We start from the raw sequence: 267,821 nt of genomic DNA, 5'->3' as shown, positions 1-267,821 counted from the left end.
CATCGAAATAAGTCCCTCCAAACATTTATTCAGCATATGTGTGAATAATCTGTGTGAAATTGCTCCCGGTGATAGTTAGAGATATATAGGCAATTACAGGGTAATAGATTCAATCTCAGGCCATGAGAAACATAATTGGTTAGGGAGATACTGCCAGCGGCACTGAATACAGTAAAACGCTGCCATGATTAGAGATGCTTGGGAATAGACGTCAGTTGGAAACATCATTTCAAAAGAGGATATCTCAACGAGAAGCTTGTTTGTCATCTGATGAAGGATATGGAGAACATGAGCTTGGGGCGTCGGACCACACCCTCAGCAGCTTGTGACCACACCCTCAGCAGCTTGTGACCACACCCTCGTGACCACACCCTCAGCAGCTTGTGACCACACCCTCGTGACCACACCCTCAGCAGCTTGTGACCACACCCTCGTGACCACACCCTCAGCAGCTTGTGACCACACCCTCAGCAGCTTGTGACCACACCCTCGTGACCACACCCTCAGCAGCTTGTGACCACACCCTCGTGACCACACCCTCAGCAGCTTGTGACCACACCCTCGTGACCACACCTTCAGCAGCTTGTGACCACACCCTCATGACCACACCCTCAGGAGCTTGTGACCACAGGGGACCATCACCTTCTGACTCGACTTCCTCTCAGGTCAGCTGAAGAGTGTGTGTGTGAGAAGGTGTGTGAGGTGTGTGTGCGTGCGACAAGGTGTGAGGTGTGTGTGTGCGAGGATTTGTGTGAGGTGTGCGTGTGGTGTCAGTAGAGGCACTGTAGTTGAGATATTATGATTACACTGCCTGGCGGACTGTTTTCTGACTCTGAGCACTGAAACACTATTCGAACGGTGCACTTCTGATCCTTGATTCTTTGCACTCCAGCGTTATTTATGCATTATTTGGATGTCACTTTGGATAAAAGCGCCTGCTAAATTCGCACAATAAAAAATAAAACGGGAAGTGTGCTGGATAGCTCCGTGCCAGGACCTGACAGGAAGCAGTTGTGTGACATTTAATGAGCAAGGTGTGAACCACAGGCCGTATGTGTGCGAAGACGTCCACCATCGGACTGTGTGTGTGGAAGAATTCCTCTCACAGTGTGTACGTGTGGACATAGCCCCTTAGAGTGTGTGTGTGTGGGGGGGGTACATTCTTCTCAGTGTGTGTGTGTGTGTTTGTGTCCTCTGAGTGTGCGTGCGTGTGTGTGTTTGGTGTGGGAGCAGAGACAGTGAGCAGAGCAGGGGACAGATGGATGTGGCGTGTGCTTGTGTTTTGATGTGATGTCTTTCCTCATGGCTATGCAATTTATTCTGACGCACGGCTGCGCACACACTCTTTAATACGCACGGGCGCACACACGCACTCTCAGCGACGCACACATCGCCAGCAGTACACACACTCTGACAGGACACGCACCCATTGAGGCACACGACACCCACACACACCCACACACACATCACACAAGCAACTTAACAAGACCCATTAACCTGGATAACAAACTTCCTCTCTTTACAGGGAGAAGGTATCTAGGCTGATTCCCAGGTACAAATATAGAATATAGTCTCTGAACACATTAGGCGCGTTCAAATCTGTTCACAAGTCTCTTTATATGTCATAATTCATGTGTGTGCTCGTCAGGGGCGTAGCCAGAATAAACGTTTTGGGTAGGCCTAGAAAAGAAATATGAATAGGCATCTTTTCCGTTTTTTAACTCATTTGCTTTGCAATGTGCAGTTGGTGCTGAATTTTTCGGAGATGTTTTCGTTTTTTGGGTAGGCCTTATAACAAATTGGGTAGGCCTGTGCCTACCCAGGCCTACCCGTGGCTACGCCCATGGTGCGCGCGTCTTCATGACTTGAAGTGTGTGGCCATGTGTGTGACCATGTGTCAGGTGAGGTCTTCATGTTTTCATGTGTGGTCACCTGTGTGGTCGCATTTGTGTGTGGTTATTTTTGTGGTCCCTGATTGAAGTAACGACCCAGATACTGGAGAAAAAGGCAAGAGGAGAGAGGCAGGAGGAGAGAGGCAGGAGTGGTGAGGCCGGTGGAGTAGAGAGGCAGGAGTAGAAAGACAGGAGGAGAGAGGAAGGAGTAGCGAGGCAGGCCACAGGAAGATAAAGCAGTGTTTGGGGCGACATACTGCTGTTAGTGTTTACTGTAATTGTCCGGTGATCAGCGTGTTTCTTGGGTGAGTGGGGGCTGTTGAGCTGCACCTGGGAAACATGTGGATTCATTATGGCCCCCCCCCCCCTCTCCCTCCTGAGAGTACAGCACAGTATAGTGACCCTGAGGACAGAAGGGAGGTGGGGGGCAGAGAGAGAGGAGAAAGGGAGAGAAACAGAGGAGGAAGAGGGAGGGAGGGAGGGAGGGAGGGAGGGAGGGAGGGAGGGAGGGAGGGAGGGAGGGAGGGAGGGAGGGAGGGAGGGAGGGAGGGAGGGAGGGAGGGAGGGAGGGAGGGAGGGAGGGAGGGAGGGAGGGAGGGAGGGAGGGAGGGAGGGAGGGAGGGAGGGAGGGAGGAGGCAGTGGGGGGAGGGGAGCGGAAATGAGAGGACAATAAAAGGAATATGTTGACACCGAAGGGGCGGTGGGGGATGCTTTTAATTCCAGAACACACGTCTTATCTTGTTATTGTATTTGATATGATGGATGTTGTTGTCATTTCAGAAATGAACAGTAAACTATGAGAGGGAAGGTAACTGTTTACGTGCAACAATTCATTTTTGACAGGCAGTATTTCCTCTCAGCTGTTAGACACGATGTTGACCCTTGTGCCACAGGAAACTAAATAAGACCTAATTACAGAGTGAAATGGAGGCTAATTTCTCCTGATAAGGATCTTCACCTCCAGGCTGCATTCGTATTTCAGCAGAAGAGGGACCATTATCCGTGACATCAGTTAAAGCGCTGAAACTTCATTTAATCAGCCTCCTCTCAATATCCTGTAAGTGCACTCTCAAGAGATTGACTCGCAGTGTCCTTTACGGAGGAAGGGAAGGGCTTTAGTTGAAGCTGGGAAGCATATAATTGCCTCAGAGAGAGAGAGAAAGAAAGAGTGAAAGCAAGAGAGAGCGACCCGAGACAGGGAGAGAGACAGAGAGGGAGAGGGAGAGATCAGGGAAGTCAAATACAATGGTCCAAGCCAGAAAGAGCCCCATTACAGCTCTGTCTGTTCCAGGGGAGCGGCTGGAACCAATGGAGTGTAATTGCACACAATCTGTCTCAGGAGCTCAATCACTTTCCCCTCTGGGGGCAGGCTGGGGCCGCAACGTACACACACACTAATGTAATAAGCCCTCCCTGGAGATCCTACCTTTCACCTTGAACACAGACGTTAACACAGCCCAGACACCAGGCGTTAACTCGTCCACCGGTCTTCATTAACCAGATTGCATAATGAACCGCGAATATATTTACATCTGATTTGTGACATGTTTCGAAGGCACTGAGAGGGGTCTGGATCTGGGCTGAGCAGGGGGGAGACACCAGACCAGGTCTGTCCTTGTGTTTGTAGATGTCCCTCGTGCCCTCGTCCCTCCCTCCCCGTCTCCCCTCTCCTCCCTGCCGTCCCTCATACTTATATGTGAAAGACTTCACAGTGTGTTGTGTGTGAATGTGGACGTGTGCTCGATTTATGTGTTGGGGGTGTTGAGAGCGCGTGTCGGCGTGAGGGTGGTGGTGTGCATGGGGAGCGGGTGTGTGTGGAACATGTGTGTGTGTGTGTGTGGCCTCTACATGTTCTACATGTTATTACCGAGGATGGACGTACCCCAGGAAACCTAACCCTCCAAACAGCTTCAATCTCTCCCACCACATCCACAGACTTTAGCCTGTTGTCGTCTGAGTAAATATTCCAACGCGTATTAATATTTTACTGTTTATTGCGGTGATAAAGTCATTTCCTTTGAACAATATTCATAAAAAGAATTCCCCTACCCACCTACCCACACTCATACACAATCACACATATACTAAAGCACTTGTAGAATGGCGTGTTGCATAATAATCCTGTCGTTATAAATATTGATGTTATATGAGATGTTCAAATATTAATGTGTGGATTTAAGGTTTGGATGGGTATCAGTGTGATTTGTGGGCAACTGTGAAGCGCTTAGTGACTTTGCTTGATAAAAAGGGCAAATACATTTTGATTCCAGTTTCATGAGCAGCGTAACAGACCAGCATCTTCTCCAGAAGTTTCTTTTTTCTAAGTGCACAGATGACAACCGCACTCCAAAACAATAAGTCCTGGGTGATGGTGCACTCAGTTAAAGAGACTCACATTACCTATGCTGCTGTCAGATGTTGGCTGCATTAGATGGACGGCTGCTGTTGCCGTGGATATCAAACAGCCAAGAGACAGGCCCTGTTTGATCTACCAGTAGAAAGGACCTTATTAAGGGCAGGAAATTGTATGGGCTTGCTCCTGTTGGCTCCTAATCTGTGTGTCGGTGCATCAGAGTAACAGTGACAAGGCGAGATGTTGCATGTCAGCAGCTGCCCTCAGAATGCCACTAACCTACAACACTCAGAACAAGACCTGAACTAGGACTTCCTCTCTTTGCATTTCCTCATGTCATTTCTTGTTTTGGACCTGTTCCGGAAATACACAACCAGCACGTCCACATGTGAGCCCTGACTGACTCCTGCTACTGCTCCTATCGTGAGGAGCTTCACAACCCGCTATTGTGGACAGGGCTGTTTCGGTCCATGAGTCCATGTGAAGGCTGCTGGAATGACTAAACCAGGCGATTGGTAAAGGAGCAGCCTCAAGCGTCAGGTCCCTGTTGCGGAGGGTCAAGGAGAGGGCTCTGCGGGGCCAACCTGGCTCCTGCCAGCGATTGCCACGGAAGCCTGAACGGCTGGATTAGGGGTGGGGAATGATGGGCATTATCCACCCGTCACTGTGGCTGCTTCCAGGTACAACCAGCAGGAGATTGACGACTCCATCCTGTCATTGAAGGGTGAAGGTCAGCTTGGTGCACTGGGTCATTCAGGGTGCTAGCATGGTGCACTGGGTCATTCAGGGTGCTAGCATGGTGCACTGGGTCATTCAGGGTGCTAGCCTGGTGCACTGGGTCATTTAGGAGCCTGTAACCGATTTACAGTGGCGAGTGGCCATCACTACAAATAGATACGGGATCTTCTTGATCTTCCGCTGGGGAGGGAATGTGTGTTCCGTAACCCTGGTATGTGTTCTTTTGAGCCAGTGTTCCAGGTTACAAAGCCTTTTTCAGGTGCAGCACGGTGTATGAGGCTCGGGTGGGAGTTTTCATTGCCACCCTTTTAGAAAGACTTTTAGAAATCGATATCTCTCTCTACCCCCCCCCCCCCCCTTTCCATTTTCTCTGTTTATCTCTCTTTTTCTGTCTCTCTCGCATTCTCCAGAGGTCTCTCTCTCTTTTACTCCCACTCTTTTTCTCTCTCTCCCTCTCTCCCTCCTCTCTCTCCCCCGCCCTCTTCTTTGCCTGAGGTGGCCACATCTCTAGTCATGTACTGCACACAGACAAGTGAGGCTTAACAAACCTTTTCCATTAGTGTAATAACCTTCATGACTGAGCACACAGGGAGCCAGTCAAGAGCTGCAAAACGCTCCCACAGTCCCCAGTGAAAGGACCAGCCCTCTAGGACAAACGATCTAGCTCCATTTATTACAGCACTGCTCTGGAAATACACTTCAGATTCAATCCATCTCCCTGGTTTTACTGGTACACCAAACCTTCCGAGCTGAAAAGGAAATTGCATGATGACACAGTCACATTGCTGACACAGTGCTGCTTGAAAGTATGCAAAGTCAATGTTTAATTTGTGCAATGTCTAATTCAAAAAAAGTTTGGATCATGACACCTGCATGTAAACAGACTAGGGTTGCACATTTTTCTTTAGCTGTCGTCGACATTGTTACAGATCAGTCTATCGATTGATCTTTATTAAAACGACGGTGCAGACGCTCTCACCTCACCTCTAGATGAGCGCTAAACTTGAAAAAGCAAAAAACATTCGAACATCTTTGGATTAGTAGGCCTATCAACCTACAAATGAAAGGCTGACGACGCGCGGTGCGGATGTTTGGCGCATGCCACAAACAGTTTACTTTAAACAACCATATTAAACATCAACAAAAGCCATCAAAAAGGGCTCTCAAGCATTTCAACCATTTCTTTGAGAAACAACCAGTGGATGAGGCGCAGTCAAACTGAGATGACAGTTGTTTCGAGTTATACAGAGTACAAAGCCAATCAGAAGACATCCCTAGCTTTGATGGCTGTGTGAGAGCTGCCCTGTGGGCCTCATATACTGTAGGACTGTGTTCCAGTCAAAGCAGCACAGCAAGCTGTGTTAGCTGTGATAGTAGTGCAGCTGCATTTGCAATGTTAGCTGTGTATGTCAGCTGTTGCTGTGCCGCCTCTGGCATTCTGGATGTGCTGCCATGTGCTCTCTAAAACTGAGTAACACTCCACATTCTAGTAACATTAGTGACCTGGGTGGTAGTGATATGGCTCCACATTCTAGTAACATTAGTGACCTGGGTGGTAGTGATATAGCTCCACATTCTAGTAACATTAGTGACCTGGGTGGTAGTGATATGGCTCCACATTCTAGTAACATTAGTGACCTGGGTGGTAGTGATATGGCTCCACATTCTAGTAACTTTAGTGACCTGGGTGGTAGTGATATGGCTCCACATTCTAGTAACATTAGTGACCTGGGTGGTAGTGATATAGCTCCACATTCTAGTAACATTAGTGACCTGGGTGGTAGTGATATGGCTCCACATTCTAGTAACATTAGTGACCTGGGTGGTAGTGATATGGCTCCACATTCTAGTAACATTAGTGACCTGGGTGGTAGTGATATGGCTCCACATTCTAGTAACATTAGTGACCTGGGTGGTAGTAATATGGCTCCACATTCTAGTAACATTAGTGACCTGGGTGGTACGGATATGGCTCCACATTCTAGTAACATTAGTGACCTGGGTGGTAGTGATATAGCTCCACATTCTAGTAACTTTAGTGACCTGGGTGGTAGTGATATGGCTCCACATTCTAGTAACATTAGTGACCTGGGTGGTAGTGATATGGCTCCACATTCTAGTAACATTAGTGACCTGGGTGGTAGTGATATGGCTCCACATTCTAGTAACATTAGTGACCTGGGTGGTAGTGATATAGCTCCACATTCTAGTAACTTTAGTGACCTGGGTGGTAGTGATATGGCTCCACATTCTAGTAACATTAGTGACCTGGGTGGTAGTGATATGGCTCCACATTCTAGTAACATTAGTGACCTGGGTGGTAGTGATATAGCTCCATATTCTAGTAACATTAGTGACCTGGGTGGTAGTGATATGGCTCCACATTCTAGTAACATTAGTGACCTGGGTGGTAGTGATATGGCTCCACATTCTAGTAACTTTAGTGACCTGGGTGGTAGTGATATGGCTCCACATTCTAGTAACATTAGTGACCTGGGTGGTAGTGATATGGCTCCACATTCTAGTAACATTAGTGACCTGGGTGGTAAGAAATATGGCTCCACATTCTAGTAACATTAGTGACCTGGGTGGTAGTGATATGGCTCCACATTCTAGTAACATTAGTGACCTGGGTGGTAGTGATATGGCTCCACATTCTAGTAACATTAGTGACCTGGGTGGTAGTGATATGGCTCCACATTCTAGTAACATTAGTGACCTGGGTGGTAGTGATATGGCTCCACATTCTAGTAACATTAGTGACCTGGGTGGTAGTGATATGGCTCCACATTCTAGTAACATTAGTGACCTGGGTGGTAGTGATATGGCTCCACATTCTAGTAACATTAGTGACCTGGGTGGTAGTGATATAGCTCCACATTCTAGTAACATTAGTGACCTGGGTGGTAGTGATATGGCTCCACATTCTAGTAACATTAGTGACCTGGGTGGTACGGATATGGCTCCACATTCTAGTAACATTAGTGACCTGGGTGGTAGTGATATAGCTCCACATTCTAGTAACTTTAGTGACCTGGGTGGTAGTGATATGGCTCCACATTCTAGTAACATTAGTGACCTGGGTGGTAGTGATATAGCTCCACATTCTAGTAACATTAGTGACCTGGGTGGTAGTGATATGGCTCCACATTCTAGTAACATTAGTGACCTGGGTGGTAGTGATATAGCTCCACATTCTAGTAACATTAGTGACCTGGGTGGTAGTGATATGGCTCCACATTCTAGTAACATTAGTGACCTGGGTGGTAGTGATATGGCTCCACATTCTAGTAACTTTAGTGACCTGGGTGGTAGTGATATGGCTCCACATTCTAGTAACATTAGTGACCTGGGTGGTAGTGATATAGCTCCACATTCTAGTAACATTAGTGACCTGGGTGGTAGTGATATGGCTCCACATTCTAGTAACATTAGTGACCTGGGTGGTAGTGATATGGCTCCACATTCTAGTAACATTAGTGACCTGGGTGGTAGTGATATGGCTCCACATTCTAGTAACATTAGTGACCTGGGTGGTAGTAATATGGCTCCACATTCTAGTAACATTAGTGACCTGGGTGGTACGGATATGGCTCCACATTCTAGTAACATTAGTGACCTGGGTGGTAGTGATATAGCTCCACATTCTAGTAACTTTAGTGACCTGGGTGGTAGTGATATGGCTCCACATTCTAGTAACATTAGTGACCTGGGTGGTAGTGATATGGCTCCACATTCTAGTAACATTAGTGACCTGGGTGGTAGTGATATGGCTCCACATTCTAGTAACATTAGTGACCTGGGTGGTAGTGATATAGCTCCACATTCTAGTAACTTTAGTGACCTGGGTGGTAGTGATATGGCTCCACATTCTAGTAACATTAGTGACCTGGGTGGTAGTGATATGGCTCCACATTCTAGTAACATTAGTGACCTGGGTGGTAGTGATATAGCTCCATATTCTAGTAACATTAGTGACCTGGGTGGTAGTGATATGGCTCCACATTCTAGTAACATTAGTGACCTGGGTGGTAGTGATATGGCTCCACATTCTAGTAACTTTAGTGACCTGGGTGGTAGTGATATGGCTCCACATTCTAGTAACATTAGTGACCTGGGTGGTAGTGATATGGCTCCACATTCTAGTAACATTAGTGACCTGGGTGGTAAGAAATATGGCTCCACATTCTAGTAACATTAGTGACCTGGGTGGTAGTGATATGGCTCCACATTCTAGTAACATTAGTGACCTGGGTGGTAGTGATATGGCTCCACATTCTAGTAACATTAGTGACCTGGGTGGTAGTGATATGGCTCCACATTCTAGTAACATTAGTGACCTGGGTGGTAGTGATATGGCTCCACATTCTAGTAACATTAGTGACCTGGGTGGTAGTGATATGGCTCCACATTCTAGTAACATTAGTGACCTGGGTGGTAGTGATATGGCTCCACATTCTAGTAACATTAGTGACCTGGGTGGTAGTGATATAGCTCCACATTCTAGTAACATTAGTGACCTGGGTGGTAGTGATATGGCTCCACATTCTAGTAACATTAGTGACCTGGGTGGTACGGATATGGCTCCACATTCTAGTAACATTAGTGACCTGGGTGGTAGTGATATAGCTCCACATTCTAGTAACTTTAGTGACCTGGGTGGTAGTGATATGGCTCCACATTCTAGTAACATTAGTGACCTGGGTGGTAGTGATATGGCTCCACATTCTAGTAACATTAGTGACCTGGGTGGTAGTGATATGGCTCCACATTCTAGTAACATTAGTGACCTGGGTGGTAGTGATATAGCTCCACATTCTAGTAACATTAGTGACCTGGGTGGTAGTGATATGGCTCCACATTCTAGTAACATTAGTGACCTGGGTGGTAGTGATATGGCTCCACATTCTAGTAACTTTAGTGACCTGGGTGGTAGTGATATGGCTCCACATTCTAGTAACATTAGTGACCTGGGTGGTAGTGATATGGCTCCACATTCTAGTAACATTAGTGACCTGGGTGGTAAGAAATATGGCTCCACATTCTAGTAACATTAGTGACCTGGGTGGTAGTGATATGGCTCCACATTCTAGTAACATTAGTGACCTGGGTGGTAGTGATATGGCTCCACATTCTAGTAACATTAGTGACCTGGGTGGTAGTGATATGGCTCCACATTCTAGTAACATTAGTGACCTGGGTGGTAGTGATATGGCTCGACATTCTAGTAACATTAGTGACCTGGGTGGTAGTGATATGGCTCCACATTCTAGTAACATTAGTGACCTGGGTGGTAGTGATATGGCTCCACATTCTAGTAACATTAGTGACCTGGGTGGTAGTGATATAGCTCCACATTCTAGTAACATTAGTGACCTGGGTGGTAGTGATATGGCTCCACATTCTAGTAACATTAGTGACCTGGGTGGTACGGATATGGCTCCACATTCTAGTAACATTAGTGACCTGGGTGGTAGTGATATAGCTCCACATTCTAGTAACATTAGTGACCTGGGTGGTAGTGATATGGCTCCACATTCTAGTAACATTAGGGACCTGGGTGGTACGGATATGAATCCACATTCTAGTAACAAGTGCGTTGTGTTCGCCAGCCTCATGTCACGCAGATCCGGGAGAGCATCCCAGTTTGCAGGCCTTGACTCGCTTGAGGTATCTGCCCAGATATTCATTAATTCAAGATGTTGGTGTGTCAGGTGTCCACACCCAACGTTTCAGGCGCAGGTGGAGTAGGAGAGAATCCGATTGGAGCAATTTGAGGGCCAATTTGAGCAAGCCCCCTGTCTTGCCGTCAGCTCTGCTCTCAGACACAACTTTCAACATGTCTACTAGACATGACCCCACACGAACCCATGTAAGCCCATGTGACCACACACAACAGCCAGTATGGATAAGAAGCCCTTCCTTCAGATGGGCGGAAAAAGCAAAATGTCTGAAGGCGTCCAGATTTTGAGCTGGAACAAGTGGATTTTGAGAATTATTTACGACTCCACACATGAATGATAGAAACTCCAGTCTTCCACGGTTCTACAACATCAGCTACAGTGTTAGATCGTTGTGGTGAGGTGTCTTTTCCAAAAGCCTGAAAATATAAATTTGAGCGTAACCCCTAAAAATTGGGTTTTCAGACAATGTTCTCCAAAGCTGTGGTGTAATTGTATCAAATGAAACAGCACCTGTTCATTACCCGAGCACTTGAATCAATCTGGGGGGTTTAAGATCTTTTTCTTCCCCCAGAAGGTACAGTTAATTAAGTAGAGACGGTGCTCCTCCAGAATGTGTGGAGAGATAACGCGAGGCTCTCTCTACATCTGTCAGATAAGTTGCCAGGTGGAGACTTGTTCTTCAGTCTGTTTTTGGGTGTTAATCACCGTGGACGACAGGGGCCTCTCAGGGGAGCGAGGGTTTAGAAAGAAAAGCTGTTATCTTTCACAGAGCTGAAGAAAGAGCATTTGGCCTTCTTTTGGTTGGAATCAGACTAACGGGACGCTTATTGGCGATTCCCCCGATGGCCTTGTTGAGTGCCTAGTGGGGTGTTTGTATCAAAGAATAATACAACGTACACAGTTGAACAGACATTTTTTTCCAGTGGAGTCAAACAGTCAGCAAAACAGCTGATAAAACGCTCTGCGGCATTTTTATCTGGATCATCATAATCATTTGTTGTGTTTAAATTAGTTTGAGGCCATCGCCCAACGCTCTTAACATAATGAATGGGATGCACACTGTTGACTACCAACTGCTCCAGACTCCATGCCTCCATGCATCATCATTCCATCTAAATTGCTATTTTAGGGCAAAGCAAACACGTTTGGCTCTTTGATTAATTGGGTATGCTTGTAGTAATGTTTAGATATTGCCGCAGCGCAGCAAGGTTGGGCAGCGGTTGTCTCCACTGTCATGGCGACAGCTGGCAAGCACAGTGGATGACATGGGTGCTGACTTGTCGCAAATGATTGATACATTAATTAGGATGTTTAGACAGCAGACGACAACAAATCAATAAAGTTGTTGTAACCAGTCTGGGGTTCCAAGCATTACACTGACAGTGTTGTAATCTGACTGCTCACGGTGTCGTTGTGGCGGTGTGCGTTCATGTGAGGAGTCAGGATGAGGTCTGGCCCTCAGCTTCCTCCCCTGGTACATGTAAGTTACAGCCACATGTTTGTGTATGTATATTGCTAGCTGTGTCCGTATAGTTTTGTGTACTGTCTTCCTTTTCTCCCCTCACTCTCATTGCTACATTCAAATCAAATCAAAATGGACTTGTATAGCCCTTTTTACACGCAAGCATGTCACAGAGGGCTTCACATATGCCCATAGAACTGCCCCACAACCAACCCAAACCTTCAAGGAAGACAAGGAAAACTCCCAGAAAAACTCACTGGAGGAGAACAAATTGAAGAAGCCTTGGGAGGAGCAAATCAGTGAGGGATCCCCTCCTCCAGAGACGGTTGGTGAAAGAGAGGTGCAGAACACAGGCTTAACATAGTCATACAGCAGGGAAGTGTCAATGGGTGTTGAATCACCAAAATCCATTGTTCAACTCTGTAGATGTAGGAAGGGACCGGGAATCTTGCTGTTGCCCGTCATGGAAACCGGTTCTGGGTGGCGAACAGGTCCAGCGTTGGAAGACCGAAGACCAGACAGATGCTGACAGCTCAAAGCCCCCACACCACAGGGGATGTGTGGAGAGGGGACAGAGAGAGGAGAGCAGGGATTAGAGAATCCCAGGAGCAGCTAACAGTAACAGTCATATTAGAATGAGATGCCCACCGGTCAAGTGTGGACTAGTGCAGCAATTTAGCAGAGCAAAAAAAAGGTATTTGATGCAGCCCCAGAGACTAAATCAGTGCCATCCTCCCTCGGTTGGAACAGGAAATCTGTTCCAGGGGAGAGAACTCTTAAACGAATGAGAATGATGAGATGAGATGGATGAGAATGCTCCGTCCCCCATCGTCACCAACTAGTAACAGAAACAAGAACAGTAACAATATACAGTAACAGGTTTACTTTATTTGTAAAATCTAGATGGGGCAACATGAACATATTGAAGTTTTACTTGTAATTTAAAAGTGACATGTGATGCATATACAAAAACACATTAAGGTTTACATAGAAAGTACATACACACATACTTTAGCAGTCATTGGACACTTGTTGTCATAGAATTGACTAAACAAGAACGTTTTTAACCTAATTTTGAATGTCGAAACAGTATCAGCCTCCTTAATTGAAACAGGTAATTTGTTCCAGAGAAGAGGTGCTCTATATGAGAATGCCCTGCCTCCAGCAGTTTTTTATTAATTTCGGGATCAACCAGATAGCCGGAATCTTGAGATCTAAGTGTCCTTGCGGGGTGATAGGGTGCAAGGAAAACAGAGAGGTAAAGTGGTGCCAATCCTTGCAGAGATTTGTAGGTTAGTAATAGAACTGTGAAATCAGCTCTGGCTTGGATAGGGAGCCAGTGTAGAAAAACGAGAGTAGATGTTATGATCAAACTTTCTGGTTCTAGTCAATAGTCTAGCAGCAGCATTTTTCACCCGCTGTAAAACATTGTTTTTGTTAATTGGGAGGCCAGAGAACCACACATTGCAGTCCAGTCAGGATGTAACAAATGCATGTACTAGTTTTTCAGCATTATCCTTTGAGAGGAATTTACGTATTTTGGCTATGTTACGTAGATGGAAAAATGCAGTTCTGGTAATTTGCTTAATATAGTACTCAAACGAAAGGTCTGGGTCCATTGTGACTCCTAGATTTTTAACCAGCTGGCTTTGAAAGACATTCAGGTGTCCGTCTGTGATTGCCTATCACAGGGGCGCCGTAAGACCCAAAGTGTGCCAGTAAAATCCAAAGTTTGAGTTTTAACAATTTACTTTATTAGTCAGTGCATGCATTTAGATTGATAATACATGAAAAAATTAACGCAGTATCCCAATCAACGCTTGTAAAATCAAAGCATTTGAACCAAAAACACAAACAGATGCCTGCAGAATTCCACGTCAGTGCTCTTCTGAGCTTGCCAAATAGCCACTGCAGAACGCACACAAAAGTCCAGGTGTTGGACAATCATCATATTTGGACTAAAACGTTAAAACAATATTACATGAAGCTCAAAAAACTCTATTTGCGCTCAAATTAACGCAAAAAAAAAGTGCGCGTTCGGATTAACTATTGATGTCCCTGCTAAAGCTGATATCAAAATTGCATCCCTGAACTGTTGTACAGTGAGTTAAGCAAGGGGAGTTTCTGTAGCCTCGTGGTGCATTGTGCCCAGCAAGATTGAAAGAAAAAAAAAAGGATACGAGGCCTGTGCCCCAGAAGAGTTTTATGTCTAACAACGCCTCTGGGATATAAACTCTAGCGGGTGCCACCCCATGTGTTACGTATAGTGGTGTTTTTGGTTAAGTAGCTTGGACACTTGTATAATTAACTTTTCTTTGCCCCTGTTTCTTCTCTCATTGCTCTCCTGTGGCGTTTGTTGTGTAATAAATACAACTTTTTGTATATAATAATTTGCTGGGCGAAGTGCAGATTGCCAATCACATTTCATTTTGTATTTGTTAGGCCTCTCCCTCGATGGGGACCGACCAAAGAGAGGCTTGTAATAATGGACAGCAGGGGATGTTAGGGGAGATAACTCCCATTTCGGTCAAGACACTCGTGACTGATTTCACCATTTATTTATATACATGAGAATAAGTTTAACTTTGGCGGAATGGATGTAGCCGACATGGGGAAGCGCTCCCTGCCTTCACTGCATCATGCATGACGTGAGGCAGGGAGCAACAATGAAATCCCCCAACGGCAGGTAAAGACAGATAACATGGGGGAGAAGGGGACGGTGGTGGGTGGCAGCAGCGCAGAACACAAAGGTAATCGAGGACGTGTGTGCGTGCGTGCGTGCATGGGTGTGACTTTATATTGCTGCCTATTGAGTTAAGCCTATGGGCTGAGAACACGACGATATGATGCGCGCTACCCGATTGCCATGCCTGAACTAGCTTCGCTCATGTAAGTGACGTTTCAGGTACATAACTAGCATGTTGGTGATGTTTCAGGTATATAACTAGCATGTAGGTGATGTTTCAGGTATATAACTAGCATGCAGGTGACATTTCAGGTATATAACTAGCAAGTAGGTGATGTTTCAGGTATATAACTAGCATGTAGGTGATGTTTCAGGTATATAACTAGCATGCAGGTGACATTTCAGGTATATAACTAGCATGTGGATGATGGTTCAGGTAGACAATCATGTGTAGGCGATGTGTGGTGCTGTAGTTTCTCTACCAGTTGTGGTTCTGTGCTCACAGGGCTAGGGTATTCATGGCTGTGCTCAATGTCCATCCTCAGAGGCGAATAGTAGAAAAAAACAGGTTCAGGTGGATGGAAGCAAGGGTGGAGACCACAGCCCAGCAAGAAACAGCTGAGGCGATGCATGAACACTGGTTGTCTGATGAGCTTCGCATATTTGATGAGAAGAGAAGAAATTCTCCCCCTATACTTTCGGCTCGACCCCTCCCCCCCCTCCCCCCCCTCCCCCCCCATCCTCTGGAATCATGTTCTCACCCGGCAAGCGTTTGGGAGCAAACAGAGACATGTTTAGTTTGGGTGTTGAATTTGAACTGTTTTAAAATAAGAGAATGAGCATGACGATTTCACCAGAGTTTGTTTGGGTATTCCACCTCGTCAGAGAAAATATAGCCCGGGGTTTATGGGCTGTCTGGCGAAGGATGGAAATGCTGTGTGCTCCCTGGCCTTCCTCTTTCCCTCATGATCCTTTGTCATCGCTGTGACTTTAATCAGAAGCCAAGGATACACTTTTGATCCCTGGAAAAGATTGTTATTGCGTTTTCGTAGCCGTTTTATTTGTGTCAAAAAGTCTGAACATATGCAAGAGTATTCATGGTCCTGGAATCATCCTCTCGATTGAGTCATAGGACCCACAGTTACATTCCAACATTTACATCCCCACAGTAACATAACTATAGTAACATCCATGGTGTGTGTTCTGTTTGGATTCTAGCTCACATTTCTCATGTGTCTCTCAAGTGTTCCAGTCAAGAGGTTGTTTTAATAAAGTATCTCGAGGAGGCATTCATGATCCTGTGATATTTTCCATCTTGCTGAAAGACCTGGACCTCTCTCATATTGCTGTAATATAATATGTAATGTAATATCAAATTCAAACATGGTTCACTAAGTGGCACCTCAATCGAGAAATGCATTTGAAACGTGTGTATGTCTGCGTATGTGTGAGAGTGTGTTTCCATGTGTGAAAGTGTGTGAGTTGTGTGTGTGTGTGTGTGTGTGAGAGAGTGAGAGAGTGAGAGAGTGAGAGAGAGAGACTGAGAGTGTATGTGTGTCTCAGGGGTTAGCTAGCAAGGTTAGTTAGCAGGGCTGTAAACGTGCTGGATGTTCCAGAGAGTCTTGGTGCCGTTCCTCTCACACGAAGCAGAGCAGGATGGACCTGCAGGACGTTGGTCCTCCCAGCATGCACAACTTCTGAATGACATCACCCACAAGTGACTCCACAGCAGACAACCAGACAGACAGCTAGACAGACAGACAGCCAGACAGACACAGACACACAGACAGTCTCTCTATCCAGACAGACAGCGTCACCACGTCAGCTGAGCCCCTCCCCTGAGTGTGCGGGGAGAGGAATACAAAACACATCATTCCAAAGCAATCTCCCTCACAGCGGGTTCCTCTGACCCCACTGTGGGAGAGAGATGTATATATTTACTGCTTTTAAAATGAATCAGTCACAGCGAGGGACTCCTGCAAACACACACAACAGAACCAGAATGAAACCTCTCGCGTTTCCGGCCCCCGCGCTCCCTCCCAGAGCTCCCTGTAAGCGACGCACACAGGTGTGCCACAGCATCGCAGGCTTGAAGAAGGGGGTCTGTGGAATCCGAATACCACCTCAGACTCAACCAGTGTCGCGGTGCCGGTTCTCTCTGGAAGAAAGAGGCGCCTGTGTTGGTGCCTGGCCATGCATTCTCCTCCCTTATCCTACACGGGGTTTATGATTGTAGCGCTAAAACAGAGCGAGCTGTCAAGGCGCTAACGGCTAAATGATGAATGCCCCAACGGGCACGCTGTTTGTTTGTTTGTTTTGGGCGCACAGCGGAATTGAATTTCATGCTCACTTGTTGAGGTGTTATTTCTTGGCCGTGCCCCCTCTGCCTCTTCCTGGCCGGCCGTATTGATTTAATGGAATAGTTTTGTTATCGGAATAAAAAGGGATGAAGCAGAGGAGGATGATAGTGGGTGAGAGAAAATAATGAGTTCTTTCATCTTGGCAGTGAGGGTGTCTGCGTCACCCCGGCTTCCCAGGGAGACGTACACAGCTTAAGGAAACGTTTAATTAGAAAATGTCAGCCTTGCGTCTGCGCTCTCTGTGTGTGGAATAATAATGTTTTTGATGTGACTATGACAGCACGTTCCCCGACGATTCTGGCAGAGCCGAGCCTAGACAGGCAATCCATTGATTTTGAAGAGGTGAAGAAAATAATGAGCTACAGCAGCCTTGTGTTGAAAGAGTGTGGCAGTCATCCATGCGCGCAGGCCTCTCTTCCTTGAGGACATTGTAGACTCATGGAAACCAGCAACAGGTAGTCAGATGGCCGAGTGGTTAGGGATTCAGGTTGTTAATCAGAAGGTTGCCGGTTCGATTCCCGGCTATGCAAAATGACGGTGAGGCCTTGGGCAAGGCACTTCACCCTACTTGCTTCGGGGAATGTCCCTGTACTTACTTACTTTGGATTAGAGTGTCTGCTAAATGACTAAAATGTAAACACGTTTCCTGCTCGGTGGAAGAACGTATGTCTTTCTCCATTTTCTGGAGTGTCATCCTCCGGCGGGGGGGGGGGGGGGGATCAGCTTGTTTGAGTTTCAGATCCACAGGGGGCCACACAGGTAAATTAAGCGCCCCCCATCCGCCTGTAATCCCTGTTAAAACTGACATGGATCAAGTTGTCGTGGGAAGCGTCTCTTTCCCTGGCTTCATTAAGATCTGTGGTCTCAGCTGGCCTGGCTGGTTTACTTTGGCCCGCTGGTCAAACAAACACCTAGTCCCTCAGAGAGACTCTCAGAGGAGTCACACAACCAGCAGAGAGGAGAAGGAGAGGAGGAAAGGAGGTGGAGAGGAGGTCGAGGGATGCCAGAGAGGAGAGGAAGAAAGAAGGAGTTGAGGAGGAGGAGAAGATAAGGAAGAGGAAAGTAGAGAGGGGTGCTAGAAAAGACAGGAGGAGAGAGTGGATGACAAGAGGAGAGGAGAGAAAAGAGGAGAGGGGAGAAGAAAGAGGAGAGGATGGGTGATGAGAGGAGAGAGGAGACAAATGGAGGATGAAGAAGAGGAGAGGGGAGAGGAAAAGGAGAAGAGGAGGAGAAAGTTAGGAGAAGAAGATGAGAAGAGGACAGGGGAGAGAAGAAGGAAGGGGAAATGAGAGAAGAGTAAGAAGAGGAAAGGAGATAGGAGGAGGAGAGAAGAAAGGATAGGTGGAGAGGAAAGGAGAGAGCAAAGGAGGAGAGAGGAGAGGGGGAGATGGGAGAGGAGGAGAAGAGGAGAAGAGGGGAAGAGGAGAAGGGGAGAAGAGGAGAAGAGAAGATAGGAGGAGGAGAGAAGAAAGGATAGGTGGAGAGGAAAGGAGAGAGCAAAGGAGGAGAGAGGAGAGGGGGAGATGGGAGAGGAGGAGGAGAGGAGAAGAGGAGAAAAGGAGAAGAGGAGAAGAGGAGAAAAGGAGAAGAGGAGAAGAGAAGATAGGAGGAGGAGATAGGAGGAGGAGAGGGGTGTCAGAGATGAGAGAAGCCTGCATCTGGATCACAGCCATCACACAAAGCTGAATTCAGTTATCACATGGGAGGGTCTAACAGACACACACACAACTTCACACAAACACACGCACACTTTCACATACTCACACGCACACACTCACGCATGCACAAACTCAACCTCACACACACACACACTTGTGTGCGTGCACACACACCCACGCACACACACGTCCCTGTGCAGAAGCTGATATGAAAGTACATCCAGCCCTCCAACAGCCTGAAGATGAGAAAGTTCAGCGGAGGTGATTGGATTACGCTCTGCTCTGCCCTCCAGAACCCCTCGCACTGCCACGGCCAGACCGCTGTTTCTGAACGGAAACACACAGACGTCAAGTCTCCATCCTGAACCGGGCTGTGGCAGGTTAACGCAGGGAGCTTCACCGCATCCCTGTGACCAGCTGTTGCTGCCCTCACGCAGAGCAGTACTCTGGATGCTCAGGATGCTGCACACACACACTCAATGCACGCGCACACACGTGCGCACGCACACACACACCGCACGGACAAGCACACTGCGCCACACTGAACCAGGGACGGGTGTGTTTCGGACTCTCTGTCCTCTTGGAGTTATACACGATCACTCAAATGAACAATGAGTGTCGGTGTGTGAACCAGTTAAAGCACAGGGGGTCTGAGTGCTTTGATGTTGGTGCTGAAGGAAAGAATGCCGGCTGACTGGGAAGCTGACTGACGGCTTCCTGACAGGCTTTCAGAGAGGGGATCTAGAGATAATCCCCCAGCTGTACAGTACAGTCTGAACCAGGCCAACCTATTGATCCCCGGAACAGTAGAAGAAGCCTTTCTCAATGACATTGCCATCCATGACACTGCGATGTAAGCTCTGATACAGGGAGCACGTGAGCGGAGGGCAATGATCAAACAGCTGCTCAGTTGATACTCTCATCTGGTATTCACAGCTGGTGTCTGGTATCGTTCACATGATGTGGTATCTGGTATGACTCACATCTGGTATTTGGTATTTTTCACATCTGGTATTTGGTATCTTTCACATCTGGCATCTGGTACCCCCCCCCCCCCCAGCACCTCAGTCCCCCCGGCCCCCAGATGCTACACACACACGTGAGCTCTACCACATGCGTGTCCCACAGGCCCCTCAACCTGACTACAGTCACAAACTGCGGTAGTCTGTGTTCCACACCTCTAACTGCCAATTACACAGCAGTAAAGACCCATTACCCTGAGATAACACGCGCTGCTGAGAGACACCAGCCAGTCTTAGCTATATCAGCGCTAGTGTAAAGAGGATGCGATTAAGGGCTTGTTGAGAAGGGAATAAGTTAATTAATTAGATATATTACTGTGATATTAAATTCATGTATCTGTGGAGAGCTCACCCCAGCTGAAGCCATAGAGACTTTTAAGACTTGGTATCTTTTAGTTATGACAATACTTCATAATTGAAGACGTCTTGGTGGGAACTAATGCATTCATAATTCATGTTCATGAATATCCAAGCTGCACTTAAGGAGTAAATGCTGTGTTTGGTTTCCCAGCCATCTGCCATGTCCACACTGCACACACAGAGCTCATTCAGAGCAGTAACTAATGAAGCTGGTCATTCTTTATGCAATGCATACATAAGACCTCAAGAGAACATGGCGCCCAGCATCAATAAGTGATGTTTCTCTCCCCACGAGCTCCATGCTATATCAAATGCTACAGACATTCTTCTTCTATGGCACAAACCTCTTTCCAGGTTTCAAAGAAGGATTCGGTATCCACTCCCGATCTCCCACACGCAGCTAGCTGAACTGAAGAGGCAACAACACAGTGACCAACCGCAGAGAGCATGCCGGCTTCAGCTCCTTCATCCAGTGGTGCTCAGGAGCCACGTTAACTGAGGCCAGCAGGCAGACTGAGACAGGACGATGACAGCAACCCTTTGTGCGCTTTTCAGGAATCATACTTTCTCCTTGTGTGCCTAGTGTATGGTATGAAATTGTCAAACCAAGAAATGGTTCCAAGCAAACTTTAAAGACCCCGGACGACAAGTCATCAGTCACTGCCCAGCAAGGGTCAAGAATATTAGATTATTTTTTTAAGAGCAAAGAGCAAGTGACAATAACGTGGGCAAAACTGCCCGAGAAAGCACCGGAATGCTAGCTGAGGCTCAGAAGCCAGGGAGGACTGCTGATACGATAGCATTCCCAGCATGCACAGCAATCGTCACCAACATTCTAGGCCCACAAGCAGCGAAAGAAATTGCAAAGATTCCGTTGTCGAACTGTACAATTGGAAGGCGAATCAATGACACGTCTGCAGATATTGAAGACAAGGTTTTTGGAATCTGATCCGGTGGGACATTTGCCTTCCAAGTTGACGAATCAACAAACGTCAGTGGGCATGATTCACTCTTGGCAAATGTTTGATATGTAGATGGGGACCATGTCAGAGAAAGGTTTTGACTTGCAAGCCAATGCTTGACGAAAACATCCGGAGAGGAGATTTATGGTGTGACAACTGAGTTGGAGAATTGTCAGTGTCTGCTACCATAAAATGCATGCTAAGGCCAAACCCAAATGTGCCAAACTCCATGCTTACTCTGGCTGCACAGACGCTGCTAAAAGAACTCTCAGATGTACTGGACGGAGGGTGTCACAAAGTTACGGGAGTTACAGGTGAGACAGCGTTCCAGGAGAGACAGTTTTGCAGGACAGACAGTGTTACAGGAGAGACAACATTTCAGGAAAGACAGTGTTACAGGTGAGTGTCACAGGAGAGACAATCCCTCTGTTACATCCTGGATTTGTATCCTGTCGGAGAGTTGTCATGCTTGTGCCTCGCTGACACATGAAAACTATAAGGTTAATGACTGCTCCTTCTTCTCCTCCATCGCTCAGTACGTACCCTTACACCACCCTGTCTGTCTGACCCCACCCTGTCTGTCTGACCCCACCCTGTCTGTCTGTTCCAGCATGTGAAGGTTCCAGCATCTGCCAAGCTGGGACGGACTCTGCAGGAGAACCCTGACAGAACGAGTCAATACCACAAGACAGGAGTGTCTCCCTCCCTCCATCTCTCTCCCTTCCTCTCTCTCTCTCTCTCTCCCCCTCCCATCCTCCCCCCCCCCCCTCTCTCTCAGCAGGTGTCAAGGGAGGTGGGACTTGTCCCTGCTTTACCCTTGTCTGAGACTGGGAATTTAGATCATGATTACTGGATTATTTCTAGAAATAAACATGAATTCACAAATTCAAATTTGGGTTCCAAATTCATTTGTAAATGAGCATGGTTATATATGAATATGCATTTGTGCATGGTAGGTGTTAATTGGAGTATGTGTGTGTATAAGTGAGTGTGAATGTGTGTAATGTATGTGTGTGCACGTGTGCATTTGTTTGTGTGTGTGTGTCATGTGTCTGAGCTCGTCTATTTTAAAACAGATCCATCTGTCATGTTCATTTATTCCGGTTTCTAAGTACAACAACAACAACAAACTTCCCCAGACAGGACAGTCAGAACAGGCAATTCTCTCTCTCTCTCTCTCTCTCTCTCTCTCTCTCTCTCTCTCTCTCTCTCTCTCTCTCTCTCTCTCTCTCTCTCTCTCTCTCTCTCTCTCTCTCTCTCTCTCTCTCTCTCTCTCTCTCTCTCTCTCTCTCTCTCTCTCTCTCTCTCTCTCTCTCTCTCTCTCTCTCTCTCTCTCTCTCTCTCTCTCTCTCTCTCTCTCTCTGCATCAATGACATACTGTCTTTCTGCCTCCCTCCCTCATCTCTCCAGTCTGCATGGATCAGACCTCCACATCAGGGGGAACACCAGCCCCCAAAATCCACTGATCACGCAATCAGTCACGCGGACAGTCCCATTGGCACAACGTGTATCACAGAGGTTTCGCTTGGAGAACCGATTCAGAAGGAGATCCTGACGTGAGGGAAGGCTCTCCGCACACAGCCACGGTCCGACTCACAGCGCGACCAGAAAGCTCCCTTCTGTAGCAAACTCCCCGGGAGAGCAGAGAGCCGCCAGCGAGGGGCAGCTGGTGGAGAGAGGGAGGAGGGGGAGGAGGGGGAGGAGGAGGAGGAGGCGAAAAGGGAGCAAGGGATGAGAGCAGAGAAAAGAGTTGAGATAATTGAGGTTTGTGCCCAATTAAATGATCACTTAGCTGTCTGTGGAGAAGCGGTGGTTCTGCTGGAGTGATGCTGTAACTACGGCGCCACTTGGAATTCATGTTTAGCTCGCTGAGGAGGCCCACAGTCGACTCTGCTCTGCGGTCTGTCAGTGAAGTGGAAATCCTTTCCCCACAATGACTCTCGAACATGCAGACACACACACGCACAGCGCCCTCGCACACACAAGCAGGGACGCACCCACACACACACAAGTATGATCGCACACAAGTATGGAAACAGACACACGCAAGCATGGACACATGCGAATGGCACAAACACACAAGCTTTTCAATTCCACTTTAAGTGGAAAAGTACCAGGTAAGCAGTTATGCTTTGGAGAAATTTGATTGTCGAACTAAACAGTTATGTTGTATCACAGTTTTTCTCGATTGCTAACACACAAAAATGGTATGTGTAAGCCATCCTCACAAAACCATTTTGCCAACTCCCAGCAGACAGACAAAGTACCCTAGTCTTTAAACACAATTTACCCTTTTTACACATTACTCAGGTTCATTCACACTTCTTTGCAAAAGTCCAAACACACCTCTCACTTTAAGAGACAATTGTCACTCAAACCAGCGCAATTCAAACACCCTTAACAACCAATTATTCATGTGCAAGCACTAACAAGCAAAACATACTCGAAAAGCAATCATGGGTTTGGAATGACTACAAAGGTAAGCTTATTTGTACTTTGAAATCATGGATGCAAATAACAGAAGAAGGGGCACAATTATCAGAAGGAGAGGAGGTGGACAAGGGAGAGAAAGAGGCAGAGGAAGAAGAACAACAATCTCAAATGAGATCCATGCCACACTATGACAGAAATCCCTATGACAGAACAGTCTTCTCCAAGCCATGGAAGAAGCTTGTGGGGACATTGCTGTGGAGTCTTGTCAGGGATGGCACCGGCTTTACTGTAAGGGCGTTTTCCCCTGCTGTCTGGCTAGAGAAAACATTGCCTGTGGTGTGGATGGAAATCTCTGGCCTGACCCTGGTCAGAGACAGGATGCTGACCCAAAATGAACAGTACTGTAGCGCACTCACGCCCTGTTACCCAGGTGAAAATGCTTTGTTTATTTCCTTGTTTTCTTAGCCTTGGTTCCGCAAATTCCAATTTACAGTAATACAGTTTTTCTCAATTATTTACACACAAATACTGGTAACTGAGACACAATGACCACAACATGTAACTCATGCACCAACCCCCTGAACCAATTATGCTAAACTACAAGCACAATTCCTGCTTTACACTCAAATTGCAGTTCTAAAACACACTTTTTTTCAAAACACTACACACAAATCTCTGCATTTGGCACAATATTCATGAAGAAAATCTTTTGTTTTCACAAGGAACACACTGCCATTCAAATACACACACTGACTCAAATGGGAAAACACCTGTCACACAGTTTTACCATTAGCAATCAGAGCTTTACCATAAAAGGGCAACAGGTGACCTCTTCTGTTTTGGAGCAATGGATGCCAACATTGGAAACAAGCAGAGCCAGAAGAGTGAGAGGGAGAGGAGGAGGACGAAGATGAGGAAGACCAAGGACCATAAGGATGCATATCAACACAGTATTCAATGAGTACAGTAGTACAGTATTGCCTGTGGACTGTTCTGTAGGACTGTAAAAATAAAGTATGTTTCAAGTATTTGGGAAATGTATTCCTACTTTGTATTCCTACACAGTATTTACAGTATTTTACAGTACTCTTTGTTTGGCAGAACTGAAAGATTACCAACACAAGGTGGTCTGGAACATCTTCTGTCTCCTGAACAGGAAACTGAAATCATGAAGATGGTCCTAGAAAATAACGCTACGCTAAATAACATTACGGCAAATACAAGAAAAATTATAATAATGTAACTGTATACAGTATACAGTAAATTCTTCTGTTGTTTTGTATGTAGACCACTGTATGTAGACCCCTGTATGTGCAACTTTGTGTTGGTTGGGATGTACACTGTGTACATTGTTTTTGTGTTTCTGTGTTTCTGTGTTTCTGTGTTTCTGTGTTCTCAAATATTTTGCATTACACTTATGCATGTACTGTCTGTAGTAAGTGTAACACTGAACAAAAAAAGTCCTAAATCACTACGACGAATGAAGAAGTGTTTTCCAGTCATCATAGTGTTTTACTTGAGCACATTAGTGTTCACATGGTTCAAGTGTCTATTCATTTGATGGTTTGTGTGTGTCATTTGAAAACAAAAGACAATTTTGAGATTAAATAACATTGTTTTGAATGTAAAGTTAAATTTTGCAGGAGAAGTGAGGGGTTTTGCCCATTGTGTGTGTGTTTTTTTGATTTGTGTGTAGAGCTCTGAGAGTATGAGGTATGCATTCAGAAAATGTGTGTAACCAATCGAGAACAACAGTAGTTTGAGTTGTTGACTAACAGAACTACTATTTATTGTATACTGTGACCACTACAGTAACAAGAGCTCAAAATGAAATTGATGTATGATCTAAATAGAAAATAAACATCTTGTAAGAAGGACAAATGCAATATTTGTGATTTTTATGATTGACATCATGTCAAACTCATGAGGTGGAACATATCTCAAATTCAGGGACACGTTATAGTTATGGTTCATGAAAACCTTTTTATAAGTGTTTTCAATTCCTCACAGCAGTGTGTAAAGATTATTCAGAAGGTTGATTTTACTTACAGTATTTTACAATCGCTAAGTTTTTCAATACTTTTAACAAGTTTCCTAAATTCTTGACACAGTTAGCACAACATCCGTCTGTGTAGGCTATACAATTACAGTTTTTTTCAATCGCTATGACACTTTTTTCAATACCTTTAACGAGTTTTCTAAACTCTTGACACAGTTAGCAGAACATCCGCCTGTGTTGGCTATACAGTTAACACATTTCTTGTTGCTTTGACACAAAATGCATACAGTAAACACACATTTTAAATGCTTGAACTTCTTTTACACACAAGCTCCACCAAGACCAAAACAATCGATTTTTACGGACCAATTTACCAATGCTTTAACACTGTATGTCAGAACAGATAACACCATGTTCAAAACCTAATTTATTGGCTAAAGTCCAAGTGAACAGCTGTTCATATTGTGAATTGAAACACAGATATATCCCCTGTATTTTATTCCATTGCTACTGAGAAAAAGCTGGTTGAAGTTATACTATACATGTAAATTACAGTTGATTCCCAACTAGGAAACACTATGGTGTTGAGGTTCTTTCAATTGCATGACTATATGGTACATAAACTGCAAAGTGGAGCTCTTTGTGCTGATCTTGTGTGGAAAAAAACCAATATAGAGAAACACGAAGACAGTAAGAATACAGTACAGTAATACCTGCACGAAGGAGAGGAAGACAAGTACCAGGACAAGGGAGAGGAGTGGGACAAGGGCAAGGGGAGGAGTTAGAATGTGTGGTGGCGCTCAGAGAAGGGCCAGAGCTAAGGTAATACTGTAAATGGCAGCTAAATTGCATATTTCTTGCAGTAACGTCATGTTGCAAATGAAGTAACCATACAGTAACCATACATTCTATAAAGTTATTCTGACATTGGTCATTCATTTTTTGTTCTGAATTTCTGCAGCAAAATAATCAAAATGCATGCATTTTCTAAACCCAACAAAACTAAAATGTAGAGGCTTCAAAAGAAACTGCATTGCAAACACAATCTATAATCCATATACAATGAGACCTGACACATACCTGCATAAATGAATGCAGTTTCTGTAATTCCATCTGATGTTAGTGTTTTTTATAACATTGTGCTATGATTGACTAAATGTTACTGTGAAAAGAGAACACGTGTTAGTGTTTGGTAGACATGGTGTCATTTTTAGTATATTTTTGTGTTATGACAATTAGTGTTTGAGTTTAGTTTACAATGTGTGATTTTGAGCATGAAATTAACAGTTTTGCCAATTGTGTGTGGTAGGTGTGTTGGTGCGTTAAGAGTTTAGAAAAACTGTTAAAGGTATTGAAAAAACTGTCATAGCGATTGTAAAAAACTGTAACACATTTCTTGTTGCTTTGACACAACATGCATACAGTACACTCAAATTGAAAATGCTTGAACTTCTTCAATGTATGCCTCACCTGCAGGCTGGTCTCACGTCTGGGCTGCTCTCATCTCTGTGCGGGGAGAGCCCAGTGGAGAGACCAGAGTATGACCTCATTATCTCTTGTTAGTAAGTTCAGTAATTACAGACCCATGCTGCTCCATCTTCTCTGTCTCACATACAGTTTTCAATTAGGCCATCCTTCCTGATCACACAAACACACACACACACACACACACCTGTATTCCTGCTGGCCCTAATTCCTTCAAGCCCGCCAAATTAACAACGGTGGCCTCCGTCACTCTCTCTCTCTGGAAGGTGAGAGGTCTTTCTCTCTAAGAGGTGAGACAAGTCTTTCTCTCTGTGAGGTGAGACGGCTCTGTATCTTTCTCGTCGACGGCGTCTTCTCAGTTGCTTCCATAGGGGATGCAGCCAATGTGAAGACTCTGGTCTTTGCATTCTGGGTGGCTGTCACCGTGCAGTAGTATAACTAGGAAGCTACAGAAAGAAGGGTGATAAGCAGGGGAGAGGAGATGAGGAGATGAGGAGATGAGGAGATGAGGAGATGAGGAGATGAGGAGAGGAGGAGAGGAGGAGAGGAGGAGAGGACAGAGGAGAGGAGATAAGAGGAGAATAGAGGAGAGGAGATGAGAAGGGCTGTTTATCATGTGGCCATCCCTCTCAGGATTTGTACCAATCTCTCCTTATCGTTTAATGCTCATTCAGACACAAGTGCCAAATCACTCAGGATAATTAAGAGGCCAGCAAGGAACACCAATCAATTCTGCAACAGGATAATTAACCCTTGTGTTCTCATTGCTCACAAAACTTGAAATAGGAAGAGGACTGGAATGGCTTTTGTTACCTGTCGTTGGGCAAACTAGTTAAAAGGACTAAGATAGAGACTGAGGGGGTGACTACTGGCTGGAGGTGGAATCAGACTCTATTTCTTTTTTTTAAAACATCAAATGTATTCAAACCAGAACAAACCGGAAAACCGGAACCGAACACAGACCACACAATGTTCCACGCAGACAGGGAGGACAGGGTTTGATTATCAACACCTTATCAAAGGAGCAGCAACAGCACATGATTAACAGCACAAAGGAGTAACAACACATGATTTCAGAGATGAAAGGCCGAGACAGCTGTCAGGACAGCAAATACTCCGGCTCCAACAAACGAGTACAAACGTGTGTGCTGATTGGGTGGTGGAAGACGTGACGGCTTAAATCCCATCCCTTCTCCCAGTGATGGGGTGAGGACCCCTGGAGACGGTGCCCCTCTGCCTGGACAAAACGCCTGACGCAGGGGCCAGCTGAGTGACTGTGGCTTAGCCGGAGACAACATGACAAGCGCACTGTGCTTTGTGCTTCTCTCTCGAGGTGCCGAGTGACCCACTTTCCCCCTAATTGCAATTCCCTGGTAGAATTGTGCGCCGTGCACAAAGCCACTTCCTGGAAGCCCTCCTGTGCAGCCACCCTCCATAGTGGAGCCACAACAGCGATAACACATCCTCCCTGTTTGTAATTCAGAGTTTCATGACACAACATTTCCGCCAGGTTATGAGCCTAAATAGTATGAAATGCATGTGAGCCTGGGGACATGGAGGGACAGGGAACACATCGGAGCGGCACTGGGAGACCAACGAGACACCGTGGGGAACACACACCAACAACCCTCTGTCTCCAGAGACGTCTGGGGACTCCCACGACCTACCCCCTCCAATCTGGAGGAGGGGGGGGGGAGGGAGGGAGGGGCGTGGAAGAGGAGGGGGGGGGGGGAAGAGGGGAAGGATGAAGAGGAGGAGGGGTAGTTGAAGGTGGAAGAGGGGAAGGAGGAGGAGAGGGAGAGGGAGGAGGGACAGGTGGAAGAGGGGGAGGGTAAGGATGAGGCAGAGGGGGTGGAAGGGGATGATCATGTTAACAAACGCAGCAGAATTAGTCAACTCACATTTTGCCCATCCACACCCCCTGTGTGGAGTTGAGTTCTTGAGTGTTTATGAGAGGGAAAGGGTGGGGTTGATGACCAGCCACTACTAGAGAGCCTACACAGAGGCGTTGAAACCCACACAACCAGCAACATGCTCAGCCACGTAAACTTGTTTTGACAGACCGTGAGATTAAAACTTAGCCTGGCTAATTTTTGAATGATCTCATTCATTTGTGGAGAAACACAAAGAGAGAGAGAAAGGAAGACAGAACCAAGACGCTGAAACACAATGAGAGCAGGCAACACAAATGAACAGCTTTTGTTCTAGTTCCATTCTCCAACCTGTAGCTAATTCACTTTGACAACCCCCTAAGGGCTGCTCTGTGTTTTCATGATAATACGCAGTGAGTGTAAACCTTACATAATCAGCACAAACATGTTAATTGAGTAATAAATGACTTTCTGGGCTTTATTAATTAGGTTGTTTGAAGTAGGGTTCGACACATTCCCTGCTACTCTAGAGCGTTGGTGGCTGTGGGAAAAGAAAGACGTCTGCTAGAAGGAAGCCACCCAGACGAAGGCGTCTGGAACGGTGGAACAGAACAAGAGTATAGAGTATTAGAGCACCTATTAGGGTGCAGAATATTAGTATAGAGTATGAGAGTGTCTAGTATGAGACTACAGCCTTAGAGTGTAGAGGAATATGGGAATATCGAGCATGAGAATATCAATGTGCATGAAGAGATCATGAACATGTATCGTGGCACCAGGTATGTGTGACGCGTATATCCTGTTATGGGCTGAGACAGGGGACACATCCCAGAGAGACCAGGGTATAATTCTACCTCGCTTCCTGCCTGTCAGCCAGGGTTGAAATTCAGCAGGCATGCAGATGAAAGGGGAAATAAATGACATCTAATGTATATGTATGTGATTCCGTCTATGCAGCTATTGTACACCGTCAGTCACATATACACCCACCAACAGAGGGTAAGGGAATATGTCATTGAAATGTATTTTACGTGCAATAAGTTCTGCTCTCACACCTGGGAACACACACATAAGAACCCTGACACTGGGAACCCACACCTGGGAACCCTAACACTGGGAACCCACACCTGGGAACCCTAACACTGGGAACCCACACCTGGGAACCCTAACACTGGGAACCCACACCTGGGAACCCTAACACTGGGACCATTAACAATTCAATAATGCGAACATGTTGTTGCATGAGTCAAGAAGAGAGAAGAAGAAAAAAGGAGTTTGATTGAGAAATGAAGACAGAGAGATGAAGAGAGAGAGACAGAGAGATGAAGAGAGAGAGACAGAGAGATGAAGAGAGAGAGAGAAAAATAGATGTTGACAAATAAGAAGACAGTGAGTGAGTTACAGAGAATGAGAGAGATGGAGTGAGTGTCATTGAATGTGACACTGTCATCTTCTGTCTGGTCAGCTGGACAGAGATCATGATGAGATAGGGGGGGACAAACAGGTTTCTACCCCCCCCCCCCTCTTCTCTCTACACCAACCCCCACCCCTCCTCTTTAGTGACCACCCCATCTCCCCCCTACATACACGCGCTGCACACACACACACACACACACCCCTTAAGGACCTCTGATGCAAGACGAACATGGGAGTAGCGCGACGTGTGACGTGTACCTCCACACAGGTCAGACTGTTCTCCAGTATTGGGCCAAATCTGAACATATTCATGTGGTAGTAATTGAAATATCCTATTAAGTACTCACTCTGGGGCCTCGTCAATAAAGATCCTCTCACATTGCTGTTTATAAACACTAATCCTATCCACACACTGACTGCAGTAGAATGTGTATGAGGCGGTTCAACATTTGGTTCATGAAAATATTATCCGTGAACAGCACTGAATATTTCATCCTTCTCAGTTTTAATTGAGTCGTGAGGGTGATGGAGGCCACTTCTATCTGCAGTGTGTGAAAGACAGTCCTGTTCAGACTCGACACTTTAAATGGGTGGTTAAACGCTGCCTCCCAGTGGACAGGTCATGCTATTACCGCCGCAGTTCTGCAAATGGAATAGACACAAAAACAATACAATACAATACAATTCAAGCAAGTTTATTAACATGAATACATTTTTGGCAATATCATTCAACGAGAGCCGCTGCCTCTTACACAAAATTGTATTGAAAATCCCAAGTTCAGGTTCCTCCCTGTGTGAATGTACTGTGTCCCACCCTGAGGCAACATGTTCCAGTCAGAAGGGATGGTTAGCTCAGAGCAGGCTGGTGCCTCCGCAGGCTCGGAGCAGGGAACAAACACATGGCAGTACTTGTGCTTTCTGAACAGGAACTTAAGTCTTCACAAGAGAGCAGCAGCACCTCCTGTTGGGCAACGGCGGAACTGCGCACACACGACAGACTGAGGCCATTATGCCCAGCATGAGCATGTACTCCCTCCTGTCATGTGACCTACCTTCTCAATCATGTGACCTGCGTCCACCCTCAGGTGACCTACCTCCCAATAATGTAACCAGCGCCCAGTTTTGGCACCCAACAGGACTCCAGGTCGTCACATCACATGGTTCACTTTGTTTACAGTTGTGGTTGGTTCCGTTCGGGGCTGATAACCCGGTGCCCGGCCTTATTTTGTCATGTAAGCGGCCACTTCCTTGTCCAGCGTTTGTGCGAGGCGGTGGTTGAGGAACAGCAGCTGGCCGTGAGGAAGCATGCGGTCTAGGAGGACGTCAACGCGGTCGCTCTTCAGCAGGACCTGGCCCGCACAGAAACATGTCAATAAACCACAACTACAACATAGATCGGCCCAAACCCCAACCTTCCCTTGATGTGTGCAGTAAGCCCTGGTAGGACCAATCAAAAAGCAGGATAAAATGTAATAAAAGGCTGAAGCCTGAATGTCAATGAACAATGGCACTATAAGGCCCATCTGCTCCGTACTGTCACCTGCAATAATATACATTCGTTTTTGTTTACTGTTCTAAAGAAAGTGGAGCACTGACCTCGCTTCCTGCTCCCAGCATTCGGAGGTTCTCCAGACAGTGGCGGGTCAGGTTCCGCAGGGTTCCCTCAGCCAAAAGGAGGTTCTCGTGCGGCTCGCACACCAACGTGAACCCGAGGCTCTGCACCCCGAGCCACAGCGCGCTCCTCTCTCCGGAGAAGGGCTCGCCCGCGCGGAGCCGCAGAACTCCGCTGTCTGCCTCCTGGAGAGCCACTGCCTCCTCTCCCAGCACCGTCTCCACCAACACGCGCCCTGACGCCTCTCGGGAGAGGGTAACGGCGCTCCGCACCTGCCTGCGAGCAGACGATGTTGATGTCCGTTTGAACGTGACCAATTGTGTAGACTAGGCTATTATAATTATCTGTAGGCTATCCTTGTGTAGGATTTGGAAACTAGACTGTAATTAACATTATTTATGGGTGGGTTGAAAAATTAATAAATGATCTACTTTGCAATTATACTTAGGACTATTCCCTAGATTTACCAATCCAGTCATTTTTTAGTTTAAATGTCTTTACTGTGAACGGGAATCAGTTTTTGTCACTTTTTGGTACAGGTCTTGTACCAGATGTGGTGATCTATCGAAAACTGACCAGGGGTCGCTGTTCTCATGGCTTGCCCATCTTAGGGTTAAGGCTCGAACATTAGCTGAAGAGTAACAGTAAAAGTAACAGTAACTGTAAGCCAACAGCGACACCTGGTCACAGTTTTCGATAGGTCACCGATTTCGGTACAACACCGGAACCAAATTCCTTGTGTGTAGAAAAATATACTTGGTTAACAAATCTTATATGATGTATTGATTTATGACAATCGCTCACCGAGCCACGACGGCCACCTTTTCCTTCTGGAGGAGGCGTCTGTGTTCCGGATCGAGCTCGCAGTCATTACCACTCAACACGCTTTCTTCTGGACCAAAAACACGGCAGTAGAGCACACGGCTCTCGCCCGACGCCAGTGTGGTGACCGGGCAGATGGTGTGTATTAGGAAACACTGTACCATGATGGTAAATAACGATATGTCTGACAGGGTCACTGTTTTCTCAATGCAATCGCTTTAAGTTTAGGCAGTCAGTGGGCATGTGATGTTTTGCTTCCGCATTGATCATGTGACCAACAAGGGTTGTTTATAAGGCGAAACACCAGATGGCGCTCTTATATCGGAAACCTTAACCTCCACCAAAACAATGTCAGATTTACATTTTTTGACAAACAGAAATCATAGGTTTTTTTCTCAACAGTATCGTTAGTGAGAAACTTGCTTGCTATGTTTCGTATATTAGATGATTTGTTGTTTACAGGGAGTTCTGGGGATGCATAAACAGTAGAGTCAGGCACTCAGGTCCCTGGTCTCCAGGGACTAGGCTGGGGGACTTAACTGCTCTGGGTCATTCAGCCTGCCTGCATCTGCTGTCAGCTGCTGGGAACCTTCAGCCCTGACTGGCCGTGGCAGACCCTACTGGCCCTCTGAGAGAGCACTGCCTCAGAGGACAACACAGAGAAACAGCATTACTGATCTGAATTCACAGAGACGTTAGATAGGGTGAGAGTGAGGGAGAAAGACATACAGAGAGTTACGAAGGGATGAGGGACAGAGAAGGAAAGAGAAAGAAGAGAGGAGAGAGAGAGAGAGAGAGAGAGAGAGAGAGAGAGAGAGAGAGAGAAAGGGAGAGAGAGGGAGAGGGAGAGAGTGAGAGAGAGTGAGAAAGGGAGAAAGTGAGAGAGAGTGAGAAAGGGAGAGAGAGGGAGAAAGTGAGAAAGGGAGAGAGAAGGGGTTGGGGTGACGTGTCGGCACAGCAGTCCAGCAGGCCTCCTCAGACGCCCAGGGACACAAAGAGACAGCTGTGACACAACAGCTGCTGCTGGTCACGCTTCCTCCGCTCGGAGGGGGGGACGCGGGGCCACCCCTCCCCCCACTCCTTCAGCGACACGAAGTAGAAAGAACTAGCCCAGAGACACAGAGAGATAGAGAAAGGGGCCTCACCCCCCCCCCCCCCACCTCTCTCCCGCCATCAGTAAAACAAACCAGCCCCCCTGCTTCTGCCTCCCTGTGAAGCCCTCCAGGCACAGTGAGAGAGGGAGGAGGCCAGACTCTGGACAGACATGCTGCCCTGCTGCTCTGCTGCTCTGCTGCTCTGCTGCTCTGCTGCTCTGCTGCTCTGCTGCTCTGCTGCTCTGCTGCTCTGCTGCTCGGCTGCTCGGCTGCTCGGCTGCCCTGCGTTCCCAGCACTATGCAGAACGTGACGGTGCAAAAGCTCGGCACTGTGGATAGGTTGGGCACCGCCTCACGGATGAAATTTGTCTCTACTACGGTCTCTCAAAGCCTTGTCTCTCTAGGACAGTAATGATGAATCTTGTCTCTAGTCCAGTGATGTTCATGTGTACATTTTATTCTATGCACGTTTCTCTGTGTGTATGTTGAGATCTGTAGACACACACAAACACACACATTTTTCACTAAGTGCCTTGCATGAGATCAAAATTTCACTAGCCTTCATTGACAATAATATGTGAATGATGTCACCTCATCAGGGAAATGGATCCCATCAGGTTCTTCCAACAAAACAGCAAACTGACTCATATGCTAAGTAAAACCTCAGGTTCAAACACACCCACATACCATGAAATGAAAGGTTGTACCCAGTGGTGAAGCGTTTTCTAAACCATCTGAACCATGGGCCCAGCTATGTGCAGTGATCTAACCCCTCTGAACCATGCGCCCAGCTATGTGCAGTGATCTAACCCCTCTGAACCATGGGCCCAGCAATGTGCAGTGATCTAACCCATCTGAACCATGGGCCCAGCAATGTGCAGTGATCTAACCCATCTGAACCATGGGCCCAGCAATGTGCAGTGATCTAACCCATCTGAACCATGGGCCCAGCAATGTGTGGTGACTACCACAGAAGTTTGAGATTGAACATTTGAGCGTTCTCCTGTGAGTCAGTTCCTCTCATGAAGAGCCCGAGTGAAACAACAGGATGTGGTTTAAAACACGCCCCCTGGCAGCACAGGGACAGTGAACAACGAGCTTTTAAAAACACAGGAAGAACCTGTATTATTGTATTATTTCTGGCTCACTTCAGATGATTGTTTTGTTTTCGACGGGCAGGACGGATTGCTCCGGGCACTCCTGCGGTCTTCCTCACGACTGCATGGGAAGGGATCTGTAAAAGGGGCTTCATGTCTCCTGTGTTTCTCATGCTCGGTCGATTCGACAAAGCCACAGGACACAACTCTGCCACCCTCACCCCAGCCCGGAGCCCACAGTGTCGTGCTGCTTGTGCCTCACCCCTGGGGGAGGGCTGGGGGCTCTGCAGAGCTGCAGGTCATACAAGGGGGGGGGGGGGGGGGGTGTCAGTTGACTGTCAAAGTCAAGAGCTGGTGAGTGGTTCAGAGCAGGCAGATAGGGAGCTCTCAGCCACACTAACCTCTTCATACCAGCTCTGTTTGTTTACACCAAACCAAACACAGCCAGCACGATGCCGGCCTGCGTGGTTTTAGATACTGAAGCATGCTGGCGTTCCAGAATCAGAGGCACGACGTCAGTGTCGTTGCTCGTGTGTGTTGTCACGCCATGCCGGCTCTCTCCTTTACACAGACGTGATTTAGCTCTGGAACTACCTTCCATGTTGGTACCTTTTATACAGAACTGTGAGGTGGCATAAAGGCGCAACATTCCCACCTTGAACAGGCTGTGTTAAAGGGGCTACTGTGTATGGGCCTTTGATCAGCGTTTCCCCCTCCCCTCCACCTTCCTCCTTGGGAGAGGTGTCCGGGGGGGGGGTGCTTGTTGGGGAGGGGGGGTACCAGGACAGAGTGGGGTGAAGTGAGAGATTAGCATAGTTCGAGAAATGGACAGGACTTACTACAACAGAATGGAGCAGAGTAGTGTAGAACCAAACTTTGTTGATCTTTGACTTTGTTTCACTACATGCTCTTCTGGTTCTACCCATTGGCTCTTATTTGTTTTTCACAATGTATGCTTCATGTTTTGGCTACCCATATGGTTTTTGGGGCTATCTCGTCGTTTATGATCATTGACCTAATGCACCTTTTGGTAAAGTTCTTTCTTGTAAGTCGCTTTGGATAAAAGCATCTGCCAAAGGACTAAATGTAAATGTAAATCTCTCGGGAAAAGTGCCAGAGGTGACAGCAAAATATAAAATATACAGTATGGGAGAATGCAAATACACACGATAAATATGCAAATACCAGTAGTCCTTAGCATGCCGTCTAAATGCAAACAGAGTTGAGGAGTGTAAAAGATCCAGGCCTGGCTGCAGCTAGCAGCAGAGCCCTGACTGCCACAGAGGGCCAGGACCCTCCCTCACCTCCTGACTGCCACAGAGGGCCAGGACCCTCCCTCACCTCCTGACTGCCACAGAGGGCCAGGACCCTCCCTCACCTCCTGACTGCCACAGAGGGCCAGGACCCTCCCTCACCTCCTGACTGCCACAGAGGGCCAGGACCCTCCCTCACCTCCTGACTGCCACAGAGGGCCAGGACCCTCCCTCACCTCCTGACTGCCACAGAGGGCCAGGACCCTCCCTCACCTCCTGACTGCCACAGAGGGCCAGGACCCTCCCTCACCTCCTGACTGCCACAGAGGGCCAGGACCCTCCCTCACCTCCTGACTGCCACAGAGGGCCAGGACCCTCCCTCACCTCCTGACTGCCACAGAGGGCCAGGACCCTCCCTCACCTCCTGACTGCCACAGAGGGCCAGGACCCTCCCTCACCTCCTGACTGCCACAGAGGGCCAGGACCCTCCCTCACCTCCTGACTGCCACAGAGGGCCAGGACCCTCCCTCACCTCCTGACTGCCACAGAGGGCCAGGACCCTCCCTCACCTCCTGACTGCCACAGAGGGCCAGGACCCTCCCTCACCTCCTGACTGCCACAGAGGGCCAGGACCCTCCCTCACCTCCTGACTGCCACAGAGGGCCAGGACCCTCCCTCACCTCCTGACTGCCACAGAGGGCCAGGACCCTCCCTCACCTCCTGACTGCCACAGAGGGCCAGGACCCTCCCTCACCTCCTGACTGCCACAGAGGGCCAGGACCCTCCCTCACCTCCTGACTGCCACAGAGGGCAAGGACCCTCCCTCACCTCCTGACTGCCACAGAGGGCCAGGACCCTCCCTCACCTCCTGACTGCCACAGAGGGCCAGGACCCTCCCTCACCTCCTGACTGCCACAGAGGGCCAGGACCCTCCCTCACCTCCTGACTGCCACAGAGGGCCAGGACCCTCCCTCACCTCCTGACTGCCACAGAGGGCCAGGACCCTCCCTCACCTCCTGACTGCCACAGAGGGCCAGGACCCTCCCTCACCTCCTGACTGCCACAGAGGGCCAGGACCCTCCCTCACCTCCTGACTGCCACAGAGGGCCAGGACCCTCCCTCACCTCCTGACTGCCACAGAGGGCCAGGACCCTCTCTCACCTCCCCTCTGCTCCTGGCAACAGGTGGGAGATGGCTGCCCACTGAATCATACACGAGGAAATGGATGTTTTGGTTTGAAAAGGCGGAAGAGAGAAAGCATGTCGCTGAACAGGAAACAGCCCCAGAGATGCTGAGTGTGTCGAGGGCTTTGACAGCCCTGGTGGAGACAGCCTCAGTAGCCACGTGTCCACTCTCACATCTGCTCTGCTCAAAAACATGTTGGATCAGACGGATCAGATGGGGATGGTTATAGTGGTAGTGGTAGGGTATGGGGATGGTTATAGCTCATTGATAGAGAATGGGGATTGTTATAGCTCATTGGTAGAGAATGGGGATTGTTATTAGCTCATTGGTAGAGAATGGGGATGGTTATAGCTCATTGGTAGAGAATGGGGATGGTTATAGCTCATTGATGGAGAATGGGGATTGTTATAGCTCATTGGGGATGAGCTATAACAATGGGGATGAAGGTATGTTGCTATGTGTCTGCTACATAAATTCCTTACTATTAATAAACCATATTGTTTAGCTGGACAGCAGCTCTAATTCAATGATACCAGTGTTTTGTTTTAGGGATATATTGTCTCGTCATCTAGTAACAGACTGTTCCTTAGCACCAGCCATTGTCAGAGTGGACACTTCTAGTCCTGGATTATCTGCAGGGCCAACTATGTGCACTTCAGCATGTTGCCTGGATAACAGCGTCTACTGAATGAAGACGCTAAATCTTGAACCACGGCAACATTTCAGTTGGTGCTGCACGTGAGCTGCTTGTTTGTTGCTGGTTAACCATCAGCCGGTCGTCAGCTCCTCTGCATAGCCGCACGAGGAATGGGAAGATCGTCACGTTTCAAAACACTTTGGCAGCCGGCCAGGAAGGGAGATCCAGTTGTTTTTTTTGTTTTTTTCACCAGACCTCACATGTTCCCAGCACGTGACGCCCTATCACCACTCCCTCTCTCCCCTCCTCTCTCCCCTCCTCTCTCCCCTCCTCTGCTCTTTACTCCTCCCTCTCCCTCTGGTAGGGCACATCAGCCTTTACATGCATTCCCCTCTCACTCGACAGGAATGTTTGCCTAAGCTTCAGAGTCCATGCGTGTTTGTGGGTGTGTGTGAGAGAGAGCCTACGAATGTGTGTGGGCACGTTCTTAACTGACTAACCCTACTCCAAGGTCGTTCAGAGCGGGAGGATTTGAAAAACAGGAAGTGCAAAGAGCAACCGCGAGGCAACCCTGTCAGTGAACAGCCACCACCCTCCTACCAGCCTTGACAGGCGTCCTGTCGAAGCTAGAGAGAACTGTGGTTCATAAAGACTGCTGTTGTCATTACTTGATGGGGTTGGGTAGGTAATGTTGGCCACTGAAGAAAATAGGCACAGTCAGTTTAAATACGAGATTTTTATTCCAGAAACTCCCCCATAGACAGGTACAAAAAAATCAAGCCACAAAGCCAACTGCACAAAGCAACACCATTCTGTAAAAAATTATAATCGAATTAAAATCACTTTCAAAAATCCGGGGTCTCTCGTCAGCAATCTTGACATGTTGCTGACCTGCAGCACGGGGAACAGACAGGAGAGCTCGTTCTGGAGACGCTCTGAGCTCTCAGAACCCCGTCTCCTCTCACAGGACTCCAGTCGTATCCAAACCGTCTACGTGCTCCCGGCTGGAGGCGAGGGTTTCGACCCTTTGAACTTGGTATTGGCAGGAAAAAATGTTCGCTCGCGCACACGCACCCACAAACAAAGGAGAATACAAAAATCACAACGCATTTAAAAACACAGCACCTCACAACCTAAAAGGGATATTGAATTAAGTGCTTAAATAGGGCGGTAAACAACATACGAAACGAAAACGAGGGAATCAGAAAATCGGTCCAGTGAGACTTGAGTGAGTTGAGGAAGGGAGGGGACGCTGTAGAATCGGCTGAGCTGTAGCGTGAGGCTACGAGTGGTTACGAGCATGGCGTGTGTGACATCACTGCACTGAGCACGTCAAAACATCTCCGGGGGGGGTGGGGGGGACGACAAACGGCAGATGTGTCCTTCGGAAACACTGCGCATCCATCCCAGACCGTGTTCTGTGGTTCAGGTCGACAACAAACGTGGCAGTGAGGGTTGAAGTTCCGGGCTTTTGGAAGGCGGGACATGGCTGTCCGTGGAGCAGCAACGCTCACCAGGCGGAAGAGTGTGACTATGAGGTGTGTGTGTGTGTGTGTGTGTGTAAGAGAGTCCTCCTAGCTTCTGGAGGGGCAGTGTTGGGAATCACAGCTTCTTCAGACAGCTGTACAGGGGGATGGATGGATGAAGGGAGGGATCACAGCTTCTTCAGGCGGCTGTAAAGGTCTCTCTTGCTGCGTTCTCCGGCCCAAGTCCTGCTCTTCAGACGAAACCTCCTCAGATCCTCCTTGAAGTCCTCATGGTGCATGGGCCTGTAGGCCTGGGGCTCGCAGTGGACCTAAGCGCGCGCACACACACACACACACACACACACACCGTCAGGCTTCCTATCCTAAGGGGGCTTGACCCGACCATTTAAAAATCATGTTCTCTAACCATTAACCCTCCCCCAGAGCAGCAACACTCTGCTCCCCCCAGGGTAGTACCTGGAAGTGGGGGAAGAACTCCTTGTAGCCCCCCTTGAGGATGTAGAGCTCGGGGTAGTGCAGGGCGGGGTACTCGTTGACGGAGCGGTCGCGCTCGCGCACAAAGCGGCACATCCTGGGACCGCGCTCCGACGAGAACTCGCAGTGGAACACCAGCACCACGCGCTTCTCGCGCGACGACGGCAGGATGGGCCTCCTCAGCAGGAAGTCCTCCACCTGCTCCTCCTGGTGCAGGTTCAGCGCCCCCTGGAGGAAACACAGCCAGGGTCAGGAGGCTGCTCCTGCTACAGGAGGAGGGGTGGAGGAGGAGGGTAGGGTTGTCTCTCACCTTGATGTGGCCCCCCTCGTACTCGTACGGGTAGCGGCAGTCGATGACGATCAGCCGCTCCACCGCTTGGCTGAAGTGGCCGCTGAGAGACCGCTGCATCTGTGGACCAATCACAGCGCACGTCAAGCCTCCACGCGCCGAGCTGACCCCTCTCTCATTGGCTCGCCGTCGAGAGCACGGCGGGGGTGGCGCACGAGACGGCGTGAGAGAGAAATGATCTCACTACTTCTGGTGTGTGTGTGTGTGTGTGTGTGTGGTCTTCTCACCATGTCGGGGGTGATGTATTTCAGGTCCTGGTGTTTCCCGTCCACAGTGGGAAGGACAAACGGCTGCGGAAATAAAGCAGTCACATTAAATAAAGGGGGTTGGTTGTGATGGCAATGAAGAACAGCCATCCTCGCCATGCTCCCCATGCTCCCCATGCTCCCCATGTCCCCCATGCCCCCCATGTCCCCCATGTCCCCCATGCTCCCCATGCTCCCCATGCTCCCCATGTCCCCCATGCTCCCCATGCTCCCCATGTCCCCCATGCTCCCCCATGCTCCCCATGTCCCCCATGCTCCCCATGTCCCCCATGCTCCCCATGTCCCCCATGCTCCCCATGTCCCCCATGCTCCCCATGTCCCCCATGTTCCCCATGTCCCCCATGCTCCCCATGCTCCCCATGTCCCCCATGTCCCCCATGTCCCCCATGCTCCCCATGTCCCCCATGCTCCCCATGCTCCCGCTCCCCATGTCCCCGCTCCCCATGTCCCCGCTCCCCATGTCCCTGCTCCATCTCCTCACCTTGGTGAAGTCTCCTATGAGCTCTGCCACCCCTCCGTCCAGCAGCTTCTCAATCTCCACGTGGCAGAAGGACTTCGACCTCTGGACCTGGCACACCTGCAGAGGGTTAACCAGGGTTAGGGGTGGTGTAGGGTTAAACCAGGGTTAGGGGTGCTGTAGGTTAGGGGGTGGTGTAGGGTTAAACCAGGGTTAGTGTAGGGTTGAACCAGGGTTCGGGGTGCTGTAGGGTTAGGGGTGGTGTAGGGTTAACCAGGGTTAGGGGTGGTGTAGGTTCAACTCAAGGGTTGGGCAGGGGGCCAGGACAGGAATAAGGGGTGGTGTTGGGGGCCAGGGTGCTACTGACCGCACGGGGGGAGAGGGGGTCCTTTTCGGGGCTGGCGTAGGTGCCGGCCAGGCTGCGGCGTCTCTTCACCCTGACGGGGGTGTTCTCGTCCCGGGGACGATCCGGCCGCTTCAGGGGCCCGCGGCCCGCCGGCAGAGAGGGGGAGCGGAACAAGCCCCGAGGACGACAGCCAAACACAGGCTGAGCGAGCAAGGCACGGAGGACAAGCCAGTCAGCAATACAGGACATGGGGAAAGTACATACTCATTATTATTTACACCAATCCACAGGACCAAATAATGGGGGGGGGGGGGATTACTACAACTAAAGAATCCTTCCGTGTATCAGTAACTTACCGAGTTGTCTGCGGGAGAGTCTGCCACTAGGGGCGCTGTCAGCAGGCTGGCCATACCCTGGGGCATGTTGGAGTCATTCTGCTGGGGGGGGGGGGGGGGGAGACCAGAACACCCAGGTCAGGACAGGAGTAACAGAGACTGGTTGTTCAGGCTCTCTAGGAAAGCTAACAGACCGGTTGTTGCCAACTCGTTGCCCTCTCTCCCTCTCGCCAGCCTCACCTCCTCCAGGGGGTCATCCATCACGTCCAAGAAGCCGTCGTCCTCGTCGCTGGTCAGCGAGCAGGTGAGAGACGAGCGCCTCAGGACCATGGGGCTGCTGTCGTCCAATGAGCCGAGCCGCTGGGAGGGGGGCGGGGACAGCTGGAGACCAACATGCAATCAGGTTAGTAATGTGTGTGTGTGTGTGCCATGAGGGCTAGGCAGAGTTGGCCCTGCGTGCGTGTGCGTGTGTGTGTGTGTGTGTGTGCGCGCGTGTGTGTACCATGAGGGCCGGGGCAGAGTTGGGCCTGCGTGCGAAGGCCTCCCTGCTGTTGAAGGAGCGCCTGCGATGCTTGGACACTGGCTTGGCGGGCTTCTTGAACTCAAAGCCCTCCTACAGGAACAACAACAACAACAACAGCAGCTGTCAGTCAGCTGCTGGAAGCAGACGTCACGGATGAGCAGATGTAGCAGACGCAGGCCTGACCTCTGGCAGGTTCTCCTTGTCCCCCCGTCCTGGGCAGGAGGAGGAGGGGCCGAAGGCTCCATAGCGGCTGGGGTCGGGGTCCTGTCCTTTCAGAGCGGGGCTGTGGCCCAGCAGGTGCATCTGCAACAACAGGAGACAGGTTAGGGGCTGTGGGGGGGCTTGGGGAGGGGTGGGGGGCTAGGGGAGGGGTGGCGGGGCTGGCAGGGAAACCGAGCAGATGCGTTTCAACTTACTGGTAGAGACTGGATTCTCCTGATGGGCATTTTCCTATAAAAACAGGACGAGAAAACATCGAATTAGCAACCCTGACCTCGAGAGCAACGGCGTGCAGCGGGAGCGGGGGGTGTGGATACTCACTGGTTAGCGACTCGGCTATTCTCCTGGACGGCCCTCTCAAACCTGCCGGAGGAGCGCAGAGGAGGAGGTTAAAAACAACACAGCACGTCAGGAGAACTGTGGAGAAGCCCTGTCTGAGCTGCAGACTGAAGAGCGTCTGGATGAGGACAGTCTGGACAAGCATGATGAAGCCGTCGGTTGGGCAGGAGGAGGAGGGGGGGGGGGGGGGTGTACAAACATTTGTACACCGAGCCTTGATGTACTGAGAGCGCAAGGAGAAGAGTACATGCGCAAAGTGGTGTGTGCAACATTTGCCCACCTGTATGCTAAATGAGCTGCATTGAGGGCAGAGTGTAGAAAGGGGGGGGGGGGGGGGGGTCTGCTAATCTACCATATGCCTGCTGGAGCCAACCACGCCAAGCCTTCCTGCAAGAGCTCTTTGTTTGCCGAGTGGATAGAGAGAGAGAAAGAGGGGGTTATAAGGAGTGTGTCTTATTCAATAGGGGGGCTGCTATAGTAAAGAGTAGGGGGGGGGGGGCATTCATCAGGCCCAGCACACACAGCCATGCCCCCATTCCCATTGAAATCACAAGGCACAAGAGTGTGCCGAAAACCTGGGGGGGGGGGGTCATTGAATCCTTCCACCCCGTCCCAACAAAAAGGAGCTCTAAAGCAATTAAACAGCTGTGCTGAGGCCTGAGGACCCTGCTCTTAGCGACGGCCGTCGGACGCTGGCAGATGTCAGGATATGCATCCAGTCAGCCATGAAACCAAGAGGCCACCCAGGATAAGCACAGCAAGTCAAGATACATAAACCTAACGATCAGATAACAGCGTTCCTGCCGCCACATGAGAGCTGCTCAGGAAAAACAAAGTATATCTGCCAAATCCACGATATGCTCTCAATTTCAAACACAAATGGTCAATTTTTCACTTATAATTAAGTAGGCCTATGCATTCTCTCTCAGAACACAACTACTGCTTTCAAATCCGAAACCCAACAGAATAAAATGTAATCAATCACTGATCAAGCCCCTTATTACCATACAGATCATCTTGATTTATGACATTCCAATCTCCTCACACAAAACTGGAGGAAAGTTAATATAAGCTTGATCATCTCATCTACTAATCTACTTACTAGAAATAAATGACCCCAATTTTAATCCCAACGGCAGCCCTGGTTTAATACCCAAAGCACAGCAGTGTGTGCGTGTGTGTGTGTGTGTGAGGGGGGACACAGAGACGGTGAACAGACCAGATATGGGGAAACCATGCAACTTACATCTCCTCCACATCAATGGAATCCATGGGACTGGGGGAATCCATACCGAGGCCTGAAGAGAAAGGCAAAGACACCTTAATAAGGCCTGACCACAGGGTTGGTGAACACACGTTTGGGTGGCTTAACACATGCAAGCGCAGAAGATTTAAAAAACATTCAGGGAGGTACTTGTACATTCATTAGCCCGTGGCCTACAAGGCAGACACAAAACGTGAGAACACCATTTTAATTTGCAACGACTCGCTTCACATAAAATATTTCCAGTCATTACTCATCCTTATTCTATTCTATTCGAGTCTTACCAGCATCAGAGGAAGCGTCTGAGGCAAAGGAGGGAATCTTCAGCAGAGGCATATGCTTTCTTCTTTTGGGGGTATCACATTGTCTGGAAACAGAGGTAAACCAAATGATAAAAGATTAATATCTGATCACAAAACCATGACTGCATCAATCAGTTCAGAGGCAAATACAGTAGATAATTTGTTGGCTTCGCAAACCAACAAGCTGGTACGCCGGCTCAGAGCTAACAAGCTAGTTAACAAAGCAATGAGGCGCCGAGTGGGCTAACTCGTTTAGATACCAACGCACACTTACCCTCCCAGTCCCGCTAGGTTGTTCATGTTTAGAGCCAGATGGGTGACAGGGGACAGCACAGTTGCAGGTCCAGGCGAGAACAGATTCTTCATACAGGGGGAGGTCGTGTTTCCCAAATCGGGCCGAGACAGAGAGGAAAGCCGGGGGATTCCATCAGGCCTGCGATTGCTGACGGGACTGATGTCGCCCGTTACTTGATGTAGATCCATTTTGGTGAAAAGGTTTCAAGGATTTGTTCTAACACGCTAGTTAATCGGTGCTCCTTTTTCAATTTTGTCTTTTTGTGTGTCAAAAGACGCCTAGCTACCTTACAGATAGAAGCGAGTTAGCTGGTAGCAGCTAGCCTAAGCCGAATCATGAAAACATGTTTATACAATTGAAAATTTGCAAGAAACGAACCAATCCAAAATATGCATACGATTTGTGTAGTCACCGTCCATAAAACCAATAAAAACTTAAATACAACTAGCTACGATCACTACTGATAAAACCGCATCGTTCTCCTGTCAGAGAGCTGCACACCAGTGTACTCCCTCTGACAGCCCTCTTCTGAAGAAGAAATACAGCTGCTCGTATTTATGTTCAAAATAGAAGCTCACGAGCGGCAATCCTGCTGGCCAGTCAACAACGTCGTTACATCCAGTGCGACCAATCAGAGCGTGTACTCTTGTTCCTCTTTGTCCGTGCAGGGAGACACTGGGGCAGGGATCACATTTTCTGTGACCAATCAAAGCCGTCATGGCCAACGATGTTACCCAATAGAAAGTTTTACCCGGTCCATAGGAGTTTACTGGACACTTTTTCCCGCGGAACATTTGAAGAGTCAGCTGAGGCTCCCACACAAACAAAAAGCCAACCACAAAACCAGAGCCGATTTTAGAAAGTCATAGTAAATATATTTTTTAAATCCATACTTTTTCTTCTTTTGTGTCACTCCAAAAATCCTGGCTGAGTGACCACCCACTCTCACTCAAGAGACAACCCTAAAAGCAAGTAGGCTAGGGTAAAGGGGAGTTTAAAAGTAAGTACTACAGCTACAGCTACAGCAATAGTACTACATTCAGTAGTGCAAATTAATGCCTTACAGGATCAACCGAAGGTTTCCAAACAATGCAAACGAAAAAAACACCCATCCTTGGCACTCTTTTTAGTTTAGCACATTACAGCACTGATGTTTTCATATGTCATGGCAACCTAACCCCCCCCCCCCCCCCCCTCCCTCATTCTCACTAAGATGGCTGAAAGAACAAAAGTTCAGTTGCTTGACTGGAATGAAATAGAGGTCTCAGCAAGCAAACACGTCCAACAGCCACTGCTCTCAGCCATATAACTAACATAAACTGGAGATTAGGTTTACTAGGTCAGTCATTTAGTCTATACTGGGTAGAGCAGTCATTTAGTCTACGCTGGGAAGAGCAGTCATTTAGTCTACACTGGGTAAAACAGTAATTTAGTCTTTACTAGAACAGTTGTTGAAGTGCTTCTCATAAAAGAGGCCTTGCTACGTGTTTTGTGTTTATGTGTCTCGTGTGCTTATTGGATCTGGAAATGGACTTTATATGGATGGAACAAAACAATAACATGAGGACCTCCACAGTGAGGTCTGAGCCCTGAGCAATGTCACTGTGGTCCTGGAACAGAAGAGAAGAAATGTTACTGTCCATCTAGGGTGGTGATCTTTCTTTGGCAACACCTTCTATTAAAATATAACATCAATCCATTTTAAATTAAATAAATACATTATACATTCAGTCTATATTCACAAATATTTTAAGAATATGAATGTATTTACTCACAACTGAACTGTTCCCACTGCACTAGAGCGAAGAAACAGAGACAGTTTACTTTGAATTTAGTCAACCAACAGCACAAAGAACAAATTAGGAACAGTTTCATAAGCAAGAGAAACTGAATTACTGGTATCTCTTTGGAACGCTGGTATCCACTTCCTCCTCTACATAGAATCCGCTTTGAGGAAGGAAACACCACATCACAGATTTGGAAATGAAAACCTCTGTATCATGATTTTTTTTTCTTCTCATCTACATTGATGGGCAAAATGTATTGCAAAGGAGAAATGCTAAAGGAGAGATCAGCATGTGTAAGGATACGACATTCCCTCCAGGTGTTTATAAGGCTAGAACTCACTGTGAGAGTCTCTCAAACTAAGAGAAATATGTGTAAAACACACTCTCTGAGTGTAATCACAGATCATTGTAATGCCACTAGAACTGTGCAGTTCTAGTCCATGATGAACTTCTGTTCTTGCCATGTGCATTATTTGTACGTCGCTTTGGATTAAAGCATCTGCTAAATGAATGGCTATAGATAACTGTAGAAAGGCTTGCAGGTTAGTGTGAACACATTCCTATTGTCTGCTTCATGGTCTCTGAAGGACCCGTGCCGTTCAGCGGGATGGTGTTGTTGCCGTGGAAAGGATCAGAGTGGCTGGCCTTACGAATGTTGATGGGGTTTAATGAACTTGTCTATGGAGTGACAAGTACAGTTGTGTGACGCTGTGACACCCTCCTCCCTGTGTCGGAGCAGAAGAAGAAAGAGCCAGAGGGGGTGGGGGAGTGAGCCTCCCAACACCTCCTGTTCAGACCACACACACACACGTATCGGAGCACAGACACACACACACACGTATAGTTGCACACAGACACACACAGACATACTCAAACACATACAGACACACGTACATCCACCAACACAGACTCTCGTACACACACATGCATACACAGAGACACACACAAACGCACCAGGCCCATGGTTGAGAATGCTGGGACAGACAGTGACTCGTGCCAACATACGGGGGATAAGGCGGGGAAGCGCTATCGTACACTGACCTAGAATAGGTATGCTCATCAATGATTCCCTCCGTAAGTGACCTGTTTAACCACCTGTGACTGAGGTAGGCACACGCCCAGCTAGGGGACGCAGAGCGCGCAAATAATTGCAGACTTCCTTACCTCAGACATTCTTTCCTTCTACTCACGGTTCTCACAAGCCAGGCACACCCTGCCGCCTGCCCCTCCACCCAGAGACGACCTCACCCTCCTCTGAAAGACCGTGGGGTTGAATGTGAACAGAGTGGTCAACTCAGGGCTGTCCGCACGTTTGCATTGACATTCAGCTTCCTCTAATCGGAGAGTATTATTGCAGCATTACCATTAGCACCAGTTCACAACAGCACATTAACACCACAAGTGCCTAGGAGAGGCAGCACGCAGGAACCAGCCCACCACATGGAGAGGGCCGACAGATAAACATGAGGCTGCTTTTACATAGCGTTGTTGTCATCGTTGAGCGCACCTCAACGATGCTCAGCAACTTCCTCTATGGGGTCATTATAACTTACTTCGTGGTATGCCTGAGATTTAAGGAATGCATTTGACGTGTTTTCAAGGTAAGGTTGAAAATGTATCACGTGTGTTGTAACTATCACTAAGGGTGCATGGAGGGGATCTGCAAGGAGCATGTAGGAGGAGTCATTACCATTTTTTTAAATGTCCTTCAAGTCCACAATAAGTTCCAGGTTGAAATGCTATTTATCATATGATGATAATACAGTTAATATTCCATTCTAAATGCCAAATATCATCAGTGAGATTCTTATTTATAGTGTCGCAATGCCCAGCGATGCCCTCTGACCCCATCTTACAATGACAACATCCCGTAGCCACCCACCCAGCCCCCAATAGGACCAGGGCCAAGTCACAAGTATTTAGCCTTTTGCCTCCAGCCCCCAGCAGAAAAGCCTCCAGCCCCCAGGCCCAACAGGACAGCCCCCAGTCTCCAGTCTCCAGCCTCCAGCCCCCAGTCTCCAGCCTCCAGCCCCCCGCCCCCAGTCTCCAGCTTCCAGCCCCTAGCCCCCAACAGAACAGCCCCCAACAGGATCGGGCCCATCCTCCAGGAGTCAGGAAGGAGAGCCCAGCTGCTCCTGGAGGCAGATGGACAGCACAGAGAATGCTCGTGCCTCTGGTCGAGGAATTCTGGGGGGATGGAACACAATAGAGGAGGAAGGAGGGAGGGATGAAGGCAGACGGGGGTGTAAAGAAGTTCTAAGCAGAGCCAACAGGTCCTGACAAAGACCTGAGATAGCAGACGTAGATGTGGGGGAGAGAAGTACAGAAGTACATAATCTACTTCAAAAAATAATTATATTCAAAAACTGTTAATTTGTACTTATTTACCTTTTTAATTTATGGGCAATCACACAAAGGCTTGTGTCTCTTTAGCAGGTCCTGATTTACATGATTATACATTTTAAACGATGCCAAACACATACAGTTACTCATACAAAACCTACATAGTAATAATGTTTTTAATTGGGCATATCTTATTTGGTGACTAAGATTAAGATCATAAAGTTAGACATTACTAACTGACTGGGCAACTCTAACTTGCAGCTCCCCTGAAAGTGGGTCATCATTCTCACCCTTACCCCTCTGTCTGAAGATGTGTGTGTGTGTGCATGTATACGTGTGTGTGTGCATACATACGCGTGTGTGTGTGTGCATTTGGACATGTGTGTGTGTGCATGTGTGTTCTGTGCTCATCAAATATGACATGAACAAAGACAGTTAGAAGTTAATCTGCCCATCTGTCAGTGGAACGCCATCTCAAGAGGAGACAAGAATTAAGTTAAATATTAATATGCTCAACCGACACCCACCTGTTTTAACACAAAAAAAACTCAAAATCTATTCCTCACTAAAACATTGAATTAATGATGGCCGGACTACTTTAAGTACAAAGGCTGTCTAGTTACAGTGCTAGGTATGGATTTCCAAGTTAGGCCTTTGACTTAACATATTGTTTCAGTTAATGAATTAAAAGCATGTTCTGTTCATGGGATTTGTATTTTTGTGACAGGTTGGGCGAGAAAACCCTTATTCATACACCGCGTTACTAATTATTATGCAAATTTGATTCAAGTGTCATAAACATGTATTTTTTTGTTTTTCAATTAAACTCATCGATGGTATTGTGTCTCAGGGGCCTTTGGATCATTGAAATCAATCTCAGACACCTGTGATAATTAGTTTGCCAGGTGAGTCCAATTAAGGACAATTAAATTAAACTAGTTGGGATGGACGTTCCACATTATTAAGCAGGCCACAGATTTCAAACAATACGGGAAAGAAAAAGGATCTCTCTCCTGCCGAAAAGTGTCAAATAGTGCAATGCCTTGGACAAGGTATGAAAACATGAGATATTTCACAAAAGCTTAAGGGTGATCATCGTACTGTGAAGAGTTTTGTGGCTGATTCATCAGATGGCTGAGCGGTTAGGGAATCGGCCTGTTAATCAGAAGGTTGCCAGTTCGATTTCCGGCCGTGCCAAATGATATTCTGTCCTTGGGCAATACCACTTCACCCTACTTGCCTCGGGGGAATGTCGCTGTACTTACTGTAAGTCACTCTGGATAAGAGTGTCTGCTAAACGACAACATGTGATTTAGAGCACAGACGGGTACGTGCAGATAAAGGCATAAGGAGCAAGGTTTCTGCTAGACAAATTCATTGGATTAAGAGAGCAGTGGCTAAAATGCCATCACAAAGCAGCAAACATGTCGAAGCTGCTGGTGCAGTGTAGGATCCTCCAGAGGCTGCAGTTGGGCATAAACCTTCTATTCAGCCACCCCTAACCAATGCTCACAAGCAGACTGGGCTCATTGTTCTGTAGTGGGCCTAGAAATACATGAAGACTAATTAAGTCTTGTTTACTGATGAGGGCCGTGCAACCCTGGATGGTGCATGGGTGACAGAATTATGTTTAGGTCCGGAATCACGGGGAAAGAGCTGGTAGGCCCCTTTAGGGTCCCTGAAGGTGTGAAAATGAACTTGGCAAAGTATATAGAGTTGACCACTGAGTGGCCACTTTCTTCCATGGTACAAAAAGAAGTAGTAAAATAATCTTCATGCATGACAATGCACCATGTAATGCTGCAAAGAATACCTCTGTGCCATTGGCTGCCATGGGCATAAAAGGAGAGAATCTCATGGTGTGGCCACCATCCTCCCCCTGACCTCAACCCTATTGAGAACCTTTGGAGGATCCTCAAGCAGAAGATCTATGAGGTTGGGAGGCAGTTCACATTAAAACAGCAGCTCTGTGACGCTAATCTGACATCCTGCAAAGAAATTCAAGCAGAAACACTCCAAAAACTCATAAGTTCAATGGATACAAGAATTGTGAAGATGATATTCATTTATTTTATTTATTCATGTATTTTGCAGGGACAATGCACACCAATCAAAAGCAAAACTGTAAGTGAGCCAGAGTTAGCCAGAGAGGCTTCATCTGCTGTCCCCTGCCAGATGTTTGAAGGCAGAATTTCAAATAACATGAAATTGACTCAAATGAATCGATAAACAGGCATTAACGTGTAGACCAAACCAATTCACATATGAGCAAGAGTGTACCTGCAGTACAAGCACATACATAACACTGAGGCACATAACATACATCAAGACTTAACAAGACAAATGCACATGCAAATAATCTGATTGGCAACAAGCCATTCCTGAAGGTTTATGTTTGAATGTTTTGAACATGTCTTTTGTGCATATGTGTGATGGCAGAGTATTCCATGTGTGTGCTGAATTTACAGAAAATGCAGATTTGCTAAAAGAGCTTGACCTATGTGAAATGACACTATCAACTCTTGAAGCAGATCTAGTATGTCTGCTACTTTGAGTGCGTTGCTTAATAAATTCACTAAGCGGAGGTGGGGCCGTACCATGTAACATCTTTAAAACCAGACACACGTCAATTAATTTAATGAGGTTCTCCCAATTCAAGATATGGTGTTTGAGGATATTGCAGTGATGGTGACTTTTTGGGTTTTAGAGCTTGTTTATGGAGAATATGGATATATTTTAATGTTGTGCTGCTGGCTTGTGCCCAGCTGGTTAAGCAGTAGAAGCTTAAAGAAGGGGTCCTATGTTAACATTTAACTTGCCCTGTTAAGATGTTTTGAGTTCAGTATGTATATGACCTTCTAATGCTGCAAATTCAACAAATTAGCATTTTCAGTTCTTTAATATTTAAAAAATGCTTTGAAACTTTGTTGTGCATAATAATTTGGAACAGTGCATTTGGACGTTTTTATTTTTGAAAAAAATACTGTTGTCATTGGGAGGTTTGTCCAATAAAATTCTAATTATACCCTAAGGTTGATGACTTGAAAATTATACTGATTGTCATTTGCATTTACTATTTAGGAAAATCAGAGAAATCATTTGCATAATTCGGAGCGTGGTATATATTCACATTTCCGAGGGATTAAGTATATTTATGTATTTATTGTCAGAATAGCTTGTTCTAATAGATGACTCACTAATGATGTATGCATAGGCTATACTGTATCTTTTGTTAATCGACTGTGGTCGATTCACTCATGAAGTGGTCTCTATCTGCATCACTGTGTTTGGGCGTCACCTGTTGGGCAGTAGCAGCATTACACGTTAGGGACTTATGCGTGAGCAGCATGAACAACCTCACGGAAATCGTCGCGTGATCATGATCTGCCGATAAGGTCACGATTGAGCTTCTAACGCATCATTGAGATGTCATTATTGCCCCGCAGTTTTATAATTTTGTTTCATCATACAGTTTGCTAGCTATTGTAATAGAGATGTAATTTTTGTATTGTATTTAAGACAGGGCAGGCCAAAGCCTATATGGGGCCTTAAGCGGAATTGGGGGGGCCCTCCGAATTTGTATAATTACCATGAACATAATATATATAATTTTTTAATTGAGGTATTGTGCTCTTGGGGGCCCTCTGGTGGCCATGGGGGCCCTAAGCAGCCGCTTTGTTTGCTTATGCCTTGCGCCGGCTCTGATTTAATAACTGTAGTGCAAAAGTTTTTAGAGACACGTCCCTGAAATCAGCTCCTGTTTTATAACAGGATGACATGGCCTCCTGGATAACTCTGATGTCCCTTAAGCTGTTACAACACCCTTTAAGCTGTACTGTACTGTTTGAGAGCATGGGATTTTCTATGTTAAATCGTGGTAGTGTTACGTGTGAAGACAAAGGTGAAAACCTCTCATGTGATTCAGGTTGCGTTGATGCACTTCCATGTCTTCACCTGTAGGTGGCGCTAAGCTTCAGGAAATGAGTGTTTGATTTTGTAAGCGGTGTCATTGATGAGTCAGTTTACTTATCAGTTAGTACATTGAGTTTGCATCATAAATCAATCCTATATTTAAGGAGGTAGGATTCCTGGAGGTTGAACTATTACAACGTCAAATTGGAAGCTGGGGGTCTACAGATGAGAATATTCGAGCATGAATACATAATTATAATAATCATATATAATCATATATAATCATATATAATCATATATAATCATATATAGTCATATATATTCATATACATATATACATATTAATGGGCCTGTACACATGTTTGTAGTCAGTTTCTCCTTCCAATCATTGAGGTTGTCAGATGACTTGTATCGCGTTCTTCCAGATTCTTCCACCAGAGAGAGCCGGAGGTCAGACGAGACTCCCGACATCTCTGCTCCTCCTGCTTGTGTGGTCTCTGTTTGAAGTGACCACAGTCCTCCTGTTAAAGGCCACAAATTAGCCATTGTCCTTTTCCTTTCATAACTTAGAACCACCAGGGGAAATGAGTTGTAATGGCCTCTGTGATGACATCTGTCTGTAGTAATGACCACCGCAACTCACTCCTCTGGGTCTGAGCGACTGCATGCTTCAAGGAGCCGGGATACCTGTCTTTGTTTGGGACTTCACCATGGACACGGGCCTTTGATCTGGTCTTAGTGGGCTCCACACACGCCGAGGAACTCCAGGAGACTCCTCCGACACCCCAGATCACTGTTACATTACTGTGATAGTGCAGGGGTGGACAGTCACATCACACATCCTCTCCCTGGACGAGAGAGAGAGAGAGAGAGAGAGAGAGAGAGAGAGAGAGAGAGAGAGAGAGAGAGAGAGAGAGAGAGAGAGAGAGAGAGAGAGAGAGAGAGAGAGAGAGAGAGAGAGAGAGAGAGAGAGAGAGAGAGAGAGAGAGAGAGAGAGAGAGAGAGAGAGAGAGAGAGAGAGAGAGAGAGAGAGAGAGAGAGAGAGAGAGAGAGAGAGAGAGATCTAGCCAGAAGAAAGGCAGAGTCTTGTCTGTTCTGACTGTCCTGCTCACCACTCTCCTGTCTGGGAAAGTTTGTTGTTGTTGTACTCAGAAACCGGAATAAATGAACGAGACAGATGGAGGTTTTAAAATAGACGAGCTCAGACACATGACACACACACAAATGTGTGACGGTTAGAGAGACACAGTTAAATAACCTGTCATATTTCACAGCTTGATTCCTGGTTTCCCACAGGCATACAGGAGGGTAAAGCTCAGTGGTTAGAGCACTTGAGTGCAGATCAAGAAGGCACAGGTATTGAAAGTATGTATGGTTGGGTAATTGCCAGTTATAGCTGTGGGGTCATTGCTAGCAAGCAACTGGAAGGGGAGAGAGAGCGTGAGAGCGAGAGCGAGAGCGAGGGAAGTGCAGCAGAATATTAGATAGATGATTAGGTAGATTAGATATTCTGTACAGCAGAATAATACATAGATAGATGAGGAGGATAGAGATACAGGAGAAGGATAGAGAGCATGGAACAGACAGAGGAGGAGGATGGAGAGAGAGAGAGAGAGAGAGAGAGAGAGAGAGAGAGAGAGAGAGAGAGAGAGAGAGAGAGAGAGAGAGAGAGAGAGAGAGAGAGAGAGAGAGAGAGAGAGAGAGAGAGAGAGAGAGAGAGAGAGAGAGAGAGAGAGAGAGAGAGAGAGAGAGAGAGAGAGAGAGATGAGGAACGTTAGGGAAACAGAGCAGATCCTGGCATGCGGTGATTAAGCAGGGATCCATCTCCTTGCAAACAACCCTCCGATGCCACATCAAGCAAGTGTGGCAGTGATGTCAGCAAACAGTGCCTGTGAAGAGAGGACCCTCCCCCCACCAGCACGCCTGTATTCAGCCCTCATCCCTCGACCCTCTGATCTGGCCACTTTCCCTCGGTCATGGAAGCACTGTCTCAAGGACTGGCCCTGACACCCACAGGAAGTGTAAACAGAGGTCAAGTGTTAAAGTCCAACCCGCCAATTCTCACCTCCATTAAAGGGTGTCTGTATACCCTGGACCACCTGGGGTGAGTCTTTCAAACCAGGTCATCTACAGATTCACACATTTCCTAACAGGGTTTTATAGATTTAGGGGATAGTTCACCTCTAGTTTTACTTTTCAATGATTGTGTGTTTTCCTTTATATCTGTCTCAGTCATTTTGAACCACGTTGTCTTTTGGGCTGTCATTGTCTATAATATATCCATGCCTGTTTTCCATAAAGTTATTTCTCAGAAAGTTGTTTTAAAACTTCTTTAAAATCAAAATTATCTTTGGTATAGGCGTGGCAACTCCTAGTGACCTTCCTCCCCTGATCAACACTATAGAGGGCCAATCACAGAACTGTCGCAGAGATGAGTAAAGGAAGGGGATATCTGTTCCATACTATACCTCGTCCGGTGGTACTCCAAGCACTGACTTCTCAACCTCTGACTTATACCTTGTCACAAGGTGTGGGGGTGGGGACTGGAAGCAGTTAGCTCTCAATCTCTTTCAGGCAGGCTTCTAGTTAAAGACAGACATAATAACTACAGCAGTACACTTATCCTTCGTCCTTCTCCACAGTCCTAAGTTCCTCCAGAACCCATTCCGCACACGCCTGGGGTCTCTGCAGCTTGAGAACCGCACATCCACAGTGAGGTCTTCATACCGCACGCTGCCTCCACACTTGGGGAGCATTCATCTGAACACTGTCCAGGGTGAGTGTCTCCCCCGCCCCGGTCCCACCAGCTCAGCATGGTGACGCTAGACGAGGGAATACACAGCGGCCGGGATGGACAGGGCAGCCAGGCCATCAGGAATAATCCCTCATTAACTTGGTAATGACCAGGGAAGCACTGTGGCTAGATGGGGCTCCCTGCAGGAGCTTCTCTCTAAACACCACAGTGATCCCAGAGAATGGCAGCTCAAACAGGAGTCGTCCGAGCAGCAGCAGTGTCGATGCTAATACCTCCCTAGCCTGCTCAGAGACAGTCTGTCGCTGATCCTGCTGCTGGTATTTCACCTGTTCAGAGAGGCTGGGGTTAGGGTTGGGGTTGGGGCTGGGGTTAGGCCTGGGTCTGGGTCCAGTGTTGGTGTTGAAGCTGTAGTTAGAGCTGGGTTTGGGGCTGAGACTGGGGCTGCTGCTAGGGCTGGAGCTGAATGTGTATTGGACCCAGACGGTGCTTACCTGGGCTTTCAGAGAGCTCTTCACCATCAGGTGAACACCCAGGCTCATTGGAGGCCTTATTGTAATAATGAGTCCTGACAGGACCTTCTGGGCCATCTTGTAAACGGCTTCATAAACTCATTAGTGTGAGGTGTGTGTGGGACAGAATGGCAGGCATTACAGTGCTTGTTAAATGTGTCAACTCAGTGATGAAACCAGCCCTTTCACCCCACTCATAATAATGATGACACTGTTGCTGGCTGCTTTGTCTCATTCAGGCTCCTGGTCTACTCAAGCACAGGACTCAGACCAAGTGGTACTGCACTCTTGTGACATGATTGTAGCTAACTAATTGGTGACATGTTTGTAGCTAACTAAGTAATACAAATCACAGCACATGTTTTCACATGGACTTATCACATATTACATATCAAGGTTATGATATTCTGTAAGGAACAGGGGCACTTCTGATTAGGGAAAATATGTACTCCAACTACAGTGCTCTGGTTTGTGTTCCATCACATCCAATGGGCCCAATTATTTTAAGGTGGGCATTTCCCCACATTTTCATTTACAATTTTAAGAAATAGGAAATTTACCTGGATGTAGCCTATATCAGTATGATGTGACTCAATATTACAATAGAATTGTCCACCAACCAAAAACAGGAATGTAAAAGGCTGGATTTAGAACTTATCAGTGCTTCAGTTTTTTGTGGGGGCATGTTTCCATAGGGAAGGATGGGCACTAGCTTTCTCTGTCCTTCCAAACTCAAGCCATGACTATGAAAAGAGGGCACTTGGACAATAGGCTGCGTGTATTCCTTGTCTGGCTCCAATACACATGACAAGTACCGCCCTTGACTTTGCCCAGTCATGGTTGACTTGGGCAGCAACAATTTAAATGAAAACGTGTCTCAGTTTCAGAATTCGCTGAAAATATAATTGAATTGGAGACCGCTGACACGAGTGAAACTATAGGCTATATTAGTCCATTTACATTTGTATATAAATGCATCTACATAGTTTACAAAAACGAAGTATTTTAAAATATATTATTATAATGTTCTTTGTATGTAGAGTTGACAAGGATGCAGATGTACCGGAGTGGTGTCCGGGGGCGGGCATCGATACACTCTAGCAAACACAAGCGGCGGGGGTGGGTGGTCCGCCCGAGGTCTCAGCAGAGACATCTGTATCGTTAAGGCTTGGACGAGAAACCTTGTGTTTGCCGAGTGCATTAAGCATTCTGGTGTCAGATTAAGCGACTAAATACAACGCTCTGAAGTTAAAGGGATTCGCGGTTCTCTTTTCTGTTTGTATGTGTTTTAACAGTTACTTAGGGCACATCGAACGCTCTTTCGAGCTCCCAAATGACAGAAACAAGCTCGGAAAGTTTACAGAGCTGGTCATAATCCGCCAGTTGAAAGAGTGGAGTCTTTGTCCCCAACTAGTGTAAGAAAGCAAATCACTCCCTTTTAAGAAGCCGCTGTGCTTTTCATCTGTGGCTTTTAATGCTCTAATGAAGAACACGAAGCGGGAAGCTCTTTGTCAGTCACTGTTTGCTGTGGCGGGGACCTAACCCAATATCACCAAATCTCCAACATTACTGGAGTATCAGATACATAGGCCTGCATATCCTGGCATAGGGCCTACCCTAAACCACTTTCCATTGTTCCAACAAAGGGTGATTTATGTAAAAGGAAAAATGCTTATTTTGGCTTACTTTTATTGGCCAAACTTTCACTGAAACGTGTTGAATATTCGACAAAGGCCTATCCCTTAATGTCACAGCATTTTAATGGCAGGTACAGGATCACCTCATAAGTGGTATTCCAGTAAATCCAGTGGCACCACTGCTGCAACGCAACCAGATTCATTTGACGCCTCGCTGACCCGTCAATTGAATCTACTTTCGGGTAACACTGTTGCTGCAAAACGACACACTAGAAGAACGACCTCATCGGCCTACTCACAGAAAGATGGTTTATTTACTTGGAGAAGTCGCCCTGACAGCCTATAATACAGAGTGTAATATTATTTTGAACGAAACCGCACAAATTAAACGAAATACAAATATTCATCTGTAGATTGTAGATTTGGTCGTCATTAAGTTTACCTAAGACATTAACACGTAACACCTCAAACCATATTGACAAAAACAGCATGAGTACCCTACTAGCTCTTCAATTATGTTTATAATTGATAATTAAACAATAAACCCGATCAAGTTGTGAATGTGTGTCTTGATTTAGGGGAATCCAATGTAATCTCCGAGTTGAAATTTTAAGACGCCCTCATAGGGCGAAGCTGTTTGTTCCGCTGTTTGCAGCATCTGTCGGCAAGCTTTGATTTAAAGAAGCCAAATAAGATGATTTGGTAACATCAAGGCTTTCTCAGCGGTAATGATTACATTTGGAGCTAAGATCCATGCAAGAATTTGTAGCCCACTAAATCTCTAGATACCCCACCCCTTTAACTCTTCACAAGTCTTGTGAAAGGACTGGTATTTGACAGTCGCAGCTTGTACAACTCCATCAATTAATTGGATACGTTGTCGGGATGCTCTTCTCTCTCATCTGCTACTTAAAAAGACAAAGGATCGATGGGGGGCTGTTGACACCTCAGTGTCCAGGCGCGGTATAAATAGGAACTCCTCGCCAGGAGTGCCAGTACATCTCTTCTTGCTACAATTGGACGCAGACTACGAGTTGTTTTTTTTTAACTTGGACAACATGCAAGTACTGAACAGACCAACCGGGGCTTACGGCTATCCTGTGCGTAATTACGCATCGTCTTATCCACAGTATCCTGGAACCCAGTGCGCCTCAACGACAAAACCTGCCGCTGGGAAATCGTTTACTATCGACGCTTTGCTCGCTAAGCCCGATGAGAGAATCACCGGCCGGACCAGTCCCACTCCCTGCGGAATGAAATACCAGTCAGCGGCCACGCTTCATCCGCTAGCGGGTCAGATGTGCTCACCCATACCGCAGTATCTTTACACACCTAATATGCTGCACACGGTGATGCACACACAGCCCGGGTATTCTGTTTACTGTTGTCCACCGTTCACATATCAGGCGTCATGTCGAGGCTCCTTTTACCCCCAAGGTAATTTTGACTTAATTATGTTTTGAAGTCGACTTTTTACATTGAAGAAAAAAATTGGCTGCAATCCCAGTAGAAAATGAGCCCATGTTTAACTATTATAAAACTATCTTACAGATTCAGCGCAGTCCAAAGTCGGAGTTCACTCATTCAAGCACAAAGGAGGGAAATCCAAACGAATGCGCACGAGCTTCACCAACGAACAACTTTCCCGGTTGGAGAAAGAGTTCGCTCGCCAGCAGTATATGGTCGGATCAGAGAGATTCCTCCTGGCGTCCGCGTTGCAACTTACTGAAGCTCAGGTACGAAGAATCCCATTAGTGTTTTAAACTGTTGACTTGGCCTGACTTAACGGGTTAAACGGAGTTTGGTAGAATTATTAGCTCTTAAGTGTTTATCATGTGTTCTGTCTTCATAACTGTTTGCTATTCATTTTTCTAGGTCAAAGTCTGGTTTCAGAACCGCCGTATCAAATGGCGCAAGCAGAGCCTGGAGCAGCAGCAGGCTAAGCTGGCGAAGCTTGGGCTGGTGGCCCCTCCGAGGAGCCCCGGTTCTCAGGGACAGGAGGAGGGGGACGAAGATGAGGAGATCGACTTCTCTGACGGCTCTGATGTGGATATCGATGGACCTCTTGATCACTGCTAATCTGTTTGGTCTAGGCTAGAACAAGTCGTTTACGGAACTCGGACATTTGAACAGAACGCAGCTGAATCAGCTGAGACCTACTGCTTGTATAAATATTTAATAATAGATGTATAGCTCTATATTTAAACGATGTTTCTTACTTTATTGCCCTTACATAAAACCACAATGTATTTTATATGTGATATATAACTAAATATATTTTCTGAACTGAGAACCTCTGACTTGAGTGCGTTCTTTGATTTGGCCTTTCGAAAGATCAACCATGAAAAAGCTCAACTTAATTCGGCTATATCCAATGTAGCAAATTGTTTTCATTACTTATCTGCGTGGCTTTCAGGACTTCAATCTAGATAGAATAATCAGATGATGACCTAAGTTTTACTAAAAAGAACATCATATTTGTTAATCACTCCACCCACAAACCTTGGTGTAATTCCCATCTAAATTCAAACGAATACATTTGTTTATCAAAATAGATGAATCTATGAAAGACTGATCTTATACTTCCTATAATTAAAGTTACCAAGCAATGTCAGTTTAAACAAGAAAATCTGCAAATAAGTGCTCTCTGCAAGGTGAGAGAGACCATATCTCTATTACATTTGCTGTACATCGTCGGTACCAGGCACTATTGTTGTATCCCCTTCCTGAGAATATCGCAGCTTGGTCCCACTATAAAGGATTGCTTCATGGTGACATGCTGATATTTTCTGAGGGTTTGATGTGACCCAAAGTAGTTTGTGCCCAGACCAAGGACCAGGCCATGGTTCCCCCTGATTAAGCTAAGCAAATAAATAACTACCTGGGGATTAGGAGGGATATATGTAGCCAGGGGTGGTGGGGGTCAGTCTGTCTCGGGACTGAGAACATGTTCTCTGTGTCTAATCTGTTTAAACGGTCAGTACGCCTGTTGTCAGTGGCCCCTCTCGCCCCCTCCCCAGGCTGACCCTTGGAGGGCAGGTGCCCTGTCTCTTGTCTCTTCATGGGGAGGCAGAGCTGCATTGAAAGCTAGTGTCTCGTGCAGAAGCACACATGCTGTCCAGTCCTGTCTGCAGACAGGCGGGATTAGACAGCCGAGAGTGGACCGAGTGTGAGGGAATCGGGATACAGAGATTAGAAGCACTGGGACTCTGGTGATGTCAGCCTGAACCCTAACTCCTTAACGCAGACAGACAGACAGACAGACAGACAGACAGACAGACAGACAGACAGACAGACAGACAGACAGACAGACAGACAGACAGACAGACAGACAGATAAACCAGGACAGCCTGAGGAGCCATGTTTGTCATGGCCTCATCAATAGTAGAAACACTCTGACTACATCCTGTTTCCTGCAACCAAATGTGAGATTTATTTCAGAAACAATAAAAATAAACAGAAACAGAAACAAGATGAGGCAGTATAGGTCTGGCAACCGAATCAAAAGAATGATTTAATGAATAACAGGGAGAGCTGACTCCCTCTCCCCCAATTGTTTCTCCTCACTCCCCATTTCTACTCTCTCCCCCCCCCTCTCCTCTCCCTGTCTCTCTTCTCTCACCCTATCTTTCCCCCAGCACCCCTCTCTCTGTCCCTCATCTCTTATCTCTCCGTCTCTTCTCCTGCCTCCCACTCTCCACTCTCCTCTCCGTTCTCTCTTTTTGTCTGTTTTTCCTCTTCCCCTCCCCTGTCTTTCCCCTTTCCTCCTGCCTCTCTCTCTCTCTCCCTCCCCTCACCCTTCTCCCGTTATTTCTCTCCTTTCTCCCTGTCTCTCTTCTCCTCACCCCTCTCTCTGTCCTTCCTCTCCTGTCTCCCCCTGTCTTTCACCCCGCTCCCTGCCTCCCTCTCCTTTCCCCCAGGTTATTAGGGGGAGACAGTGAAACAGCTTGGGTAAGACCCAGGAACCGTCTCCGATGCGATCATCCAGGACCCCCCCCCCCCCAGCCCTGTGTAATCCCATTGTGGGACACAGGCTTGGGAAAGCCTAGGGATGGAGAGGGGGTTACTGGCTCCCTGTCCCAATTAGCACAGGGCACCCTGAGAACATGCCAGGATCTCCCGAAGCCCCGTGGGGTCGGAAACCGCTTCCTAATCAGTCTGTAACAGAAAGTGTTACATCTTTTCTCACTAGTCCGCAGCATTGTTCTAATCGGCCTCTGACGTCTCTACTAACACCACAACTCCGAGGGAGGCCAGAGATAACAGCAGAATTACTACATGCCTATAAAAAGGTCGTTTGGCATTGTGGTCGATTGGGGATTTTTTATGCGATTTTTTTTCATGAGGGACGGGTACCGTATGATTTCTTTACTTAATTTTATTGAATAGTTTCCTTCTTTTCCACAAAATCAGAGAATCAATCCTCCATGCACATCTTGGTTGGTCTAGGTGCAATGCTCTGGAGGTGTGAAAGTTCTCATGGAAAGAAATAACCGCCATTACGCGGTCGAATAGGGAAGTGCAGTTCATTTGAACTAGGATATGTTTTAGGGTAGGCAATTGTAAAATCCTAGTTTGCATTTTATTTGCAGAGCAATGCCCTTCTACTCTATCTAATAGTCATTAACTTCCATTACAATCGTTTGAAGTAGACGTCGTCCTTTGTCTCATTGTGAAAGGCTTCATTTGACATGCACAATGACTTCTAACAAGGGACAGGGACCACAAGGAGTGGACCCGCTTTAAATGGCCATCTCATGTTTGGAGAACAATCTGTAGATCATTTAAATGCGTTCTGTTTCCCAGGAAATAGCGTGGTTCCTGTTCTTCGAGCCATTCAGAGAGAACATCAACCATGAAGGGCAGGTTGTGCTAAAGCAAATAACTGGGCTTGACATGGAATTCACCTCTCACTCCATCCAAGCCAAAAATTTGATATATTCCTATTCTAACAGCCAATGAGCTGGATTTGTGGTGTGAGTTGAGCTTGTAATGTCACTTGAAAAGATGCGTGGGATGCAAATAGTTAAATAAGTTATCTGGTCATATTAAAAACACTCTGGAATGATGCAGGCACATTCACCACAGCCACCTGGGAGTGACCGGCTGAGATGTTTGTTTAAGCGCGGGGGGGGGGGGGGGGGGGGGTGACCGAGCGGAGCCCATACAGGTGGTGAACGTTTCCATTTCCCATCAAGGTGACATAAACGCAAGGGAGTGCTACTTTTACCATCTCGTTATGATGGGGTGAAATTTTTCAGGTATTTAAGTGGAATAGATTAGCTGAACACACAGCGCTAATGCGAAACAAAATGGCCAATTAGTTTATTAATGGACGGAGGTGCGAGCTAGTTGGACACATATAGGGTCTCTCCGCTCACAGCCTTACACCACTGCTACCGAATGATTAGCCATCTTTGACCAGTAGTGTTCAATGTTTGCTGCTGTGATGACACCTTAATTAATCGGTGCTAACAGACTCATTGCATTGCCAATTTCTGAAACGGATATTAATTCGTTAGAGTAAAGTTGCAAAAATTGCAATGATGATGTGAAGCTAGCCTATAAGCTAACCCTCTAAATAGTACAACTCCACCGTAAATTTGGCTACAAGTTGTTTATGACTGATTTCACAGTGAGTGGAACAGTGATCATGTTTAGGCCACATTTGTTTCAACATAAATAAATGTTTCGATGTTTACCCAGCTATCAACATTCGAGATTACAAAGGAGAAGGCTGCTTGAGTCAAACATATCTCATCTAATTTTTCATTAGCCCAACAAACATTAGATTAACATAAGATGGAAAAACAAGGCTTTTCAAAAGTGATTTGGCCTAAAGCACAAAACTTATTAACCGCACGATGGCAGCATAAGAGATGTGTTATAATCATGTCTTGAAATAGCAACAAATGGAAGCCGTTTAATCAGGCAACAGCCCTTTCTTTACAGTTTGTTACATAGGCTATTTTACTGCTAAAACATTTACACTACTTTCATGTTGAACAGACACACGAAAATGAAAATGAAAAACATGTGATAGGCTATGTAGCCTTGGTAAACCAGACCTTGAACCGGCAGGGGTCCTCGGTGGGTCATAGCACACCTGACTCATTTATGACTGGCAGGTATGGCTACACAGGCCCTTGACTCCAACACCAGTAGAGGGCAGCACGGCACTGACAGCAGTGTGACAACAACGTAATTTAGCACGCGCTGCGTGTCAGCAATTGAACCTTCTGCTGCTGACACTTCAGAGAACCAAGCCGCAAACAAGGCATGGAAGAAGAACACGCGTAGGCCTATCTGTGCAATTTAATTGTTTAAAGTGAAGATAATGTCGCTTATGTAAAATATTACAAATAGTGGAACTAGCGAGGCTTGATACTTGTACGTGTGTAGCAATGTAGGCTAGTTATGTTAATGGTCTGCTGTTTAGTCATTTATTAACCAGGTCTGGTCAGGGTCAGCGACCAGGGTGCAACATTTTATCATATTAACATTAACAAAGGGCATGCGAAGCCGTTCCCAATGACTGCTCTTATTCTCAACGAAAAGTAGCTATACATTTAAAAAGTATCAAGCTTATTATAGTGTGGCCCTCCACCTCTCTCTCTCTCTCTCTCTCTCTCTCTCTCTCTCTCTCTCTCTCTCTCTCTCTCTCTCTCTCTCTCTCTCTCTCTCTCTCTCTCTCTCTCTCTCTCTCTCTCTCTCTCTCTCTCTCTCTCTCTCTCTCTCTCTCTCTCTCTCTCTCTCTGTGTGGACTGTCTACGACCTTGTGCATCCGAGAGTGCCCAAGTGTAGCATAGATGCGCGGTAACGTTTGTTTATGCCTACCTCACAGCGTATAGCATTTAAATATATATATTAGTCATGTTAACAATATTTTATGAAATATTTCCAATGTCTTAATAATTTTTATAAACGAATTCTGACATTTCCAGTCCAGTATATTTCCCTGTCCTACTGCACGGCTAAATAGACTTCTTAAAAATAAAGAAAATATTTCAATAACGATCTTATCATTTGATCGACCTCAGGCAATGTGGTCTATAGATCCACTGCCCATTGCTTCTTCCTGATTTCTACTGGTCTTTAGAATGTTTTTCTTTTGAAGTGTTTTTCTATATTAATGAAGAACTTCCTCTAATACAATGACTGACTTTAAGGGCCTTTAGCCTTAAACGCCCAATCAACATCTTGTTCTACCTCATAATTTTCATCGGTAATGATTTTCTAATGCACTAAAGAAGCATATTAGCCACCTAATTATTAACTTTAGGAGTGCACCATGAAACCTAAACACGAAAGCTTAACCAAGGCTCTCATTTTTCTGAGGGAAATACCGAAGTTAAAAATTAAGACAATGCTTTCTACTTGAACTATATGGGCTTTTCATACAAAACAATCCATGTAAAACTGCATTATTTGTAGTAGCCTATAGGCCTGCAGACATACATATTCCATATAGCCTACATCACAACGGCAGACTTGTGAGACTTTGCTGTAGATATCTATCTTCCATGCCTCCAAACTCAGCAGAACTGTCTCCATTGAAACAATAGATGGTTAATATATGATCAGCCAAGACCCGGGATGTTTCTGGTTAAAACGGCGCGTTCCGGTCCATGCAAACACTTGATGACTTCCTTTGCATAATGTGTCGGGGTTCACCAGCGCTTGAATCTCACCAGTTAACAAGTGGTACATTTCTAACTGGATATGTTGCCTAAAATAAAGATAGCCTACATTATATTACGGAATGTGTCAAAAAATCCTCAATTTGATTATGCTAATAGGCTGTTATAAACCGATAACGGAGGTAGGCCTAAATCTATTTTAGACATTATTTTAACAGCCTATAGCATTTACCATGAGGCTATTCGTGTGAATTAAGGCTACATTAATATAAAAGTGTAAAAAATAAAAAGGATAAACATCGAGTAGGCCATAATGTTATGCCTCTGAAAGATATTTTATTTTACTCATTTTATTTTGTAGTATTTCAGCCTGTATTATAATTATAGCATTCATACAGGGCCTAATAATGTTACCATGAAGAAATAGATAATACTTATAGCTAACATGTAGGATCATGTAATTAATAATGTAGGTTATAGATCTATCTAGCTGTGTAATGTAGCCTATTGGGCTACTGCTTATTCAATAAGACGAAAGATGGCTGTTTTTTTTTGAGTGATTCTGCTGATATAGGCCTATGTATATTTTAATATTTATCTGATAGTCTAGACCTACTCATGAACTTTACTCCTTCATTTACAAGTTTCCTGGGTGAAACCAATAGGAACATTTAGGCCGACCTGTCGCGATTGTCGAATTATCAATTAAAAATACATTTTGCCCAAATTAAATGGAGGCATATATTTACGCGTATGCAAAGACAATAACATTGGATAAGCTACGGGCCTCGGTTATCATGATAATGGGTGCAGGCAACTCTTTGTTGCTTTGAAAAGGGACTCCCTGTTGTGCAGAAGGCTATAAATATGTCACCCATTATGTACAAACAAAACAGACAAATACATCGACAGGAGTATGGCGCGCCTTAAAGAGACGTCAACCTGACACAGTACAATACAAATCCTTAAAAACTCACTGCATTATAGAAATAATAGGTCTATATGGGCTGGTTTCAGATGAGAAGCTAAACTGACTCCAACTCCAATTCACCCACCCCCCGAGTGATCCACGAGCCAGGTACTTGGAAAACTCATTGGCAGGTGTAGCTGTCCAATCAGAGCAGTCTGGCATAGCACATGTGAGTTGTGGGGTTCAGGACATTCATGCATATCTCCACAGAGATTCTCCTCACCCACACGGCTCCATGGATCAGTTTCAACAAATCTATTGACTTTGATTTTCAGAACCAAAACGGTAAAAGGCAACTGTGTACTGGACCATCATGCCCTTTTGAGGGTGCATGCCAATTTTATTCGCATCAAGGAGGAAGTGGCAAGTAATTTCTCGTTTTCTGGATACCTCGAATGTTTGAGAACATGTTTTCGTCAGCAGGCAAGCGTTGCTTTACGATAGAGTCCTTAGTTGCCAAAGAGAATCATTTAACTACCGAAGATCCCATCCGACCAACGGCATTAAGTTATCCCAACCCCACAGACGCTTTCATGAACACTTACCAGGGTCCAACAGGAAGGTCACTATACCAAAACCCGGAGCTCGTGTTTCCTGAGGCGGTAAACCACCACTCACTGACCATGAACCCTCACCAACTAGGAGGGCCGCATCTTCAGCACCCGCACTTCTTTGGGACACAACATCGAGACCCACTTAATTTCTACCCGTGGGTTTTAAGAAACAGATTCTTTGGACACAGATTTCAAGGTATTTTTCTTCATTGAGAAACGCACAGGGAAACGTTTTCTTTTGCGCACGAGCGCGGGCATGTTTCTGGGCATGTGTGGATGAAAAAGAGAGAGTTGTGGGGAGGGAACTGGCTAGAAATAATATACTTTATAGTATGTATACTATCCTGCAGGGTATCTGTGTTGATTGGTACGGACAATTCAGTTGTATTCATTCTCACGTGATGTCAGACGATCATTCCAAAATGTGCAGATCAAATGTAGACCAAATGTAGTCAAAATCTACGAGTACAAATAAAGTAACCTGAACCTGAGGTCTAATAATCAAAGACAATATTAGCTATAGCCTAGGCTACTCACACATTATTTAGGCTGTGTCACCTTGAACGGCAATGGGATTCCATGAGCTGACTGCAGTCTACTTGTGTAGTAGGTTTGAACCAGAAGGAGCCACAGGTACAGACAGATAATGCTGGAGACTGCTTATCTTATTATTCCACAATGGATCTACCCCCGGCTATACTTTGGTATCGGCACAGCGGGAATTAGATAACTGCTATATTCTGTTGTAATAAGTGAAGCTGCCGGAGGTCAACTAAACCATTATTTTTGTAGGCACTAAATCTCTGCGTGACAACACAAAGGCTAAAGTACATCGCAATGGGCAAAAAATAACCACATATGATAACGCTGAGTGCCATATTAAAAATACAGAAAATGAAATGTCTATTGACCAAATGCAACGGTTTAACAGCGCTCATGCTGTAGGCTATATGTATGACGGCAGCACAAGTTCAGAATACTTAATACAATAACTTAGAACCTTAGGAGACAGATCTCTGCACACAATAAAACAAAATAGATTTGAAATAATTAGTAAAAAAAGAAAAACACCTTTCTGAATTCCTGAGGTAAAACAAGTTGACATAAAACAACACGGCATTGAAGGGTGAGCTAAAGAAATAACATGTTTAACGTCAGTGATGTGTGCGCTTGGTAAATGTTATTACAATTTAGGCGCATCGGATAGAAAATAAAAGTGTGTGTCTGTGTATTATGTGAAATATATGATATAGCCTAGTCAATGTAACTATAGATCCAATAGCAATCTCAGAAAAATTCTTATGATATAATTTAAAACGTTTAGAATTGTGTATAGGCCTACTTTATATGGAATATCCCTGAACCAAATTAGCTGCATTTTGAGTCCTAAAATATCCTACAAATTATACCATAAAAATACGAATAAACTGAATATCCTGTTGGTTTGTTAGCCTTAAGAATAAAATGTATAGCGCACTAAAAGTTAAAAGAGCACATTTGTGCCCGACGGATCCCCCCAAAAATGTCAGGTTTAAATTGTCCAGAATTATCGTTGATTGGCGCTGATTTGGGCTAAGCAAACGGATTGTTAAATATCGGCAAATGATTCGACCTATTATCATGACAGTGTGATATGTGTTATATTTTGAATACTTTGTAGATTATTACAATTGTGTTGCTACATTTTCTTACTTCTAATCATAACGCATTCAATTATTTGGGTTAAAATGTTTTTTTTAAATGTGTCTTATTCATAGGCTACTGTAAACACTCATGCTTACTGACAACACGTCATTTTTCAACTTTGAATCTGATTATCATTCCCTTGTCCGCAGGCAACGATGTTACCCAAGATAGTCTTCTCCTCCACGGCCCCTTCGCCAGGAAACCCAAACGCATCCGCACGGCGTTCTCGCCCTCGCAGTTGCTGCGTCTGGAGAGGGCCTTCGAAAAGAACCACTATGTGGTTGGAGCCGAGAGAAAGCAACTGGCCAACAGCCTCAATTTATCGGAAACACAGGTAAACACCCGTATTGAGAAAAATAGCCAGATTCGATTGCTTGTTTGACATCCGTAGTATTTATATTTTGTACTTTAAGCCCAAACCAATTATGCCCATCACGTGTTTTAAGCTTGTGACTAATTAGGCAAATTAATGTTATGAGCGAATACGTAAAATAATAGGCCTAATGATTGTCTTTTATGTAGCCTAAATACATATTATACAGTGTAATATTTCCCGCAGTTGAGCATTAAAAACGAAAAAAGAGAAAATTACAATCAGGCAACCGCAAAGACGCTTCAGGAATATGTGCAGATTGGGGTTTTTGCGGATCAGTGGGGATGAGATTTAAATTAAATGCTGTTGTGGTTTAATAGCCTATAGGTGTGATTAACATATATAGGCTATTATGATAAGGGAGGTCGTGTTTCGTATTTCTTTGTCAACATTGGGCTTAAAATGGTCAGCTACTTATTTTTAATAAATGTGTATCTTCTGCCAGATTGACAGACTTTTCAGGCTAATAGCAACATGCGTACTATATGCACATGTAAAGTGTGTGATTTTACTCTCCCTCACTAAAATCCTTATCGCAGTTCAATTCACATTAAACAATAGCAACCCCACCATAAAGCCAAAAATATATGCAAATGTATAATCACTTTATATCCAACGCTTCTAGCGCGTATCATATATTACATTTAAAAGCTAAATGTACTACACACCTGCGACAGTTAGGCTATAATCTGTTTTGACTCATTTTCCCCTGAACGTGGAGTTCCCATGAAATTCAAAGATGCAAAGTTTTGTAAATTTTATAAATACTAAGTGAGTTTTTTCCAAAGCATTTTAGCGTGTATCATCCCCCAGCACATACAAACACAAACTTCTCTTATAGGCTACTGTTTACTGGTCAGTTATGTGTTAACCATGGCTGTGATGGGCAGGAAGTGTACCATTGGTTACCTGGTGGATATAAGTCAAAATCAGCTGGAACACCCCCAGCAGCGTTGCTGTATGCTCTGACACAACTCTTCCTCCACAGGTCAAGGTGTGGTTTCAGAACCGGAGGACTAAGTACAAGCGTCAAAAGCTGGAGGAGGAGGGTCCGGATAGTCAGCAGAAGAAGAAGGGCAACCACCACATCAACCGCTGGCGCATTGCCACCAAGCAGGGCAGCTCCGAGGACATTGACGTCACCTCGGAGGACTGAGCTGCCCCTCCAACTCTACGAGGACCAACACCACTCCTATTTATTGTGTCATGTTGTTGAGTATAGTTAGAAGACTGTACAGCAAGGACTAGCGAGTGATCAGCTCAGTCACAAGCGGGGAAGAGCTGGGGTCCATGATGCACAGACTCAGAACTTCACGACACTTGCGTCCTGCATATCTCTGAACTCTTCCCAACACAGCTCCCCCCCCCCTCCCCTCCATACAGGTCCCCCACCCCATGACACTAGCTGCCTGGTGGGTGAGGGGTCTCCAGGTATACAGCCAACCCTCCCATGCTGCTTCTGTTTGGTTGTGTTTAGTCCTGTTTGTTGTATATAGCGTTCGGGTACCTCCGTCTACGACGTCACAACAACCACCTCGTTTCTGCATGTGTCTGTAAAGTTACAGATATTAACCAATCGTTTTCCAAACCCTCATGCTGTTGCCTGTTTGCCCACAAGGAATCACACAGTCCTTCAGTGCTTCCTGCAGCTAGCGGCCTTCTCAAAGCCACACGAGGCCAGTCCTGCTCAGGCTGCTGCTGGCAGACCAATCACAGCCCATATATTCAATGAAGAGTTGCTTGAGCATTCTTGGTAAATTATATAACTTATTTATTTTTCTGTCAGATGAAGAAGAAAAAAAACAACATTACCATGAACAGATTTTGTTTCTTTTTTGTTGTTGTTATTTCCTCCTGTCCACACAGCGTGTTCCTCTCTGAACTCCAGTACCGGAGCAGGCTGGTGGACGCTTGCATGGATGACAGGACTTCTTTGACAGATTCAGCTCATCAGTCTCTGGTGTGATGGAATGATCTAGAACTATCTAGAATTAACTCATTATTTCCATTCTCTGGATCCAGCACTGATCTCTGGTTAACAACATAAAAAAATACATTTTCAAGCTACCACTGTTATAAAAGATGTTTTAGAAATAAAAGCATAAAAGAAACAAATTATTTCTCTGATTTGTGACCTATGCCGCCAGGCCTAAATATTCCCCTTCACTGTCCTGAATGTGTGGTTCCAGGTGAGATATCTACACTCGTCCACCTCTCATGATGATATCACCCTGCCCTCCCCACCAAGCTGAGTTAGCAGGTGAGGCTCTGGCAATGTGCCTAACGAGGGGCCACACCTCTCAGAGCCGCTGATAGAAAACAATTACCCCAAGTCACACTCCTCTCCCCGAGCGCAGAGACCCTCTCCTGAGTCAGCAGACAGGAGAGACGGGGGATGCAGAGACTAGAGGGAGGAATGCAGAGAACAAAGCAAGCCCAGAGGAGAGACACAGGAGGGCCGGGAGGACACAGGTGAAGGAGAGAGAGCTAGTTAGGAAGGGGAGAGAGAGAGATAGAGGGAGAGTGAAATGGAGGGAGAGTGAGATAGAGGGAGAATGAGATCGAGGGAGGAGGAAGAGATATATACACTCAAGACGAAGGGTTTTCAGTCGAAAGCGCCAATCGAGAAGTTGTTTACCTTCTAGAGTATAACATTCTGCCAGGTATACATATGTTTGAGAACAGATTGTTTTTATTTGCTTTGCAAGGGAGGCACATAACTGTTCTCTAATAGTCGAGCCTGTGGCGACTTGTCACGTTGCCCCGCACAACCAACAACCGTGCCATGTTCCCTTGACAACCAGGTAAACAAACTTTTGATAGTTGTGCAGATAAGACATCAAGTGGAAAATGTAAATGAATCAAGTATGATTAAATAACTAAACACCAGGCCGAGATAATCCTAAGGGCATTACTCAAGAAGATTATCAGGAAATATTTGCACATCCTTTGACAAATTAAACACACTAAATGGGGTTTATTTAGAGTTCACTAAAGTCAGAGTACATCTGATTCAAAATCCTAGTCAATGATCTGTGGATCTGTAAATGTTCAAAGGACCACTTTGCAAACATCTCACCAATACAGCTGCAGCAGTAGCAATAATACACCCTTTCTCTGTATTTCACACCCTTTCCTAGCAAGTGTTTATAAAACTCCCCCGTACCCGGTTCCACTGTGAGGCCCGTCGGCCGTGTGGTTAACTGGGCAGTGCTGGGAGGCCCAGGCCGAGTTTGGCTGGTCACATGGCTCCACCAGGGCATGGTTGCTCGTGACCCGGCCAGCCAACATACCAATCACAGCCCTTTATTGTAGGTCACGCTCTTACAATCAGTCGCCATGGCAATGTCCGGCTCTAGTCGTGACACATCGATCTGTGGGAGAAAAAAAAAAGAAGGAAACCTGTCAATCGTGTGAATGACCTCAATGCCCATCTCACACACACACTGTTCACTGTGTGAAGATACATTTCCGGATATGTGTGTGCATGTATGTGCGTGTGTGCATGCGTAGGTGTGTGTGCATGTGTGTATGCACATGTCTGTGTGTGTGTGCGTGTGTGTGTGCGTGCGTGTGTGTGCCTATGCATGTGTGCGTGTGTGTGAGCATGTGTTCTGGGATGCCGCGTGCTGCATTGAGACGAGTAACAGTTTAGTTCGCAATCGTCTCTTACATTCTGTAAAGTGTCTCTCACAGGCAGCAATAAAACACACATTTATTGCAAAAGTGCAAATAGAGCCAATTTGGCAGATTAGAGTCCAATTTTGAGCAGCAACTCCTAATATTTGAACTGGAGACAGATGGCCGCGGCTCTGAGGCAGAATTTTAATCAGACATCCTGGTAAGTGTGAAACGAGAGAGAGAGGGACAAATTGGGGAGGTGGGGGAGGAAATTGGGAAGAGGGGCGTTCATGTTGCTTTTCGGGGAGGTTTTCGTCTGGTACTCTTGTGAAAGTGCAAAAAGAACGAAAGAGTGAAAACCTGTGGCGGCCAAACAACGGAGCCGAGCGTTCACAGGATGGCTGGCGGCACATATGTCTGACGTTTTCTGCCATATGGCAGTCTGTGCTATTTACAGTGGTAATTAAATCCTAAACATCTTTAAAGCTAGTGCTGGCTGGCTCTCTTCACGGAGTTGGTTGGCAAAGGGGAGACAAAGAGAGGGAGAGAAAGATGGAGGGAGGGAGAGTGAAATGATGGCCACTCGCTGCGAGAAAATGACACCTACTGAGGCTATGGACTAAAGTTAGATTCCAACCAGACAGCCTGGAATGCCAGGCAGACTGTGCTCTATCTTCTTGGCACTAGTTATACTAGTACAACAGTTAGAGCTGAATAGTTGAGAAGAGTTTGGTTGGATGAAATAATGAATATCCCCAACCTTTCAACCCTCCAACACAATTAGACCAGGCTACTACTCCTGGTCTTCTGAGCCAGTGAAAATACAGCAGGAAAGAGCAATACTCCAGAGAGAGTGTGGGGTGATCGTGGAAATTGGAAGGCTAGGGAGGGCAAAGGAAGGGCAGAGGCCTAAACCAGCCTCATCACCACACAACATGCTTGGCTCTGCTACAAGTGAAAAATAAGAAAAAAGGACTATTGAAGGCTAGTAAAAGCTAAGAAAGGCAAGCAAGATGGCAGAAAGGCTTGCAAGGGCTAGAGTGCGATAGGGCAGTCTTGTGAGGCATAGTTGAGGTTAGTTAGGGCAACAGAAGGCTAGCAACACCAAGCAAGTGACATGGAAAGTGAGGTCTAGCAAGGTCTAGTTATTATTGAAGGCTAATGGGGCTAGCGAGGGAAAGGGAAGGCTATTCAGAGCTAAGGAAGGATATCTAGGGCTTGTGAGGACAAGGGAAGGTTAGTGGCTGCTCGGGAAGGCTAGCTAAGACTAACAAGCAATGGGAAAAGATAGCAAGATAAAGCCAAGGCTAATGATGGCTACAGTGGACTAGGGAAGGCTAGCTAGGCTAGCCAGGGACAGCCAAGAGTAGTGAGGGCTTGGGAGGGCAAGTTAGAGCCAGGACCTGAGACATCTGAGGGAAGAGGCTGATGGCCAGGGGCAGCGCCAGGCTGAAGGCTCCCAGACACACCACACTGTGGATGGGAAGCACCAGTCTCCTGTGCTTCTGGAGGAGGGGGAACCTGGAACACAGGAACAAAGGTATCTACAGAACCCTGTACATTCATACAGCATGGAAGAGAGGAAGTGGAGGAACACACAAGCACACTGCACGCTCACACAGCAGAAAGAAGAGGAGGAACGCAGCTGTCACAGAACACATATCAGACACACAGATTATATGAGGAGGCTATTAGTCACAAATACATATTCTTACACATGAATTTACAACAGCACCGCTTAAGTCTCCCTTGTGGGTTTAATACCAGTTATACACCCTTCATTCTCCCTCCCTCCCTCCCTCCCTCCCTCCCTCCCTCCCTCCCTCCCTCCCTCCCTCCCTCCCTCCCTCCCTCCCTCCCTCCCTCCCTCCCTCCCTCCCTCCCTCCCTCCCTCCCTCCCTCCCTCCCTCCCTCCCTCCCTCCCTCCCTCCCTCCCTCCCTCCCTCCCTCCCTCCCTCCTCTGAGCTTCTCTTCAGTGTGTGGGACAGATCCCCCAGCAGGAGCCTGAGATAGGCCGTCTCCCCTCCCTCCCTCCCTCACCCCCCCCCCTCCCCCAGTGACGCCTCTCTCTAACGAGGGGAGCTGCTGCCTAATGAAGGAGCTCATTAACACGTGCGCCTGCCTCGCTTTAATTAGCCTACACATGTTTAGGAAGGAGGGAAAGAAGACGGCAAGGGAAGAAGTCCAAGAGAAAAGTGAGTGCGTGTGAGAAAGAGAAATAAGAGTGAATGAGTGTGAGTGTGAGTAAGAAACAGACAGACAGAGTGAGTGAGTGAATTAGTGAGGGAGTGAAAGGTTCAGAGGGGAAGGGATGAATAAATGGAAGGAGAGAAGCAGGGCAAGATGAAATGAGCGAACCCACCGCTAACTTCACTTCTGTACTTTATCACATGTTGAAAACCAGAGAGGGGAGAACGAGTTTGTCATCTCCCTATCCTCTGAAGGTGGTGTGTGTGTGTGTATAGGTGTGTGTGTAGCTGTGTGTGTAGGAGGGGTCTGGCTGCTGTTATTACTCCTTCTCTGCTCTCAGCAGTGTAATCCATCACAGCGGGGCCCACAGCCCCCCCCTGCCCTCCTGTTCCCGCATCATTGAGAGCCACTGAGGGTAAGCTGACCTGGAGGATTGCTGGGCGTCCACCCCCCCCCAATCAACATCCCCGCACCCCTCCTCCCCCAACCCAACCCAGCCTCTCTCTTTTCACTACCTCCCCCCTTCCCTCACTCCCCCGCCCACTCATTCATTCCCCTCGGTCCCAGGAAACCCAAGCACACCTGGCCCCTCAGCGGGCTGGGGCTGGGACAGGCGCTGTCAGAGTGCACAAAGAGCGCAGCATTCTTCTACATGCCACTGGTCCAGCCTGGCTGTCTATCACCGAGCCTCAGAATAAACACCTCACATCATTAACCATCCATTACAGTCACATCAGGCGGGGCAGAACCTCTGGAGTCAGGATGGTTCAGTTCTGCTTGAATTAAACAGGGAACACACTGAGGAGGGACAGGAGGGAGGAGGAGGAAGAGAATGAGATGTGGATGCCTAATAGAAGAAGCCAGATAAAACATCTGTTTTCATTCCACATTTCTGCTCAGGCAGCAGTTTGGACTACAGTCTGTAATAGACTACCACATACTTCAACACAGTCTGTAAAAGACTACCACAGCCTTACCTCTCTAGCATGGCCATGATGAAGGGGGGCAGCAGGAGGATAGGCATAGGCAGGACCACTCTGGTGAGTGCCGTGTCGAGAAGGGCCTGGAGGTAACACAGTAACCAACCAACAGAGCTGTATGTAGTACAGACCCCAGTCACAACCCAGCCTAATACAGACCCCAATCAAAACCCAGACCTCCAAAGTACATAGTACAGACCCCAGTCACAGCCCAGCTCTACATAGTACAGACCCCAGTCATAGCCCAGCTCTACATAGTACAGACCCCAGTCACAGCCCAGCTCTACATAGTACAGACCCCAGTCACAGCCCAGCTCTACATAGTACAGACCCCAGTCATAGCCCAGCTCTACATAGTACAGACCCCAGTCACAGCCCAGCTCTACATAGTACAGACCCCAGTCATAGCCCAGCTCTACATAGTACAGACCCCAGTCACAGCCCAGCTCTACATAGTACAGACCCCAGTCATAGCCCAGCTCTACATAGTACAGACCCCAGTCACAGCCCAGTCCTACATAGTACAGACCCCAGTCATAGCCCAGCTCTACATAGTACAGACCCCAGTCACAGCCCAGTCCTACATAGTACAGACCCCAGTCAAACCCCAGTCCTACATAGTACAGACCCCAGTCACACCCCAGTCCTACATAGTACAGACCCCAGTCACAGCCCAGTTCTACATAGTACCGTGTGGGGCCTCTGTCCTGGTTCTACTCACGTGCCTGGCAGCCAGTCTGGAGGTGCCCACCGCCTTCCCGCTGTCGTCCAACACACTGATGCCCTCCGACAGTTCCGAGTGGCGCATGAGGAGCACGTTACACACGTTTGCACCAGCTGGGGACCAGAGCAACGCGTGAACAGGAAAGCAGATCTGCATCCTCCTCACACCCTGACCCCTCTGACCTGCATCCCCCTCACACCCTGACCCCTCTGACCTGCATCCTCCTCACACCCTGACCCCTCTGACCTGCATCCCCCTCACACTCTGACCCCTCTGACCTGCATCCTCCTCACACCCTGACCCCTCTGACCTGCATCCTCCTCACACTCTGACCCCTCTGACCTGCATCCTCCTCACACTCTGACCCCTCTGACCTGCATCCCCCTCACCACCTGACCCCTCTGACCTGCATCCTCCTCACACCCTGACCCCTCTGACCTGCATCCCCCTCACCACCTGACCCCTCTGACCTGCATCCTCCTCACACCCTGACCCCTCTGACCTGCATCCTCCTCACACCCTGACCCCTCTGACCTGCATCCTCCTCACCACCTGACCCCTCTGACCTGCATCCTCCTCACACCCTGAGCTCCCACTATCATTACAGATACTCCACACACACGACACAGACACACCACAGACACAACACAAACACACCACAGACACAACACAAACACACCACAGACACAACACAAACACAACACAGACACACCACAGACACAACACAAACACACCACAGACACAACACAAACACACCACAGACACAACACAAACACAACACAGACACAACACAAACACAACACAGACACACCACAGACACAACACAAACAGACCATACACAACACAAACACCACAGACACAACACAAACAGACCAGACACAACACAAACACCACAGACACAACACAGACACAACACAAACACAACACAGACACAACACAGACACAACACAAACAGACCAGACACAACACAAACACCACAGACACAACACAAACAGACCAGACACAACACAAACACCACAGACACAACACAGACACAACACAAACACAACACAGACACACCACAGACACAACACAAACAGACCACACACAACACAAACACAACACAGACACACCACAGACACAACACAAACAGACCAGACACAACACAAACAGACCAGACACAACACTGAGTCTGAGCAGACTACAGCTCATCTGAAGTTTGTTTCTTTCTCAATAGTGGGGGAGGCGGATCAGGGTCCCCATGAAACTGGGGGGGATGTATCCCCCCGGCCCCCCACCATCTGTGCCCCTGCATCAACTATGACAGTCAGTCTGCCAGAAAGGTCCATGCACTCAAGCTACCAGGAGCAGTGTTTCCATCATGTGATGTATCCATGTGTGCCACTAGGACCACAGAATGCCCAATATATGCTAATTTACACAGACCTGTCTCCTTGACTCTAATAAGAAGAAGAAAAACTCATTTTAAAGAGTTTAGTGTTGGCGCTGGAAGCCATTTTAATTTAAGACAGCAGGGTTGGGAGTTATCTCTACTGCAGGCTGTGGCTGGAGGCTCGGTGGGAGAGAGGAATTCAATTGACTGAGTAAATAGCTCCTTTACCTACAAGGGATTTTTATCCAGACCAATTAATAGTGGAATGGTGGGGGGGGCGGTGTGCTAAAACACAGAGGGGGGAACTCCTCGTTAAACTCTGAGCTTTCCTGCGCAGCACTGGGAATTATGGGTATGTGTTTCAATAAAGAACAAGGTAAATGAAATGATATGACATGACTCATGACTCCTTTTATTCCTGTTTATTGAGATCATTGCTCATCATTATGGTGACCATTGTTTAAATGTAATTATTATTTTAAATACATGCTGTCTTAACTGGGGAGACTTAAAATAAATGTAATTGAATGTCATGGAAAATACTTTGAGTATAATTTATATAACTATATCTGAGGTAACTTTTAACTTATATTTGAGGTAACGTTATCATAATTGAGAAATGAGGGGAAAAAAAGAATGATCCCTGTGTGTTTTCCTGGAGTCAAAACTGTTTCCCTGAAGAAGTATTTTAGAATCTAATTGAACGACAATCTGGTGCTTGATTAGGTTATTACAAATGACTGTAGACTTAAGTAACCTAAAGACAAAAAAAGGACACATTTCAAAAGGTCCTTTTGTTTTGTTTGGTTCAATTAGCCATTTTAATTACCTTTTTTATACTGGAATACAGAAAACTACAACGACGACAACAACAATGCCCAAACAAGAAGCAGGTAAGCAGCCTCGACATGGAGACCGTTTTAGGGGTAATTATCCTATTTGTTTTCAGCAGCGTGGATCTAAGAAGGAGCCAATTACCAGGCAAGGGCTGGGCAGAACCAACCTGCTGATTTAATTAGGGAGGCCGGAGGGGCAGGGGAGGGGGGCAGGCAAACAATTTAATTACAACCCAGAAGCCTTGGGGCATTGTGGGAGAGACTATTTCTGTCCCCTGGGTGGGAGTGTGTGTTTGTGTGTGTGTGTGTGTGTGTGGGGGGGGGGGGGGGGAGTGACATGAAAACAGCCTTGTGGATCCACACAAGCCTGACGTAAGTGAGCTGCCATCTCTAACCCTCCAGAGCAGACTCTGCTTCATCAACACAACAACATCCAGGTGTCTGTCAAAACAGTCCCTACCCAGTAGAACCTCCAACAGCTCATTTCGTAGACATAATTAAAACACTTGACTCCATCTAGTAGCGTCATAATGGGGTGTTCTGTTAGTTGGGTGTTTGTGTCCGTACCCACAGCAGGGAAAGGGATGAACCTCTGGAGCAGAATGCGAGTGGCTGGGCGGAACTTGTCGGCTCTCTGCACCAAGACCTTCAACCCCACCTGCGAAACAAACAACACAAAACAATAAGAAGACAGGAAACAATCAATTATGCAATAACCTTTCATGCTCTGAAGGCTATTATCATCCCGGCCCTCGTTCACGCTCGCTCAAATAGCAACGCTGTCTCTCAATTAACGAGGTGCCACGGAAAGGCGTGTTTGTTGCTATGGCAACCGTCACGGTGTGGCAGCGTCACGTGCACCTGGAGACCTTCTCCATGGTAACGGATCTTCTAGGAAACCACGCTGGGCCTCTATCACCACAGGTGCTATTGTCTCTGGTGAAATGACAAACTATAATTACCAACATTTTGTTAAAAAGTCATTTCTGAAAGTGAGAAAAAAAGTTAGAAAATCAGTTGGATAGTTTTGAAATCAGACTCACAGGCTTCTGACTTGTTAGTGAATACTGTGAATACTCACGGCCCTCCTATGCCCTCTGCTTAACCCCCTCCACCTCTCCAACCCCACCCAACCCCCAGGTCCACTTCTCCTGCTCCAGCACTCGCAGGGGGTGGTCAGTGAGGCGCAGAGTTAATTGGTGACCCCCCCCCCCCCCCCCACTGACTCTGTGTGATCTCCTCGTCGCCGTGCCTACAGGCTCCACCCAGAGGCCCAGCAGGATAGCTAATTGGCTGTGCTGGAACCATGCATCCCCACGCAGCTCTGAGGCACACTGGTGACTCCTCCTCCTCACCTTCTCCACTCCACTTCTCACCAGAACCTCCCTGGCCTATCCCCAGACTGGGCTGAGCCGCCGCAGGGCGTCATGGAAACTCACAGCAATGGAGACTGCGCTGGTCACCGCGCCCACGTAGCCCAGGCAGAACGTGGAGACGGGAGTCGGCTGCAACAGAAATTCCGTCAGCGTTCATGACGGCGCGGGGAGGTGGGTCACGTCAAGATGCTGGGACAGGTCTGCCGTACCTTGGTGGCGTTGCGGTTGCTGTAGTTGACACATGCGTTGTGACTCTGGTTCAGCCACTGTCAGGAAACAGGACAGGCTGAGGTAAATAACCTGCACATTACTATTTTTGTATGCCGATGCCGTCGTCACCGTGGCAATTCATGGCCATCTTTGTTCTGAAGAGTTCCAGTTCCAGTCCAAATCAAATACATGTTTATGTATATACAGTCATTTTTATCACAAGGGGTGTCACAGGTGACCATAGATCACCACTGAGCTCAAACCTGAACCCTCTGAGAAGTTGAGACTACGAAACTCCCCTCGAAGGAAGGCTGGAGCGAGGGTCAGGGTTAGGGTCAGTGAGGCATCCTCCTCTAGAGAAGGAGGCCAGGGCAAAGCCAGTGACTGGGACCTGGTTTAACGACCCAAGACATCTTTGGGTGCCCCGACGGCCACATGGGCTTAGGTCTTACCACAGGGGCCCGAGTTCGAATCCAGCCTGGGCTATTTCATGCATGTCCTCCCCTCTCTCTTTCCCCTGCCTTTCCTGTCACTCATTTTCATTATCTCTATCCAATAAAGCAGAAAGGCCCGGAAATATGTCATCAAATGTTTTTACAAGCACACAAAAAACAATGAGGTATGCTAGTAGAAAGGGCTGTACCTGCCAGAAGATGGAGGACAGCAGGGTCTGGTTGGGTAGGAGGAGACCTATCACCTGACAACAACAAACACCACGAAGCAACACACTCAGAGCGCCGGAACACACGGCAACATGTCATGACTGAACGTGTGTTTTCAGAGCTGCAGTAACAGGGTTGGAACACACAGGGTTGGTGGCTGGTTAGGAACTCTGCTTACCACTGGTGTGCCAAAAGGTATATAACCTACGGAGTAAAGGAAGATACCACATGTTATACTGCATGCATATATATATATTACCTATGTTTTTATATGATTATATTATCTACACCGCTATACTCCATACAGAATATATATGACCTACACAGTGAAGGAAGATACGCTACATATACAGTACTAACGATACTATGAAACAAAACACACAGGAATATATTAAATACATGTAGTAATTACAATGTTATACCACCTATAGTGGCGTAAGATAATGGATATTGACCTGAAAGTTCACGTTCAGCAAACCAGACTGTTGATCCTGGAATAATCCTGTTACCATGACGGGCTCCTGATGTCAGCGACATGCTGGAGCACTAACTATGTGTCTGCAGCGCTGCTGTTCCAGCAGGCCCTGCACTGTCAGGCACCTGGGAGGATGTCACACCTGGACCACCACGCCTCACCCTCCGTGTCAGGCGCTGGCCTTTAAATGGGTGTTTTGACGCTTGACCAAAATACTCCTCTTTCTCAGCAGACCCAACAGAAGGTTGGCGTCGCCGTGGGAGACAGGCTTTAATCAGCGCCCAGCTGCGTGTGACCTTCTGCTGCTCCGAGACGCCGTGAGGATTCCTGGGGAGCCGTGACAGACCCTGGGGCAAAAGTATCTCTGACGGGCAACATGACCTGCCCCTGTACCCCCCCCCCTCTACCCCCACCCCCATTCTCCTCCGCTCCACACCTCCCCCCTACACACCCCTCCCCCCTATACCACCCGCCCCAAACACCCACACCTCACCCCTCTTCCCCCCACCCCAGCTCCCTCCTCACCCCTGCAGATGCACACCTCTCACCCGTCTCTCCCCACCTCACCTCCCCCCTTGCGTACCTGACATCCGAAAGGGCATGAGGATCTTGTCCCCAGTGTCAGGGTGGAGGATGGCCTGCAGTGTGTCAGGGAGCAAGGGTGAGGGCAGAGAGGGGGAGTGGGAGGGAGAGGTAGGAGGAGTGAGGGAGGTGGGGAAGTATAGAGTGAGTGTGTGTGTAGGGTGTGTGTATGTAGAATGTGTGTAAGTGTACTTGTTTGCATGCGTGTAGACTGTGTATTTGTGTAAGTGTACTTCTGTGTGTGTGTGTGTGTGTGGAGTGTGTAAGTGTACTTGTGTGTGAGAAACATATAAAAAACAGATCTTACCTGTTTTATCTTTTGAGCTTGCCAAAGCTGCAAAACATATTCATACATACATTAACAGCTTTGTCAACTTCTCTTTCATAACAGAACCATCCAGCATCATTTCCACTGGCTTTGGGGAGCACTTGTGTGCTGTTAGGTATCCCATGGTAACACAGCATAGCAGGACCCTTTGTGACTCCTGCCAGGCGGCTGTGACCTCTAACCTCCCCAGACACCTGGCTTCCAGCACTCCCCAACGTAGCCTCGGACCAATCAACACACCCTGAACACTCTGCAGTGTCTTCTTTCAAAAACAACACACACCCCTACCTACCTACCCGACCAAAACACACACACCCCAACAGTACGTATCTATCTATTTACCCGACTCGACAAAAGCATCAGCACTTGGACATGGGAAAAGCTGACCTTGAGCTCACTGACTAACTAGCAGTGACCAAGTGTTGTGAAGGGACACTTCCATCGATGTTTTCAACAGCTGTGTCCAACCATGCTCCCTTAGCCATACAGCAGACTAAATCTGTGTTACGCTATTTTTTTTTTTTGAATTCTGACAGTGGAATTTATACACTAGAAAGTGGACTCAAAATACCCCATGAAGCATCACGAAATGTCCTTCGCAAGCGTAGTATGTTTATACTACAAATAAAACATTGCAACACTGCCTCTTCTAGGTTCTGGCAATTCCGTAGGTGAATAATTTGTTTGAATATGAGATGATATCACTTTTTGGGTGGGTTAACTAGCAGGGAAAATTTTGATTTTGATGAATTGCTAGCTAACTTGCTTTACCAGGTTCTACTGTAACTTTTTAACCATGAAAAACAAACTAGAGCAACATTTCCTCTCTCACAAAAGTGCATTCTGAACAACAAAAATACAATTTCAATAAAAACATAAATTACTTAGCTTTAATGGAACTCATTTGTGTGAATGTTCAAACGTGACACCATGCTGTCTTATTTCCAAATAAGACATTGCTAAATGATGACAAGGTAGTAACAAAACAGTGTCGAAATTGCAGTTATATTTTGTTACCCTGTTACCCTCTGCAGGGCCCCTAGATAGCGGTTAAGATGTGTGGAATAGGGGACGAGTGAACAAGGAGTCACAGGTTGAACACAGTTGCTGATCGAGAGGAGTTTGTGTGGATGATGTCATACTAACAGTCCGTTACCTGGGCGTTGGTCACTCCTGTGGGGAGAGTTCCATGATTGAAATGGTCTAGGAGATCCAGACACTCCTGAAGACGTTTCTGATGTAAACATAACAATAACAACATCATCATATCCCTCCTAAAGGAAATCAAGTCCTTAAAAGGTTATGTTCATGTACCTTGTAGGATTCATTAGAGGTTGGATGGCCCGTTTTGTTCTAATTAGCTTGCCATCTGCATGAGCTAAAGTGTGTGTGTGTGTGTAAGTGTGTGTGTGTGTGTGTGTGTGTCAATTGGTGAGTGAGTTAAAGTGGGACATCCAGCCTCATCATTAGGGCAAGTCAAGGCCATGTCTGGCCCAGCAGGGTGCCGAGGGTGCTGGGATCTGACACCTCCTCCCTCCCTCTCCCCCCCTCACTCCCTCTCCCACCCTCGCTCCCTCTCCCACCCTCGCTCCCAGCTGCCCTGCACGTCCACACCTCCTCCCCTCCCAAGAGAAAACCCTGCTATTACTGTCACCAATGAGCCTGCTAACAGCTTCATTACCCTGGGCAATACAGCCCTGATCACCCTTTCTCTCTCTCTCTCACACACACACACACACACACACACACACACACACACACAAGCCAGAGCCTGGAGACAGCCATGACAACCCAGATGAACTCCAGTAGCACAGGCTTTACCTAAGTTCATTACTAGATGGTTTGTACCACAGTAAACATGGGTGCCATGTTGGGTAACAACACTGTCTCTGGGGAGAAATGGGGACCATGTTGGGTCATAGCAGGAAGCTGGAGACCATGTTGGATCATAACAGGAGGCTGGGGAGCATGTTGGGTCATAACAGGAAGCTGAGGACCATGTTGGGTCATAACAGGAATCTGGGGACCATGTTGGATCAGAACAGGAAGATGGGGACCATGTTGGATCATATCCGGAAGCTAGAGACCATGTTGGGTCATACGTATACCAGGAAGCTGGGGACAATGTTGGGTCATACGTATAACAGGAAGCTGGGGACCATGTTGGGTCATACGTATAACAGGAAGCTGGGTACCTCTGACACAAACAGGGTCCTGGGGTCAATCACGTCCAGGAAGTGTCTGAATCTGCCAACAAACGTGCTCTGAGAGAGGGGGAGATGGAGAGAGAGAAGAAAGGGAGGAAGAGAGAGGGAGAGAGATAGTGACAGAAAGATAAGGAGAAAAGGGTGTGGGGGGGGGGGGTAAAGAGATGAAGAGAGAAGGAGTAAGAAAGAAGACACTTATAAAATAAGGCGATGAGGGAAGACTCAAACCCCATCGGCACAGGCCAATAATCATTTGGAAATGATTAGTGTTCAAGTAACAAGGACTCTAATTTACTGATCCAGTTTGTGTGAGGCCCTTCTCCAGACGCCAGTGGCAGCTGTTTCTGAGGAGGCGTGGGCACTGGTGTGCCAGTTGTTTAAGCCTGCCAGGTGGGTTCATTAATACCTCCTCCCAACGACGTCCCTCCCCTACCAGAACACTGAAGCACTTCGCTTCAGAGCCAATTAATTCAAAAGGTTTTTGCTTTTATAATGTTTTTTTCCACATCCCGGAACAGACTGAACACAGCGGGGAATGGTAGCAGTCATGACTCCTGATCTAAACCTCATTATAGAACATATGAATATGAATGTAACCTGGCTATGCACCAACTGTAACTTCTGATGTTTTACATATGGATTGAGTTCTTTGGAGAGTGGCAGGTGTGAATGGGAGATTCTTCCCCTCGGACCAATAGAGGTCCTTGTTCAAGTTGCTTATTCTCACACAATCCCCGACTCTCCGAGAGAGCACGTTATAGTTTTTTTTATTCCCCCCCCCTCCCCCCGATCGCTGCAATTTAGTTGGCATGCCCAAATCTCCAGCTGGCTGTCACGGTGCCAAACATCCGATTGCAGCCGCCTTCCTCTCTCTCATCTGGGTAACAGTGTGGGTACAGAGAAAATTAACGGTTCACTGAGACTTTGTGTAATGAGTGGTAGCATATTGCACACAAATCAGCCTGGCCTTTTGTCATGTTACATGCTACATTATATGTTACGGCTTTCAGCAGCTTACAAACACAGTACTGTTCTCCTTCAGATACATATGATCTCTGTTTTGCGTCTTGCATTGATATATACAATATAATTTTGAGCTAACCTGGTCGAAACGGCACTTTCCATACTGGAATACTGGATAACATTCAGCGGATTCTTGCATGGTGGCGTGAAGTTGTGCATGTGCTGTCAGGCGGATGAGTTGTTTACAACGTAGCGAACTTTGGAACCCTCGTCTGAAATTGTAAGCTGTCGTCATTGACACGAAATAGTTTCGCTGTTGGCTAGGTAATGTAGTTTTTTTCTTCCAGCATTCATGTATTTTATTCAAGCAACTAGAGAACACTGACTACATTTCCCATGAAGCATATGCACGCTTGATTAAGAGTAGAAAGCGAAAACTGGGTGAAACATCTGTTAGTATGGCACCATGGGAATGCTCCCTCAAGCTACTCCAGCTTGCTGAAACTGGACACTTTGATATGAGCCAAATATGCGTTTGTTGCATATACATGCTTTATAGAGGAAATATAGCCCTCTAGTGGACACAAGAATGCCGAGGAAATAAATCTTATGCATTCAAACGCGTTTGGAGTATTTTTTCCATGTAGGCTATAGACCATGACCTCATCAGAATGGCACCGTGTGTGTGTGTGTTCACCAACAGTAGCTCTTTACTCTGTGGCTCATGCTTCAAACAAAAGGATGGTACAATTACTTTCAAGCATTTTTAGGAAATAACAAATACAAATGTATAGTCAAACATACAGTGAGCAAGAAACACAAAATATTCTTTATTAAATATACAAAATTTGTGAAACAATTGCATTACGAATTGTAAACTTTCCAACCTTTGAGCACATCCTTCAGCTACACAATCGAGACAGAATACAGTTAGTTACTGAAGTCAAGCTACACATGGAGGACATGGCACTGAGTCACATCTAACACGTCTTTCTAATCGACTAAGCACGCCATGATGCAACTTGACAGCAGCGTTGAGATAAGGAGCTTCAATCTGTTTGCTGTAAGTTTTAGAATCTGTATTTCGCCCTCAAATTCCTCAGTCTTATAGCAGTGGACAGTGCTGTCAAATCAGGCTGTCAACCAGGCTGGGAAATCCGGCTGTGCTGACACAAACAGAACTGTAGTAGAGCGGTGCAAGGACACATCTAGAAGCTGTGACAGTGACTATCTGAATACTGAACAGTGACTCTGGATGTCTGCTCCACACTCTTCAAGGCTTGGCTTGGGGGTTTTTTAACATGGATTTTCAGCAAATTTTCTATTGGTATGTTTACCATTGAACTTGGTGCAATTATCGAAATAATATAATGAGAAAGCATCTCACAAATACGCAGTCCCCAGACACAGGAGTAAGATGCGTCATTCAATGAAGTGCTGTAATGAAACAAAACTATTCACATTGACCCAAAAAACTAAAATAAGGCAGCGTTTGGCATTTCAGTACGACATATACGCTGTAGATACACGGTATATATCCCTTTTGTAACACACCTGAAAGCACTAAGCAGTATGCGTGCCTGAGCTGAAGCATTAGGGAGATGTCGGGGGGGGGGGGGGGGGGGGCAGTTATAGGGGGGTGGAGAGGTAGGGGGGGCAGTTAGGGAGTGGGGGGTGACAGGTAGAAGAGGGGGGGGCAGGTGTGACAGACATGGTGTCTAGTACCAGCGTGTTTGTGAGCATGTTCTTCAGAAACAGCACAAGGCAGAAGCAGGGGCTGAGAGAGGCTGAACCCCGACCCAACATGGGGATGTGACACGGGGGGACGTCATCGTCGTGGCTGAACCGACCCTGCGTGAGCTCCCTGGCAGAGCCTGCGCGACTGGCAGAGCCTGCGCGACTGGCAGAGCCTGCGCGACTGGCAGTGCCGTGTCATCAAGGCATGCCCGTCAGAAGACGTCAAAGAAAACATATAGAAACGCGCACCTTTTGCGCATCAACAGTCGAACTATTTGCTTGCTGGCTAAGAACACTTTCTGGATCTTGCTGCCCCCCCCCCAGGATCGTTTCCTTCACCGCTGCAAGTGACGTGAGGGGAACATTCATTTGGTTTGTAGCTTCTCAACGGTTGCTGCTCGCGAGGGAACGTTTGTCTTTACGGTTGTGACAAAGTGATTCGTTTCTACAATCATAAGTATCGCAAAGAGGATTCAGGGTTTTTGTTTAAGCCGCTTGAGCCAACTCTTTCAGCTGAAGACCAACTGCTTTGACCTGAAGCAACCTGAGGACCCCTCCCCCACCCACCCACTCAGCACGGACGTGTTCCAGCACAGGAAAGCATGCCAACACAAAGACACATTTCTCATTGCTGGAATCTCTAGATCAAAAAGGACAGCACAGCAGTGAAAATACTAGACAGCCGTGTGTGTGTGATTGTTGGGCATCGGGCGGGGTGGGAGTGTCGGAGTCGGCGGGTGCAGGGCCGCGGTGCCGTCTTTGGCCCTGGGTCACTTGAGCTTGGTGCGTACTTGCAGCAGGGTGGGTGTCTGCTCCATGATGCGGACCAGCAGCGTGTCGATGTAGTCCTCCAGGTCTCTCACCTGGGGCTTCAGCCGGCGCAGTTCCGCCTCCCTCCGCCCCAGCAGGGTGCCCTGGTGCTCAAACTCCGCCCTCTGCCTCTCTAGATCCGCCTCCCGCCGCAGCAGCAGCGACACCAGCTCGCTGTGGGTCAAGTGGTAGTAGGACCCCGCCCCTTCTGTCAGTGACTGGAGGGGGGGGAGGAGGAGACAGACAGAGAGAGGGAAGGAAGGAAAGAACGAGAGAGAGGGAGAAGAAACAAGGGAGGGAGAGAGGAAGAATAAACGAGTGAGAGAGAAAGAGAGATATGTATAGTTAACTGTAGGGTTAAAGAGAGATATGTATAGTTAACTGTAGGTTTAAAGAGAGATATGTATTGTTAAATGTAGGGTAACAATGTTCAGCAGAGAAACGGGTTGAACAGTGTTCTAGGGAGTGTGTGGGGGGAGAACCGCTAGCCTGTGTGGGGCGAGGGCTGCTAGCCTGTGTGTGCTCCCCTACCTTCCTCCTCTCTGGCTCCGGCCCGGCCAGCTGTCCACTCCTCCCCGGGTGGATGGTGGATCGAAGCTTCTCCAGGCTACTGGCCAACACCGAGCGTCCCTTCTCCTCCGCCGGCACGCTCAGGGGCTTCACCGCGTGGGGGCTGAGGGGCACAGAGCAGAGACACGGTGAGACAGCAGCAGTCACACACCTCAGGGGAGCCGCCTCTCTGTGATGCTGCCATGTCATTCAGCACACCGGCTTAGAAACATGCAGTTAGACACACAACGTCATGCAACCACCCCCAAAAGCTTGCGTATGTAGATCCAACACCTTGAAGCAAGAAGGGAAAATGAAGGAGAAGGTCGTTAATATTTATGTTATTATTATAATTGACACCCGGTTAACACCCTGTGAGAGCCTCCCCCCCCCCCCCCCATCACCTTGGTGACAGGCCTGTGACTGTGACTGCTACCATGGCCCGTGAGGAGTAGAAAGGGGAGAGATAGAGTGAGGATAGAACACATTTCTCCTGCTGGGGAAAAAATGTCTCCCCCTACTGCCAGCTACGCTAAGGTTGGAGAGCACAACCTGTCAGGGTTAGTGAGGGGGACTCAGGTTGTGAGGGACTGACATTGACAGTATGTGTGAGGTATTGACAGAGAGAGTAACATTGATGAGTTGAAGTTCAGATAGAAATGCTTGTTACCGTGACTCTTGAACACCTGAGTCCCCCTGCCCTTCAATCTGAGCATGTGCGACCTCACCTGTTCTCCTGATTGGCTGCCTGCTGTGTGTCCGGGGGCAGCATGGCAGCATGCGGTGCACCAATCGCAGCGGGGACACAGGCAGTGGGCAGGGCCGGGCTGGCTGATGACCTCAGCGTGGCACGGACAGAGAGGGAGGGAGGAGCGGAGGAGGAGCTACTGGCGGTTAGAGGAGTGGGATTAGGAGAGGCAGGAAGGTAGGGGTCAGGGTGGACAGAGGAGGTGTCCAGGTTCACGCCGGGGTCGCTACCGAACGAGGATGACAGATCCTGGAGACCAGCCGTGACCGTGCCCTCGGAGAGGGAGCGATGGAGCGCCCCGGGCTGAAGAAGAGGAGTGTGTTCTGAACGCTGGTCACCTGACCCAACAGCCTGGGTCCCTCTGACTGCTTCCTTCTCATCCCCGGGCGGTGAGCGGCTGCCATTGACTGGTGCTCCGGAGGGCGTTTCTAGATGAGGCTCCGAGCGGCAGTCCTCGAGCAGGAAACGTGGTTGGAGAGCAGCGTCTTTCCCCTCATCCGCACTCATCCCGACATGACTGGACGCTTCCGACTGGATGTGAACGTTACCAGACACCCTACAACCCTCAGACGGCTCCTCCTCTTCCTCCAGATCCCAGGGAACTGTGTTTTTGCAGCCAGCAACAGGCCAAGACAAAGACCCCACCTCGCCGTCAACTTCCTCCCCACTCTGGGAGGGTAGTGTTGGGGGAAGCGTCTCCATCCTGTGTCCCTCACCTGAGAGACTGGAGGCCCTGGAGGACTGCTGGGACTGGCAGGACTGGTACTGCTGCGAGTCGGCACTCTCGTACAGAATGTTGGAAGTGCCAGGGCTCAGGTCAAGCACTCTGGGGTTTAACAGCACGCCATCGAAGCCTTGGCTAGGGCTGGTTCTTATCTGGCTGGTGTTGAGGGAGTTGCTGAAGAGCCTAGCTGGTTTGGGAGGACCCTGGATAACGCTGGGCGTCCCTGAGGCCATGCTGAGAGGAGATGACTTCAGAGGGCCGCCGTCGCCAGGGGAGGAGGTCATGATGTAAAACGAGGGCGTGGTCAAACAGTGGTCATCATCTGAAACGGAAGCGTTTGCCTCGACATCGTCCGTTGCGACGGAAGTGGAAAGCTTAGCCTCCTCTGCAGAACCAGCAACTGAATCTTTCATTTCTTGGTTAGGGTTCTTCTCTCTCTTCTCTTCAGGCCTCTGTGGAGATGGAACCCCCAGCCTTGGCTTGAAGGAGACTGGGGCTGTAGAGCCTGTCTCAGAAGATGTGGGATCTACAGGACCAGGGCTGGAGGTGACCTCCTCCACCACTACCCTGTCTACTTCAAAAGGACCAGGGCTGGAGGTGACCTTTATGTGCTCCAGCTCCAGGCCTGCGCGTGGGTTTGGGGAGCGGAATGACGAGTGTGTGTTGGGATGTTCATGTGCGTTAGTGGTCATCTCAACAGTGTTGGCAGTGAGGATAACATGCCAGGTCTCACACCCTGACATCAGCTCAGGTGAGGTAGCAGCAGGATGAGCGGTCTTTGACCTGTCAAGGTGCGCTTCAAGGCCGTTGTGGGCTGGGCTAACGTGGGCTGACGTGTCCCGTTGTAGTGTGTGCAGGAGCTTCATGTGATTGGTGTTTCCCTCAGGCGAGGAGGAGGAGGATGTGGATGCCATCAGCGTGGCACCGGCAGTAGGGGACGGGTGGAGAGCAGAGTTTGCATTCAGATGCGGGTGATGCGTGTGACTGTCTCCAGTCCGGGGTCCAGCCGCCGCGGCCAGGAGAGGGTGAGCCGTGCGCGGCTCCGCCGTGTCCTGTGGGCCGCGGTGCCGGTCAGCTTCCTCCGGAGATTTCAACCTGTTTGCGGCGAACGCGTCGAAGGAGTCGTCCCACGCGACTTCCTGTCCCACCGCAGCCCTGCCAGACGGGGAGAAGGGATTGGACGATCTCTGGCCGGTCAGGTTGTTGTCCTCGGACGGGATCGGCGGGAGGGGTCGTTTCCTGACGGTGACGCGAGCTTCCTTCCCGCAGTGCCCCTCTGTGAGGGGACGTTCTCCGAGCAGGGTGGGGTTAGGATTGCCGGGGCTGGAGGAGGGGGGCGGTGGGGGAGGGCGAGGGTCAGAGCTGGAGGGGTAAGGCAGAGGGGGCAGAGCTGGTTTTATAGCCTTGTCTGCCAGCATGTCCTCGTAGAAAGGGTTACACTGCAGGAGGGGGAGGAAGGGGTTGGAGGGGGACATGGGGGTGGGGGGGCTCTGTGAGGGGCAGAAGGGGTTAGTGTGACGTAGGGTCCCCAGGGAGACAGAGGAAGGAGTTAGCAAGGGGGCAGGAGGGTGTGGGGGGGTGGGGGACTCTGAGCTGGGCTCTAGTTTAGTGGACACCATCAGGCTGTGAAAGGAAGGAACACAGTCCTCTTAATAAATGCTGTTTGTTCACACTACTCACCTAATGTACGCTCCCCAAAATACCACAGGGAAACAACCCACAGTGACTCCATCATTAGTGTAATCTTTGTTTATAAATCCTCCATATCTGCCCCATGCCTGCTCCCTCCTTCAGGCTTCCCACTTATTCGTATTCACACAGACTGCTAGATCTAACTATTTATTGAATATGTGCCCCCAAAAAAAACATATTTCTGTGGTGATTTAAGGTTTGGGAAACGCCTCAGAAGAGAAAGGGAATTCAAATGACCACCCCAAACTTAACTCAAACCGATGCACATATAAGGCGTTTTGTGTGTGCTGTTTGAAGTACAGTAGGCTAACATAGCACTGTGGGCCTTCAGTAGGCAGGCATGGGTTCAGTACAGGGCTGGGTGTGAAGCATTTCCCATTGGTGCAGGACCTACACTGGAGTAGCAGAGGGGCTGGTAAATCACCCTGGTGAGGGCAGAGCAGTCACCGAAGTGTGACTTCAACTGATTCTTCAACTGAAGGTGGGACTGATTAGACATCCTGTTTTCGCATTGCACTAGTTAACACACACGCACACACAAACATGCCCGTGCCCACACGCACACACATACACTTAAATGTACGATTAACCACATTGCATTTTATAGGTCAGGAAATGGAGCCATGCAGTTGTTATACAGAACAAAACCTCCTCGTGACTTACTCCTCCTCAGCCTGTCATACCCTGCTGAAACACAGCTCATGTGTGGTTTCAATTTCACACATTTCCTGTCCAGAGGAGCCAGACCCCACCCCTCTCTGCACTGCAGTTGTGTGATGTAACCAGAGCCTTCTGCTGGGGCTGAGAACATAGCTGGAACCTGGGGAAGAAAACCCCGGTAGAACCTGGGGAAGAGAACCCCGGTAGAACCTGGGGAAGAGAACCCTGCTAGAACCTGGGGAATAGAACCCAGCTACATCCTGGGTCTGAAGCAGAGAACCTAGCTAGAACCTGATGAAGAGAACTCCGGTAGAACCTGGGTCTGAGGCGAGAACCGAGCTCGAACCTGAGACTGAGGGAGAGGCAAGCTTCTGTGATGCCATGTGTGTACCAGCTTCATGCCCTGAGTGTGCCTGCCAGGACGTCACACACTCCCGACCCAGACCATGTGGGGCAACCTAAACGATGACCATGGGAGATGGCTGTAGCTAGGTGGTTCGAGCGTTCCACTGCAGGTCAAGAGGTTGCAGGTTAGAATCCCCCCTCCCTGTACATTGCTTTGGATCAAAGCGTCCCCGAAACACCTTATTATTAGCATGAGTACAATGATCGCTTAGCAACAAGGTTCTTTGCCTGCTGTCCCCTATAGAGAGCTCCCGGTGAGGCCAGTATGTGATTCAACCAGACTCAGGTGACACAGACTGCAGGTGGTGGGCCAAAGCCCGCGGGCCTGCTAGCTCAGGCCAATCTAACATATTCATTTATTACCTGGCCTGCGAAGAAACACAAGAGTTGTCAGCAGCGCTGAACGCCGTCGTGTTTATACTTGGTTCCGCTTGCCTCACCTGGGTTTGCTGTGGGAGTCCTTTGATCCGAACCAGCCTTTCTGCTTCTCCTCGGCAGGGGCCTGCTCCGACTCGCCCCGGCTCTCTTCTCCCCCCGCAGACTCCTCCCTCCTGTGAGCGAACACGTTCCTCCCCTGCTTCCTGCCCTGGCTGTCGGCCTCCACGGCGGCGAGGGTGGTGGCGGCCACCCGCTCCAGGAGGCCCTCCTCCTCCCCCAGCGCCACGCCCGCCTGCTCCAGCGCCGCTGCTATGGCCGCCTTCTCTTCCTCGCCCGCCTTGTCAAAGGACCAGCGGCGGCCGTCCCCCGTCCCACGCCCCACGCCCGGCGCCTCGGCCCGGGCACGCAGGTTCTGAAGCGACACAGACAGTGGAAGACACTTCTGCAGCGGTCGCAGAGACACGGAGCCTTCCTCCGAGACCGCCACTTGGGATTGGCTGTCGTACACGTGGTTTCCGTTGACGGGCGGCGGCGGCACGGGGAAGGAGATCTCGCCGGTCTCCTGGCTGAGGTCGCACTTGTGGGGCGACAGCTGGGGCGAAGTACCGGCCGTGTGCTCTGTCGACGGGGAGAGGAGACGTTAGCGGATTTGACGCATTTCAATAAAAAGTAGACCCGCGATACAGTTCTACACTGTGACACTACTGTAGGTGAGAAAGCTTGAATAATAACGCTAATAAGTAGGTGTATATACTGTATATGAAACTCAACAAGGTTTAGCAATTCATGTATCTACCATGCCCCCCCACGCTCACACACACACACACACACACACATGCGTGCGTGTACAGTGTGTGTCATCACATCCCGGCGGCCTCACCAGGGCTGTTGTCGGTCAGGTTGCTGCTGTTGCTGGGCGAGTTCGACAGGTCTGACACCACCACGCTGATGCCTGCCGTGGGGCTCAGGCTGCCGCCGCGCGACGACGACTCGCTGCTCTCCGAGCCCAGCGACGTGCTGGAGCGCGTGTCCGACGACTTGCGCAGCTTCCCCCTCAGGAAGAAGTTCCTCATCTTGCTGCGGCGCCCTTCGCCTCCCTCGTCGTCCTCGTACTCCTCCTCGCCGCCGCCGTCGCTGGGCAGGCGGGTCCGCAGCGTCCCGCAGCCCGCGGGCAGGACGGCGGACGAGGAGTCCTCCTCGCTGCTCTTCTTCTTCCCCCTCATGCGGTCCTTCAGCTTGCCGAAGGCGGAGCGCTGCTTGTCCTTGATGGAGAGGTTGTACATGCTGGCCGTCAGGTTGTTGCGGGTGAACTGGATGGTGACCTGGACGTCTCCTCTCTCCTTCTCCTTCTTCCCTGTCTTGGAGTTGAGCTTGTACCACCTGGAGCACACAGGAGACGTCAGGAGACGGGGTTAGCACAGCCACCTCGTCAACATGCTTTTGATACACAACATGGCCGATAAATGTTCATACTGTGTCCTGCTCAGTGGATGAACAAAATCATTTGTCTGCTGAACCTAAACTGACAGTCTGACAACATTCCAAGTACTAGGAGATCTTGATGGAGGGATTTGTTTTTGAGTCCCTGTTCCAATAGACAGAGGGTAGGTGGGGTCATGGGACACTGTGAATTACCTCTTTGTTTTTCTAAATTAGGTTAATCTGTCCTTATAACAGGGCATGGGGCTGGTGGGTGGAGGGGAGTCTTACTGAACAGCAGACCCCCCCCGCCCCCCCCAAGGTCACCAAAGAGCGATCAGACTTCCCATAATTCCTTGGGGCCGCTTGTTGTTGTCATTAGCCTTGGCAAGAGAACAATGACACTGAAACTCCCCTCCTTTAACTAACAATGAGTGGCCTGAATACTAGTGGCCATGTTCTAGCAAACAACACAACCACCTTGCTTACGCGCACAAGTACACACACACGTATACATTCACACATGGCCCTCCTATGAACACCGCTGCTATACACTACCAAGCAGCTGGCGCTAGTCAGGCTGAGACAGCTATGCCTCGTGGGAAAGCCTTCCCTGGTCTGTTCTGTTCTGACCTGCACATGAGGCTCAGCACCTGCCTGCTGAGCACAGCACCAGTGAGGGGAGCAACAGTACGGCACTATCACCAACTACACACACACACACACAACCCATTTCCTGGTTTCACAGATCAGCGCTTTTAATGCTCAACCCTGTCATTTAAAAAGTTTCACAATGTTGGCTGAACCAGACATGGAGATCACCGAAGGTCAAAACATCCCCAGCAGAAGACAAACAGATCAAACAGAGGTTCTGATTGGGCAGAGATAACCATGACATGAAGACACAATCTTTGGCATGTGATGTGGGGGATCAGTCCCAGACGCCAGTCTCACAACCACCTCCTGGCTGGGAAGTTCGGCATATTAACAATGACTGTAGTCAGACATAAGCCTGTCGTCAACCTATTCCCTGAACACAAACACATACACACACACACACACACACACACACACGTGGCCTGGCCTGACCTTTAAAGACATTCCAGAGTAGGCCTCTGACAGCAGAGAAAGAGTGTTATGAAAGAGTGGGCGTTGTCAGGAACTGAGGAATGACAATACAGTTCCTCGTCATCTACAACCTACTGTACCCACACTGTCCTGAACAGCTAATCCACTTTAACCCTTGTGCTGCCTTCGGGTCACATGACCCAAAGGTTCATAACAAACCATTGTTGCGTTTGCCCAATTTTACCCAATACAAAAACGAATAAAAACATTTTTTAATAATAATAATTTTAACCTTTGCATTGTGGGGGGTGTGAGACAGCACAATAGTTAAAATAAAATGCTTCACTTTGTTTTTGTATGCGGTAAAGTTGTCGCAATACGATGGTGGGTCACAATGACTGATGAGTCAGAATAACCCGAAGAGAACACAAGGGTTAAAAACAGCCATCATGGTTGTATTCTTGGTCAAGCACGGCCACCAACACAAATGCATAGACTGCATCAGAACAAAGCTTGTTCTTGTTGGGTCTGTGGGTCTGAACAAAGCTGAAGTTTAAGATAGGTAGCAGGTAGCACAGATGCCTGCAAGCTGTGGGCTTCTGTTACACAGATGGTCTGTCAATGGTGTCATTCCTCCCACTGTGGACAACACCCTGGAGGTAGGGCTCACATTCCAGAACGTTCCACTGAGCCTGGAAGTTAGGACTAGTTACCCATGAACAACACCGTCATAGTCTCTTCATTACGGCTCCCATAGTCCCTCCATTCTGCCTCTGCACAAATCCCATAGTCGTTTAGACCCGTAGCTCTCTAACCCAGACTTGGGTAGGTCATGGCTTCTCTCATACCTGAGCAGTGTTCAGATAACCCCCACCCCCTCATCTGGGAGAGACAAGGAGAATATTAAGGACACAAGTCATGTTGACCATGATTCTTTAAAAGCACTTTCCTCATCATGCACTTGCTCTCTTTGTTTCAGAGTAGAGAGCAAAAAATATCTATTTGTGGCCGTGCAGCTGTGAGAGACCATGTGACCAATTACGAAACAAACACAAGAAAGCTTGACTTGCAGTTCCTAATTTAGATGTGCTCTGTGCCTAGTCTGCTGTGTATCTGCAAGCCACACTGAACTGAGGGGACTGGGGCAGGTAGAGGGGACTGGGGCAGGAAGAGGGGATGGGGCAGGTAGAGGGGATGGGGCAGGAGGAGGGGATAGGGTAGGTAGAGGGTCCTGGGGCAGGTAGAGGAGACTGGGGCAGGAAGAGGGGATGGGGCAGGTAGAGGGGATGGGGCAGGTAGAGGGGATAGGGTAGGTAGAGGGGATAGGGTAGGTAGAGGGTCCTGGGGCAGGTAGAGGAGACTGGGGCAGGAAGAGGGGATAGGGTAGGTAGAGTGTCCTGGGGCAGGTCGAGGGGCAGGTAAGTTCCATCTAGCCTGGAGAGCACTGGGAGTAAACACATAGAACATTCCAGGGCCATGGAACACTTTCATATCTGCATTCACCATCACCTAAAAACAGGAAACCGCTCCTCCCATCCCTCGCAGATAGCATCTGCCCCTACTCCCTCTGATCTGCACCCAGGGAAATGAATCCCTTCCTGAGTGGCTGCTTTTTACGCTAGCCAGGTTAGCCGGGCAGGGCTACTGTCAGCGACCGTACCAGAGCAGGGGGATTCTGACTGAGACAACTGGTTTCTAGACAGACCTTTAAAAAGGCAGGTGAGATGACATTACAGTCTCATCCTCCATGTTCCCTGCTCAGGACTCAGGACTGCAGCGCACGTACATGCATGCACATACACACACACACAGTGTTGCATAGAGAGGTATGGGTGTGAAGCCCTCGTGTCCAACTGCCTCATCAGCAGTAAAACCAGACTGGAAGAGAAACACATTCCCCATCTGGATGTGATCGAGTCCCTCCCTCGCTCTCCCTCTCTCTCCCTCGTTCTCCCTCTCTCTCCCTCGCTCTCCCTCGTTCTCCCTCTACCTCCCTCGCTCTCCCTCTCCCTCGCTCTCCCTCGTCTTCCCTCGTTCTCCCTCTCTCCTCGGCCTCTCCCTCCCCAGCTACGTCGCTAAAATGTAACATACGAGGGCAAGAAAAAAAACACCAAATGTGTTCTGAAAAACACCCATTAGGCCTCCACTACAAGACCTGAACCGATTTACCTCCCCTGATCTGATGCAGAACCACCTTGCACAGCTGCATTCAGAGGGACAGAGTATCTGAATAGTTGAGCATTTAAGCTTAGTCCAGATGGAGACCAGTCACTAAGATCTCCTAATGGATATTGTTATGTAACACAAACAGGACTATTCAAAACCAGTGACATTTCTGAAAACCTCTCAATCTTGTTGGATGGTCTCCAGTCAGTCCCCTGCAAAGTTGCTACAGTATATGCTACATCTTTGAGTGGGTGTGTTAGCTTGTTGTGTGTATGTGTGCGTGTGCGTGTGCGTGTGTGTGTTTGCTTGTGGGTGTGTGTGTATGTACATCTTAGCTTGTGTTAGTGTATGTGGTGTTAGCTCTTGTGAGTGTTGGCTTATCTATGCGTGTGTGTGCGCGTGTGTGTGTGTTAGCTTGTCACTGTGTATGTGTGTGTGTGTGTGTGTGTGTGTGTGTGTGTGTGTGTGGTAACTTGTCTGTGTGTTTATTTATTTATTTGTTTATTTGACAGGGACAATGCAGTTAAACATAGCTACAGAGCAAAGTTTGCAGCTGATGTGATGCAGAGTTTACAGCAAGAGCTAGAGTGTTAACTTGTGCATGTGTATGAGCTTGACTGTGTGTGTTAGCTCATTCTAAGGACAGTCTGCCTGTCCTGTCACTAGGATTGTACATTATATATGAAGCAGCAGGATGCTCATCTCATGCTACAGTACCAACGTTGCTTCACACACACACACACACACACACGCTAGCAGACATGCTAACACACATACATGCTAGCACACATGCTAACACACATGCACAATAATACACACGCCAACACAAATACGAGCGCTAACAGACTATCACACACACACAATCACACTCAGGCTGAAACACACACACACAGGCTAATGCCTACCAGCCTGTTCTTGTGCTATCCCTGGAGGCAGACAGACAGGCAGAGAGGACGGATAAGAGAAAAACGGGCAGACAGAGATACAAACAGAGAGACTGGCAAACAGTAGAGCCAGACAGACAAGTAGACATATGGGGATAAAGGTGTAGCTCAGTCGTAGATTTGATCAGACTGCTGATCAAAAGGTCATAAATTCAAATCTATCAGACAGACAGAGAGAGAGACAAATGGATAAACAGGCAGACAGAAAGACAGGGAGAGACAGGCAGACAGATGGAGAAACAGGCAGACAAAGAGACAGACAGATAGACAGGCAGAGAAACAGGCAAAGTCACACATCCAGCAGCAGAAGACGCAGGCAGACCCCAAAAGATGGGGGAGAGTGTAGATTTACTATCCATTTGAGAACAACAAAGTACAAGGTAGCTCAATCTACCTCCCTGTAGCACTGCTGTGTTCTGTACCCCCGAGAGCCTGCACCACCCGTCCACAGTACCCTACCCATGCACCTCCAGTCCACAGCACACTCCTTCTGCAGAGGGAAACACCACCCTAACTGCTGACTAGCATACAGAGCAGACTGTTAACTCAAGACAGCAGATAGAAACCCCATCCACAGAGAATAGCCATTTTACTACCCTACACAGCAGCCTGCCAAAGGAATGGCTGTGCCTAGCTTATTTGCATGTCTGCAAGCTCAAAGATGTCTTCCTGATCCCAGTTAGCCAGTAAGAGAGAACCTTTGGTATGTAACTTACAGGAAACATGCCGATATGAGACCATGAGGAATATGATAGACCAACAATGACACAGAGACAAAAAGAGACAGGAAGAGAATGCCACTGCTTCTATAGAACTATGGAACAGCTGGGACTTTCATCTCCTACAGTACAACACCACCCTCATCATCACCATGGTCACCTCCAACACCACCCTCATCATCACCATGGTCCCCTCCAACACCACCCTCATCATCACCATGGTCACCTCCAACACCACCCTCATCATCACCATGGTCACCTCCAACACCACCTTCATCATCACCATGGTCACCTAACTCCACCACGCTCAGCATCACCATAGGTCACCTCCAACACTGCCACCATCCTCACGGTAGGGCAGGAACTAGGGTCGCCTATAAAACTCCCCTCAAGATCACGTCGATGACCTAGGTAGAGCTGTCTTGAGTTACACATCGATCAGACTAGTGACCTTGTCTGTGGTAGGGGTGGGCTGAGGGGGTTCTGCCTGCCGGGTCAGTTGTCATCACACCCGTCCCTTCTCTGGGATGATCCACAGGGTGATCAGAGCCGCTTGTTGGGCTACTTCCACCTCCTGGATGGCCAGGACATGGGTTATCAAACGGTTTCATTCACATTCAAACCGAGGGGATTCCAAGCCAAAAAGATTAGACTTGAAGTATTCTTGAAGTACAAACTCACTTACTGATCATTTTGATATATGTATGGGAATATACAAAATCCATACATTTTCAGTACATGTCCAATTGTGTAGAAAAAGATACATGAACTGAAAATGTATGAAGCTCTCATTTAAGACATGTAAATTAAATAAAGGTGTCCTGTCCATGCTAATCAACATTGGAGCTACAGATGTAGCCTCGTCAAAGAGAGACAAGCTCAGAAGTAGCATTTCTCATCGACTGCTCTTCCTGTGTGAGATTCATAAAAACGTGGGCTTCATAAAAAACATGTTATGCTAAAAATACCACATGGCTTTAAAACCATGGAACTGTTAGATAATCCCGGGATTGTGCCAGTCCCTAATCCCCTGCCCTGTACTGGGAAAAACAATACAGACATCGGAGAAATAACGTATAAAGCTCATTTGTGAACAGCGCAGTACCGTGCATACATGCTACCTGACTCAGCTCCACGTTCCAAGCGGAAAGTGTTTTTTTTTCCTCTCTCTCAACAGTCAACTGTCCCTCTCCGCCCCACACTCACTAACTCGTTTCTGTCTCCACGCAGAGGGCGTGACTGCAGAGGCCCTGTGTGATTGCAGCATTACAGTGACAGCTGTGTTTGGACCACCAGTCAGTTGTGTAACGTTATGTAAACTCAAACGGTTACTGGTGTAAATAAGCGTTTTTTTTATCTGTTGTATGACACTGTCGAATCTTTCATTAGGACAACAAAATGCCCCCTTAAAGAACCCCGTGCCAGGTAAGAGGTAGCGGTCATGTGCAGTGTTGAAGTACATTAAACGTGGGCTATTAATTACTGAACCAGGGAATATAACCTACTCGTTTCTCATGCATATATTGTCCTGAAAGGCCTTATCCAGTGGGATCACAGCTTGTCCGAGAAACACATCCAGACCGATAAGCGCCCGGTGCATCACCGTGAGGATCACATCGCTGCTCCCCGGGGGGTATGCGCTCCGTCCCCCATCCTCCAACACCCCCGGTAACAACTCGAAAGAACATTCCTCTTTCCATTCGGGAGAGGTGGTCTTTTCCACCACACAAGTCGAGTACTTCTCCTTCCCCACCTGAATAATGGTGTAGACGTCGCTGGTCCCGTGTTTGCCCTTGGCTCGCAACCCCCTGCCCCGTAGAACTGTCACCTGGACGTGTGTAGGCACCCATCTCTGATCGTCGTCTATATTTAGGGAGGACATGTCCAAACACGAACTACAGTGAGGAAGACGGGATCGAAACGAAACGTGCCGATGGTACCCGCCACCGTTTCCTCCTTGTCACGGTGAAAGCTGTGTGGACACGCTAACCCCGGGGATGACAGTAGCGCATTATTGTTCTCCTCTGCCCAAAGTTGTTGGTATTGTTCGGTGTACAGTATTCTCGCCGGTGTCCCTGTGTTTCGCAGCCTGCCGCGGCGTACTCTCGCTTGTTGTTCTCGAAGGCGCTCTTCTCTCGGGCAGGGCGGACGGGCGCCCCTCTGCAGAATTGAAGAACCCAAAGCATTTGACGACGTCACGCCTTTATCCTCCCTGCAGGACGAGGAAGTGAGCAACTACCATGCTTGTGGTGGTGAAGTTAAACAGAACGTGCAGTTTGGGTGCAAGACAGAATTAGATTTTGAGCGCAGCGATGATTGCTCTCTTCTACAAATGTGCAGAACTAACTATGTATACTTATGTTAACACACAGGGCACCAAACAATAATTAACCAGCTGGTTTTATAATGCTCACAGGAATAGCGTGGCGATTCCTATACAACTGAACAGGCCTAGGCTAGATAATGGGTTTACACAAACCTATTGTGACAGTTATAGTGTTCACTGTATCACTGGGTATTACATCTAACACAATAGAGGCACACAGACTGATGTTGTTTCTTAAATATATTTTTTGGGGGGGTAATTTCTGCTTTATTTCTTCTGACAGTGACAAGAAAGGCAGAGAGAGACCATCGAGGACGATGTCCAGGAAATGTCCAGGGCCAGAATCGAACCCGGGACCATGCAGTAAGGCCAAAGCCCACGTGGTATAGAGCTCTACCTGATAAGCCCTCAGATATCCTCAGATGAATGTGCGACAAAAACAAAAACAGCCGAAGATGGCCCGGTTTAATCGTGCACGTCCATAGCCTCTTGTGGGCTGACTTCACAAACACTCCCTGTTTGTAAAAATGACATCACAAAGAGCAGCATAATAAATGTGTCCCAGCAGGAAAACAGTCTGGTCCACCGTGCAGCACACAGACCTGTCCCTGCACACATGAAGGAGGGAGTAGTGATTGGGGGGGAGGGGGAGTGGGGGCCCTAATTACTAATGCTGATGGTGTTGAATATTGTATGCTTACTAGTCTATAATGTACTTGCGGGGGCATATTTACTGCAGAATTCATCACCTTGAGTACAGTTCTGCACTGGTCATCACATCAATGCAGAATATTACAGAGCTCAGGGAAAGCACAGCTTGCTTTCATAGCTGGGATGTGGACACACTCCACAGACCGCTCTCTTACATGTAGACATGGAAGATACTTCGAACTGAAAGAGGATTGTGGGAATTGTAGTCCACACACAAAGCAGCCAAACACCACACAATGTTATCAGAAGATGTTGATGTGATTCTCAGAAGGACAGAGTGTGAAAGGAAAGAAGGGAAGAGAGAAGGTTAAAGGAGGGAATGGGGAATAGACAGAGAAGGGGCAAGGCATAAATGGCAGAGAGAGAAGGCTATTTACATGGTCTCACCACGTGACTTCAACATTCAGGACTCTCTCAGGGTCAGTTATTTACATTTAGTGATTTAGCAGACGCGCTTATCCAGAGCAACTTACAGTAAGTACAGGGACATTCTCTCTGAGGCAAATAGGGTGAAGTGCCTTGCCCAAGGACACAATGTCAATTTTCACAGCCGGGAATCAAACCGGCAACCTTCTGATTAACAGTTTCCCTAACCGCTCAGCCATCTGACCCTATTTACTCTCAGGGTTAGTTACTCTCATGTTTTAGTAACTCTCATGGTTAAAGTTAATTACTCTTACGGTGCTGTCCAAGACAGCATTATTTAACGCTCAGCTTTGCTTGGCTCACAATGTACAACGCTCGGGGGCATGTCAGACAAGTGAATGCAGAGTTGTAGTTCTCTAAGGTCACTGTTGTAGTTTGTATAATTGTGTGCCGGCTGGGCTAGCTAGCTAGCACAGAACAAAGTTATGTCATGTGACAAGACTGAATTAAAAAGTACAAAACACACACCGGCGACAACATCTGCAACCCTGCGCCATGCATAATTTTGTTTGTTAACGTCTCTGTAATCGTACAGAGTTCACTCACACCAGGCAAGTGGTGTAGTCCAGTATGAAGTGTGACCTGAACATGACTCAAGAGCCAGCAGTGTGCCCAGTTGGGGGCCTCTAGGGACACCTGCAGGATGGGGGGTGTAACTGCAGTTGGACTCATGAGAGCGTCAACAGCTAGTGACAGTCACTTTAGTCTCGTCAACTGAGACTTTGAATTTTGTCACTTTTCTCCTGACAAGCTGGGGTGGTGTAACGATTCCCATCCCATAATAATATGATCCTGTGGGACCCTGTTTGACATCTCTGTGTTGACTCACATCGGAGACGAAACATGTTCCAGTATCTGTGGTTCCTACTTGAAGAGCTGAAGGAGACCTCTTCCGCAATCCCAGGAGACAAACGAGCCTGGATAATGAACTCAATTAAGTTCTTAGCCCAGCCAATCAAAAGGGGAACAGAAGGATTCCTTTTTCCAGCTATGCTAAAGAGAAGAGCCCCAGCTTAGGTCCTCATCAGAGACACATTCCTCCTCTATTCTGGGAGAGGAGCTGTCCATCACAGCCTCGTCAGCCGTCCAGATTCATATCAGGGCTGAGGCCACCAACAGCTGTTATATCACCTCCACTAATCTGCCTCTCAAGATGAGGCGTCGCGATTGACTCCACACACACACATGCACACACTCTCATACACACTCACACTCTCTCTCTCACACACACCAACAGATTGTTGGGGAGATGAGAAGATGGCAGCTGTCATAGCAGGCCATCATTCCAGGGCCAGGGGAAGAGGAGGGGGCCAGGCTGGATCTAGCTGCAGCATCAGAGTGCAAATGGCCTACTTAGGGTCTAAAGTGGGTAATTAGATACCTAATCATGGCTCCCATTCTCAGCCCTGCTGAACATACTGAAATGCCTGGCTCCTGTCCTGTTTCTAACACTCTCCTCAACTCTGATTCACACGCACTGCTTCAGCTGTGACCTGAAGGCACTCTCACCTGTAGCTCCGCCCACCAGGTACGCTCACCTGTAGCTCCGCCCACAAGGCACTCTCACCTGTAACTCCGCCCACAAGGCACTCTCACCTGTAACTCCGCCCACCAGGCACTCTCACCTGTAGCTCCACCCAGCAGGCAGTCTCACCGGTTGCTCCGCCCACCAGGCACTCTCCCCTGTAGCTCCACCCACCAGGCAGTCTCACCGGTTGCTCCGCCCACCAGGCACTCTCCCCTGTAGCTCCGCCCACCAGGCACTCTCCCCAGTAGATCCGCTCACCAGTCACTGTCCCGTCACCTTGTGGCCCCACATTCTCAATAGACACTAAACATGGGAGTGGGATAATTAATCAACTATGAATAGTGAGTGAAAAATCATCATGATACATCAGAAAATATGTTATGTATATTTAATAATGCTACAATATGCCTATCTGTATGTATTATTGGTTGTCATACAAAGTTCTGTATTGTTCAAGAGTCCACCCCCCCCCCCCCCCTTTGTTCTATAGAACACCTGTGATGGTCATTCTCAGCTGATTGCTCATACAGGCCTTGCTGGGCTTTACTAGAATCCAAATATTTAGGTTGTCTGGGAGAGATCAGGTGTCGTCAGGGGATGGTCTTTAATTCGTTTTTATCTGCACAGGCTGAGCACACACAAACCTGGGAGGATAGGAATACTGACCCAGGTCCAACCACTTTCCCTTAAAAATACGTGTATAAAGCATATTTTATAGAAGATCCTGTACGTTTTGTCTCTACAGCTCTGCCTATACTGAAAATTCCGTAATACATTTGAAGAGAATCCAAATAAAAAAAGGAAATGCCTCCAGCCATTTCAGCGCTCTCCACGTTCATCTCCTAATCATTCCCGCCAGTCATTGGTTGGTCTGTTGTCTGATATAATGCTACCTACAGGCACACAGGGAGGTAGACCAGGCTCTGGACACAAGCACCGGTAATCAAGGCAGTTCCAACTAACTCCGCCCCTGGGGAAAGGCCTGGTAGTTATTGAAATTCCAAACCGATCTGTTAAATTCAGAGCAGACAATTGTTATTGTTTGACGGTGGGCGAATGTTATCCTGTCTAAACAGGACGGTAGATTAACGTAGCGCCGAGCACTGTAACCCACGGCAGCCCCACCTCTCTCCACCCCTCCGACCGGCCGCACAGCCGGCACTTGTTCTGAGCAGCTGGCTGAGCTCGCCGTGGTTTTCTTTTGGGGATTTAATTCGGTGTCAGTTTACCAGTTTGGGGATGTAGGTTCTTTTGTGTGATTTAACTAAGGATTTAGTAGTCGTGCTGCGATTTATATTTTAATTATCCGCTAAACTGAGGTTGAGGAACATGTGGGAATTGGCAGCGGTTTGAATCCTTGAGATGTCAATCAGTGGCTGATTACGTTACAGCGTTTATTGACAGCACATTGTTTTGTTCTATCTCTATCTGTCGGTCGGTCGGTCGGTCTGTCTGTCTTTCTGTCTTTCTGTCTGTCTCTGTCTCCCCATAGCAATGTCACATGTAGAAGGAACCTTTTAGGACAGGCACTTTCTTGTATATGGCGCCTCCTGCTGGTAAGAAAATCTGCCCTAGTCAGATTTGACTGTGTGTCTTTCCTCATGCTGACATGGTACAACACCCCCAGCTGTCACTCAGCCTGAAGAACCAAGGATAGCTAAGATGACCTGTCTGTGTGTGTTTGACCCCTCCCTAACCCCAGGGGGAGGAGTCACAACTCTGGGCCCTCAGAGAGAGGAGTCAGGGGGATGAGTCACACACCTCCCACAGGGAGGCTAATCTGCTTCCAACAGGCCCCTGAATGAACACATCAGTCACCACGGAAACCTGCTCATGAGCTATTGTCTTCTCTGAGGATCTGAGAGCGGCTCATACACACACAGTACACGCGCACACACACACATACAGTACACACACACACACATGCAGTACACACACTCACACACATACCTTGCTATCATGGAGGTAGCATTGTAGCATGAGGGGAGGGTGAGGTTAACTGGCCGTGTCACTGGGCTGTACTCGCTGTTTGAAGTCCCCAGGGGAGAGGGAGACGCTGTAAGCCCCCTGTAATGCCATGTTTGGGTTGCCCGGCTCGGGGCAATTCCCAGGAGGATCTACCCTGAGTGTTTTTATAAACTCGGGATTTTAAAGCTGTTCTGATCGACCCCCCACCCACAGATGGAACAGAAAGGAACTGTGCTCCCCTGTGTGTGTGTGTGTGTGTGTGAGAGAGAGAGAGAGAGAGAGAGAGAGAGAGAGAGAGAGAGAGACATAGATAAACCACTAATACAGCTGTACTAGTTAGAAACGTAGTGAGTGACTTGGATATATTTTACTGCTCATTTTAAAAACATGAAAGTAGAAGAGCGGGGCTCCAGGAGGGCTCCTCTGGTCTGTCCCCTGCCCAGCCTCAGCCACAACCCCAACCTCAGCCCCAAGCCCAGTCTCAACCACAAGACCCAACCTCAGCCCCAACCTCAGCCCCAGAGAGACGAGCCCAGGGTCGAACTGTCTGTCTTGCCCACTCAGGCACGTCTGTGTCCACAGCTTCATATGTAGACCTCTGCTGATCCTGTTTGCTCGATTTAAGGAACAAAATATGTGTGTGTGCGTGTGTGTGTGCGTGTGTGTGTATGTGTGTGTGTGTGGAGAAGGGCGGCGCGGGTGGGGTCTTCAGCAGACGTGCCAGTCGAGGGACCAGGGTTCTTAACTGCCACGGTCAACTCCTCTCCTAGGTGCGGGGAAAGGGGATGGTCAGGATTACAGGAACAGACTGTTTGCTCCGGGGCCCTGTCCTCCCTCTGCAGTGCAGGAGCCCGCCGGCTCAGCAAGGCCACACCTCCCGACCTTGCTGCGACCATGGCGATTGACCTCCAAACGGACACACTGACAAACGCTATTGATGTGGTCATGGAGCTGAGACACATGATGCTAAAGAGGAGAAGGCCCCCGTCTCAGACCCTCTGGTGACACCATCGTCCCCTGAGACTGGTCATGGATGGTCCTCCTGTCACACCTGGAACCTTCTGTGCTGCAAGGAGGGGAGGATCGTGGGTTTGTATTGTATTCTGTATGTCAAGCCATACAATAAATGTGTGAATAAAGTTAACATTCTTTAAGCTTTTATCTTAACTAGATTTTTTTGTTGTTTAGATGTGAATAAGCAACCAATGCTCATGTTCAGTTCTCAATGAGGCCTTTACTGCCAGCAGCAGTGATATTAAAATGTTTCTGAATTAGCTAATTAGCAGATAATTCAATATAATTCACTGATTTGAGGAGGAACCAACAGTTGACTGCATTGTGTTGCAAGGTGATGATGTTATGCAGCGACTCTACCTGAGATCATGTGTGCAATTTTTCACTAGCTAATCCTATAGCAACATTTTGCCAGGATTAGAAATGTAATAAATGAAAGGAAATGCATAGGAAACTATAAAGAATCTAAAGCACTGAGTCAAGTACAAAGTTTATTCTGTGTCATGTAAATTGCATAAGCCCAGGAGGAGAAGAATGCGCAACCTCGCAACGATCAAACTAAACATCAATAATTGCGTTGTTATTAGGTTGTTGGAAAATATATTCAGCTGGAATTGACCATCTGAATAGGATTTCACCACTGCCCTCTCGTTCTGCACTGGCCAGTGTCAAAGCCAAAGGCGCGTGGCTGCGTGCATTCATTGAAGGGATTTTAGAGGTTATTTGTCAACACAACTGGTATAGCTTTGTTAATCTCTGTATCCTTCGCGTCTCGTTTTTCCTATAGACTGATTGATGATTGATCCTTGTTCAAACACGTCGCCGTGTCGACAGTTGCCTTTGAATTCCAAGCGAGTGATTCTACGTTTGTCCTTCGAATTGGACATAATCCGATAAACGAATGGGAATGAATGTCGTCCTTTTTTGACACGAGTAATGCCCTCTTTCACGCTCCCATTATCCTATATTGGACGATGGAAATGAAGGATACAACTGTCAAAATAAAGCGAGTAAGCCTGCCAGCTAGACCCTTGACTACAGGCATAGCCATACATATAAGCTTTTCTTGATGAATGAATTGATTAGATCAATCAAGAAGTTTCCTAAATGAGAAATTATGATGGCCTGTTATCATCTCTGATTGGCCAAGGCCGCAATTTTGTTCAATTAGCCTATATAGGATATAGGCCTACAAGAGAAGAAAAAAGCCTACAATCAACTGAATCAGACAATGATTCTCAATATACGACTTCGATCAAGTTAATGTTTTTGCCTTCAAATAATTAGCTATTTACATTGTATAGGCTAACGGGTCTTGATGTATGGCAATGTGTTCAACTTTTATATACGGTGTTCATCAATGTGTTGGTCCAACCCGGATGGAAATATTAATTGCCGACAAAATGCAAATTCCCTTTGCCCCATTATGTTGATTAAAGAAAAACGTCCTTATTTATTAGTCCATGCAATAGTTATAGTCAAGCCGGGAAATGTAAATTATTTCGGTTTTCATGTACCTTTTTATAAATGTATCTTCTCTCCTCTCCGCCTGGGTAACGAGGCCATGCAAGCCAACATTTCTATTTGAAAGGCACGACACGGGGAATGACATTTAACTTGTTATTATTTCGCTGCGAAGATAAATGATAAATTGTCCATTATTTTCCCTTAAAAGTGAGCGATAAGACCGTAGTCATTTGCCCCACAGCTAGAGTGCAGACACTATGCAAAGTGACAGCCAATTATCAGTGCCTAGTTTGGTATAATGACTTTACAATGAATCTTTTGATTGAAATGTAACTGGCTTGGCCCAGGGGAAAGTTATACAAACAATGAGGACTAACAGATCTCTCTCTTCCCCTCTCTCTTCCTCTTTTTCAATCCCCACCTCCTCTCTTCAAATAGCTACAGTATAGCCTATAGGAATCAAGGAGAGATATGCATATATTGATGAAAAAATATTAAGTCATGGAGCGCTTGAAGCTAACATAAATTAGCATATTCAGGGTAAATATGCAGACTATTTACGATAATAAGAGCGGATTATTCAATTCAATGAATGTTAAATAGATGAGGAAATAGTGTGTGTCTTATCTGGCCATGGCTTCTATTCATTTTAATCGCTTCCCAATTGAACTCTTCATTTTATTCTCTCTGAGTCATTGTTCCGTTCCAGAAGAAGCGGCGGCACACGTTGTCCGCGGTGATTCCAGTTGGTCACATGCTTAAAGTGGCATTCGCTTTATTCCCAGCGAAGTCTTTGCAGGAAATAGAGAAAATCGACGTCACCCTGGGGCCAAAATCCTGATAAGCTCTTTTCATTATGTACGGAGGCTGATGCGGGGCATGATTGTATGCATAAAGGCAACAACCTACAAGTCATCTAGATTAAACAAAAATGACATTTCCCTGTGTATGCATGGAAAACCCAAGTTTAATCAGTTTGTGTTTTTATGTGTGTGTGTGTGTGTGTGTTTACATGAATCTCCATGTGTGTGTGTGTGTGTGTGTGTGTGTGTGTGTGTGTGGGGGGGGGTGCTTCTCACTGTAAAGCCCCATGGTGTGTTAGTGTCTGTCCACTGTTTAAGGTCAAGATCACAGGCCTAGCAGTTTGCCTAAACAAACTTTATTTTGCTGTTGGTTGTATTTTTCCCAAACGGGCAGAAAAGGCTTAATGGAACCTTCAAACATCACGTCGTTCTTTCAAGCTGCCCTTTCTTCACAGACATGTCCACCTTGATGGAGAGAGAGGCGACTCGCCCTCTGCTGGTGGAGTTAAGGCCGTGCATCTGTCAGGCGCTTTTACATAATGGTACTCTGCCGCTCTCCAGTGGTCAATCTAAAGACGACAGTGTGACATGTGACTGTATTATGGGATAGGCCTACAACGTAGACAACGGTATTTCTAGTTTCCTCACGCCTGAAAATACTATTTTTTACCGGTGAATTTATGTTAACGTGACTATGGTTGGTTTTATTTATCCAGCATTTGGGATCGAGTGGAGAGCAAGGGGAAAGGATAGAGAAGGAGAGGAGCGAAGGATTGCAGAAAAATGAGAGAATCATTTGTTAATTTGTTCAGTTGTTCAAAATATATAGATTATTTTGTTGCCTAAACTTGGTTTCGCCTGCTTTTTTAATGCCATGTGCGGGTGTGCAGAGACACGTCAGCCGTTAAACTTGTTTGCACTATAGGCGAGGCAATCACAATAGTGGTTTGTTCGCTTGTAGCACAGGAAAACCACTTCAAAGTTGGTAAACAACGATGAGCTATGATTTTATTTTCAGAATTGATATACATACTTTACACATTTGGACAGGCCATTCACCTTCACTTTTCAACCAACAATCTTCATTTGAGAAAAACATGTTTATCAACGTTATAATCACATTAAATATTAAGCTCTCATGGGGCTTCCAGTCTATCCTCCCTGTTAGACCACAGTACTTCATCGACATCACACCTGATGTCATCCATAAAGAAAACCCTTTGAAAGGTGGTATTCCAACCTGTGTTCTGTCAGTGTTGACAGTCAGCACTACTTCTTATGGATAAAATGCTGGCTAGCTGACTAACAGCAAGATAATAAAGTGGATGTAATCTATTTTCAGTATAGATCTGTCAATTTTGTTAAGTTACTGAATTAACAGGTTAACTGTTAATCCATGTGAATGCATTGGCTGCATCATGCCCCTGCACAGTAGTTTTATTGTCAGTTTTGTATGATTCTACATCCACACAATCCTATTTGCAGCGTGACAGATGCACTGTGGCGTCACTAGAGGGCAGCACTAGAACATGCTGGTGAGCCACTTGCAGTACAGTGTGACATTAAGAGAGGGAAGCTGGACTGAGAGCAAAGCCAAACCTGAGCCGTTTCAGAGCTGCATCGATTGTCTGGAACGAAGCAACTCTGCCCCTCCTACCTTGAGGGGAAACACTCTCTGTCTATGTCCTTGTTTTCTCAAGCCTCTTTCTTTTTTCCACAAGTTCCCTTTTGGCAAATTTGTGTCGGGGACTTTCAGTACATTACTATGACCACTAGTTACCAAGGCCCCCCCCCCCCCCATCATACTTAATTTTTTGTAATCAACTTTTATTTTATTCTGATTGGATAATTATCAAAATCGAGGGCAAAGCAGTCCTTGTGGAGACTGTTTTAATGTCGTCAAAAATAAATTAAACAAAAATACAATTCTCTGATCACGGAGGGCCCCTCTATGCCCAAGGGCCCCTGGGCACTTGCCCAGATTGCCCATATGGTAGATCCGGCCTTGCTAGTTACAAGCATGATAGTTCAACAAGCAATTGTTGTATTGTACTATAGAATGTTTGAGTGGAAAATGGAACAGTCTGTAAGAAGGACAATTGCAGTATTTGTGTGATTGCACAATTCACATGGTACCAGACTGATGGAGTGGAAAAGTGGAAATTCAGGGTCACATTATATAAATTGGTTAATAAACACTTTTTTAATAATAGTTTATCAATTTCTCCCAGCAAGCAGGTAAAGGGTATTCAGTAGGCTGATAGTATTTGATGGTTTTGTGTCAAATTTAAATGCAAAGGTGGGTTTCTACGACATATAATATGGTTTTGACCACAATGTTTAATTTTGGGTCAAAAGTCAAGTGTCTGTTTAGAAAAGTGTGAGCATGTGTGTTTAGAGTTTTGAAAAAACGTACATTCAAGAAATGTATGTTTGCAATCGAGAAAAACTGTCAAAGCATTGAAACCAAGTTGAATTGGTTCCTCTCCTTCGCAGTCACTGTGCGGTTCTACACGGGGGCCTACAGGGGCCAGGGCCCCTGTAAAAATGTTCCAGGCCCCACCTGTGGCCCCCCCTGAGCTGATTGAATAATAAAATAAGAACGAAATAAATTGATCAAGTTATTACGATTTCATGTGCTGGCGCCAAAAAGCGGAACTAATGTGACTCAGTGTTCTACACAGATTAATTACATTGATGCATCCAAACACGGATGTTTAAATATCATTTGTTTCCGTTTTTTAATGTGACCCATTGGTCCTAGGCCATGACTATGACCACTGAAATACTGTTATAAATATTAACTTCTGATGTAAATCAGATCCTAAACACTAAAGCAAAGGGCTTTGTGTGACATTTCATCACGCTTGCCTGTATAGGCTAAAATACATTAACAAGTCCATGACAGGTATCTGCAGGAAGTCCCTTGTCTGTGTCTCATGTTGCTGGTTCATTGAGGTGATGGTAAGTCACACTGTCATGTCTGTACGGAATCTGTGGGAGGTCTAACTGCAGGAGGGGGGCTCAGAGGAGGGGTGGGTGGAGGAGAGGGGCTCTGTCGGACACTGTCAGAGTCTGTTTGCAGGTTTATTGGTTTCTTAATGCATTGCCTTGGTAACTGTCACTCTGCTTGCTGGAGATAATGTGATGTGTGTGCAACAGTGGACATGTCACATGAACAAGTCCCCTCAACATGCATAGCAGTGGTTGAACAAGCACTTGGCATATACAACCAAGGGAAAGTGTTACTGTAAAACATCACGGCTTCCTGTTTTTTTCTTGGCTTGGCTGTGTTTTTTAGTTTACTGCACTTAGCGTAAGGGGCAGCCTGCTTACAATGCAAGAGCATTTCTGCATCAAGGAATTCTAGAAATAGATTAATACTGGCATATGTCTGCTTTTAACCATATGGTCCCTGTGGTCTGAAAACAACTTGGGATCCTCTCTGAGGGAGAGTAAGCACTACCCCATTCATTTAGACTCTCAAAGAACACCAGGCTTTTTGTTAATGTTCTCCCCCGTTCTCCCTTGCTCCCTCGCTCCCTCTCTTTCTCTCCTTGCTCTCTTTGCCTCTCTCTTTCCTGTCTCTCTCTCTCTCCTTCTCTCATCAGAGCCTTGGGGAGCATTTGATTCACCCAGAGTAAGCTAGCACACAAACAACAGCAGCCACTCCCCGTCCCGACAGCTCTCTGTGTACCCTTATACTACCCCTCCAGAGAGCTCTCTGTGTGCCCCTATACTACCCCTCCAGAGAGCTCTCTGTGTGCCCCTATACTACCCCTCCAGAGAGCTCATTGTGTGCCCCTACTACCCCTCCAGAGAGCTCTCTGTGTGCCCCTATACTACCCCTCCAGAGAGCTCTCTGTGTGCCCCTATACTACCCCTCCAGAGAGCTCATTGTGTGCCCCTATACTACCCCTCCAGAGAGCTCTTTGTGTGCCCCTACTACCCCTCCAGAGAGCTCATTGTGTGCCCCATACTACCCCTCCAGAGAGCTCATTGTGTGCCCTCATACTACCCCTCCAGAGAGCTCATTGTGTGCCCCTACTACCCCTCCAGAGAGCTCATTGTGTGCCCCATACTACCCCTCCAGAGAGCTCATTGTGTGCCCTCATACTACCCCTCCAGAGAGCTCTCTGTTTGCCCCTATACTACCCCTCCAGAGAGCTCATTGTGTGCCCCTACTACCCCTCCAGAGAGCTCATTGTGTGCCCTCATACTACCCCTCCAGAGAGCTCTCTGTGTTCCCCTATACTACCCCTCCAGAGAGCTCATTGTGTGCCCTTATCCTACCCCTCCAGAGAGCTGTCTGTATAGTAATAATAAACTTATAAAACAGTAGTTAGTAATAATAATAATAAGTAGCACAACAAGTAATAGTAACAAGAATTAGATGTAGTAGTAGTAATGATAATAATTTGATTTTGATAAGTGGAAAGTAGTAGTAATAGCTATAATAGTAACGTGTTAGTAAGCCTAGTAGCAGTACTGATAATAAGTAGTAAGTAAATGTAACGATAATTAGTTAGTAGTAGTAACAATAGTAAGTACTTAGTAGTAGTAATAATAAGTTGATAGTAGTGATAACATTCATAAATAGTTAGTGGTAGTAGTAATAACAATAAGTAGTTAGTTAGTAGTTCCTTATGCTCCCCTCACCAACCTCGCTATTCAGCGACGGTGGCCCAGGTCTCCTAGCAACAGGCGGTCTCAGAGGAGGTGACCGTGTTTGAGTGGGCACCCTCCGCACACCCAGAGGCTAAATGCAGTCTACCGCAAATGCTCCTCACAACAACGCAGCGCACCTATGCATTAGAATCTCCTGCAGGAATCCGGTCAGAGAAGATGGTCTGAGGGCCGAGAGAAGAGCTGGGTCACCATCACCCCTAGGGAGTACATTACTGACAACCTGACAGTCCCTTCTGAATACAGCGGGAAAGGTTACTCCCCCCTCCACTCACACACACACACGCACAAACATACACTGAATACACAACCGCATTTCATTATTGCCTCTTCAAAGAGTAGGCTAACTCGTTTGAGTCAACGAGATTACAATTTGTCTGTATATGTGCAAATAACAAGTTATTATAGTTAATAAGTTATAGTTAATAGTTAAGGAGTCAAATACGACCTAAATACAGTTGGCATAGAATTTTACAAAGGTTTTAACCTATCCCGCATCAGGATGCTTGTTTGCGGTTAGAGTAGGCTCCTCTAGATTTGGGTTGGATGTAGCCTCAAGCCACAGCGATCAAATGACGCGAGCGGTTGACGACACTAAATGGCAGCACTTAAAATAGCGCACCTGCCAGCTCTCCCACTGGTAGCATCGTGGCACATCAGCGGTGTTTCAGCACCACGGGGTCGTGGACAGTTCCTTCTATCTGGGTTGTACTGGGAGGTGGAAGCGCCCGGTTCAGGTCAGCACTTCCAAATTGAACGTTTTTGAAAACTATTGCTTGAAATACAAAGGACAAAAATATGAATATTGATTTACCGAAAAACATGTCATTTCTTGATTTTGCTGGAGGGGCTCAACTGCTCCCAGAGGAGAACACCAAGACGGTTCTACCTGCCATCCTGCTAGGGATTAGTGTGACAGGAGGATTAGGGAATCTGCTTGTGCTACTGATTCTCACTCACGATTTTAGAACTGGAAGGGGGTCCGAATTTAAAGCGCTCCTCGTCACCCTAAACTCCACCGACTTGTTGATCCTGGTGCTGTGCGCTCCTGTGCGCGCGATGACATACTACCGACAGACTTGGACTTTGGGGATTTTCGTCTGCAGGACAGCAGATTGGTTTCAGCACTCGTGCCTGGTGGCCAAATCGCTGGTACTTGCGGCCACGAGCAACGCCAGACATAATTTTGTTACAAGCACGTCTAAAAGCGACTTGTTTAATACGACTAAAGTGTACGGAGCTCTGGTGTTCATACTGATAGCGTCCATGAGCTTTCCAATACCCCAAGTGATGTTTGTTTCTTTAAAACCATATGGAGACATCGACCTTTGCGTCTATGACATGCCGATCTGCGCCTCTGACTTCATGAACGTCTTCAACAAGATCTACCCAACTGCTACTTTTGTTATTCCGATCTTTTTCAGTCTTGCATTCTACACCAGAGCCTTACGCAACACCAAGTCCACAATGAACCAGGCAGCCAGTCCGCAACTCCAGACCAAGGCTATCCCTGTGATGCTTTGCGTAAGCGGCGCCACCGCTTTCATGCTCTTGCCAGAATGGGGAACATGGACATGGATCAAGCTTGGAGACGTTAAACCGCCTGTTGGTCTGGTAATTTTTGCACAGGTGTTCCTGTATGCATGTAGCGCGCTTTCCCCAATCATCTTCCTGAGCATATACGACGATGTGCGTCAGGGGGTGGCCGCCCTGTGGCGTTTTCTAACTTGCAGAACCTCCAAACACATCGCCCTAAGCCAAGGTCCTAAAGCGGAGGGAAACGGATCAGAGACAGGACCGATGGTTATTAACTCTGCGCTGGAGCTGGAAAGGGCGTCCTCGTCCACGAGGCCAGAAGTTGTCGACGGCACGGGAAAGACCTTTCCAGATGTGGCACTTTTTTGGACCGAGCGCAGGAACACTGCAGTGGAGGAGGATCAGGATGACCCGGTTCCCTGGGAACGAGAAGAGAAATACAATCAGTGATACTGATAGGGATTTCTCTACAGTTAAAACCTGTTTCGTTTTGTAAAAATTTAAATAATAAATAATGTTCCTACACAAGATAACCCCTCATCCTTTAGAGCCCAACGGTGTTTCACCTCTACCGTTAAATTGCAGTGTTGTTGGTACAATCTATTACGCATCTTTTGATCAGATTAATTCACTTTTGCATTATGATCACCTGTACTGTGTCGGTAACCCTAACTTATCGATGTAAATATGATACAAATATTCAAGAAATGTATATCTTGAGGATGCAGAAGACAATACTTTACATACGTACGTGTTTACATGTGTTTCATAAGGGTAATTTACAAAATACATATAGGCTACAGTATCAATGTTTTGTTAATAATAAACATGTATCGTTTTTGTTCTGCTAATTTGTTTGGGTTTATGGTGCATGTTCTCCATACTGTAACTATTATGAACTATCACCTTGTAGACTAGTGCCTCTGTACCCTGGCATATAGCCAAACAGAAACTATACAGCTCCCCTGACCCTGATTCATCACAGCCCTGACACTCCATGTGACCTATTGTGCAGGAAGATGATTCAAATACATGATTAAGCCAGCCTGTTATATTCCTTTATATGGCTAGTGGGGTTATTTTTAACTGTAGATGGGTTGATGTTAACCTTTGGGTTCCTTTTAAAACGGGCCCTCTTTTCAGCAGTCTCCATTCAGCACCAAAGCACTGCCCCCCGTGCGGCTCGAGCAGATTTGACATTTCAGGATGAATGGAGAGAGAGGTGAAAGGTCAAAGGTGGAGAATAAGTCTATTGAGTTTTCTAGCACTGTCCTGCCCTGGCCAGGCACGCGGGAGGATGTTTTAAGTAGCCTATGCGTTATACTGTTCCTGGCTACAATACGGCAATAAGTACAAATACGGTATGGTTTATTCATTTGCGACCAGCGAATCATTTTACTTCAACCAAGCCCATCCCCCAAAAGCTCCAAAAATAATAACACTGTGAATTAAAAGGTTTTAAAATGATGCCAACAGAACCGTCTAGCAAGCAAGTTTTTGCACTTACTCAATCCTCTGTAATGTGGATGGGTTAAATCAGCTGATTGAATCATTCGTTTCAATAAGTCTGCAATTACTGCAAATAATATAATGGTAGCCTATCTTATATTTCATTCGGTCACGTGAATGCCAGATGCATTCTACCTCGGTGAGCAGTGGCCTGCGGGCAGGAGGCACGCAAAGCCCCATTACGAGTACACAAAATGCAACAGTGCCATTATGAAAATGTAAAGGCAAAAAGACCAACACTTAGCAGCACTGATGCGGATGAAGCTAACATCCGCATACATGCTAGTGCCTTTGGAGTGCTTCAGGGGTTTAGCTGCTTGTGAGTGCTGGTCAGTGAACTAGGACTGAACTCACAGTCTACAACCCGTGTCTTATGGGCGCAGCAGTACCCAAACCATGTTAATACAACAATCACACCTATTAAAGAGCTGCCAGTTTACTTTTCTACATCATCCACGAAAAAACACATTTGCCTATTTGTGCATCAGTTGAGTTAGGGTTGTGATGGTCAATTAAATTTGTTTTAATTTAACTTTGCTAACTCAAAAAGCATAACAAGATTTATAGTCTACATAAAAGCTTACGTTTATATAACTCACCACATAAAACGTGTTTTTGTTTTTATTAGTTTAGTAAACGAGGAGTAGGTGGTTGGAGATGTGAAGAGTGGTTTTAGGTTTGGATGCAAGAGGCTGAAGCCTTGCTGTCCACAGTGTCCAGCCCTCTCCAGAACAACCTTAGGTTAATACTGCCACCAACTGGTTGGAGATGGCAGCTTACAACTGGATCTGTAGCCTAGTTGATACAATATGGAGGATTTCCACATAATATGTTCAGGTAGACCCAAACATCCCAACCTGCAGAGACTCATTTCCGGGAGGTGGCATCCCCCCCCCCTCCCCCCTCCCCACCTTTCGGGAGACTAGTGATGTCTGTAGCCCTATTTTAAGGTAGGCTAAACCTTGTGCATTGAAATACACTAGACTAGCAGATATATTCATGGGTTATAGATCAACTCGGTACTGACGAATATTTATCTTTTAGCCTACATCCTGCCATCAGACCATTTGGATGTCAGAATGATCTTTATATGATCTCTCGTCAAGTAGGCTAGCTAAACGTTGTGAAAGCCTATACAATTTAGTATACTTATAGCTATATCTAGCCATATACAAAGATTTACGATCAAACGATCAATTTACCAGCTAACTTGCTTCAGCAACACTGAAAATGAATGGGGTTGAACGATGGAAAATACAATGTTTAGAACTGTAGGTCGCATGTGACACGCTTTACTTCCGTATTCTTCGATAACTATGGAAGTCTATTGAAGTGTCGCAACTCTTTTTATATGGCTCTGGCTATATCCACACTGGTGGTTTTAAGGTTTGTTTGTGGTATATATAAAATATCAAATGAGCTAAACCAAGATAAATGAAAAAAAAGGCTGGTGGCAACTAATAAAGCTAGTTCTGTTTGTGTTAATTTGTATGTGACAACAGAGAAACTCGTAAGGGCAAGAGCTGTCAACGGGTTAAGAATAGGGTCAGGATTACCACTGCGTGTCTAGAAGAAAAAAAAAAGGTTGCAATTCGTCATCATTTTCGTGCACAACCTTACCGACCAATAAAAATAAAAAGAAACCTCACCGACCAATGATAAGCGGTAAATTGGGTCTCTGGACCAATCATAGGATGCGGGATAAGAAGGTATCCACCTCTAAAAGCACAGAGTGCAGGCTATAACGAAAGTAAGATCGCGTTTGATTGAGAGACCCACCAACTCCTGAACCTCTGGTACGAAAGGTGAGAAAAACCAGCAGACTGTTTAATCGTATCAGATCAATTATTTTCACTTGTGTATTTTCACTATTAGACAATAGTATTAACATGGAATAGCAACGAGGGCTCGTGTAGGGCCTAATTGTTTTTTGTTGCAAACTTTAGTTATAACTAAACACATGTCTCTCGCTCAGATATTAGAATCAAACTTTAATGACAATTAATGACTCGTAATGTACTCTGTCTGGCAACACATTATTTGCAAGTCTATCAACGCGCATTCGAGGTTAACATAAATGGGAGTAATATCCTGCGACTTCATTCACGTTTTTGTGTCGGTCAACAGTGAAGTAAAAATATCGTTTGAACAATACTATAAGGCCTACAGTATATTTGTACTTCTTTTCTTCATAATAATTCAATAAGGCTTTTCGAGGAATTGTCAGTGCAACTTACACGAACTTCAACGGTGTTAATGAGTCAGGCTACTTTTTATTTATTTGAATTGCTATTATTTTATAAATGTTATTACAAAAGTATGAATAGACAATCATAAAATACAAGCTCTTTCTTCCAAACAATTCTCCTCAACAAACCTGTTGAAGTACAACCAGCCAAAGCTGAGCAGTGACCTAGTGTTTTGGAGGGCATTCCTCTGGCACAGCTCTGCATGTCTGCCCTTGCGTCAAGGTGCTTCCCCCAAGACAGGCTCACCTGTGCAGTTGTTTGTAATCCATAATCACATGACAGTTATTGTAAAAAGTAACTTTTGAAAAGTGTGAATAACCAAACATTGACAATACCCAAGTGAGTGTGTACAGTGTGTGTGTGTGTGTGTGTGTGTGTGTACAGCGTGTGTGTGTTTGCTCGTAGCTACTTATCAAGGGATTGACACACAAACTCCCCAGCAGTTCAAACGCAAAAGACTTTGCTCCTTAGTTACTACCCATTATCTGTAGGGAGCTGTGGGCTTCTTCAGTGTGCAGATCCAAAGCAGGTCTTTGACAGTAATCTCTAACGTGCAGTTGTAGTAGGCTTGGGAAGATGTGACTGCGGTTGTCACGTCATGTGTTCCACCTGGCAGAACAGCACGACAGATTATTCCCTGTGTCTGTATAGATATAAACAGGGAAGGGTTTAAAGTGTGTTTAATAAACAGTGATGTGTGATTTGAAATGGCTGGCAGAGATGACGTGAGATGTTCCTTAGACAGTGTGGACATTTGGTTCTCTAAATTGTAGATAGTAACTTTCATATTTCTATGCTTGGAACACTGCTGTGGGGTAATCTTTTATAGCCCATTGGAAAATGTAATCATTTTGAACGTTGGAATCTTTTATTGTGTCATCTGAGATAATGTTGATGGATTTGATGCCAAAGTCACAGTAGATGCCCTTCCATCTTGCAGAGCTCCTTGTGATATTAAGCTGCTGCAGAGACTGGAGGTCATTAATTAGTTACCAATGCTGGTCTAAGGTCTCAGAACAGGTTAGAACAGAACACAGCAGTCCAATCCAACAGTCAGCAATGTGCTTACATCGATTTATTCAGTCTATCTTTTCCCTGAACCACATCCAGCTAGTTGGTAGATTAAACTGTACACATTTTCCCAAGCAGAGGTATTCCCCCACCCAAAGAATGATATTTTGTACTTTTTTACTTATTACTCATTTATTTTTTTGTATTATTGGTTATCACTTTCTGTTTCCTTCAGAAATCATTTCGGTTTCAGTTTCTTAAAAATCCCCTGGCCAGGGTTGCCCCCCAGTAGTTGTGTCGTAGCAGACGCAGAACAGTCTGCACAGATGTCGAATGTTATGACTGTGTACTGCTGTGTTTCGAGCTGCCGCCCTACATACAGTGTTTCTAACTGCCTTGTAGACAGGGTGTTTCTGCAGACAATCAGGATTTCTTTGCTGAGAAAGCGCTGAAGCGAGTGAGAGGACAGGTAACTATGAACTATTCATTAACCACGACAGTGTCACCCCTCACAAATCAAACTATATCTGGATAACAAGCTCTTTGTGTCCTCATAGTGGAAGTATATAGTTACTGTGTTCCTAACGCCTGGCACTCTCCATCTGGATGAGCAGCTTGAAGATGTCCTTTGCCAGTGATAAACTGTATAACAACTACATCCGCAAGAACTTGGGAACGCTCATCACCACGGTGAAAGTGATGGAGATCATGCCCCATCTGCCCTGCCTCACTCAGTCAGACAGGGTACATGAACATGCCACTGTGTCCTCCTTGTGGGTGGAAAGCTGTAAATACTGACACCCCCCAACATACATATTTCGTTTTTAAATTAGCCGCTGTTCATTTGCAGTTACAGTAACTTTCCTTTTTAACATTCCCATTGCGTTTACCTGGACGTGATTTCAGGATGAGATAGGGGCCAAGAAGGACCAGGCGGGGAACTACAACGCTATGCAGCTGTTGGTGGAGTGCCTGAAGAGGAGGGAGAACTGGTCTGAGGAGTTAATCTCAGCGCTCAGGGAATGTGAGCACTATGCCCTGGCCCAGGAGATCCAAGATAAATACAACTCTTTCTTAGTCCAGCGCAGTAAGTAACCAATCAGGTAGCTCTCTCCACTCACTACAGCATTGTTGAGGTCTGGACTGAGGGAATTCTCTAAAAAAAATTCTCCTGTTCCCTAGATCCCAAATCTCCCTCCCCTGCAACAACGGTAGTCAAAGCCCATGTCCACCCAGCACCAACCCCTAATCCGTCCCTGCCCATTCCAGAGAGTTCTGATGACTCTGCATCAGCGTCTCCAGCACAGCCAGCACCTCTTGCCGAGCCAGCCCCTCAGCCCTCCCCTCCACTCAGGGCTGCTGTAGACCCACCACCAGCCCCTCAGCCCTCCCTTCCGCTCAGGGATGCTGTAGACCCACCACCAGCCCCTCAGCCCTCCCCTCCGCTCAGGGATGCTGTAGACCCACCACCAGCCCCTCAGCCCTCCCCTCCACTCAGGGCTGCTGTAGACCCACCACCAGCCCCTCAGCCCTCCCCTCCGCTCAGGGATGCTGTAGACCCACCACCAGCCCCTCAGCCCTCCCCTCCGCTCAGGGATGCTGTAGACCCACCACCAGCCCCTCAGCCCTCCCCTCTACTCAGGGATGCTGTAGACCCACCACCAGCCCCTCAGCCCTCCCCTCCGCTCAGGGATGCTGTAGACCCACCACCAGTTCCCCTGCCCTCCCCTCCGCTCAGGGCTGTGGATCCTCACCTGGAAGTTGCACCAGCAAGCCCAAAGAGTCCTCAGCAGCAGCCGCACCGCAGTGTAGCCCCTAGCGGTAGGTCTACTGTCCTGTTAACCGATGCAAACACAATGAATAGACTGAATTTCCTTGGATGCCTGGGTGAAGTATTGTGTTGTTCTATTCTCCAGATCTCAAACCACCTCCACCTGCGACCCCCGTAGCCATTGAGATTCCACCCCAAAGACCTCCCTCTCCTCCAGTCGCAGTCCTGCAGGAAGTCCTCACTGATGACACCCTAACCTCACGCAATGGCAGTGCACTGGCCAGCCAGGTGCCAGGATTTGACCTTGGGGTGACCTCTGAAGCTGTTCACCCCACTGATACACCTGCCTCCTCCCAGGCTGACCAAATCCCAACAGCCCCTGTGGAAGCCAGCCAATCACCAAGGACTCGTCCAGGCCAGACAGACCCATCGTCCACCACCGAACCTTCTCCATCCCTGGCCCATTCATCCCTGGATCAGATAAAACTCCCGGTCCAGGACACCGCACCCCTGAGTCCGGTTGTGCTTCCCCTGGCCCAGCAGCCAGGGGAGGACTCTGATCCCACCCTACAGGTGGGTATCAGACGCTTGCTAAATCATTGTGTAAGAGTGCATTGTTGTATCGCCTGACTACTATTTATGTTGAATTAGCTTGAAATACAGCCAATGACAGCAACAGTAAGGATGAGCATCACTAACACTGCTCTCTCCTGCAGGTCACGAGGGGTTATGAACAGGCAGAGGCTCCCCTGACTCAGCCTGTCTCTGTTGCCCCCTGCTGGTCACCAGTGGATGGTGCAGATGGGCCAGTCTCCACCCTCAGTGATGAGTACTTCAGCAAGCCTGCGCCTCTCCTGAGCACCCCCCGTTACCCTGACAGCCCCGCCACAAATAACTCCATCCCAGAGGCGCCCTACTCCGTGAACACCGGATGTCTGGAAATAAGTCGCTCAGTTTCAGGCCTTGACCCTGAGTCTGCTGCCAGAGCTCCTACAGTCTGCTCCACTGTGACTTCTGACCCCGAGGTGGCTGCAAACCCAGGACCATGTCAGCAGAATGGAGTTCTCGAGGAGGATACGTCCGTGTTCCATAATGAACCTGAGGAGAACTCCTTTGAGGCTACCAGCCAAAGCTCCTTAGGGGATCAGGAAGTTCTAACCAACGTGTTCCATGTTTATGAGGAACCATCTGTCCTGAACCACGACGGCCAAACCCAGAGCATGATGGGTAATGCTGTAAGTTCATTTGAAGATCCACCAGTTAAGAATAATGACAGCCAATCCCAGATTATACTCGGAGATGGCGTCCCTGAGTCTGATGACCTACATGAGAGCGTCCGGAGGAACGCTGCCTGCATCGCTGACGACTCCAAAAGTCAAATCCTCAACGGCCAAGCAACCAAGGAGCCTATTTCCGATCCTCCCGTCAGCGATGTCACTATATCCGTCATCGCGGCCTCCTCAAGTGAAGACAGCCAGAACTCTGAGCTGGAGGAGGGCTTGCTGGAGCAGGAGACCCAGCAGCAGGAACCACAGGAGGGGGGAACCATTCCACTAAAGAACCCAACTAAGCCAAAGAACCAGAAGAACTATTATCTCCTGACGGCGGCAGCTGTGGGGGTCTCGGCTCTCTTTGTAGCATGGAGGCTGAAGAATTAAACATGTCTTCGGAAAGATGGAGTTTGTCCTTTAAAAGAGCGTTGGCACTGTGCCTTACTGTAGGGACTGGAGCATAAAGGTGAAGTGTTTTTCCGAGATGATGCAAACGCTTAATCTTTAACTGACATCAAACAACAGGAAGCCTGCCTTGTTCAGAACTTAAAATCAAGGAATAGTTAGAAACAGAACTTCCCAAATGCTTGTGTACAGAGTCCAAACGCAGCACTGCTAAATCAAAGTGTGTATTTACATGCTTCACAGATTGTATTTCTAGAGCTTGTTGAGAGGGTAATCTGAGGCCAGTTGTGTGTCCAGGGTTAACGCTTACTGCACCCTTCTGATAGCGCTATTTATTCACACACTTGAGTGATGTAAACTGCTGTAGCTTACTTTGGGGAAAAGGGGACTATGCTGATACCAAGTTGTTTTGGATCTGCTGCTAGGATGCTGTAACATTATTCTACTACCTGCCAGCAATTTGACTTCTCTTTCAATCATTTTAATGTTAATCACAATTTGTTACAGCCATTATCTTTATTGTTATTTATTTGTAGTTTATTGAAAAACAAGGCAAGACATGGTATGAAAAATGTATTGGTACCCCCTGTTATGTACAGATGTATTATCATCTCAAATGATAGTGTAGCATGAACATACATTTGTATTTTTATTAATATACTGTATACTGCACTTTATACTATTATACTATACTGTACACTATACTGAACATTTGAATTTGCTTTTGTGCAAGTATTGTTTAGCAAGAATAAATCACAACAGTATGGTGTTGACTGAGGACACACTGTATAGTATGTCTATATGTACAAGCTTGCATTCTACTTTTATTTTAGATATGTGTTTGTAAATTTGTATTTTATTATCATTACTATAGAGATAAGATTATAGTCTTTATTTAAAAAAAAACAATTTAGATTTGTCTATTGTAAATGTATTAAATATTCTAAATTGTAGCATGCCCAAGTGGACTGTAGGTCTTTGTGTGATACCCCAAAACTCTGAGAAGCTTTCAATTCAATCTGTACGACCTGTTGCACATTCAAATACAAATCAATAAAATTCTTCTAAAATGTCTTTATTGTGTTCAATTTCTATAATGTACAAAAGCTGCATCTCATAAAACAGATTGAGCTACCTTTGTCTGTTCCTTTATTTAGTTTCTACATCTCTCTATTGGCTGTTGGACACTCGACCACCCGCCTATTTTATTAGAAATAAGCCCCGATAGGCTCAACATTCTTGTCACTTACAGTATTAGCACGTACACACCGAGTGAACGCTGTCGTATTAACTCGTAACTAGCCACGACGCGACTGTAACTTAACAAAAATGACTGATAATAGGACATTATTGAGTAGTCACTAGTAATAATAGACAGAGTTGTCTCAATGGAACAGAATGGCAAGATGTCTGACGAGGATGCGAGGGACGAGGACGAGTCGCCTGCGAAGCAGCTTCGCACAATGAGGGGGATTTGTAAAAATAAATTGATAGTCGATAACAACATGGAGTCAAATACAGCCGGTGGGAGTGCAGCTGACGACGGACAAACCTCCGAAACTACCGCTAGACCAAGACATGACTCGCTGAGAAGGAACAGACCGCGTATGTCACTATGTCATGCTGGCGCAATTTGTCAAGAGCCAAGCCGTCTATTTATTTATTGAATAACAACTGTAGAAGCTAACGCAAGCAAGCGTAACAGCGTTAGCTAGTTATCTGCGTCATATACACATTGCATAGTGGCGCTCCAAGAAATATATCTGTTTTTTTTTGTTGGTAAAATGTTCTTGCCAGCAAGCTTACGGTATTCCCTCAATTACCGTTGTTGAGTGTAATATCACCTGGCTTTCTGGCGCGTTACTGCCAGGCAGGCAGTCAAGATGGCGTGCAACACGCACTGTTCTATTGTAGCGAAGGATCAGTTCAGCAGCATTACGTTACAATCTCAGTTCACGTTAAGTTTGTTGTTATAACCAATTAAATAGAAAAAAACTAAAATTGACGGACATAAATTCAATAAATATAAGATAGATTTTTAATCTATCACCTGCGTCTTATTTTGTCATTCTTTTGAAACAATTTCCAGCAGCAGCCTCCAACCAAACCTTGTCACATAATGCTTCATCCTGTGCCCTCCATAATATCAGCCCCCCCATCTCTCTCTCTCTGCCTCTTTCGTTCTCCTTCCGTCTCTCTCATTCTCAGCCTTCCCCTGGTTTGGGATGGACATTGGTGGCACGCTGGTAAAGCTGGTGTACTTCGAGCCCAAGGACATAACGGCAGCGGAGGAGCAGGAGGAGGTGGAGAACCTGAAGAGCATCCGACGCTACCTCACCTCCAACACGGCCTACGGCAAGACCGGGGTCCGGGACGTCCACCTGGAGTTGGCGGAGCTGTCGCTGTGCGGCCGAACGGGGAGCCTCCACTTCATTCGCTTCCCCACCCCGGACCTGCCCGCCTTCCTGCAGATGGTCCGCAACAAGCACTTCTCCAGCCTGCACACCGCCCTCTGTGCCACGGGCGGGGGGGCCTACAAGTTTGAGTCTGACTTCCGCACGGTGAGAGAGCAATCGGTCCTACCATCAGCTTTCGCTGTCTTCCTAGCCCCCCTTCACTTTAGCAACACCTCCATGCGTGTGACTCTCACTTGGTGGGTAAACATGCGTGTGACTCTCACTTGGTGGGTAAACATGCGTGTGACTCTCACTTGGTGGGTAAACATGCGTGTGTTCTGTGTTCTCCGTGAAGATGGCGGATCTGCAGCTTCGCAAGCTGGATGAGCTGGACTGTCTGGTTCGGGGGGTGCTGTACATGGACTCGGCCGTGTCCCGCGGCCTCTCCGAGTGCTACTACTATGAGAACCCTACAGACCCCGAGCTCTGTGCCCGGAGGCCCTACGCCCTGGAGAACCCCTACCCCTTGCTGCTGGTCAACATAGGCTCAGGGGTCAGCATCCTGGCCGTCTACTCAGAGAACAACTACAAACGCGTCACGGGGACCAGGTGAGACAGGGTGGCATCTGGGAGGTCAGACGGGTAGGGAGACAGGTAGTGCTGGAAGGTCAGACAGGTAGGGAGACAGGTAGTGCTGGAAGGTCAGACAGGTAGGGAGACAGGTAGTGCTGCAAGGTTAGACAGGTAGGGAAACAGGTAGTGCTGGAAGGTCAGACAAGTAGGGAGACAGGTAGTGCTGGAAGGTTAGACAGGTAGGGAGACAGGTAGTGCTGGAAGGTCAGACAAGTAGGGAGACAGGTAGTGCTGGAAGGTTAGACAGGTAGGGAGACAGGTAGTGCTGGAAGGTTAGACAGGTAGGGAGACAGGTGGTGCTGGGAGGTCAGACAAGTAGGGAGACAGGTAGTGCTGGAAGGTTAGACAAGTAGGGAGACAGGTAGTGCTGGAAGGTTAGACAGGTAGGGAGACAGGTAGTGCTGGAAGGTCAGACAAGTAGGGAGACAGGTGGTGCTGGAAGGTTAGACAGGTAGGGAGACAGGTAGTGCTGGAAGGTTAGACAGGTAGGGAGACAGGTGGTGCTGGGAGGTCAGACAAGTAGGGAGACAGGTAGTGCTGGAAGGTTAGACAGGTAGGGAGACAGGTAGTGCTGGAAGGTCAGACAAGTAGGGAGACAGGTAGTGCTGGAAGGTTAGACAGGTAGGGAGACAGGTGGTGCTGGGAGGTCAGACAAGTAGGGAGACAGGTAGTGCTGGAAGGTCAGACAGGTAGGGAGACAGGTAGTGCTGGGAGGTCAGACAGGTAGTGCTAGTTAGACAGGTGAGAGAGATGGGCAGCACTGGGTAGTTCTGTGTGGCCAGCTTGTAATCAAATAGGTAGTGTGGTCACATCTGTGGTCAGACAAGTAGGGGGACATCTGGCCTCTGTGTCTCCCTGGTGCTAAAACTAACAAGAGTTGGTTTCCACTAGCAAGTAGACCACATCCTTTGAGGATCCTTTGGGGAGTGTGTACTAGAAGTGTAGCCAAATTTCAACTCTAATACAACGTAGGTTGCTTTACGAATGAAATGTTTTGTACCAAGTTAAATGGGGTTGGATAAGCTATGTTCTTCCTCTTCTCCGTGTCTGCCCTGGTGTTAGCTGATCTCAGGACTTCCTGTCAGCTGCCCTGGTGTTAGCTGATCTCAGGACTTCCTGTCTGCTGCCCTGGTGTTAGCTTGTCTGCAGAGCTTGAAAGAGCCTCTTGTATTCAGTCTGGCACATGTGTCCGGTTGTCCATTTACACAACCTCTGTGCCACACATCTGTGTTGAGCTACATGGACCAGTGTCATAGTTTGTCTGTTCCTGTTAGCGTAGGGGAAGTGTAGGAAGGTAGCTGGATTCTGTTCATCCTTAGTAGTTTCAGAATGCTTAGGCTGAAGTTTCATCTATTACATTTTTGTTGTTGAACTCTATTCAATCATAAGCCAGATGTTCATGATGGTGTCCTACTATAGGTTTTGTATAATAAACATCCCAAAAGTTTTACTATCCAATCACACGAAGGTACTAATCATCAAAAATAGTGTATTTGAGGACTCTGATGAAACAGCATGTGTCCAGGTATACAGAGCAGCATTCTGAGTGTGTGTGTGTGTGTGTGTGCCCAGCCTGGGGGGAGGGACGTTCCTGGGGCTGTGCTGCTTGCTGACGGGCTGCTCCAGCTTTGAGGAGGCCCTGCACATGGCCTCCCAGGGGGAGAGCACGCGCGTGGACAAGCTGGTGCGGGACATCTACGGGGGCGACTACGAGAGGTTCGGCCTCCCTGGCTTTGCCGTGGCCTCCAGGTGAGTCCTTAGACTGCGGTATGTTACCGCAGGGATGTATATTTCACTGTTTTATGTGACTGCATGTACATATCACCGTTGTGTGTTACTGTGGTGTAATGTAGCTGTTATTTGACTTACCTGTCATCTGCAACCAAGCAAACGCATGTCATTAATTGTAGGATCAAAAAAACCCACATTTGGATTAATCGTTGAGAAAATCCTACAACATTTTGTTGTCTCCATCCCTCTCTTACTCTGTGTTTCCTCTTGATATAGTTTTGGCAACATGATGTCTAAAGACAAACGGGAGTCTGTCTCCAAGGAGGATCTGGCCCGAGCGACCTTGGTGACCATCACCAACAACATTGGCTCCATCACCAGGATGTGTGCTTTAAACGAGGTCAGTTATAAACACAGTTATAACCAAGGTCAGGTATGAACACTGTACTAGACTTTGTAAATGAGGTTAGTTCTAAACACTGTCAATTAAGTTAGTGTGGTTATGTTTGGGCAGGGCGATATGTGAAAAGATGAACTTGCAGTACATAGTCATGCCCAATTGAGAGTATTCTACATAGGACAGAATTCTAAAGACACCAGAAGGTACATTAGTATGCTTGCTACCAGCAAGGCACATTACCATTATCTCACATATATAAATATTACAGTCACTGCTACTCCTCCCCCAGTTTTTGCAGTACCCCACGTAGACATGAAAGGTGTCTATGTGAGTGTTGCTATAGCTTGTGGAAGGTTCTGGTGCATGATTTATAAAATATTAATATTTTAGTGGCAAATTTTGTGTACTAGCCACTGCTGCAGCAATAGCTGTGTTCATGTGACCACCTAGTCCTGTCAACACCAGGGGCCTCATGTATAAACGTTGCGTACGCACAAAAAGCTTGCATACGCTGGTTTTCACGCACACTTTGTGATGTATAAAGATTTACTTGACGTGAGAATGTGCGGGCCTTCACGGAAACTTTTAAGCAGACGTGAGAATGTGCGGACCGTACGTAAAGTCTTGTCTGGCTCTGTAACATGCCGAGACTCAACAAACATTACAAATAAAGTTTCCACTAGTACGTTTATGACGTTGACTATTCAAAAACATTAAACTAAAAGTTTGATCATTAATTTGGATAATCACATCAAAATGCCAAACCCAAAACGGGATATGCTATATAGCCTTCCGTTTATACCGCCACCACTTAATAACTTCTGTTAAACTTGAGGCTGTCAAACGAACGACAAAATCACTCAGGAAATGCATGTCACGCCAACCCTATAGCTGCCATGCTGTTACGATGCGCCACCACTCGTTTCTTCATTTGAAGTTTTATATCGGACCTTTTCTTCTTAATTTCTGTCATGGTCCGGTTCTCTGAACCCACAGCATTGATGGCCCTATAATAATAATAATTTTATTTGTAATGCACTTTACATTTAGCTAAATCTCAAAGTGCTGCAGGCTAAAAACAATTAAGGGCGCAAATAGTGACAGTTTTCCACTCTGCTGACTTTCTTTTGTCACTAATACCTGATGACAGGCCGCCAAACAGGACCCATTTTCTCGCCTCCACCTCAGTTGTCCGGACCTCGATCTCACAGTCCCCGTATTTCTTCGAATAAACGCTGCGGCGTTTTAACGTTCATTTTTGGTCCGGTGTTTCTTCGAGGAAGGCGTTTATTCGAAGAAATACGGTAATTCAGATAAGTAAATGACCTCAGGAGCGCATTTTTAGTCAATCTGCATATTAATTTATGGGAGGAGGCAAGGCGGGGTCAGTGGCTCGTTCACGTGCGGTCAATTTCACGTTGATTGTGATTTATAAAGGAAAGGTGCGCAGGATCTGGCGCACGACCGGTTTTATACATGTGAATATTTCTGTGCGTAGGTACTTTTCGAGTTTTGGCCGTACGCCATCTTCTGGTATGAAAGCTGCGCAATCCTTTATACATGAGGCCCCTGATGCATTGTGGAAGATTTTTTCTCGAAAATGTAGATCCTTGCATGGCCTACCCCCAGGTTACGTGTGTTTCAGGCTGTGTGGTCAAGGTCATCATGGTTCACGGTTTCCTCTCTGTCCTCAGCCTCTTTACTGTGCTGCCTTGTGGCGTCTGGATCAAGCAGCATTGTACAGGGCTATGAGGACATGGAGACCTGCAACAGACTAATACACCCACAACCCAATGAAACTTACTGACACAATAAGATACAGAAAAATATGATAAGCTCAGCTATCAGTGTGTTGAGACATCTTAAACAGGGTTTAACAGGCATTGATTTGGTCAGCAATCATGTTTTTGAGGCGTTGTCGGTAACCCCATGATGTCTCTGTGTTTGTGAAGAACATTGAGAGGGTGGTGTTTGTTGGGAACTTCCTGAGGGTGAACACCCTGTCCATGAAGCTCCTGGCCTACGCCATGGACTACTGGTCCAAAGGCCAGCTAAAGGCTTTGTTCCTCAGGCACGAGGTAAGCCCCACAGTCCCTGTCCTACACACAGACCCTTCCACCTCCTCTGGGCTCCAAACAAGTTGTTGGGAAGAGGAAAATGAGGATGACTCGACCACCAACTAAACTGATGCTTGTTTGTGTTGTCAGGGTTACTTTGGAGCAGTTGGAGCTCTTCTGGAACTTCTGAACCCTTCCTGAATGTTCTGGAAGGTCGGCTGTCCAGAGGACCACTGAAGCACTGATGACTATGCTCTGAATCAGTGAGACACACTGTGGATGTCATGTACAGCTGTACTGTAGGAGAGTCAAACGAATCTGCACATTCTTATAAATGCATATTTTTCTTTACCTTCAAGATGTCTCACCAGTATGTCCTTAAATGCTGTATTTCGTAAAGCTTTAATACTATAAGCACGTCAGAGAACTGGGCATTTAGAGGACTGGTCAAGGTCTCCAAATCGGTTTCAAGGAGCTTTAAACTCAAACTGCTGTCCATACTGCTGAGAGCAGCTCTGATGCTCTCTATCTTATACCAGTATTGTTCTTTTGAAAACAAATTTCTTTATATCCATGACCTTTACATTTACCGCTTTACATTTAACGGTTGATGTTTTATGAATTTATTATGTTTGGTGTTGAGGATATCCATTGTTCATGAGTGGTAAATGTCCATTTTGTTTGTGTAGCGTAAATGTAAGGGATTCATAAATGCTGCAGTCATCAGAAGGTGCTTTGGGAGGTTCAGTTCAAACGAATGTCTTATACACGTGTATCTATATCATCATCCATCCTTTAAAAACCCTTTTGCATGTCAGGCTCATTCTAAATTCTGTGAACCTCTAATCCATTTGGGTTTTAACACGTTATCTCTGTTTGAAGTTCCATGGTTTTACTTAGCATAATTGTCTTATTGGAATTCAATAGGGACCATGCAATACAAAACACATACACATTTGTAATTTTGTTTAATTGTCAGATTGACAACCAAAGTTGGTTATACAGAACTGTGAAGTCGTACATTTCTTTGTGTTTTGCTGCAAGCGAGTCTTATTTAGAGTCGGTGTGAACTTCCGGGTTCTGACTTTTGTTGTCTGTTGGTAGCAGAGTTGAAAGCCACTGATCAGTTCTCAAGGGAAGACAAAGTGCCTGTATTGATTTACAGCATAGGTGACAATCATGAGATGCTTCTAACGGCAGATTTCTTAGGCCTACTTCAGAGTGCCCTCTGGTGGGCTGGTATGTGTAAAGCAAGACATAATGTACTTTTGTCACAATGTTTTTAATTGATTTTGTATTGTTAATAAATTATTTTGATAACCCATTTCTTATAGCAAATTTGTTATTAGTAAATTAGGACATTCAAACATTCCCAATTTGATATGGCGTTGTTGCCTTACGCAAGTGGAAAAGCTGTTACAGAACCATCCATGAAAGAGGCAGTGTCTTTCCAGGGAAAATCCTCCCCCTTTTAACGTGCATAAGTCCACGAGTCAACCTTTTCTCTCCCCCTCCTCCCCGAGGGCTGTACAGCTGGCAATTCACAGACAAAAGGGTGATAGTCATAATTGGCTATTAGGCGGCCCTGTATTCTGTCTACAGACACTTTCTACCGGAGGACTAATAAGTAGGACGACTTGGTTTCACGAGTAGCCTGTTATATTTTGGATATCTGAACTATCCTCCGCTTTTGCTGATACCGTTACAATTATACAGGACACATAAAACAGGTAAGTGCACAATATTAATTGTAACAACGGTTTAACAGTTCAATATTCTGTTTGTTGAGAAAAAACTTCGAGAATGGTAACCGCTAAATATTTTTACGCGTGACGTTTTTGTAGACTGAAGGACTTAATTTAAAGTTTCAATTAAAAAATGTTAATGTCTGTTTTATTAGTAGGGCCGATCTCTGAACAAGCTTTGTCTGGGCTACTTCCGATAATAAGAAACTTAATCATGAAGTTCAACTTTTTAGTCAGCCAGAGCCTACCCAATGTTTACATCTAACTGTTCATCAAATCATATTAGTGCACTTACAGTACTGTATATTTAAATAGCCTACCTTGACTGTAGTGAATAAGGACATTTTCTGTGTCCATTAAAACGACAGGCTACCAGCCTATGCGGCAATTCAAGCAATTGGTAAATGTATGTATCGCAATCTGCCTATCAAACCTCGGTATTAAAAATGAAGAATGTGCTTAGTGTCAACCTGCAGCTAATAACTGTTGTACTTGTCTGGAGCGCAGTTATTAAAGCACCAGAACCGCGCATTCACGGAAATAACTCCAGATTCGGTCAACACCGTACCGTGCAACCGTCTTAGGTCTGAGGGGGGTTTGGAGCAGTAGCCTACTGAGAGCGAGATTATATGCCGTAATGAAGGAAATATCCTGCTGCTATTCCAGTCAGTAAACGTAGTCTGAATTGCTTTCGCAGAAGTTCTCAGACCAGGCTGGTTCATTCCAAGATGTGCTCTTAAGGAGGACTTGACCTCCATTTTCTCTGACCCTGTTTTGTAGTTTGACGTGTGTGTGGTTCTACCTTAATAAGCCTTCATAGAGCTACTTTTGGAATCAAATGGCATATAAAAGTAGCCTTCCATATCAACAACACCAGTAATAACACCAGCGGTAACACCAGTAAGAACCGCTGGGCCAGTCACTGATGAGGAAAGATGGAGATATTCATTCCTCCACCAGCTGGTTTTTATTAGTTCTCATTTGGGCTCAGGCCTCAGTTTTGGGGTCAGTATAAAACTACTACTGCTTATGTCTTCAATGAAAGGCTTTTTTCCACATCTGTCTCTTTTGGCCAAACTCATATTATGACACACACATCTTTGGAATAGCTGAATGATATTTCTGGCGTTGCTGTGTGACTGGGTTACAAGTCACTACTTAGGGGAGAAGGGACCATCCAGACTAAGTAAATTTTATACGACAACTGAAAAACGTGTGCATGCTAATCAGGTATTGCTGCTTCCTGGTTGGTCGGCTCAATCAGGCCAGTCAGTGCATGTATGGAGGTTGTCTGGCCTCAGACCTGGCTGTACTGGGCAGTGTGTACCTGGTTGTACTGGGCCAGAGGAGATTCTCGAGAAACTAAGCTTGTGATTTCTGTACAAATAAACTATCGAGTTTGGATTGCTAATAATAGCAATAAAGCCTTGTATATAAAGGATATTTTTTGGTATGTTTTCACTGCTTACTTATTATTTGTAACATATAAAAAATGTTCACTCCTATTGTTGTTCGCTGTCTGAAACAGGTTTGCACGACAAGGGCATATCTGTCTTCAGCACATGGAAGGTCGGGAATGTCAAAGTTCAAATACCAGACGGAGTCACATACTTGGCGAGAAGCATCTCTGGCAAAAGAGCTTTCAGCAGCTTTTAATATATCTGGGTTTGTTTAGCCTGTAATCATTTTCAGGCTGCTGTATCTAAACACTTCTTGTTATTCTTGCCTTCATTACGAGTAAACATTCAGCAGACAGTTTAAATCAGGAAGCGCTTCATTCTTGTCACGAGAGGACGTCCCTCCATGTGCTGTGCTTGTCAGGCCCCTTGGGTGACCTTCCCAGACCCAGCTGTGGGCTTCTCTGCTCTGGGTGTTACAATTGCTGGGCTGGACCTAAATACAGGCACAGACAGTGGAATTTGGTGATGAAAAAAGGGTTTATCACAATAGTCAAGGTGACCGATGATGTGGAGAGGAGCGACCAGAATGGCTGTCGGCAGAGAAACAATCCGGGGTGCGGTCAGCAGGCAGGCTTGACAGACAGGCAGGCAGGTAGGTAGGTAGGGCCGAAGAATAGTGATCCTGGAGGCACCGGGAAACAGCGTGAGTAGAGGTGCAGCAAACACAATGAATCAGAAAACACAAACTAAACTCAGAACAGAGCAGAGAGGCGGGGTAGATAAACTGTTGTGGTTGATGAGTTGATAGAAGGCAGGTGCGTCTACTGAGCTGGTGGAAGACGTTGTGCTCCCGCTGGGCTTCTCAGTCACGTCTACAGAATCTTCAACCATTGTTTAATGTGGACATGAACATACTTGAACTGCCTAAGACTTCAACTTAAATCCAAGTACTTGATATAACAATACATGGAAATGAATGCCGAATGAATTAAAACAGCGTCTTCTTGCTGCTTCTGAAGGGTCGTCATGGTGATCTCACGACGGTGGCAACGGTGTACCGTCGGCTTCCTCTTAGGCGTGTGGCTTCCTGCCTGCCTCTGCCAGACCACGCCCCCGTCCCCGGCCACGCCCCCGGCCACTCCCCAGGCGGAGAGGCTGAAGTTCCGGCTGGTCGGTTACCCCCGGAAACACAACGAGGGACGTGTGGAGGTCTTCTACAAGGGAGAGTGGGGGACCATCTGCGATGACGACTTCTCGCTGGCCAACGCCAACGTCCTCTGTCGCCAGCTGGGCTTCGTCTCGGCCACCGGCTGGACGCACAGCGCCAAGTATGGCAAGGGCCTCGGTGAGACCGACAACACGTTTATCAAGTTCAAGTCTTTTCTTGTCAGATGCACAGAACAACACAGGGTCAGACTGGGCACTGAAATTCTTAGGACAAGATAACGCAAAGCAACCTTTGTTGCTTTTGGCACACATGTATGACGTGTTCATAATTCCAGGACTCATATATTAGCTGGCGACTCTGGTACATAACATCGCACGTTTACGACAGTGCACATTAATGATGTGTTTGTGACCACATTTCCCCTGGTGAGTCGTCACAGAACCATAGACAGGGACTGTGGCTGTGTGACGCCGACCGCCTGGTTCTTTGTGCAGGGAAGATCTGGCTGGACAACGTGCAGTGCAACGGAGGAGAGAAGAGTATCGAGCTGTGCAAGTCTCGCGGCTGGGGCAACAGTGACTGCACCCACGACGAGGATGCTGGGGTGGTCTGCAAGGACGAGAGGCTCCCTGGCTTTGTGGACTCCAACGTCATCGATGTAAGACTCGTTGGTCGCTTCAGTCCTACATTGTTGTACGAATGTGCTGTGAGCCTCATTGATGAATTCATTGACCAACAGTATTTCTCACCCATCACACCACAGTGTATGCTATATCACACACTATCATAAAGTGTGACAAACACACTCTGTGTATCACACACTGTAACTTCCAAATATGCTTGCTTTGTCTGGGTTTTATTAGTCCTGTGAAGTCGACCCGTTGTCACATTGGCTTGGTGATTGAGGCTATAAGAATGCTTGTTTTGTTCGTATGAACCTCCCTGTGTGTGGAGTCTGTGCGGCCTCATCACACATGGTATGCATTTATCGCACAGATGCAGGTCCACGTACAAAACACACACACACACATATGGAGCCAGTTAGCTGTGTCTTCACTGAGAAGGAACTCGGGATGTGAGGAGCTTCTTTCCCAGTCTGCTGTCTGGAAGGAACGCTCTCTCAGGGTCAGTTGTTGCTCCCAGGACGGCCAGCAAGCTGTCTGCCACCAGGGCCGCCACACACCACTGTCAGGATTTATTGGTTGTAAACTGTGAACTCTTCCTGGAAATCAGAGTAAGGGTAATCATGAGTATCAGGGACCTCAGAGCCTTGTCCTCCCCTTCCTTCTGACTGACCGATACATCACCGTGCATAGGAACTCAGGGAGGGGCGGTGGGGGGGGGGGGGGAGGGTATAGCTCAGTGGTTAGAGCGTTTCACTGCAGGTTCGAATCCCCCCCAGAGCCGTACGTCGTCCGCAAAATGAATACACGCCATCAGTATTCGAGGTGAACCTCTCAGTGGACCGAGTGACTTCCTTTGTGCTGACACGGAGAGATCCTGCCCTGCAGGTACAGGTGGACGACAACAAGGTGGAGGAGGTCCGGCTGCGGCCCGTGGTCGCCGTGGCGAAGCGGAAGCTGCCGGTGACGGAGGGCGTGGTGGAGGTGAAGTACAAGGACGGCTGGGCGCAGGTGTGCGACGTGGGCTGGACCCCCAAGAACACACGCGTCGTCTGCGGAATGCTGGGGTTCCCCCACGAGAGGAAGGTCAACAAGAACTTCTACAAGTGAGTCGCCAGGATTCAAACTGCAGATGCATCTCATCTAGATACAGTACGTAGATGTGATTGGACATAACATGAGATGAGCCATTTTGGAGAAATACAGTTTCTCTGCTAGAAACTCTGAATGGGAACATTTCTCTGGGATGTTTTGAGTCTGCAGTCCTGTTTGTGAGGGTTAGGGTTAGTCCTCAGTTTCACCTCCGCTAACAGACACATAACAATGCAACACAAACCACTAGTGGTCTGTCAGTCTCTGTGGCGGGAAAGTGGTGACCATAAACGCAATGGTGGCGAGCGGTGCTTCCCTGTGTACAAATGCTCTGTCTGCCCACTCTCATCTGCAGAAGTTTCTCGCTGATCGAGGATGGAAATGTTTTTTTGTTCTGTTCTGTTTTTGTTTGTGTGTGTGTGGTGACCTGAGGAATGCAACGGAATGACTTGCAGTCATGGAAACCTTTTGTACCAGTGTCTACCCAACTTCAGAGTCTGACTCATTGACAAACATTTCCAAAACATTTTAAGACACAAATCTTAACATGTAGATATTCTGTCAATATTCAAGAGGTTGAGAACTATGAGGTAGTGAAAATCTGTATCTTACCAGGAACCAGAAAGCTACATGAATTATGTGAAAATGACCAGACAGAGTTAAGAATGACAGAGAAGTTAGAGTATGGAATCTTATGTTATGGATTCTTTTACGGAACATAAGAAGGTTAATTTCGCTGGTGTCTCCCAGCCCTCAGCTGGTGTTTCCCAGCCCACCGGTAGCCGTCCTCTGGTGTCTCCCAGTGTGACCTCGATCTGACGTCTGCAGACCGGATCTCCATGGCTCTCCTCCCCTCGTGCTGCTGCTTGTTCACAGGAGCGCGAGGGAGACGTGTGTTTTCTCTCAGCCGGGTGTGAAGACGAGGAGGCCGGGGGCACCAGGGTTCAGGGGCAGGGGGACGGGGCAGGGGGACGGGGCAGGGGGACGGGGCAGGGGGACGGGGCAGGGGGTTGGGGCAGGGGGACGGGGCAGGGGGACGGGGCAGGGTCGGTAGACTCTATCCGGTCAACAGTCTGCCTGTTCTGTTATCAGACCAGGGGCGAAGCGACCTCCTGCAAGACCTTCTCTTGTTCTGGAGAGATTGACAGATGAGTCCACGAACGATCCCCTGATTTGCTGTTCTGGAGTACACTGAGGTCCTTTCACTTAATGAACGCTCTGTCTTTGTGAGAGCTAGGAATGTCCGAATACTTACGGAGAAGTGCCATTTATAGAAGGAGAGCCCTTCTTTGACCTCCCCACACAGACTGGGTTCTGGGTTTGTTTGCCCACTTGTCTGCCGGCCTGTCTGTTTGAACACGCCAGTCTGAAACAGCTTCCTGGGCTGCCATGTTCCTGAGCTACGTTCATAGCGAGGTATGATATTTGGGATTGAGGAAGAAACAGCGACTTTTCACATCCTAACAGATGCTTACCATGACAAAGCAAATGTTTGAGATATGATTGATGCTGCAATTTAGTCTTGAGAGAACAGGCAGAGGCAAAGAAAACTTTTTATTTTGGATTCCATCCAATAGAAAAATGTGTCATTGTAATGGCAGGCTGGAGAGAGCTGTTAGGAAACAAGTTTTGTAACTGGTGGTTTCCATTGTGTCTGTAAAATCAGACCTCTTTTGGGGCTCTCCTTCCAGTTTTACACGTCCTAAGACTTCTGGGTTTCTGGTTTACTCTAGGGAATTCAGGCCAAACACATGTTCGGAGATGAATATCATTACCCACTGGATTTTCTAGAGACCTTAAAAGTACGTTCTCTTCGTAGAGTGGCCTGCATGTCGCTTTGGATAAAAGTGTCTGCTAAATGTATACAATATGACTTAGAAATGCGTCCTGACTGAGTGTCCTGATGCTGTGTGAGGATGTGGCTCTATCACCACCACTGGGATCGCTCACACAGGGAATGTCAACAATGTGGCTTATTCCATGGAGCTGCCCTGCTCCACTTACCTGCTCCACAGAAGCCCCTGTGTGTGTGCTTGTGTGTTCCTATAAGGATGTGTGTCTCTGCGTAGTGTATACAAGTATGCGTGTGTGTGTTTGTGTGTCTAGTGTGTGTAAGTATGCGTGTGTGTAGTGCATACAAGTGTTCCTGTGTGCGCACGACTCCCAGTCTCTCTGTGTGATGGAGTCCTGCTGTTTCCGTCATTGCAGAAGTCTCAGAAAGCGAGCAGCGCCAGAGAAAGTCTCCAAATCCAAAGTTACAAAGTCAGCTGCAGCCAGGTACACGTTCAGGGTGGTCCTCCCAAACACCCCCCTGAACATACCCTCTCTATCCCCCGGGAACACCAGGGTCCCCCCCCCCCCTATCCCCCTGAGTTTCCCCCCCCCCCCCCCCCCCAGGGACTGTGTCTTTATCACTTGTAGAGCTGATCCTAACTTCCTGAGCTTCTTGACTGCCAGCTCCGTTCTTCTGCAGGGTTGTAGAGTGTGTGTGTGTGTGTGTGTGTACATTAGTATCATCTAACTGTAGTGTGTTGTAAAAGAATGTCTACACTCTTAACTCTGCCTAATCCTGATCTAGGGGTTGACCCTTATTTACCGGTACTACTTAGAAAGGGAGCCCAATGAAGCACCTCACCTCCTCTCCTCCCTCACCCCTTCATCTCCTCCTAGCCTCACTCATTCACCTTTTGCATACCTTCCTCCTTCTCACTCTCATCCTCACCTCCATCCTCCCTCTCTTACTCACCTCACTCCTCTCACCCCCTTCTCCGTCCCTCATCTCCCTCCAACCATGTCCACTAACGCAGCACCCGCTACAAGGCACCAAACACGCTTTATCTGCCCCACTACCGTCTAAAGATATCCAGTGTATGTGGTATATCTTTGCTCTAAGGCATGCATCTGTAGATACTTCTGTGTCTTCTGCATGGCAGTCTGTGTGCCCGGCAATGCTTTTTATAGCATCTTTCAGTTGGAACTCATTCGCACGGCACTAATCAAACCATGCTACATGAGTCAGCGGATTAATATATGCATGTATATATTACATATACATATACAGTACAATAACTACATAAGCGAAATGTTGTAAGTCACTGTCAAACTAACTCCATTGTTCAATTGCAGTGCTTTTCCGTCATGATTGATGTCAGTGCTTCATGTAACTTAACGTGTGACTATAACTGTCATCTTCTCATCCCCTCTGTAAACCCCTCTAACACATGTTTACCTTGCAGGCAGACTCCAAAAGCTAAAGCTAATTCTAGGACTAGGCAGAGCCACTCTGGGCCAAACAAAAGGTAATCTGGTTAGGGTTAACCACTACCTGTAGGTACCTGACTCATCAGATGTATCCAAATGGCTGCCGGCACGACTGCATCTGTGGACTCCTGATACTGGCAGTGGAATAATGGCCATAAATCTGTCTAGTTCAGGACTCTGAGAGTGAGATCAAACACCTGGAGAAGGGAGGGGCGGGGGGGGGGGCAGGCTGAGTACACTTACAGTTTAGCTCAATGGTAGAGGACAGAACAAGAGGTCTCAGGTTAGAATCCCCCTCTGTCGGGTGCTTTGGATAAGAGCGTCTGCTAAATGAACGCAGTATTATTATAAACACCCTTCAGTTGACACTCCTCCAGTGTTCACTCAGCAGCCCGGAGCGAGTTGTTGCCGTGGTTATACCTGTTGTCAGTGCAATATAGAAGACAGGGATGGATACAGTTCAGTGGTTGAGTGTTTGACTGCAGATCTAGAGGTCCCAGGTTCAAAATCCCCCCTCTGTATGTGTCTGTGGATGGGAGCGTCTGCTAAATGAATACAGTTGCTTTTATTTCATACCTCCCTCGCTTAATGCAGTCACCAGTTCAAAACAGGCAGCAGTTTGAGGCGTTTTGGATGAACACCTGGCTAGACTGCAACGTCTCTCGGAGACATTCTTGTTGAGGACTGATGAGATAAGCGTTGTGTAAGTCCAGGCCTCCTGCCAGAGGGATATATAACATCTGGTACAGTCTGTTCTCTTCGAAGATGTATTGACCTGATACAGCAAAACACCACAAAGTTACTTTGATTCTGTTCTAATATTATTTATGAACGTTAACCTGTCACTCTCCAAAAATGTCTGTCATATTTGACTAGGATTGTTGTTTTACAGCTGCTGCTGCTACTGGAAACCAAGCCCCAAGACACATTCATAACTCTTAAACCTGTCTTATCCCCTCCTCCCCCTTCTTAACCTGTCTCACCCTTCCTCTCTTAACCCTGTGTTCCCCTCCCACCCTTGACCCCTGTTGCATTGTTCCCCTCACCCCCTTCCCCCTCCCCCTCCCCCTCCCCCCCAGGCTGCATGCGGAGCGTCAGAGGAGTGTCTTCCTCCTCCACTCTGTGGGCTGCGTGGGCACGGAGGTGCACCTGGCCGCCTGCCCGCTGGAGTTCAACCAGGCCAACGCCACGTCCTCCTGCCGGGGCGGGATGCCGGCCGTGGTCAGCTGCGTGCCCGGCCCCCAGTACACGCCCAGCGGCATGAAGAAGAAGCCCAAGACGTCGGTGAGGAGCCCGCGTGTGTGCGCGGGCCCCCGTGTTTGTGTTTGTCCGGTCCTGACAGGGTCGTCAAATAACTGTGTCCTCTCCCCTTCTCTTGTATTCCTCTTTCCTCCTCTCCATCCCCTCCCTCACCCCTACGCTCCTTTGCCCTTCCCTTCTCTCCTCCGCGCTGCTCCTCCTGTTCACTCCACCACCCCCTCCCCCTCCCCAGAGCACGGTGAGGCTGAAGGGGGGGGCCAAGCTGGGGGAGGGACGCGTGGAGGTTCTGAGGAACAGCCAGTGGGGAACAGTGTGTGACGACCGCTGGAACCTGCAGTCGGCCAGCGTGGTGTGCAGGGAGCTGGGCTTCGGCAGCGCCAAGGAAGCCCTCACTGGAGCCCGCATGGGCCAAGGTCTGCAGCCTCCCCCGCAGGGACACTTTGTAGGATCTATACAGTACTGCTAAGGCATGGTCAGGAGGAGGAATCCATGCATATATTCCTCCTTCAGCAGGAAACGTGTTTTTTTTTAGTTCGTTTCGGAAAGTACCGGACTTGAAGTTAAGGTCGTGCTGTAGGCATGGGTCCCATTCACAAGAATGAGGTCATGTATATACTGAGGTTGACTTTGTGTTTGTGCTGTAGGCAGGGACCCCATCCACATGAATGAGGTTGTGTTGAGGTTGTTTGCACTAAGCTTGCGTCCATACTGAGGTTGAGGTTGTGTTTGTGCTGTAGGCATGGGCCCCATCCACATGAATGAGGTGAAGTGTCTGGGCCAGGAGAAGTCCATCTGGAACTGCCCCTACAAGAACATCACCTCTGAGGACTGCCAGCACGTGGAGGACGCCGCCATCATATGCAACACACCCTACATGGGTGTCGAGAACTCGGTCAGAGTGGACCTGCTTACCACACATACCTGAAACACCTCACAAATGTCTATGACCTTTTTGACCAGGAAAAGTCTGATTTGAGTTTTCTTTAAAAGAGATAAATTCTGTGTTTGTTTTGATTATTTTTTATGTTATTTTAACCTGTATTTGTATAGATCTCTAGTCACTAACTGATATAACACTATAACATATCAGTTATTTCTTAACTGTTTTCAAATGAATGACCAAGTGTAAGTGCCGCTTATGACTTTGTTCGTGGAGATTATACTGTGATGAGAGATGAAAAGAGAAATGAACATCGTCATCTCATAAACAGTAAATCAGCATCACAAATAAACAAAGAGCTTTAGACCCTCCCCACTCACAGCGTCAGGTGGACCTCCCTGCGTCCGTCCAGCCCACACAGAACCCCCTCTTCTCTGCTCCGCGCTCGCTAACACATCTGCTCCACACAGATCCGCCTCACGGGGGGCCGGACGCCCTACGAGGGCCGCGTGGAGGTGCTGGCCACAGACGCCAACGGGACTCAGAGCTGGGGTCTGATCTGTGGGGAGGCCTGGAGCACCAAGGAGGCCATGGTGGTCTGCAGGCAGCTGGGGCTAGGCTACGCTAACCACGGTCTGCAAGTAGGTTAACTTAGCCCAGCTAACCTGCTAATCATGGCCTGCAATGAGGCTAACCTGCTAACATGCTAACCATAGACCAAAAGTAAGTTAATTCACCTGCTACAATGCTAATCATGGACTACGCATTCCATGAACCTCTAATCTAAATGCCTTTGCTTGGTGGATAGGCCAATCCCAACCTGCAAGGTGGCAACCTCACATTGGTTAACAACAAACCAACAAAAATAATAATAAACCATGTGAGGGGGACCTAGCTCTGCGGCTAATCCCACAGCTAAGGCTGCATTAGCAAACTGCAACTGTTTACCGAGGGAGCTCAGACAGGAAGTGTCAGAGGTGGGACAGGAAGTGCCCTCTGACTGACTCCCCTCAGGGCCTGTGTGCAGGTCCGGATAGTGGGCGGCCGGACCTACTATGAGGGCCGTGTGGAGGTTCTGGTTGGGTCACGTTGGGGCACAGTGTGCAGCGAGCGCTGGACCACCAAGGAGGCCATGGTGGTGTGTCGACAGCTAGGGCTGGGATACTCCATGCATGCCATCACTGTGAGTAGGACTGAGGAGAGAGGCCACACCAGGTCAGCACAGTCTGGGGACCGAGAAGCACCTGTCAAGTGTGGTCTTCATTCACATTAGTCATATTTCTCAGTTATCTCCTTGTATAATATCACGGACCAAGCTGTTTCCCCAGGATTTGTCAGTCCTACTGAAGACTTAAGCAGGTGTATTATAAACTGTACCTGTTTTTCCCCAGACGCAAGAATACGTTTGACTATGAATGACTTACAGCAAACACACATTTTTAGCACACACATTTACTCCTGAGAGAGCCTTGAGTCTTGCTAATCTCCTGATGGATTCTGTGTGTGTCTGTGTGTGTGTGCATGTTGTTCCCCCTCCCCGCCCCCCCAAAGGAAACATGGTACTGGGACAGCAGTAACGTAACAGAGATGATAATGAGTGGTGTGAGGTGCACAGGAAGTGAGATGTCGCTGGATCACTGCCAGCACCACAAGTCTGTCACCTGCCAGAAGGCTGCGGCCAAGTTCTCAGCTGGGGTCATCTGCTCGGAGAGTGAGTTGGCATCCTTGCGGCATCTCCACACGCAACCTCACCCTCGCCACATCATTATCTAGATAACATTTTGTTATTCACTGCATTTGTCCTAAGCACTACACAAGTGGTGTACACAGAAAACACAGCAGAAAAATATGAAATCTGGAGTTCATAGTTCTAACGTTGTTTTGGTGATTGGAGTCGAGCAATGGTCTGTATTTACCACCGCTAAGTAACCACATCTCAGCTACCAGGCACTGTGCGACAATGATCATATCTCAACTGCAACAGGAAATGCATACATCTCATGTGCTAACTGGTCCCTTTGTCCACCGCCTCGTGCGTCCAGCGGCGTCCGACCTGGTCCTGAACGCGCCCCTGGTGCAGTCCAGCGTCTACATCGAGGACCGTCCGCTGCACATGCTCTACTGCGCCGCCGAGGAGGACTGCCTCTCCAAGTCTGCCTCCAAGGCCAACTGGCCCTACGGCCACCGCAGGCTGCTCCGCTTCTCCTCCCAGATACACAACATCGGCCGGGCCGACTTCAGACCCAAGGCCGGGCGCCACTCCTGGGTGTGGCACGCCTGCCACGGGTACAGGAAGCTCCTTCATCTCCGTGCTGAGCTGTGCTGTCTCAGCACGGTTCGACGAGACCAGGGGTGGCCAACCCTGGTCCTCGAGAGCCTCAGTCATGCATGTTCTAGATGTTTCCCTGCTCCAGCACACCTGATTCAAATGAATGGTCGTTATCCAAGCCTGAGAATGACGGTTCATTTGAATCAGGTGTGCTGGAGCAGGGAAACATCTAGAACATGCAGGACCGAGACTCTCGAGGACCAGGGTTGGCCACCCCTGAACTAGACATTCACATGGATGGGGCCGACAGACCTGTAATATCAATGTTAAGGAATCAAATGGGCTCATGAGTTGTCTTTGCTCTGTCCTTCTCAGCCACTACCACAGCATGGACATCTTCACCCACTATGACCTGCTGTCGGCCAACGGGAGCAAGGTGGCCGAGGGCCACAAGGCCAGCTTCTGTCTGGAGGACACGGAGTGCTTTGAAGGTGAGCCTGGGTGGCCCTGGACTGCTGAGCGAGGTTAAATATAACCTTAGGAGAGTGGAGTTCATGTCACGTGAGGAGAGTGGGAGTTGATGTAAGATGAGGAGGGTGGGAGTTTATACAACATGAATGAGGAGTGGGAGTTTATAATAATGTGTTCAGTCATCATTTTGTCCAAAGCGACACACACACAGATAGGGATTTGAACCTGTAACCTCTTCATGTACAGTCAACGCTCTATGATTCAGCTACGTCTACTGAGGAGCGTGTTAACTCTGGGGAAGGCTTCTTCTGTGGATAAGCACGTGCGTGTAGGAACACGACAGCAGGGAGCCCTGAGCGCTAACACAAGCTGTCCCGTGGTCCTCCAGGTATCTCCAAGAGGTACGAGTGTGCCAACTTCGGCGAGCAGGGCATCACGGTGGGGTGCTGGGATCTGTATCGCCACGACATCGACTGCCAGTGGATCGACATCACAGACATCAAGCCAGGGAATTACATCCTGCAGGTGGACAGATGGCTTGTTTACAACTTGTTTCATTTCCCTTATTTATTGATGACCTATTGCGCCCATAATGTGTATTCCTAATTCTTTCAGATTGTTATAAATCCAAATTTCGAAGTGGCAGAGAGTGACTTCACCAACAACGCCATGAAGTGCAACTGCAAGTATGACGGTCATCGCATCTGGCTTCATAACTGCCACATTGGTGAGCCTCAGAGTTCTGTAAATACATTTTAGGATTTTTTGTATCTAGCGAGAAGCACCCCCATGTTCGGCTCATCCGTTGCCTCTGAACGCCACTCTGCTTCTCTGCCCCCAGGTGATGCGTTCAGCGAGGAGGCTGAGAGGAGTTTTGAGAAGTACCCCGGACAACTGAACAACCAGATCTCCTAATCGTCGTGGTGACAGGTCATCTTGCCAGACCAGCTGAAGGGGGGAAGAGGGGAGGGGAGGGGGGGTGGTCATGTTGTACACAGTAGCTAGGTATATAGGTCCCACCAGCCCTTAAGTCAAAGGTCCCCCTGTTTGCCTAGATACCTACCCGGATCTTATGTACCCCAGTCAAGATATCCTCTGAAGTAGCCACGCGGTTATGACAGGATCACGGTCATTTGGTGAATGTGTGGGTGTATGTATGTGTGTCAGAGTCATTTTACACATTTACTCAATACTCGAGTGCTCTTTTAGTAAACATTTCTCTTTGGCTCAGGAGGAGTCAAGTGCAAGACTGCTTCAAAGGGTTTCATACCGGTACTTTCCATGAGTATCGTCACGCAAGCTTGTAACGAATGTCAAGAGTATGAAGTGTTCTTTTTTTAATCCGGTACGTTTGAAAGGGGATCCGGGAGAAGATGTTCTGATCTTCAGCAACCTCTAGAGTTTTTACAAGGAGCCGTCCTACTCTGGTGCTGCTCTGTGAAACCATTGTCATGTGTGCAGAAGTGTATATCTGACAACACATCGTGACTCATGCCAGTTCTTCCCAGAGCATTTTTATACCATCTGCTTGTTTACCATTTTGTAACATTTTCCCCTCTTGTATCTTTTCCATCTTCTTCAACTCGCATTAGGGAAATGAAGTATTTGTGAATGTATTTATTGTCCTATACAAGGTGCTAAGTAGTACCCCTGGAGCAAAAATGAGTACAAGTTATTCACAACACTCACATTCACAGCCAGTTTGTGTTCCAAGAGTACTATTAGAACTAGTTGGTAAAGTGTTCAAAGTTCTGTGCAGAACAAGGGAAATGATAACACATCTGGAATATATAATGTCAATCCAATACCTGCTTTAACAAAATAAAACTGTCAAGAGGAAGTTGTGTGTGTGTGTGTGTGTGCAGTGTTTTAGACATTGCATCAGACTGTAAAAGTTGGTAAAGAAGAATATCACCAACATTAGTTCGGTGAAAACATGTCCTCCAGATGCAGCAGTTCCTCAGTATCAGTGACCATGGTGTATCCCCCATCCAGAGATACTGATCACTGACCCCCCCGCACGTCACCAACTTCCTCAATACATCCATGTAAACATGCAGGGGGGGGGGGGGGGCTTCTTGGTCTGGTAACTGGGCTCTTTCACACCTTCCCAAGCCTTCACCTTCCACACTTATCGAAAGCATCCATGCGTCTCTTACCTCCAGTACCACATCACAAGTTCCCTTAGCCCCCACAGTTTGTAACGAGCCACACACGAGGACAAGTCTCCTAACACTTCTTGTGGGCAGCCTCCGAGCTTGGTCCTGGTCGTGTCCTGCTTCTCGGGGTCACTCTGTGGCCTCTGGAGCCGCCTGCAGCCGCAGCACTTCCTGCCCTCTCCTCACCACCATGGCGATGCTGTCACTGGTGCGCACCGCGTTGTAGATCTCCTCCGAGGTGTGCACCTTGGCGCCGTTGACCTCCACCACGACGTCTCCTGGCAACATGCCCGACCTGGGGGGAGCCTGGGTTATATCACCTGACCTAGGGGGAGGTGCTTGGGTTACAGTGCCCAAGCAGGAACCCTGCCTTTCCTTATGTGACCAAATTCAACTGGTTAAACTCACCCCTCAATACCGCCCGGCCTCGCTATCTAACCGCTAGCGTTTCAGATGTTGCCGGCTGGCTAGGGAGATGTTTGTGACAGGAAGTGTCTGTACTGAGGCTGTAAATCGTGCTGGAAGGTCAGAGGACTCGAGGGGACTGACCTGTGTGCTGGGGAGCCCGTGATGACCCTGTGGATCATGACCCCGTGACTCACGTCCGGGAAGGAGGGGTCTCTCAGCCTCAGCTCAGCGATGATGCTGCAGACAACAGCAGACTGGGGCTAAAGCTAACAGTGCTTGTTTTGTATATGTGTGTATATTTTGGGTTAGGGTTAGGGTTAGTGACAACCGACAGTGAACAGACAGGAGCGGCAGTGGAGACAGAGGGGAAGACATGCAGGAAATGACCAGGCCGCTACAGTCAGGCTTCAGCCCATGAGGTACACACACTTCATTGGTAAGCCACAAGGGGGCGCCCTTGTGGAACACTTAACTGCAGCTCAAGAGGTTGAAGGTTCAAATCCCTATAGTACTATCCCAATAGTCCCGTCACAATTGTAAAAAACTATATGAAGAATGTACTTGGGTGACTTGTTTTCTGTGTTTTCCCTGTTTGGTAAAGTGTAAACACAGCGTGTGCTCACCTTGGAGTCAGGGTCAGCATCATCACCCCGATGTATCGACGCTTGGCCTGAGAATCCCCAACGTTCGATTCTGGGACGGTAAGGAGAGGTTAGTTGATCTGAACTAAAAGGGATTGTTATCCTCCTACAATGGCAGAGTTCAAGGGTCGCATGTCCCCCCCCCGCGCCCCCCCCCCCCCCGCCCCGCAAAAGTTCCCATACTGTTGTTTTCCGCAGCTTTGTCCAGGAACTGCTTGACGCGGTCGGACGGGATGGCGAAGGAGATCCCGGCGGTGACCTTCATGGTGTTTATACCGATGACCTCCCCGTCCTGGAATGCAGCAGAACACACAGCTACATTTGGGAGTCCATCAGAGGGGAACATCGACCATCAGAGCCTCCAACCTCCAACTCACCAAATTGATCAGAGGTCCTCCGGAATTCCCGAACTGCGAGGAACAACATCACACATTATGGAACTGTTGGGAGACGGCTCATATACCACAGCACTGTTAGGGTCGAAGTCATTCATATTTGAGGCCTGGGTTCAGCTCAACGGTTGGAGCCTTTGACTGCAGATCAAGAGGTTGCAGGTTTCCTGCTACATGAATGCATGGTCGTGCCTCGGAGGGGGGAGGGCAGGGACTCACGTCGATGGCGGCGTCCGTCTGGATGTAGTCCATGTTGTTGTTGGAGAGCCCCAGCTCCTTGCTGCCCCTCTGCACCGAGCTCACGATGCCAGATGTGATGGTGTTGCGCAGGGCGAAGGGGCTGCCCATGGCGACCACAAACTCCCCCTGGCGCACTTCGGACGACAGCCCCAGGGAGAGGGTGGGCAGAGGATGCTGCAGGAGGAAGAGACAGGTCACAAGGTGGCAACGGCTCGGACAGCCTGATGGACCGTGAGGACCATCATGAGGCCTCGCTCGAGTCACATGTGTCATGATGTCATCGTCAGTCTCTCTTCCTATCCCACCTGATATACGCTGGGTTTGATCTGGGATCTTCTGAATTACCATAACTTACAACCTCACACAACACTTTAGCCAACTATGCCATCTGATCAGTTATAGCAATTACAGAAAGTAATTGTTCAAATGGTTTACACTCACCCTGGCATTGATTTTGATGGTGGCGATATCTGCCAGCTGATCTACGTCTTGCACGGTGGCGTTATACGTCGCCCCATTGGTCAGCTTCACGCGGACACCTCGTTTGTTGGCAACGACGTGAGCGTTGGTCACAATGAGCCCATCTCTACTGATGATAAAACCGGAACCGTTGGATAAAGGGACTTCCCTGCCGGAAAACGGATGCCTGAAAAAAGATCGGCTTAGTTAACGGCCTTCAGAATGTCGCTTGTACCCATAGCCAGTGTGAAGCCATGAAAGCCTTTGGGAAATGTGGCAAAAACATCGATTTGACTTTAAATTAGCGTACATTCATCCCATTCAGCCAGATCATGGACATCATGTAGATATCTTTGTTGGGGTTGTCATTGAACAAAACAAGTGTATTCATTACCCAAAACTACAGAATTTAAAACTTACCTGCTAACGATTTCGATGTACACCACAGCCGGGGACGACTTTTCCACCACATCAGCAATGAAATTGTACTTGTAGCGTGGGCTGTCAGGTTTGTAAGGAGATGCACATTGAGCAGATGGCAGCATGCGTTCGAGGATCGATCCATATAATAAAGCTGGTCCCCTGTCAGCCTTCCCATCATCTCTGGAGTGAGAGAGCGCCACACCAAGTCCTAAACAAACGGCGACAGACCTAAGGAGTCCTGTCCGACCTGAGCCATTGCCGCCGTCGCTTTCTGTACTCCGTAGTGAGAGTGCGCTGTTGTCCCAACAGCATTTCACATCTCTCACCGAATAACTATCGCTGACAGAAGCACTGGATGCTTGTTTTAAAGTTTGTTTAAGCAAAATAGTAGATGTGTGTCTGCGTTCTTGATTGGATCTTCTGAAAAGAAGCCACAGGAAGGGTCGACTTACATGTTTCGTTGCCATGTTGCATCAGTTCCCTGAAAGAACTTTATACCCCTGGTCCTATTATTTGAAACACTTGGTATAATGCATGAACCAAGAACACACGTATAAAAAACAAACACCCGGACGAACAATTAAAGCTGTCGTTAAGTATAAATGGGCTTTCTAGGCTTTTAACATTTCAAATCAGCTGTCAAATTCTGTCCTCGGAAGTCGACTCACAATGACAAGCCATGGAGTGCTTTGCGCGTGCGCAGACATTGCATCACGTTTTAGGGCGCATTCAAGTCCAGAAGTGTTTTAAGATGCTTGGTAGTACGGAAGCCTTGAAGGATAAACGACGCGTAATTCTACCGTAACTTAGCCGTGCATATACATACATATCGTATTCATAGCAAATTACCTCATTAACTTTTGTATGAAAGACCAAAAATATATAAAATAAAGGATTTAAAATGTATTAGTCTTAGCACACTTATGTCTACACAGACAAACTCAAATATGGCTCACAGGACAGGAGTAGAAAGTTTGAGAAACTGTTCTGTACAATATAATTTATTACATACACACGTGTATAGTAGTTAACAAATGTGTACCTGCAATGTCTACACACAGGGTTTGATACTTATTATATTCATTGGTACACTGTCAAGGGTAACCAGGGAAGGCTAACCTCTCTTCGCACCCACTGATTCCTATGACTCCTCTCAGATCAATGAATGATAGAACCCATATGTGGTCAAATTAGTGACGACAGTAGGAGACCTGTCAGTACAGTACAGGATCACTCCAGTACTGTCCTCTTCACCACGCGGCCATCTTTATCAATGGCAAAGTTATAGTTCTGTGGGTTGTCTAGAGCTTCTTCGATGCGTTGATCCAAGTTCTCCAAAGTGATAAAGTTCTTTGCCTCCTCCTGTTGGGTAGTAAAAGGATGTTTTGATTTACAAAAAACACAGATGTAGTATTTCAGTTTTCAAAATGGCAGTCAGAACAATATAGACAAACCCACATGCGCACACACGTGAGCTGTGTGATAATAAAAGAGTCTTACCTGCAACTGCAAGATCTCTCTCTCCTTTGCTTTGATGAACTCTTGCATGAGCTGCTCTGCCTGAATGGCCTCCTCGCTTTTCTTCAGCTCAGCTGCTTCCAGCTCATTCTGGATTCTCAGCTCTCTGGAAAAAAAGCATGAACTTATTACAGGAATTTAGCTGATGCTTTTGTCCAAAGCAATATACACAAAATGCATGTAGAAAATACAAAAGGAAATCAAGAATCTGAATGTGTTTTAATAGTATTTCAGTGGTAATAGTCAAGGAACGGTCTGTATTCTACCAGGCACCGTTTTAAAATAAAATTCCCAGGCTGTGATCTATCAATTGGTAAATGAGATTTCTCACATGACAATAGGTGTGTTCGACTACATGCAGCGCCGGGTGTAGCCGGCTGCCTTGAATCTGAGAATTCCATTAGCTGCTTCAAGTCAGCCGGGCTGCAGGCGGCTGCAGACGACGCCAGTGCTGCATGAAGTCAAACGCACCTTATATAACACAGACGTGTCTACCGCACCTGACTTTGCGCATGCGGAGGTTCTCTGCATCGTTCCATGCCATTAGCGCGCGGTGTTCCTCCGCCTCCTGCTTCGCTCTCTCCTCCGCCTGGGACCCCACCTCAGCCTCGTATCTCTTCCTCAGCATCTCCTCCTTAAACTCCAGACTGACAACACATGCAGACAATCAATTATTCCAAGGGACTGTAGACTATTAAACCACACACAGTACGTGTTCACTGAGAACCCCTTTCCCCAATTCATAAACATTCATTAGCTTAACTAAAATAATTAGTTTTAACAAGCTGCAGCAACATGAAACAATGGACTGTCAGACAGTGTACTGACCACAACACTTACCGAAGTGCTCTCATGATTAATTCATACTCTGTAAATCTCTCCTTGAGAACTACCATCTCGACTGGGTCAATGGGAGGTGGTACTTTAATCCGTCCCTCTTTCGACTTGGCCTTCGGGTCGTTGCGGGACTTTCTCCCTCTGACAGCCTCCACAAGCACGGCACCCCGGGATGCGAGAAGACGAGTAACAGGGGTAGCCGTTCTACTAATAACTTGAAACATTTTGACAACTAACGATAATGTACAGACAGCGAATTAGAATGCATTTGATGCAAATCAAATGCAATGTGAACTATGTAATGCTATTACAATTAAATGCATCCAACTAAAATGTAACATTGAGATCCTTAGACACACGAGGCAGCCATATTGTTGTCCTTTTACCAACCGGAAGTATTTTATATTGCCAAGTTATTCGTGACTGCCACCTACAGTCAAAGTTAAATGTTACAAAAGAAAGCTACTCGTTAGCCTACCTTATTAAATAATTGAGTAGGGCAGGCTAGTTACTAATAATTACATTTAATAAATCACCCCACTTTCATTCTCTGAGGTAGCCTAACTCCCTTAATTTTCATAATGCTTTCATAATGTTTTCAAGTAGAACTGATCTCAGTATTCGAATCATGATGCTTTTATTCATGAACACATGCATTACTATCTCGCAAAAGCTGAGAGAATTAATTCATTCACTCGGCTCTTTTTGGTGGTTAAGCTCCGTATAATACACACTGTGCCTGAGCCATATTTGCTGACACATGACTTCCCAGCGCTATGGAAATGTGGAAAATCTTGCAGTGCCGCTGATCCTGCAGTCAGTGGAGCTCACGTGAGAACGACGAGCGATAGAACAGCAAGGTGAGCAGCCACATCGTGTAATCACAACACCCAATATAACTACATAATTAATATGAAACCAATAGGCCTACAACTAGCAAGGAAGAATGACACCTAATTAATGTAAGCAAACCAAACAGCACATTAATTCAACTGGAGTTTAGTTAAGCTTTATTCAGCATGTGGCTGGCACTGACATGTACACCAACCATATAAGGTGCAAGCTTCTTATAGTTTCACAGATTTAAATCACCTTTTAGGTCTATGATTTCTGTTTCCACAACATAAGGTTACAGTTACCAGGCTACTTATCTTTTAGTTACATTTCATTATTTACTTTAGCTTTGTTTCATTGAGCCTAATAAACACAAATGGCTGAGACTGACAAGCGGATATTTCAAAGATCACACGTACAAACCAGTAACAAATAGTCTTCCATGATATTGCCATGCACCTTTTCACTTTTTCAAAAGAAACTGGTCTTTTATCATTGTTGATCAATTAATAATTAGCTGATTAAGTGAAACACATCTTCACCAAAACCAAAGCAAATTTCCTCTCCAACCAAACAGAAGCTTGTAAAGGTGCATACAAATATCATGGAAGAATAACAGAAAGCAACTTAATAACATATTACGATGGACATGTAAGGTTACTGGTTACGGATTACTTAGAACCGGGGTTGCAGTGCAGCATTCTGTCGGTAGAGTTCCAAAGCCACACACTGGTTTCTCGTGAGCACAGATACAGTCCAAGCATCCAAAAGCAGAATTAAATTAGAACATTATCCTCCGTCACAAACAATTGGTTAAATGTTTGTGACGGTGGGTTTGGAAAGGGTCTAACGCCGAGCCCTGGTGCTTGGAGTCTAGCTGTCTCAGCGGAGGGCCACTCTACCAAAAGAAAACTGCTCTGGACCTCAACCAGGACCGATGCAGTGCAGCCCCGCAGCAATGTCCTGCTTTCTCTCTCTGTCTCTCGGCTGATGTGTGGTATCAGTGTGTGGAGAAGAAGGGGGACCTTCTTGTGGACCTCTTGTATAGAACAAGGGCGCATCTGTCTTCGGAAAATGAGCTTAAGATGGAGGATGGAGCCGGACCACAGAATGTGGCCCGGGAGCTGTAAGGTTTGAGGAACGTTGAATTGGATGAGATGGAATTGAAGGAGGGACGTGAAGTCAGGGAGGGAAACATGGGATTTCTGATGTAGGAGAGGGAGTCGTGGTAGGGAAGGCGACATTGGGCACTGTAGTTTAGATGAAAATGTTGGTGTAGGGAAGGGTATATTTGGGACTGTACTTGAGATGACAGTTTAGCGGTAAGGAAGGGGATCTTGGGTATTGTAGTTTAGATGACACTTTAGTGGTAGGGAAGGGCGGGGAGAGTGGAGAAGGTCAGTCTGAACTCCTCGCCCTCCAGGAGTTTTCTGTGGAGATACAAGATACAGATATATTAAATATATAAATGGCTGGATTTGTGCAATAACTATGACGACGAGGATAAACACACATATAAAGACAGTGTTACCTATACGCAGCTATCTCAATGTCCAGGGCCATCTTGACATTGAGGAGGTCTTGATACTCTCTCAGATAGCGAGCCATCTCTTGCTTTGCGTCATTGATATTCCTCTCCAGATCGTTCACCCTCACCTGGACGTGAACCAAAATCAGGTCAAAACCATGGAACTGGAATCAGCATTCCAAGTAACCACACCAAGGGCATATGGCTGAACGATTGTAATGTTGATTCGTGTCACATTTAACATTTGATTCATTTAGCTTTCATCCAGGTGACATGCAAATGGCGCATAGAAAGTGCAGCACAAAATCCTCCATAAGTAATATTGGGCTTTCGTGCATCTTCTTCATCGCACACCATTCATTATGTTTCTACATCAGTGACTTGTCGACAGTCACCTTGGACTCTTTCTCCCCTAAGCAGGGAGCCTCATGTGTCTGGCTAAGCTACGGGAGGGGGGAGGGTCTGGTGCAGAGAGCATATTAATAGTGCTCACAGCCACAGAATATCCTTTGTGTCCTGAGGACCCAACATGGCTTCATTCTCAGCTGTCTAACCTAGTCAGACTGCTCTGTGGAGCCTCCGCTCTCTGCTAGCTCGGCGAGCTCCTCAGGCACACACTGTCTTCACGTCCTAAGTCATTAGTCAGTATTACTGCACTGTCCTATCATCAGAATCATGTAATCATGTGGTTGAGATGTCATTGTCGCACTGTGACTGGTAAAAAAACAAACCAGACAGTTCCTTGGCTCCAACTGCTGAAACCCTGTGTGAGCTGTGCACTTGTGCTCCTTATTAATCCACCGTACTTACTAAATGCACTTCTAGTATGTTGTTTTGGATCAATGAAAAAGGAAATAAAGGCTCCTAACTTTATGTGCTGCTCCTAACCGAGGTCCTGTACCTGGTACTTGGCAACCTCCTGACCCTGAGTGTCCTCCAAGTCGTCCAGCTGTTTGTGGAGGGACTCGATGACGTTCCTCAGCCCCTCGATCTCCGAGGAGCGTGACTGCAGCAGCTGCCGGTACTCCATGGTCTCCTCCCGCACGGCCCGCACGGCCTCCGTGTTCCTGCTCGCCATCTCCGCCACGCCGGCCAGCTTGCTCTGGTACCAGTCCTCGGCCAGCCGCATGTTGTTGTTGGTCAGCCGCTCGTACTGGACGCGTATCTCCCGGAGAGCGGCGGACAGGTCGGGCCGGGACACCTCCACCTCCACGTCCACGCTGGCGGCCTGCAGCTGGGCCCGGAGTGCCACCTGCTCCTCCGCGAACACCTTCTTCAGGAAGGCAATCTCCTCGGTCAGGGAGATCACGCTGGCCTCCACGCCACAGTTAGCGAGCACGGCCCGGCCCAGCTCCTCCCGGGCGCCCCGCAGGGTCTCCTCGGCGCCGCGGCGCTGGCGCTCCTCCTCCCCGCAGCGCTCCCTCAGCTGCAGGTGCACGTCCCGCAGGTGGGCCCTCTCCGCCTCCGCGCGCATCTTCTCGCCGCTCTCCGCGTCGATCTGGGCCCTCAGGCTGCGCGCCTCCCCCTCGTACAGGCCCCGCAGGCGGGACGGCTCCCGCTGCCGCCTCCGCAGCACCTCCAGCTCGGCAAGCAGGACCCGGTTGTGCTGCTCCAGGCTCCTCACCTTCTCCACGTAGGTGGCGAAGCGGTCGTTCAGCCCCACCAGCTGCTCCTTCTCCTGGGCACGCACCCCCAGCAGTTCGGCGTTCAGGGAGGAGGCCTGGGCGAGGTCCACCCGCTCCGATGCGTCCGGAAGGCCGGATGAGGGCCACATGGGCCGCCTTCCCGGCCCCAAGGCCCGGGAGGAAGAGGAGGAGTAGGAGGAGGACATGGAGGGTCTGGTGGGTCGTGAGCCTCTGTAGCTGTCCCAGGGGCGGCGGTAGGAGGTGTGAGAATCGAAGCTCATGATGGATTTTTTTTTCTATTTTTTTTTTTTTTCTTTGTTTATGAAATAATGTGGATGTTTTGGTTTTGGTTTCAGAAGTTTTTTGAAGTCCCCCTTGTTCTGCACACCATCGGTGAGGATGAACGAGCGTGTTTGCACTGCACCAGCTCGGTGATGCTGCAGAACCTCGGCTTTTATGCAGTATGCCCGCCCCCTCCCTCCTCCCTCCCCCTTCCTCCCCGCGCCCCCAGAGAGATGCATCAAGCCTGTCAGCACCTGCTCAGCCAATAGCAGCCTGCTGCAGTGAGGTAAGGCAAGCTTGGTTCTCTGTCTGCTGCTCCACACCACTCAGAAACACGGCTGTGGAAGGGCCATTCTTAGAAAGCTGTCCGGAGAAAAAATACGTTTATTGCTTAGCTCTGCAGTTGATTTAAGGTCTAGCAAGCAACTCCGATAGATAATAGTAATAACAGCCCCTCGCAGGTTCAGATGTTCAACAAAGCTACAGCTAGTCAACAAGGCAGAAATGTTGTAATCGAGGACCCGAAACAGTATTTTTTCCCCCCAGAAAAAATAGCGAGTGAGAGAGCCTCGGACAAAGAGAGCGAAATCGAGTGACAGAGAGACGGTGAGAGAGAAAGACAAAGAGAGATCAATCAGGAGTTGATTCGCTCTCAGAGAAGAGTCAGGTTTTCACTCGTGGTTTTCGCGTCGGCTCCGGATCTTTATCTGGGTCGGTAGTTGACATCTTTATCATCTGCCCTGTTTCCTATAACCTGCCTAGGGATGAATCAGGAAACAGGAGACATGTCTCCCTAGATTCTCCTCTCTCTCCCTCTCTCCCCTTGGAAGTCCTTTGTGGTGTAATCCGAGCACCTTTGACAAACGTGTGGGTCTGTGTTTGCCCACACAGCCTCGGGGTCCCCGCTCCCTCAACATGCAGTCCCTGGAGGGTCTCTGTCTCTGTCAATGACAAAAGTGATGAGTCACAGGAGCTCCCTGTCGGGTCTGATGTCTGCCAGACAGGGAACTCAGAGGAGACGCTCGCTGACACAGAGGTGTCAGTGTAGAGGTGGCAGTCTGATGTGTTATACCTATACTGTCTAGTCACCGGGGAGATGACACAGGAATCCAGATGGAGCACAAGGCAGAGGATGCAGGGCAATGTTTTCATATCAGTTCATGTCAAATGACTCATAATGGGAATGGAACAAACATTTCAGGCTGTCTAATTTGGGTGTCTGTAGTTGCACTCGACTACCTAGTGGCAGAGGTGTGTTTTTTTCCATCATGCTTCTCACTTATCATTGACCTCATGTGTCATAGGAGTGTTTCCTATCTCCCCCTTCTGTTGAAGCATGTTTGTTGTATCTCTAGGTGGCACTATAGCAACGCTTTTAAACAGAGAATAGCCTGCAAGCGTCTCTGCTCTGCAGAGACCCATATTCCAAGCCTCTGCTGGGATCCAGTGTGGACAAGCTGGTTCAGGATTGTGTGTGTGGACAAGCTGGTTCAGGATTGTGTGTGTGGACAAGCTGGTTCAGGAGTGTGTGTGGACAGGCTGATTTAGGGGCGTGCACCGCGTACAGGAGACGTCCTGAGTTAACCCTTCCTCACTGGTCCTTTGTTCTGCACCACAGCATCTACAAGCTTGACACAGTCACTAATATGTATTTCAGAAAGTGTTTCAAAGGATTTTCATAAAGTAGAATGTATCTGTGTCTTTGTGTATTCATTTAATAAAGTCAAATTAATGCATACGCACATGATTCAAAGAGGATGTACGGTGAATATTAAAACATTCACAGTGTCAAAAAATACGACAAATAAATGTTCCTTTTTCAGGTGAAGGTTTTGGAAAAGCAGTCATACCAGCTGAGACTGATCTCAGTTTCTTTTGTACATACACACTTTGAAATCAAATTTTAAAAACGTGAACAGTAGTCAACTGGTTCTGGTGATGCAGGTAAACAATGCCAACCAGGGCGATAATTACTTCAAATGCAAAAATAAAATCATTTTAAACCAATTCAACTTTGAAACATTTTCTGTGCATCCCCACAATAGTGGTACTGTTTAATGGGTCTGTCTCAGGATATAAGAGACATTTGAAATGCTGAATAAACATACAAATGATACAGAAACAAACTTTTTTTCATCTCATATAAATTGTATTCCTTTGGTAGAAAACAACATCCAAAACTGTGCAGACCATCTACATAAAGACACTGATTAGCATAATATCAATGTAATCTAATAATACAAAATTCAATCAAGTAGGCCTATACCTACCATTAAACATATATTCAATGCATTGTTGTACAATACAGTACAGGGCTACTGATATATAGAAAGTACTTTATGATAGGCTACAATTCGCACTATTAGTGCGCCTTTGCGTAACTAAATATGCATTGCAAACACTCATTCATATGTCGTACTGTACTTTGGTTCATTCATTTGTAAATAGCACTCTTTCTCTTTATGCGGCCATATTTTCAAGTTTCCACAGCGCGAGAGTTGTATCTATAACCAAAGTATACTAAGAGAATATAGGACCATATTCCAACTTGTATTGTAGTCTACATGTAAAAGAAACAAAATGATAAAAAATTACATTTGAGATGTATGAATGCGAAAAGTGATTTACAAGCGTTTACTGTAATTGCTGACGTTTTTTTTTCTTTTTTCATTTAGAATATTTTCATCCTTTTGCTACCCACCGCGCGCCCTGCTCGCACTACTCGCTGTGCTGGCGGGTCCTTTGACAGCGGGCAGTACTTGATGGTGTGCGCATTGTCTCCGTTGGCACTGCAGAGTGGGCAAGTATACGCTCGAAGAATGGGGCATACAACTCTGCCATCTGGCGTCTTTAAGACGTGAGATCCAAAGACTTCCTCCGGTGCCCCGTTATTCCTACAGAACACGCAAATCTTCGGCTCCGGCTTAACCCCCCTGTGCATTTGTTTGCGTCTACGGTCCACTCCGAGCAGGTCAAGGCCACCAAAGTTTCCTCTAAATGCAGAGTTGCTGTCTATAGACGGAGTTTCACTTGTTAGATCTTCGAAAGGGCTGAAATGTGAGAGGCGCTCTCTCAGGTCGAGGATGGAGGTTGGTGGGGTGCTGGCGAATGAACAGCGACAGTCCAAGTGCCCGCTGATGTCCGAGGCGCCGCGTCTGATTACGCAGGAGCATATAGGCGCGTCATCTAAACCCATGTTCGCTTTCAGAGACTCTGTTATTGAATTGGGATTGTGGGGCTGGTTGCTAATCTTGTTTTTAGAGACAATTGTTGACAAACCTAGATAATCGTTCCAAAAATTGAACGTGTACTCATACGGAGAGTAGCCGTGATCCAAGAAATCCATTCTTCCTTGTCTGAAATGGATTCCAAAGAGGTGCGTGGTTGGATAAAGATGTTCTCTGCATGCGGAGCGTGGAGTATCTGTGTCTCTTTCCTGCGTCTGGCTCGAAATGCAGACCGCTGAACCGGCTGGAGCTGATATAAGTTCCACCATAAAGCAGTAATGGGCGGGGTCCCGTACACAGCGAGTTGGGGCCCCGCGTGCAAGCAAACCTGGAATCTGAGCTTTCTCTCCCTTATTGAGCCGTTTGGAACGATCTAGACAAGAAACACTATTTAAATGAACACCGATATTCCTTGATCCGTAAAGATAGTATAATCCACCAATATAAAATATAATATTATACAAACGAGAACAAATTATGCTATTCTTATGCCTTACATGTTTTGGTTTTCACTATATTACTGTTATCTGTAACAGTAAAATAAGTGTATATTAACATACACGTATCTTCATATATACTTGACAGTGTTGTTATTGAATGAGTGTGTGCTGTTTTGGAGATGCCTCCTCTGCACCTGTGCCCAGTCCCTGGAGCTCTGCGCTTTATGCACCCAGACAGGCCTGTTTCTGCCCCATTGTCTCCTCTTTGGAACTGGCCGTTTAACATTAATATGCATTAAAACAAAACGTGTGTGTGTGTGTGTGCACCATGATAGCCTCCTAGCAGAAGTCTATAGTACAGAGATGGGTTTGAAGATTATTTTCAAAAACAAACAACACTGACCATGGAATCACAGTCAAGATGAGCAAGGTTAGAAAAAAAATGCTGGAAAAAAAAGTAACTCCGTTTTTTTTGTTTATCTTGCACGCCAGGCACAAACTGTGTTTGGATATGTAAGCAGGGGGTGCCGAGCAGAGCTGATATAAAACACTTGAGAGAGACAGTGGATCATGCGTGGATACGAGGGTCGTCACACCGTGCCTACAACACACAAAGAGAATCTTAGAGCGTTTAACAGATGAATTACAGCCGAGTCCTGGCAGGGATGTAGTGGTCCCAAGAATACAAGCCTGCAAGGGTGTGTCTGGAGGCTGAGGCCACTTACAGCAGGACTGGAGGCTGAAGCCACATACAGCAGGACTGGAGGCTGAGGCCACTTACAGCAGGACTGGAGGATGGAGGCTGAGGCCACATACAGCAGGATTGGAGGCTGAGGCCACATACAGCAGGGCTGGAGGCTGGAGGCTGAGGCCACTTAAAGCAGGACTGGAGGCTGAGGCCACTTACAGCAGGACTGGAGGCTGGAGGCTGAGGCCACTTACAGCAGGACTGGAGGCTGAGGCCACTTACAGCAGGATTGGAGGCTGAAGCCACATACAGCAGGACTGGAGGCTGAGGCCACTTACAGCAGGACTGGAGACTGAGGCCACTTACAACAGGATTGGAGGCTGAGGCCACTTACAGCAGGATTGGAGGCTGAGGCCACATACAGCAGGGCTGGAGGCTGGAGGCTGAGGCCACTTACAGCAGGTCATGTATGAGAGGGGGGAGATGAGGGACGGGGTTAAAGTCTGGTTTCACAGCATTCATTCTCAGGCTGGCTCTCTGGAAGACTGGGTTTGGTTTTGTTTGTTCTGGATCCATCTGATTATAAACAAAGAAATTATAAAATACTACAGGGTTCCCCAGTCAGGCACAAACCTGCAGGCTCAGTCCCAGGCCAAGGCCCAGGCCAAGTCCAAGGCCCAGGTCCAGAGCAGCTTGCCTGTAGCGGGAGTCTGAGACAGTCAGGGCTTCTGGCCATTCATCATTGTCAAGTTGAATGGGAAATTAACAAATCCCCTAATTAAAAGACCCCTCCAGACAGTTAGGGGTGTGTGTTTCCATGTGCGCGTTTCACTGTGCGTGAGTGTTTGTGTGTGCTTGCACGTGTGTCTGGGTCTGCGCACATGTGTCTGTGCGCGTTGTTGAATATGTGTTTGGGTTATTGATGTGCGTATGTTCATTAGAGGGGTGCAGAGCCACGTGCCAGCTGCACTGCTTTGTGCTACACCTCCTGGCACGAGCCCCCAGCTCCCTAGCCCCCCCCCCCCCCCCCTCCAGACCTCCCACTGCTGCATTAATTACATCATATAAACGATGTGGCTTGGGCAGCAGTTGCTCCAGAACCAGCCCTGCGTCTGGGGGGTTGACCCTGGCTGCCTCCCCTGGGACCAGGCTGCGTCCCTCACGCTCCTCTCCCCCAGCCCCTGCGCCTCCTCCAGGTTCTACTGTCCTCTCCCCCAACCCCGACTCCTCCTCCAGCCTCGGCCATGTCTGTTCTTAACCTGTCAAGTCCTCGGTGAAGGCCACCAGCTTCCAGAGTGCTCCCTCATCTGACACACACCCCTCCGACCCACCCACCCACTCCTCACCCAGACGCTAACCCTAAACAGAAAGCCACCTCGTCCCCAAACAGTAACCCTCGACCCCCACACATCCCAGCTCAAAACACTTCAAACCCCACACGAAAACACATCTGATGGGACAGTTTTGTGTGAAATTAGAATGTGCCTTCGTGAAGAAAGAGAGAGGCCCAGTCCTCCAGCCCAGCAGGCTACTCTAGGATAACACTATTTACATCCAGAGAAGTTTGGACTTGGGTTTCAGCTCCACTCGTAAAATAAATATTATCCTCAGCTAAGAAAAGTACTTTTTGTTCCATCTATTTTAGATCTTTGCGTCAATAGTGAGACAGAACAGAAGACTGAAGTCTGTTTATCCACAGCTAGGCCTTCCCATGGCTCCTCGACAGCGAAAGGTTGACTCCGATAATATTGCTAAGCAATAAACTAACCAAGAAAGTCTCATTGTGCATTCAGTCTAGAAGGGTTCATTCTGAATGTTGCATGTAGATCAACAATAGAGTTTCCAGAACAGATAGTTCCAGCTCCTTCTCCAGTTCATCCAAGAACGAGAGCTTGGTTCAACTCCTCCAGATAGGTAAAGGAGGGGGGGGGGGGATTAGGAAGTAGTCCGAGGGGAATGAGTGCACCACTACAATAGCAGAGCGGGGATTAGTGAGTGAGTATGTGTGTGTGTGTGTGTGTGTGTGGGGAGGGTTTTCCTTGCCCCTCCCCATGTCTCATCTCAGGAGCCCCACAGCCCAGAGAGAGCCTTTGTGGGGACAAGCAAGGGCACTTCCCATGAAACAACAAGCCCTTTTTAATGATGCAGAGAAATTCCTAGGTGATTATCGCAATGAGAAACCTTTCATTCTGGGATCACCATGGTCATGTAGCCCTGGCCCAGTAGATCAGCTGTGTGACAAGGCTCGACCAGGCCAGGCTAGAATAGACTAGTCACTAGGCCATCCCAAACCAGGCTAGACCAGACCAGAGTGCAGAACTATTACCCTTTGATCCCCCACGTTGATCCGCAACAGAAATCAGGAATCCAGAGCGACTCCATCTCTCTACTGGTATGTTTTTGTGCCCAAGCTCTGCTCTTTGTGTGCGTATCAAACATGATCCAAGTGTGACCACACCTAGGTGGAGCAGCTGGAGTCTCCTAGTAACTCAGTCTGGGCTGTCTCACTGTGTCTACTACTCCTCCAGACTGGCACTTCCATTAGACTGCCTGCTCCTCCCTGCCATGATGTGGCTCTAGAACTAAGTGGTCACATCCAATGTGCACAGAGCAACAAGCCCATTTAGAATGCTCAGTTTAACAAAAGAATACTAAAAGAATTGGAAGACCAGAAAACTAGAGGTTTTCCTTGATGGAAATGCAAATATGCTAAAAGCAGTGTGAGGATGCAGGTGAGGCTGTTTCTATGGTGCTGCTTGATGCTGGCTGTCAGCTGTTCTCTCCCGGTTGAAGATATCAAGGTTGAGGCAACAATGTCGTCATAACTCGGAAGTTTCAGATTTCATGGGTTCAAGGGTAACTAGGCAGTAACTCGTCACCTATAGTAACAGATTTGTAAGCTAACGGTAGCTAATTGTCGCTCCAAAAAACTAGCAAAATACGCAAACGATGATAAAACCCAAGTTTTGACCAAAAATGACTAAAAATGTATTTATTGGTATAGTATGTGATGACAATCAACTATGTACAGTTGAAGATATAAATACATTAAAAGCCAAATTTTGCTCATCTTGCTACCCACCGTAAAAAAATATATACAAAGCCTCATCGGCAATCAGTCAGTGGGTCTCATCCTTCATATATTGATCCTAGTCCTCTCCCAGACTCCGCCCACTACAGCAGGCTCCTGTGAACTGCAGGTCAGGACTGGAGGTGAGCTGGCTGATACCCCCAGGACCACAGATGGCCCCCCCCCCAACTTCTTCACTGTCAGCCCCAGTGTGGGCCCCTGTGCTGGGCAGATGGGCCACCCTGTGAGGATCCAGGACCTCCATATCTATCAGGCTGATCTGATTACAGCAGGGCCGGAGTCCAGGCCCAGACATGCTCACTGGGAGCTCACATTAGCATGTCTGTCAGAGGAGGTGGGAGGCTGGGGGCTGGAGGCTGGACAATGAGGGATGGAGGGTGGGGGCTGGAAGCATGGGGGGTGGAGGCTGGGGGCAGGGTGCTGGAGGCAGGGTGCTGGAGGCTGGACGTTTGGGGCTGGAGGCTGAAGGCTGTTCCTCGGTGGAGCAACTTGCCCTGTGTTGGTGGTGCAGTAGAACAGCAGGGTTAGAGTGTGTGTCGGTCACGTCTGGCCAGATGGCCTGCTATCTACTTTCATCTAATAGCGGATCTCTAGGTCATTTGAATCTGCCAGAACTTTTTTTACAAATTATATTTTTCTTTGATGGTACTTGAAACTATTTTGACAGAGAGTGAATGTATTATTATATTGTTAAATATCATCCTCAATAGCTGAGCGTTTTCGATACCTGTAGTTTGAATGACAGCTCTGAAAACCCCATGAATGACATTGTTCTGGAAGGTCAAGGCGGGTGTTCAGGGTATTTGCTTTTGTGAGACAATCCTTGTTGTCAAAAACCACCTTCTATACTTGAAATTCACCCAGCGTGTAAAGTGTAGTGTGATTGACAGCTGGGGAAAGCCACTGGGAGACGAGTAGAATTCATGAGGGGTGGAACATGGCTGACAGATTTGCTGCTTTGCACATTGATTTCCACATTTGGGTGATTAGGTTTATCATAGGCCTGGGCCGGTGCTAGCAGATTATTCAGGGAATTCTACAGAGAGACAAACATTTTTTTGTTGAGAACAAAACCAGGAGATGAAGTGCTTGGTCACCTGAGCTCTTCTCCTTAGGAGGACACGGAGCACAGCTCTCTGTGGTTCCTGCTGTAAGGCTGGGTTTGGGACACTCTCTGGCACTGGGGTGTTACCCAACCCTCCCTCTCTCTCTCTCTCTCTCTCTCTCTCTCTCTCTCTCTCTCTCTCTCTCTCTCTCTCTCTCTCTCTCTCTCTCTCTCTCTCTCTCTCTCTCTCTCTCTCTCTCTCTCTCTCTGCCTGCTTCTATCTCCATCTCTCTCTCCCCTCTTCCCCCCTCTCTCTCTTCACCCCTCCCTAACCATTCTCTATATCCAACCGACTCTTTTGTTTGCCAAGGTTGGGTTACCATGGATACCAACCATGGCTCCAATAGAACCCCATCCCTCATCTAAATATCCATACTTATCTATGGTAATGAGATGCAACCACTATTATAGGTACTAATGAAATACACTTCATTGTCTGTGATAAGAAGGAAAAAAACGTTTTTCCTGGAGGCGCGTGTCCGTGCAGGTCTGTGAAGACAAGTGTTTAATGTGCCGTTCGGATGTTCAGTGCACAATAACACCACAACGCCTCTCTCCTGCAAGCTCTGATACCGTCACTAACGTGTTGTCGGGGTAGCTGAACTGCACCGATTGCCCTGTCTATGCTCCCTCTGTCTATGAGCTTGTTTGCAGTGTGACTTCTGAAGAGGTCTGTCAGTAACCGCAGATCAGTTAACAATAATTAAAGATAATGATTACTTTATTACTTTTAAATGGTTTGAAATGTTCTGAATATGATAAACAATGTTTGATCTATAACTTGCTATATTAGGCTCATGAGCACATAACTCATGGTTATGTCCAGGAGAGAAATATGCCCATCTATTAATAATGTTTCTTGAATTATTGATAAACTTTCATTATGCTGTTTTCTTATGCCTGCATAGCCATAAGTTAGTTATTTGTAAGGTGTGACTAGGAAAGACCTGTGACACTAGTGTAGGTCAGAGGTCACAATATTACAAACGTGTATAATATCATGCAACTTTGAAGGAGGAAAATAGAAGAAGCGTCCAGGCAATTTTCTGGGAGCCCTATCTAAAGACCTCAACAAAAGCTATCTAGCATGCAGTGTCCTTTTTCTGTGCTTGCGAAGGTTATGCTAATCGTCTTGTATCCTCCCATATTGTGATACTATTTAACTCCCTTAATTTCCTGAATTCATTGTCCATTCTTCTGTGGTACTCAACTTGAGTATATCAGACACCTGCACCTTACATATGTGAAAGAAAATACGTTGATTTTGTCCTGAACTATTCACCTCATTGACTTGGTACTTCCACATCAATTAAGCACAATCTAATACGTCTTCACTTCGTACATGAATGCATATTTCCATGCACTCGTATGAAGGTGTTAGTCTGTAACCTAATTGTGAAGTTAGCGGAAGCTGACTAAAGGGTCACATAACTACAGTGCTATGTTTCACATTGTGCTACTTTGTTGTCTGATTAGAGAATGTGTTCAGCTGCTGTGAAAAGTATGAAAATTTCAGATAATGACTACAGTTTTTGTTTTTAGGGGAAAAAAGTTACCTCCACAACAGCATCTGCTCCAGCTGAGGCTGGCTCTGAGCCTTTCATCCCATAATAACCTGGTGAGAACTGGATAACGGCATAATCTGCTGTAGGTGGAGGTGTATTTCAGTCATCAGAAGTCCTTAGAAAGAGACACCATACATAGGGAGAGTTGTATTATCTGTACTCACAAATAATTCCCTCTCTCTCTCTCTCTCTCTCTCTCTCTCTCTCTCTCTCTCTCTCTCTCTCTCTCTCTCTCTCTTACACTCAATTTCTCTTGGTCTCTCTATCTTTCATCCTCCTCCCTCCCATCTTTCAGTGCCTCTTTCTCGCTCTCTTTCTCTCCCTTCTTCTTCCCTTCCTCTCGCTGTCTTTCTCTCCGTGGCTTCCTTTCACGAGATAGTAATAAACTATCACAGAAAATGTGCCTTTCCCTTTGTGCTGCAGGGTGTATCTGACGGTGGGGTGTTTAAGCCTGTCTGCATTTCATGAGGCAGTCCTGTCACTGGCAGTTATCTGCTTTCCACTCAGCGTTCTCAAAGGAGCTGTGGTGAAATGATTCTCCTCAGGTCTGAATAATGCATGAAATTACATAATGCAAATCGCGCCTCTCTTCCCCGGGTCTCTCCCTGGCCCCGGTGCAGTGTTCTGGGTAGGAGAGACCCAGGGGAGTCCCTGGTGCTGGTGCTGAGGTGGAGAGGTCAGTGTTACAGGCTGGGTTATCCCACTCCCACAGGTCCCACAGCATCAGGGAGCTGAGGAGTTGTGACCGGGCCCCAACCAAATCTGGGAACACAGAATTCAGATGACATTCTGCATTCACAGAAGTCATTGTGTGTGAACCAAAAGACCTAAATACAGTTCAACTTGGTGAATGTTGTTTTGTTCCACTGTCTTAATTGATCACTGTTCAAGGAAGTGCTGAGTGCAGTGAATCTGCTCAGATAGCTATCATGGGATGCTCACTGTGAGGAGTAGGCAGTGGAATATTCATCAAGCACTTAGGTTTTCTCATTGTCTCCATGCTAATGCCGAGCTTTATATCTCAGTTCTTTTGGAATAATCATGCACTCAGATTACCAAACATGTCTGTTGTCTTATAACATGCACCAATTTAGGATACATTGACTTCTGTCAAGACTCAATCTCCCTTTCCATCTTTCTCCCTCCCTTTATCTCTCTCCTACCTTGCCCGCCTTTCCATCTCTTTTCTATATCTCCCTCTCTCTCCCCTCTCTTTCTTTCTCTCTACTTGCCTCCCTTTCCAACCCTCCCTCCCTCTGTCTCTCTCTCTCTCTACTCCCTCTCTGTCTCCCTGGCTCCCTTTTCCTCTCACTCCCCCCTCCCTTTACAACTCTCCCCCTCTCTCTCCCTCCCCCCCCTCTCTTTCTCTGGCAGTAATAGCCCCCGCCCAGATGACAGGCAGATGAAGGGAGGTGGTGGGTAGCTGTGGGGTAACTGGCAGGTCCTGGCCACATCAAAGCAGATAAGAGGGCCGTCACACAATGGCTCCTCGTTCTCTTTCACTTAATCTTCAGAGTTTAGAGTTTCTTTGTGCCAACGTCCCCAGTCATCCTTTGTCCACTCTGTGTCAGGTATTAACGCCAGTGGATTAAATTAGTGTTGCGGAAAACGTTGTTGGTGTTTCCTCCTGGTTGGTGACTGCCTTTGTCTGGAGACTCTGGTGATAATTGATTGCTCCTGAACAAAAAAGCTGCATGGTTTATGCACTTCTATGGATAAGTAAACCTCTGAAGGATTTAGGTCACTTCTAAAACAAATATTCGGGAAGTCGCCAGGGATTAGACAAATTGCTCTTTGAGCAGTTTACCAGGCCAGACAAAATTCAGTTGTCTTCTACCTTTCACTTCATCCCTACCTTTCCATCTCTATCTCTTTGTCTCTCCCTCTTCCTTTTTCTATCTCTCTGTCTCTCTGCTCAGTGTAGTCCTGGTCCCTCACCTTCAACCCAGTTTCCTGTTGTTCTCTATCCAGGACGACTCTCCTGCCCCCGGCCTAGCCCAGTAGGACCCAGCTCTGTCCGTCAATAGAGCCAGTCACATTTCTGATACCGTTTAATGAAAAACTCCACGGTGCTCTGGGAAGGAGGCGGAGGGAGGGGCGGGGCCAGTCCTGAGAGCTCAACAAAGACAGCCTTTCACCGGGGTGGAAAGAATAAATTGCTCTCTCTCACTCACTTTCTCTCTCTTTCGCTCTCTCTCTTCCCACACCCATTTTCAAAATTAGTCTTTTTTTGCTTCAGAACATCAGAAAAGTACCACCTGGGCAGAATCCCCCTGAGCTTCCTCAGGGCTGACAAACAAAGAGGCAGGTGTGTGCTGATTTGGGTTTTGGGCACGTTGGTTCTCAGTCCTGTAGCAGGCAGGGTCTGGAGCAGGCAGGGTCTGAGATACAAGCTGCCAGGTGTAAAATGTGAGGTTCATTATCAGAACAAAACAGCAACAGAGCTGAAAATCTCTCCCCGAGTTTTTGTTTTTCTTGATGTTTCAGATGTCAGGTCTCTGTGTTACTGGATCGGGATTTGGTTAGGACATTCTTCCTCCCGACCTCTCACACTGTTGTGTTCAGTCACAGTTGTGCACACACACACAGTCAGTCACTCATACACACACACAAGGGTGGGAAACACCACATTTTACATTCCAAACCTTTCATCTCTGTCCAGCACCTTATCCTCTGACCTCCCTTCTCTGCCGTCTGCCAGAACCCACATATCCTCATCCCACCCTAATCTCATCCTCATCCCACCCTAATCTCATCCTCATCTCACCCTAATCTCATCCTCATCCCACCCTAATCTCATCCTCATCCCACCCTAATCTCATCCTCATCCCACCCTAATCTCATCCTCATCCCACCCTAATCTCATCCTCATCCCACCCTAATCTCATCCTCATACCGTCCACATCCCTTTCTCATCCATATCTCACCTTTATGCTGGCTGGGGCAGAGACCCCTCTCACCTCACTCCCCTTCTCTCACTCACTCCTCTCCTCTCTCTCTCCTCCCCAGCCTCTGCCCAGCCCTCTCCCCAGCTCTAACCCTAACCTCATGGCCCTAACCCCTCATGGCCCTAACCCCTCTTCACCCTAAGCCTTCATCGCCCTAACCCCTCATTAACGTCCTCAGGCTTCAACAACCTGATACAGATGGAGCCTGTCTGCTTGTTGGACATGGAAGTACTCCAGTCTGAACCCAGGTATGAATCATCATTAGTGGTGGCAGGTGTACAGTTAGCTCTGATGACCATGAGCAGACGGGGCCAGGGTCGGACTGCTCTGAGGGACGGAGGGAGCCTGGCTGGAAGACGGGAGAAACTAAAGGGACACCACATTTACATGATATGAATCCTTTTAAGGTAACTCGCTGTGCACAGTAAGGCAGAAGTAAACAGGAAGCCAGGCCCAGCAACATCTGAATGATGACCATCTGTAAGTACCTGATCAGGGCCTGGGCTGTCTCTGTGGACCCAGCAAGGATGAATGGGGCTCCCTCAGGAAACCGAACAAAAGCCTACATCTTCCGAGATGTACGCGTTTAACGTCCATCCGACACTTACATTTTGTTCATTGAGCAGACACCTTCCTCCCAAGCGACGTACCAACGGCACAGATAGGAAGTACAGCAGAAAGTTAAGGATCAGAGGTGCACAGTTCCAACCGTATTCAGTGGTCAGAGCCAAGAGACAATCTGTATTGAGCAGGCACAGGGTAGAGTTACCACATCTCAACCACAGTACAACCATCATCATGTCTCAACCAACTCCCCTAACAGCTTCTGAACAAGCGCGCGCTGAAACAAGAACAGCCTGCACCACAGTGGCGATCAAAACACCTTCAATGTAGAGATCTGTTTCCATTTTCATTGTCTCGCTGTTTTTGTAGGTGGTGACGCTTATCCCTATAAAGCATGCAAGGGGATAAGGATAGCTTGGTGGTAGAGCAAGAGGTTGCATATTCAAATCCCTCCTGTCCGTCACTTGGGATAAAAGTGTCTGCTAAAACGAATACATTACAATTTGTTATCCCAGTAGTTGTATGTTTGAGAGTAGCTAAACTGACAGGCTTTCGGTGAGAGGTCTGATGTTAGGATTTGTGTGAAAGGAAGCTGGTTTCATTCCAACAGGAAGCAGAATAACACCGCCTGGAGGATTCCGGTTATCAGCTCTGTCTCCTGTTGTAGATCACCCACCAACGGATCGCCTTGAAGATTGATGGTGACATTTCCCTCGGTGTAGTCTGGGACTCCACCGCTATTTAAAAAAAAAATTGCTCACAAAACGTGGAAAAACTGTCAGATAAAGATCCGGTTGGAATTTTCGGAGGGACTCGTGGATTACAAGGTTTGTGAAATGTGGAAATGAGCATCAGTTATTGGAAGTGGAAGTCCTCAGGGCAACAATGAGAGGATTTACTGGCTGCAGTGGCTCTTTGTCTGCATGGATGTAGCCTGTGTCGCCTGTGGTAACACTAGTCGATAGCTGAGCGAACTTCAACCTGATGACTAAGCCTTGAGTGATGACTTCAGGCCAACACACCCAGCTTGCTTCTCTGTACTATCAAAGCCACATTTAACTTTATTATATCATCTAATGTTCCCAAGGACAACACAGTCTACAACCTGAGTGCGAGTCAGGCCTGTGACCAGCATCAGAGTTTTAGTGAGGTCCAACTACAGACCTAAATCATGGCTCTGGAATATCTTTATATTTGGAACAGGGGAATATTTAAATAAATAACATGTGCCTCAGTCACCTTACATGTAGGCACGACCCTGGTATTGGTGTCTTGATGAGAATTAGATTATGTGGTGTTTAAGGAGGTACTGCATGAGGATAGCATATTATCCAGCAAGATCAGATAATTACAGCTCAACATCAGTGCTTCCAAAATTGTGCTTCCAGTTGGCTGAGCGGTAAGGAAATCGGGCTAGTAATCTGAAGGTCGCCAGTTTGATTCCCGGCCGTGGCAAATTACGTTGTGTCCTTGGGCAAGGCACTTCACCCCACTTGCCTTGGGGGAATGTCCCTGTACTTACTGTAAGTCGCTCTGGATAAGAGCGTCTGCTAAATTAAAATCCCATGTCTTTAGTTTACTGTCTTGGACCCACGGTGTCCCTGTCAGTCTGTACTCCTGCAGTGTGCTGCTCCTTCCTGCATGCTGTCAGTCTGTACTCCTGCAGTGTGCTGCTCCTGCCTGCATGCTGTCAGTCTGTACTCCTGCAGTGTGCTGCTCCTGCCTGCATGCTGTCAGTCTGTACTCCTGCAGTGTGCTGCTCCTGCCTGCTGTCAGTCTGTACTCCTGCAGTGTGCTGCTCCTGCATGCTGTCAGTCTGTACTCCTGCAGTGTGCTGCTCCTGCCTGCATGCTGTCAGTCTGTACTCCTGCTGTCCACGTGAAACACATCTGAGAGTCAACTTTTAACCTTTCATTAGTCAAGGGGCGCGACAAAGACAATGTCACTACCCCTCCCTTCTCTTTGTTGTGAATTATACAACAAAGAACTCAAATATGCACAAGCCTGCATGCGCCCGGCGACAGCACACATTCATCTTTTCTATGCAAATTGACTTATGTAGATTATGCAAATGGGGCGAAGGAAAGCAAGTAATCAAATTGCTAATTGGGTTTGTTTTATTCCTGCTCATTAAGAGGGTCCCCGTCCTGTTTCAAAGATAGGGTCAATCTCTCATTGTGACAAATGTCGAAGTTTAGTTGCATCTGTTAAAATAAGGCATGTATTTTAAGGAAATAGTGCAATAGCTAAAAATATGCCTTTTACACCGCTGTTGTTAGGTAAAATATGGCTCTAAAACATCCAAGTTAAACATGATCTTCAGTCATCTTACTTGAATTTACACGGCTTACTGTATTTAAGAAGCTACACATGATAATTGTTTTGACACAGCTGTCCCTTAACAACCTATTCTGAATATTCAAAGTAGCACAGTAACAATGTTATACCTGATGGATTTTCGGCCTACCAGGCTGATAATGTAAGAATGGTTGAGCATGATGGACAGTTTGTAATGGAACAAAAAGCTATGCTGCTCTTAGTGGGCGGGTGAAAAAAATAAAAAAATAAAGTATCTGTAAACCCTTGGCAGGTTTTTAACAAGGCTTCACTAATCTCAGCTGGTGTTTGTTTTGTGAAGCAGGAAAGGTTTAGGTGGAGCCAAAGGAGGTAGGCTCTCCCCCAGCTTCTGAACTTTCACCTCCTATCAGTCAAATCTACATTTGAATGGGTTTACTGACTGGAAAAGCCAAGAGCAGCAATGAGATTAAATTGGACAATTTTTTTTCTTGCTCCGACATGTAATGTACTAACCCCAGACCCCCACTAGTCACAGTCTCCAGGTTCAAACACAGTTCATGTTATTTGTGTTACAGTCCTTTTATGCTCTCAAAGATCAAAGGAGCTTTGTGGGTTATGCCATCTGCCAATTAAAGACTAGAAGCATAGACATTCTTAACATACACCAAGATTAAGACAAAGCACTTCACACAACTAAAACAATCTCTTTCCCTCTTTTTAAAGTCATTGCTCAGCTTTGTAAAGGATTTGGTCATTTGCACTCCCAACATTTCATCAGTCAAGGATCAGACCAAAAGAGAGCATTGTAAGCATTAACAAAGTCTATAGTTTAAAAATTCCATGCATGCAATGCACGCATATACAGTAGCTGTGAGCGTCAAAGATTACTCTTGATAAGACAAAGATTTTAACAGCTTAATCTGTTTAATCATCTTGAACAGTGTTTGTGGAAATCACAGATGAAGATTGGAGGGCCACAAATACACCCGAGCAAGTAGAGGAAGGCAACAGGTCAACATATCCCAGCGTTGGGGTCTCAGCTGTTAACGACGCCACCTAGTGGTGACTTATTAGTACAGCTCCCTGGCTTATTTGAAACAATTACTATTAACTTTAACATTTCAAAAACAGACGGACCCAATAGTAAAAACCCAAAACAGACAATGTAAAACTACTGAGCCAGTAAGAGGCAACATAAGTATTGAGTAGCAAAGACACAGCAGTCACAGCCCAACATAAAAACAATAGGCATTTAAAACAATTAAATATAAACAACAAATTGCCCAAACTGAGATTTGCAAATGTTTGTAGTAAGTGTCGTTGGCACTCTACTTGGCCCTGTTGTTTGGGATGACGAGGGGGGAACTGCTCCTCCTGGTGCAAGCCCTGCTTCTCCAGAGGAAGGTGATGATGGGAGAGGGGGAGGAGAGATCGTTTTAGCATTGGAGTTTGAGTGTTGGAGTAGGGTGAGGGTGCTGGAGGGGGGGGGGGGGGGGGGGGGTCGGGGATAGGGTTGGTCATACTCACATATTGGGGTCTGTGGCCGCATTTCTGGACACACCCAGATTTGGGTGGCTCTTGTTTGGGTGACGCACAGCCAGAGACACTCCCTCTACTAGGAAACCCTGAAGACCAGAGAACACAGAAGCCAGGATGCATGACACGGGCTGCTACCGTTAGCCGCTAACTTTAACCATAGCGTAGCATTACCAAATCCTTGTTTCCTTCAGAATTCATAAAGTCAATTCAATAACTTGAAGTAGCTGCAGTCACATGCACTACCACTGAGCTATTACTAGAGCCCGACCAATAAAGGATTTTTAAGGCTGATATCGATATATTTTGTGATTTAAGAATCAGATATATATTTAAAGAAATACACAAAATAAAAATAATCCAGAAACGCGTAAAAAAACAAAACGATTTCCCTAACACTTTGCCCAACTGGCTGGATCAGCTGGTTGTGGCATTCTGAACACGAGTGATGCCAACGGGACGTTGTAGAGGGCCCTCTGCTGGACAAACTATGCAAGGCAAACTCATAAAATGGGTGATGGGTGTTTTTTATATTCATTTATCAGCCATTATAAATGCCGATACAGATAGTTTGGAAAATGCCTAATATCGGCCGATAATATCGCCCCGACGATAAATCAGACAGGCTCTAGCTATAACCCATCCTTATTTAAATGGTGGAACCAGCAGATCCTATTTGCTTAAGTAGCATTAACTAAAGACCATAACATGATACACAAAGGGGGGCCAACAATGTGGAAAGATGGGATGGGTTTAGCTCTCCTGTAGAGCATTTGATTGACTGCCTGTTTGATGCTGGCATGACCAGCTGTAATGGAGAACACAGACTCACATGCAGCAGCTGAATAGCTGTTTTACAGTCCTGCTTGTTGGTGTAGTGGACAAACGCACACTGGACCTGTGGCATCATCTTGATGCTAAACACTTCCCCAGCCCTGAGGGAGGGAGAGAGGAGGGGGGAGGCAGAGACACAGGGGGGAGGAGGGGGAAAGAAATGGGAGAGAAAGTGACCAGAGCATGAAAGAAACGTAGTTGTCAGTTCCAGGTCTCTCTAAAATCCGTTTGATCACATGACCATGTAACCGTTCACATCCTGAGGCTTTGTTGCTGTGCCGTCATGGATATGATCTCACCTGCTGAACAGTCTGTGCAACCTCTCTTCAGTGATGGTCGATACCACGGACCCCACCCAGACAGGAAACAACTCTCTGTGTTGAGATAAATGGCAGCTTATTGGCACAGCAGCCAGGAGACATGACGCACGATGTTGCATTTGAGATTATGTTTTTCTATCAGTCCTGTGTAATATTGTATTATAGATTGTGACGTAGCCCCGGCTCTGACCACAGGAGGGTGCCGTCACAGGTGTGGCGACACTTTCACATGCAGAGGGAGCCACCTCTCACCATCAATCAGAGGACCATTAAGTAGTTCCATCAGCCACCTTGACAAGGTACAGCTGGGTAGCCCAGCCGTTGGTAGGCTGAGGGATGGGTTGGTTCATGTCATTGGACAGTGTTTGTGTGCTGTTAATCAATTATGGGAAGGTCAGGGAGTCAGATGGCTGAGCGGTTAGGGAGTCGGGCTATTGAAGTTTGATTCCTTGGCCAAGGCACTTCACCCTACTTGCCTCGGGGAGAATGTCCCTGTACTTACTGTAATTCGCTCTGGATAATAGTGTCTGCTAAATGACTAAATGTCTTCTGTTATTGGTTTATTTTACGGACTAATTAATGGTATAGCCCTTTAAAAAAGAAACCATTTGTTCTAGTGAGGAGACGGGTTAGAGAGGGCTGGTTGAAGTGACTTTTGTTGAAACCCAGTTGAGGATTTGTTTTTGATCCTTCATAAAACCGTTGTTTGCCTGAATCCTGCTCACTCTGGATATAAAGCGCCTGGATCCCTCCCCTACGCCTGGGTCCTTGGTGATCATTTGAGTAACCCACATCTAGAGCCCAGCTAATAGCTCACAAGATATATTGTTGCAATATATCTGGTAGCAGAGATGTGGTTACTTTACACTGTGCCTGATAAATGCAGACTGTACCCTGGCCCTAACTAAACGCTGAAATTCTGTTAGAACAATGCGCTTCTGATCATCATTTTGTGATGTTATTTCGATGTGCACCATTCGTATTTCACTTGGGATAAAAGCATCTGCTAAAATGAATAGAATGATCAAAGCTGATGACCTCTTCTACCCATATAGCATTGCATCAAACTGTTTCCTGTCTGGTGCAAACCACTTCCTGTCTCATGACGCTAGCGAGCAGTGTTTGGAGCCTTACAATGTGGCAGCACTGGCTGGTTTGGTGGGTCTCCGCCCGGCTGAGGCCGGGGCCGGGGATGAGGCCGAGGCTCTGGGCGTGTTCCTGGCATGGGCCCTCCGCTGGGTGACCACCCACTCCTCCTCCTCCTCCTTGTCTGCTGTCCGCTCAGAGGGGTCGCCACTGTCTGGTTCACCTAGGGCAGGGGGGGGGGGGTAGAGAAGAAGAGCTGTTACCAAGCATGAGATTGAGGGGAGGGGGGGCACTTCTGATGTGTGTGTGTGGGAGGGGTAGTGTGATAGGACAAGTTCCCACATCCATCATCACCATCACCATCTTCTAAAGCTGGTTGCTTTGATGGATGTGTACATAAACACAAGGTTTGGATTAAGAAAATGTTGCACTACCCAAATGTCGCACTACCCAGTTGAAGGGTTCCTACTTGGTCATATTAGATTGGATTAGACGGAATGTACTGGTCCCTGAGGGGACGTTGCCCAGCTACTGGTACACAACAAGAAGAGTGTGTCAGTCTGTTTACCTTCGATCCCTGAGAGTGCATTCACAGCTTCCTCAAAGCTGCTGTGGGCCTTCAGCGCTTCTATACTTTTCTCATGTGTAAATCCCATTTCCTGGAAGGACACATACACAAAAACCTAGTAAACAAACGCCACTACTGATGTAGCATGCTCGTTGTGTCATGTTATGACACTACCCCTACCATGAGTTGCAGGATATGGACTTTCCTCAGCTCCTGGGAGGCATCCACAGAAGAGCTGTCCTGCTGCAGAACCTCCTGATAGGTCAACGCTGCCTCGTAATACCTCTGGGAGGGGGGGGGGGGGGGGGGGGAGGTTTAGGGTTCAAGCTGGACTAGGGGAAGACAGGGTTGGTTTAAAGGGTGGGTGCCCCCAACCCCCTCTACCCAGACAGGTGGAGCAGAGTGAAACACCGACTGATTGGGATCTTCGGTACCCACACAAGAGGGAAAGGAAGTACCTGCAGCCCGCACAGGGCCTTCCCCTTCCTGAACAGGCCTTTAATCCAGCCGGGGTTCATGCCCAGGGACAGGTCAGCGTCGACGAGCGCCAGATCATACTGCTGCAGCCTCTCATAACAAAACGATCGGTTTCCAAACAACCTGAGGTGGAGTCACATACACCAGTCACTAACGCCATTACTATTCAAATGATACATTTGATTCATTTAACCGACGCTTTTACCCAGAGCAAATAGTGCCTACAAAAAGTAGAGTTGAAAAACGTCGGCAGCAGTACGTAGTCATAGCAGTATTCGTGTGGTCAGTCAAGGAAAGGTCTGTATTTACCAGGCACAGCGCAAAGTGACATCTCAGCTACCAGGCGCAGAGCCAGGTAACTACACCTGAGATACCAGGCACAGTGCCACTATAAACATCTCAACTATTCACAATGTTCAAGGCTTAATTATAAGACAGTGAAATGTTTGTACTTACTTGTACTCTGTAGGGTTATATTTTATTGCACTGGTGAAATATTGCACAGCCACATCAAGTTGTCCACAGGCAGCAAACTGATTTCCAGTATCTGAAGTGGGTTTGTGGAGAAGATTGAGGGGGTGGGGAAGGGGGGGATTTCAGCTCATTTAATATAACTTCAATCGTTGGAATTTAAAAAGTATCAGCCATCATGATTCTCCTTCTTGGAATCTGCTACTCAACATTACTCAGACTGGAACTTACTGGCAAGATCGATGCTTCTCTGAATAAAATCAACTTCAACCTCCTTCACCTTTTCCTAAAATAATCAATAACAAGCCATGAAGGATCAGGCCACACGTCACATTTAACAAGTAAGATTATAATGCTAAACTAACGTTGGCACCTTGAAATCACCACGAATTCAATCGTGTACCACACTAACTAGCTCGAGATAGGAGCACAGGTAGGCTATTTGTTGCAGTGCCAATCGTCGGCCATCGTCAATTATCAAGTTAAATTACTGTCTGAAGTCAACAACGAGCTAAAAAGCTAACAAGCTTAAGTGTATCAAATACACACATACACTACTGGATGGGGTTAGGCTGCTACACACGTGAAACAAAATCCTTCTGAATGCCTAGAATGGATCTGTACGTCAATTTTTGCTGGATTAACAGATCAGTCAAAATCTTTCTGAAAATCTAGACTGGATTACTAACTACATTTTTATTAGTGGGTTTTGACAAGATCACCTGTTCAATATCAACTTGCTGCCCATTCATCTTGGGCCTGTTGTCCTCTGCCTGATCAACAGCAATTGGATTATTTTGCCATTTTCTCTCTAGTTTGTTTTTTGGACCCAGCTGCTTCTTAGCAATAACAGCAGCAGTAGAGATGAAACTGCTATTCATATCAAGTTCCTTTAAGAACCAGAAAACAACGAATGGTTTCAGAACTTTCAGTTAAAATGTTGTGGTAGTGAAGTACATGGAGCTAGGCGACTGAACCTAGGTAAGCACGAAAGTACCGAAGAAAAAGTCAAAGCGTTCAACACCAACCTCTGGTTCCGAGGACAATAATTCTTCCTCTCTCTTCTCACCCTCATTATCTTCACCAATATGTCTCTCCTCACGTACAGTTAAATCGGTCTTGGGTGAGTCCCGACCAGATCCGACAAAATATTCTTTTGTTTCATTTAAAACGTGATTTTTTTTATTTTCTTTCTTTTTAGGTGAGTATGTGGACGGATCTTGTTCCACTGCGTATTTCTGTATTAAATACAAAATGTATTTAACGCTAGTTGTTAAACACAAAAAGACACCTTACAATAATTCACAGGGCTGCCAACTTTTCAAAAAACCTTGGTGTGCGATTTGGTTGGATCAAACCGTGTACAAAGCACTTTTTGGGCTAGGAATAAGCAAACGTTATTTCAAGTTTAAGAGCATAAATACTCAAGCATATACTCAATAAATATAGGCCTAGTGCATAAATACTGACAGCATACATACCTGAAGCGGGGGAAATGAGCCTGTTATGGCTTGTGATTGAAGCATCGCAAAATGTGAGAAAATTACAAATAATTCCAGACAGAACCCCCTCAGGTCTGAAAGCATATAACTAGTCGATCACTAGTGGCTCAACAGGTATATCTATAAACTCATCGTGCAGGCTTTTGACCAACCGGGTTGACACTTAAGCGTGAGAAATCGGGGGTGGGAGTGGCGTGTGAGACCAATCAAATGCGTGTGTCTCACGGCCAATGCGCAAAGGTTGGCAGCCCTGAAATTTAATTCATTGCGCATCACAAACTGCATGTTCTGTCATTACACTTACACGTAATTTATCCTTATCCGCATTCTCCTTTTCTAACCGTTTTCTGTCTCTGTCACACTGCAAATTAAATAGAAACATCTGCATTAGTTTGAATATTCAAATTAGTATTATGTTAAAACCTTGACTGTTGTATACAAAAAGTTCTGTCTGTCTCCTCTGGAATGGTGTGAATATCAGTTTAGGTTTGAAATATTAAACAATCAGTAGATGTGAATGGCCATATTTAAAACTTCACCCACATCCAAGATACTGAATATCTAGAAGGGAGATAGCTAAGTTGTTAGTTAACTAGCTACAGTAACACAATCAAATTCTTTCTGAAAGTCTAGACTGGATCAATAGGTTCATTTTTATTAGTGGGTTTTGACAAGATCACCTGTTCAATATCAACTTGCTGCCCATTCATCTTGGGCCTGTTGTCCTCTGCCTGATCAACAGCAATTGGATTATTTCGCCGTTTTCTCTCTGGTTTGTTTTTTGGACCCAGCTGCTTCTTAGCAATAGCAGCAGCAGTAGAGATGAAACTGCTATTCATATCAAGTTCCTTTAAGAACCAGAAAACAACAAAGGGTTTTCAGATTTTTTTGTAACTGTTCAAATTGTGTTGTAGTGAAGTATTTGACATGCACTGAAAGTAAGTAGGCTACAAAAGTAACAACGAAAAGGTAAAAGCATTCAACACCAACCTCTGGATCTGAGGACAATAATTCTTCCTCTCTCTTCTCACCCTCATTATCTTCACCAAGATGTCTCTCCTCACATAAAGTGACATCTGTCTTGGGTGAGTCTGGACCAGGTCCGACAAAATATTTTTTTGTTTCATTTAAAACGTGACTTTTTATATTGTCTTTCTTTTCAGGTGAGGATGTGGACAAACCTTGTTCCACCGAGTCCTGAGACACAGACAACATGTATTTAGTTGTTAAACACATATCTTACCATAATTAATTACACATCATAACTAACGGCATGTTCTGTAATTATACTTACAGGTAATTGATCAGATTTCTTCTTTTCTAACCGTTTTCTTTCTCTCTGACGCTGCAAATAGAGTAGAAACATCTGCATTAGTTTAAATATTTAAAGAAGTATGATGTACATGTACCTTGACTGTTGTATAAACAAATTCTGTCTCTTCTGAAATGGTGCAACTCACTTTAAAGTTATGGGTTTTTAAGTCTTGTCGTAGTTTATTGATAATAGGGCAGGTAGGCAGGCATGTGGGGTATTCAATGGTGAGGAAGAAGGCCTAGGTTTGGGCTGTGATATCTGTACAATAGAAACATGTCCTGAACTAGTCTCTAGCAAGGAATGTGGGAACAGGGGTCTGGCCATGGTTGAGAAGGGGAACCAAACAGGGATGGAGCTAGAGGAGAGAGAGAAGGTGGACCAGGGCGAGTCAGCAGTATAGGAGACTGGTGTGTGTGCGCATATCTCAGAAGGGGGTTGTTATGAGTCCAAGAATTAAACAACATAGCTCCCAAGGACAGTGTAGAGGGAAGTGGCCAAGGGTTACCATCTGGGAACGCTCAAACTGGAAGGCCCTGGGTTCCCCATGGGAAGGAAGTCAACACCAAGAGTGGCAGGTCAAGTTTGCCCAGATAAGTAAGGGGGGGGGGGGGCACCCTTGTCGGCCTCATTGAGGGTGACGCACCTTGGAGTTAAGGGAATAATGTTGAGAAAAAGTATCATGCAGGACGGGAGATTTTCCTCATGTCAGACTATATGATCGGTTGCATCTTGGGTATGAGTGCTTTTTGTGTCTTCCTGTACCACGTGCTGCATCGCTGAATAAACCATCAACCCACCTTCTCTGACATCTGACTATTTTTTGACTCAAATCCTTCTGAAGAAAAACTCTAGTCTCAAACTATCATCTGATTGGAGACAGAATCAAATCACATCTTGCATTAATAATGACCAATAATGACCAGTCCATACACACAGTGTCAGTCACAACATCTTTCTAGAGTGCAGAAGCCAGAAAACAGATTTGATAGACAAGTAACTAGGCTTCAGATAACAACCACCGAAAAGGGGTCAATCACAATTTTTAGGAAGGATCTTTTCAGCAAGACAAATGTTCAGATGGGCCCTAATGTTTTACGCAGGACCCTCATGCCCATTTGCCCCCAAGTTGTTGATGACGTTCGACACCGTTTCCTTCGAGCAAATGGCAGTGATCACAGTAATGATACATATGTGAATGATTAAAAGTATGTGTTCATATTTGATCCTAATACAATAGCTGATATGATTGTTATTTACCCCCACAAAAAGAACCCCTGATGTCCGTCACTGATTATTTTGATACGCACCAATTTTTTTTGTCTTTTCTTCTCAGCTTTTTCTTTACGTCTGTTCTCTTCTTCCAATAATGCTTTGGCATGTTTCTCAGCTTCCTAGAAAACTGTACATGTTAATTAAGTATCCACTCAACACATCTCCATCAGGATGAAATAACTTGATATTTCTGATTACCTCAGAGGTCAACTGCTTAATACGTGGGTGGGGGGTTAGAGGACTTTGAGCACTGTGCCCTGAAAATCTGTTTATTTGTTCTCTGTGACTGTGAGTGTTTTGGTCAACATCATAGTAATACTCCTCTTCATCATCATCACCATCATCATCAAAATCGCAATCCAAATATTCATCGTGGTTATAGTCAATGGGTAAACCACCTGTACAGGGATAAATTGCTGTCAAATCTAGTCATCTGCTACAGTAAAAGTAACAACAAAAAAAACACAACACTTTATGAACCTTAACAATATAGAATATTATCATCTAATCATGAGTTGTGACTCAAAAGGGAGTTGTCTTCATAAAGTCCCAAAGCAAAAGCACCAAAATTATCTTACCAAACAATCTATGAGGGAAGAAGTCAAGAATATTCTGTCTGGTGGGAAACCGAGTTATTATGTCTTCCATGTTCTCCTGGAATAGATAAATTAGCATTGAGCTATCAAAGACCCGAAAAACTATTGCACAACACCAAGCAAATTCAGTAGGCATTAATTAACATTGATTAACATTACGTTACAGGTCTATGGTCCAGGTGGAACTCACTTGAACGGTACGCATCAGTCGAGCGTCTTGCTGCATACGAATTGCTGAAGAAAAAAGTCAAGTTATTTTGTAAAGTAGCGCACTTTAAAACTGTCATATGCCATGAACAATTACGAAATGCTACTAGTTGTGTTAGCCTTCACGAGTGCCAGCTGGCGTAAATATGTAAGCTAGTGTTAGATACATGTTGACACTCATAGCTAGCAAGCTAATAGCTAGTAAGATAACAGAAAATTGTTTTATTATTACCTTGACCCCATGGTCCCGACATTATTGAGTGGTGCGATAGAGTGCAACCCGTTAGGTCGGCTTCAGGGATATATATATATGGAGCTAGCTACCGAGTTTCACTTTCATTTCTCGAGCTCGACATCAGCTGTTTGCCGTCTGATTCATAGAGCGTGAGACTACTGTGAATTTATTGACCTCACACGCACACGACTCACTGGTTGGGATGGGCAGTGTTGAGTCAGGTGGAGTGTAGACAAAAGACTAGAACTTCACAATAAAAGTAGGCTAATTCTATTATTATTCATGTGCTCATTATTATTATTTTTCTATTGATAGCATATTATAACCGTTTTTACTCAGACAAAACCTCTGCCTTGCAGAAGCGTCCCCTGCTCTGCTTCCACTTCGAATATTACGTTATGATTTTGGAGTGTTCTTTGCAATACTTATTTAAGTCCATGAGTGGCGCTATTTGTTAGCTACACATTTCCATACATTTTTTCAAAAGTCCCGCGTAAGTGTCCGCGCATGCTGAAGACCCTAGCAACGCTTCTAGGATACGAACTGTGAAGAGGAAGCGCGCCTGCCTGCCTCTCCGGGCTGCAAACGACAACAATATGGAAACCCAAGACCTAACGTCTGCTTTTGTTTCACAGACAGACGTTGACAGGGTAAGAAATTGTTAGCAGAGTAGCTACATTTGTATTGTAATCGTAAAAATGAAGTTTGTGCATGCTTTTTGGCAATATTTATGCGAGAAAAAAAAACACCCGCTTGCTACCGAACGTCTCGGCTTGATTAGGCTAAATTAGCGAGGCTAACTACAGTAGCTAGCTTGCCTGCTAAGTTGCTCTACTTTAGCACACACCGGCTCTAACTTCGGTTAACGTTAACCAGCGACCAACAGACGTTTACCAAAATTCGTTTAGCTAGCAGCTACAGTATTTTGTTTATGTTATGTTACAGGGGACCGAGTCATGGCACCAGTTGCCAGCAGAGGTAGATACGAGTCAGGTTATCGGACAGACATCAATAAACCCACCAGCTGATCAAACTCAACACGGCGTCAGTCTCAATCAAACCCATTCAAGAACAACCGTGACAACGGACCTGCAACGTCACCATTTGGGAGACAGAACCTCATCCTTGCAGCTAGGTAGCAATTGGTGATAAACGTCCTTTTATATACCTTTTTTCGTTTGCACTGTGTGGTGCGCGTGTCTACCCTACCTGTTGCGTTGTTCATTTCGTCAGCCATGCAATTATGTTTCAGTTTGTATTCAGATTTATGTCGTAATCATTTGAATCCTTACCCTGTTGATCATGATTTCAGATTTCCAGGATAGTCAGCTCTCACCAGCCCTTCCTCTCCTGCCATCCAACTCTGAAAAAAAACACAACTTCACAGACTACTCTCTGTTCCAACAAACAGACTTAGAGTTTGCTCCATTGCGGTATGTTAACAGATAGATAAGAATACATAAAGCCATTACATTTTATTTTATTTTTTCATGTTAAATCTTTATTTTTTCAGGGGGTCTCCTGACATGTCGATTGCATCAGATAGGTTTCTGGTCCCTCCCCTGGACAGTGGTGGTGTCCAGCCCGTGGACCACGCCTCTCTTTCCCAGCATCCCCTGGCCCACATAACGTCCCTGTCTGAGGAAGGAGCAAGCAGCTGCTGCTCTCTCTCCCAGCATAGCTTGTCACCAGCGGACGACACCCGGAAACCGGAGGATGACTCCTACCGAGCAATCATCCGAGTGGATGAGGGCCGAGAGACGAGTCTCTCCGGGGTGAGGGCGGAGGGCAGGGACGATCGGCCGCCGACGCGTCCGTACGACCCTCTGGGAGGGTCGCCTGACGACGACGCGTCCTTCCTGAGTGGAGGCGTTCCGGCGCGGACGCTGCTGGGGCTGCTCCAGAAGGAGGTGGGCATGCCCAGCGGCAGCAGCAGCAGCAGCGCCGTGTCCTCCGCCTCCGAGACCTCGCTCAACAGAACCTCGTCCTGCGGGGAGGGGAGGAGCAGCGGCGTTGCCAAGCCCGAGGCTGGGCAGGGCGCGGGGAGCAGACAGCCCTCCCCAGGAGGACCCCAGACCGAGACGGGACAACACTCCTCACGGATGTCTCAGCTTTCGAACATCACCGTCCGATCGCCAAACGCTCGACCAGATGACGGCGCCGACGCACTCCACAGAGAGCTCCGCTCTGAGGCGGAGAGAATCCGCAGCTTCGAGCCCGAGAGCCTCACCCCAGACCTGGAGAAGGCAACAGCCGACACCCCCCTCACAGGGAGGGTGGGTGACGCCAGAGGGCTCCTGGTCGGGGGCAGTGGGACAGGGCTCCTGTCGGCTGGCTACAGCGTGGAGCGAGGACACAGGGAGAGGGACCTGTGGTCCTCAGGGAACCAGACGGGGACAGACGGATCCCTCCTGGGCTTCCTCCCTCAGCCTGTGTCCCAGTCTACTCCCGGTGTTTTCCACGCGCCCGTCAGAACCGGTTCTAAGCCCAAACTGGGACTGCTGTCCGCCATCGGGTCTAACCCGGACGTCTCACATCTCTCAGGTTCCAGGAGGCCCTCACAGCCAGCGGCAGTTTCTATGCCGGATATTGACGCCATCGACCTGGTTGGCCCACAGCCAGGCTACGAAGCATCCGGAAAGGTCCACTCTCTTCCGAGTCTGAACTACCTGCAGAAGGTAGACGCCTGGAGGACCAATCAGAGCTCGATGAAGACCTCTCTGTTTGATAGCCTGGCTCTGCAGGGGTTCTCTGGTGTGTCTCCCAAACAGAGGGCCTACGACGCCGTCTCAGGCTCTCTGAACCGCATGCTGACTCAGCAGGGGGCCGGCCAGCACCAGGCCCCTCCTGGCCCCAGCTCAGACCAGAACCCCACCACACCCCTCTCCGGGCCCTTCTCCCCGACCAGGGGAGAGGCAGTGGGCTGCGCCCCCCTGAGGGAGGACAGGGGGGTGGCTGGGGGCCCTCCGGGGTCCTCCCTTGGCAGGTCTCAGTCCCACTCTTCCCTCAGCACGGTAGTCACAACCATCCAGCATGCTGAACAGCCACGGAGGGAAGAGGGGAGCAGCCAGGCGCTGGGCCAGGCTGGGACGGCAACCCCCAGGGAGCCGGAGGGAGGTGAGAGGAGTGCAGGCCCAGGTCAGGCCGCAGGGGTCGGGCGTGGTGCGGAGCTGCAGCAGGCCAGCACAGCTCAGCCCTCTGGTGTCGCAGCCCTGGGCTGGTTCAGTGATGTGTCGTCTCCCCGCGACGGGAGTGCCGTGTTCTCCAGCTCCCAGGACAGCGGCCACAGCGGCCGGAACGTGAGCGCCTCCGTGGGGGCGTCGTCCGCGGTGAGCCTGGAGGTGGACAACTACGCCCCCTACTGGAACTCCAAACCCTCCACTCCTGCCAGGGAGAGAGAGCTCAATATTGAAGACAGAATTCCGGTAATTCCAGTCATCATTTTGTTGGTGTCGATAAAATAAGTTTGTAATAGTATTTAGTATCTAGTAATACTATAATAGTATATTCTTTATATATTTGTATTGATTAAAACAAATATTTGAATATGCACCATTTGTACGTCACTTAGTATAAAAGCGCCTCTTGAATTAATTACATGTAAAAAATATTTTACCAATTCATAAATACAATCCACTCATCCTTTTTTGGCAGCTGTACCTCCGTAACCTCGGTATTGACCAATCCCCTTCAACGATCCTCACTCCGTTTGGACCCAGAGGACCTATCAGAGAGCCCGAGTTTTCTCCCACCGATCTGTGCACGGTGAAGGGGTCCATGGGGACCCCCACCAAGAGCAGCCAGCCCTCGGAAGGTACGACAGGGACGTCACTGCTGTCACTCCAAAATGTCACTATACTCTTTATTGAGGTTTAGATCTTACAGTTCAGTCATTTGGTAGACACTTTAATCCAATTGATTAGGGATTTGAACCTGCAATAAATGCTCCACCACTGAGCTATACCCACCCTAATTCAGCTAGATGTTGCACTTAGGTAGGTATTGCAGTGGGAGAATGCATGTATAACACAGGCCTTGCTGTCTCCCCTGGTGTGCTCAGGCGACAGCCCCCATAAAGAGGAGTGCTCCAGGGCTAGCCTTCTCTCCATGGACTCCAGCCTCTCCATCCCTCTGAGTGTGGACAGCCTCCATCCCATGGCCCCCTACCCAGATCCAAGTACCTCCTCCCCCCTAGACAGAGCTCCCAGCCAGGGCAGTGTGAGGCTGGCCCTCAGCACCGTCAGCCCCCAGCCCCAGGACACCCACCAGCCTCCCCAGCCCAGCGGGCCGGATGTGCCCAGCCACGCTGCCACAGGGCTCGAGGAGAGGTACGAGGGCCTGACCCCCGGGGGGCCGAGGACCGGAGCCCCAGAGCCTGAAGTGAGCATGGAGCAGAGTCGCGAGGACTCCTTCGTCGGCTCCAAGACCCTGCAGGAGATCAGGAGGCTGCTGGGCCGGGCGGAGAACATCGTCTCAGGGGGCTCCTCCTCTTCCTCCTCCTCCCCAGGAGGGTCCCAGCCGCACTTGGACGAGGACTCCCTCTTCGCCGCGAGGAACAGGAGGGAGAGTTTCCAGAGGTCGTCCCTCACTTGCTCGTCGGCTGGGGACCTGCGGACCTTCTCGACGTCTCTGGTCTGGGGCCGGTCCTCCTCTGACTCCATGCTGCTGGTGGAGAGGCTGAGAGAGAACTCCACGGGCACGGACACCGGGAGGCCCTCCAGGGAGCCAGCCCACCAGCCCGTCCAGACCCTGACCCCCAGGGAGGCCTGCGTGAGAGGAGGGCAGCCCCGGGACGGCTCCGCGGGCGCAGGCTCCGCCCTGCCGCTGCCTAAGGCCGTGAGGAGGGCGGAGCCCGAGGGCTGCAGTGCCGGGCCGTCGGACGCAACGGCGCGTGGCCAGCTCCCCGTCCCACCCGTCAACACGCTGCCTGGTCAGCATGCGGCCACTACTGCAGTTCAGCCTCGCCCCGCCCTCAGAGAGACACCAGGGGGTGGGGAGGAGGAGGGGGACGTAGGGGGCGTGGAGGACGAGATCTCCCCGTTGTCCTCGCCCTCCTCCTCGTCGTCGTCCTCCGCCGTGGGCTCAGGGCAGGGCGCGGGCAGTGAGGGCAGCAGCAGCTGCAGCTCTCTGGCTGCCAGGGTGGCCAGGCTCCTGCAGAGAGAGTCTCCGGCCACGATGGTCTCCAGCAGAGCCAGCTCCAACACTGACCTGGAGGAGAGTCGAGCCAGAGGTACTGCACACACACAAACACACACACATACACACGTCCTCCTGACACACACACACATCCTCCTGAGACACACTACCTCACACCTAGCTTGTTACGCCAGATTATCTTATGTAGTGAGCCAAACCCCCCGGTACACAGGAACTACATTTAAACATCTGTTATGGAATTTTATGGATAAATATGTTTTAATAGTGGTAAAACTTTAAAGCTCCTTTTGTTCCTTGATAAAGGGCAGACAGTGACAGTTTAAGTAAGGTTAAGAGGGGGGTGAATGACTCACAGGAATGTGAGGTGCTGAAGCTCTGTGGCACGGTTTACCCTGGACGATGGGTGAAGCATTTTATATGGCCTTGAGAGTGAATTAAGTCTGGTTGTCTTAAGGTGTTTATGACCTGAGAGGGTAAGGTCTTGAAAGGGTCAATTGAAGACGTGCAGTATAAGGTGCTATTGAAGCAGCTGTTTGACCTTTTGCTCCCAGAAGAGACATGGGACAGTTACATTGATTGACTGTTTTGTGATGACCATATGTTCTTTATAAAGACCCTTGTGTGAACGGTGAACGCCACCACTGTGGCGGATGCCTCTGGTAGGGTCCTCCGGTATTTGACTGGTCACAGAGGACTCTGTTTTCGTGCTGGAATATTCAAACTAATAATTGGTATCAATCCGGCAAATCGTATCAATGTAGAAATGCACTTTCGTCAGAAACCTGCCTTCACACGTCTCAGCAAACACACTGCAGTCATACTTTTCCAATCCACCCAGAAGCCAGGTGTGTTTGCTGTGTACGCGTTTGTATTGGTTCAATCCAAGTAAATTCACTTTACTATTCATTCGGAAGTTCATTCGAGTGGTCAGGTTACGTTTGTATCGTTAATGAATGAGTATAAACGGGTCAAAATAACAATAAAATATACACAATAGAGGCGATGAAACATAGAATAAAAACAGCTGAGTGCTTGGAGCTGTGAGGTAGACTGAACGTGCCTGTGAGAGTGAGTCCTGAGGCCCAGCGTGCTGCTGTTGCAGAGTGGATCAAGCTGAAGCTGTCGGGCCTGCAGTGTGAACCCCTGGAGCTGGACGCACAGGACCGTTTGAGGATCGAGGAGATCAAGAGAGAGCTCCTGCTCAGCGCCACACACACCTTCAAGGTACCCTCCTGTCCTGTCCCCAACACCACACACACCTTCAAGGTACCCTCCTGTCCTGTCCCCAACACCACACACACCTTCAAGGTACCCTCCTGTCCTGTCCCCAACACCACACGCACCTTCAAGGTACCCTCCTGTCCTGTCCCCAACACCACACGCACCTTCAAGGTACCCTCCTGTCCTGTCCCCAACACCACACACGTTAACCCTATCTCTACAAATAGTGCCTCTAGAACGGACAGTGCGGCGAGAACAACGTCACACCTCGAAATATCATCCACCCATGTCCCCAAACACCACACAACACACTGCATTGGAGAGACTCAACAACGAAACCTCCCTGACCCTTCTGGATGATGAGCAGTATTTGTGTTTCATTTTGGTGGCAGCCTCCTGGACTGCTGTAGTCTGATGCTGAAGGAACCAGGTGTGTTGTGGGCATGGTGTGATTTGATTGCGGTGCCAGAAACCCCAGTGCTAGTGATCCCACCTCCGAGTTCTCCTGTGGATGTTGAGAGAGCAGGGTTGCTGTGTTGTGGGAATGTTATCATGTTGCTGTGTTCTGTGGAGGTTGCTGTGTTGTGGGAATGTTATCGTGTTGTGTGGAGGTTGCTGTGTTGTGGGAATGTTATCGTGTTGTGTGGAGGTTGCTGTGTTGTGGGAATGTTATCGTGTTGCTGTGTTCTATGGAGGTTGCTGTGTTGTGGGATTGTTATCGTGTTGTGTGGAGGTTGTGGTGTTTATGAATACATTTTCCTCTACCTACAAAAACACCGTACAGACATCCAATCTGACTATAAAGCACCTTTGTTCCTTAAAGTCCTGAGACTAGCTTAAAAGGTTGAGAGGTTGTAAAGTGTTTGCGGAAGGCTTTAGAGGAATGTATGTTTGACCTGAAGGCTCTGTTTGGAGTTTACCTTCAGGGAAGGGTCAGCGTCTGCATGGACTTCTTTCTGTAACACACAAACCCAGTGTGTTTGTAGTAGATTGGTTTATTTACTTTGGAGCAAGCTGACCCTTCCAATAGGGACAGTAGACCATTTGTCTGGTCAACGTCTGAGTCATCTGATCTCCTGGCCTGGAGAGTCTTATCCCCTGGGTGGGGGGGGGGGGGCACTGGGATCCTCTGTCTCATGCTGGGTGGGTACTCACCACAGGATCACCGGGCCAATTTACCCCCTTCAGACAATCCCAGGTAATGTCCCGATGATCTTGATGGTTCTACAGATTATTTTAGCAGATGTTCCCTTGGTGTGAGGTTTGTTAAGAGTGACCGAACCTGCTCGGAAGGACGTCGGAGCCTCCCTGATTGCGGATCGCAAATATTCAACATATGGGGGGAGCAAAACGGTTAAGTCTAGGATTTGTTTGTCCTCGTGTTTGTGGTCTCTCACATTTTGAAAATCTTAAAAGATTGAAAATAACTTTGTGTGTACCCAGCATTTGGAGAATGTGACTGACGTTTATTGAATGATTGATATGGATAGAAATGACCAGATGTTGGGTACTTGTAATGGCAATTTTTGACATAGTTACAATATCTATGTATCTTTAAGCGGTGAAAAGTAAGTTCCTTTGTTATAGACAGAAACTGAGGTTCTGTGATGTGGTTTACTCCGTAGAAGGGACACTCAGATTGTCTTAAGGTATTTATGGTGTTGTTTAAGATGCCTAACTAAGATCCATAGGGTCTTAGTTGGGTCCGGGGGATGGGTGCTGAACTTTGGTTAGAAGGTCTGTGTCCTGTTTCATTGTTTATGTTAATTAAATTCCATATCCATATCCAAATCATATCCCTTGACTATTCAGATATACACAGTGCCACTCGAATTCTTCCATTACATACTATAGGACTGTATGTATATTGTTCATCACCACTCCATCGAACGACTTGTAGCAATACCTGTCCTCTGGTATGACTGGTCACAGAGCGCTCTGTTTCGTGCTGTTATATTCAAAGAAAGAATTTGGGTCAGTCCGGCAGTCATATCAATCTAGAAATATAATGCCGTTGGGACACCTTTTTATTCAATATATATATTCGGATCATTATTGATCAATATCAAAAAACATCACAAAAAAATTGCTGGCCATATCGCTCAGCTTTGGTAAATGTTGTTGTGTCGTGTGGAAGTTGTGGTGTTGTGTGGAGGTTGCTGTGTGTGTGTGTGTGTGTGTGTGTGTGTGTGTGTCTGAGCTGCCCCAGTGGAGTGAAGCCGTTTCCTTTCCTCCTTGCAGAGCCAGGGAAGCACCGACACGGAGAGCAGCGCTGCCTCAAGCCTGCCTCTCCCCCTGCCTCCCTCCCAGCCAGCAGAGCGCTTCAGTGCCCTCCGAGCTGCAGAGGAACGTCTGTCCCACCAGCTCCAGACCCTCACCACGGCCTCCCTAGACCCCAACCAGCCCCCCGCCCCTCTGCCCCTAAACCCCAGCCTCCACCCCCCTCAGCCGCAGGACCTGGAGGGCCGCGTTCGAGAGATCGCCCACAGGGAGGGTGTGAGCCTCCCCAGGGCGCCCCTTCCGCCGCCCCTCACCTCCATCACCATCACCACCTGCCGCCGCTCTCCCTCCCCCCTGCCTCCCCCCAGTCCGGAGCCCCCGCAGCTCGCCCAGCTCTCCAGGGAGGGGCTCCCGCCGCCCGCCCCCCAGCCGGACCGCCCCCCCACAGCCCACCAACGAGGCACAGCAGCGGGGCCGGCCTCCGCGCCTCAGCCCCACGGCCGCCACGCCAGAACCATGAACCATGTGGAGGTCCAGGCTGGGCCGGAGGAGGTGGGGCTGGGACGGGACACCACAGGACGCAGCCAGGACTCTGCTACCATCAACCCTCCTGGTCAGGCCCCGGGCCACGTGTCCCTGCTCCACCTCACCCTCTCCCCCAAGCCCACGGAGCACACCCAGGCCCCAGCCCCCTCCTCCGGACACTCTTCCGCCCTCACAGGCCCTCTCCATGATGGCCACACCCCACAGTCTACACTGACCAATCAGGATGGGGCGGGGACAACCAGAGAACCAATCAGAAGACGGGATGTGTCGGTACAGTTTGCTACCACAGTGCCTGAGTGGAAGACCTCCTCCAAGTACCCACAATCCTTCACTCCTCCACAGAGACTGGCTCCCCCCTCCAGACCCGTTCGTACTCCAGGTAAGGATTCTGACAGCTCAGCTCGCAGTACTTCCCTATTCCAGGCGTGGTGCTGTAGTTTCAAGTTCATTTATCCCCTATGCAACACGGGCACTCCTCTCAACTGTTTCCTAGTGGTCTAAGATGTCAGGACATCTAAGCAGTCAGGTGGCTAAGCAGTTAGAGAATCGGGCTGGTAATCAGAAGGTCGCTGGTTCAATTCACGGTCGTGTCAAATGACGTTGTGTCCTTATAAGAGCGTCTGCTAAATGTAAATGTCAATCTAAGCTGTTCTTCGGTCCAAGATGTCAGGACACACAGCAGATATGTACTCCAGTTCTAAGAAATGTTCTGTGCCCTGCAGCTGTGCCGGTTCTGCTTCCATACAAACCTCTGGGCAGCGAGAACATGTTCTACGTTCCCCAGACCGAGGCCCAGCTGTCCCCTATCCGCTCCGACACCACCATAGAGAGCTCCCACACGGGTAGGACCACACACACACACACACCCCACTAAGAGGAGGCACGGTGCCATAGTAGTGCATGGTCATCTCTTCACTCTTCATCTGTCATAGCCACTAAAGCCATCTCCAGTTTAGTTTTCAAACTCGGTTTAAAATGATCACTCTATAAGGAAGACAATGTGAAGACAGTGAATTCCAGATAATGATCCCATTAAAACATTGTACTGAGTAGAGTATCTTGAGCTGACTGGCTGATTAATGCAGACACACACACACACACAGGGAAGCAGCTGCTGCTGTGTCATGTGCACCGTGCTCCTCATGAATAACTCATGTCTCTGAAACAAAGACTGGGCCGGCCCGAGCACTCACACACACTCACACACTCACTGGTGCACCTCAGAGAGAAGGGTCCCTCTCAGCCTCACATCTCTCCCTGTGTCTCTCTCTCTGTGTCTCTCTCTGTGTCTCTGTCCCTGGGTCTTTCTGTGTTTGTCTCTCTCTCCCTGGGTCTCTCTCTCTGTCTCTCTCTGTGTCTCTGTCCCTGGGTCTTTCTGTGTTTGTCTCTCTCTCCCTGGGTCTCTCTCTCTGTCTCTCTCTCTGTGTCTCTCTGTCTCTCTCTGTGTTTGTCTCTCCCTGTTTCCCCCCTCCAGGCTCAGACGACGCCGTGCCCCCACAGTTCAGCGCTGACGTCCTGGGCTCCCGTGACCAGGAGGGGGAGAAGCAAGGGGTGGACCGGGGGGTGAGCATCAGACACAGCGAGGGCATCTACAGCAAGAGGCTGAGGGGGGCTGGAGTCAGCCTGCAGGGTGGACACACAGGTGAGCTGGACTGGGCGGGGTGGAGGAGACGTGAGGATGAGGGGACATGTCCATGTTGATTGTCGAGAGTAGCCTGCATGCGCTAGAGAAACTGTTAATAAACACAGCCACTCTAAAGGAACTAGGACACCTTTTGACAGCACTGAAGATGGACGACATCATACGTCACAAAACACCTTGTTTGTGGGAGTCCGTTTTATAGGGACACTACGTTCTAGTGTGTAACAGCATGTGTGTCCTTCCCCTCATAGGTGCCGAGTCGCCCGTGGACAGCAGCTTATATGGCAACGAGAGGCAGGCTCCTCCCTCTTTCCCTCGAGGAGAAGAAGCGCCGAGCTACACCTCGGGCTCTGCTGGCGCTGTGAGAGACCAGCGTACAACCTTTGACCTCCCAGAGGGACGTGGCTGGCGCTCCCCCAGCCTGGGAGAGGAAGGGGAGGAGTTTCAGCCTCTCCCTGGAGAGCTGGACTACAGCATGGACCGCTCCCGCCCTGGCCCCCACACACCCCTCCCACAGGAAGCCTGGGGGCCAGAGAGGCGGGGCCTCCCGAAGCCCGCCCCCCAGCAGACTGGCCGGTCTCTCGACCAACTGTGGCGCAGGTTCAGCCAGAGGTGGAGCCTGGAGGAGTCCCGCCCCACCAGTGAGAGGGAGGCGTCCCTGCTTGAGCGCCTGGAGCGCCTGTCGCGTCTGATCCACAGCGGCACGCCGTCGACCCTCGCCTGCCCAGACCCAGCCGCCCTGGGGGAGGACGCCGCGGGACCAGGAGACGCCGGGAGGAGGGCGGAGGGCAGCGGGAGAGGAGGTGGAGGACTTGGACAGGCGTGGCTGCAGGAGGCCCAGCTGCAGGAGGCCCAGCCCCAGGAGGCGGAGCCACGGCCGGAGAAAGAGGAAGACGAGGAGAGCAGGGCGGGCTGCGGCCCCTCCCCCAGCCGGCACCTGTGGCCTGCGGAGCGAGAGCGCTCCGCCAGCGTCTCGGAGAGCAGCAGCTCCAGGTCCACGGTGGACACGGCCCGCCTGGTGAGGGCCTTTGGGGCCGGGCGAGTCAGAGGACTGAAGAGTGGCACCAAGCTCAGGAAACTGCACAGCACCATCCACCAGCAGAGGCAGGGCCCGGGGCCGAGGCAGGGCAGGACCAGGGACTCGGACACCCCTCCCCTCCTCCTCTCAGAGACCACAGCAACAGATGAGTCCATAGTACGTACTAGTCACACTCATACAGCCGTCAGCTGATGCATTTTTGGCATGCAAATGTACACTTTGGCTGTGATTATCTTCATCGTTCATCTGGTAGTGAGATCCATCATGAAAGGAAATCCTTTTCCTCCTACAGAAATAAGGTTTATTCCAGTTCACAGCTATTATTATATCTGTTTCAATACTGTAGATATGTCCTGTACTTCAAACATAACACAAACATCTCTCACCCAGCACCTGGTTTGTGGAGCAGTTGAGTTTGCGGTGGTCATTTGAAGTCTCTTTATTTTGAGGCTTAGCACGTAACATAACTCACCACATCAGACAGTTTTATTTTGTGAAAGTGATTTAGAGACATAAAAGTCATGACTAACATACACAGCACAGTACCCAGGAGGTAGTGAGGAGCAGGAAAAGCTCAGGAAACCCACATTTGACTTTGTGTGTTTCTTGCTGGTTGTAGTGGAGGGACTCAGTGCTTGTGTCAGTATGTAGCTATTTTCATAAAGCAATAAACCTGAAGAGGGTGTGATATATCGCAAAATAACTCATTTCTCTACTAGCACAACCCACGGGTTATTTGAATACATCACAACCCCCGAGGTCGCTTTATTGCTTTTATGCAGCGGTTACATCAGTGGGATAGTACTTGAAAGTAACAAGTAACTTGGTATCCCATGTGGATGTGCAGGAACATCCCTAATTGAGCTGTGAAAGCTTTGCAGGCTGGACCACGGTTGTCCTCGGGTGTCGGGTTTCGAGGTTGAAACCATAGCTCAGTGGTTGGTGTTGTTAGTAATGGAGGTCGTCATGCAAAGCTCAGCGGTGGACGTTTGCTGTCGTTGCTTCGTAGATGACTGCCGACTCGGCGTCGTCCGCCAGCACCTACACCACCCGCCGCGGGCCCTCCCTCGCCGCTACCAGGGCCGTCAAGCGGGTCAGCAGGGGCGTCCAGGCAGGTCAGAGGTCAACCGCTCACTCCCGTGTATTGTTATAGACCAGCCAGTCAACCTCCAGAGACGAGACACTCCTCTCACGTGGGTTACTGGCCTCCTCTCCTCCCTTCTTCTACTCCTCTCCTGCTGCTCCTCCTCCCCTCTTCCTTCTCCCTCCTCCTCTCCTCTTTCTCTCTCTCCCTTCCTTCTCCCTCCTCCCCTCTCTCTCTCCCTTCCTTCTCCCTCCTCCCCTCTTTCTCTCCCTGTCTTCTCCCTCCTCCTCTCTTTCTCTCCCTGTCTTCTCCCTCCTCCTCTCCTGCTCCTCCTCAGGTGACCTGGAGGTCATCAGTAAGGGGACTAAGAGCCACACCCGGGACGTTGGCACAACCTTCCCCTCCCCTGCCCCGTCCCAGGGGGGGCCGCCCTCCCTGGCTTCCTCCACCTCCAGCGGGGAGAGGGGCAGGGGCCCTCCCAAGACCCAGGCGTTCCTCCGAGACAAGAAGACCAGTACGCTCAGGGGACAACCCAAGCACTACCCACGCGGTGAGTAGCAGAGGATCGCCTACTCAACTGAATTCTAGTTCTTTTTTTAATCCAGATGGGAATCCAACACCCTCAGCAAACACCCAGTGTAGGACCGTATCCTAGCCCCAGTGTAGGACCGTATCCTAGCCCCAGTGTAGGACCGTATCCTAGCCCCAGTGTAGGACCGTATCCTAGCTCCAGTGTAGGACCGTATCCTAGCTCCAGTGTAGGACCGTATCCTAGCTCCAGTGTAGGACCGTATCCTAGCTCCAGTGTAGGACCGTATCCTAGCTCCAGTGTAGGACCGTATCCTAGCCCCAGTGTAGGACCGTATCCTAGCTCCAGTGTAGGACCGTATCCTAGCCCCAGTGTAGGACCGTATCCTAGCCCCAGTGTAGGACCGTATCCTAGCCCCAGTGTAGGACCGTATCCTAGCCCCAGTGTAGGACCGTATCCTAGCCCCAGTGTAGGACCGTATCCTAGCCCCAGTGTAGGACCGTATCCTAGCTCCAGTGTAGGACCGTATCCTAGCTCCAGTGTAGGACCGTATCCTAGCCCCAGTGTAGGACCGTATCCTAGCCCCAGTGTAGGACCGTATCCTAGCCCCAGTGTAGGACCGTATCCTAGCTCCAGTGTAGGACCGTATCCTAGCCCCAGTGTAGGACCGTATCCTAGCCCCAGTGTAGGACCGTATCCTAGCCCCAGTGTAGGACCGTATCCTAGCTCCAGTGTAGGACCGTATCCTAGCTCCAGTGTAGGACCGTATCCTAGCTCCAGTGTAGGACCGTATCCTAGCTCCAGTGTAGGACCGTATCCTAGCCCCAGTGTAGGACCGTATCCTAGCCCCAGTGTAGGACCGTATCCTAGCCCCAGTGTAGGACCGTATCCTAGCTCCAGTGTAGGACCGTATCCTAGCCCCAGTGTAGGACCGTATCCTAGCCCCAGTGTAGGACCGTATCCTAGCTCCAGTGTAGGACCGTATCCTAGCCCCAGTGTAGGACCGTATCCTAGCTCCAGTGTAGGACCGTATCCTAGCCCCAGTGTAGGACCGTATCCTAGCCCCAGTGTAGGACCGTATCCTAGCCCCAGTGTAGGACCGTATCCTAGCTCCAGTGTAGGACCGTATCCTAGCCCCAGTGTAGGACCGTATCCTAGCCCCAGTGTAGGACCGTATCCTAGCCCCAGTGTAGGACCGTATCCTAGCCCCAGTGTAGGACCGTATCCTAGCCCCAGTGTAGGACCGTATCCTAGCTCCAGTGTAGGACCGTATCCTAGCTCCAGTGTAGGACCGTATCCTAGCTCCAGTGTAGGACCGTATCCTAGCCCCAGTGTAGGACCGTATCCTAGCCCCAGTGTAGGACCGTATCCTAGCTCCAGTGTAGGACCGTATCCTAGCTCCAGTGTAGGACCGTATCCTAGCTCCAGTGTAGGACCGTATCCTAGCCCCAGTGTAGGACCGTATCCTAGCCCCAGTGTAGGACCGTATCCTAGCTCCAGTGTAGGACCGTATCAGAGCAGAGGTGCACATGACTGCAGGGTGTTGCCATGGCGCTCGTTCTGACCCAGAGTGCCGCCTGCCAGGTGTGTCCTGGTTCCTTCCTGCGGAGGACCTGAAAGCTGAGGCCCGGAAGGAGAACCAGCCCGAGGGGCACCCGGCCCCCACGGCCGGCCCAGTCTGGGTCGAGGCCTCAAACAGGCCCTGGAGAGAGCCCCTCAGGCCCCGCCAGGCCGAGCAGAGCCGGGCCGTGACCAGGGAGGGGATCCGGGGTTCCAGACCCGGTGGGACCGAACCTCCGCCTCAGCCCAGCAGCAAGCCTCCCTCTGCGCTGGTCCGCATCTCTCTGCAGGTCAGTGTCTGCCGGAGCCAGCTAGCAGACGTCATGTTTGACCGTGGCTCTCACTTTTGCTCCGTGCATTTCCTCCTCTCGCCCACCAGGAGGCCCTGGAGCTGCGCAGGCCAGAGTTCATGTCTCGCTCGCGGGAGAGGACCCGGCGCCTGGCCCTGCAGGTGGAGGAGAGGAGGCTGCAGGCCATCTTCAGCAGGGAGAGAGATGAGCTCTTCAACAGGCCAGGGGCAGCAGGGCGGCTGCACAGACCTCCTGCAGGTACACACACACACACACACACGAATCGAATGCACCTAAACCAGCACATCCACACAGGCGATGGCTACGAGGCTGATGTGTTTGTTTTGTACTCAGGTCCATCACTGCTCAGAAGGGCCGTTCCAAAGAAGGAGATGGTCCAAAGATCCAAACAGTAAGTTCTAGGAGTGTGTGTGTATATACAGATGTGTGTGTGTGTGTGTGTGTTAATATAATCTTATAATATTTAATGTTATAATAATGCACACAACCATGGTGTGTGCTACTGTTCTCCGTTGAGTGTTATCAACATGACCTGTGTTACCGTCAGTGGTACACATACACACAGACTTTCCAACTTCACACAGTGCCCCACACACACACACACACACAGATTCAGGCATTGTAATGAGATGGTGTGTGCGTGCTCCAGGATATACTCCCAGCTGGCGGAGGTGCAGAAGAGGAGGGAGGAGGACAGAAGGAAGGCAGAGTACCGCTCCTACAGGCTCAACGCCCAGCTCTACAACAAGGTACACGCAAGGTTCACATTACCCTCATTCAGCAGGCACTTCCATCCACAACCACCGCACGTAGAAAGAACTGTGGAAAATCCGAAGGAGATCAGAGGTGCACAGTTCTAACAGTATTTTGGTTGTTAACCCTTGTTTTATCTTCGGGTCATTGTGATCCACCGTCGTAGTGCGACAACTTCACCGCATACAAAAACAAAGTGAAGCATTTTCTTTTAACTGCTGGGCTGTCTCAGACCCTCCTCATAGCGAAGGATAAAATAAAATTATTTCTATTGGGTACAATTTGGTAAAGACAACGATGGTTCGTTATGAACCTTTGGGTCATGTGACCCGAAGGCAGCACAAGGGTTAAGTGTCAAGGAACGTCTTCTGACCACTGAAATACTGTCAGACCTGCACGTTTGGTCCTCAATGTCCAGTTGTACCGTTCCCCTGCATCCCTGATTGATCTGCTGGGGAACTGGATGTTTCAGCATTGTTTCCAGTGACTGGATGTTTTTCTCCTGCAGAAAATCACCAACCGTGTGTTGGGTCGGCGAACACCTTGGCAGTGACGCTGACGAGCCTACGCGAGGCGCTGAACCCTTCATTAAATTAGAATGCTGTGACAAGATGGTTTTTACTTTGAAGTATTATTTAGATCCTGATTTATCTTACTAAAACCTATTATTTATTCTGAAAAAAGCTTTGTTTTAAGAAATTATGTTTTCTGCTTGTGGAGAAAAGTTTGAGAGAAATTCTAATCCTTAATCTTGTTAGTCTACATACAAATTTAGGAAATGTTTTATATGGGTTGGATTGTTTTTTAAAATGCAAAAATAAATACATTGGTTTAAGTCAACAATGAAACAGCTTTCCCTGGCAGCATGCTCCAGACACACAGGTGAGTGATGAGTCTCATGATCTCCAGCCACACTGGTCGAGAGATGCTCTCAAGAAAAGTTCATCCACAGTATTTTACTGACTCAGACTCAGAAATGACAGAAGAAGCGGCATCTGATTTGTCATTGTCCATGTCTTTATTGTTGGGTGGTTACAGCGCTGGGAGAGGCTACAGGGGCACAGAGAGGGCACAGAGAGAGCCAGGGATTGGGCTGGGCTGGGCCCTCATGAGAGGGCACACATTTTCTTTCAAGATGCTAATAATGCAATAAATTCTTAACGACAAAACACCAAATCTCCTCAAAACAGAATGCTGTTGGTTTGTACATTTTAGTTTTTTTTTCCTATATATATATATGACAATAAATACATGATATAACAATCTAATGTGGTGTAGCTTGAAGTGTATTAAAATAAAATGTTTTTTTTTAAATCCAAAGATGAAAAATGTGGCAGATTAAAAAACGTAGAATCTTTGGCAGAGATGTTGTTTTTGCAATGAATGAGGTTTGAGCTAGAAAGTAAAAGATAAGGCATATATGACCAGCCTGAACCGCGAGTATCTCTGCAGGGTCAGGCCAGGACACGGTCATTCTACACAATGATATGTTTCTCAAACACCTTACAAATGCGATACAATTCAATACATTAGCTCTGAAGTTTCATATTAGGTTACATTACTCACAAGGTAAATCACAAATACCAAGCATGTAAAAGTATCCTGCAACAATGTACTGGCGTTCGTGTGCAATAAATACTAAAGTTACCCTTCCCAAAAAAATTGGTACTTCTATAATTTAAGACAAACAATGCTCCTTCATAAAAGTAACTTTTAAAGTAATACGAAGTCAAAACTTATGTGCAAGAAAATCAACTAATGCTTCATTAAGTCCCTTATTCCGTTTTGTTTTTCCTTCTCTGAAATCCTTTTGAGGAAGTAGTATTCTGTACAGTAGCCATCATGTAACTTGGACAAAGACCTCAAATCAACCTGACCTCACAGATGATCCTCCCTTTGGTTGTGATGTATAACAAGGGCACAACAGCTGATCACGTCAGACACAGCAACATCAGAGTGGCGTCATCATAGGTGCTGAGTCGTTAACGTAACCTTAAGAGAATAACAAACAGACGCACTGTTGGCCTATACTGCTTCGTCCTACTAACCACACACAGCGAACGGCAGGGGGGGCGGAGGCTAGTCTCAAGCAGGGCTGTGGGGGGCGGGGCTGGGGGCGGGTGCTTAGGTCAGCAGGAGGCGGTGCACTCTCTGGAGCTCAGCCTGTGATAGGACGAGACGGTGAGCCTGCTCCTGACCCCTGGAGCACGGCAGCATGACCCTGCCCACCAACACCGTGTCCCCCCTCCTCTCCTCCTTGGCCTGAAACACACCGGACAGGAAGAAGAAAGTAGTGACAACATGCTCACCTGCTAACTAGCTAGTTACTGAGACGGTTACTAACTTATTACAGTTACTGACCAGAGACAGTTACTAACTTATTACAGTTACTGACCAGAGACAGTTACTAACTTCTTACAGCAACCGACCAGAGACAGTTACTAACTTCTTACACAGTTACTGGGTAGTGTTGGCTCCAACTGAACCAAGCTATTGATTGGTTGAACAGCTCTGGAGTGTTTTATGCGCCGGGTGGAGTGTTTACCTTAACAAAAGCCGTGGAGGGGAACGTGGCGAAGTCTGAGGAGGCCCGAGCGCCAGGACGCTGAGTGACCACGTGCTCCGCTACCTCATCCTGAGAAACCAGGAAGAACCAGGGCGGATCAGGAGGGGCAGATTCCAGATGGGAAACATGTGCACGTGTACTGTAATCCATTCATTTGAGCTAAAGCTTTTATCCAAAGAGACGTACATGTGGTGGGGGGATTTGAACCGGTAACCTCTTGATCTGCAGTCAACTGCTCTAATACAGCAGTACTCCCATCCGTGTGCCACATTCTACGGCAGGTTAGATCCACACTTAATAAATCGCTGGGAGTCATACTGTACCTTCAGTCTGTCAAGGGTGTCACTTAGCGACTGGAGTCTGGCCGTCTGTTCCAGGAGCTGGGCGCTTGGAGTGACTGTAAACAAACACACAACCACCTCAACTGTTACTGATGACGGCCAGAGAGGGTGTCGATGATGTCGGCCATGCCGGCTCGTGAGCGTCACCTGGAGACCTCCCGGTGACGTCCACCACTTTGACGTTGGCGCTCATCTGCAGCAGAGTGTCCAGCAGCTGGTCCGTCTTGCGGTAGAGGGCGCTGGAGAGCACCTCTGGACGGGCGCCGTCTCGGGACGGCAGCTTGGCCACGTTGAGGGGCGTCAGGGAGGCCAGCTGGACACGCATCTTCTCAGCCTGGGAGGGGATGGATGGATGGATGGAGGGAGGGATGGAGGGAGGGTGGAGGGAGGGAGGGAGGGTGGAGGGAGGGAGGAGAGTATGGAGGAGAGAGGGTGGGAGGGAGGGAGAGAGTACAGAGGAGAGAGCGAGGGAGGGAGGAGTATGTATTAACATTGCTTTCATCCAAAGCACTGTCCAGTACAGGGGCAACCTGTACTGCAACCTCTGGATCTGCAATAAAAAATACTCTAACCACCTCCATTCACTGAGATATCGTGTTATGATCAAACAGTCCTTCTTCAAGGGGTCGAATCTGACAAACGCTTTGTAAAATCGCGATTATGTACAGCAGCAATTTCTGTATAGTATCCATCTGCCTCGGTAATGATTCAGCCCTGAAGCACCCTCCCCCACCAGCGTGTCGCACCTTCAGCTTGTTGTTCTCGTTCTTCAGATGCTTGATGCTGAGTCGCTGAGCGTCGATCTGCTGAGTCAGCAGGGGGGAATCGATCACCTGCAGCCCTGTCCCCATAGCTGCCATCACACCCCCTCCTGGAGGGGGAACACACACGTCACCTCTGTCCTATACATACACAGCTGTACTGTCATGTTTACCAACTGGAATACTAATCATCCATTACAGGAGTGATAATAATGTTAACTACAGTTTGTACTATACAGCCATGCAGTATCAACATTTTACCCACTAGACACAGCCATACGAATACATTCAGACAGACGAAACACGTATGCAGTATTTGCTATATTAGTCTAGTTGTGAATGTTAACGAAAACCCATCTAACGTGACTGTAGCCGACTAGCCTGGTTCAGGATGTAACTAGCCAGGTTTGGGATGCTAACAGCTTGGTTAAGGAAGCGTCAAGTCCGCTATCAGTTATTGTCCATAGTGAAAATGAGGAAACACAGACGGTGTGCAGGATGGGTGAGTGAGAGGAGTACCTTTCTGTTCCTCTGTGGAGTTGGAGGGGACAAGAAGCAGATGAGGAGGAACAAGGGGGAGAAGAGATGCAGATGAAGGAGAGGAGAGAGATCGGGCAGGGTTAGGGTCAACAGACGGCCAGGGTGAGCCAAGATATTAAACAGCTGATTAGATTGCAGCATTTCTTATTTGAAAACAACCGTCATTGATTGGTCTGAGCTTATCAGAGTACATGCACAGCTTGGAGCCTGTTCTTCTTTTGGCTAAGGTGGGCTGTTCTCCCAGGTGAGAGAGTCGTCTTGGGTCTCACCTCCTGCCATCCCCGTGACGACAGACGCGATGCCCGAGGGAGGCGTTCCTCTCAGGCCGTCCATGGTCATCTTTGATTGGCTGCTGAGACGCAGTTTCAGCTCCGCCTTCTCCGCCTCAAGCTGGTCGATGTCGGCCTGCAGGGCGTCCATGGTTTCCTCAAACTCCCTGCAGAGGAGGGAGGGGGAGACCGGTCAGGTCAACAGCTGTATGGTCTCAAATCTCCTGCAGAGGGGGGGTGGGGGGGGGGGGGCTACAGGCTTAATTCAATTATGTGACGCTAAAGTCATCTTTTTAAAAGCCATCTCACAAAGGGCTTCTAAGATGCTCTCACCTAAGATCCAACCTCAACCCTCAGAAAAGGAACACTATCAACCTAACCAGTCCCAGGGTGAGAAAGGGAGGGCCTATCAGACGGGTAAACATGCCCCTGGCAGCAGCCGGTGTGAGGGGGGGGACCCTGCCATTGCTGCTCCAGGCAGGGGGGGCCGGGGGGACCGGGGGGAGGGCCGGGGGGCCACACGTACTTCTCCTTCTTCCTCAGCAGCGTCTGGGTCTCGTCCAGCCGGGTCTGGATCTTCTCCACGCGCTCGTCCGCATCTCGGGACGAGCTGTCCAGCTTCTTCTCCAGCAGGCTGAGACGCACGCTGGCCTCGCTCAGCTCCTCCCCCTGAGGACACACACACATGCACACGCAAACATGCACGCAGACAAACGCCCGCCACGCGTGCCGACACACATACACCCGTGTCAGTGAATCTCCATGTGACCTGCCACCCTGTGGCCTGTGTGTAACTCTGGCTCGCTGTTTTCCTCCCATCCAGGGAGTGTCTCTCTGCACCTTGATCTTCAGGGACTTCTTCAGCTCCTTGACGACGGTCTCCCTGTCCTCCAGCTTCATGCCCAGACCCTCAGCGTCGGTGATCTCCGCACGCAGCGCAGCCGCCCGCACCTCCACCGGAGGAGGATTCTGGGAGGAACACACACCATGTCAACAGTCAGCTGAGGCCAGGCCACAGTCTGGGTCATGTGACTCATGACTAATGTCACAGCTAGGTCATGTGACTCATAACTACTGTCACAGCTAGGTCATGTGACTCATAACTCCTGTCACAGCCTGGCTCATGATTCCGTCTTAAGGGAGTCCAGTGCTATAAGTGTCACCCCCCCACCATCCACCTCGGTGACCCTTCCCACCCCCAAGTGGCGATGCCTCCTCTGACCCAACCTGACCCGGGGATGTGATGTGATGGTAATAAGGATGCAGCTTTGTACCCTGCTCTGGGGCTTCTCGGCATCGTATTCTCCCTCCTGCATGGCCGTGGCCATCTTGTTCATGGTTGCTATGACGATGCTGCACGACTGGCGCAAGCATTCGTACGGATTGGCGCCCGGGGTTCCGTAGATCTGACGACACAGAGAAACAAACATAACCTGACACAGTTCCCTCCAGGAACACACACGGGGAACGCCAGAGCAAGCCTTAATGGTAGTGCAATAAAGACTGTGGGAGTGAGTGTGTAGGTGTATGCAGTGTGTGTGTGTGTGTGTGTACCTGCTCTCCGGCCTTGAAGGCCACGTCCTCCAGCCTGAGGGCAGACAGCCCCTCCTGCTCCCCCAGAGGAGCGGTCATCTGGGCCCCTGCAGCCGCCACCTCCTGCAGCACGGCCACCACCCACGTCAGGTGCTTCCTGCAGTCCAGCAGGGTGTCCGACACCTGGGGGACAGGGTCACACACAGGGTCAGGGGGTCACACACAGGGTCAGGGGTCACGGACAGGGTCAGGGGTCACGGACAGGGACACAGACGGGGTCAGGGTCAGACTACAGATGATGGTCCTCATACCAGGCCACTAGACAGACACAGTCGAGTCAGTTTACAGTCGTTCCCCACACCAGGAGACAAGCCTCCCTCACAACAGCCCGCTCCAGAAAACCATCCTTCAGTGAACCCCGGAGCACCATTCACACCTTGGTGGAAGGGTCTGAAGTCACAGACAGGGTCAAGGGGTCACAGTCAGGGGTCAAGGTCATGATCAGGGCTCAGGGTCGGTACCTGGGTTCCGAAGGTGAGAGCAGACGGGATCCCCGGCACGTCGGTGCCAGGCATGCGACGGCGGATCTTCTTGCAGAACTGGCGGATGTCCGAGCAGGACGTCTCCTGGTCCTTCAGCAGAACGGCCAGGTCCGTCTCCTCCTGGCCCGTGTGCAGGAACGCTCGCAGCCTCCCCACCTCCACCGCCATGCAGTCCAGGGCACTCTGGGTGAACTGCACAGGGATCCCGGCCGGAATCAGGAATCAAAGGATTCAAATGGCATCTCAATCCAACCTATTTTGTTTACATGGAGCCCTTTTGGCAAATGATGTCCCAGAGCACCTGGAACCAACCTCAACCCCTCAGAACAGACAAGGAAAAACTCCCACGACACAGTTCCCAAATAAAGACGGGGTAGAGATCAGCTGGGCCCAGGCAGGGTGAGGCTGTCTAACGTATAACGCTCTCCTCAGACGCCAGACCTGTCCTGTGTTGTGTGGCGTTGCTGTTGTGTGTTCTTATTGTGCGTTGTTGGTTGTGGTGTTGTTGTTATGTGTTGTGCGGTGTGGTTATCTGGGGTGTTGTTCCGCGGCCTTGTGCGTGGAGTGATGTCGCTGTTGTCCGTTGGTTGTGTAGTGATGTATGGTGGTGTTGACGTGTGGTGTTGTTGTTATGTGATGTATGGGGGTGTCGACGTGTGGTGTTGTTGTTATGTGATGTATGGGGGTGTCGACGTGTGGTGTTGTTGTTATGTGATGTATGGGGGTGTCGACGTGTGGTGTTGTTGTTATGTGATGTATGGGGGTGTCGACGTGTGGTGTTGTTGTTATGTGATGTATGGGGGTGTTGACGTGTGGTGTTGTTGTTATGTGATGTATGGGGGTGTCGACGTGTGGTGTTGTTGTTATGTGATGTATGGGGGTGTCGACGTGTGGTGTTGTTGTTATGTGATGTATGGGGGTGTTGACGTGTGGTGTTGTTGTTATGTGATGTATGGGGGTGTTGACGTGTGGTGTTGTTGTTATGTGATGTATGGGGGTGTTGACGTGTGGTGTTGTTGTTATGTGATGTATGGGGGTGTTGACGTGTGGTGTTGTTGTTATGTGATGTATGGGGGTGTCGTCGTGTGGTGTTGTTGTTATGTGATGTATGGGGGTGTCGACGTGTGGTGTGGCCTCCGTACCCTGATGTGGTCAGCCAGCTGCACGGTGCAGTCCTCCATCTGGTCAGTCAGGTGGATGCTGTACAGGTGCTGGAACAGCAACACAGCAGCACAGCTTTACAACATGTGACACAACAAGCTATGATAGAACAGATGGTGGGATAATACAACACAAGACCACAATCTCATGATCATAGCAGTGTACTGTAAACATGCATTGGTGAGGACCGGCCAGGGGCAGGGTAGTTCCAATGTAAGCCAAAGGGGCGTTATGATTGGTTTTGATACGGTGGAAATAATAGCAATCGTGTTTAGGGATTTTGAATGGAAGTGCCGACCAAACCATAACAGTAATGGTACGTGATGGCCTTGGTTAGGGTCAGGATCAGTACTGGTAACTGGAGGTACTTGAGGGTCAGTACTGGTACCTGGTAGTACCTGATAGCGAGGGTCAGTACTGGTACCTGGTAGTACCTGATAGCGAGGGTCAGTACTGGTACCTGGTAGTACCTGATAGCGAGGGTCAGTACTGGTACCTGGTAGTACTTGATGGCCTTGGTCAGGGGCTCCACGTTGACGGTCTCGTCCAGTTGGTCTCTGTGCAGCAGATCGATCAGAAGGTCCAGCGAGCGCTCGTGAATGCTCATCTCAGGGTAGAGAGAGCCCACCTTCTTATACACCTCCACACTGCACTGACCCAGAGCCCTGGCACACGCACAGGAACACATGAGCACACACCCACACGTGATTAGACATGAGCACACACCCACACGCACGATCAGACAGGCGTGCAGACGCACGAGCCGACGACGCCTCCCTCTGAAGGGATCCAAAGTGGGCTGCGGGCCCGTGCGGGGGAGGCTGGAGGATGCGGGACTCTTACTGTTCGTATCTGTGCAGCGTGGCCTGCAGCAGACTGAGAGAGTAGACCAGGCCCGCAGCGAAGCTCATCTGCTCCCCCTGCCCTCCTCTCAGCCCCGTCCGCACGGTACAGCTCTCATTCAGGTCAAACTTCTCCTGAGCCTGCTTACTGATGAGCTCCGCCTGGCCAAACACAGGCACACACGTTTAGACTTCACACACACACACCTTCCGTAGTGACACACACACAGCCAGTTCACACCTCATAGGCTCACGGTGAATGTATGTTCAACTCGAGACAAGGAGTGCTTTGTAGCCAACGGGGTCATTTGTACACGCCGTCACACGCACGCAGCCAGGGAGTGTGTACCTTGCAGATGAGCCGGGGGATGAGCAGCAGCACCAGGATGCAGTCGTGGTCTCCTCCGTGACGCAGGAAGGAGTCGGGCATGAAGGAAGTGAGCAGGGACACCTGCCTGTTAGCCTGGCTCACCTCCATCTTCCTCAGCTCCATCTCTATGGCCTGCACACACACACACACACACACATATCAGACGACCACACACACACACACACAGGGATACACACAGAAACACACGTGGTCATATGCCTGGAGAACACAGAGACATATCAGATGTGCTTCTCATCTTCCTTAAAAGGGGCGTGTACGGGGGTCAGGGTGGGGTCACCTTGGCGTAGGCTTTGGTCTCAGCAAACTTGATCTTGAAGTCGAACATCTCGGCTGGAGGCTGCTGCTGCTGCTCTGCCGAGGCCTCCTGCTGACTCGTCAGTTCCCGGTTCACTTCCTGTTGGGACAGCAGCGTCAGAGACCAGTTCCTCCAGCAGGGGAGCCGCTGAGCTCATTGCGAAGGATGTCACACCGACAGGCGAACCCCTCCATTCTCGACGTCTAACGGGCGAGCGCCTCAACCCGCGAACACGTCGTACCTGCAGGTGAGTGGTGAGCTCGCGGTACTTCTTGATGGTCTGCTGGTAGTCGGCCACGGTCTCCTGGGCGGCCTCCACGCGCTTCTCCGCCTCCCGGATGCGCGCCGCGCCCAGGTCCAGCTGCTCCCTCAGCTCCAGCTCCGTCTCCCGGGCGTTCTCCTGCAGCTCGTCGTTCATCTCGTTGATGGCTTCCTGAGGAGCGCAGTGACACGGCTCAGACACCAGGGGGCAGCAGAGGGCCGGCCGGGCTCAGCAGGAGCTTTACACACGCCCCCCCCCCCCCCCCCCCCCCCCCCCACTGATGTTAACACCTGAAAGCCCTCCGAGAAAAACTCCCAGAGAACGAGAACTACAATATTGTCCTGTCGTACTCTGTGTCGCCACCAGGAGAAGTGCAAGTCGAATTTCGTTGTTATGTGCAATGACAGTGGAGGCCTTCATCTTCATCCTCATTCACACAGAAGAGGAGGCGCTCAGAGGGATCTCCTCCTCCTTACCAGGTCGGTGACGGTCTCTCTCAGCTCCCTGACCTTCTCCTCCAGGTCCAGGTTCCTCTCCGTCAGGGTCTCCACCATCTCCTCCGCCCCCAGAGCAGCATCCACCTGTGTATCCACGCACACACATCATGAAGAACACACACCACACCACACCACCGTGAAGGACACACAAAACATCATCACAACATGAAGAGCTACAGTAGTGATGGAGTCAGTATGCTAGATCTAATGTGCCAAAGTTATGGAGTGAGTATGCTAGATCCAGTATTCCGCAGTAGTGATGGAGTCAGTATGCTAGATGTAGTGCACCACAGTAGTGATGGAGTCAGTATGCTGGATGTAGTGCACCACAGTAGTGATGGAGTCAGTATGCTGGATGTAGTGTACCACAGTAGTGATGGAGTCAGTATGCTGGATGTAGTGCACCACAGTAGTGATGGAGTCAGTATGCTGGATGTAGTGTACCACAGTAGTGATGGAGTCAGTATGCTGGATGTAGTGTACCACAGTAGTGATGGAGTCAGTATGCTGGATGTAGTGTACCACAGTAGTGATGGAGTCAGTATGCTAGATGTAGTGCACCACAGTAGTGATGGAGTCAGTATGCTGGATTCAGTGCACCACAGTAGTGATGGAGTCAGTATGCTGGATGTAGTGTACCACAGTAGTGATGGAGTCAGTATGCTGGATGTAGTGCACCACAGTAGTGATGGAGTCAGTATGCTGGATGTAGTGTACCACAGTAGTGATGGAGTCAGTATGCTGGATGTAGTGTACCACAGTAGTGATGGAGTCAGTATGCTGGATGTAGTGTACCACAGTAGTGATGGAGTCAGTATGCTAGATGTAGTGTACCACAGTAGTGATGGAGTCAGTATGCTGGATGTAGTGTACCACAGTAGTGATGGAGTCAGTACGCTGGATGTAGTGTACCACAGTAGTGATGGAGTCAGTACGCTGGATGTAGTGTACCACAGTAGTGATGGAGTCAGTACGCTGGATGTAGTGTACCACAGTAGTGATGGAGTCAGTACGCTGGATGTAGTGTACCACAGTAGTGATGGAGTCAGTACGCTGGATGTAGTGTACCACAGTAGTGATGGAGTCAGTACGCTGGATGTAGTGTACCACACTAGTGATGGAGTCAGTACGCTGGATGTAGTGTACCACAGTAGTGATGGAGTCAGTATGCTAGATGTAGTGTACCACAGTAGTGATGGAGTCAGTATGCTGGATGTAGTGTACCACAGTAGTGATGGAGTCAGTATGCTGGATGTAGTGTACCACAGTAGTGATGGAGTCAGTATGCTAGATGTAGTGTACCACAGTAGTGATGGAGTCAGTATGCTGGATGTAGTGTACCACAGTAGTAGACAGACCTGCTCTTTCAGCTCGTCCACGGTCTTCTCTGCCAGCGCCAGCTCCTCCTGCAGCTTCTCCCTCTGGCTCCTCAAGACCTCCAGCTCCAAGCTCTTCTTCTCCATCTGCTTCTGCAGCTTCACGTGCTCCTGCTTCTCCGACGACGACAGGTCACGCATCCTGTCACACAGTGTACCACATCACACACACGTGTCAACATACAACACGCACAATTTGAAAAGGAGAAACATTTTGGATTATGAAGACCCGGGAATGAGTCCCAGATGGCGGCCATCTTGCTCAGGACTGAATCACCCTTAGTAGACTGAAAGAACTGCCATACCTGACCAGAGCCTCCTTCAGTCGGCCATTCTGCTCCTCCAGCTGCTTGACATGGTAACTGGAGGCAGCGCCGTCTGAGCCTGAGGAGAACCATCAGGACGAGTCAGGATGAGTCAGGATGAGTCAGGACGAGTCAGAACGAGTCAGGATGAGTCAGGATGAGTCAGGACGAGTCAGGATGAGTCAGGACGAGTCAGGATGAGTCCGAGTAATCAGAGGAGCCAGAAAAGTCGGGATACGTTAGAGGAGTCAATACGAGTCAGACTGGTCGGAGCTAAGCCTCAGTCCTGTGTCTGTCTTGGCGGTGTGTGGTCTGGGAGGACCTCTACCTTTCTCCTCGATCTCGTGCTTCAGGATCTCCAGATCCATGGTGAGCTCCTCCACCTGCTCCTTCATGGAGTCTGCCTCCTGCTGCAGAGACTCCGCCCGCTCCTCCGCCATCTCCTTGTCCAGCGTGGCCATCTCGATGGCGTCCGCCGTGTCGGCCATCTCCTCCATGTAGTGCTCCTTGGCCTCCAGAGCCTCTTTGGCCTCCTGCAGGAGAGGTTTGATGAGAGACAGGTGTGAGGTGTGGAGGTGCTGCAGGGGTAACTGAGGTGTGGAGGTGCTGCAGGGAAAACTGAGGTGTGGAGGTGCTGCAGGGGTAACTGAGGTGTGGAGGTGCTGCAGGGGTAACTGAGGTGTGGAGGTGCTGCAGGGGTAACTGAGGTGTGGAGGTGCTGCAGGGGTAACTGAGGTGTGGAGGTGCTGCAGGGGTAACTGAGGTGTTTAGGTGCTGCAGGGGTAACTGAGGTGTTTAGGTGCTGCAGGGAAAACTGAGGTGTTTAGGTGCTGCAGGGGTAACTGAGGTGTGGAGGTGCTGCAGGGGTAACTGAGGTGTTTAGGTGCTGCAGGGGTAACTGAGGTGTGGAGGTGCTGCAGGGGTAACTGAGGTGTGGAGGTGCTGCAGGGAAAACTGAGGTGTGGAGGTGCTGCAGGGGTAACTGAGGTGTTTAGGTGCTGCAGGGAAAACTGAGGTGTGGAGGTGCTGCAGGGGTAACTGAGGTGTGGAGGTGCTGCAGGGGAAACTGAGGTGTTTAGGTGCTGCAGGGAAAACTGAGGTGTGGAGGTGCTGCAGGGGTAACTGAGGTGTTTTGGTAGTGCAGGGGTAACTGAGGTGTTTCGGTAGTGCAGGGGTAACTGAGGTGTTTAGGTGCTGTAGGGGTAACTGAGGTGTTTCGGTAGTGCAGGGGTAACTGAGGTGTTTCGGTAGTGCAGGGGTAACTGAGGTGTTTCGGTAGTGCAGGGGTAACTGAGGTGTTTCGGTAGTGCAGGGGTAACTGAGGTGTTTCGGTAGTGCAGGGGTAACTGAGGTGTTTCGGTAGTGCAGGGGTAACTGAGGTGTTTCGGTAGTGCAGGAGTAACTGAGGTGTTTCGGTAGTGCAGGAGTAACTGAGGTGTTTCAGTAGTGCAGGAGTAACTGAGGTGTTTAGGTGCTGCAGGAGTAACTGAGGAGGTGAAGGTGCTGCAGGAGTAACTGAGGAGGTGAAGGTGCTGCAGGAGTAACTGAGGAGGTGAAGGTGCTGCAGGAGTAACTGAGGAGGTGAAGGTGCTGCAGGAGTAACTGAGGAGGTGAAGGTGCTGCAGGAGTAACTGAGGAGGTGAAGGTGCTGCAGGAAGAGCTCTCTACCTTCTTGGCCTCCTTGAGCTGTCTCTGCAGCTCGGCCTGCTGCTCCTGCATCTTGCTCCTCCACTCCTGCAGCTGCTCCAGCTGGATGCGGCTCTTCTCCAGCTCCTTCAGCTTGGCCTTGTCCTCCGAGCGCTTCATCCTCAGGGTTTCCAGCTTCTCCTCCAGGTCCTTCACCTGGCCACGCAGGGATTCCTCCTCCTGGGGGGGGGGAGGGGCATCAGCTTCTTAAATACACACGCGGGGGTTGGCTCATGTACGCGTGCATACACACAAATGCGTACGTGTGTCCGCAAACAGAACACGCGCTGGCGTGCATTCTTTCAGGTTCTGTCAACACTCCGACTTCAGAAGCTATCTCCCAGGCTGTTATCAACACGCATACACACAGACAAATGCCACACACACATACGCACACAAACACGCACGCACAGAGACAGACACACACACAAACTAATCAAACACTCCAAGTAGCACTCCAGCCAGTGTTTAAGTGATACAAGTGTTAAGAAGCAACACTTGAGCAAAAGTCACACCACTGCACCTGTGTTGCCATAGAGACGTTGCCCTGGGAACAAACGGGTGAGACAGTGATCATGACAGAATCTTCTGGAATCCCAATTAGCATGAGCAAATGCAGAGGTGACAAAAGTCTCTGCTTGTTAACACATTGTAAACCTACACTCCTCTTCCCCTGTCATCACACAGACCTGCCCCAGGAGATTACTTAAATTGTACACAAAACTGTGCATTACCACATTAAGTCTAGGTGGTGGTTTGTAGCTTGTACTATAGAGTAGTAATGTGTACGTCATGCTATGTAAGTACATACTGTATTCCAGAGTGCTAGTGTGTGTGTGTGTATACTGTACCAGTGTGTGTGTGTGTGTGTGTGCTGTGCTAGTGTGTGTGTATGCTGACTCGTGCAGCCGGCTGACCTTGCTGGGCAGTGGAGGCGGGGGGGCCCCGGGGGAGAGCAGCCCTCCCGGAGTGGGGATGACCGGGGCAGCCAGGGGGGTCTGGGCCGGGGTGCTGGGCTCACTGCTGCTCATCTCCCCGGCCGAAGCCGAGCCTGAGGCCCCCGGCTTGGAGGTCCCCGTGGGCCGGGTGGGCTGGATGGAGACAGAGGTGGTCAGAGGAGGTACAGACAGGGGATACTAGAGACAGGAGGGACAGGACATACAGACAGGAGAAACTAGGATATAACTGTGATATATCAGGCTGTATTAGACGTTGAGAGGAAGAATGTTGGAGGATGCACACCAAACAAATTGACATTGATGGGTTTCGCTTTAGAAAAATTCCGGAAAACAACCAACAGATAAGGGTCGGAGGTCATGTTGTCCTGCGATAGTTTGGTTACGTAAGGCTGGACAGAGGAGTGGACAGAACTGGGCTCACCTTGGGCCGTCTGGCCGTGGTCTGCAGAGGTGAGGAGAAGGAGGACCGAGGGAGCATGCAGAGAGGGACGTGATGGAGGAGTGCAAGGCGAGGGCAGGATGAGGGGGTAGGATGAGGGTGTAGGATAATGGTGGTGGATGAAAGGTAGGAAGAGGGCAGGATGAGGGTGTAGGATGAGGATGTAGGATGAGGGTGTAGGATGATGGTGATGGATGAAAGGTAGGAAGAGGGCAGGATGAGGGTGTAGGATGAGGATGTAGGATGAGGGGGTAGGATGGAGGTGGTGGATGAAAGGTAGGAAGAGGGCAGGGTGAGGGTGTAGGATGAGGATGTAGGATGAGGGGGTAGGATGGAGGTGGTGGATGAAAGGTAGGAAGAGGGCAGGATGAGGATGTAGGATGAGGGGGTAGGATGGAGGTGGTGGATGAAAGGTAGGAAGAGGGCAGGGTGAGGGTGTGGTCAGGGATAAAAGGAGAAAAGCAGAGACACAAACATACAGGGTTAGTGAAACCAAAGTGAGCTCATACACAGAGCTGTACTGAATGACACCATGCTGTAAAAAAAATGTAGACATGAGGTTATCTGAGCCCTGAGCTATGCACTTTCCCCACCAGAAACACTCTCTGACCAGGACTAATACCGGATCACATTACACACAATCCTACTCTCTCTCGGGCTCTCTGCCTGCTTCCTGTCCTCCACCCCCTCCTCTCCTCCGCTCCAACCTCCTCCTCTCCTTTACTCCACCCCTTTCTTGTTCCAGCTCATGAAGAGCTAGTCCCAGTCTGGTTCATGTCTGGCTGGTTCTATCTGGCCACATGACAGGGTCACTGGGTTGGGACAGCGTGACTGGTGGTGCCACCAGGGAACTAGAAGGCTGCTTTGTATGAGGGACATCACCCTGGGATAGGTTAACCCTGGGCTTATCAGAGCCCTGCTCTACCACCCTGGGCCTATCAGAGTCCTGCTCTACCCCCCTGGGCCTATCAGAGCCCTGCTCTACCACCCTGGGCCAATCACAACTCTGCTTCACTACCCTGCACCTATCAAACTGGCTGACTGACTTGCTGACTAGCTGGCTGAGATCTGCAAACTGTGTCTTAACTTCTTTCCTATGGCACGGTCAAAATAACCTGCTGTTCTTCTATACTGTGGTCTCCCCTTCTCTTTCTACTATTCCCCATCTCTCCTTCTCTTACCTGTGGTCTAACTATATCTCCTTCCCTACCTGTGGTCTATGTATTCTTCTGTACATGTGGTCTAACTATGTCTCCTTCTCTACCTGTGGTCTAACTATCTCTCCTTCTCTCTCTCCTGTGGTATAACTATCTCTCCTGTGGTCTAACTATGTCTCCTTCTCTACCTGTGGTCTAACTATCTCTCCTTCTCTACCTGTGGTCTAACTATCTCTCCTTCTCTCTCACGGGTGGTCTAACTATCTCTCCTTCTCTCTCACGGGTGGTCTAACTATCTCTCCTTCTCTCTCACGGGTGGTCTAACTATCTCTCCTGTGGTCTAACTATCTCTCCTTCTCTCTCACCGGTGGTCTAACTATCTCTCCTTCTCTCTCTCCTGTGGTCTAACTATCTCTCCTTCTCTCTCACGGGTGGTCTAACTATCTCTCCTTCTCTCTCACCGGTGGTCTAACTATCTCTCCTTCTCTCTCTCCTGTGGTCTAACTATCTCTCCTTCCCTGTGTAAAGTGCTTCCTTGGATCTTCCATATACCCTGGCCTCCCTTATTGGATTAGGGCTGGACCCATCAGCAGAAATTAGCTTCACCCAACAGCTGCACCAAACCAGACCTGACAGCTTCTTAAGCAGTAACATCTACTGTGCCCAAGCTGCCTGCAGACCTGGCTGAACCCAGCCCGGCAGAGAGGTCAAGGTTCAAACCAACCTTACGTCTGTCTATCTGAGAGGATTACAATAATAATGTATTCATTGAGCTTTTATCCAAAGTGACCTACAGAGGGGGATTCGAACCTGTGATCTCTCAATCTGCAGTCAAATGCTCAACCACTGATACATAGCACCCATCCTATCCTCATCAAGATGAATGGAGAACAGAGTTAACATAGTTGGCTATGGACTGGACAATCTGACCTCCACTCAGCCTAGGTTAACTTTTTGAACTGTGACCTTGTCCACTGTCCGGGGCAGTGATGTATACTACGCCCTAGGCACCGCAACCTCTGTGTAATAAGACCCTTAGTTGACTCTCCCTTTCCATACAAACAACATTAGATTTAACACAGCAATACAATCAAGCAAGAAGCACAGAATACCAAAATCTCGAGAACAACTGAAAATGGCTGCCATTCCCTGTAAACCTCACACATAAGATAACACGTAAAGATCTACGTGGTACTTTGGACTGCTCTTACAGCAGCATGTGTCAGCTAAAGATCCAACATAGTTGAGGTACACAGCGATATCCCCACAGACAGCAAGATGACAAGGCATGACCATGTCTAACTAAACAGATCAGATATGAACTACAAACACACCGAAATGACAGGTGCTAGAATAAGGCTGGCTGACCCAACGTCAAACCCATCTTTACATAATGAACAGAAACGCGACCCTCGAATGCAACAAAGCGTGAATGAAACCTCAAGTGTGCATGACAGAAATAATCACAGGAAGAAACAGACGGTGATCAGTACCTTCCGTGGGGCGGGAGTCTGTCTCATCATATTTGCAAGAGAAGAAGACACAGACACACACACGGTCACACACACAACCGGTCACACACACAGTCACACACAGACACAAAGGGATGAAACAGGCAGGAGGACTCAGTCCTACAGATCCACAAAGATAGGAGGAATAGCAGTCCCGGCTTCACACAGACAGACAGACAGACAGACAGGCAAGCGGCAGACAGACAGCCGAAGCCTCGACGCTGGGCTCAGGCAAGGAAGCCGCAGTGCAAATGGCTGCAGATCGTTTCTTCCCAGGCTCCCCCAGCTCCTTCCTCTGCAGCCTGCAGCCTCTTCAGTAAACCAGAGCAGTCGGCAGGGTTGCCAGAGCTGATCCCTCAGACCCCCCTCTCACGCTGACTAAGACTCTGACATCTCGCTGCAAGCCAGTCTGACAAGCCCGTGTTCTCCCAGAGACGCTCCTCTCCTCTATCGCTCCCTCCCTCCGTTTCTCCCTCCTTCCTCTGCTCACTGTGGTCGGCCAACCAATGGCCTGCTTCAGCATTACATCACTGCTCTGCTCCCCCAACACACACAATGGATACATGGAGAGAGAGAGGAGGGAGGTGAAAAAGAGCACCAAAGTGTCTGTGAGAATGTGTGCATGTATGTGTGTGTCTGTGTGTGTGTGTGTGTGTGTGTGAGGGGCGTGTCATGAGGGAGAGGGTAGAGAGGGAGAGAGGGGATGGAGAGAGGGAGGAGGAGCTGAGGAGGGGGGGTAGCACTGATGCAAGACTCCCCCTGTATCCTAGCAACCCCACTCAATGGCCCTCTATGGGCCTATTTAAATTAGCTTTACAAAACAATAGGATCAGGGAGGGTGAGTGTGTCTGCTGCATATGGTCACCCAGGACAGAGGAGGCCGTGTAGAGACAGTAGATAGATATAGATATACAGAAATATTGACAGGAACACAAACAGACATTGGAAGCCCAGTCTTATCCTACCCTACCTTGGTACTAGCTCTACACTGGGCCCAGCCCAACCCTGCCTTGCCCTATCCTACTTTTCTCTGCCCTAGTCTGCTGTACCCTCCCCTGCCCAGCCCTGCCCCACCTTACATTACCCTGCCCAGAGGATCACATGCTCTTGGATAAGCAGCAGTGTCTCTTCCCCGGGTCTGCTTAATCTGCCCCCCTGCGGTGCCCACAGACCTACTGAACGGGTACCAAAGTGGATTAACTCAATTAGGATATTCTACTTAACTGTGCTTTACACCGTGAATACTTGACTAGATACTCCATACAGTCCTCACTACACTGAATCAAATCAGCTATTATGGTAAAAGTAAGGACAAGATATAAAGGGACAGCAATTCCAACTCCAAAATAATGTAAATCAGTCTATTCTCTTGGACCTGGTGCACTGGATACACAATGACGCTTTTGAGCCACTCATTGCAGAAGCAAAAGTGGGGGGAAAACTAAATGTGTGCATGTCCATTAACAGGCTTCACAGGAAACAAGTGTCCTCTTAAAAAAATTAAGGAAGATATCTTTCCCTCTCTCTCCCTTTCTGCGTCTCTTTCTCCCCATCTTTACCCGTCTCTATCCAATCTCTAACTCGCTCTTTCATGCTTACCTGAAAGGGAGAGCTCCCTTTCTCCTCGCTCTCTCTTACACTCTCCCTGCACTCTCCTCTCTCTGTCTTCCCTCTCACTCACTAGAAGTGCTCCAACCTGAGGGCTCAGTATATGATGTATACAACCTCTGCCTGGAGGTACTGTACAGTTCCACCATTTCTACATCACCAGAAATTGTGTGTGTGTGTGTGTGTGTGTGGGGGGGGGGGTCGGGGGGTAGAGATGGTCACTGTTGCTGAGTGTAGTTGACCTGGCAGGTAATCCATACTGTGCAGACAGACTGTCTGGATCCCCAGCAGGACTAGGTCCAACACCCAGAACCTGATGTTTCCCAGAAGCTCTAATGTGACCCCGCCCAGGAGGGAAGCACATTGGACCAGCGTATCAATAGTCCCGTGCAGCACAAACACAGTCTATGGAAAACACAGACCAGTGACCAGACAGAAAAACTAGCTAGCATAGGATCTAAAGATCAGGCAGATGAGCAAGCCACCAGAAAGGTAGCAACCAGATAGGACAGCTAATAACCAGACAGACAGGAGAGCTAGCTAGCATAGGACTTGGTGACCAGACAGGAGTGCTAGAAACCAGACAAGCATGCTCACATACAGATAACAGCAATAACAACCAGAGAGGAGAGTTAGCAACCAGACAGGCGAGCTAGCAACCAGATAGGAGAGGAGCTAGCATAGGAGCTAGCATAGGAGCTAGCGACCAGACAGGCAAGCTAGCAAACAGATAGGAGAGCTAGCTAGCATAAGAGCTAGCAACCTGACAGGAGAGCTTGAGACCAGAAAGCCGAGCTAACAACCAGACAGGAGAGACATGGCACTGAGCTCCCCTGGTTGCGTCTTACATTACAAACACACGGTCACATACACAAACAATAAACACACACAGCCATGGTTTTGATGAGGAACTTGGGGTGCAGGTGGGTTGTCATGAGGTGCTGTTGCCATGCAGCTAGGCCAATCAGAGCCACGGTTACCACATTTATAACATGACAACTGTTACCGAGGTTCTGGAGGCATGTGCCACCTTTTTGGGCTTCACTCCTCGCTGCGTGATCACAGGGAAGGAGGGGGTGCAAAGGTGTCAGGGTTAGAGGTCAAGGTTACAGTTCACATGCTGAAGGTGATGAGAAGATTGAGTTAGTGCTGTTTGTGCTCTTTATCTATTCAAGTTAATCAAAAAAAGACACATTGCAAACAAACAAACGCACACACATATACAAAAATGTATCCAGAGGCATTATGTATGCCTACAAACACTGACTATGTCTGGTTTATTTGTGTATCGACCTTTTTAGATTGTGAACTATTGTTGAGCCAGGCTTGTGATGCTGACAAGAGCTGACAGGCTGATCATCCAGGCCCCTCAGGGGAGAGGATATTAGAGGAGAAGAGAGGAGAGGAGGACAGAGTAGAGGAGGTGAGGGTAGAACGGTGAAAGGAAGAAGCGGGGATGTGGAAAGGAGGAGGGAGAAGGGTGATGAGAGGAGGAGGAGAGGGAGGATGGAGAAGTGAGAGGAGGATTGAGAAGGGAGCTGAGGATAGAGAAGAGAGAGGAGGATGAGGAGGAGGAGAGGAACATGAACAGTCAGTCGTGTCCACGGAGACACGTTGACACGATACCTCCTCTCCATCATATCACCTCTCCTGCGTATCACCTCTCCTCACCTCCCTTCCTCTCTCTCTTCCATCCTTCCTCCTCACCCTGAACTGTGAAGCCTATGTTTTGCTTCCTGCCAAGGATCGCAGTTGAAGCAGAAGCAGAACTCAAATAATCAAACATCAATCATATCTGAGACATTAATTGAGACTTTCAACAAATTCTTAAAAGCAAATCATCAAAGAAACCACAAAAAGAAGAAAAGAAGACTTTCAGGCATTCAGGAAATAAACTGGTGATCAAAGGGTGCCCTCTGCTGGACAGGAAATTAACAAACAGATCCTGGATGTGGTCCAGACTGCTACGCAGTCAAACAGACTGTGGAGATTTGGAGGAATGAAGGGTAACAAGGAACAGCAGAGGAGGACGTAAGAGAAGGGGGCTAGGATGGTGAGAGGCAGATCAGGGTCCATGACTCTGGGAAGAGGGATTAAACAGGAGAGCTGAACCAGCCTACAATACCATCGCTGTATTTAACATTCTGGAGCATTGAAGCATTCAGGAGCAATACAGTCATGTAAGACGCTTTAGGGATTACAAACACACATCTAACATATGACAGCCTGTCACACAACACCGCTGTTTCTATGAAAACAAATCCACTTTTAGGAAAACTTTCACACCAGAAGACACAGTTAGTTTTAACATTCAGGTCAGTCAGCTGGATGTGTGATAAATGGTGTGTGTGCTGGTATGTGTTTGTCTGTTCAGGTGTGAACATGCTCAGGTGTGTGTGCGTGCGTGTGCTCAGGTATGTGTGTGTTCAAGTGTGTGTTCCCTCCAGATAGGCACCCTATCTCGGTGTGCTGCCCCCTGATTGGTGGAGAGCTCTTGGCTCAGGTCCTATCACTCACCAGTTTATTGGACTTGGGCAAGTCCAGGATATCTGAGGAGAAAGGGAAAACAAACAAGACTTTAGTATATTATCTACAATATCCCTACAGAGAGTGAAGGTCTGCACACATCCTGGTTTGAACCCGACAATGTAAACAGGAAATACAGCTGCTGTCTCCCAGGTAGGGGAGCCATGTGATCCTCTGTACCTGGATGGCTTCGGAGCTTGCTCATGCTCTCAGATCCTTCAAGTAAATAACACCCACCCCCCAGGGAGAGACCTTACCCTGAATAACACACACCCCTCCTCTCCTTTCATCCCCCTCCTCCTCTCCCTCCTGTCCTGTTCTGTCTTCGGACCTCATCCCCTTCCCCCTCCTGCTCCTCTCCTCCTCCTTCTCCTCCCCCTCCTGTTCTCTTCCTCCTCCTATCCTCTCCTTGTCCTTCTCCCCTCCTCCTCCTCTCTTCCTCTCCTTCCGCCTCCCCCTCTTTCCCCCTGTTTCTCTCACTTGTCCTCCTCTCCCTCTGTTCCACTGTAAGCTCCAAATACAGAGCCCTGCCCCCCCCAAAAAAAATCACTGCTGCAGTGAGCTGTAACCATAGCAACACCCCTTTGGCACCACTCAGCCACTGCCTAGGACACAATCTTTGTTCTGACGGAGATATGAAAAACAAAAAAGAAATATAGAGAAAAAAAAACATTAATGACAGAAAAAGAGACAGGGAGAGAGAGACAGATTGCCTTTTCTGTGTATGTATGAATGAGTCAGACTGAGGTCAGTAGAATATCACATATGTTGTGAGTCTAGGGGTGCAGAGGGGCGCAGAGACCACAAGCTGCTTGACTCATTGTACCAGCCCTGGGTAACAAGACTGGGTGTGAAAGCACGTGCAGGGGACCATGATAGCTAAAGCTGATGAAAAGCTACAGGATAACAGTTACCTCCCTCCTCTTCTCAAACCCTCCACCCCTCCCTCTCATCCTTCCTCCCTCACTCCCCATTTCCCTACCTACCTTCCATCCTCCTCTCCATCCTTCCCTCTACCCACTCATCCTCCCTCCCCTCCTCCCTCCCTTCCATCCTCCCCTCATCTCCCTTACGTCCTCCCCTCTGTCCATCCCTCAAAACTCCCTCCTCCCTCTATCCTCTGCCTCCCTCCCGCCACCACCCCCCATACTCCCTGTCTTCCATCTTCCCTCCCACCCCTCCTCCTGGCTCCCCTGTAGCTTCTCCTCCGCACCTCGCTTGGGGACCTTGGAGGTGGCCGGTTCAGGTGTCTCAGGAGACGTGGTGTCTGCACCATCATCCACCAGCTGAATCTGAGGGAGAGAGAGGAGAGGGAGGGAGACAGGGGGAGAGAAGGGAAGACGGAGGGAGGGAGAGAGGAGGAGAAGGAGGGAGGGAGGGAGAGGGAGAGAAAAGGGGAGAGAGGGAGGGAGATAGAGGGGGAGAGAGAAAGAATTGGAGAGGGACAGAGATATAAAGGGATAGATGGGGAGAGAAAGAGAGAAGTAGGGAGAGGGTGAGAAGAAGAGAAGGAGGGAGAGAAGAGAAGAGAAGGAGAAAGGGAGGAGGCAGAGGGACAATAGAAAGGAGAGAGAGACATCAGAATATTAATCTTTGTGCGAAATATAATTACGGTTACTGACTGTCATGTGTGTATCCACAGCAACCATTTCATCCCAAAGCATCTGGAGTGTTTACTCTGTTACAGTCTGGAACCAACCAAGCAAAGGTACAGTATCTAATCAATATTTATATGATATTTATGCTGATCTACAGATTTGACTTAACACGGAAGAGAGAGAAAGATGTACAGACTTATAATGAGTGCAAGGAGTGAGACAGACAGAAAGAGAAAGAGAAAGAGAGAGAGAGAGAGAGAGAGAGAGAGAGAGAGAGAGAGAGAGACAGAGAGACAGAGAGACAGAGAGACAGAGAGAGAGAGAGAGAGAGAGAGAGCGTCTCACCTGGCTCTGCCGTACGAAGATGCCGTGGTTCTCCTCGCAGGTGAAGTATCGCTTGCCCTGCACCGTGCCATCGTTCTTGCCCTTGGCCTCGTCCAGGATCACGCCCACCCACTTGCCCGAGGCGAACAGCGTGGCGCCGATGAAGGCCACTGTGCCCCGCTGGCCCTTCCCGATCACCTCCACCAGGGAGCCCACCTTGGCCGGCCGGCCGCCCCCGTCAGAACTCATCCTACTGCTGCCACTGCTGGTGGTCTGGGGGGGAAGATGGAACAGCATGAGGTGTAAGTCTGGGGGTGGGGGCAAAGAGCAGAAAGAAGACACAGCAATAGACATGTCTGTCTGGGGCGAGGAGAGGGGGAACAATCACACCATTGGTGACACGTCTGGGGTGGAGGTGGGAGGAGACGAGAAACAGGGACAGCAGATACCATGAGAAGGACTGTGATCGTTTGGTGATCTAATAATGCTGGCAACACAATTAGCAGAGCTGTGCTATGAAAAACTGCGGAACATGACTCAGCAAAAAGGAAGAATGTTGGATTCAACCTGAGAGGATGTGGTTATCCCAGCACCCTGGTTATCCCAGATCCCTGGTTATCCCAGCACCCTGGTTATCCCAGATCCCTGGTTATCCCAGATCCCTGGTTATCCCAGCACCCTGGTTATCCCAGCACCCTGGTTATCCCAGATCCCTGGTTATCCCAGATCCCTGGTTATCCCAGATCCCTGGTTATCCCAGCACCCTGGTTATCCCAGCACCCTGGTTATCCCAGATCCCTGGTTATCCCAGATCCCTGGCTATCCCAGCACCCTGGTTATCCCATATTCCTGGTTATCCCAGCACCCTGGGTATACCAACACCCTGGACGTAACTCTAATAGCACAGGATTTGCGTCCAACATTCTAGTTTTGGTCCCTTATGTGGGCTCTTCTTTCGGAGGACGTAGGGAGGGCCAGGACCCTCCCCAGCCCAGACTTCTTCAGTTCAGGCCTGGGAGGGAGGAGGGGGGGGCAGGTCCCAAGGATGATGGTGGATGAGTAACACTAATAGCACAAAATCCCTCAGTTTGACACTTCTGTCCTAACTCTTATAAGGGTTATGAGTTGTATGGGGGCAATATGCCTGTCTAGATGTCTGCCAGGGGGGCTGTGTGGTGGTCTAGATGGAAGGCTGTGTGGTGGTCTAGATGGAAGGCTGTCTGGTGGTCTAGATGGAAGGCTGTGTGGTGGTCTAGATGGAAGGCTGTGTGGTGGTCTAGATGGAAGGCTGTCTGGTGGTCTAGATGGAAGGCTGTCTGGTGGTCTAGATGGAAGGCTGTCTGGTGGTCTAGATGGAAGGCTGTGTGGTGGTCTAGATGGAAGGCTGTGTGGTGGTCTAGATGGAAGGCTGTGTGGTGGTCTAGATGGAAGGCTGTGTGGTGGTCTAGATGGAAGGCTGTGTGGTGGTCTAGATGGAAGGCTGTCTGGTGGTCTAGATGGAAGGCTGTGTGGTGGTCTAGATGGAAGGCTGTGTGGTGGTCTAGATGGAAGGCTGTGTGGTGGTCTAGATGGAAGGCTGTGTGGTGGTCTAGATGGAAGGCTGTGTGGTGGTCTAGATGGAAGGCTGTGTGGTGGTCTAGATGGAAGGCTGTCTGGTGGTCTAGATGGAAGGCTGTGTGGTGGTCTAGATGGAAGGCTGTGTGGTGGTCTAGATGGAAGGCTGTGTGGTGGTCTAGATGGAAGGCTGTGTGGTGGTCTAGATGGAAGGCTGTGTGGTGGTCTAGATGGAAGGCTGTGTGGTGGTCTAGATGGAAGGCTGTCTGGTGGTCTAGATGACGAGAGGTCTGTCTACAACAGAGTTCCAACGAGGAGAGGAGAGGTGGAAGGACAGAAGATCAGGGCGACTTCCTTCTTGAAACTCAATCTTAAATATCCAGATAATCTGAGACGGCGAAAAACAATACTGCAGATGACTGAAACAGAATCTAAATATTGTCCAGGCTCTTGACCTGTCTGTAAAGAGAGCAGTTGCCTTAGATGGCTGTTCAGTAAAATGGCGATATACAGGCTCTTTGTCTGGGCAGTCTCACATGCTGCAGTGTGACTGTCATTACAGTCCCTAATATCAACTGGGGAATTTTAAGACCAGGGCTTTGAGAACGCTTAATCTCAAAGACACCACTACCTCTTAGGTAGTTAAACTAGTCAACATTCCTCGCCTACGTTCTTTACAGTGAGATTTAACCACCAATAATCGAAAGAAAAAAAGGCCAAAGTTAAAGTGAAGCAGGCAACAGCTGGACTACACCATATCACCCTGTGTTTTGCCTTTTTTTGGGATTGGTCAATAGGAACATCCAGGAACGCTCAATTTCAGGTGCACCAAAACAAGCATACCTTGGTGTACTATAATTGGCTCCTATGTTTATAAATATTTATCTATATATCTATATTGATACAGTAGAGACAGAAGGGCTGGAAATACAGCATTGGCTGTCATTGTTGAAAATATATTTTGTTATAGTTCCAATTCCTCGAGATAATAAAAGCAGCAAAAAAAAATACATGAATACACTTACAAATTGCGTGCCAAAACACATACCGTTGTGCTGGTTCAACGTGACAATCCCAGCCAGAGCGCAAGCACAACCCTGGAAACACCTGACACACAGACTAAGAGCGTTAGTGACTTCTGTCCTCCAACCAAACCTCTGAGTGCAAAGAGCTTAGAAGAAACCCAGAAAGGGATCAATTTGAGCATATTCAATCCCCCTCAGGATTCCTGAGTCTAGGAGTGTCTGATCCAAGTCCGGACCGAGGCAGCAGGAAAACAAGTCTTGTTTGTTTCATCCATAGCTATTCCCCATATCCCATGGATGCCCCGCACAACTTTGACTGCAGTTCTGCTGAACATTCAGACCATTGGTCCGTGACATGAAACAGGTCCGAGTAGTTGCACATCCTCCACACTCAATACCAAACCTCAGGCTTGTAGTTGAAAGTTGTGTGGGCCTGAGTGCTTTGTTAGACCACAACCGCAGGATCAAACATTCATAGTGTCTTATATAATACCTAGGCCAGTGCACCATGCTGTAGGAGGGAGGTAAGGGGTTCAGGGGAGGCAGTCTGAATTATTCACTAGCACTCTACTCTTACAACAACACAGACACACGCCAGGCTCATGCTACATCGTGCCTGCTGGTGGCTACCAGCACCAGAGGCGTACAAACAAGAGCGGGGACCCCAGTCACCCCAGCAGACAGGGGACGCTATCCCAGCACCCTGCCCACCGGACACAGCAACACTTCCATGATTCATATTCCAATTTGAATACCATCATACAAAACGGTAATAAACAGACATACAAATACTACATAAAGATAGGGGATTGAGAAAAACAAGGATCAGAAGTACATAGTTAAAGTAACGACAAAGAATTGGTGAGCACTGATGATGTCATTCCTGTGTGACCACAAAGAGGGGTAACGGCTAGGAAGTGATGTCACGCTGGCTGACTGAGTGTCCGGGGACAACAATAGACCAACCATTACACGGCCCTAAATATCTCCTGCTCCTGCAGCCACCCCTTCAAATACACAAGGCCTGGTGTCTTCCAGACACGAGACACCATGATCGGACACAGCCCGGACACTGAGGCAGAAACACTGAGATAGGTGAGATTAGAGATGAGGTTATGAGGTCATTCAGAGCATCCTAATCCCCTTATCTGAAGCGCAAACACATCAACACCTGACAGACGGGGCGACACACAGCACATCCGCCAGGATGCCAAGCACCAGGACAGGAAGCGGGGCGGGGGAGGGCGGGAGGAGCCCGTCTCCCACAGCAGCTGCCCCTCCCCAACGCTCCTCAAACCCCCTCGTCTGTTCGACATGTAAACACACACTCACCCGGGTGTACGTGTTCCTCCTAGTCTGAGACATGTCTGGATGTTCTCCACAGTCACAGCCTGCTGTCTCTGCTGCGCTGAGGCAGGTGCTGAGTGGCGGGTGGGATGCAGACACACAGGAAGACAGGGTTCGGTGATGCTACTGTAGGGTCTCTGCTCTCCCCCCCAAATCACAGCATCCCTGCCCTGCTTCTCAGACCCTGGGCTGGGCTACCTCCCCTCCCTGTGGAAGCTGGTCAGACGTGGGTCCTGAGCCTGGGTGGTCTGGGGCTTCCGGACGGCCTGAGGATCTGCCTCGCTCCCTCCCCCTGGGGCTGGAGAGGCGAGGAGAAGGATGAACGGACCAAACCGAAAGAGACAGGAGGAGCAGAGAGGAAGCGGTGGCAAGTGGCGGTGGGCTGCGAGGCGGCACTGCGCTACAGTCTGCACTGGCCTTCTGCGGGAGGGAGGGCTGCTAGGCCCAGACTGCTGCACTGGGTCCTAGAGCCTGCCACGTTCAGGATGCTTTCTCATGCAATCTTCCACCTCGTCAACCAGAGGCAGCGTCTCTCTCTCCTCCGTGTCCCGGCTAGAGTTAGGGATGATCAGAGGATTGGTAGTGTAGTGGTAATAAACCTGAATGTTTTATTTAGTAGTCTGTTGCTTTCACAGCAGACACTAAACATGGTTCTGTATATATTAGAATGAGCAGTGCCAGCAGAGGCAGACCAGTCCAATGTGTTTGCAGATGCGTCTAAGCAGACCTTCACAGAAGAATCGCACTCATTTCACCCACTACTCGAGTCTAAAGACAAACCATAAACCACAAACCACTGGCCATGCTTGTAATTCCAAACCAAGCAACAGTGTTTCAACTCGTGTTTGAAAATGCTGATCTATCACTTCACAAAGCTCACACCTGTTTGGGGGCTTTGAAAAAGAGGGAGTAGCCAAACACACAGACTATGGTCAATGTATTTCTACAATCAGCCCTGCCCAGCTCAATTCATTTGATTTCATTGTGTCGGAACACAAAAGCCTTGTGGGCTGCAGTCACATACAGCACAGACAGCTCACTGTAAGCAAAGCAGATTGCATGATGTGTTGGCAGATTACGACAGGCAAAAGGGATTCACGTTCACTATCAGCTAACTGTAACTACTGGGATTGTCCACCTATTTGATCTGTTTTGAGGACTAAAGAGGGGCCGATGCTCATTGAGGCGGGGGATGAGTAACTGTAATAGCATACAAACACAAACAAGCCCTCTTGACCAAACCACATGCGATGCATGAACACTATTCATCATAATTAACTATTAAGGATTCAATATAAATGAGCAGTGCAAAGGCTGGTTACAGTTTGAATCAAATTCAAAATGAAAATGCTATTAAAGCAGGTGTATGCTAGACAGGACAGGTCTGGTTCAGGCTGGGTGCTTGGAATAGTTTTCAGTTAGAGACAGAGATTTAGTCATTAGGAAATACCTGCAGTGCCTCTGGGGGTGGGGGTGTTGGTGGGGAGAGGGGCAGTGCTGATGGCAGAGGAGAGAGAGACTCTTCTTTCCCAGGCAAGAGAGTAGAGATAGGAGGTAGAGATATAAGGTAGAGATAGAGGACCGAGATAGAGGATGGAGATATAGGATGGAAATAGAGGGTAGAAATAGATCGCAAAGATAGGAAGTGGAGATAGAGGGTAGATATAGAGGGTAGAGATATAGGGCAGATATAGAGGTCAGAGATCGGAGGTGAAGATAGAGGGTAGATATAGGAAGTAGATAGAAAGTGTACTGATAGATGGTGGGGATAGAGATCTGTGTGATGCTGATCTGGTATGATGTCCGGGACACGCGCAGTGAGTGTTTGCACCCCTGGCTACACCCCTGTCAGCATTTCCAGAAGTTTCTTTTTACCCTGTAAATACGACACCATCAATCCTGATATGAACTGGTTAAAGGTCTATAAAGGGAACTTAAAAAGGTAGTCATTGTCAATAAAGCAGCAGCTGTGAGCTAGCGTTTCAGTCATAAAGACTTATACTAGAACCATGATGCTTCGTTTACGGTATGTTGCGTAGCATGCGTGAATATACCCTAAAATACCCTACAGCGTTTTACTTCAGGCTGTAGTATGAATTAACCCTTTGATACACAACATGGGTCCAAAGTGACCCGACAGAGTTTACATTTTCTTTATCTTCCCCAAAAATGTATCTAATCATTCAGTATTTCAGGTATTCCTCAATGAACTTGTTTTTAGTCATCACAAGTCCTTATTTTCATATTTTCTGAAAATTACCCAAATGCATTGACCCACATTCATTTCCCACATTCCTTTCCTAAGACATTTCATGTATGGCCGAGTGTTTCTTTGCCATATCTTTTCAAATCAATTTATTTCATAATGTAATATTCCAAGTATTAATTAAATATCTTGTTTTTGATTGCCACAAATACTTATTTTTTTCTTTTCTTACCTTCAGTTTCCAGACATGGGTCAAAAATGACCCATGTGTATTCCTATGGAGTTTTGTAGGCATTTTTAATATTTGTTAATTTTTGCAATTTGGAACATATTTACTGTAGACAACTATTCACCTGCCACACATTTCACAAATCAACACAGCTGATTTTAGGCTGGGAGATGTTCATCAGTGACATAATGGAGGAGGTCCTGAAATGCAACAACTTACAGATAAAGAGCTGCAGCAGCAAAAGTGAAAGAGAGGAGAAGCCTGGACAAACAAACTTGGTCAAGCTTGGCCTATATCAGTTTGACCCTCCTTGCAGGGGAGGACAAGAGCCTAGATGTGGCCTTGCAGGAGCATTTTTGGATTCAATTGCAAAATCCAATGTATAAAGCCACCATGGGGCAAAGAGATAAGATATCAGCAGCTTCATACTTTTGCTTCATGACAGGGCTTTGTGACAAGAAACAGATCACATAGCAGCATTCAGGTATGTGTGTGACTGTTTCCTGGTTAATTGCAGAGGACGGTTCAATCCCAGTAACGTTATCACCAGAGATGAGCAGTGTGTGCCATACATGCCCAAAAAGCCTGCAAAATATGGAATTCAAATATTCTGGATGTGAGGGTCCCCTATGTGGTCAACTGAGTGTTCACCCCTTCCAGTGTCCCTCTGAGTGAGAAGCTTCTTGAGAGGAACCTGAACATTGTGGGGACTCTTTGCCAGAACAAGCCAAACATACATGTCACAAAGGCATCCAAATCCAAGGAGATGCCAAGTTCCGAATTTTTCCATGGTCATGCTGCCATTCAATTTGGATTCAATGGCAACATGACCATGGTGAGCTATGTGCAGAAGAAGGGAAAGGCTCTTGTCCTTCTGAGCACCATGCATGATGACAAAGCAGTGGATGACAACAATGTTGGGATCCAGTACTGTAACAAAGGAAAAGCAGGAGTGGACACAATGGATCAGACAGTTCGCACTACTACTACTCATGTAAGTGGAGAACACGGAGGTGTCTGGCACAATGTGCTGGATGTTGCCACCCTCAATGCCTACACTAACTTCTACACCAGCACCCTGATTACATGGGTGGTTTGACCAAGCGGCAGTTCATCAAGGAGCTAGGCAAGGAGCTTGTCATGCCACATAAGAGGCCCATGAAGACCAAGTCACAGCTCCAAAAGTATATTACAGAGGTGATGGAGAGATGTGGGGTAAAAACAAAATGCAACTACCACCCAGCCACAAGAAGAGCTCTTATCATCAAACCTTATGAAGCTGAGGATATCCTCAAATCTCTTTAGCCCCATGGTGGCTTTATACTGAATCACTGATGAACATCTTCCAGCCTAGAAGCATCCGTGTTGAGTTGTGAAATGTGTGGCATGTGAATAGTTATCCACAGTAAATATGTTCCAAATTGCAAATATCAAAAGTTTCATTTTTGACCCATGTCTGTAAACTTGATGTAGTAACACAAAAATGTTTTTTGCTCAGAAAGTAAGAAAGACAAAAATTGAAATAATGATGTGTGGTAATCAAAAACAAGATACCTAATGAACAATTATAATTTTAAATAATGAAATGATTTTTTTTTTTATATATAAAAGCAACACTCAGCCACACATGAAATGTTATAGGAAATTTAAGTAGGTGATTTTGGGCCCATGTTGTGCATTAGAAGGGGTAAGCTTGTGTATCAAAGGGTTCATAAAAATATAAAATATATATTGCAATGTTTTTTTGTTGCATTGTGATATTATGCCCTACGCTACTCATTTCGGCATAATATTTATAAATTGTATCTATTCTAGCTGTACTTTCCCTTTTGCCTCGTGGTTGTAGGACACAACGGACATAGCCTCTTTTTTTCGACTGACATTGCCTATTTACAATGTAGTGCCATCTAGTGACGTAAAATACTACCTCCTTTGAAAATGTGTATGCGTTCAGTAAGCTATTCCACGAGAATACATTTCAAAACAGTAGTACAACTTGTTTGAATTTAATTTCCTTTCTTTGAATACAAAGAGTCGAACATTGATCAACCATTCCCATTCATAAAAAATATATCAGTAGGCCTAATATCTTGGAATTGTATTCACAAGGGTGTGGTTCTACACAAGCCAATGTTTAAGAAACATTAATGTCGCTAATGTCACCATTTTAATAATTACGTCCGGGCATACATCAACGAACATCTTTTACAAGATATATTCGCTCATTTCACAACCAGATAGCCGTGCCGGGTCTGTGCACGGGGCACTCCCTGTTGTAGACCACAGCTGATCGAGCGGCGTGGCCAGCAAGATTTCTCGTGTTTCTACCAACCGTTTCGGGTGCACTGTTTTGCTACAGAAACTCAGCCAGCATGTACATGTGAACGCGTATAGATTATTTATATAAAAAAAAGAATGACTTACCTCACTTAACTACTGTTTGTGTGTTGTATGTTTACACGCTCGCATTTGACAGTTCTCACGCCCCAGTTCCCAATGTCCAGTCACATCCTGAGGTGCCCGTGCACATGCCTGATCGTAGGCTATATAAACAACACCGTCAATCCAAGAACATTAAATACAGGAAAGAATCCTTTTTATTCAGCACAGAACAAAATATGGGAAATAATACTGTTAAATGACAATACAAAATTTAAAAAGAGAACAAATATAAAACTGCTTGTCATTAGCAAATGGCATTATTTATTGACTCTTGGTGTAATGTTCATTCTCAGAATGAGCCTCCAGGCCAGCATGCACACTGTATCCGTATTTATACACCATGAAGTTGATGAGTCTGGCCGGTAGGGAGGGCCACAAAAACTCTTCAATCTTGTGGAAGCCCATGCGGTGGTACAGCTTGTGGGCGTCTGTCTGCAGCATGGAGGTGAACAGCACTATATCCTTCACCCCATGAGCTGCAGCGAACGCCAGAGCCGTCCCACACAGCGCCATAGCGATCCCGCGACCCCTGACCTCCCTCCGAACTGATATCCTCTTCAGCTCCCAGGCGCCGGGCTGAGAGGGGGCTGGCAGGATGGCCACTGTGCCCACCACTCTCCCCTGGCTCTCGGCCACCCAGAAACAGGAGACGGCTCCTTCCTGCATGTAGCTGGCTCTCACATCCAGCAGGTCCTCTCGGAGCCCCAGCCTGATGCCTTGGTTGAAGAGGTACCTCACCCCCTCCCGCCCAGCCAGCACGAGCAGGGCTGTGGAGACACCAGCGAAGGAGAGGGACCCGGACAGGGAGCTGACGCCCCACAGGAAGACAAGCAGGGCCAGCTGCACCCAGGTCTGTCTGAGGGTCTGGAAGCACACAGCGTTGAGGTGCTCCCCAAACCCTGCGGAGTACACCTCCCTGACCTCGTCATAGTCCTCATCCTGGAACACACGGATCAGAGGAGGGGACATCACTCTGGGGGCCCTGGAAGAAGAAGACAGCTCACTAGCATTACACACACACACACCATCAAACCAGAGGTTTCATGAGGCTGGCTCTGTTTCCTGTTGACGGTACAAACATCCATTTAACGGACCTAGAGTAACAAACATAAAACAGCAGGCAAATTGTGCGCTCCTGAGACAGACAATCTCAGGATGTACAACAACAATGGCTTTCATCTTCACTCAATTGGACATAACAAAATACAGACCAAATACTTCACACTTTATTAAAAATAACATACATAATGCATCAGTACATTTAATAAGTCAGTTAAACATGAAATGCCTCTATTGTATTTAGTTTAGTATATCTGTTTAGGCAGAGCGTGGTCAACATGATCTATACAGGTCTGTCTGAAAATACGCCCTGAGGCTGGGGATTCAGCGAGGAATGCAACGTCAAAGTCCGCCCACCACCTTGCATCAGTCCTGTTTCTGCAAATCCAGTCTGTACTCCATCAGGGAGAAGTTTGTGATTTTTGCCACGAGCTCGGGAATGACAAACTCCCTGATCTTGGTGTAGCCCATGTGCTCGTACAGCTTCTGAGCATCCGTCTGCACCACCGAGGTGTACAGGACCACCGCCGGGAAGCCGCGCTCCTGGGTGAACTCTGCTACCGTCCGGCACAGCGCCTTGGCGATGCCCCTGCCGCGGTGCGTACGGAGGACCGACATGCGCTTCAGCTCCAGACATCCGGGCTCCCTCTCCGCCGGCAGGCAGGCCACGGTGCCCACCACCCGGCCCTCCCACTCCGCCACCCAGAAGCACGAGTTCTTCTGCTCCAGGTAGGTCTCCTGGATGTGGTTGAGGTCCTTTCTGAGGGAGGTGTCGATGTAGCTGGTGAACAGGTAGCCCACCAGCTGCCTGGCGCCCGCCAGCAGGAGAGTGACAGCCATCACAGGCAGCATAATGGACCGGGAGCTGGCCAGCAGAGCGCAGAACACACACATCATCACCATCTGGGTGAGGGGCTGCTTCAAGAGGTGCATGAAGGACGAGGGAACGTGCTCGCTCATGCCCAGCGTGAAGATCTCCTTCACGGCCTCCTCGTCATCCTTCTGATACTTCCGGATCTTGAGAGCAGCCATGACGTGGCCCTGACCTTCAGTGCAAAGACAAAAATAAGGGCTGGTGTTTCCTAAATAGGGTGGGGAAGAGCTACTCTTTCAATACATATGGACAACCCTGCAAACACTGAGGGGGCTGACTTTAGCATGGTGGAAAAAGGAAAGCTATAGAATTTAGAAAAATAGCAGATGATAAGTAATAAAACACCTGCATTGATTTTAGGCCAACTTTAAGGCAAAGAGGAACCCTTATGGTTAGCCTTCGGTTTGAGCCATCGATAAATTGCTAGCCAGTTTTAGGTGATAAAGTTGACGACTAATGGATATCTTTACTAAACAAATTAATTTTGTTTAGTATTTTGTGATTATATTGTATTTCGTTGTATTGCACTGGGGGTAGCAAGGTGCTTTAATTATTTCACGTGTGCCTAAAGTCTGTATGTCAATGACCTTAGTTTCATGAATGTCGTGAGACCGTATTGCTGGTAATTCATTAAAAGGTGCCTAGCTCTACCATTTTATCTAGCGATTAGCTAGCTACTGTACAGTAGTGTGGCTAGATTACCAGTAAACTCTAGCGGCTAGCTAAATAGTTCGCTAACGTCTAGTAGTGTAGACAAACACACCTTAAATCATAGCCCAATGACTGGTGATACCTAACTGTTGTTACATTTTCTTATTTCAAATTAGCTAGATAGAGCAGTTTAATATATTGATCCATCATAATCCTTTAACTTTGTCAGTAGGCTAACCAGCTACTACTAGCATAGAGCTAGAGCTAATTGTATTTGTGTTTAAATTAAATCATTCAAATAAATGTTAGAACACGCAACAACAAAATCAATACATATACCCCGATCAATAAGATAGCTTTGTTTGATTGTCATTCGCTACCTACCCGGAATGTAATGGTATCCGGGAAGAGACGAACAGTTGTGTGTTGTGCTGTCGTCAGTTTTGCGGCTACAGCTAGTTGGTATGCGTCCTATTCCCATACTAGGTCTCCTCCCATTTCTCCTACGTTTCTTATATATGCTTAATATATTATTAAGTGGGTGTTTCCGGCAAATTCATACAAATAAAAATACATACACAGACATACAATTATGACCCAGACAGATGCTCACTTTATTTTGGGAAAGGGAGTTGACAAGATCACATAAGAGGTAACTACTTTAGGAAAAGTAATGCAGCTCTAAAAACAACTCGTGATCAGTAATTTCCTGCTCCCTGTGAGTGGGGCGGTAATAAAAGTGTAAATGGGTGATTAAAGCTTGCGGACACTACAAATGATAAACAGCGATCGTTTTGGTGTTGCACAGATCAATCTTGGCACCCGACCATAATCGAAAGCAAATGGGTTTGTTGCTCGAATATATAGGCTATATTTTTTAATCTAACAAGATGAATTCATAAGAAAAGTGCAGAATGGACTAAAGACAGGCATGTTCACAAAGCTCCTACACTGCAGAGACTGACAATAATTTATTCAAAACGTCTTTTAAAATACATTGTTGACACAATTAACATCCAGTGATTGTATTTAATATTTTCCCTTTTTAAGACTAAAAGTGAACAACTATAGAAATTGTTTTTGAAACTATTTCATTTTTGTACATAACAAGCAGTTTATATTCAGTCCTGCTCATCTCAAATCTGTGCAGAAGCAGCTCACTTGCATCTTGTTACAATCGTTTTTCTCTCTCTCTCTTTCTCTCTCTCTTCAGCCCAGGTTGATATCACCAGCAAACATGGTGATCAGAAGAATGATGGCAAATCCTGTCAGGAGGCCTGCATTCTGGATGAGGAAGAAGATGACTTTATTCAAAGTCCCCTCCTGCTCATTCAATATGCTGTTCATCTCAGGAAACTGAAAGAGAAATGGAAACATCAGCTTGATACCATTAGCATAAAAGCACATTCATTTCCAGATGGCATCAATTGAACATTGCACAACTGTCAGGAAGAGTGAAGCTGTGTGCACCCTGAGTGAAACAGTTGTGATAATAGAAACGACAATCAAATGCTATGCTGTGATAATTAACTTGGCAACAATCAATGTAACAGTTGAATGTTGTGCAGCCTGTCCTGTCTCCTAGCATGATAAACCCTCAGTCGGCTCCCAGGCCCCCTCACCATGTCTGCCAGAGAGATGTAGAGGAACATTCCCCCAGCAATGGCGAAGATGGCGTTGGGGGCGAAGTTGCTGCCAAGAAGGATCCCGAAGGCGAGGCCAAAATAGCAGGACATGGCAGACAGCAGGTTGAAGAAGATGGCCTGGGGGATACTCATACCAGCATTCAGCAGTATGACAAAGTCACCTGCAGGGGGCGGTAGAGGGGGCAGCAGAGTCGCAGATGATTATGATTGTGAAGAGAAGATGCCTGTAGTTCAATCTATCGATGACATCAGCTATCGAAAAGGGACTTTGGAAATCTATATATGTGTAGGAACGTGGGTGAAAAACCGCTGCGCGTCATCCTGTGAAATATACACATTAGAAACCCAACATAGTGATAGGCCACAGAGGAAGAGGGACAGTTTAGTTCACAGTAATCTGGTCTCTTACCCAACTCATGAGGGAACTCCTCACACACTATGGCGATGGAGGTACTGAACCCAGCCAGCAAGGACACTGTGAACGAGGCCCCGATGGCCAGGCCGTCGATGAAGTTGTGCAGAGCATCACTCAGCGTGATCATCCAGGCCACGGTCTTGATGTTGGCGATGCGCTGTCCCCGGAGCCAGTGGCACATCACATTAGGCACCTGCACCTCCTGCAAGGTCAACCTCACAGAGGAGGGATAGAGATATGAGGGGTGTAGACCTCACAGAGGAGAGAGATATGAGGGAGTGTAGACCTCACAGAGGAGAGAGATGAGGGGTGTAGATCTCACAGAGAGATATGAGGGGTGTAGACCTCACAGAGGAGAGAGATGAGGGGTGTAGATCTCACAGAGAGAGATATGAGGGGTGTAGATCTCACAGAGAGAGATATGAGGGGTGTAGATCTCACAGAGAGAGATATGAGGGGTGTAGACCTCACAGAGGAGAGAGATGAGGGGTGTAGATCTCACAGAGAGAGATGTGAGGGGTGTAGACCTCACAGAGGAGAGATATGAGGGGTGTAGACCTCAAAGAGGAGAGAGATATGAGGGTTGTAGACTTCACAGAGAGAGATATGAGGGGTGCAGTCACAGGGAAACAGTGAGGGTCACGTGATAAAAAACAAAACAAGAATTAATATATTTGTCTTTGTTTTTATACCTGCAAACAGAGAAAACTAAACATTCGTTACAGTACGTGGAGACTTAGTAATGTGTGGCTGCTTCACAGCATACCCAGCAGCAACAAACCAGACCATTATTAGCCTGTCCAGAACAGGGGGTCTTTGTCTAATAGTGAGACAATTCCAGTGTTCATCAGGAGGGCAGGATCTGCGGGCCCGGCTGGTCCCTCTTCTCGGACCTGGGTCACAAGGCTACCTCTATCTGCTTACTGTCTTTGATCCTCCAACAGAGCCAGATTCACAGGAAAATCAGTGTTAAACATTAACACAATTTCCCTAATAATCTCAGGTCAGGTCATAGATAAAAGCTCCATAAATAACTCTGGGCTAATGAATAAACTTGAGTCTGAGGTTTCGATAAAGTTATTGTGATTCAAAGAAATACACGTCAGCTGTTTCGCAGATTATTTCTTTATCATTTCCTTTTTATATCTTAAAACTGGGACTGAACTTCCTGAGACAGGTAATGTAGGTGCTCAGATATCTTTGTATCCGGACGTAACAGTACCAGAGGTGCAGTCTACGAGATTCTCTGCACAGGCAATAAGGCCACCGGGACTTCCTGTATGGCCGCTGTAACACGAGCAGTGATACATGGGTAGCGGCGGTAAGGGGAGCGGGGGGGGGGGGGGGGGGCTGAGTTGACAGCATGCCCACTATACCAGACTTCACCACTGAAGTCTCTCCATAAGATATAATTCCACGGGTCTTTACCATAGAGTGCCATGCTCCTCCCTGTTCCTGTTTAGCTTAAGCAATATTCTAGCAGAAATAATGTGTTCATCAGGCTAATTCACCTAATGTCCAGCTCATGACGATTTACATGTGTCAATTCGTCAAGATAGTCAAGGACCAGAACAGTAATTCAATAGTTACCGCCAAGGAGTGGTCTGTATTAACCAGGCACAGTGTAACGGTAACATCCTCTCGTGAGTAATGTGCCCATGGTTGTAACAGGTACCTGTGGATTCACCTCCAGCGGAGGCCGGTTCATAATACTCTCCTCAGCGCTGATGGTGCTGATGTTGGCCAGAGTAATGCACTCCTTCACCTCCAGGTCTCCGTTCAGCTGGGATGGCTGTGCAGGGGCAGAGGGGCCGTGGTCATGCTGGAGGAAAACAACAACAAATGTGTAAGACATTTGGGGGGGAATTTTGGCTTTATTGAAATAGACAGTTAATAATGACGTGAAATGTCGGGGAGAGAGAAGGAGGGGAAGACATGATGGAAACGACCTGGTCTGGATCCAAACCCAGGCCCCTGTGTCGATGAAGAGGTGTACAGATAAGATGTTCATGTTGTCTATGAAACGAACTGTGCCAGGATGCCACGTAATTACCTCATGGTCTACCCGAAGCACCATCTTCAAGATTTTCTCTGTGACGTACAGCAGGTAAAACCCTCCAAATATCCCGATGGCATTCGGCACGTAGTTATCAGTTTTGGGATCAAACCCTAGCGCCTGAGGAGATGGGCATGTAGGGGTGAGGGGGTGTGGTGAGGTGAGGTGAGGGGAGGGGGGGTGAGGTGGGGCAGAGGAGATGGGGGCCACACATCATCATTCCAGTGTCAGTAAATGGAGAAGCATGCCTCACCACCCAAAGAAGCTTGCACAGACCTCTGGAATGAGCTGCAGCACAGCATTGGAGAACAGGGTCCCGATGGCCAGGCCGATGAAGTAGGTGAGCACCTTGGGGAAGTAGGGCTTCTTGGTGAAGGGGATGAGCAGCAGGCCCAGCAGGGAGGCCAGGTTGATCACAGTGACAGCCAGGAAGCCATACCCCCACACTAAAGGGCAGGCAGGGGCACAGGAAAGCCCCTCATGGTTAAATCATACCACTCACAGGACTGAGAATGACTAAAGCAGATTCAGAATACATGACCCTTCTAAACATTTATTTCGCAAATGTTTTTAATTTTTTTTTATCTCAAAGCAACATTCGATGTACAAATATGGCTGATAGTAAGTACAGCTGTTTACTGAGGACCAGAAGTGCAGTGTTGTACCGTGACCGGATCACATGATAAGAAAAATTATACTCTTAATTATTCAGTATTATCAAAATATGTCTCAAGCAGTCTTAGCCTCACGAAAAGGTGAGATAACAATCTTATCTGATATGGTCATATATATGATTACTGTACATGTATTAATAATGTTATCAGACCGGAGACAATTTGACATTTGTTGATAACTTAATAGCATGGTGCTTTGACCCCCTTAAATACATTTTCTCCGGAATGTGTCTGTGAGAGCTGTCATCAGCAGTGCGTGTGTGTGCGTGTGCGCATATCCCCTCTCAACTGTTAGGAGGGAGTTTTGCCTCTCTCTCAGCACAGATAACCATCTCATTCCCTGGTTCTGTGGCCCTTTCCACCGGGACATAATGAGAGCTTGTTAGAGGCAGGGCCTCAGGGTCAGACAGCACAGGTGCTCTCAGCTCTTATGCACCTGCAAAGTCTCTGTGCGCAGCTCGGTGGTAGTACCGGGCTGCATATCTGGAGGTTACAGGTTCGAATACCCCCCTGTACGCTGCTTTGGATTAAAGGGTCTGCTCAATGAACACATTATTTGTGACACTGTAACTATCAAGCATTTGAGAAAGTATCTTGCATACAAGAGAATGATGCATGAATGTGATCATCTGTTAACTCACCAAGGTAGTCCACAGCCTTGAGAGAAGTTGGGATGGTGTATGGACATGAGGGTAGCACTACTTGTGTCAACACAGCTGGACAGATCTTCTCCAGATGCTGCACTGTCAGCTGACTGACATTGCTGAACCCATAGTGAGACAAGATCTGCCCCATTGAGGGACACTGAGGACAGGGAGAGGAAGACCAGGGTGACCCAAGACCTCAAGGCCTTCAGCAGCTTGGGTCATCATTATACATTATTAATTTAGTTCGAGTTTGATTTCAGGGATTTTTTATATTTGAAATAAAAACTTTAACGTAATGAAAATTCGTCTGAAGAAAAAGTGTGTTCCTCCCAAAGGCGGTCAGGTTATTTCAGTTAGAATTTTTTTTTGACAAAAATCTATCGTCATAAATAAAATCTATATATTAAAATACAGAATGATAAAGTACTTGAGTAGCTGGACGGGTAATGTCAGACGGAAAACATGGTGGGAGAAATGTGAAAACACAGTAGAAGAGGTAACTGTAGAATATAGAAATATAGGCCATATATATTTATATATTAAAAGTTAAATTAGAGTGAACTTGAAAGTTGCATCGGCAAAGAAATTTGATCGATATCATACCTTAGAATTTACCAGAGGATTTTCGTCATGAACTATTAATTCTGATCTTCTGGCTGAAATAAGTAGGAGAAAGTTTTGCAAGTTGTCTGTTGAAATTGAACTATTTTTACCGTAAAAAAGCAAAATGTCCTCTAAAAATACTTTTCCATCTTGTTCACTTGCATCGGTGGCACGAGACTCCGAGGTAAATAGTAAAACGCATGCAACTAGATACTTAAAGTTATTCATATTTGTAAGTGTAAAGTCGCTCATCGGGTTGTGCATGTGCTGTTTGCGTAGTCTTCAGATTGTCTCTCGCTTTTTAAGTAGTTAATTTTGGCAACAAAAAAAAGTTTACAACATACTTTTGACTGTTTTATGATCCATCATTAAATTATGGTATCTAACGTTCACGTCACTATTTGAGTCCAATGCAACACGATCGACTGTTCCGGATATTCCATGCAGTAATACTAAGAGAATACTATCAATAGCGGCAGAGATTAGCGAACGCCCAAATGGTTCAAAGATCACCCGTTTACCCAAAGGTTTCCAGCTTGAAGGTGTCCAGAGCACATGTAAGTCGATCACTTTCTCAATGGTTTGTTTGTGCGACTGACTTTCTCAGTTTTACAGCATGCTCATACTAGCTTACATAAGAGCAGAATAGTGATTTTCACACAGATTAAGCATGCCTTTTAACGTGGAACAGGCCATGTTCGGCCCAGAGTGACCTTTAAGTAACATTTTACCTTGAACCCGATTTGCCTGTATTTTGTATTGAAGTAAAAAACATCATTAGGCCTAACTGTGTTACATCAATATGTGATCTTGTTTTCCAAGTTAACACCTGGTTACTTTCTGCCCCCCTGTGGTCGCTACAAACGCAGTATCCAATAAACTCAGTGGTAATAAAAGCCTAATATTTCACTTAATAAAAGCCTAATATTTCACTTACATTCAATACATAACTTTTTGTTATATACAAATTTATAATGAAAAAATATACAATTTTATTACGACCAAAACAAATATTCAAAAACCACTGTGATGCACAGCGAAATTATCAATCAAAAAAAGAAAGAATTTACCACAATTGATGATCCCTAATCCTCAATTTCAGTTCCTGACAGAAATCAACTCAGGGGAGGGCAAAGATCATTAGATTCGCTCCGCTGAACATCCCTGAACAGCCCGTCAGTACAGGTCTCTCAGGGTGGTGATGACGAGGGCGCGGGCCAGGTCTGCGGCGCTCGTGGGCTCCCAGGGGAAGAAGTGCACCACGGTTTCCCTGGTGACCATGAGGAAGCCGTTAGAGCTGAACCGACCCAGGATGGCGCCCACGTCCAGCCACACGTACGGGGCCACGGCGAGGGATCGCAGGGTCACCACGAAGCCCTCCCTGTCCTGCTGGACCACCGCCTGGACAGGAGGGGGCGCCACATCACTCATACATCGTCTATACTCAAATACACGTGGAACTACAGTTATACAGCTCATACTAAAGATGTACCACACAAGAGAAAGAGGCAGAGGGAGAGAGAGGATGGAAGAGAGAGTGAGAAAGAGAGAGAGAGAGCAAAGGAGAAATAGAAAATAATCTCTACTGGTCAAAACCAATGCCTTGCATTTTATTAACTGCAAACAATCACTTTTCTGTAATGGCCTGTGAGACTACTTTACAGACTCACTGTGTTGCTGGGTGTCGTCAAGGTCATGGTCAGGGGTCAGGGCACTCACCGTAATGTTGGGGGCCTGCAGGCGGAGGGCGTCTTTGGGGGAGCTGAGGAACAGGTGGTTGAGGGGTCCCTGCGGCCCCTGGGCATCCTGCAGCTGGAAGGTGACGAGGCAGGAGAGACGACTGCACCGCCCACATCCGGCTAGCAGGCCAGCGATTGGCTGCTTCAAGATGGCGCTGGCACTCCCACCTCTCACGAGAGCTTGGCTGGACTTGAGAGCGCACACAGGATCCTGGCTGCTCCAGGCATACACCGACACCTGGAGAACCAACAGCTACAGCTGAGTCGTGATGTTTTGCTTTGTGATGTTGAGAGACCATTGGACAGGGTTAACAGGAGAGCATGATGTATTTATCACTGCATTGTCCGATCATCACCATGATTCAATTATCATGGCATTGTTGCACTTTGTCTGGTAAAACTACATTGCATTCCTTGGGAATGACCCCTAAAAAACAGTTAGATCTATGCACTTCTGGCCAATCATCTATTGTCCTTCCAGCACTGACGCAGTCTTTGTCTCTGGAGGGTAGTGTTAGGTGTAAGGCAGAGCAGGGGCCTACCACAGCGTGGAGGAGGAGGTCTGTACTCAGGTCAGACACAGCGTAGACGATCAGCGCTCCCTCATCCTCAAACCCCACAGCCACCACAGGGGCAAAGAAGCCCTGGGCAAAATAGTGCAGCATCTTCCACTTGGAGGAAAATTCTGGAATAAGAGGAAAGGTTCATAAGGTGTCAATCCGACTCCATTTCGTAAGTTACTCACTCTCTACCTAAACCAGGGGCTTTTAACCCTGCTCTGCCCTCCTTTAGATTTACACTTCAGCCATAATCTAGCACCAATACATGTAATTCGGAATGCATTTAGTGTTTCTCCCTAAACCTGTGTGTGCGTGTGTGTCATACCTATAGAAGACCAGGAGGGCGCCTGCCAGATGTCATTGAGCTGCCAGTAGAGGGCTCCCATGGTGTGACCTTTACCCTCGACGAGCTCACTCCGACTCCGCCGATAAAACTCAGTCTGAGTCTTCACACACTGGGCCTGCATGACCTGGCAACCAAACACACGCAACGCTTCACTGAAACCAAATCTGTGTGTGTGTGTGACCGGGCGGTGTGAGGGTAAGTGTGCCTCACCTGCGTGAGGTAGAGGGTGTGTCTGTAGTTCTGGGCTGGGTCGGAGGAGTTGGGCAGGTGGAAGTGGAGCGCTGCCTGCTGCAGCATCTGCTGGTTGCCGCCGTCGTGGTGCTGGCGGTGGGAGGAGAACCTGCTGTGGTAGCTCCAGTCGTCAGCCACGGACGCCTGGGGGAGGAGGTGTCACAGGGCTGACTCATCTACCCAACCACCCCCTCTCGAAACGCCTCTTTCGGCGGCTACGCCACCCCCCAAAAAACTAGCCATTCAACGTTGTGGGTGGTCGGTGTTTATACAGAGTTGAACCAGTTTAGCTGGGATGCACCGGCACACTGCTCCGACGTCACTCAACATACCAATGTTCTAACACTGATCTAACATCGTTTAAGACTGTTGGGGGACATTCTTTGACATAACTGTCAAAGCAAACTCAACAACAACCAAACCAAGGGTCCCAGCCGGTAACGTTTCATAACAATAACAATCATGTGTTCCTTTGGTTGGTTGTTTTCTGCCGGACATCCCAGTTGGGTACCTCCTGCAGGGTGGAGAAGGAGGGCCAGGACTGGAAGCCGTACTCGGAGGCGAAGCGCGTGCGAGGGAAGGTTCTCCAGTCCCAGCAGTCCTGGGTGTAGCTGTAGTAGTGGGTGTCTCCGTAGAGGGGGTTGTAGGGGTCGGCCGCCACCCAGCCCTCCTGCTGGGACTCTGCACCGTTGGTGGGACTGGACACCAAGAACGGTCGGCTGCGGTCCTCCTGGGCGGGGACAGTCGCATCGTATTAACAACCTTACGATGAACAATATAACACGTAGGGTTTCCTGTTGAAAGAAAAGACACATTTTCGCTTGGCAGATGCTTTTGCTGAAGCGACGTACAGGGAACCCTTTAACCTGCGACGTCTTGATCTGCAGTCAAACGCACTGCCACTGAGCTTCAACCCCATGAACCCTCCAGCCTCCTGAATCCAGTCACCCCAGTTAGGGCCTCACCTCCAGCACCACGGCTCGGATGTTGTCCACGTACAGGGAGACGTAGTCCCTCAGGTACCGAGGGCGCTGGGAGGCAGGGATGCCGAACCAGTCTGTGGCCAGCGCCGCCTCGTTCTCGTTGTTCCCGCTCCACACGATGATGGAGGGGTGGGACTTCAAACGCCTCACCTTGACGATGAAACAGGAAGTCACGCGCGGATGACGCGGGGCACCAGACGGGGGGTGACCCCCCATATTTGAAGAGCTACTCAAATGAGAGGGAGTCCTAAGTGATCCGGAAGTTTCCGGCTGACCTGCTGTAGAACCTCTTCTCTCACGGTTTGGATGAAGTCGGGCTCCGTGGGATACAGGGCACAGGCGAACATGAAGTCCTGCCACACCTGGACACACACACACACACTGTACTGCCTATAATCACAATAATAATTATAATAATAACAACGTATTTAGCAGACGCTTGTGACATGCAAGGGGGTATTTGAACTGGGATTGTGGGTCAGAATAGCCAAAGAAGAATGCTGACTCATCAACTGCAAAATGCTTCCAGATGTGGAGGACATCCTGCATTAAACCAACTATATACTGGGACATATTGAATCTTTCTGTCATGGGAAACAGTATGGTAGTATGGTTACTGTCATGGGAAACAGTATGGTTACTGTCATGGGAAACAGTATGGTAGTATGGTTACTGTCATGTGAAACAGTATGGTAGTACGGTTACTGTCATGTGAAACAGTATGGTAGTATGGTTACTGTCATGGGAAACAGTATGGTCGTATGGTTACTGTCATGTGAAACAGTATGGTAGTATGGTTACTGTCATGTGAAACAGTATGGTAGTACGGTTACTGTCATGGGAAACAGTATGGTAGTATGGTTACTGTCATGGGAAACAGTATGGTAATATGGTTACTGAGCTGCAGTTTGTAGCATCACTCAGATAAACAGACGTTACCATGATGCCCAGCTCATCACAGGTGCTGTAGAACACGTCCTGCTCATACACTCCCCCGCCCCACACCCGGACGGCGTTCATGTTAGCATCCACCGCAGACTGCAGCAGGTTTTTAATACTTCAACACAAAACAGACAGACAGCTAGTCAGTATGAACCACAGCCAGTTTGACTTAGATATTACACACTGTAAGTCGATAGCATCCAGACTATTCCAAATTGAGAATGACAAATATTCCAAACATTTCACACCAATGAGAATATCATTTTTTACTAATGTCCTAGTGACAAAGTGACAAAGTGGTTGTGGACGACTGTCTCAGTAAACACATTGTAAGCTCTCACACTGCCGGGGTCACCCGGTCCTGCAGGGCGTGGGCCGGGATCCAGTTGGAGCCCTTCAGGAAGATGGGCTTCCTGTTGACCCGGAAGTAGAAGCTCAGCCCGGACGAGCCAGTGATGGGTTCCTGAACAAGCTCCACGGTCCGGAAGTACACCTGCCGATTGGACAGGGAAACAGAACGCTTTCTGATGCCGCGAATGAAGGAAAAAACATTTCCGTTGATGTAGATGCTTTTTTTAAATCCAAGGTGACATAGAATAGTGCACATAGTCAGTACAGTAGATCATCAAGGATGATAGATAAAGACAGATCAATAAACTGGTATCTCTAAGGTATTCCCCTTAGAGAGAGGGGAGGCAGAGAGAGGAGAGGTGGTGGGGCTAGAGGGGAGGAGGAGAGGTGGAGGGAGTAGAGCAGGGGAGGGAGAAGAGCAGGGGAGGAGAGGAGAGACAGGAGAGATGAGAGCCCTGACCTGCGTGTCTGCTCTGAGACTGAGAGAGCCAAGCAGCCCAGCGACGCTCAGCAGGTACGACGGCTGGCCGCCATGTCCATTAGGCCACCACAACTTCACCTCTTCACTCTACAACACACAGCAACAAGCATCAAGGTACTGACTAGAATAAGCATGGAAGATAAACATTTAGTTCATTTAGCAGAGATTTATGTCCAACGCAACCTACAAATAGCGCATAATCAAAGAACAACAGAAAATCAAGCATCCGAAGTGCATCGTTGTAACAGTTTTTTCAGAGTCAAGGAACAGTCTGTATCTACCAGGGTCAAACCAAAGTAACCACATCACAGCTGCCAGGCACACTCAACTACAGTGCAGCAGTAACATCTCAATGACAGTATTTGTGTCACCGATTCACGTTGACCTGACCCAAAGCCAGGCTGGCCTGTCTCACCCTGTCTAGGTGGAGGACCAACGTGCTCTTGGTGTGGCCTGCAGAGAACACGGCTGGGAACGCCTGCATGGTTCCCAGCTCAGGAAGGGCGAGCGTTACGTTCCCCTTCACAGCCTCCACAGCATCGACACACAGCTCCACCTCCACGGTCCACTGGGACAGGGAGGCATCTGAGAGGAACAGGGAGACTCGAGTCAGGAGGGGGATGAGCCGATCCTGGCAAACGACATCTGTACTGTAGGAGGAATGTGAACGTTCTTACCAAATACATCTATAATGTAGGAGGATCTAGAGGCGGAGAGGAAGTGGAGGAGAGCTAGAGGAGAGGGGGAGGTGAGGAAGGAGAAGTGGAGGGGAAGGAGGGGGGGAGGAGAGGGGGAAGTGAGGTAGGAGAAGGGGGCGAGAGGGTGAGGAAGAGAGCGTACCGTAGACAGGGACGGAGGAGAGATGGACCAGCCTCAGGACATCGTAGGCCTCCAGGCGCACCTCCTTCCACAGGCCCAGGGTGGGGAGCGACGGCCCCCAGTCCCAGCTGAAGGAGCTCTGGGCCTGGGGAACATGCACACAGGAGAGGGCACATTCTCCAGCTGGAGCTTTTAGGAATGTGTGTGTGCAGCAGAGAGCAGGTCACATTGTATTCATAGATGTGTGTGTGTCTGTGACTGTGTGTGTGCACAGTGTGCTCAATACTCCTGTACACGAAACCCGCATATCACCGTATACAACATCTGAACCTATCAACTAGCCGAACCCACTCACCTTCCTGATGAAGTTGACGTGGCATTCTCCCTGCTGCACCTCAGGGGGGCAGTCTGGGGGCACGCGGTAGGAGGAAGCCTGGCTCCGCCCCGCCGCGTACAGCACCGGGGACAGCAGCCGCACCTCCAGAACGTTCTCCCCCTCCAGCAGCACCTCTGACACACGCAGATCCTGCGCACACACACACACACACACACACACATGCAGGGCGCTCAGGGCTCCAACATTGTCAGGTGTCTTGTTTGTAATGTCATGTACGTTTAGCAGTTCCTGGTATGTTACTTTTAGATACTGCTATCCAATGAGAAGTATGGGGGGGGGGGGGGGGTTAATCCTTGATCTATAGTCAAGTGCCTTAGCCCAGAGTGGCATCAGGTTTCTAATTGAGGTGGGGCTTGTGATATCCGGTTCATGGTGGGATGGAGGAGAAAGGGGCGGGCAATTAGTGTCACTCCTCAACCCACCTGGGGGACCCAAAGTGAAGACCACAAACAGTTTGGTCCTGCAGAATTACACGGATGAAAGGGGGTGCGCACCTTCTGCTCTAGGAAACCTTATAAAACAATGATTCTGTGAAATGAGAGGATAACTCGTTTCGTTTTGTGCTTACATATCTGCGAAACATGTTGTCCGTCTTGCCAACTGTGATTCCATTGACAGTTACGGCAGACACTGTGTCCACTCCCTCAAAAACAAGGTGTACTTCCTGTTTAGCCCTGAGAGAGAGAAAACGTCACAGGCTTTCACCCTGTGGAAAACACATGAGTACTGATCATAGGTGAAGTCAAGTCCATTATGAATCACCTTAGCGATGGTGGCACCAAGAAGGTTGTAGTGTATGTCCAGTTCTCCAGCGCTATCCACTTGTACGCCACATCGTTGAATCTGAAGTAAGGATCCTGTCAGATTGAGAGTGAGAGAGGTGTTTGGGTGAGCACATGAAGAACCACATGACAAGGCTACTCAGATAAACATGTGTAAAGAATAGAATGCCATCCCAGTCTAATAGGCTGGTCACGCGGTCACGTCTCCGGGACAGGTTGGCATCAGGGTAACTAGCACACCTTGTTTGTTACGGTATTCTCCGCCAGGTCTTTGGCCGTACCTACCTTTATCATCCCCTGTTGCAGCAAAGCTGAATGAACACATCCCGGCACATTTGCAGTAAGCGACAAGTTCCCGTTGGAGTTCTTTAGTGTCCATTTGCCATTCAAAATAAGTTTGTCCGCCTCCGGTCGTGTGACATTGTATCCACACAACACACGGAAACACCACGCGCAGTAAAGACAAACAAAAATGTTTCCTGGATTTCCCAGCGCAATCATATTGTGAAAGATGCAATATTAAGATTGCCCCCGTGTCTCAAGTTAGCATAATCCTGTGCTGAACGAAGTAATGTTTCACTTTTCTGCGGTTCCTTGTCTACTGTATACACTGATGCCCATAGCTCGCGTTGTCGATCATGTGACACGCCAGTGCGTGCACGGGGCAAAGCAACACATTTCACTCAGTCTACCGCGAAAATTCAAAAGCCAGAACCTTTCTTCTGCAAGCAAATATCTGACCTGGAAATGCTGTCAATAATTTTCATCTCACATTCCACAATCTAATGAAATGCACAGAAATGTTACTGTTAGAAATATGCACTTCTGAAACATGAATTTCTGTTATCTTCTCTGTGCACCATTATATCTGACCTGGATAAAAGTGTCCGCTAAAATTAAATAAAATGCAATGAATGTCAGTGGACAGAAGGCATTTTTTGGTCTAATACAGGTTACCTCACCCAATCAAGATGCTGTGTCAAGTCCAGAAGAGCCGCTCTATTAGTAAGATCCAAAACAACAACAATGTAATATGATTTAAGCAACTTTATTGGGGGGGAAATTAAAACGAAACAGAGTTACAAGTTGATCATCAACGGTTAGCTCTGCATCATATTTCAGGGCTACAAGAAGACAGTGTTGGGGGGGGGGGGGGGGGGGGGGGTGGTATAAACTATAATAGCTCTCACTCTAAAACCATGAAAAAGAAATGAATAAAAAGCCTTAAACAGGATCCAGTTTCCAACTGCCCTTACTTCCAACCTTACCTGCCCATTTCACTTGTACAACATATTGAATATATACCTTTATTAACATGCATAAAATACAACATTAAATTCTTATTTTCCTAACTTTGGATGTTGACACGGACTGCAGTTTTTTTTTTCGGTTCGCACAGTTGTATGACTGCATGTTTTTTTTTTGTTTTGTTTTTTTCAGGCCATGGGAATCTAATAATATGAATTAGAAAAGCATACACTGACAACCCTGTCAGGTCTATCAGAAGGAAATGGGCCAAATTGGTCAGTCTACGTGGTCAGAGCAAGACACGATCAAGACTCAAGCCAGCCAGGGTCTCGTCTTGGTGCAAAGCTCAAATTTAGAATGGTAAACCATGGTCAACTCTACATGAAAAATGTTTAAACTCAAATTTAACAGTCATGTCCAAGCAGGTAACACTATCTTCTTATGAGCACGCGTGTCAATGGGGGGGGGGCAAAGTGGTCAAATTAAGAAACAGAAAAATGAAACCGGGGATTTCAGTTTAATCCAGCTACAACATTCTCCTTCAGGTGTCATGCGAGAGTGTTCATCACATGGCGTATTTCTGCGTCCATTCTTTTGCTAATCTGTTGTATCTGTGAAAGGGAGAGAGCAATGTCAGTCACAACCCTTTCCAACAAAAACGACATCCACAAAACACACCAATGAACCCATCTCAAGGCAAACTGCCACTCAAGCCAGCCAAAAAACATATTCATGCTGACAAACCATCTCAGATCAGATTTCCTGTCGAAAATGTGATGAGTATTCGTTCCGAATCATTACTTTAAGAGCAGCACTAACTTGACAATGAGCACTGGGTAGTTCCGACCCAAAATATGATTGTCTGATAACCATGGTATATTGGTGATATACAATGGATAAGACCTCTTCACAGTTTTATTAGAGATATTATTGTACATAGAAACCACGATATACACACACACAAAACTCTTATTTATTTATTTTTTTAACGCTAAACATGATCAACCAACACCTTTTTAACCTCTAGTCAAACTGGTGACATGAACCCTGGTTCTATCTTCCTTATCATACCCACCCACCCACAGCCATATATCCCACCCACCCCACACAACCACCCACAGCCTTATCACACCCACCCACGGCCCCACACGGTCTGCAGCTGAACACTGGGAGAGCGTGGATTAGAAGCTCTGATTAGTCCAGCATGATGACACACAGGACTACGGAGACAGAGCAGACAATAGCAACCTCCATGCCACAGGCCCTCCGCCTGCCACCAGCCCTCGGCCTTACCCTACAGCATGGCGTACTTCTCTGTCCACTCACGAGCTAGTCTATTGTACCTGACAGAGCAGACCTGGGTCACACGCTGCATTCAAACACTGGCAACAGTACGGAGGAATGTACAGCTGTTCTAGAATGTTAGCCATTGTTCCAATTCGGACCAGCTGACAATTAACTGATCTCATATGACGTTTAGATACTTGGTGCAAAAAAAAAAAAAAAAAAAACCCCACCTTGAGTAAGATATATATCCATAACAAAACATCATAATAGCACAAATATAAGTCTGGTAAATAATGAATGAACATGGCTGTCAAAGGGAAGCGGCCCGGATCCGGTACATCAGACTTACTTTGGACTGTCTGTTTTATAGATTCGTGCAATCTCTGGCACCAGGGGGTCATCAGGGTTCGGATCACATAACAGAGAACAGATGGACAGAAGCACTGGGGAGAGAGAGAGAATGATGAATGAAAATGAAAGAGAAAATGAAAGCTGCCAAGTTTGTTTTGTTTTTTTTCACAGAAACATTCCATATGTAGGTCAACATGACAAGAAGTGTTTGTCGCGTTTAAGAATTACCTTTAGATATAGTTAATGCTGGGGACCACTGTGACCTGAGAATATCCAGACATATGCTGCCATTACTGTTAATATTTGGGTGGTAAATTCTTGTGGTGAACGCAACCTAAAAGAGAAAAGGACATGGAGCACAATTCACATGAAAACCTTACAATCAGGGATCAAGACGAAAAAAACCATAGAGTGAACCTCTCTTCCTCCTGAAGGGAAGGGAGGTGGAGCGGGGCATCAGTCTCACCTTGGGGGGCTTGAAAGGGTAGTCCGTTGGGAAGTGGATGGTCAGGAAGAAAACCCCCCCCTGATATGGACTGTCATTCTGAAAGCACGAAACACTTGTCACGTCAAGCCTTCTGTAGCCCTTATTAGACGCAATGTCACAGAGGGCTTCACAAATACCCACAGATCAGCACCTAGAACCAATCTCAACCCTCAAAGACAACAAGGAAAACCTGAGAAAGAAACGGAAGAAACCTCTGGAGGAGCAATTCGAAGGGCTCTCCTCCTCCAGAGACAGTTCTGAGCTTATACGAGCTCTGTCAAACTTCAAACGCACTCTCTACTGCTAACATCGTCATTGACGACTTCCCCCCCTTTAGGGTATCCATATCCATATCACTCTGCCGCCCCCCCCCCCCCCCCCCCATGAAAATGTCACAGAGGAGTTCTACTTACAGGTCCCATGATTGTGGCTTGCCAATGAAACACTGTAAATGACATACAGATGAATGGGGTTAGAACAGCTTGTAGGAGTCCACCTGCTGGGTACTCCTGCTGACAGAAGGATGGAGGTGTATGGACACTTACTGTCGTCGCCCACTGGACCTGCGGAACACTGAGCAGGAGGGTCACGAGCCAAGTCATTCAGCTCCTGCAGGGAGATCAGACGGTTGGGGGAGAGAGAGGGGGAGAGAGAGAGAGAGAGAGAGAGAGAGAGAGAGGGGTGGTCGGGGGAGAGAGGGATGGTAGAGAGAGAGGGAGGTTTGGGGGAGTGGGGTGGTAAGGAGAGAGGTATGGTAGGGAGGGAGAGAAGGTGAGAGAGGGATGGTAGGGGGAGAGAGGGATAGTAGGGGGAAAGAGGGATGGTAGGGGGGAAAAGAGGGATGGTAGGGGGAGAGAGTGGTGGTGAGATACACAGTGATTGAAAGGCATCGAACCAGCATGATGCTGCCCCATCTAACACCACAGTTTTGATTCTGTCTACTCTTTCTCAAATACTATTATCCTTTAATGCTACTACAATTCAGCACCATCAATTTCTAGCGGCTCCCATCATAACATTGTACTTTGGGAAAAGAATCAATGGCAGGTCACTGCCAGCATAAAGCCTCATGTGACCTCTCTCCCACCCAGAACCAAATTCTGCATCAGCCTCTTACACTGGTTTTGCACACTGGCATCAAGCAAGTCTTAAAACCCTGCTGGCTACATCCAGGAAAAAATAAGTGTGGGGCCAGGACAGAAGAGACAGTATAGAACGCGGTGCGGCACAATACTTCACCGCTCAAGTCACATTGCTTTATCATCCCCTCTAGAGTTAAATTATGCATCTGTCCAGGGCCTAGGCCTATGTGGTTTTCGCTACTACTACTACTACTAGGACTGAGGGCAAGATGAGACCTGGTGGCTCACACTGCCTCTGCGGTTATTTTTAACTCTCTAGCTATTTTTAAGGGGTGGGGGGTGGGCTACGCCCAACCCTGTGGGGCACACCGCTTTAGAATTACATTTACAGGAATAGGCTAACTTTTTTTCTCCCAATTTGACAAGAATTGTGTGCGCATTAGGGTAGTCTGTACTTTGTCTTTGACTCCTCTTATAAAGTATCTAACCAAACGAAATAATATTATTGGACAGCTAGTAACTAGAATCCTCGCCAGAATTGAGAATTATCGTCAATAGCAAATTATATCATATTCTAGTTTTTGGCGAATGACAATGACAAGCGGCAACTAGATAACATGCCGGCTAACTAAAGGGTGGATGTGAGGCCTAGAAAAACATGGCATGTCAGAGTCAGAATCATCTGTTGCCAGCGAATTTACTTACAAGTTGATCAAGTTACTTGTTGATTGTGTAAGGGTGTAGCCTACACACCTAGCTAAATGAGTTGACTGTAGCTCGATAGCTAGTTAGTTAGCAACCCGGCCTTATCGAAAGTAGATATACGTGCCCCGTTTTTAAGCTAGCTACAGTAGAGCTTTTACCTATTTGCATAGCTGGTTAATTAACCAGTTAAGTTGACGAGCACTAGCTAGCTGGCGTTAGCTGACCAGTTTAGTTAGCTAGTTATAATATAGCATTGAGGGCGCCATAACAGAAGAGGCTACTGTACTGTACCTAGCTATTCTTAAGATACGGTAGCAAACCAAATATAAATCGGTTTAGGTGGTGTACAGTACAGCCAACTAGCTTGCTAATCAAGAGTACTCCAGCAAATTCCGACACATAATTCAGACACACACGTAAACGGACAAGCTCCCTGGTATGCTTACCTTTTGGATCCTTTTCAACGCCATTCTTGCTCCAATATTGGTGGGATGTTTACTTATCTACTTGGCTGGCCAGCTAACGACAGTGTTAGCTACGCCTTGGCCCCGACTACGGCGAGCTAGGCAGCAAACAAGCTAGCTACACTCACAGTACGTAGCTTTACAGCCGCAACAAGACCAAAATTCCCCGTGAAATTAGCTAACGTTACTTAATATTTCGCTATGATTCTATTTTCATCCCCAAATATGCGTCAAGATGCGTATACTATCGTCATTAGTTTGGTTAGCCAATGTAGCTGTAGCTAGCAATACTCGCAACAAGATGTCCTCTGCCTCCACCGCTCCAAACACTTGGTCACTGGGTAAGTTCGTTTTAGTTAGCCTGCGTAATACATAGCCACATGACATGAAAAGACCGCTGAGCACGGGTGGAGCTTTCGAAACTAGTTATTTTATTCTGTGGACAAGAACGTTTTCGACGACCGTGGACTTCGGGTTGTGATAGCTCTTCTAAATCATTGTCGCTGGGAAGCTGTGTACTGAATATCCATCAAGCACAAACGCATTGACACAGACAGAAAGTCATTATTTAATTCATATATTGTAGAAAAGACAATATTCTCAGTACCAGGATGGAATTTGACTGGCATTCTTTCTACAGTGGAAACTACTGCCAAAAACCAATGACAACATAACATGGTTAATATATATTCAGAAATTAAAAATCATTTGTTTATTTGACGGAGAACAACAAACAAGTTATTAACTAAATGTATCCACAACTAAAACAGTAATCAATTAGACTGAAGACTTCCCTTCTAAGCCTTACATTATACATAAATTATCAGCATTGTTACTGGTTTTTATAACCTGATACATATACTGTATATAACCGTATTTAAATAGTTTATCAACCATGAATCACTTTTACAGAAACGTCAGTTTGGAAATTAATCTGTAAATGGAGCTTTTAATGGATGTCCTATTATTTGGGGCTGAATATTATCCTTCTTGATAAGAAACACCATATCTAAACACAACCCATTCTCTATACCATCAGGGTCTTATCCCAGAATGAAGGAGTTTGTGTTTATTTTCCAACACACTTGTTGTTTTGGCTTCCCTTTTCCAGTTCAAGGCACTTCTGTGCTGTCCTGCTACAGTGATTTTATGTTGGCCTCTCTGAGAGCACCCAGGTCATCGGATGAATCTGTGTGAGGGATTTATTCATTGTACTATGCAGCTTCAACATTACACTACCCGACTGTCCCATGTGCGGATGACTTGGTTAAGTAGGTTTCATCCCTTGTTGAGTATCTACAGGAGACTTCCTTAGGGACTATGATATTAACCCCTTCACCTCTCCATCCATCCCCCCAGACTCTTTCATGGTGTGAGGACTGCGTTACTCGTTATGTCAGTCAGTCCATCAGTGTTTGAAATTTGAGTTGGCCACACTTGTCCATTCTGTTCTCTGCAGTCCTCACATTTCCTGTTGGTTTTCAGTGCTGTGTTCTGAGAGGAAACAGAGAGACTATCAACCCCAGAGTCTGACTCGTTACCTTCATCTTCTTCCATGGTATCTGGAATACTGCTGCGGTTTACCCTTCCACAGAAATCCCCCTCTTTCTGCTGTTTATTGCTATCCTCTCCTTCTATGCTGTCTGCATTGACAGGATGAGACTGACCCCAGGGTTCGTTTTCCAGGGTTCCCAACCTGGACCTACTGCCCGGAGAGCAGCTCGATCCCAGACTGACCAAGCCAACACAATCTCCAGTGGAGCTGAAGAGAAAGCCTTCAGGCATTCTGTGGGGGTCTTCTGGTCCCTCCTCTCCTCCTCCGCCTGTGTCCTCCCCACCTTTAGCCCCTCCCCCTACACCACTAGCCCCTCCCCTTCCACTTTTGGCCCCTCCCCCTGCAGGGCCAGGTGACGCCAGGGTTCCTGGGAGCTCCTGGGTGGCGTTGGTGGGTGGGATTTGATCAGTCCTTTTGGCAGCTACACCATCCCCCATGTCCCCCTGGAAGGCCCCAGCCTGGGCCTCACCTGCCCCCATGTCCCCCTGGAAGGCCGCTGCCTGGGCCTCACCTGCCCCCATGTCCCCCTGGAAGGCCCCAGCCTGGGCCTCACCTGCCCCCATGTCCCCCTGGAAGGCCCCAGCCTGGGCCTCACCTGCCCCCATGTCCCCCTGGAAGGCCCCAGCCTGGGCCTCACCTGCCCCCATGTCCCCCTGGAAGGCCCCAGCCTGGGCCTCACCTGCCCCCATGTCCCCCTGGAAGGCCGCAGCCTGGGCCTCACCTGCCCCTGGGGTGGGTCTGACTGACTGGTGGCACATGGGGCAGGTCTCCTGTACATATAGCCACTTTCGCAGGCAGTTGCCATGGAAGAAATGTCCACAGTATGTGATCACAGCAGAGCTCATTTCCTGCAGATGATAACAGGTATGTTACTAATTAGATTACAAAAGAAGACATTCACACCCTTGCAACAACTGTGACCAATCAAATGAATTACATGTATGAAGTACCCATTTTCTCATTCTACACAAGTCATTCATCCAGTCTAGTGTACAAATCACTCGTATCGTAATAGTGTCAATCACACATTGGCACGATGAGTGCACGACCCCTATCCTGGACCATGTGGCCCAGACTGACCTGGAAGCAGATGGCGCAGACGTCGTTGTACTGCTCCAACTGCTGAGCCGTGGCTCTGGGGAGGGACTTGATCTTCTTGGCAGCTTCCTGTCGGAGCAGGAAGCTCTTCCACCCAGACTGCGCCCTGAGCCAGACGTTGAAGTAGGAGTGGATGATGATGACCGACGCTCCCATCCAGCTCCACTCCCCGAACAGAGACTCCCACGTGCCGTAGCCCACCACGCAGAGGGCCACCACAAACTCCAGCACCCTGCTCACCGCGTTCACCCAGTAGATGATCTCCTCCAGGCTGTCTATGGGGTCGCTACGAAACAGCTCCACCATGAACATGGAGTATATCAGCACAGTCCCCGTTACCTGACACAATGAACAAGAACACAAGAGTTTTCCATTTGATTCGTTAAGCATTTTCTGTCAAATGTAATGAAACATTTACATTTATGTAGTCATGTAATAATGTCTTCGTTTAGCAGATGCTTTTTACCCAAATCGATGTATAGGGGTGGGATTTGAACCCCTGACCTCTTGATCTGCAGTCAAATGCTCTACCACTAAGCTGTTTACATAGACATCCACCCGAGAAAGTTCACTCGGTGTCAGTCGTAGATGAGAGAAAAGCTGGAGTGATTCTGTCTCCCCCCAGACTGGTGTACCTGCAGAGACGTCAGCATGCAGCTGGACACTAAAATAAGCAGCCAGAAGTCCATGTGGAAGAACTGGGAGATTTTGTAGGCCATGTATCCTGGGAATATCAACAGCACCAAACACATGCTCAGGCCTCGGAAGTGTTTCCACAGGCTCCTAGACAAAGAAGAAGAAGCCGTCACTGGCACGAACGGAACAAGGCTGACAAACTTTCTGAGGAATACTTATTCAGGATTCATTCAAATTTCATCAGAAGTACAAATGTTCTTGATTGGGTGCTGACTAGGTGACCGTGTCGGAGGTGGGGGTCGCCCACCTGTTGCGTGAGGCTCCCAGAGCCAGGATGATGGGATCTGTGATCTCAATCATGGACTGCAGGGTGGAAGTCACCACGATGAAGAGGATGATGCTGAGGAGGAAGGTGCGCTGCAGGGTTTGCATGTCCAGCAGACCCGTCTGGAGGGCCAGAAGGAGCAGCGTCACGCCCTCGGTCACCCCCCTGATCCAAAACAAACATATCGCAGAAGGTACAGTCATGGAGGGTTTACTGAAGCAGAGGGAGGATCTGTCTCTTCTCATGAGCACCTAGTATAGCCACTTCCTACCCATGGCATTTCAAATGAGTCATATTCCCGTGCCTACGTCTTGAGTATAGACATTTCTGTCATAACTACACCACTGGCTTCAACAACAGTAGGACCGTGCCTGTAACCAGCAGGTGTATTTGCTGATTCATCTTTCTGCAGGACTACAGGTTCCTAAACATCCGTCATTAAAATGCAGGGTTAGTCAGTAGAAGTAAAAGAAGAATAATAGAAGTAAAACACTCGCGGAGACAAGACTACATAGTTCCTGACCTGTGCATGACGTTGTCGTTCTGCACAGCAGCGTAGCCCCCCAGGTAGAACTTGCAGAGGTTTAGCAGCCCCAGCGCCAGGTAAGAGACCACGAAGGTCATGCCCAGGAGAGAGTAGGGAGTAGAGCAGCACTCAGAGACACTGGCCACGCGTGGGCAATCACCAGGGAGACGGCATGAGACGGCAGTCATGAAAAAAAAAAACACATGAAACAAATAACGGTTTTGAGACACTGTTGTAATCCAACATACCAATCCATCCATCTAATCAATGACTTCAGTGTGTCAGCATGACAGGTGGCAGATGTTCACCTAGTGAGGATGAAGAACAGGATTCCCTGGTGGCCAGCTGAGCTGCTAGAGGCTGCGGAGTACGTGCACAGCTGGACCAGGAAGAGGACCAGCCAGAAGACACTGAACAGCACCGGGACGGCAAACTGGCTCCACAGGGAGACAGCCACGGCCAGGAGCCTGTCCAGCTCTATCACCTGAGGGAGGGAGGGAGGGAGGGAGGGAGGGAGGGAGGGAGGGAGGGAGGGAGGGAGGGAGGGAGGGAGGGAGGGAGGGAGGGAGGGAGGGAGGGAGGGAGGGAGGGAGGGAGGGAGGGAGGGAGGGAGGGAGGGAGGGAGGGAGGGAGGGAGGGAGGGAGGGAGGGAGGGAGGGAGGGAGGGAGGGAGGGAGGGAGGGAGGGAGGGAGGATTCACACAAGGGGGTGACAGAAAAACAGATGTTGTGTCTCAGAGAAGCAGGGGAAGGAGCTCATATTAAGTGACGAAGAGGATGGTCATAGTAGGAGATGAAGATGGAGGTGGTGGTGACGTCATCGTGCAGTCACCTCCAGCTCCAGCATCTCCGAGTAGACCTCTCTGGCGAGGCGGTACGGCAGGAACAGGTTGGCTAGCAGGAAAATGGCCACGCCCACCCCGGTCAGCAACATGGAGAAGGAGTTGACGGCGAGCAGCACGCTGTGCGGTGCAGCGCACATCCTGGCCAGCAGGGGCAGCATGTGAGCGGAAAACAGCCAGACCTTTCTGGTCTTCATGAGGAAAGCACACAACGTGCTCAGAATGATCTGACCTAAACATACACACAGACAGAGAGTTCAACACTAGCTAGACACCGCAAAGCTTCAGCTGGACATTCTAGTGATACCTAGAATTCTGCATGCCGTTTCTGAGATCCTGTGTTGAGAGCCATCTTGTAAACACACTGCGCCGACAGACATTCTTTAAGTTGTTGCAGTTAATACATCATGTTGCTATTGTTGACTTGTCCTATGTTCAAAATGCTGTAAGACTGTACTTGTGGCATTAATGTTGCACTGTCTCTGGTAAAACACTTTTCTTGGCTCTAATCAGAGTAATACTGTTAGAACTGTGCACTTCTAGTCACAAGATCATTTGCTGTACTTAATGCACTAGTGCTGATGAATGTATCTGCTGACTGAATCAAATGTCAGTGGAGCAAAGGGAACACAAGGTCGGGAGCCTACTGGTGAGCGCGGTGACAAAGCGGTTGAAAGCCGGTGAGTCCAGGTACAGCGCCCCGTCATAACCGTGTAGCACCTCACCACGAACGTAGTCCCTGAGGAGAACACACACACACTTTCTGAGGGCTTGGCTACAGCTCAGTGGTACAGCATGAGACTGCAGATCAAGAGGTCCCAGGTTTGAATCCCCTCAGTATGTCTCTTTGGATAATCACATCTGCTAAATAAATACATACTTATTGTTAGTGTTGTAATAAGGTTTTGAGCAGTACTACAGTCTGAGGAGCCCAGGGCTTTCATCAGGAACACATTGGTGCCTCAACATAGAAATGATGTTACTGCATCCATCAGGCACCTGAAGGGACTGGAGGATGTTTGTAACTGATCTTTTAAGGGGAAAATGTAAAGTAATGAACTTACTTGGAGATCTGATGTCCTACATACAGAAGCAGGGCAGCAAGGATGTGGAGGTACAGATTCACGATGTGCCGCAAAGGAAGAACTAACACCACCACGTTAACAACGTGACCTGGAACAGAGGGATGTTGTAGTTTCATGCTCTCATTTGTGTTGCAAATAAAGACATTCAAATGTTTTGTAATAAAATGTTAAACCAAGATGATTGCATATGCTTGTATACATACCAAAATAATACAAGTTCCAGATAACGTATTTGTATTTAAAAAGCATGTCTTCGTTCTTCGCCTTAAGGTGCTCCGTTAAACTATCAATGTCACATTTATACAGCAAGTCAAGCACCAATATGCTTGGCACCCTAAGGGCAACGTTGGCAATTTCTTCCAACCGTGGCATCTTTCTTTCTTTGGGCACGAAGCTTCCAGCTGGCCAGAAAACATATCACATTGTCATGGACGTCCTCGGTCACCGACACATACACTTCGCCCCAGACTGGACTCACTTCATATTCGGCTCTAGCACATTTACTCTGGGTCTCCGGGCTATCCCTATCAATGGCTTGCCATCAGCACAGAAAATAAATGTCGCATCAAAAGGACGACAGGCTTTGATCGGGCGCTTGAAACTCCTCAGTAAATTTACGATGAAGCCGTACAGCCGGGAGACACAGAACCTGTCCTGTCTTGCAACTTTTCCGGGAATGGAGATAAACGTCTATTCCAACTGTGGTGGGCTATGCTACTACTGCTGGGAGTCTAAGTTGTCGACTGCCCTAATTGAAATGTCGCTTCTGAAGTAACACAGAGGCTGACATGATGGACGACAGTTACAATCTAAGTTCTTCTAATTACAGACAATAACTGATGTAAACATTCAAACGAAACAACTAGTATACATAATATCTTACTATGCCTACAAAACGGAACATTGTAAGTGTAGTCTTAAGAGCAAGGTGTTCCACAAATATTGGTCGCTTGCGTGGCTACTTCCTCTTCATTACAGCAGTGCACCAATCAGAAATGCTGGAAAATCCTTTCAAAGTAAAAGCCCAAAGTGAAACTATTGTTTGTGAGAAAAATGTCAAGATAATAATAACAAAATATAACTGCAAGCAGTAATGGCGGATTCCTCCAAACACTGCAAACCATTGAACAATGTTTATTCTTGACAAATTGTAACTGTATAGAAGAATGTATGCTGCAGAATTACCAATGGCATACCAAATCTGAAATGCAATACCATCAAGATCCACAAGGGCCTTTATTTCAAGCCAGTAAGTGAAGGAAGGGGGCTTGGTGAGCTTATCCATTCCAGAAAGCCTTGTATCTTTATGCATTAAGGCGTGGCCTGTAGCGCCACCTATGGGTAATGGTGGGCCATTTGTGGTGTGGTAGTTACTCTTGGCCTATACTATTAATGTTTCAGGATTTTAAAAACTTTTTACCACTGCATATAAAATCGAAAATGCAAAACCAACAGGATCCACATGGGCTTTGGGTAAAGTGTGGTAGTTACTCTTGGCCTGTACTGTCAATGTGTCAGGATTTGGAGACCTTTTTACTATTGCATACAAAGTAGGAAATGCAATGACACCAAGGTCCTCAAGGGCCTATGCTGATATTCAAGGAATGAGTTGGGGCTTGGTCAGCCCACACAGTCCTGATATGTTGCGTGTATGTCTTGCCAAGCCCGCGCATGTCAAGGGAAGAATGAGTGTGTGAGAATTTGGAGCATGCGCGGGGAGGAGCAGGGGACACATTTCATTGTAAATTTCCCTAGAAATTAGCCAAGCATGCATGTTTCAAAGATTCACCAAAAATCGACCTTTCATCTTAGAGTCAACTTTTTCTCAGATTTGTGTACTAAACATTCTCAAGAGTCTTCATATGAACTTGTTTGACTGGCTTACATGTAAAGCATTGCGAACCATTGAAAAATGTATATTCTTGACAAATTGTAACTGTATAGAAAAATCAATGCTGCAGAATTTCCAATGGGATACCAAATCTGAAATGCAATAACATCAAGATCCACAAGGGCCTTTATTTCAAGCCAAGAAGTGAAGTGCTTTAATCTTCACAAGAAGTGAAGTGCTTTGTGCTTTAAGGCGTGGCCTGTAGCGACACCTATTGGTAATGGTGGGCCATTTGTGGTGTGGTAGTTACTCTTGGCCTATACTATCAATGTTTCAGGATGTTTTTAACTTTTTACCATTGCATACAAAATCGGAAAAATATACCAACAAGATCCACATGGGCTTTTGTTAAAGTGTTGTTGTTACTGTTGGCCTTTACTATCAATGTTTCAGGATTTGGAGAACTTTTTACCATGGCAAACAAAATCTGAAATGCAATACCATCAAGATCCACAAGGCCTTTGCAAAAGACCAAGGAATGAGTGGGGGCTTGGTAAGCCCACACTCTCCTGAAATGTTGCGTGTGCGTCTTGCCAAGCCCGCGCGTGTGTCAAGGGAAGACCTATGGGTAATAGTGGGCCATTTGTGGTGTGGTAGTTACTCTTGGTCTATACTATCAATGTTTCAGGATTTTATAACTTTTTACCATTGTATACAAAATCGGAAAAGCAATACCAACAAGATCCACATGGGCTTTTTGTTAAACTGTTTCTTTGCCTATACTATCTATGTTTCAGGATTTTTAGACCTTTTTACCATTGCATACAAAATCGGAAATGCAATACCATCAAGATCCACATGGGCCTTTTTTCAAGCCAATACGTGAAGGGAGGGGGCTTGGTGAACCTATCCATTCCAGAAAGCCTTGTATCTTTGTGCTTTTGGGCGTGGCCTATAGCGCCACCTATGGGTAATGGTGGGCCATTTGAGGTGTGGTATTTACTCTTGGTCTATACTATCAATGTTTCAGGATTTGAGACCTTTTTACCATTGCATACAAAATCGGAAATGCAATACCATCAAGAGCCACATGGGCCTTTGCTAAAGACCAAGGAATGAGTGGGGGCTTGGTCAGCCCACACTCTCCTGAAATGTTGCGTGTGCGTCTTGGCCGCGCGTGTGTCAAGGGAAGGCTGAGTGTGTGTGTGAGATTTTGGAGCACGCGCGGGGAGGAGCAGGGGAGACATTCATTGGAAATTTGCCTAGAAATTAGCCAAGCAAGCATGTTTCAAATATTCACCAAAAATCGACCTTTCATCTTACAGTCAACTTTTTCACAGATTTGTGTTATGAACATTCTCAAGAGTCTTCATATGAACTTGTGATTGAATCAGAGTATCAGTTTTTGACTGGCTGATGTGTAAAGCATTATTTTAGCGTTAGCGATAAGTTCAATTTGCTTTATATCAATCATTTTTTGAGATATGAATTTGCCTTTGCACCTGGTAACATGTTGTAGTGTCTTCCTCCGATCTACCAAGTTTAGTGTTGATATCTCAAAGATTTGCTGAGACATGACTTCACATCCTGTTTGGCGGCTTTTCTGATTAATTTGATTGGCTGTACCGGACAGACGGTTATGAGGATCAAAATTCCTTTGATAACTTTTGTGAGGCTTGGTCTGAAGATCATCTCTGGTGATTTTGAAGAAGATATGACAAAAATTGTAGGAGGAGTAGGCTTTCAAAGGTTTTTGATAAAACCGGAAATGGCGGGAAATCTATATAACCGGAAATTAACGCCATGGTGTGCGTTGAACTCGGCTTGATCCAGGGAATCCAATGGTACATCATTTTTGAAAATGAGTCATATGGTTCTAAAGTTGCGTGTGTAAACACAAGTCCAACTTTGACCCATTGGTGGCGCTAGAGTGGTCTAATGGGAGACATGAAACTTGGTGTAGGTATAGAAGAAACTGTCCTTAATGAGTGTGCCAAATTTCACAAAAAGTTGTCGATGGGGTCTAGGGGCTGCCATTGACTCCCATGGTACAAGAATTACAAATAATAAAACCACCAATAAATATAGCTGCAAGCAGCAATGGAGGGGCCAAGCAGTCCAGAGCAGGACATGGCCTCCATAGCACTTGCGCAACAATTAAGTCACAATAACCTGTTGCACTCATGCAACACACCAAGTTTGGTTGAAATATCTGTTTGCGTTCCAAAGTACTGAGTGTTTAAAGTGTTTTTTTTCCGGTGTAACACCACAAGCCTCCTCTGCTCCTCTTGGGAACGATGGAACCCAAGTTCGGTGACAATCGCTAAAATGGTTGCTGAGTTACGCTCTAACGTGTCTTTTGTGGCTTCGCCGCCGCCTTTGATCGGCTCTACCGAACAAACGGTTTCGAAAATTTGAAAATCCATCAGACACCTTTGTGAAGCTTCGTCTGAAGATCATCTGTGCCAAATTTAGTAAACATTGGACAAAATTTGGGGCGTGTAAAAGGTTTTTACACTTTTCCATGAAATCCAAAATGGCGGCCGCGTCAATTCGGTTGTTATGAAATATTATCGATGGTCAAGCTTGATATCTCACAAGACATCAAGAGACAAAGAAATTACTTTATTAAGGTAAATACTTCAACAGTTATTAGCCAAAACACGTTTATGCTTCCGGCCACGCCCCCTTTTAGTCACATGACACCATTTTTGGAGAACATCCTTAGAATAAAGTTCCGAGTAGGCGTACCAACTTTGGTGTCACTGCTTCAAAGAACTTCTGAGATATGGCTTCACTTCCTGTTTGGCGGCTTTTCTGCAGAATTTGATTGGCTATACCGGACAAACGGTTTTGAAAATCAAATATCCTTCGATAACTTTTGTGAAGCTTGGTCTGAAGATCATATCTGGTAATTTTGAAGAAGATTTGACAAAATTGGTAGGAGGAGTAGGCTTTTAAAGGTTTTTGATAAAACCGGAAATAGCGGAAAATCTATATAACCGGAAATTGACGCCATGGTGTGCATTGCACTCGGCTTGATCCAGGGAATCCAATGGTACCTCATTTTTGAAAATGGGACATACGGTTCAAAAGTTGCGTGTGTAAACACAACTCCAACTTTGACCCGTTGGTGGCGCTAGAGTGCCAAAGTATGGGACATGAAACTTTGTGACTTGGACCAGGGGACTGTCCCTAATGAGTGTGCCAAATTTCACAACTTTCGACCAAGCGCTTCTAGGGCCTGCCATAGACACCCAGTCTTAAGAATAATAATAATAAATATAACTGCAAGCAGTAATGGCGGATTCCTCCAAACACTGCGAACCATTGAAAAATGTTTATTCTTGACAAATTGTAACTGTATAGAAAAATGTATGCTGCAGAATTACCAATGGCATACCAAATCTGAAATGCAATACCATCAAGATCCACAAGGGCCTTTATTTCAAGCCAGTAAGTGAAGGAAGGGGGCTTGGTGAGCTTATCCATTCCAGAAAGCCTTGTATCTTTATGCATTAAGGCGTGGCCTGTAGCGCCACCTATGGGTAATGGTGGGCCATTTGTGGTGTGGTAGTTACTCTTGGCCTATACTATTAATGTTTCAGGATTTTAAAAACGTTTTACCATTGCATATAAAATCGGAAATGCAATACCAACAGGATCCACATGGGCTTTGGGTAAAGTGTGGTAGTTACTCTTGGCCTGTACTGTCAATTTGTCAGGATTTGGAGACCTTTTTACTATTGCATACAAAGTAGGAAATGCAATGACACCAAGGTCCTCAAGGGCCTATGCTGATATTCAAGGAATGAGTGGGGGCTTGGTCAGCCCACACAGTCCTGATATGTTGCGTGTGTGTCTTGCCAAGCCCGCGCGTGTCAAGGGAAGAATGAGTGTGTGAGAATTTGGAGCATGCGCGGGGAGGAGCAGGGGACACATTTCATTGTAAATTTTCCTGGAAATTAGCCGAGCATGCATGTTTCAAAGATTCACCAAAAATCGACCTTTCATCTTAGAGTCAACTTTTTCTCAGATTTGTGTACTAAACATTCTCAAGAGTCTTCATATGAACTTGTTTGACTGGCTTACGTGTAAAGCATTGCGAACCATTGAAAAATGTATATTCTTGACAAATTGTAACTGTATAGAAAAATCAATGCTGCAGAATGTCCAATGGGATACCAAATCTGAAATGCAATAACATCAAGATCCACAAGGGCCTTTATTTCAAGCCAAGAAGTGAAGTGCTTTAATCTTCACAAGAAGTGAAGTGCTTTGTGCTTTAGGGCGTGGCCTGTAGCGACACCTATTGGTAATGGTGGGCCATTTGTGGTGTGGTAGTTACTCTTGGCCTATACTATCAATGTTTCAGGATGTTTTTAACTTTTTACCATTGCGTACAAAATCGGAAATGCAATACCAACAAGATCCACATGGGCTTTTGTTAAAGTGTTGTTGTTACTGTTGGCCTTTACTATCAATGTTTCAGGATTTGGAGAACTTTTTACCATGGCAAACAAAATCTGAAATGCAATACCATCAAGATCCACAAGGCCTTTGCAAAAGACCAAGGAATGAGTGGGGGCTTGGTAAGCCCACACTCTCCTGAAATGTTGCGTGTGCGTCTTGCCAAGCCCGCGCGTGTGTCAAGGGAAGACCTATGGGTAATAGTGGGCCATTTGTGGTGTGGTAGTTACTCTTGGTCTATACTATCAATGTTTCAGGATTTTTATAACTTTTTACCATTGTATACAAAATCGGAAAAGCAATACCAACAAGATCCACATGGGCTTTTTGTAAAAGTGTTTCTTTGCCTATACTATCTATGTTTCAGGATTTTGAGACCTTTTTACCATTGCATACAAAATCGGAAATGCAATACCATCAAGATCCACATGGGCCTTTTTTCAAGCCAATACGTGAAGGGAGGGGGCTTGGTGAACCTATCCATTCCAGAAAGCCTTGTATCTTTGTGCTTTTGGGCGTGGCCTATAGCGCCACCTATGGGTAATGGTGGGCCATTTGAGGTGTGGTATTTACTCTTGGTCTATACTATCAATGTTTCAGGATTTGAGACCTTTTTACCATTGCATACAAAATCGGAAATGCAATACCATCAAGAGCCACATGGGCCTTTGCTAAAGACCAAGGAATGAGTGGGGGCTTGGTCAGCCCACACTCTCCTGAAATGTTGCGTGTGCGTCTTGGCCGCGCGTGTGTCAAGGGAAGGCTGAGTGTGTGTGAGATTTTGGAGCACGCGCGGGGAGGAGCAAGGGAGACATTCATTGGAAATTTGCCTAGAAATTAGCCAAGCAAGCATGTTTCAAATATTCACCAAAAATCGACCTTTCATCTTACAGTCAACTTTTTCACAGATTTGTGTTATGAACATTCTCAAGAGTTTTCATATGAACTTGTGATTGAATCAGAGTATCAGTTTTTGAATGGCTGATGTGTAAAGCATAATTTTAGCGTTAGCGATAAGTTCAATTTGCTTTATATCAATCATTTTTTGAGATATGAATTTGCCTTTGCACATGGTAACATGTTGTAGTGTCTTCCTCCGATCTACCAAGTTTAGTGTTGATATCTCAAAGATTTGCTGAGACATGACTTCACATCCTGTTTGGCGGCTTTTCTGATGAATTTGATTGGCTGTACCGGACAGACGGTTATGAGGATCAAAATTCCTTTGATAACTTTTGTGAGGCTTGGTCTGAAGATCATCTCTGGTGATTTTGAAGAAGATATGACAAAAATTGTAGGAGGAGTAGGCTTTCAAAGGTTTTTGATAAAACCGGAAATGGCGGGAAATCTATATAACCGGAAATTAACGCCATGGTGTGCGTTGAACTCGGCTTGATCCAGGGAATCCAATGGTACCTCATTTTTGAAAATGAGTCATACGGTTCAAAAGTTGCGTGTGTAAACACAAGTCCAACTTTGACCCATTGGTGGCGCTAGAGTGGTCTAATGGGAGACATGAAACTTGGTGTAGGTATAGAAGAAACTGTCCTTAATGAGTGTGCCAAATTTCACCAAAAGTTGTCGATGGGGTCTAGGGGCTGCCATTGACTCCCATGGTACAAGAATTACAAATAATAAAACCACCAATAACAATAGGTTTCCTCCTTACGGAGGAATCCTAATAATACTACCAATTACAATAGGTGCCTCGCAGCTTCGCTGCTTGGCCCCTAACAATAGGTTTCCTCCTTACGGAGGAATCCTAAAAACATAAATTCCAATAATTGGAGAGTGGTCAGATACAAATAAATGACTGTTGCTGAGGTCAAAGCTTCCCCAATGCAGGCTGGGAACCTCACATGACCACATTGTGACCAGAATTACTTGTCAAACCGCCCTGTCCTGCCCTGTTAACTTTCCCCGTGTCACCACAGGGTTCCGTCCTGGGCCCTCTGCTATTTTCGCTCTACATGCTCCCTTTAGGAAACACAATTAGATGCTACGGAGTACATT

General features: G+C 47.7%; 22 protein-coding genes and 1 pseudogene across 42 annotated transcripts; 7 read left to right on the top strand and 16 right to left on the bottom strand.

Annotated features, from left to right (window-relative positions):
• Nucleotides 1-31,061: 31,061 nt before the first annotated feature.
• Nucleotides 31,062-33,082, bottom strand: ap5s1 (adaptor related protein complex 5 subunit sigma 1). Its single transcript, XM_084683349.1, has 3 exons — nucleotides 32,799-33,082; nucleotides 31,979-32,270; nucleotides 31,062-31,731 (listed from the first exon to the last, which is right to left on the bottom strand). The coding sequence occupies exons 1-3, from the start codon at nucleotides 32,978-32,980 to the stop codon at nucleotides 31,603-31,605; spliced, it is 603 nt and encodes a 200-aa protein (XP_084539475.1). The 5' UTR covers nucleotides 32,981-33,082; the 3' UTR covers nucleotides 31,062-31,602.
• A 5,717-nt stretch (nucleotides 33,083-38,799) lies between these two features.
• On the bottom strand, nucleotides 38,800-45,312 carry cdc25b (cell division cycle 25B). Of its 2 annotated transcripts, none has more exons than XM_084673535.1 (15): nucleotides 44,718-45,312; nucleotides 44,426-44,508; nucleotides 44,124-44,175; nucleotides 42,860-42,901; nucleotides 42,736-42,769; nucleotides 42,503-42,622; nucleotides 42,299-42,409; nucleotides 42,037-42,177; nucleotides 41,818-41,898; nucleotides 41,483-41,662; nucleotides 41,140-41,235; nucleotides 40,620-40,682; nucleotides 40,354-40,452; nucleotides 40,026-40,271; nucleotides 38,800-39,877 (listed from the first exon to the last, which is right to left on the bottom strand). In XM_084673535.1, the coding sequence occupies exons 1-15, from the start codon at nucleotides 44,924-44,926 to the stop codon at nucleotides 39,737-39,739; spliced, it is 1,698 nt and encodes a 565-aa protein (XP_084529661.1). In that variant the 5' UTR covers nucleotides 44,927-45,312; the 3' UTR covers nucleotides 38,800-39,736. The 2 variants fall into 2 exon arrangements, with proteins under 2 accessions (XP_084529661.1, XP_084529667.1); XM_084673541.1 differs by having other exon boundaries at nucleotides 41,818-41,895; nucleotides 44,718-45,311.
• Nucleotides 45,313-58,739: 13,427 nt separating this feature from the next.
• noto (notochord homeobox) lies at nucleotides 58,740-59,902 on the top strand. The gene is made up of 3 exons (XM_084683395.1): nucleotides 58,740-59,118; nucleotides 59,239-59,417; nucleotides 59,557-59,902. The coding sequence occupies exons 1-3, from the start codon at nucleotides 58,740-58,742 to the stop codon at nucleotides 59,758-59,760; spliced, it is 762 nt and encodes a 253-aa protein (XP_084539521.1). The 3' UTR covers nucleotides 59,761-59,902.
• Nucleotides 59,903-66,686: 6,784 nt separating this feature from the next.
• emx1 (empty spiracles homeobox 1) lies at nucleotides 66,687-70,172 on the top strand. The gene is made up of 3 exons (XM_084683285.1): nucleotides 66,687-67,041; nucleotides 68,681-68,865; nucleotides 69,893-70,172. Exons 1-3 carry the CDS (start codon nucleotides 66,687-66,689, stop codon nucleotides 70,058-70,060), a joined length of 708 nt encoding a protein of 235 aa, XP_084539411.1. The 3' UTR covers nucleotides 70,061-70,172.
• Nucleotides 70,173-71,568: 1,396 nt separating this feature from the next.
• sfxn5a (sideroflexin 5a) lies at nucleotides 71,569-85,746 on the bottom strand. Of its 7 annotated transcripts, none has more exons than XM_084673491.1 (14): nucleotides 85,570-85,728; nucleotides 84,456-84,524; nucleotides 83,417-83,494; nucleotides 82,240-82,266; nucleotides 81,934-81,988; nucleotides 81,054-81,079; nucleotides 80,857-80,910; nucleotides 80,213-80,269; nucleotides 80,067-80,132; nucleotides 79,195-79,285; nucleotides 76,417-76,532; nucleotides 75,693-75,778; nucleotides 73,929-74,046; nucleotides 71,569-72,278 (listed from the first exon to the last, which is right to left on the bottom strand). In XM_084673491.1, the coding sequence occupies exons 1-14, from the start codon at nucleotides 85,723-85,725 to the stop codon at nucleotides 72,201-72,203; spliced, it is 1,077 nt and encodes a 358-aa protein (XP_084529617.1). In that variant the 5' UTR covers nucleotides 85,726-85,728; the 3' UTR covers nucleotides 71,569-72,200. The 7 variants fall into 7 exon arrangements, 3 of the variants coding, with proteins under 3 accessions (XP_084529617.1, XP_084529626.1, XP_084529633.1); XR_014729875.1 differs by having other exon boundaries at nucleotides 72,257-72,278; nucleotides 79,199-79,285; nucleotides 85,570-85,743; XR_014729876.1 differs by lacking the exon at nucleotides 71,569-72,278 and adding an exon at nucleotides 75,418-75,513 and having other exon boundaries at nucleotides 73,957-74,046; nucleotides 79,199-79,285; nucleotides 85,570-85,746.
• A 1,314-nt stretch (nucleotides 85,747-87,060) lies between these two features.
• rab11fip5a (RAB11 family interacting protein 5a (class I)) lies at nucleotides 87,061-101,427 on the bottom strand. The gene is made up of 6 exons (XM_084673479.1): nucleotides 100,955-101,427; nucleotides 94,014-94,513; nucleotides 93,196-93,751; nucleotides 89,255-91,621; nucleotides 88,509-88,650; nucleotides 87,061-88,195 (listed from the first exon to the last, which is right to left on the bottom strand). Exons 1-6 carry the CDS (start codon nucleotides 101,329-101,331, stop codon nucleotides 87,938-87,940), a joined length of 4,200 nt encoding a protein of 1,399 aa, XP_084529605.1. The 5' UTR covers nucleotides 101,332-101,427; the 3' UTR covers nucleotides 87,061-87,937.
• Nucleotides 101,428-115,176: 13,749 nt separating this feature from the next.
• Nucleotides 115,177-116,364, top strand: LOC146299536 (G-protein coupled receptor 151). Its single transcript, XM_084683161.1, has one exon. The coding sequence runs from the start codon at nucleotides 115,177-115,179 to the stop codon at nucleotides 116,362-116,364; it is 1,188 nt and encodes a 395-aa protein (XP_084539287.1).
• A 2,099-nt stretch (nucleotides 116,365-118,463) lies between these two features.
• mavs (mitochondrial antiviral signaling protein) lies at nucleotides 118,464-125,204 on the top strand. Of its 4 annotated transcripts, none has more exons than XM_084673446.1 (7): nucleotides 118,464-119,228; nucleotides 121,086-121,152; nucleotides 121,298-121,427; nucleotides 121,590-121,770; nucleotides 121,866-122,504; nucleotides 122,600-123,057; nucleotides 123,171-125,204. In XM_084673446.1, the coding sequence occupies exons 3-7, from the start codon at nucleotides 121,305-121,307 to the stop codon at nucleotides 124,110-124,112; spliced, it is 2,343 nt and encodes a 780-aa protein (XP_084529572.1). In that variant the 5' UTR covers nucleotides 118,464-119,228; nucleotides 121,086-121,152; nucleotides 121,298-121,304; the 3' UTR covers nucleotides 124,113-125,204. The 4 variants fall into 4 exon arrangements, with proteins under 4 accessions (XP_084529572.1, XP_084529557.1, XP_084529563.1 ...); XM_084673431.1 differs by having other exon boundaries at nucleotides 121,241-121,427; XM_084673437.1 differs by having other exon boundaries at nucleotides 118,464-121,152.
• A 182-nt stretch (nucleotides 125,205-125,386) lies between these two features.
• pank2 (pantothenate kinase 2) lies at nucleotides 125,387-132,671 on the top strand. The gene is made up of 7 exons (XM_084673468.1): nucleotides 125,387-125,735; nucleotides 126,339-126,691; nucleotides 126,882-127,135; nucleotides 128,732-128,908; nucleotides 129,167-129,290; nucleotides 131,243-131,368; nucleotides 131,498-132,671. Exons 1-7 carry the CDS (start codon nucleotides 125,519-125,521, stop codon nucleotides 131,546-131,548), a joined length of 1,302 nt encoding a protein of 433 aa, XP_084529594.1. The 5' UTR covers nucleotides 125,387-125,518; the 3' UTR covers nucleotides 131,549-132,671.
• A 142-nt stretch (nucleotides 132,672-132,813) lies between these two features.
• loxl3b (lysyl oxidase-like 3b) lies at nucleotides 132,814-146,477 on the top strand. 2 transcript variants are annotated; one of them, XM_084673378.1, is made up of 15 exons: nucleotides 132,814-133,077; nucleotides 135,512-135,837; nucleotides 136,155-136,318; nucleotides 137,172-137,389; nucleotides 141,716-141,920; nucleotides 142,129-142,309; nucleotides 142,634-142,788; nucleotides 143,247-143,417; nucleotides 143,804-143,959; nucleotides 144,328-144,487; nucleotides 144,819-145,062; nucleotides 145,421-145,536; nucleotides 145,905-146,041; nucleotides 146,132-146,243; nucleotides 146,358-146,477. In XM_084673378.1, the coding sequence occupies exons 2-15, from the start codon at nucleotides 135,519-135,521 to the stop codon at nucleotides 146,429-146,431; spliced, it is 2,412 nt and encodes an 803-aa protein (XP_084529504.1). In that variant the 5' UTR covers nucleotides 132,814-133,077; nucleotides 135,512-135,518; the 3' UTR covers nucleotides 146,432-146,477. The 2 variants fall into 2 exon arrangements, with proteins under 2 accessions (XP_084529504.1, XP_084529513.1); XM_084673387.1 differs by lacking the exon at nucleotides 143,804-143,959 and having other exon boundaries at nucleotides 132,816-133,077.
• A 534-nt stretch (nucleotides 146,478-147,011) lies between these two features.
• Nucleotides 147,012-151,150, bottom strand: LOC146299532 (serine protease HTRA2, mitochondrial-like). Of its 2 annotated transcripts, XM_084673405.1 has the most exons (9): nucleotides 150,691-151,150; nucleotides 150,236-150,446; nucleotides 149,798-150,002; nucleotides 149,336-149,530; nucleotides 149,102-149,134; nucleotides 148,908-149,016; nucleotides 148,707-148,776; nucleotides 148,225-148,320; nucleotides 147,012-147,970 (listed from the first exon to the last, which is right to left on the bottom strand). In XM_084673405.1, the coding sequence occupies exons 2-9, from the start codon at nucleotides 150,358-150,360 to the stop codon at nucleotides 147,805-147,807; spliced, it is 999 nt and encodes a 332-aa protein (XP_084529531.1). In that variant the 5' UTR covers nucleotides 150,361-150,446; nucleotides 150,691-151,150; the 3' UTR covers nucleotides 147,012-147,804. The 2 variants fall into 2 exon arrangements, with proteins under 2 accessions (XP_084529531.1, XP_084529524.1); XM_084673398.1 differs by having other exon boundaries at nucleotides 150,236-151,150.
• A 73-nt stretch (nucleotides 151,151-151,223) lies between these two features.
• On the bottom strand, nucleotides 151,224-152,980 carry mrps26 (mitochondrial ribosomal protein S26). The gene is made up of 4 exons (XM_084673419.1): nucleotides 152,597-152,980; nucleotides 152,257-152,403; nucleotides 151,739-151,862; nucleotides 151,224-151,600 (listed from the first exon to the last, which is right to left on the bottom strand). The coding sequence occupies exons 1-4, from the start codon at nucleotides 152,815-152,817 to the stop codon at nucleotides 151,469-151,471; spliced, it is 624 nt and encodes a 207-aa protein (XP_084529545.1). The 5' UTR covers nucleotides 152,818-152,980; the 3' UTR covers nucleotides 151,224-151,468.
• A 606-nt stretch (nucleotides 152,981-153,586) lies between these two features.
• On the bottom strand, nucleotides 153,587-157,008 carry neff2 (neuronal intermediate filament family member 2). The gene is made up of 3 exons (XM_084683263.1): nucleotides 155,857-157,008; nucleotides 154,959-155,083; nucleotides 153,587-154,857 (listed from the first exon to the last, which is right to left on the bottom strand). The coding sequence occupies exons 1-3, from the start codon at nucleotides 156,859-156,861 to the stop codon at nucleotides 154,791-154,793; spliced, it is 1,197 nt and encodes a 398-aa protein (XP_084539389.1). The 5' UTR covers nucleotides 156,862-157,008; the 3' UTR covers nucleotides 153,587-154,790.
• Nucleotides 157,009-159,533: 2,525 nt separating this feature from the next.
• Nucleotides 159,534-160,284, bottom strand: LOC146299529 (nanos homolog 1 pseudogene; annotated as a pseudogene).
• A 13,409-nt stretch (nucleotides 160,285-173,693) lies between these two features.
• LOC146299528 (uncharacterized) lies at nucleotides 173,694-183,376 on the bottom strand. 5 transcript variants are annotated; one of them, XM_084673352.1, is made up of 22 exons: nucleotides 183,205-183,376; nucleotides 182,956-182,999; nucleotides 182,748-182,823; nucleotides 182,368-182,567; nucleotides 182,205-182,288; nucleotides 180,877-180,927; nucleotides 180,764-180,779; nucleotides 180,573-180,673; nucleotides 180,263-180,430; nucleotides 179,887-179,943; nucleotides 179,109-179,318; nucleotides 178,803-178,970; nucleotides 178,312-178,366; nucleotides 178,066-178,156; nucleotides 177,591-177,732; nucleotides 177,313-177,417; nucleotides 177,133-177,223; nucleotides 176,613-176,787; nucleotides 175,458-175,532; nucleotides 175,157-175,259; nucleotides 174,316-174,413; nucleotides 173,694-174,177 (listed from the first exon to the last, which is right to left on the bottom strand). In XM_084673352.1, exons 1-22 carry the CDS (start codon nucleotides 183,224-183,226, stop codon nucleotides 174,117-174,119), a joined length of 2,193 nt encoding a protein of 730 aa, XP_084529478.1. In that variant the 5' UTR covers nucleotides 183,227-183,376; the 3' UTR covers nucleotides 173,694-174,116. The 5 variants fall into 5 exon arrangements, with proteins under 5 accessions (XP_084529478.1, XP_084529475.1, XP_084529476.1 ...); XM_084673349.1 differs by having other exon boundaries at nucleotides 180,573-180,779; XM_084673350.1 differs by having other exon boundaries at nucleotides 173,694-174,174; nucleotides 180,573-180,779.
• Nucleotides 183,377-183,698: 322 nt separating this feature from the next.
• On the top strand, nucleotides 183,699-200,273 carry alms1 (ALMS1 centrosome and basal body associated protein). The gene is made up of 18 exons (XM_084673344.1): nucleotides 183,699-183,857; nucleotides 184,153-184,342; nucleotides 184,520-184,640; nucleotides 184,721-186,632; nucleotides 186,862-187,021; nucleotides 187,268-188,437; nucleotides 189,467-189,588; nucleotides 191,827-192,730; nucleotides 193,074-193,193; nucleotides 193,826-193,993; nucleotides 194,245-195,188; nucleotides 196,042-196,147; nucleotides 196,454-196,666; nucleotides 198,230-198,495; nucleotides 198,585-198,753; nucleotides 198,850-198,907; nucleotides 199,166-199,265; nucleotides 199,778-200,273. The coding sequence occupies exons 1-18, from the start codon at nucleotides 183,804-183,806 to the stop codon at nucleotides 199,820-199,822; spliced, it is 6,822 nt and encodes a 2,273-aa protein (XP_084529470.1). The 5' UTR covers nucleotides 183,699-183,803; the 3' UTR covers nucleotides 199,823-200,273.
• Nucleotides 200,266-231,606, bottom strand: dctn1b (dynactin 1b). Its single transcript, XM_084673348.1, has 30 exons — nucleotides 231,544-231,606; nucleotides 226,670-226,982; nucleotides 222,780-223,031; nucleotides 222,050-222,128; nucleotides 220,828-220,859; nucleotides 214,017-214,037; nucleotides 213,554-213,727; nucleotides 213,160-213,183; nucleotides 212,619-212,816; nucleotides 211,279-211,483; nucleotides 210,951-211,029; nucleotides 210,628-210,787; nucleotides 209,249-209,353; nucleotides 208,752-208,943; nucleotides 208,493-208,609; nucleotides 208,174-208,326; nucleotides 207,826-207,986; nucleotides 207,479-207,647; nucleotides 206,964-207,032; nucleotides 205,801-206,013; nucleotides 205,301-205,462; nucleotides 205,021-205,152; nucleotides 204,587-204,715; nucleotides 204,273-204,415; nucleotides 203,747-203,913; nucleotides 202,923-203,047; nucleotides 202,324-202,510; nucleotides 202,159-202,232; nucleotides 201,815-201,904; nucleotides 200,266-201,531 (listed from the first exon to the last, which is right to left on the bottom strand). The coding sequence occupies exons 2-30, from the start codon at nucleotides 226,700-226,702 to the stop codon at nucleotides 201,394-201,396; spliced, it is 3,783 nt and encodes a 1,260-aa protein (XP_084529474.1). The 5' UTR covers nucleotides 226,703-226,982; nucleotides 231,544-231,606; the 3' UTR covers nucleotides 200,266-201,393.
• Nucleotides 231,607-231,689: 83 nt separating this feature from the next.
• LOC146299525 (putative N-acetyltransferase camello) lies at nucleotides 231,690-234,635 on the bottom strand. The gene is made up of 2 exons (XM_084675259.1): nucleotides 234,530-234,635; nucleotides 231,690-232,543 (listed from the first exon to the last, which is right to left on the bottom strand). Exon 2 carries the CDS (start codon nucleotides 232,528-232,530, stop codon nucleotides 231,823-231,825), a length of 708 nt encoding a protein of 235 aa, XP_084531385.1. The 5' UTR covers nucleotides 232,531-232,543; nucleotides 234,530-234,635; the 3' UTR covers nucleotides 231,690-231,822.
• nat8 (N-acetyltransferase 8) lies at nucleotides 232,768-234,653 on the bottom strand. Its single transcript, XM_084675258.1, has 2 exons — nucleotides 234,530-234,653; nucleotides 232,768-233,666 (listed from the first exon to the last, which is right to left on the bottom strand). The coding sequence occupies exons 1-2, from the start codon at nucleotides 234,624-234,626 to the stop codon at nucleotides 232,987-232,989; spliced, it is 777 nt and encodes a 258-aa protein (XP_084531384.1). The 5' UTR covers nucleotides 234,627-234,653; the 3' UTR covers nucleotides 232,768-232,986.
• Nucleotides 234,654-234,746: 93 nt separating this feature from the next.
• Nucleotides 234,747-241,028, bottom strand: slc39a8 (solute carrier family 39 member 8). The gene is made up of 8 exons (XM_084673333.1): nucleotides 240,187-241,028; nucleotides 239,578-239,740; nucleotides 238,539-238,708; nucleotides 238,260-238,382; nucleotides 237,882-238,028; nucleotides 236,201-236,408; nucleotides 235,768-235,952; nucleotides 234,747-235,501 (listed from the first exon to the last, which is right to left on the bottom strand). Exons 1-8 carry the CDS (start codon nucleotides 240,448-240,450, stop codon nucleotides 235,355-235,357), a joined length of 1,407 nt encoding a protein of 468 aa, XP_084529459.1. The 5' UTR covers nucleotides 240,451-241,028; the 3' UTR covers nucleotides 234,747-235,354.
• Nucleotides 241,029-241,154: 126 nt separating this feature from the next.
• Nucleotides 241,155-248,444, bottom strand: manba (mannosidase, beta A, lysosomal). 3 transcript variants are annotated; one of them, XM_084673303.1, is made up of 17 exons: nucleotides 248,103-248,444; nucleotides 247,798-247,892; nucleotides 247,604-247,709; nucleotides 246,994-247,164; nucleotides 246,660-246,783; nucleotides 246,235-246,404; nucleotides 245,799-245,906; nucleotides 245,329-245,480; nucleotides 244,985-245,102; nucleotides 244,321-244,407; nucleotides 244,028-244,195; nucleotides 243,574-243,792; nucleotides 243,042-243,206; nucleotides 242,811-242,955; nucleotides 242,468-242,610; nucleotides 241,906-242,163; nucleotides 241,155-241,587 (listed from the first exon to the last, which is right to left on the bottom strand). In XM_084673303.1, exons 1-17 carry the CDS (start codon nucleotides 248,316-248,318, stop codon nucleotides 241,363-241,365), a joined length of 2,670 nt encoding a protein of 889 aa, XP_084529429.1. In that variant the 5' UTR covers nucleotides 248,319-248,444; the 3' UTR covers nucleotides 241,155-241,362. The 3 variants fall into 3 exon arrangements, with proteins under 3 accessions (XP_084529429.1, XP_084529439.1, XP_084529448.1); XM_084673313.1 differs by having other exon boundaries at nucleotides 241,155-241,456; XM_084673322.1 differs by lacking the exon at nucleotides 241,155-241,587 and having other exon boundaries at nucleotides 242,113-242,202.
• Nucleotides 248,445-248,849: 405 nt separating this feature from the next.
• ube2d3 (ubiquitin-conjugating enzyme E2D 3) lies at nucleotides 248,850-253,791 on the bottom strand. Of its 3 annotated transcripts, XM_084673256.1 has the most exons (8): nucleotides 253,424-253,789; nucleotides 251,736-251,799; nucleotides 251,604-251,635; nucleotides 251,170-251,247; nucleotides 250,932-251,037; nucleotides 250,702-250,795; nucleotides 250,359-250,408; nucleotides 248,850-249,676 (listed from the first exon to the last, which is right to left on the bottom strand). In XM_084673256.1, the coding sequence occupies exons 1-7, from the start codon at nucleotides 253,445-253,447 to the stop codon at nucleotides 250,360-250,362; spliced, it is 447 nt and encodes a 148-aa protein (XP_084529382.1). In that variant the 5' UTR covers nucleotides 253,448-253,789; the 3' UTR covers nucleotides 248,850-249,676; nucleotide 250,359. The 3 variants fall into 3 exon arrangements, with proteins under 3 accessions (XP_084529382.1, XP_084529391.1, XP_084529401.1); XM_084673265.1 differs by lacking the exon at nucleotides 250,359-250,408 and having other exon boundaries at nucleotides 253,424-253,790; XM_084673275.1 differs by lacking the exons at nucleotides 248,850-249,676; nucleotides 250,359-250,408 and adding an exon at nucleotides 250,415-250,548 and having other exon boundaries at nucleotides 253,424-253,791.
• A 194-nt stretch (nucleotides 253,792-253,985) lies between these two features.
• On the bottom strand, nucleotides 253,986-260,466 carry LOC146299520 (RING finger protein 145). The gene is made up of 11 exons (XM_084673289.1): nucleotides 259,711-260,466; nucleotides 259,487-259,595; nucleotides 259,070-259,161; nucleotides 258,413-258,654; nucleotides 257,890-258,065; nucleotides 257,579-257,719; nucleotides 257,038-257,220; nucleotides 256,730-256,877; nucleotides 256,077-256,433; nucleotides 255,634-255,844; nucleotides 253,986-255,465 (listed from the first exon to the last, which is right to left on the bottom strand). The coding sequence occupies exons 1-11, from the start codon at nucleotides 259,877-259,879 to the stop codon at nucleotides 254,807-254,809; spliced, it is 2,487 nt and encodes an 828-aa protein (XP_084529415.1). The 5' UTR covers nucleotides 259,880-260,466; the 3' UTR covers nucleotides 253,986-254,806.
• Nucleotides 260,467-267,821: the final 7,355 nt, after the last annotated feature.

The sequence above is a fragment of the Hypomesus nipponensis genome, chromosome 3 (genome assembly GCF_054491055.1).
Source record: "Hypomesus nipponensis isolate SF chromosome 3, ASM5449105v1, whole genome shotgun sequence".
NCBI classification, from domain to species: domain Eukaryota; kingdom Metazoa; phylum Chordata; class Actinopteri; order Osmeriformes; family Osmeridae; genus Hypomesus; species Hypomesus nipponensis.
The sequence above is the reverse complement of the archived record's forward strand: the minus strand, read 5'-3'. Positions and strand labels throughout refer to the sequence as shown.

Bases quoted from the DNA above. Each gene is read 5' to 3' on its own strand.
- ap5s1 (XM_084683349.1), bottom strand. From the start codon at position 32,980: ATGGTACAGTGTTTCCTAATACACACCATCTGCCCGGTCACCACACTG. The intron at 32,271-32,798 runs GTGAGCGATTGT...GTCTGCTCGCAG, and splicing joins AAGGTGGCCGTCGTGGCTCG to GCAGGTGCGGAGCGCCGTTA. The intron at 31,732-31,978 runs GTCAGTGCTCCA...TGTGCGGGCCAG, and splicing joins TGCTGGGAGCAGGAAGCGAG to GTCCTGCTGAAGAGCGACCG.
- cdc25b (XM_084673535.1), bottom strand. From the start codon at position 44,926: ATGGATCTACATCAAGTAACGGGCGACATCAGTCCCGTCAGCAATCGC. The intron at 42,623-42,735 runs GTAAGTTGAAAC...CTGTTGTTGCAG, and splicing joins GGAGAATCCAGTCTCTACCA to ATGCACCTGCTGGGCCACAG. The intron at 40,683-41,139 runs GTGAGGAGATGG...TTATTTCCGCAG, and splicing joins TCATAGGAGACTTCACCAAG to CCGTTTGTCCTTCCCACTGT.
- noto (XM_084683395.1), top strand. From the start codon at position 58,740: ATGCAAGTACTGAACAGACCAACCGGGGCTTACGGCTATCCTGTGCGT. The intron at 59,119-59,238 runs GTAATTTTGACT...TTACAGATTCAG, and splicing joins AGGCTCCTTTTACCCCCAAG to CGCAGTCCAAAGTCGGAGTT. The intron at 59,418-59,556 runs GTACGAAGAATC...TCATTTTTCTAG, and splicing joins TGCAACTTACTGAAGCTCAG to GTCAAAGTCTGGTTTCAGAA.
- emx1 (XM_084683285.1), top strand. From the start codon at position 66,687: ATGTTTGAGAACATGTTTTCGTCAGCAGGCAAGCGTTGCTTTACGATA. The intron at 67,042-68,680 runs GTATTTTTCTTC...CCTTGTCCGCAG, and splicing joins CTTTGGACACAGATTTCAAG to GCAACGATGTTACCCAAGAT. The intron at 68,866-69,892 runs GTAAACACCCGT...CTTCCTCCACAG, and splicing joins TCAATTTATCGGAAACACAG to GTCAAGGTGTGGTTTCAGAA.
- sfxn5a (XM_084673491.1), bottom strand. From the start codon at position 85,725: ATGACGACAGCTTACAATTTCAGACGAGGGTTCCAAAGTTCGCTACGT. The intron at 80,911-81,053 runs GTAAGCAGAGTT...TGTTGTTGTCAG, and splicing joins TACCTTTTGGCACACCAGTG to GTGATAGGTCTCCTCCTACC. The intron at 75,779-76,416 runs GTGAGTAGAACC...TGTTACCTCCAG, and splicing joins CCAGACTGGCTGCCAGGCAC to GCCCTTCTCGACACGGCACT.
- rab11fip5a (XM_084673479.1), bottom strand. From the start codon at position 101,331: ATGTCCTCCCTAAATATAGACGACGATCAGAGATGGGTGCCTACACAC. The intron at 91,622-93,195 runs GTGAGGCAAGCG...TTCCTTTCACAG, and splicing joins GACTCCCACAGCAAACCCAG to CCTGATGGTGTCCACTAAAC. The intron at 88,651-89,254 runs GTGAGGTCGCAC...TGTGCCCCTCAG, and splicing joins GCAGCCAATCAGGAGAACAG to CCCCCACGCGGTGAAGCCCC.
- LOC146299536 (XM_084683161.1), top strand. From the start codon at position 115,177: ATGAATATTGATTTACCGAAAAACATGTCATTTCTTGATTTTGCTGGA.
- mavs (XM_084673431.1), top strand. From the start codon at position 121,290: ATGAGCAGCTTGAAGATGTCCTTTGCCAGTGATAAACTGTATAACAAC. The intron at 121,771-121,865 runs GTAAGTAACCAA...CCTGTTCCCTAG, and splicing joins CTCTTTCTTAGTCCAGCGCA to ATCCCAAATCTCCCTCCCCT. The intron at 123,058-123,170 runs GTAAGAGTGCAT...TCTCTCCTGCAG, and splicing joins GACGCTTGCTAAATCATTGT to GTCACGAGGGGTTATGAACA.
- pank2 (XM_084673468.1), top strand. From the start codon at position 125,519: ATGGAACAGAATGGCAAGATGTCTGACGAGGATGCGAGGGACGAGGAC. The intron at 127,136-128,731 runs GTGAGACAGGGT...GTGTGTGCCCAG, and splicing joins AAACGCGTCACGGGGACCAG to CCTGGGGGGAGGGACGTTCC. The intron at 128,909-129,166 runs GTGAGTCCTTAG...CTCTTGATATAG, and splicing joins GGCTTTGCCGTGGCCTCCAG to TTTTGGCAACATGATGTCTA.
- loxl3b (XM_084673378.1), top strand. From the start codon at position 135,519: ATGGTGATCTCACGACGGTGGCAACGGTGTACCGTCGGCTTCCTCTTA. The intron at 136,319-137,171 runs GTAAGACTCGTT...CCTGCCCTGCAG, and splicing joins TGGACTCCAACGTCATCGAT to GTACAGGTGGACGACAACAA. The intron at 142,310-142,633 runs GTCTGCAGCCTC...TTTGTGCTGTAG, and splicing joins TGGAGCCCGCATGGGCCAAG to GCATGGGCCCCATCCACATG.
- LOC146299532 (XM_084673398.1), bottom strand. From the start codon at position 150,705: ATGGCAACGAAACATGTAAGTCGACCCTTCCTGTGGCTTCTTTTCAGA. The intron at 149,531-149,797 runs GTGAGTGTAAAC...TTCCTCCTGCAG, and splicing joins CCATCAAAATCAATGCCAGG to CATCCTCTGCCCACCCTCTC. The intron at 148,321-148,706 runs GTGAGCACACGC...TGTTGTCTGCAG, and splicing joins ATGCTGACCCTGACTCCAAG to CATCATCGCTGAGCTGAGGC.
- mrps26 (XM_084673419.1), bottom strand. From the start codon at position 152,817: ATGTTTCAAGTTATTAGTAGAACGGCTACCCCTGTTACTCGTCTTCTC. The intron at 151,863-152,256 runs GTGCGGTAGACA...CTTTTTTTCCAG, and splicing joins CTCCGCATGCGCAAAGTCAG to AGAGCTGAGAATCCAGAATG. The intron at 151,601-151,738 runs GTAAGACTCTTT...ACTACCCAACAG, and splicing joins GAGAGATCTTGCAGTTGCAG to GAGGAGGCAAAGAACTTTAT.
- neff2 (XM_084683263.1), bottom strand. From the start codon at position 156,861: ATGAGCTTCGATTCTCACACCTCCTACCGCCGCCCCTGGGACAGCTAC. The intron at 155,084-155,856 runs GTACAGGACCTC...GTTCACGTCCAG, and splicing joins AGGAGGTTGCCAAGTACCAG to GTGAGGGTGAACGATCTGGA. The intron at 154,858-154,958 runs GTAACACTGTCT...GTATCTCCACAG, and splicing joins ATTGAGATAGCTGCGTATAG to AAAACTCCTGGAGGGCGAGG.
- LOC146299528 (XM_084673349.1), bottom strand. From the start codon at position 183,226: ATGTCGGGACCATGGGGTCAAG. The intron at 180,780-180,876 runs GTAAGTATAATT...TCTGTGTCTCAG, and splicing joins AGAAATCTGATCAATTACCT to GACTCGGTGGAACAAGGTTT. The intron at 175,533-176,612 runs GTAAGGCTCCAA...ATCTCAACACAG, and splicing joins CCAGCCAGTGCTGCCACATT to AGAGTTGTTTCCTGTCTGGG.
- alms1 (XM_084673344.1), top strand. From the start codon at position 183,804: ATGGAAACCCAAGACCTAACGTCTGCTTTTGTTTCACAGACAGACGTT. The intron at 187,022-187,267 runs GTACGACAGGGA...TGGTGTGCTCAG, and splicing joins GAGCAGCCAGCCCTCGGAAG to GCGACAGCCCCCATAAAGAG. The intron at 195,189-196,041 runs GTACGTACTAGT...GTTGCTTCGTAG, and splicing joins CAGCAACAGATGAGTCCATA to ATGACTGCCGACTCGGCGTC.
- dctn1b (XM_084673348.1), bottom strand. From the start codon at position 226,702: ATGTCTCAGACTAGGAGGAACACGTACACCCGG. The intron at 203,048-203,746 runs GTGAGACCCAAG...TTCCCCCTCCAG, and splicing joins CGTCACGGGGATGGCAGGAG to GAGGGGGTGTGATGGCAGCT. The intron at 201,905-202,158 runs GTACAGTATGAC...CTGGTTTCTCAG, and splicing joins ACACCCTTGACAGACTGAAG to GATGAGGTAGCGGAGCACGT.
- LOC146299525 (XM_084675259.1), bottom strand. From the start codon at position 232,530: ATGTCCCCTCCTCTGATCCGTGTGTTCCAGGATGAGGACTATGACGAG.
- nat8 (XM_084675258.1), bottom strand. From the start codon at position 234,626: ATGGGAATAGGACGCATACCAACTAGCTGTAGCCGCAAAACTGACGAC. The intron at 233,667-234,529 runs GTAGGTAGCGAA...TTTGCACTGAAG, and splicing joins CGGATACCATTACATTCCGG to GTCAGGGCCACGTCATGGCT.
- slc39a8 (XM_084673333.1), bottom strand. From the start codon at position 240,450: ATGCACAACCCGATGAGCGACTTTACACTTACAAATATGAATAACTTT. The intron at 238,709-239,577 runs GTGAGTTAACAG...CCTGCCCTTTAG, and splicing joins CAAGGCTGTGGACTACCTTG to TGTGGGGGTATGGCTTCCTG. The intron at 236,409-237,881 runs GTACCTGTTACA...TTGACCTTGCAG, and splicing joins CGCTGGAGGTGAATCCACAG to GAGGTGCAGGTGCCTAATGT.
- manba (XM_084673303.1), bottom strand. From the start codon at position 248,318: ATGATTGCGCTGGGAAATCCAGGAAACATTTTTGTTTGTCTTTACTGC. The intron at 247,710-247,797 runs GTGATTCATAAT...TCTCTCTCTCAG, and splicing joins TTGGTGCCACCATCGCTAAG to GGCTAAACAGGAAGTACACC. The intron at 243,793-244,027 runs GTGAGGCCCTAA...GTCCCCGCCCAG, and splicing joins TCCGAGCCGTGGTGCTGGAG to GAGGACCGCAGCCGACCGTT.
- ube2d3 (XM_084673256.1), bottom strand. From the start codon at position 253,447: ATGGCGTTGAAAAGGATCCAAAAG. The intron at 251,248-251,603 runs GTAAGTAGAACT...TCGTGCTTTCAG, and splicing joins AAGCCACAATCATGGGACCT to AATGACAGTCCATATCAGGG. The intron at 250,409-250,701 runs GTAAGTCTGATG...CTGCTCTGTCAG, and splicing joins TATAAAACAGACAGTCCAAA to GTACAATAGACTAGCTCGTG.
- LOC146299520 (XM_084673289.1), bottom strand. From the start codon at position 259,879: ATGCCACGGTTGGAAGAAATTGCCAACGTTGCCCTTAGGGTGCCAAGC. The intron at 257,221-257,578 runs GTCAGGAACTAT...GTTTTGGATCAG, and splicing joins AACGACAACGTCATGCACAG to GGGGGTGACCGAGGGCGTGA. The intron at 256,878-257,037 runs GTGGGCGACCCC...TTCTTTGTCTAG, and splicing joins CTGGGAGCCTCACGCAACAG to GAGCCTGTGGAAACACTTCC.